General features: G+C 42.5%; 28 protein-coding genes and 2 pseudogenes across 28 annotated transcripts; 17 read left to right on the plus strand and 13 right to left on the minus strand.

The window, feature by feature from the left end:
• Positions 1-8,064: 8,064 nt before the first annotated feature.
• LOC142959358 (extracellular calcium-sensing receptor-like) lies at positions 8,065-12,868 on the plus strand. Its single transcript, XM_076100612.1, has 6 exons — positions 8,065-8,102; positions 9,794-10,064; positions 10,183-10,986; positions 11,179-11,409; positions 11,680-11,803; positions 11,955-12,868. The coding sequence occupies exons 1-6, from the start codon at positions 8,065-8,067 to the stop codon at positions 12,866-12,868; spliced, it is 2,382 nt and encodes a 793-aa protein (XP_075956727.1).
• A 4,433-nt stretch (positions 12,869-17,301) lies between these two features.
• On the plus strand, positions 17,302-20,471 carry LOC142959359 (extracellular calcium-sensing receptor-like). The gene is made up of 6 exons (XM_076100613.1): positions 17,302-17,312; positions 17,397-17,667; positions 17,786-18,589; positions 18,782-19,012; positions 19,283-19,406; positions 19,558-20,471. Exons 1-6 carry the CDS (start codon positions 17,302-17,304, stop codon positions 20,469-20,471), a joined length of 2,355 nt encoding a protein of 784 aa, XP_075956728.1.
• Positions 20,472-24,904: 4,433 nt separating this feature from the next.
• LOC142959360 (extracellular calcium-sensing receptor-like) lies at positions 24,905-28,074 on the plus strand. The gene is made up of 6 exons (XM_076100614.1): positions 24,905-24,915; positions 25,000-25,270; positions 25,389-26,192; positions 26,385-26,615; positions 26,886-27,009; positions 27,161-28,074. Exons 1-6 carry the CDS (start codon positions 24,905-24,907, stop codon positions 28,072-28,074), a joined length of 2,355 nt encoding a protein of 784 aa, XP_075956729.1.
• A 5,069-nt stretch (positions 28,075-33,143) lies between these two features.
• Positions 33,144-36,839, plus strand: LOC142959361 (extracellular calcium-sensing receptor-like). Its single transcript, XM_076100615.1, has 6 exons — positions 33,144-33,169; positions 33,780-34,050; positions 34,169-34,972; positions 35,165-35,395; positions 35,651-35,774; positions 35,926-36,839. Exons 1-6 carry the CDS (start codon positions 33,144-33,146, stop codon positions 36,837-36,839), a joined length of 2,370 nt encoding a protein of 789 aa, XP_075956730.1.
• A 2,950-nt stretch (positions 36,840-39,789) lies between these two features.
• Positions 39,790-42,824, plus strand: LOC142959362 (extracellular calcium-sensing receptor-like). Its single transcript, XM_076100616.1, has 6 exons — positions 39,790-39,878; positions 40,009-40,294; positions 40,394-40,966; positions 41,321-41,443; positions 41,640-41,763; positions 41,911-42,824. The coding sequence occupies exons 1-6, from the start codon at positions 39,790-39,792 to the stop codon at positions 42,822-42,824; spliced, it is 2,109 nt and encodes a 702-aa protein (XP_075956731.1).
• A 797-nt stretch (positions 42,825-43,621) lies between these two features.
• On the plus strand, positions 43,622-49,300 carry olfcv3 (olfactory receptor C family, v3). Its single transcript, XM_076100617.1, has 9 exons — positions 43,622-43,629; positions 44,630-44,803; positions 45,478-45,766; positions 45,859-45,945; positions 46,146-46,337; positions 46,755-47,288; positions 47,374-47,598; positions 47,946-48,069; positions 48,399-49,300. The coding sequence occupies exons 1-9, from the start codon at positions 43,622-43,624 to the stop codon at positions 49,298-49,300; spliced, it is 2,535 nt and encodes an 844-aa protein (XP_075956732.1).
• Positions 49,301-50,858: 1,558 nt separating this feature from the next.
• Positions 50,859-56,958, minus strand: LOC142959366 (extracellular calcium-sensing receptor-like). Its single transcript, XM_076100620.1, has 9 exons — positions 56,915-56,958; positions 56,089-56,383; positions 55,704-55,993; positions 55,095-55,390; positions 54,726-54,731; positions 54,176-54,381; positions 53,817-54,038; positions 52,151-52,274; positions 50,859-51,763 (listed from the first exon to the last, which is right to left on the minus strand). Exons 1-9 carry the CDS (start codon positions 56,941-56,943, stop codon positions 50,859-50,861), a joined length of 2,373 nt encoding a protein of 790 aa, XP_075956735.1. The 5' UTR covers positions 56,944-56,958.
• A 1,160-nt stretch (positions 56,959-58,118) lies between these two features.
• LOC142959367 (extracellular calcium-sensing receptor-like) lies at positions 58,119-62,639 on the minus strand (annotated as a pseudogene).
• A 5,127-nt stretch (positions 62,640-67,766) lies between these two features.
• LOC142959369 (extracellular calcium-sensing receptor-like) lies at positions 67,767-73,139 on the minus strand. The gene is made up of 8 exons (XM_076100622.1): positions 72,991-73,139; positions 72,301-72,595; positions 71,916-72,205; positions 71,317-71,612; positions 69,728-69,933; positions 69,363-69,584; positions 68,760-68,883; positions 67,767-68,671 (listed from the first exon to the last, which is right to left on the minus strand). Exons 1-8 carry the CDS (start codon positions 73,095-73,097, stop codon positions 67,767-67,769), a joined length of 2,445 nt encoding a protein of 814 aa, XP_075956737.1. The 5' UTR covers positions 73,098-73,139.
• A 1,221-nt stretch (positions 73,140-74,360) lies between these two features.
• Positions 74,361-79,106, minus strand: LOC142959371 (extracellular calcium-sensing receptor-like). The gene is made up of 9 exons (XM_076100624.1): positions 79,009-79,106; positions 78,323-78,617; positions 77,940-78,229; positions 77,308-77,603; positions 76,939-76,944; positions 76,323-76,528; positions 75,958-76,179; positions 75,354-75,477; positions 74,361-75,265 (listed from the first exon to the last, which is right to left on the minus strand). The coding sequence occupies exons 1-9, from the start codon at positions 79,035-79,037 to the stop codon at positions 74,361-74,363; spliced, it is 2,373 nt and encodes a 790-aa protein (XP_075956739.1). The 5' UTR covers positions 79,038-79,106.
• Positions 79,107-82,272: 3,166 nt separating this feature from the next.
• LOC142959372 (vomeronasal type-2 receptor 1-like) lies at positions 82,273-91,547 on the minus strand. The gene is made up of 11 exons (XM_076100625.1): positions 91,441-91,547; positions 90,616-90,910; positions 90,231-90,520; positions 89,611-89,906; positions 89,244-89,249; positions 88,628-88,833; positions 88,269-88,490; positions 85,190-85,313; positions 84,654-85,133; positions 83,567-84,010; positions 82,273-83,519 (listed from the first exon to the last, which is right to left on the minus strand). The coding sequence occupies exons 1-11, from the start codon at positions 91,545-91,547 to the stop codon at positions 82,273-82,275; spliced, it is 3,717 nt and encodes a 1,238-aa protein (XP_075956740.1).
• Positions 91,548-94,702: 3,155 nt separating this feature from the next.
• On the minus strand, positions 94,703-101,819 carry LOC142959374 (vomeronasal type-2 receptor 1-like). The gene is made up of 10 exons (XM_076100626.1): positions 101,686-101,819; positions 101,006-101,300; positions 100,621-100,910; positions 100,022-100,317; positions 99,027-99,232; positions 98,662-98,883; positions 98,051-98,174; positions 97,069-97,962; positions 95,997-96,428; positions 94,703-95,949 (listed from the first exon to the last, which is right to left on the minus strand). The coding sequence occupies exons 1-10, from the start codon at positions 101,790-101,792 to the stop codon at positions 94,703-94,705; spliced, it is 4,113 nt and encodes a 1,370-aa protein (XP_075956741.1). The 5' UTR covers positions 101,793-101,819.
• Positions 101,820-103,044: 1,225 nt separating this feature from the next.
• On the minus strand, positions 103,045-107,683 carry LOC142959375 (extracellular calcium-sensing receptor-like). Its single transcript, XM_076100627.1, has 8 exons — positions 107,640-107,683; positions 106,945-107,239; positions 106,562-106,851; positions 105,964-106,259; positions 105,001-105,206; positions 104,636-104,857; positions 104,038-104,161; positions 103,045-103,949 (listed from the first exon to the last, which is right to left on the minus strand). Exons 1-8 carry the CDS (start codon positions 107,666-107,668, stop codon positions 103,045-103,047), a joined length of 2,367 nt encoding a protein of 788 aa, XP_075956742.1. The 5' UTR covers positions 107,669-107,683.
• A 1,320-nt stretch (positions 107,684-109,003) lies between these two features.
• Positions 109,004-123,956, minus strand: LOC142959376 (extracellular calcium-sensing receptor-like). The gene is made up of 17 exons (XM_076100628.1): positions 123,928-123,956; positions 123,202-123,496; positions 122,817-123,106; positions 122,218-122,513; positions 119,243-119,448; positions 118,878-119,099; positions 118,275-118,398; positions 117,293-118,186; positions 113,611-113,857; positions 112,935-113,229; positions 112,552-112,841; positions 111,945-112,248; positions 111,650-111,656; positions 110,960-111,165; positions 110,595-110,816; positions 109,997-110,120; positions 109,004-109,908 (listed from the first exon to the last, which is right to left on the minus strand). The coding sequence occupies exons 1-17, from the start codon at positions 123,954-123,956 to the stop codon at positions 109,004-109,006; spliced, it is 4,956 nt and encodes a 1,651-aa protein (XP_075956743.1).
• Positions 123,957-125,292: 1,336 nt separating this feature from the next.
• Positions 125,293-130,061, minus strand: LOC142959377 (extracellular calcium-sensing receptor-like). Its single transcript, XM_076100630.1, has 8 exons — positions 129,928-130,061; positions 129,231-129,525; positions 128,841-129,130; positions 128,242-128,537; positions 127,255-127,460; positions 126,890-127,111; positions 126,286-126,409; positions 125,293-126,197 (listed from the first exon to the last, which is right to left on the minus strand). Exons 1-8 carry the CDS (start codon positions 130,032-130,034, stop codon positions 125,293-125,295), a joined length of 2,445 nt encoding a protein of 814 aa, XP_075956745.1. The 5' UTR covers positions 130,035-130,061.
• Positions 130,062-132,938: 2,877 nt separating this feature from the next.
• On the minus strand, positions 132,939-140,308 carry LOC142959380 (vomeronasal type-2 receptor 1-like). The gene is given in 11 exon segments (XM_076100634.1): positions 132,939-133,729; positions 134,859-134,969; positions 135,613-136,139; positions 136,141-136,495; positions 136,584-136,707; positions 137,187-137,408; positions 137,552-137,757; positions 138,527-138,822; positions 139,126-139,415; positions 139,510-139,804; positions 140,160-140,308. Coding segments are annotated over 11 exon segments (3,324 nt in total). The 5' UTR covers positions 140,267-140,308.
• Positions 140,309-141,521: 1,213 nt separating this feature from the next.
• Positions 141,522-146,287, minus strand: LOC142959381 (extracellular calcium-sensing receptor-like). The gene is made up of 8 exons (XM_076100635.1): positions 146,154-146,287; positions 145,456-145,750; positions 145,073-145,362; positions 144,474-144,769; positions 143,483-143,688; positions 143,118-143,339; positions 142,514-142,637; positions 141,522-142,426 (listed from the first exon to the last, which is right to left on the minus strand). The coding sequence occupies exons 1-8, from the start codon at positions 146,258-146,260 to the stop codon at positions 141,522-141,524; spliced, it is 2,445 nt and encodes an 814-aa protein (XP_075956750.1). The 5' UTR covers positions 146,261-146,287.
• Positions 146,288-147,517: 1,230 nt separating this feature from the next.
• On the minus strand, positions 147,518-152,267 carry LOC142959382 (extracellular calcium-sensing receptor-like). The gene is made up of 8 exons (XM_076100636.1): positions 152,146-152,267; positions 151,450-151,744; positions 151,067-151,356; positions 150,468-150,763; positions 149,471-149,676; positions 149,106-149,327; positions 148,511-148,634; positions 147,518-148,422 (listed from the first exon to the last, which is right to left on the minus strand). Exons 1-8 carry the CDS (start codon positions 152,250-152,252, stop codon positions 147,518-147,520), a joined length of 2,445 nt encoding a protein of 814 aa, XP_075956751.1. The 5' UTR covers positions 152,253-152,267.
• Positions 152,268-153,501: 1,234 nt separating this feature from the next.
• Positions 153,502-158,184, minus strand: LOC142959383 (extracellular calcium-sensing receptor-like). The gene is made up of 8 exons (XM_076100637.1): positions 158,074-158,184; positions 157,405-157,699; positions 157,020-157,309; positions 156,421-156,716; positions 155,463-155,668; positions 155,098-155,319; positions 154,495-154,618; positions 153,502-154,406 (listed from the first exon to the last, which is right to left on the minus strand). Exons 1-8 carry the CDS (start codon positions 158,178-158,180, stop codon positions 153,502-153,504), a joined length of 2,445 nt encoding a protein of 814 aa, XP_075956752.1. The 5' UTR covers positions 158,181-158,184.
• Positions 158,185-160,810: 2,626 nt separating this feature from the next.
• On the plus strand, positions 160,811-165,281 carry LOC142959017 (extracellular calcium-sensing receptor-like). Its single transcript, XM_076100135.1, has 9 exons — positions 160,811-160,935; positions 161,030-161,324; positions 161,584-161,670; positions 161,944-162,213; positions 162,818-163,033; positions 163,117-163,392; positions 163,751-163,978; positions 164,089-164,212; positions 164,368-165,281. The coding sequence occupies exons 1-9, from the start codon at positions 160,826-160,828 to the stop codon at positions 165,279-165,281; spliced, it is 2,520 nt and encodes an 839-aa protein (XP_075956250.1). The 5' UTR covers positions 160,811-160,825.
• A 10,261-nt stretch (positions 165,282-175,542) lies between these two features.
• LOC142959217 (extracellular calcium-sensing receptor-like) lies at positions 175,543-180,127 on the plus strand. The gene is made up of 9 exons (XM_076100441.1): positions 175,543-175,667; positions 175,762-176,056; positions 176,321-176,407; positions 176,673-176,942; positions 177,664-177,879; positions 177,963-178,238; positions 178,597-178,824; positions 178,935-179,058; positions 179,214-180,127. The coding sequence occupies exons 1-9, from the start codon at positions 175,558-175,560 to the stop codon at positions 180,125-180,127; spliced, it is 2,520 nt and encodes an 839-aa protein (XP_075956556.1). The 5' UTR covers positions 175,543-175,557.
• A 2,603-nt stretch (positions 180,128-182,730) lies between these two features.
• Positions 182,731-187,434, plus strand: LOC142959247 (extracellular calcium-sensing receptor-like). Its single transcript, XM_076100478.1, has 9 exons — positions 182,731-182,942; positions 183,037-183,331; positions 183,596-183,682; positions 183,960-184,229; positions 184,952-185,167; positions 185,251-185,526; positions 185,908-186,135; positions 186,246-186,369; positions 186,521-187,434. The coding sequence occupies exons 1-9, from the start codon at positions 182,833-182,835 to the stop codon at positions 187,432-187,434; spliced, it is 2,520 nt and encodes an 839-aa protein (XP_075956593.1). The 5' UTR covers positions 182,731-182,832.
• Positions 187,435-191,104: 3,670 nt separating this feature from the next.
• On the plus strand, positions 191,105-194,717 carry LOC142959386 (uncharacterized; annotated as a pseudogene).
• A 2,978-nt stretch (positions 194,718-197,695) lies between these two features.
• LOC142959228 (extracellular calcium-sensing receptor-like) lies at positions 197,696-202,401 on the plus strand. Its single transcript, XM_076100458.1, has 9 exons — positions 197,696-197,907; positions 198,002-198,296; positions 198,561-198,647; positions 198,925-199,194; positions 199,917-200,132; positions 200,214-200,489; positions 200,871-201,098; positions 201,209-201,332; positions 201,488-202,401. Exons 1-9 carry the CDS (start codon positions 197,798-197,800, stop codon positions 202,399-202,401), a joined length of 2,520 nt encoding a protein of 839 aa, XP_075956573.1. The 5' UTR covers positions 197,696-197,797.
• Positions 202,402-204,994: 2,593 nt separating this feature from the next.
• On the plus strand, positions 204,995-209,697 carry LOC142959277 (extracellular calcium-sensing receptor-like). The gene is made up of 9 exons (XM_076100523.1): positions 204,995-205,206; positions 205,301-205,595; positions 205,860-205,946; positions 206,224-206,493; positions 207,216-207,431; positions 207,513-207,788; positions 208,170-208,397; positions 208,505-208,628; positions 208,784-209,697. Exons 1-9 carry the CDS (start codon positions 205,097-205,099, stop codon positions 209,695-209,697), a joined length of 2,520 nt encoding a protein of 839 aa, XP_075956638.1. The 5' UTR covers positions 204,995-205,096.
• A 4,857-nt stretch (positions 209,698-214,554) lies between these two features.
• Positions 214,555-218,867, plus strand: LOC142959226 (extracellular calcium-sensing receptor-like). Its single transcript, XM_076100456.1, has 9 exons — positions 214,555-214,712; positions 214,807-215,101; positions 215,366-215,452; positions 215,730-215,999; positions 216,389-216,604; positions 216,688-216,963; positions 217,340-217,567; positions 217,675-217,798; positions 217,954-218,867. Exons 1-9 carry the CDS (start codon positions 214,603-214,605, stop codon positions 218,865-218,867), a joined length of 2,520 nt encoding a protein of 839 aa, XP_075956571.1. The 5' UTR covers positions 214,555-214,602.
• Positions 218,868-223,396: 4,529 nt separating this feature from the next.
• LOC142959195 (extracellular calcium-sensing receptor-like) lies at positions 223,397-228,020 on the plus strand. The gene is made up of 9 exons (XM_076100404.1): positions 223,397-223,521; positions 223,616-223,910; positions 224,175-224,261; positions 224,539-224,808; positions 225,529-225,744; positions 225,828-226,103; positions 226,490-226,717; positions 226,828-226,951; positions 227,107-228,020. The coding sequence occupies exons 1-9, from the start codon at positions 223,412-223,414 to the stop codon at positions 228,018-228,020; spliced, it is 2,520 nt and encodes an 839-aa protein (XP_075956519.1). The 5' UTR covers positions 223,397-223,411.
• A 4,053-nt stretch (positions 228,021-232,073) lies between these two features.
• Positions 232,074-236,783, plus strand: LOC142959255 (extracellular calcium-sensing receptor-like). The gene is made up of 9 exons (XM_076100492.1): positions 232,074-232,285; positions 232,380-232,674; positions 232,939-233,025; positions 233,303-233,572; positions 234,294-234,509; positions 234,591-234,866; positions 235,253-235,480; positions 235,591-235,714; positions 235,870-236,783. Exons 1-9 carry the CDS (start codon positions 232,176-232,178, stop codon positions 236,781-236,783), a joined length of 2,520 nt encoding a protein of 839 aa, XP_075956607.1. The 5' UTR covers positions 232,074-232,175.
• A 3,734-nt stretch (positions 236,784-240,517) lies between these two features.
• Positions 240,518-245,160, plus strand: LOC142959201 (extracellular calcium-sensing receptor-like). Its single transcript, XM_076100410.1, has 9 exons — positions 240,518-240,675; positions 240,770-241,064; positions 241,329-241,415; positions 241,679-241,948; positions 242,670-242,885; positions 242,969-243,244; positions 243,631-243,858; positions 243,968-244,091; positions 244,247-245,160. Exons 1-9 carry the CDS (start codon positions 240,566-240,568, stop codon positions 245,158-245,160), a joined length of 2,520 nt encoding a protein of 839 aa, XP_075956525.1. The 5' UTR covers positions 240,518-240,565.
• Positions 245,161-252,647: 7,487 nt separating this feature from the next.
• On the plus strand, positions 252,648-257,385 carry LOC142959245 (extracellular calcium-sensing receptor-like). The gene is made up of 9 exons (XM_076100476.1): positions 252,648-252,859; positions 252,954-253,248; positions 253,527-253,613; positions 253,891-254,160; positions 254,881-255,096; positions 255,180-255,455; positions 255,853-256,080; positions 256,191-256,314; positions 256,472-257,385. Exons 1-9 carry the CDS (start codon positions 252,750-252,752, stop codon positions 257,383-257,385), a joined length of 2,520 nt encoding a protein of 839 aa, XP_075956591.1. The 5' UTR covers positions 252,648-252,749.
• Positions 257,386-260,673: the final 3,288 nt, after the last annotated feature.

Genomic DNA, 260,673 nt, shown 5'->3' on the forward strand with positions numbered 1-260,673 from the left:
GCATTGTTCCTACATTAACACTCATTAGTATGCACTTCATAACAGTTATAAATGTTTTATTAAAAGTATAAACTATAAGCTTGTCTATTATGTGTTTCGTGATTGCGTTTTCATTCTTCATAAATGATGGATTCCCCATTTGTAAATGAAGTATTATATATATTACAAAGGAGTTGTATGATTAATAAAATCATTTATAAAGTGTAAGTAAATGATTAAGAACTTATTTAGATGTCCATTATTCATGCATTTATTCTTATAATGATTTAGATATGCACTAATGGTTAGGGACTTAATGCATGCTTTATAAGCGCATAAATCTGTTCATTGTTTGCAAAAAAATAATGCTTTGGACGGTGGTGGTTTAATTCATCATTTATAAAGCATTCTTCCACACATGCCTCAGCCGTCGCCATGTTGAGTAACATGTTGAGAGCCTTGTTGAGGCAATAGATAAGCAAAAAACTTAGGTCAATTAAATTATGACATGTGTTTAGTGTTTATGTGCACATGTATTCACTCTTTAGTACTGGCTTACAGAATATGCAATAAATACTTAAAGGCCTTCACCAAGTTGATCTCAGTAAACACGCTAAACCTAAGACTGATCGTTTGGGAACAGGGCCTATGTGTATTCTTGTCAGATTTACTCTTCATGCCTGAAATCCTTCAAGTCTTACGTAGGCAAAAAAAGAAGGAATTTGCATGAACCTCTGAGAATGGACCACTAAGTTGCCTCCTACACCTGAGTAGCAGACAGGAAGCTATAAAACACATCTTTGCAAGCATCCTGACTGTGCCAAAGGCGAGGCTCTGAGATGTCAACAGTTGCATTTGTCTTCCTAACACTGTTCACTTGGATGGTGTCATCTGGGACATGGCTCAGACTGGACCAGTGTACTGAGCTCAGTCAGTATAGATGTGATGAAGAGACAAGGGGCAGCAGCTTATGTGCATCATATAAAAACACTGTTATTCATGACCAAACAAAACGGACGCTGACATGTGAAAGGTGAGTAAATTGTTGTATCTTGCTCATTCATTTGCTGTTTGTTTAGTGAAGGACCTGGATACCTCAGTGTTTTTTCTCACAGATTCATCAGCAATTAGCTTGTAATTTTAGGATTTCCTCAGCGGGGAACTAGTTTGAATTATTGGGGCCTAAACACCATATTGAGAGACCCCTCATTAGACAATTAGATCTCTAGAGGAGCTTTTAGGAGTCAATTACAATTTGAAGTCACTTTAATTACAGTCGGGTCATTATGGTTTCTATGTTGCACTGTTGGATTTGCAAAAAAGGAGGTTTTACTTTATTTTTTTTGCTTTTTAAAGTGGATTAATGCGACGTATGGCTGTTGTGAAGGGTGATTGATAATATGATCATGAACTGATTGTTGTTGGTTTTTTACTTGTGTAGATCTCCTGTAATGAGTGTTGCCTCAGAGAGGACACAGAACAAGATGAAGAAAGACTGTACCGTGTTTCCTGGTGTGTCTTTGAACTACATGATCTTTTATGACTGTGTGCACCTGTTGCAAAGAGTGAAGGAAATTGTGGTGCAAAACAGGCCCGTCTGCAAGTGTAAATTTCAGCAGTTTTTGCTGCATATCCGGTCGAAGACCAGCTGTCGGCTACTTACAATAGAGGTGAGCGCCATAGTTACATGATAACAGTAATCATATTCATCAAATTGCATGTTAAATTAAATCTGAATTCGAATTTAGAACAGTGCACTCAATAATTATTGCCTTTCTTGTGTGTAGAACTTGCATTTCAGCTCACATCAATTTCTTATGAAACGTATTAACAATATTTTGTGTTCGTCTGTCATTTTCCTCCATACAGACACAGATTGATAATCATAGCACACGTTTGAATTACAGAAGCATCTGTCTTTTATTTGTTTTTCCAGAGAAATGTGGCTTACTGCTCCTACATCATTACCATTGTTCTACTAGATCACTGGAAACCATTGGATTGTATCTGCATCTGTAAAGTACACAACCTAGAGGTCAGAATTCTGCAGGTGTTTTTCTTCCTAAGAGAACTTCGACAGGCATTTCCGTAATTCCTTATCTTACTACTGCCTGAGAGTCAAGTGAACCTGTTGTCCTCATCATATGGTATTGAATAAATTAAAATGTATGTCAGGAGCTGCAAAGGGCAGGTTTGCATGTACACTTACAGTATTTCTGCGCTGTGCCTTACTTCTGCCTCAGACTGTCCATAGTGGTGTGTTACAGCATCAACAGTGCTCATCACTGACTTAAGAACATACAAAATACAGTCAACTTCAACAGCGGAAGTATTTCAATCATGTCAGCTATTTATTAGTTCAATTAAGAACAAGTAATACATTTAACATTTTACTGTCAGATATGGTCGTGAGGAATCTGCTGATATGAGAAAAATATGAAAAGACATTGCCATGTGTGCACAGAAGTACAGAATTTTGTAGTTTGTACATAAGTGTGGGCATTCTGGATACAATGACAGTAGAAATTCTTATATATGTATATAGAAATGACAAACCACCATATATATATATATATATGTGTGAATATAAATGCAGTGATGACAGTTGAAAAATGTATATTATCTAACACATACTTTATCGTGATATAGCCTATCCGTATTTGTATGCATGGCTGTGTGATGTGTGTGCAGTAATAACCATCTTCACATCTTGTCATCAGATGCCATCAAAGTTCTCTGCATCACACTGTCTTAAAGAAGTACTTCTGAAACAAGCAGGTGATACTGAAAAACAAAACAAAAACGCCATTCATTGCAAGAAAAGCATGCTTTCATTTTTTTTTACAAGTTAGATAGTAATCTAACACTTTTTTTCGTGTTTACACAGGCAGGGTGAAGAGTGGGATGCCTGTAGACACCAGCAGATGGATAGCAAGATATTTTCTGGCAGCTGTGTTACTGCTTGAAATATACATGACAAGGATCAAGAGGTCATCAAACAGAGTCAGCTCTGCTCATGGTAGCAACTCCACGATGGCGATGTTTTTCACCATGACATTGCGCTGTTTTTCACCATCAGTTACCATCCATCAGCCCTCTGAGTGGTCCCCGGTAGCTGTCAGGATCTCCTTTGTTGTCTTCCTCTCTTGTGGTCTGGGGAAAACTGTTCATGTGTTAATTGCCTGCAGGGCTGCTCATACTGTCATGACATTGTTGTGTCTCACGCAGCAACAATTTAGGGCTCTGCCTGTCACTGTGTTGTTTATCTGGCTGACTTTCAGTTCTCCTTTTCCAAGAAAGAACAGAAAACTCTTGTTTGAAGACATAATTGTTGAGGGTAGTGTGGGATCAACACTAGGATCCTGGGCTGTGTTAGGGCAGATAGAGCTACTGGCTACGTTGCTCTGTGTGTTCGTCTCACTTTCCAGTTTGCTACAATCAATCCTGACAAGACTGAATGTTTTGAGTGTCCTTTTACATGTGCAACTGGTAACCTGTCTGCAGAACTCAAGGGTACCAATAAAATATGTACTGGTCATTAATGTCAACAGGTTCATTTAAAAATAAAACCATTAAACATACCCTACTGTATCTAACTTTGACCAGTGTACCAGATCCATTGACATCCTCAGCAGCTGAAGTGACGGCGAATATTTAATTTCTCTTCTTTTTTATTTCACACAAGATAGCATACACTTGACAGTGATTGAAGACCATGAAAGTTGAATGTAATAAGCCTCTGTAGCTACATTTGTATCAGTGCTACAACACATTTCACATTCAACACATTTTATGGAGATATTGCCTTCATTTATTGTAATCCCTTATCATGGCACAAAAATGTAAAACTTTACAGTGACCATAGTGAGAGTGAATATATTATAACACATTTTAAATGATTACTCTATTGAACTGTTTAAATAACTCATTCATGAATATGCGTATGTGTAACCGTTCTTAAAAATGTATTTCATTAAATCCTGTTGTAATGAAATTAAGCCCAATTACTTTAAATGCATTTAGATATACATTAGACCAAAGTACAGAAAGAAAGAGGACAAGAAAATAGATCAATCTAAACTACCCTCTAGTGGGCTGAGATAACATTTCATGCCATGCGAACCACATCCATCCATCCATTTTCCACCGCTTATCCGGGGTCGGGTCGCGGTGGCAGCAGGCCAAGCAGGCCAAGCAGGCCGACCCAGACCTCCCTCTCACCGGCAACATGTTCCAACTCATTCTGGGGGATCCCGAGGCGTTCCCAGGCCAGCTGGGAGATGTAATCTCTCCAGCGTGTTCTGGGTCTTCCCCGGGGTCTCTTCCCAGTTGGACGTGCCTGGAAAACCTCCAGTGGGAGGCGTCCAGGAGGCATCCTAATTAGATGCCCGAACCACCTCAGCTGACTCCTTTCGATGCGAAGGAGTAGCGGCTCGACTCCAAGCTCCCTCCTGATGACCGAGCTCCTTACCCTATCTCTAAGGCTGAGCCCAGCCACCCTACGGAGGAAACTCATTTTGGCCGCTTGTAGCCGTGACCTTGTCCTTTCGGTCACGACCCAGAGTTCGTGACCATAGGTGAGGGTAGGAACGTAGACCGAGTGGTAAATTGAGAGCTTTGCCTTCCGGCTCAGCTCCCTCTTCACCAAGATGGTCCGCTGCAGCGCCTGCTTTACTGCTGCAGCCGCACCGATCCGTCTGTCGATCTCCCGCTCCATCTTACCCTCACTCGTGAACAAGACCCCGAGATACTTAAACTCCTTCGCTTGAGGTAGGCACTCCGTCCCCATCTGGAGGGAGCAATCTACCGGTTTCCGGCAGAGAACCATGGCCTCAGATTTGGAGGTGCTAACTCTCATCCCCGCCGCTTCACACTCGGCTGCAAACCGCCCCAGTGAATGCTGGAGGTCATGATCCGAGGAGGCTAACAGGACCACATCATCTGCAAATAGCAGAGAGGCGATCCCGAGACCCCCGAAACTGACGTTCTCCGCCCCCAGGCTGCGCCTAGATATCCTGTCCATGAAAATCACGAACAGGACCGGTGACAAAGGGCAGCCCTGGCGGAGGCCAACACCCACCGGGAACGTGTCTGACTTATTGCCGAGAATGCGGACACAGCTCCTACTGCAGTCGTACAGAGACCGGATCGCCCATTGTAACGGGTCCGGCACCCCATACTCCTGCAACACCCCCCACAAGACCCCCCGAGGGACCCGGTCGAAAGCCTTCTCCAAGTCCACAAAGCACATGTAGACTGGTTGGGCAAACTCAAGCGGTCGGAGCCTCCTTTCCAGCACCCTGGCATAAGCCTTCCCCGGGAGGCTGAGTAGTGTGATACCCTGGTAATTCGAGCACACTCTCCGGTCCCCCTTTTTGAAGATGGGAACCACCACCCCGGTCTGCCATTCCATGGGCACTGATCCCGACCCCCATGCAACATTGAAGAGGCGTGTCAGCCAGGACAGCCCAACTATGTCCAGCGCCTTCAGCATCTCAGGGCCTTGCCACCAAGGAGCTTTTTAACTACCTCAGCGACCTCTGCCAGGGATATGGGTGAGCCTCCCCCTGGGTCCTCAGGCGCTGCCTCCTCTGCAGAGGACATGTTGGTCGGGTTTAGGAGTTCCTCAAAGTGCTCTTTCCACCGCCCGACGATGTCCTCTGTCCGGGTTAGCAGTTCCCCCCCTGCTGAGAACAGCCTGGGGTAAGCCCTGCTTTCCCTTCCTGAGCCGTCGGATGGTTTGCCAGAACCTCCTTGAGGCCAACCGAAAGTCCTTCTCCATGGCCTCCCCGAACTCCTTCCATGCCCGAGTTTTAGCATTCGCGACCACCGCAGCTGCAGCCCGTCTGGCCTGCCGGTACCTGTCAGCTGCTTCAGGAGACCCCTGGGCCAACCAGGCCTTGAAGGTCTCCTTCTTCAGCTTGGCGGCTTCCCTCACCTCCGGTGTCCACCACCAGGTTCTCGGGTTGCCGCCACGACAGGCACCGATGACCTTCCGGCCACAGCTCCTAGCGGCCGCGTCCACAATAGAGGCTTTGAACATGGTCCACTCGGATTCCATGTCCCCAACCTCCCTCGGGATGTGTGAGAAGTTCTTCCAGAGGTGGGAGTTAAAGACCTCCCGGACAGGGTCCTCCGCCAGACGTTCCCAGTTTACCCTCACTACACGTTTGGGCTTGCCGGGTCTTTCCAACCGGTTCCCCTGCCATCTGATCCAACTCACCACCAGGTGGTGATCAGTTGACAGCTCTGCTCCTCTCTTCACCCGAGTGTCCAAGACATATGGCTGCAAATCAAATGATACGATTACAAAGTCGATCATTGATCTCCGGCCTAAGGTGTTCTGGTACCAGGTACACTTATGAGCCACCTTATGTTCGAACATAGTGTTCGTTATGGCCAAACCGTGGCAAGCACAGAAGTCCAATAACGAAACACCATTCGGGTTCAGATCGGGCAAGCCGTAAGAATGGCTTGTATGAGAATAAACTCATTCATTTATTGAAGTGTCCTTAAACACCACATTGAATCCTAATTGTTCCTGATGGATAGGCCAGCTCCTTACTGCGCTGTCATTAGTGTGTGATTGTGTGGATGAATAGGTGAATGAGAAGCAAACTGTTTGTGCTTTGGATATAACTATATATAAATGCAGTCAAGTCGATTATTTAATAATATAATGATGCATGAGCGAAATTGATGTTGAACTAAATCTGTTATTTTTACTAAAATTTAAACTAAGCAAAACAATACTATCTGTAGTTTTGGATTTCAATAATTAATTGTCAATTTGATACCAGAGTGTAGAATAAGGTGGTAAGCATCCCGCACCAGAGACCACATCACCCCAGTCCTTCAAAACCTCCACTGGCTCCCCATACAGCAAAGAATCCAGTTCAAGCTCCTCCTCATCACCTACAAAGCCCTCCACAACCTTGCCCCTTCATACCTTTCGGACCTCCTATACCATCACATTCCCAACCGCAACCTCAGATCTGCTGACGCCAACCTCCTTACCCCCCCTACTCTGTCCAAGCATCGGACCTGGGGGGACAGGGCCTTCTCCGTTGCTGCCCCCTCCCTCTGGAACTCCCTGCCCCAACACCTCAGACATTCTTCGTCACTTGCCACTTTCAAAACTGCACTTAAAACTCACCTATTCAAATCTGCTTTTAACCTCTAAAGTCAGTCATGTATGTTTTCTTTCTTTCTTTTCATGTTTATTTTATTTTATTAATTTTTTTCTTACTGTTATGTCGTATATTTTGTTCTTATTATAAATGCTTCTATTGTTTCTGTTTTTAACATGTAAAGTGTCTTTGAGTGCCTTTTAAAGCGCTATATAAATAAAATGTATTATTATTATTATTATTAAGGTCTCATGCTGCGTTCACACCAAACGCGGCGCGAATTATTCGCACGAGTAGATTACATACAAAGTCTATGCACAGACGCGATGAGACTGGTACGGCGCGAATTTGCGATGGCGCGGTGTGATGGACGCGATTTTGCGGCGCAAATTTGCGTGAGTTGAAATTTTTCAACTTCGCCGAAATATTCGCGTTACGCCCCGGTGCGATAGCCTATCAGCGTTGAGTTGCTCCCCCTGTCATCACTGACTTCCTGCCGTTGTTGAATCAGGAAATAAATACTGTAGCCGTCTGTGTTCACCCAGAGCTCTACGATACCTCATATCAATAGAGACTGGACCAAACTATGTGTATAAATGTGTGTGTAAACCATATGGTACAAACAATGAATCGACGCTGCCGTATTGTAACTAAGTGGAACTGACTGGGTGAAACTATTGGGTCCGCCGGACCGGAAATGAGGTGCACGAGCCTGATTAGTTGAAAAGATGCACCTGCTGGCAGATCGCGTCCTTGGTCTTTCTCACCGCTGTCACGAGCGGCTGTGCTGAATCTGCTCTCTGTCTCCGCCGCCGCCGCCACAAGCAGGGGTGCCGAGTCCAACTACTTTCTCTCCTACAACAAGCGGAGACGTAGCGTGAGGCCGCATAAGTTGTGTCGGTAGCGCAGTGTCTGGGAGGCATCCGTTATGGAGGGGACAGCGTGTGTTTGGGGGATGGCTGATCCAGAGCTTCCTGAGCAGTGCAGCCAAGGGTAGCTGGGGGGGAATCCAAGTGGGGGTGGCTGGGTTGCTGAACATTAGTTAGTGGGACGCTGTCTTGGTCTTTTGTTTTGTTTATTTTGCTTTAAATTGCTTGTGATGCCAATCTTAGCGCATGGTCGGTGAACTCCTCCTGCCCGCTAAACCAGCTGTCACTGGTTACCCTACATAAGTATATTTGTACCAATAAAAGATTTATATTTTCATAAACATTGCTTCCTGTGCGTACGTGCCTTTACGGTGTTTTGAACCGGGTCTCTGTGGCAACGGGGTGCTACAGTATTTCCGTCTACATGACGTTATTCTGACTGTTGGTGGAGCTGCTACAATGTTAGCATAGCCTACCACCGATCCGTCCGAGCTCCATTGAGAAGACAAGTAGCCTACAAATCGGCATCATTACGTAGTTATTTCGGAGTCCCTTTTTGTCGGTTTATTGTCGTTAAATCACAGCCAAATCAGTTTATTTTGTGTAAAGCTGTAGTAAACAGCGACCTGTGGCTTGCTAGACACAGTGAGTACAGCTCGATAAAATCCACGGAGCTCCTCTGAACAATATTATGAACCCAGACATGACGGCGTTTAGTTTCCTGGGATATCTGTGACTTCCACAACACGTACTAAGCAGAAATAGGTTATTTTTCCCATGGTTAATGGCGGACAGTTGAACGGCTTTCAGGGCGATAAGCCCCGCCCCCTCTCCGGCACGATTCGCGCGAATGTACACAAATGGTCCCCGGTGAGACCTGCGGCGCGATTGACGCGAATATGCGGCGCGATGAATTCGCGCTTGGTGTGAACACGGCATCAGAACCCCGAGATTTCAGAGAGATAAAACACATACATAGACTTTGCAAATTGAGGTGATCAAATACATGATTATATGGCACAGCTCATACAACATCATACTGTCTATTATAAACAAAGGTGTACCAATTAATAAACAATTGTGTTTCATCAACTGGCTGTGAAGACTGCATGGTATCCACACCATCTTAACAAGTCTGTAAAGTTTAAACTCCATAAAGTGTATAGAGTTCCTGAGAAATGACTGAGAAGTATTGCACAGCACAGTATGTACTCACAGCCTATTCAATACTTCACTTCCTTACTTACTCCTTACGTCCATTTTCAGATAAAAAAAAATGTAAATCAGACCTTCTGTCTTCATGTCAATCAGCAGGATCAGTTTCTCAGAAGTGCAGTGATGCGTAGAAAACCTCTATCGAGAATTAAGTGTGCTCACATTGGCTGCTGATGTTTCTCATATGGTAGGAAAAGCTATAAAGGTCACCTCCCAGGTCAGAGTTGCTTCACTGAAGAAGAGGGTGGCTCGTGATGGGTTGGATCACTTTTATCTTATTCTCTCTGCTGGCAAGGGCAAGGTCAGAAAACCAAACTTGCAAAGTGATCGGGCAGACAGGGTTCATGGAATTTTCCAAAGGAGGTGATCTTATGATAGGAGGAGTTTTCGCTATGAGTAGTACACGCCAACTGATTGATAATGGCTACCAGGCACTTCCACACACATACTGCATTAAGTAGGTGGTTAAAATATGTAAAAACTGTATGCAATGTATGAAAATAGCATGGTTTATGTGTCAGTTTGATGTGTTGCAAAATGATCAGCTATAATAACTTGTTTATTAGTAATTTGTCAATACACTTAACACTGTGTTTGCAGGTTGAATGACAGGGAATTGAAGTTTGCCCGAACGGTGATTTTTACTGTGGAGGAGATTAACAGAGATACTAAGCTCCTTCCCGGAGTGAGCCTGGGCTATAGGCTGTACGACGGCTGTGGGAATGAAAACCTGATGCGAGCAGCTGTAGAAGCAGTAAATGGAGCAGATTCAAAGGGCTGCAGTGATCAGATCCAGGCTGTTTTAGGCCATTCATCCTCTAGAGTGAGTGAAGACATAAACATCATACTAAGCCCGCTATCTATTCCACAGGTAAGAATAAATACCTGCAAACTGTCCAATTTTCATTATATTTTATGTTTATTTGTAATCCATCTTTGAAAGATATGTATATATATTGTTTTTAAGATTTTCTTTTTTCTCTTTGAAGGTAAGCCATCTTTCAACCTGTGCTTGTTTGAGTGACAAAAGACTGTACCCCACATTCTTCAGAACTGTGCCAAGTGACCACTTCCAAATCCATGGTCTGGTGCAGATTATGAAATATTTTGACTGGCGCTGGGTGGGGATTATATACTCGAAAAATTTGTACTCAGAAGAAGGTACAACTAATTTCAAATTGGAAGCACAGAAAGAGGGCATATGTGTTGAATACACATTACCGTACTCTAAGACAAATCTAGTCAAGTTGGATGCTATTGTACAGACACTAAGGGAGTCCTCTTCAAAAGTGGTCCTGTTGTTTATGTCCTTGTCTTTCACCAAATCGTTCCTTTCAAAAATTGAAAATGATAACATCACTGGAAAGCAGTGGCTTGGAGGTGAGTCTTGGATCACGCAGGCAGACCTGGCTTCTGTCAAGAGAAAGAACATTTTACAGGGAGCAATGGGCTTTGCCATCCCTCTGGCATACATACCAGGTCTTGGTGAATACTTACTCAACTTGAAACCTTCGGATGAACCACAGAGCACGATAATAAAAGCTTTCTGGGAGAAGTTCTTTCACTGCAGCTTCTCTCCATCAAATACCACTACTATGTGCACTGGCACAGAGGATCTCCGGACGGTATCCAGTGTCTACACAGACGTGACACAATTCAGGAATGAGAATAATGTGTACAAAGCTGTGTACTTGGTGGCATATGCCCTACATGCACTACTGCAATGTAAAAATGGCTCAAATCCCACCACTGGAAAGCCCTGTGTGAACAAGACCGAAGTTCAGCCTAAGCTAGTAAGTTCTTGTGTATTTATTCAGCCATAGCATACATATTTAGTATTTAGTGATTCTGTTTTGTGATGAATGCAAAGCAATACAATCTTATGTATTCATTTTGGGTACCATTTCAATACTAATGTCTTAAAGGTTTCTCTTTTGGTTGCAAGTTTGTTTGTTTGCTAGAATGTGCTGATTGTCTCTCTACAGGTGTTGGAACACATTAACTATGTGAACTTCACGACACAGAACGGGGCCAAGGTTTTTCTTGATGAAAATGGAGACTCAGTTGCCCAGTATGACTTAGTTAACTGGCAAATGAAAGAAGATGGCTCTGTTGAGATTGTCAATGTTGGTCAATATGATGCCTCGTACCCAGAGGGGGAAGAATTCAAACTAAAAGACAACGCCAAAATAGTTTGGGGAGGAAACAGTCATGAGGTAAAGTGAACGGAAGGTTGCATTGTGTAACCCAGGACACCGACCTCCATAGGGACAGCTGATGAGAGTACTCTGTATGAGAGTACTCTGTGGCCAGCACAGGTAATGTCTTAAAGAGTATTCAGGTCAGCTGCCCCTGTGGTCGTCAGTCCCCGCACACATGCAACATGTACAGTAAGATGGAGTCTTGACATGAATCATTTTAAAACTTTATACAACATTGCGATGTCTGACATACAAACATTTTTGACATGTGTTTTGCCGAATCAGGTGCCAAGATCTGTCTGCAGAGATCCATGCCCAGCAGGGACCCGTAAGGCCATAAACAAGTTTAAGCCCGTGTGCTGCTTTGACTGCTTTGAGTGTCCTGAGGGATCAATAAGTAATCAGACAAGTGAGTAACAGATTTCAAATTGGAGTCATTCATGTATTGTATCAATGATACATTTAAATAAAAGTATTATAATGTTGACAAATATAATTTTGGATGATATTTTATTTTGGTTTAATGATTGCATTTCTGTATAATTGTATTTATTTTACAGATTCTCCACACTGTTTGATCTGTCCACCTGAATTTTGGCCAAATGAAAAGAAAGACAAGTGTCTTCCAAAACCGACTGAATACCTTTCCTACAAAGAGATCCTGGGAACCGTTTTAGCTGGATTTGGCTGTGGCGGCGTCTTTTTATCTCTTCTGACGTCAATCATTTTTTTTACTCATAAAGAGACTCCTATTGTGAAAGCCAACAACTCCGAGCTGAGCTTCCTGCTGCTGTTCTCATTAAAGCTGTGTTTCCTGTGTGCTCTGACCTTCATAGGCCGGCCCACTGAGTGGTCCTGCATGCTGCGACACACAGCATTTGGCATCACGTTTGTCCTCTGTATCTCTTGTGTTCTGGGGAAAACTATAGTGGTGCTAATGGCCTTCAGGGCCACACTTCCAGGTCGTAATGTGATGAAATGGTTTGGGCCTGCACAGCAGAGGCTCAGTGTTTCAGCTTTCACACTCATTCAAGTTATAATTTGTATTCTTTGGCTGAGAATTAATCCTCCATTCCCAAAGAGGAACATGAAGTACTATAAAGAAAAGATAATCTTAGAGTGTGCCCTTGGTTCAGCTTTTGGGTTCTGGGTTGTGTTGGGTTACATCGGACTTCTTGCTCTCTTGTGTTTTGTACTTGCCTTTCTTGCTAGAAAGCTGCCAGACACCTTTAATGAAGCCAAACTGATCACCTTCAGCATGCTAATATTCTGTGCAGTCTGGATCACATTTATCCCAGCATATGTCAGCTCTCCCGGGAAGTTCACTGTGGCTGTGGAGATATTTGCCATTCTGGCCTCCAGTTTTGGACTGCTGGTATGCATTTTTTTCCCGAAATGTTACATTATTATCTTCAGGCCAGAACGAAACTCAAAAAAACATTTGATGGGCAAAATACCACCAAGAAGTATTTAATCTGTGATCACTAAGTGTCCTGCAAAACAAATGGCATTGGTGTAACAACAAATGAAGCCCTGTTATTGTATATTAAGATACTATAGAAAGGCAAGACATTGCAATTCATGTTTTTTTTTTACTTGTTGTGATGAGTTGAATAAATTGAATACTGTGACTCATGTCTTTTTTTCACATTTTTATTTGATCATAAATACTGTTGAGTATATGGTATATAACATGTAGTTTGTAACTGTGATATCTGTATTTGTTTAATTTCTGGTAAGAATGCCATTTCATGCAAATCTATGCTGAATCCTGTTGTATACCCATTGTTTTCTTTAGTTTGCATGAGTAACTCATTTTATACTTCAATGTATGTAATATCCAAAACGGCCAGCAGATGTTATCTCACAAGTAGGGGGGATGTCTGTGCATTGTATTCACTACATAGTAATATGTAGTAACTTCCAGTTAATATGTATTTATTTTGTGATTCATTCATTGTGCATCTGTCTTATGTAAATTTAAATTTTTCAGTTTATGTTAATACTAGTTCTGGGCAACGATTAAAATATTTAATCTGATTAATCGCATGGATTTTTTGGATTGTTATGGCAAAGTTCAATAATGAATTCAAAAGTAGTGTATTGTGCACTTTTATTTTAAAAGTACTGCTATATGAACAAAATGGCAATAACATTTGGTTCACGAGATGCAGGTAGCATGTTTTATACTTAATGTGAATATAATTCATACTTTATTGGCATCTTATTCTGAAAACCGGATGTTCGTCTGAAGAAACCGGATGTTGTCTCACATTAATCTTTCCGCTAACTTTCAAAGTCCTTCGCTCGCTCCCGATCTGTGCCGTTTAAATGCGTTTACCGTGAATTTCAGCATATAGGTGCACTAAAATGTAAGTGTCTGCTGAGTTGACCACGGAGATCTGAGTGTCTGCTGACTTTACCACAGCGATGTCCAGTAGTCTCCAGGGAGAGCAACAGCTGGTGCAGCTTCTCTCTTTATTTCTGCCCCCCCCCCGACCAGAAGCGGAAGTCGCCTTTTCTCTACGACATCCCTGAAGGGACATATCATCTCCAATACAAAACAATAAACATGAGACAGTCTGTTACAATAATAATTAATTAAAAATACTTACGTTTTTTTTGTTGTTGTTTTTTAATTATTATTATTATAATTTTTTTCCCATCTCAAAAGGCTCAAGGACATACACACACACGTTCACACACACACACACACACACACACACACACACACACACAACTGACTATAGGATGTTTGCTGGCTTTTATCCCACTGTTCTTGTCATCATCTTGTTGTTTTGTATATGTATTGTCTCTTGTCCTTCAATTAAAAAAATTAAAAATTAAAAATTAAAATGCATTAACGAGCGATTAAATAATTGTCGGCGTTAATTAATGAATGCGTTAACGCGAAATTAACGCGTTAACTTGCCCAGCACTAATATATATATATATATATATATATATATATATATATATATATGTTAATATTAATGTATATTATCTGAAAAATGTATATCATCTAACACATACTTTATCGTGATATAGCCTATCCGTATTTGTATGCATGGCTGTGTGATGTGTGTGCAGTAATAACCTTTCACATCTTGTCATCAGATGCCATCAAAGTTCTCTGTATCACACTGTCTTAAAGAAGTACTTCTGAAACAAGCAGGTGATACTGAAAAACAAAACAAAAACGCCATTCATTGCAAGAAAAGCATGCTTTCATCTTTTTTTACAAGTTAGATAGTAATCTCACACTTTCTTTCTTATTTACACAGGCAGGGTGAAGAGTGGGATGCCTGTAGACACCAGCAGATGGATAGCAAGATATTTTCTGGCAGCTGTGTTACTGCTTGAAATCTACATGACAAGGATCAAGAGGTCATCAAACAGAGTCAGCTCTGCTCATGGTAGGAACTCCACGATGGCGATGTTTTTCACCATGACATTGCGCTGTTTTTCACCATCAGTTACCATCCATCAGCCCTCTGAGTGGTCCCCGGTAGCTGTCAGGATCTCCTTTGTTGTCTTCCTCTCTTGTGGTCTGGGGAAAACTGTTCATGTGTTAATTGCCTGCAGGGCTGCTCATACTGTCATGACATTGTCGTGTCTCACGCAGCAACAATTTAGGGCTCTGCCTGTCACTGTGTTGTTTATCTGGCTGACTTTCAGTTCTCCTTTTCCAAGAAAGAACAGAAAACGCTTGTTTGAAGACATAATTGTTGAGGGTAGTGTGGGATCAACACTAGGATCCTGGGCTGTGTTAGGGCAGATAGAGCTACTGGCTACGTTGCTCTGTGTGTTCGTCTCACTTTCCAGTTTGCTCCAATCAATCCTGACAAGATTGAATGTTTTGAGTGTCCTTTTACATGTGCAACTGGTAACCTGTCTGCAGAACTCAAGGGTACCAATAAAATATGTACTGGTCATTAATGTCAACAGGTTCATTTAAAAATAAAACCATTAAACATACCCTACTGTATCTAACTTTGACCAGTGTACCAGATCCATTGACATCCTCAGCAGCTGAAGTGATGGCGAATATTTAATTTCTCTTCTTTTTTATTTCACACAAGATAGCATACACTTGACAGTGATTGAAGACCATGAAAGTTGAATGTAATAAGCCTCTGTAGCTACATTTTTATCAGTGCTACAACACATTTCACACAAGTTCTGACTGTGATAAACACTTGTACAGAGCTCTTTATAAGTTTATTAAACATTTTCTTTTTTTATGGAGATATTGCCTTCATTTATTGTAATCCCTTAGCATGGCACACAAATGTAAAACTTTACAGTGACCATAGTGAGAGTAAATATATTATAACACATTTTAAATGATTACTCTATTGAACTGTTTAAATAACTCATTCATGAATATGCGTATGTATAACCGTTCTTAAAAATGTATTTCATTAAATCCTGTTGTAATGAAATTAAGCCCAATTACTTTAAATGCATTTAGATATACATTAGACCAAAGTACAGAAAGAAAGAGGACAAGAAAATAGATCAATCTAAACTACCCTCTTGTGGGCTGAGATAACATTTCATGTCATGCGAACCACAACATTGAATAGAAAATAAAAACATGCAGCTAATTAGTTTGAGTGTTAAGTTATTGGGGTAATTTAACAACAAAACCTTAACCCTCTAACAAATGCTATCTTTGACACTGTATTTAATTTTTTTTATAATACAGTGTATATCAAACAAATTGGGGTTGGTTATGCATTTTAAGAATGGCTTGTATCAGAATGAACTCATTCATTTATTGAAGTGTCCTTTAAACACGACATTGAACCCTAATAGCTCCTCATGGGTAGGCCAGCTCCTTACTGCGCTATCATTAGTGTGTGATTGTGTGGATGAATAGGTGAATGAGAAGCAAACTGTTTGTGCTTTGGATATAACTGTATATAAATGCAGTCAAGTCGATTATTTAATAATATAATGATGCATGAGCGAAATTGATGTTGAACTAAATCTGTTATTTTTACTAAAATGTAAACTAAGCATGAATAATTACCAAAAACATACTATCTGTTATTTTGGATTTCAATAGTTAATTGTCAATTTGATACCAGAGTATAGAATAAGGTGGTAAGGTCTCAGAAACCCGAGATCTCAGAGAGATAAAACACAGACATAGACTCTGCAAATTGAGGTGATCAAATACATGATTACATGGCACAGCTCATACAACATCATACTGTCTATTATAAACAAAGGTGTACCAATTAATAAACAATGGGGTTTCATCAACTGGCTGTGAAGACTGCATGGTATCCACACCATCTTAACAAGTGTATACTGTAAAGTATAAACTCTATAAAGTGTATAGAGTTCCTGAGAAATGACTGAGAAGTATTGCACAGCACAGTATGTACTCACAGCCTATTCAATACTTCAATTCCTTACTTACTCCTTACGTCCATTTTCAGATAAAAAAAAAATGTAAATCAGACCTCTGCCTTCATGTCAATCAGCAGGATCAGTTTCTCAGAAGTGCAGTGATGCGTAGAAAATCTCTATCGAGAATTAAGTGTGCTCACATTGGCTGCTGATGTTTCTCATATGGTAGGAAAAGCTATAAAGGTCACCTCCCAGGTCAGAGTTGCTTCACTGAAGGGGAGGGTGACTCGTGATGGGTTGGATCACTTTTATCTTATTCTCTCTGCTGGCAAGGGCAAGGTCAGAAAACCAAACTTGCAAAGTGATCGGACAGACAGGGTTCATGGAATTTTCCAAAGGAGGTGATCTTATGATAGGAGGAGTTTTCGCTATGAGTATTACACGCAAACTGATTGATCATGGCTACCAGGCACTTCCACACACATACTGCATTAAGTAGGTGGTTAAAATATGTAAAAACTGTATGCAATGTATGAAAATAGCATGGTTTATGTGTCAGTTTGATGTGTTGCAAAATGATCAGCTATAATGACTTGTTCATTAGTAATTTGTTGATACACTTAACACTGTGTTTGCAGGTTGAATGACAGGGAATTGAAGTTTGCCCGAACGGTGATTTTTACTGTGGAGGAGATTAACAGAGATACTAAGCTACTTCCCGGAGTGAGCCTGGGCTATAGGCTGTACAACGGCTGTGGGAATGAAAACCTGATGCGAGCAGCTGTAGAAGCAGTAAATGGAGCAGATTCAAATGGCTGCAGTGATCAGATCCAGGCTCTCTTAGGCCATTCATCCTCTGGAGTGAGTGAAGACATAAACATCATACTAAGCCCGCTATCTATTCCACAGGTAAGAGTAAATATTTGCAAACTCTCCAATTTTCATTGTATTTTATGTTCATTTGTAATCCATCTTTGAAAGATATGTATATATATTGTTTTTAAGATTTTCTTTTTTCTCTTTGAAGGTAAGCCATCTTTCAACCTGTGCTTGTTTGAGTGACAAAAGACTGTACCCCACATTCTTCAGAACTGTGCCAAGTGACCACTTCCAAATCCATGGTCTGGTGCAGATTATGAAATATTTTGACTGGCGCTGGGTGGGGATTATATACTCGAAAAATTTGTACTCAGAAGAAGGTACAACTAATTTCAAATTGGAAGCACAGAAAGAGAGCATATGTGTTGAATACACATTACCGTACTCTGAGACAAATCTAGTCAAGTTGGATGCTATTGTACAGACACTAAGGGAGTCCTCTTCAAAAGTGGTCCTGTTGTTTATGTCCTTGTCTTTCACCAAATCGTTCCTTTCAAACATTGAAAATTATAACATCACTGGAAAGCAGTGGCTTGGAAGTGAGTCTTGGATCACGCAAGCAGACCTGGCTTCTGTCAAGAGAAAGAACATTTTACAGGGAGCAATGGGCTTTGCCATCCCTCTGGCATACATACCAGGTCTTGGTGAATACTTACTCAACTTGAAACCTTCGGATGAACCACAGAGCACGATAATAAAAGCTTTCTGGGAGAAGTTCTTTGACTGCAGCTTCTCTCCGTCAAATACCACTACTATGTGCACTGGCACAGAGGATCTCCGGACGGTATCCAGTGACTACACAGACGTGACACAATTCAGGAATGAGAATAATGTGTACAAAGCTGTGTACTTGGTGGCATATGCCCTACATGCACTACTGCAATGTAAAAATGGCTCAAATCCCACCACTGGAAAGCCCTGTGTGAACAAGACCGAAGTTCAGCCTAAGCTAGTAAGTTATTGTGTATTTATTCAGCCATAGCATACATATTTAGTATTTAGTGATTCTGTTTTGTGATGAATGCAAAGCAATACAATCTTATGTATTCATTTTGGGTACCATTTCAATACTAATGTCTTAAAGGTTTCTCTTTTGGTTGCAAGTTTGTTTGTTTGCTAGAATGTGCTGATTGTCTCTCTACAGGTGTTGGAACACATTAACTATGTGAACTTCACGACACAGAACGGGGCCAAAGTTTTTCTTGATGAAAATGGAGACTCAGTTGCCCAGTATGACTTAGTTAACTGGCAAATGAAAGAAGATGGCTCTGTTGAGATTGTCAATGTTGGTCAATATGATGCCTCGTACCCAGAGGGGGAAGAATTCAAACTAAAAGACAACGCCAAAATAGTTTGGGGAGGAAACAGTCATGAGGTAAAGTGAACGGAAGGTTGCATTGTGTAACCCAGGACACCGACCTCCATAGGGACAGCTGATGAGAGTACTCTGTATGAGAGTACTCTGTGGCCAGCACAGGTAATGTCTTAAAGAGTATTCAGGTCAGCTGCCCCTGTGGTCGTCAGTCCCCGCACACATGCAACATGTACAGTAAGATGGAGTCTTGACATGAATCATTTTAAAACTTTATACAACATTGCGATGTCTGACATACAAACATTTTTGACATGTGTTTTGCCGAATCAGGTGCCAAGATCTGTCTGCAGAGATCCATGCCCAGCAGGGACCCGTAAGGCCATAAACAAGTTTAAGCCCGTGTGCTGCTTTGACTGCTTTGAGTGTCCTGAGGGATCAATAAGTAATCAGACAAGTGAGTAACAGATTTCAAATTGGAGTCATTCATGTATTGTATCAATGATACATTTAAATAAAAGTATTATAATGTTGACAAATATAATTTTGGATGATATTTTATTTTGGTTTAATGATTGCATTTCTGTATAATTGTATTTATTTTACAGATTCTCCACACTGTTTGATCTGTCCACCTGAATTTTGGCCAAATGAAAAGAAAGACAAGTGTCTTCCAAAACCGACTGAATACCTTTCCTACAAAGAGATCCTGGGAACCGTTTTAGCTGGATTTGGCTGTGGCGGCGTCTTTTTATCTCTTCTGACGTCAATCATTTTTTTTACTCATAAAGAGACTCCTATTGTGAAAGCCAACAACTCCGAGCTGAGCTTCCTGCTGCTGTTCTCATTAAAGCTGTGTTTCCTGTGTGCTCTGACCTTCATAGGCCGGCCCACTGAGTGGTCCTGCATGCTGCGACACACAGCATTTGGCATCACGTTTGTCCTCTGTATCTCTTGTGTTCTGGGGAAAACTATAGTGGTGCTAATGGCCTTCAGGGCCACACTTCCAGGTCGTAATGTGATGAAATGGTTTGGGCCTGCACAGCAGAGGCTCAGTGTTTCAGCTTTCACACTCATTCAAGTTATAATTTGTATTCTTTGGCTGAGAATTAATCCTCCATTCCCAAAGAGGAACATGAAGTACTATAAAGAAAAGATAATCTTAGAGTGTGCCCTTGGTTCAGCTTTTGGGTTCTGGGTTGTGTTGGGTTACATCGGACTTCTTGCTCTCTTGTGTTTTGTACTTGCCTTTCTTGCTAGAAAGCTGCCAGACACCTTTAATGAAGCCAAACTGATCACCTTCAGCATGCTAATATTCTGTGCAGTCTGGATCACATTTATCCCAGCATATGTCAGCTCTCCCGGGAAGTTCACTGTGGCTGTGGAGATATTTGCCATTCTGGCCTCCAGTTTTGGACTGCTGGTATGCATTTTTTTCCCGAAATGTTACATTATTATCTTCAGGCCAGAACGAAACTCAAAAAAACATTTGATGGGCAAAATACCACCAAGAAGTATTTAATCTGTGATCACTAAGTGTCCTGCAAAACAAATGGCATTGGTGTAACAACAAATGAAGCCCTGTTATTGTATATTAAGATACTATAGAAAGGCAAGACATTGCAATTCATGTTTTTTTTTTACTTGTTGTGATGAGTTGAATAAATTGAATACTGTGACTCATGTCTTTTTTTCACATTTTTATTTGATCATAAATACTGTTGAGTATATGGTATATAACATGTAGTTTGTAACTGTGATATCTGTATTTGTTTAATTTCTGGTAAGAATGCCATTTCATGCAAATCTATGCTGAATCCTGTTGTATACCCATTGTTTTCTTTAGTTTGCATGAGTAACTCATTTTATACTTCAATGTATGTAATATCCAAAACGGCCAGCAGATGTTATCTCACAAGTAGGGGGGATGTCTGTGCATTGTATTCACTACATAGTAATATGTAGTAACTTCCAGTTAATATGTATTTATTTTGTGATTCATTCATTGTGCATCTGTCTTATGTAAATTTAAATTTTTCAGTTTATGTTAATACTAGTTCTGGGCAACGATTAAAATATTTAATCTGATTAATCGCATGGATTTTTTGGATTGTTATGGCAAAGTTCAATAATGAATTCAAAAGTAGTGTATTGTGCACTTTTATTTTAAAAGTACTGCTATATGAACAAAATGGCAATAACATTTGGTTCACGAGATGCAGGTAGCATGTTTTATACTTAATGTGAATATAATTCATACTTTATTGGCATCTTATTCTGAAAACCGGATGTTCGTCTGAAGAAACCGGATGTTGTCTCACATTAATCTTTCCGCTAACTTTCAAAGTCCTTCGCTCGCTCCCGATCTGTGCCGTTTAAATGCGTTTACCGTGAATTTCAGCATATAGGTGCACTAAAATGTAAGTGTCTGCTGAGTTGACCACGGAGATCTGAGTGTCTGCTGACTTTACCACAGCGATGTCCAGTAGTCTCCAGGGAGAGCAACAGCTGGTGCAGCTTCTCTCTTTATTTCTGCCCCCCCCCCGACCAGAAGCGGAAGTCGCCTTTTCTCTACGACATCCCTGAAGGGACATATCATCTCCAATACAAAACAATAAACATGAGACAGTCTGTTACAATAATAATTAATTAAAAATACTTACGTTTTTTTTGTTGTTGTTTTTTAATTATTATTATTATAATTTTTTTCCCATCTCAAAAGGCTCAAGGACATACACACACACGTTCACACACACACACACACACACACACACACACACACACAACTGACTATAGGATGTTTGCTGGCTTTTATCCCACTGTTCTTGTCATCATCTTGTTGTTTTGTATATGTATTGTCTCTTGTCCTTCAATTAAAAAAATTAAAAATTAAAAATTAAAATGCATTAACGAGCGATTAAATAATTGTCGGCGTTAATTAATGAATGCGTTAACGCGAAATTAACGCGTTAACTTGCCCAGCACTAATATATATATATATATATATATATATATATATATATATATATATGTTAATATTAATGTATATTATCTGAAAAATGTATATCATCTAACACATACTTTATCGTGATATAGCCTATCCGTATTTGTATGCATGGCTGTGTGATGTGTGTGCAGTAATAACCTTTCACATCTTGTCATCAGATGCCATCAAAGTTCTCTGTATCACACTGTCTTAAAGAAGTACTTCTGAAACAAGCAGGTGATACTGAAAAACAAAACAAAAACGCCATTCATTGCAAGAAAAGCATGCTTTCATCTTTTTTTACAAGTTAGATAGTAATCTCACACTTTCTTTCTTATTTACACAGGCAGGGTGAAGAGTGGGATGCCTGTAGACACCAGCAGATGGATAGCAAGATATTTTCTGGCAGCTGTGTTACTGCTTGAAATCTACATGACAAGGATCAAGAGGTCATCAAACAGAGTCAGCTCTGCTCATGGTAGGAACTCCACGATGGCGATGTTTTTCACCATGACATTGCGCTGTTTTTCACCATCAGTTACCATCCATCAGCCCTCTGAGTGGTCCCCGGTAGCTGTCAGGATCTCCTTTGTTGTCTTCCTCTCTTGTGGTCTGGGGAAAACTGTTCATGTGTTAATTGCCTGCAGGGCTGCTCATACTGTCATGACATTGTCGTGTCTCACGCAGCAACAATTTAGGGCTCTGCCTGTCACTGTGTTGTTTATCTGGCTGACTTTCAGTTCTCCTTTTCCAAGAAAGAACAGAAAACGCTTGTTTGAAGACATAATTGTTGAGGGTAGTGTGGGATCAACACTAGGATCCTGGGCTGTGTTAGGGCAGATAGAGCTACTGGCTACGTTGCTCTGTGTGTTCGTCTCACTTTCCAGTTTGCTCCAATCAATCCTGACAAGATTGAATGTTTTGAGTGTCCTTTTACATGTGCAACTGGTAACCTGTCTGCAGAACTCAAGGGTACCAATAAAATATGTACTGGTCATTAATGTCAACAGGTTCATTTAAAAATAAAACCATTAAACATACCCTACTGTATCTAACTTTGACCAGTGTACCAGATCCATTGACATCCTCAGCAGCTGAAGTGATGGCGAATATTTAATTTCTCTTCTTTTTTATTTCACACAAGATAGCATACACTTGACAGTGATTGAAGACCATGAAAGTTGAATGTAATAAGCCTCTGTAGCTACATTTTTATCAGTGCTACAACACATTTCACACAAGTTCTGACTGTGATAAACACTTGTACAGAGCTCTTTATAAGTTTATTAAACATTTTCTTTTTTTATGGAGATATTGCCTTCATTTATTGTAATCCCTTAGCATGGCACACAAATGTAAAACTTTACAGTGACCATAGTGAGAGTAAATATATTATAACACATTTTAAATGATTACTCTATTGAACTGTTTAAATAACTCATTCATGAATATGCGTATGTATAACCGTTCTTAAAAATGTATTTCATTAAATCCTGTTGTAATGAAATTAAGCCCAATTACTTTAAATGCATTTAGATATACATTAGACCAAAGTACAGAAAGAAAGAGGACAAGAAAATAGATCAATCTAAACTACCCTCTTGTGGGCTGAGATAACATTTCATGTCATGCGAACCACAACATTGAATAGAAAATAAAAACATGCAGCTAATTAGTTTGAGTGTTAAGTTATTGGGGTAATTTAACAACAAAACCTTAACCCTCTAACAAATGCTATCTTTGACACTGTATTTAATTTTTTTTATAATACAGTGTATATCAAACAAATTGGGGTTGGTTATGCATTTTAAGAATGGCTTGTATCAGAATGAACTCATTCATTTATTGAAGTGTCCTTTAAACACGACATTAAACCCTAATAGCTCCTCATGGGTAGGCCAGCTCCTTACTGCGCTATCATTAGTGTGTGATTGTGTGGATGAATAGGTGAATGAGAAGCAAACTGTTTGTGCTTTGGATATAACTGTATATAAATGCAGTCAAGTCGATTATTTAATAATATAATGATGCATGAGCGAAATTGATGTTGAACTAAATCTGTTATTTTTACTAAAATGTAAACTAAGCATGAATAATTACCAAAAACATACTATCTGTTATTTTGGATTTCAATAGTTAATTGTCAATTTGATACCAGAGTATAGAATAAGGTGGTAAGGTCTCAGAAACCCGAGATCTCAGAGAGATAAAACACAGACATAGACTCTGCAAATTGAGGTGATCAAATACATGATTACATGGCACAGCTCATACAACATCATACTGTCTATTATAAACAAAGGTGTACCAATTAATAAACAATGGGGTTTCATCAACTGGCTGTGAAGACTGCATGGTATCCACACCATCTTAACAAGTGTATACTGTAAAGTATAAACTCTATAAAGTGTATAGAGTTCCTGAGAAATGACTGAGAAGTATTGCACAGCACAGTATGTACTCACAGCCTATTCAATACTTCAATTCCTTACTTACTCCTTACGTCCATTTTCAGATAAAAAAAAAATGTAAATCAGACCTCTGCCTTCATGTCAATCAGCAGGATCAGTTTCTCAGAAGTGCAGTGATGCGTAGAAAATCTCTATCGAGAATTAAGTGTGCTCACATTGGCTGCTGATGTTTCTCATATGGTAGGAAAAGCTATAAAGGTCACCTCCCAGGTCAGAGTTGCTTCACTGAAGAAGAGGGTGACTCGTGATGGGTTGGATCACTTTTATCTTATTCTCTCTGCTGGCAAGGGCAAGGTCAGAAAACCAAACTTGCAAAGTGATCGGACAGACAGGGTTCATGGAATTTTCCAAAGGAGGTGATCTTATGATAGGAGGAGTTTTCGCTATGAGTATTACACGCAAACTGATTGATCATGGCTACCAGGCACTTCCACACACATACTGCATTAAGTAGGTGGTTAAAATATGTAAAAACTGTATGCAATGTATGAAAATAGCATGGTTTATGTGTCAGTTTGATGTGTTGCAAAATGATCAGCTATAATGACTTGTTCATTAGTAATTTGTTGATACACTTAACACTGTGTTTGCAGGTTGAATGACAGGGAATTGAAGTTTGCCCGAACGGTGATTTTTACTGTGGAGGAGATTAACAGAGATACTAAGCTACTTCCCGGAGTGAGCCTGGGCTATAGGCTGTACAACGGCTGTGGGAATGAAAACCTGATGCGAGCAGCTGTAGAAGCAGTAAATGGAGCAGATTCAAATGGCTGCAGTGATCAGATCCAGGCTCTCTTAGGCCATTCATCCTCTGGAGTGAGTGAAGACATAAACATCATACTAAGCCCGCTATCTATTCCACAGGTAAGAGTAAATATTTGCAAACTCTCCAATTTTCATTGTATTTTATGTTCATTTGTAATCCATCTTTGAAAGATATGTATATATATTGTTTTTAAGATTTTCTTTTTTCTCTTTGAAGGTAAGCCATCTTTCAACCTGTGCTTGTTTGAGTGACAAAAGACTGTACCCCACATTCTTCAGAACTGTGCCAAGTGACCACTTCCAAATCCATGGTCTGGTGCAGATTATGAAATATTTTGACTGGCGCTGGGTGGGGATTATATACTCGAAAAATTTGTACTCAGAAGAAGGTACAACTAATTTCAAATTGGAAGCACAGAAAGAGAGCATATGTGTTGAATACACATTACCGTACTCTGAGACAAATCTAGTCAAGTTGGATGCTATTGTACAGACACTAAGGGAGTCCTCTTCAAAAGTGGTCCTGTTGTTTATGTCCTTGTCTTTCACCAAATCGTTCCTTTCAAACATTGAAAATTATAACATCACTGGAAAGCAGTGGCTTGGAAGTGAGTCTTGGATCACGCAAGCAGACCTGGCTTCTGTCAAGAGAAAGAACATTTTACAGGGAGCAATGGGCTTTGCCATCCCTCTGGCATACATACCAGGTCTTGGTGAATACTTACTCAACTTGAAACCTTCGGATGAACCACAGAGCACGATAATAAAAGCTTTCTGGGAGAAGTTCTTTGACTGCAGCTTCTCTCCATCAAATACCACTACTATGTGCACTGGCACAGAGGATCTCCGGACGGTATCCAGTGACTACACAGACGTGACACAATTCAGGAATGAGAATAATGTGTACAAAGCTGTGTACTTGGTGGCATATGCCCTACATGCACTACTGCAATGTAAAAATGGCTCAAATCCCACCACTGGAAAGCCCTGTGTGAACAAGACCGAAGTTCAGCCTAAGCTAGTAAGTTATTGTGTATTTATTCAGCCATAGCATACATATTTAGTATTTAGTGATTCTGTTTTGTGATGAATGCAAAGCAATACAATCTTATGTATTCATTTTGGGTACCATTTCAATACTAATGTCTTAAAGGTTTCTCTTTTGGTTGCAAGTTTGTTTGTTTGCTAGAATGTGCTGATTGTCTCTCTACAGGTGTTGGAACACATTAACTATGTGAACTTCACGACACAGAATGGGGCCAAAGTTTTTCTTGATGAAAATGGAGACTCAGTTGCCCAGTATGACTTAGTTAACTGGCAAATGAAAGAAGATGGCTCTGTTGAGATTGTCAATGTTGGTCAATATGATGCCTCGTACCCAGAGGGGGAAGAATTCAAACTAAAAGACAACGCCAAAATAGTTTGGGGAGGAAACAGTCATGAGGTAAAGTGAACGGAAGGTTGCATTGTGTAACCCAGGACACCGACCTCCATAGGGACAGCTGATGAGAGTACTCTGTATGAGAGTACTCTGTGGCCAGCACAGGTAATGTCTTAAAGAGTATTCAGGTCAGCTGCCCCTGTGGTCGTCAGTCCCCGCACACATGCAACATGTACAGTAAGATGGAGTCTTGACATGAATCATTTTAAAACTTTATACAACATTGCGATGTCTGACATACAAACATTTTTGACATGTGTTTTGCCGAATCAGGTGCCAAGATCTGTCTGCAGAGATCCATGCCCAGCAGGGACCCGTAAGGCCATAAACAAGTTTAAGCCCGTGTGCTGCTTTGACTGCTTTGAGTGTCCTGAGGGATCAATAAGTAATCAGACAAGTGAGTAACAGATTTCAAATTGGAGTCATTCATGTATTGTATCAATGATACATTTAAAAAAATATATTATAATGTTGACAAATGTAATTTTGGATGATATTTTATTTTGGTTTAATGATTGCATTTCTGTATAATTGTATTTATTTTACAGATTATCCACACTGTTTGATCTGTCCACCTGAATTTTGGCCAAATGAAAAGAAAGACAAGTGTCTTCCAAAACCGACTGAATACCTTTCCTACAAAGAGATCCTGGGAACCGTTTTAGCTGGATTTGGCTGTGGCGGCGTCTTTTTATCTCTTCTGACGTCAATCATTTTTTTGACTCATAAAGAGACTCCTATTGTGAAAGCCAACAACTCCGAGCTGAGCTTCCTGCTGCTGTTCTCATTAAAGCTGTGTTTCCTGTGTGCTCTGACCTTCATAGGCCGGCCCACTGAGTGGTCCTGCATGCTGCGACACACAGCATTCGGCATCACGTTTGTCCTCTGTATCTCTTGTGTTCTGGGGAAAACTATAGTGGTGCTAATGGCCTTCAGGGCCACACTTCCAGGTCGTAATGTGATGAAATGGTTTGGGCCTGCACAGCAGAGGCTCAGTGTTTCAGCTTTCACACTCATTCAAGTTATAATTTGTATTCTTTGGCTGAGAATTAATCCTCCATTCCCAAAGAGGAACATGAAGTACTATAAAGAAAAGATAATCTTAGAGTGTGCCCTTGGTTCAGCTTTTGGGTTCTGGGTTGTGTTGGGTTACATCGGACTTCTTGCTCTCTTGTGTTTTGTACTTGCCTTTCTTGCTAGAAAGCTGCCAGACACCTTTAATGAAGCCAAACTGATCACCTTCAGCATGCTAATATTCTGTGCAGTCTGGATCACATTTATCCCAGCATATGTCAGCTCTCCCGGGAAGTTCACTGTGGCTGTGGAGATATTTGCCATTCTGGCCTCCAGTTTTGGACTGCTGGTATGCATTTTTTTCCCGAAATGTTACATTATTATCTTCAGGCCAGAACGAAACTCAAAAAAACATTTGATGGGCAAAATACCACCAAGAAGTCTTTAATCTGTGATCACTAAGTGTCCTGCAAAACAAATGGCATTGGTGTAACAACAAATGAAGCCCTGTTATTGTATATTAAGATACTATAGAAAGGCAAGACATTGCAATTCATGTTTTTTTTTTACTTGTTGTGATGAGTTGAATAAATTGAATACTGTGACTCATGTCTTTTTTTCACATTTTTATTTGATCATAAATACTGTTGAGTATATGGTATATAAAATGTAGTTTGTAACTGTGATATCTGTATTTGTTTAATTTCTGGTAAGAATGCCATTTCATGCAAATCTATGCTGAATCCTGTTGTATACCCATTGTTTTCTTTAGTTTGCATGAGTAACTCATTTTATACTTCAATGTATGTAATATCCAAAACGGCCAGCAGATGTTATCTCACAAGTAGGGGGGATGTCTGTGCATTGTATTCACTACATAGTAATATGTAGTAACTTCCAGTTAATATGTATTTATTTTGTGATTCATTCATTGTGCATCTGTCTTATGTAAATTTTAATTTTTCAGTTTATGTTAATACTAGTGCTGGGCAACAATTAAAATATTTAATCGCGATTAATCGCATGGATTTTATGGATTATGGCAAAGTTCAATAATGAATTCAAAAGTAGTGTATTGCGCACTTTTATTTTAAAAGTACTGCTATATGAACAAAAGGGCAATAATATTTGGTTCACGAGATGCAGGTAGCATGCTTTATACTTAATGTGAATATAATTCATACTTTGTTGGCATCTTATTCTGAAAACCGGATGTTCGTCTGAAGAAACTGGATGTTGTCTCACATTAATCTTTCCGCTAACTTTCAAAGTCCTTCGCTCGCTCCCGATCTGTGCCGTTTAAATGCGTTTACCGTGAATTTCAGCATATAGGTGCACTAAAATGTAAGTGTCTGCTGAGTTGACCACAGCGATGTCCAGTAGTCTCCAGGGAGAGCAACAGCTGGTGCAGCTTCTCTCTTTATTTCTGCCCCCCCCTGACCAGAAGCGCAAGTCGCCTTTTCTCTACGGCAACCCTGAAGGGACATATCATCTCCAATACAAAACGATAAACATGAGACAGTCTGTTACAATAATAATAAATTAAAAATACTTAGGTTTTTTTGTTGTTGTTTTTTTATTATTATTATTATTTTTTCCCATCTCAAAAGGGTCAAGGACATACACCCACACGTTCACACACACACACACACACACACACACACACACACACACAACTGACTATAGGATGTTTGCTGGCTTTTATCCCACTGTTCTTGTCATCCTCTTGTTGTTATGTATATGTATTGTCTCTTGTCTTTCAATTAAAAAAATAAATAATTAAAATGCATTAACGCGCGATAAAATAATTGTCGGCATTAATTAATGAATGCGTTAACGCAAAATTAACGCGTTAACTTGCCCAGCACTAATATATATATATATATATATATATGTGAATATAAATGTATATTATCTGAAAAATGTGTATTATCTAACACATACTTTATCATTTAGTAATAACCTTTCACATCTTGTCATCAGATGCCATCAAAGTTCTCTGCATCACACTGTCTTAAAGAAGTACTTCTGAAACAAGCAGGTGATACTGAAAAACAAAACAAAAATGCCATTCATTGCAAGAAAAGCATGCTTTCATTTTTTTTACAAGTTAGATAGTAATCTCACACTTTCTTTCGTGTTTACACAGGCAGGGTGAAGAGTGGGATGCCTGTAGACACCAGCAGATGGATAGCAAGATATTTTCTGGCAGCCGTGTTACTGCTTGAAATATACATGACAAGAATCAAGAGGTCATCAAACAGAGTCAGCTCTGCTCATGGTAGCAACTCCACGATGGTGATGTTTTTCACCATGACATTGCGCTGTTTTTCACCATCAGTTACCATCCATCAGCCCTCTGAGTGGTCCCCGGTAGCTGTCAGGATCTCCTTTGTTGTCTTCCTCTCTTGTGGTCTGGGGAAAACTGTTCATGTGTTAATTGCCTGCAGGGCTGCTCATACTGTCATGAAATTGTGTCTCACGCAGCAACAATTTAGGGCTCTGCCTGTCACTGTGTTGTTTATCTGGCTGACTTTCAGTTCTCCTTTTCCAAGAAAGAACGGAAAACTCTTGTTTGAAGACATACTTGTTGAGGGTAGTGTGGGATCAACACTAGGATCCTGGGCTGTGTTAGGGCAGATAGAGTTACTGGCTACGTTGCTCTGTGTGTTCGTCTCACTTTCCAGTTTGCTACAATCAATCCTGACAAGACTGAATGTTTTGAGTGTCCTTTTACATGTGCAACTGGTAACCTGTCTGCAGAACTCAAGGGTACCAATAAAATATGTGCTGGTCATTAATGTCAACAGGTTCATTTAAAAATAAAACCATTAAACATACCCTACTGTATCTAACTTTGATCAGTGTACCAGTTCCATTGACATGCTCAGCAGCTGAAGTGATGGCGAATATTTAATTTCTCTTCTTTTTTATTTCACACAAGATAGCATACACTTGACAGTGATTGAAGACCATGAAAGTTGAATGTAATAAGCCTCTGTAGCTACATTTTTATCAGTGCTACAACACATTTCACACAAGTTCTGACTGTGATAAACACTTGTACAGAGCTCTTTATAAGTGTATTAAACATTTTCTTTTTTTATGGAGATATTGCCTTCATTTATTGTAATCCCTTAGCATGGCACACAAATGTAAAACTTTACAGTGACCATAGTGAGAGTAAATATATTATAACACATTTTAAATGATTACTCTATTGAACTGTTTAAATAACTCATTCATGAATATGCGTATGTGTAACCGTTCTTAAAAATGTATTTCATTAAATCCTGTTGTAATGAAATTAAGCCCAATGCATTTAGATATACATTAGACCAAAGTACAGAAAGAAAGAGGACAAGAAAATAGATCAATCTAAACTACCCTCTAGTGGGCTGAGATAACATTTCATGTCATGCGAACCACAACATTGAATAGAAAATAAAGACATGCAGCTAATTAGTTTGAGTGTTAAGTTATTGGGGTAATTTAACAACAAAACCTTAACCCTCTAACAAATGCTATCTTTGACACTGCATTTACATTTTTTATAATACAGTGTATATCAAACAAATTGGGGTTGGTTATGCATTTTAAGAATGGCTTGTATCAGAATGAACTCATTCATTTTTTGAAGTGTCCTTTAAACACGACATTGAACCCTAATAGCTCCTCATGGGTAGGCCAGCTCCTTACTGCGCTGTCATTAGTGTGTGATTGTGTGGATGAATAGGTGAATGAGAAGCAAACTGTTTGTGCTTTGGATATAACTGTATATAAATGCAGTCAAGTCGATTATTTAATAATATAATGATGCATGAGCGAAATTGATGTTGAGCTAAATCTGTTATTTTTACTAAAATGTAAATCAGAATCAGAATCAGAATCAGAACCGTTTATTGCCATGTATGTTGAACATACAAGGAATTTGGCGTGACGGGAGGTGCAAACATTTAACAATCAACAACAATCAACAATCAGTGCAAGTAGAAACATATTAAAATTCACAAGAGATATGAAATAATAAATAAAGTAAGATATAAAATAAATGAAATATAAAATAAAGATGAAATATAAAATAAAGTGAAATCTAAAATAAAGTGCACAAACGAACAGATAACAGGACTATAAACAACGAACAGACGACAGGACTATAAACAAGTGAGATGTAAGTGTAGTGTAAAGTGTCGAGTGTAATAGAAGGGATGCAGGGGAGTGACCGGTGGGAATTTGTCCTGCGGTGACAGAGTCAGTGGGGGACCCGGGCTCTGTTAATGAGCCCGACTGCGGACGGGAAGAAGCTGTTCGTGTGGCGTGAGGTCTTGGTCCTGATGGACCTCAGCCTCCTACAGATGGAAGTGCCACAAACAGTTTTTGTCCAGGGTGAGAGGGGTCGGCTACAATCTTCCTTGCTCGCTTCAGGGTCCTTGACGCCAACAAGTCCTGGAGGGACGGCAGATTGCAGCCAATCACCCTCTCGGCAGAGCGAATGATGCGCTGCAGCCTGCCCTTGTCCTTGGCTGTGGCTGCAGCGTACCAGACTGTGATGGAGGAGCAGAGGATGGACTCAATGATGGCTGTGTAGAAATGCACCATCATTGTCTTTGGCAGGTTGAATTTCTTCAGCTGCCTCAGGAAGTACATCCTCTGCTGAGCCTTTTTAGTGATGGAGCTGATGTTCAGCTCCCACTTGAGGTCCTGGGATATGATGGAGCCCAGGAAGCAGAAGGACTCCACCGCGTCGATGGGAGAGTCACACAGGGTGATAGGGACATGTGGGGCTGCAATCTTCCGGAAATCCACAACCATCTCCAATGTCTTTCGAGCGTTGAGCTCCAAGTTGTTCAGACCGCACCAGGTCACCAGATGGTCAGTCTCCCACCTGTAGGCGGACTCATCCCTACCAGAGATGAGTCCAATGAGGGTGGTGTCATCCGCGAACTTCAGGAGCTTGATGGACTGGTGACTGGAGGTGCAGCTGTTGGTGTACAGGGAGAAGAGCAGAGGGGAAAGAACGCAGCCTTGGGGGGGAAACGGTGCTGATGGTCCGGGAGGCTGAGACGTGTTTTCCCAGCTTGACGTGCTGCTTCCTGTTAGACAGGAAGTCTGTGATCCACTTGCAGGTGGAGTCGGGCACGTGCAGCTGGGAGAGCTGAATAAAGCATAAAACTAAGCATGAATAATTACCAAAAAAATACTATCTGTAGTTTTGGATTTCAATAGTTAATTGTCAATTTGATACCAGAGTATAGAATAAGGTGGTAAGGTCTCAGAAACCCGAGATCTCAGAGAGATAAAACACAGACATAGACTCTGCAAATTGAGGTGATCAAATACATGATTATATGGCACAGCTCATACAACATCATACTGTCTATTATAAACAAAGGTGTACCAATTAATAAACAATGGGGTTTCATCAACTGGCTGTGAAGACTGCATGGTATCCACACCATCTTAACAAGTGTATACTGTAAAGTTTAAACTCTATAAAGTGTATAGAGTTCCTGAGAAATGACTGAGAAGTACTGCACAGCACAGTATGTACTCACAGCCTATTCAATACTTCACTTCCTTACTTACTCCTTACGTCCATTTTCAGATTAAAAAAAATGTAAATCAGACCTCTGTCTTCATGTCAATCAGCAGGATCAGTTTCTCAGAAGTGCAGTGATGCGTAGAAAATCTCTATCGAGAATTAAGTGTGCTCACATTGGCTGCTGATGTTTCTCATATGGTAGGAAAAGCTATAAAGGTCACCTCCCAGGTCAGAGTTGCTTCACTGAAGGGGAGGGTGACTCGTGATGGGTTGGATCACTTTTATCTTATTCTCTCTGCTGGCAAGGGCAAGGTCAGAAAACCAAACTTGCAAAGTGATCGGACAGACAGGGTTCATGGAATTTTCCAAAGGAGGTGATCTTATGATAGGAGGAGTTTTCGCTATGAGTAGTACACGCAAACTGATTGATCATGGCTACCAGGCACTTCCACACACATACTGCATTAAGTAGGTGGTTCAAATATGTAAAAACTGTATGCAATGTATGAAAATAGCATGGTTTATGTGTCAGTTTGATGTGTTGCATAATGATCAGCTATAATGACTTGTTTATTAGTAATTTGTCAATACACTTAACACTGTGTTTACAGGTTGAATGACAGGGAATTGAAGTTTGCCCGAACGGTGATTTTTACTGTGGAGGAGATTAACAGAGATACTAAGCTCCTTCCCGGAGTGAGCCTGGGCTATAGGCTGTACAACGGCTGTGGGAGTGAAAACCTGATGCGAGCAGCTGTAGAAGCAGTAAATGGAGCAGATTCAAAGGGCTGCAGTGATCAGATCCAGGCTCTCTTAGGCCATTCATCCTCTGGAGTGAGTGAAGACATAAACATCATACTAAGCCCGCTATCTATTCCACAGGTAAGAAGAAATACCTGCAAACTCTCCAATTTTCATTGTATTTTATGTTTATTTGTAATCCATCTTTGAAAGATATGTATATATATTGTTTTTAAGATTTTCTTTTTTCTCTTTGAAGGTAAGCCATCTTTCAACCTGTGCTTGTTTGAGTGACAAAAGACTGTACCCCACATTCTTCAGAACTGTGCCAAGTGACCACTTCCAAATCCATGGTCTGGTGCAGATTATGAAATATTTTGACTGGCGCTGGGTGGGGATTATATACTCGAAAACTTTGTACTCAGAAGAAGGTACAGCTAAATTCAACATGGAAGCACAGAAAGAGGGCATATGTGTTGAATACACATTACCGTACTCTAAGACAAATCTAGTCAAGTTGGATGCTATTGTACAGACACTAAGGGAGTCCTCTTCAAAAGTGGTCCTGTTGTTTATGTCCTTGTCTTTCACCAAATCGTTCCTTTCAAAAATTGAAAATTATAACATCACTGGAAAGCAGTGGCTTGGAGGTGAGGCTTGGATCACGCAGGCAGACCTGGCTTCTGTCAAGAGAAAGAACATTTTACAGGGAGCAATGGGCTTTGCCATCCCTCTGGCATACATACCAGGTCTTGGTGAATACTTACTCAACTTGAAACCTTCGGATGAACCACAGAGCACGATAATAAAAGCTTTCTGGGAGAAGTTCTTTGACTGCAGCTTCTCTCCGTCAAATACCACTACTATGTGCACTGGCACAGAGGATCTCCGGACGGTATCCAGTGACTACACAGACGTGACACAATTCAGGAATGAGAATAATGTGTACAAAGCTGTGTACTTGGTGGCATATGCCCTACATGCACTACTGCAATGTAAAAATGGCTCAAATCCCACCACTGGAAAGCCCTGTGTGAACAAGACCGAAGTTCAGCCTAAGCTAGTAAGTTATTGTGTATTTATTCAGCCATAGCATACATATTTAGTATTTAGTGATTCTGTTTTGTGATGAATGCAAAGCAATACAATCTTATGTATTCATTTTGGGTACCATTTCAATACTAATGTCTTAAAGGTTTCTCTTTTGGTTGCAAGTTTGTTTGTTTGCTAGAATGTGCTGATTGTCTCTCTACAGGTGTTGAAACACATTAACTATGTGAACTTCACAACACAGAATGGGGCCAAGGTTTTCTTTGATGAAAATGGAGACTCAGTTGCCCAGTATGACTTAGTTAACTGGCAAATAAAAGAAGATGGCTCTGTTGAGATTGTCAATGTTGGTCAATATGATACCTCGTACCCAGAGGGGGAAGAATTCAAACTAAAAGACAACACCAAAATAGTTTGGGGAGGAAACAGTCATGAGGTAAAGTGAACGGAAGATTGCATTGTGTAACCCAGGACACCGACCTCCATAGGGACAGCTGATGAGAGTACTCTGTGGCCAGCACAGGTAATGTCTTAAAGAGTATTCAGGTCAGCTGCCCCTGTGGACGTCAGTCCCCGCACACATGCAACATGTACAGTAAGATGGAGTCTTGACGCGAATCACTTAAAAACTTTATGCAACATTGCGATGTCTGACATACAAACATTTTTGACATGTGTTTTGCCTAATCAGGTGCCAAGATCTGTCTGCAGAGATCCATGCCCAGCAGGGACCCGTAAGGCCATAAACAAGTTTAAGCCCGTGTGCTGCTTTGACTGCTTTGAGTGTCCTGAGGGATCAATAAGTAATCAGACAAGTGAGTAACAGATTTCAAATTGGAGTCATTCATGCATTGTATCAAGGATAAATGAAAAAAAAAGTTTTATACTGATAACAAATATAATTTTGAACGATATTTTATTTTGGTTTAATGATTGTATTTCTGTATAATTTCATTTATTTTACAGATTCTCCACACTGTTTGATCTGTCCACCTGAATTTTGGCCAAATGAAAAGAAAGACAAGTGTCTTCCAAAACCGACTGAATACCTTTCCTACAAAGAGATCCTGGGAACCGTTTTAGCTGGATTTGGCTGTGGTGGCGTCTTTTTATCTCTTCTGACGTCAATCATTTTTTTGACTCATAAAGAGACTCCTATTGTGAAAGCCAACAACTCCGAGCTGAGCTTCCTGCTGCTGTTCTCATTAAAGCTGTGTTTCCTGTGTGCTCTGACCTTCATAGGCCGGCCCACTGAGTGGTCCTGCATGCTGCGACACACAGCATTCGGCATCACGTTTGTCCTCTGTATCTCTTGTGTTCTGGGGAAAACTATAGTGGTGCTAATGGCCTTCAGGGCCACACTTCCAGGTCGTAATGTGATGAAATGGTTTGGGCCTGCACAGCAGAGGCTCAGTGTTTCAGCTTTCACACTCATTCAAGTTATAATTTGTATTCTTTGGCTGAGAATTAATCCTCCATTCCCAAAGAGGAACATGAAGTACTATAAAGAAAAGATAATCTTAGAGTGTGCCCTTGGTTCAGCTTTTGGGTTCTGGGCTGTGTTGGGTTACATCGGACTTCTTGCTCTCTTGTGTTTTGTACTTGCCTTTCTTGCTAGAAAGCTGCCAGACACCTTTAATGAAGCCAAACTGATCACCTTCAGCATGCTAATATTCTGTGCAGTCTGGATCACATTTATCCCAGCATATGTCAGCTCTCCCGGGAAGTTCACTGTGGCTGTGGAGATATTTGCCATTCTGGCCTCCAGTTTTGGACTGCTGGTATGCATTTTTTTCCCGAAATGTTACATTATTATCTTCAGGCCAGAACGAAACTCAAAAAAACATTTAATGGGCAAAATACCACCAAGAAGTCTTTAATCTGTGATCACTAAGTGTCCTGCAAAACAAATGGCATTGGTGTAACAACAAATGAACCCCTGTTATTGCATATTAAGATATTATAGAAGGGCAAGACATTGCAATTCATGTTTTTTTTTACTTGTTGTGATGAGTTGAATACATTGAATACTGTGACTCATGTCTTTTTTTCACATTTTTATTTCATCATAAATACTGTTGAGTATATGGTATATAAAATGTAGTTTGTAACTGTGATATATATATTTGTTTAATTTGTGGTAAGAATGCCATTTCGTCCAAATCTATGCTGAATCCTGTTGTATACCATTGTTTTCTTTAGTTTGCATGATGCTTTCCCACGGCTTTCAAGACTGCCAGTCACCTCCCTTCTGAAAAAACCATCACTTGACCCCACTGATGTCAAGAACTTCAGACGGGTTTCTCTACCCTTTCTTTCCAAAACACTTGAACGTGCTGTCTCTTCTCAACTGTCTTCCTATCTCCACCAAAACAACCTCTTGGACCCTGACCAGTCCGGGTTCAAAGTGGGTCACTCGACTGAGACAGCCCTCCTTGCGGTGACGGAGTCGCTTCACGCAGCGTGAGCTCTCTCCTCTGTCCTGATTCTCCTGGACCTGTCTGCGGTGTTTGACACTGTGAACCACCAGATCCTCCTCTCCATCCTCGTGGGGATGGGCATCTCAGGCTCTGCACTCTCCCTGTTTGCATCCTACCTGACAGGTCGATCCTACCAGGTGACATGGAGGGGGGCCGTGTCGGAACCATGCATGCTGACTACGGGGGTTCCACAAGGCTCAGTCCTGGGCCCCCTTCTTTTCTCGCTCTACACAACATCTCTGGGTTCTGTTATTCGCTCGCATGACTTCTCTTACCATTGTTATGCCGATGACACCCAGCTGGTCTTGTCATTTCCCCCCGGTGACACTCAAGTGGAGGCACGCATCGTTGCGTGCTTGGCTGACATCTCGAAGTGGATGACGACACACCACCTCAAGCTCAACCTGGACAAAACCGAGCTACTGTTAATCCCGGGGAAGGGTTGCCCTCACCGAGACCTGTCCATCACCATTGACAATACCGTGGTGACTCCAACTCGGACTGCGAGAAACCTGGGTGTGACCCTGGATGACCAACTGTCGTTCTCAGCAAACATTGCATCGGTTACACGCTCCTGCAGATTCCTACTCTACAACATCAGGAGGATTCGCCCCTTCCTCACTGATGAGACGGTGCAGGAGCTAATCCAGGCTCTTGTCATCTCCCGCCTGGACTACTGCAACTCACTACTTGCCGGAGCCCCGGCGTCGGCCATCAGACCTTTGGAGCTTGTCCAGAAAGCTGCAGCTCGCCTGATGTTCAATCGCCCCAAGTTCTCCCATACAACTTCCCTTCTCCGTTCTCTACACTGGCTACCTGTAAGAGCTCGCATCCAGTTTAAGACTCTGGTGCTAGCCTACAGGGCAGTGAAAGGAACAGCTCCTTCATATCTCCAGGCCATGGTCAAGCCTTACACCCCCGCCCGACCTCTTCGCTCTGCTGCCTCGGGGCGATTGGTTGCCCCGTCGCTCAGAGGTCCCTGCAGCCGATCGACCTGGTCGCGGCTGTTTTCTGTCCTGGCCCCACAGTGGTGGAATGAACGCCCCACTGACGTCAGGACAGCGGAGTCGCTGCCCATCTTTCGGCGCAGGCTGAAAACTCACCTCTTCAAGAAGGCCTACCCTTAGCCTTCCATTTAGCACTTACTTAGCATCTATTGTATTCATACTAGCTTATTGCACTTATTGTATTCATATTAGTTTGTGGCACTTATTGCATTCGTTTGTTTCTGCACTGGCTCTGGTTTATGCTCTTAGATGCTTGTTTGAAGAAAGGAGATGCACTTATGACTTCTGGTGACTAGTTCTCTCGAAAACCGATGTTGAATACACTTATTGTAAGTCGCTTTGGATAAAAGCGTCTGCTAAATGACTGAAATGTAATGTAATGTAACAAATTTTATACTTCAATGTATGTAATATCCAAAACGGCCAGCAGATGTTATCTCACAACTAGGGGGGATGTCTGTGCATTGTATTCACTACATAGTAATACATAGTAACTTCCAGTTAATATATATTTATTTTGTGATTCATTCATTGTGCATCTGTCTTATGTAAATGCTAAATATTTCAGTTCATGTTAATACAATTAAAATATCTATTCAAAATCAAAGGAAATTGACATGATGATCCTATTTAGGCAAGTTTCATAAGAAAGCAAGTTTATTTATAGCACATTTCAGCAACAAAGCAATTCAAGGCGCTTTACATAAAACATCAAAAGACAGAGTGCAAAAGAAACACATTCATGTAAATACAGTTACACACTCTCATGATAAAAAAGTGGCACAGTGATAAATACAAAGCAAGTGCACACACACACACACACACACATATTTGTGCATATTGGTATATTTGGTTAAAAATAAACCTATATTCTTTTTCCACATCATGTTTTCACACTTCACAAAGTGTTCTTGGCCCTGCAATTAACTTAACAACCTCCAAAAATCTAAAGCCTCCAAATTTCTCCAGTATGCTACTCACTTTCTTCATTATGAAGGTCAACGCACATTATCAAAGTATCTTACAAAACGTAACTGTGCCCAGTAGATATGTTAGCGAAGTGTACGTAGTGTACTGAATATAACAATCACCCTTCCCTGATGTATTAATCCTACCCATCTAAGACTATCATGCCCTGTGGGAAATAAATCAACCTTTTATGAAGAGAGCAGATCAACCTAACGCACTTGTTGTAAGGGCTGTGTCCTCATCACTATTAAAACATGCATGAGCTGCAGAGAGCTATTATCTTGTCTCTCTTTGTTCTCTGCCCGAACACAGTTTCTGGCTGTGAACTGTTCAGGAAGTTTGACATGCCTAGTTTGTTCAAGCAGGGAGACGTAATGGTAGGGGGGATTTTCCCGGTTTTCAACAAAGAAATTAGTATCACCCCTATGTTCGAGAGCGAGCCACCTAGAGTGACGTGTGCAGGGTAAGTTTTAACATGTCTGACTTACTTCATACATGCTCCTTATCTTACAAGCTTGCCATTGTACGTTCATGCACTGTACAGCTGTAGCTCTGTAATTTTACAATCTATTTCAATCACCAAAACCTTTTAGATTTGACCTGCGGGCTTTTCGATGGACCCAAGTGATGATATTTGCAACTGAAGAAATCAACAATGATCCTGCTTTCCTGCCAAACATATCTCTTGGCTATAGGATCCTTAACTCTTGTGCATCTCCCACAAATACTTTACGCGCTGCACTAACACTGGCTAGTGGACCAGAGGAGAGAGAACTCAATGCCCCGTGTCCTCCCGCTATATCTGCACTTATAGCAGAATCAGGATCATCTCAGTCTTTAGCAGTGGCTGGAACTCTTGGACCGTTTCAAGTGCCAATAGTAAGAGATTAAATTAGATGTTTTATTGCATTAGTGTTTTGTGATATTTTGTGCTAATGTAGTGTTTGTTTTTTGACACTTTTGGTGTTCTTTTTATAGGTAAGTTACTTCTCAACATGTGCTTGTCTGAGCGACAGAGCTAAATATCCAACATTTTTTCGGACAATCCCCAGTGACTATTTCCAGGCAAAAGCTTTGGCAGCACTCGTAAAACGTTTTGGCTGGCAGTGGATTGGGGCTATACAGTCAGACAATGACTACGGGCGAGGTGGGATTCAAGCTTTTACTGAGGAGGTTAAGAAGCTTGGGGTTTGTATAGCATTTGTCGGGACAATTCTACGTACATATACTATGGATAAAATTCTGGATGTTGTGGAAATGATTAAGCAGTCAGCTGTCAAAGTCATTCTTGCTTTTGTTCCAGAGGGTGACTTTTACCCTTTGATGAAAGAGGTCGTGAAACAAAACATTACAGGAATTCAGTGGATTGCCAGTGAGGCCTGGATAACAGCAACTCGACCCTCCACACCCGAAATCTATCGAGCTTTTGGTGGAGCCCTAGGATTCGTGGTGAAGAAGATGGCTATTCCAAATCTAAAACAATTTCTTACAGGCATTAGCCCTTATACTGATCCAAGTGCAACCTTTGTGAGGGATTTCTGGGAAATTATGGTCGGCTGTCGTCCTCTCTTACCTGGGGAACAAACAGGGACTGAGGCAACAAATGAAATATGCACAGGCTATGAGACACTATTGAATTCCCAGGATGTATTCTTTAATGTCACACAGCTCAGAGTGTCCTATAATGTGTATAAAGCAGTTTATGCCATTGCACATGCCCTACATCAGCTGATATTCTGTCAACCAGTCGGAGAAAACACAGTGAGGCCATGTTTGAATGTATCGGAAATTCAGCCCAAAGAGGTGAGAAATGGTGCAAGTTAAGTTAGTTAAGAATGTGTTTGTATAATTATCTTGTCAATATAAACATAGAATATGTAATACATAATCTGTTCCTTTTCTCAGGTCACTGATCACCTACGAAGGGTGAATTTTAAGAATCAGTTTGGGGATCATGTGTTTTTTGATGTCAATGGTGACCCTCCTCCCTCTTATGATATTATTAACTGGCAACTTATAGATGGGCAGGTGCAACATGTCACAGTGGGTCATTTTGCCTCTGCGGCTCACGTTAATTATAAGCTCAGGATCCAGAAGGAAGACATTGTGTGGAGGACAGGCAAAATGGTAAAAAAAAAAACTTTTTTTATGTAATAAATTTTGTTGAAACATAAGATCAGTAGATCAGAACAATACATATATTTGAACCTTTTTATTTTCTCAGGTTCCAACGGCGATGTGCTCTGATGCTTGTCCAGTAGGAACAAGGAAAGCTCAAAAAAAGGGAAAACCCCATTGCTGTTTTGACTGTATCCCATGTGCTGATGGAACCATAGCCAACTCAACAGGTATCAAAACCATGATTGCCAAATGTAAAAACATCCAAAATCCAATACCATAGCATCTTCTTGGTGTTTGCGTATATATTATGTATAGAATATATCATTGCCAGTGTCCCTGCACCAATTCTTTCTGATCATGTTCAACAGGTGCAGCAGACTGCACACCCTGTTCACGGGAATACTGGTCCAATGCGGGGAAAGATGAGTGCATTCCTAAAGCAATTGAGTTCCTGACGTATCATGAGCCGATGGGAATAGCTATTACAGTTGTATCCCTGCTAGGGGCCTCCCTGTCGCTGGCTACGATGATGGTCTTTATCCGCTACAGAGAGACTCCTGTGATAAAAGCCAGCAACTCTGAGCTGAGCTGTTTCCTGTTGCTTTCTCTTTTTTTGTGTTTTCTCTGTCCCCTCACATTCATCGGCAGACCTACAATCTGGACATGCATTCTGCGCCACACAGCTTTTGGTGTGACGTTTGCACTTTGTATTTCCTGTGTCTTGGGAAAAACTATGGTTGTCGTTACAGCTTTCAAAGCGACATTTCCTGGCAACACATTTGCAGGAAAGTTTGGTCCTGCACAGCAAAGGATCATAGTTTGCTCCTGCACTTTGATTCAGATAGTGATATGTGTGTTGTGGCTTAAGTTAAATCCACCTTTTCCAGACATGGTTTTCAGACACAACAATAAGAAGATTGTTTTAGAATGTAATACAGGCTCTGAGGCTGCTTTCTATGCAGTGCTGGGGTACATAGGGATCCTTGCATTAATATGTTTGGTCCTGGCATTTCTAGCAAGAAATTTGCCTGATAACTTTAATGAAGCCAAATTAATCACATTCAGCATGCTGATATTCTGTGCTGTCTGGATCACCTTTATCCCAGCGTATGTCAGCTCTCCTGGGAAGTTCACTGTAGCTATGGAAATATTTGCAATTTTGTCTTCAGCATTTGGCTTATTTACTAGCATTTTTGCACCTAAATGTTACATAATATTGATCAAGCCAGAGAAAAATACCAAGAAACATGTCATGGGAAAAACTCTTCCAGAAATTAGGATTTCTTAATTTTTTAAGATAGTCCTGCTGTTACTTCCTTTAATGTATTGTTATGTACTGCATAGTTTTCAACAATAGGTCTAATATTTAATTAATGTCTTATGTTTTATACATATTGTGATGCTTGAAAATGCACAAGATTTACTGTGCTGTAGGCAAAAATCATGAATGGAGGTGATTACTTATCTATATAGATATATATTAAGTATCACTGAATGCATCATTTACTAGAAATTTAATTATTGTATCTTTGTTGAAAAATGATTAAATTATGTGACATCATGAATTGTTTATTGTTTGATAATAGAGGATTTAAGTGTGTATATAAGTACTGTGTAAAGCTAATGTGCAAATGTTAATTACAGAAATAAAAACCTTTGTGTGATAAGAATATGAATTACTCATATTTGGGGACACGTTTTAATTAATAAAATGCATAGTTCGAAATTGAGTTAAAAAAGCACCTCAGTGTTCTAAACCATACAGGCTCCGCTGGCATTTCCTCAGCCTGACGCCACCGCTTGCCCTCTCAGATTGACATTCTTGCAGGACATAATATAGCAGATGAGAAGAAATCATCTACCAGTCACTTTGTTAGATGCAGTGACGGAACTGGTTGTGTACTAATGGGCAATGTTACGCACTGCTGGGCAAACATTGCCAGAAGAATTAAATGTGCAGACGAAGACTGTGATATGTATTTGACAGTACTCATTATTTGTCTCACCCACCCTGCTTGTATTCGCAGTGTCATTATTTCAGTCACATCCCAATGCTCACGACCACAGGTCAGGGTCAGAACCTAGATGGACTGGTAAATTTAGACTTTGCCTTCCAGCTTAGCCCCCTCTTTATCACAACGGTACAACGCCTGCATCACTGCTGACGCCACACAAAACCGCCTGTTCATCTCATGCTCCATTTTACCCTCACTGATGAACAAGACCCCTTCGTAATTGAACTCCCTCGCTCGGGGCAGTGACTCACTCTCAACCTGGGGACCGCCATTCATAATTTTACAGCAGAGACGCATTGGCCTCAGATTTAGAGGTAATGACTTTCATCCATTTCACACTCGCATGTAAACCACCCCAGTGCTTGCTGAAGGTCACGGTCTGATGGACCAGATGTGTACAGAACATCATCATCTACAAAGAGCAGAGCTGCAATTCTGAGGTCCCCAAACAAGACACTCTCCTCCCTCAGTTGCGCCTTGAGATCCTGTCCATAAACATTAAAAACAGAATCGAAGATAAGCTTGTTTAGGGATTGAACCACCAACCCTGTGATTAGTGGACAACCAGTTTGTCTGGAATGGTCAACCCATTGTTTGAAATACCTCAGTATAAAGCAATACCATTCAATCTACATCCTCTAAAAATACCATAGATTTGAATGAACACTTCTATGAAACAGTTAAATCCAGACTGAATGAATATAACCCACAAGTAGATAAGATTAATCACATTTTACTAAATTAGTTCTAACTATTATAAAGTAGAAAGTAAGTTGAAAGTCTTTTTTATTAGGAAATCCCATCTCTTGTATCAATGTCCTGTTATATCATTTATTTGCATCATTCAGTCTGCATTACCTCTCTTTAGTAAATCGGGCGGGGCTGCTGATATCCAATCCAGTGCTACTTTGCCATTAATAAGATGCAAGAATAAGAGGGTCACATACTGCATATATCTTGTCTAGTATCTCTCTGTCTACTCTCTTTAGGGATGTGTGAACAATATGACTCTACTTGTGTTATTTCCCTTGCTTTACTCTCTCTGTGTCCTCACTATAACTTGTAACCCAATTCCCAGCTTTACCTCTTCACCACCATCTGCAGCCAAAGTGTGCACACTTCAAAACAGCTTTCAGCCAAGCTTTGTGGCCAAGGGTGACTATGTTATTGGAGGGATCTTCCCACTGCACTATAACCAGGAGATGCCAGACCTCAACTGCACTTACAGAGCACTGCCAGTGAAGTGCAATGGGTGAGTTTGATAGATGTGGAGATCATAGTGGATGTATGTAACTTACTTTTTCTCAATCAAATGGTGTCTGATTTTGTACTTTTGCTTCAACGAATGCATTTTTATTCACCAGGTTTTACTATACAGCGATAATTTGCCTGACATGTGAGATAAACATAAAGTGATGGCTTGAACTGAATTGCACTTTGAGTTTGAGTTTGATATTTATAACAGAGAACATAAAGTTACAGAGAGAGGCAGAAAAAGTCATAATGTATCCTAATATTTTCCTTAAAAGATTCCAAGAACTATGTAGTTTGGTATTATTCAAATTTGGAAAATGGGACTATGCTCTATAGCACACAGCAATCAATTTGAATGAATAACTTGGAAGTGTAGCAATTGACCATGTGTCTATTTTCCACTGATATTAATTTCACATCATATGGGTCTTTCAAGATAACATCTGAGGAAATTATTCAAAAATTAAAGACGTGTCAAATAGATCATTATTTAAATATATCTTAGTAACATATTAGTAAAAAAAGGATTTGAAAATGTGGACTAAGCAAAAAGAAACCACTCTGTTACTTTTTTACGAGACAGATGCAAAGATGCAAATCAGACTAACTTCAACTTAAAAAAAATCATTTATGCCTTTAATTAATGTGTGGTGTGTGCATCTGTGTCTACAGCTTTGATCCCAGGGCTTTCCGCTGGGCCCAGACTATGAGGCTGGCAGTGGAGGAGATAAATCAGAGTGCAGACCTGTTGCCAAATTACACCCTTGGGTACAAAATATTTGATTCATGTGCATATCCGCTGACCGGCCAGAGGGCTGCTCTGGCTGTGTTGAACGGGCTGAGCGAGGATGACTCCCCCATGTGCCAGGGGGCTTCTCCGCTCCTCGCTGTGATTGGGGAATCTGGTTCTGCTCAGTCTATTGTGGTGTCAAGAATCCTGCAGCCATTCAGAATTCCAATGGTAAAGATAACTCTTTTCTTCTTAATCCCCCCCAAAACATGAGCACATTACCCTACAATCTGTTTTCACTGGATTTAAATTTGTTTACACAGATCAGCTACTTTTCTTCATGTGCCTGTCTCACTGACAGAAGAGAATATCCCACCTTCTTCAGAGTAATCCCTAATGATGACTATCAGGTGAGGGTTTGGCCTCAAGGGTTGATCATCTTTCAGTGTAAAAAGGCATTTCTTGAAATTGTCATATATGTATGTTGCCTGGTAGTGCAATACAAGAGAAAATAACTTATAGACTAAAGAATAATATTAACATTATGTTAGTTAACTCTTTTTTATGACTGTGTTTTGAGTGAGTTGCCACTCTCTGCTGTTTAAACCAGGTGAAAGCCATTGCTCAGCTGCTGGTACGCTTCAAATGGACCTGGGTGGGGCTGGTGCGAGGGGACCATGAGTACGGGCGATTTGCTGTGCAAGGTTTACTGAGAGAATTACAGGGTACCAAAGTGTGTGTGGCGTACCAAGAAATGATCCCTCTGCTCTACAATCGCCAGAGGGCTCTGGAGATCATGGAGGTAGATGCAACACACTGAATTAAGTTTCAAAGCACTAGATCGTTTTTATTCATCCCAAGACCCTTTTATAGTAGTTGCTGATTACACATCAGTGTCAGCCCATATGTAGGGAATTTCATGTTAATTTGTAATAGAAATTAGACATCCCTGGTGAAGTTAGTAGAAGTCTATGTGTTGCTTTCAGCCCATTATTCTAGCGTCCCCTGTGCACTGTTTGCCAAAGTGTATTTTGTTGTATTACCACGAGATTATATTTTAAATCCTACATATAGTGACCAAATAAATGCAGTTATTTAACATCATGCACCTATGTGTTTTGTTGAATGTCACTTAGTTTTAATGTGCTTTCTTTTTTGCCTTCTCTCTACCTTCTCTCTTGTGAAACTTTCCTCCTTCATCTTCTGCCTCTCTGTAAAGGTGATGCGTTGGTCTTCAGCAAAAGTGGTGGTGGTATTTTCAGCTGAGGGAGAGATGACACCTTTTTTGAGGGACTACATGACACAGAACATCACTGGAATCCAGTGGGTGGCTAGTGAGGCCTGGGTCACAGCATCTGTCTTTACGGGCAGCGAGTTTTACCCCTACCTAGGGGGCACCATCGGGTTTGGCATACGAAAGGGACATATATCCAGACTCAGTCTCTACCTGCAGACAGTTAACCCTCAGATGTATCCAAATAATATTCTGGTTAAGGAGCTGTGGGAGGCCCTGTATGGTTGCAATCCTTCTCCGTCGCCTGGCTCCCAGTTGTCGCCATGCTCAGGGCAGGAGTCCCTGTTGGAGCAGCATTCAGCCTACATGAATACATCCAGCCCTAGGGTGGCTTATAATGTCTATAAAGCTGTATATGCAGTTGCTCATTCCCTGCACAATCTTCTTCTCTGTAAACCAGGCACTGGCCCTTTCCAAAACAACTCATGTGCTCAAAGCAACAACATATACCCCTGGCAGGTATAGTTATAGTCTTCTTACTGTTATTGTGAACTAAATCGTGTTTGAGGTTTATTTTTCAGAATATGATCTATTGGTTTTCCAGCTCCAGTACTACCTCCAGGAAGTGAAATTTAACATTGCAGAGGAGGAGGTAAACTTTGACCTGAAGGGAGACTCCATACCATATTATGATATCCTCAACTGGCAGAGAGGCACGGGCGGGAACATTGGATTTGTCAACGTGGGGTTGTTTGATGGAACCAAGCCTGCCGGAGAGGAGCTGGTGATCCAGGAGGACAGGATAATGTGGGCAGGGCATCAGAGTGAGGCAAGCTGCTCACACTGTGTTTTTACCTTCATCAGATGCCAACTATTGAAGTTCTGTAGGTTGAGGTGGAGGTAAGTCAGGTGGGCAGAACGAGCTGGATCTGATGTGAGTTCCTTTGTATTCCGTAAACAGTTCAAAGCCCACCAAACAGTGTGACTTGTTTGGTGATTTAATGCCTCCCTATATATACATATATATACATATATATACATATATATATATTTATACATATATATACATATATATACATATATATATATATATATATATATATACATATATATATATATATATATATATATATATGTATATATATTTTCAATATTTATATATTATTTGCTCCCTAGGTGCCAGTGTCTGTATGCAGTGCCAGCTGTCTTCCAGGGTCCCGGAAGGCTGTCCGTCGTGGGGAGCCTGTTTGCTGCTTTGACTGTGTACCATGTGACAGTGGCAAAATTAGCAATCAGACAAGTGAGCTCAAAACCAAGCCATAAAAATAATGACAATTCAAATTAGGGCTGATGAGTTAATATCAGAACAGAGAGTCGCTGCTGTTGCAGCAGGAGCAGCCTCTCAAGCAACAGCTCAGACAGCATATGTCAAAATGTTATTTAAATGTGAACATTAACAAAATAACAAGTTTAACCAGCTAGTATTTCTGGTGTAGGCTGCAAGTGTAGCGAGGTAGCAAGGGTATACAAATTGTACACATCCCTAATTCAAATCTATATTCTATTACCGTGATGTAATATTTGAATACTGAATGTTTGAACTACTCTTTTTTTGACCATCTTCCCTAGATTCAATAGAGTGCTCACTTTGTCCCGAGGACTTCTGGTCAAACAACGACAGAGCGGCCTGCATCCCAAAAAAAGTGGAGTTCTTGGCCTATGATTCCTTGGGTATAACCCTGACAATGATCTCTGTGGTCGGTGCCTGCCTCACTATAGCTGTATTTGCAGTATTTTTCTATCATAGAAACACAGTCATCGTCCGTGTGAATAACTCTGAACTCAGCTTCTTCATTCTGTTCGCTCTGACTCTGTGTTTCCTGTGTTCCCTGTTGTTCATTGGAGAACCAACATTTTGGTCCTGCCTGCTGCGCCACACTGCCTTTAGCATCACTTTTTCACTTTGCATCTCCTGCATCCTGGGGAAGACCCTGGTGGTGTTGGCTGCTTTCACTGCCACCAGGCCAGGGGACAACATCATGAAGTGGCTGGGGCCCAAACAGCAGAGAGCCATTATCTTCACGAGTACTCTAATTCAGGTTGTTATCTGCGCTGCCTGGCTCATTGATGCTCCCCCTTCTCCATCTCCAAATACACAATATGAACGCTCAAAGATCATACTGGAGTGCAGTGTGGGCTCCAGCATTGCATTCTGGTGTGTTCTGGGATATATTGGTTTACAGGCCTGTCTGTGCTTTGTACTGGCTTTTCTCGCCCGTACGTTGCCGGGCAACTTCAACGAGGCCAAGTTCATCACTTTCAGCATGCTGATCTTCTGTGCTGTCTGGCTAGCATTTATTCCTGCTTATATCAGCTCACCTGGAAATTATGCAGATGCAGTGGAGTCATTTGCCATTCTGGCTTCCAGCTTTGGCTTGTTGTTCTGCCTGTTTGCTCCAAAATGTTACATTATTTTACTGAAGCCAGGAAAGAATACAAAACAGCACCTAATGGGAAAAGAAAAGAAGTGACAAGCCATAAGTTAACCTGTTTGAGATTTCAAATCAATGTTTAATGTTATTTAAAGATGGTTTGTACAAGAACATATAATTACAAAGAACATATCACTTTAATGTATATTTAGACAATATAAAGATATTTAGTGGTGACTATTCTCTGGAGCATCTGAAGCTCAGATTTTGGGGCAAATATTGTGCTTATCTGCTACCTTGCTGTACCTGTGAATTTTAGTTTTGGATTTCAACCAGGTTAGCTGGTTAAGAATTGTACACACTAGACACGAAAACCAGTGGTAATTAAGTAAATATTGATGAAACTGTCTCAAAGGTCTCTGACGTTTGCAAAATACTGTGTGCTAATGTATTTTATTCTGGGAGAATAAACTTTTTTATTGCTTATCCTATACACAGGGTGAAAATACTAACGCATTTACAATGTGTAAAATGTATGCGGTTTAGGATGTTGACTGCATGATCTGATGCTAACATTTAGAAATTTAGAAATTCAATTGTATTTTAGTTATGTTAATCCCAGGCGTGCCAGGCCTCCACTTTTTTTTAAAGGAGTAACCGTGTCCTTTTGAAGCTCTTGTTGGCCCCTTTCCAGTTATAAAGGTTACAATATTGTATGCAAACACAAGCACTATTCAGCCCACTAACAATTTGCATTAGCATTGCTGGCTAATCGGGACGCATCTACCCAAATATGTGCGGATCTTACAGTATATTAGGCAGCTCACGAAGCTGTCTGCCATCCTACACCCTCTTCAACGAGCAGCGTGGGACAGACCCTGCCGCCCCTCTTGGTAGAAGGCTCCACCTGTGCTATCTTAACCTTCTCTTTAACTCACACAGACTTTGCTCTGGGCCCTAGCCCTGTTTTTAGGCCTCTGCTCGAAAATTGCATACCCATACTAAAAAGAGTGTATTTCTGCAACTACAAGGTCTATTTGAATGATTCTGATGTTATAATAAAGGTAACACGTGTGAGATTTGTTCAGATGTGTAAATATCAGTGTATATGTTACTGGTTAAGAGTAAATGAAGATGGCACACAGCTCAAATTGAAAAGTTTCAGGTTCGCCTGAAAAAAAGCCATTTTATTGTTATTATTTCTTTGAAATGAGGCAGTGGTAAGCCTAAAAACACTCTCAAATCATAGCACAATATGTGAAAAAATCAAAAATGCGCCGTGCGTCGCGGAGCATAAAATTGTATTCGCCAAAAGTGAAATCCCCCCGGTCCCCCATGCTTGTCAGACCCCCCTTTCTTCAGGAAATAGATGAGAAATACACAGGATATACGTAGCAACAGTGTTTTTAACCGGGAAACGGGATATTATTCCTTTGTCTTCATGAATCATATCAAAGTAAGGAGCATTTATGAATTTTTCTGCGGTGGAGCGGCTTATTGTTGTGTTGCTTGTTGGCTGTATCTTTGTAATGGTTTCACGGAGAGAAATTCTGAAAATATCTCTGGATTTTGTGTCGAATTCTCTTGCTTTCTGATACCTCGGTTGTCCGTATTAGCTTTTAGCTTTGTGTTCGTAGCTTTGTCCGTAGTGGCTGTTTTAGGATACATTTTTGTTCATTAAATGTTTCTTGGTGTTTTTCTCGGGCTTAAACAATATGATGAAACACTTTGGAGCAAATATACACAATATGAGTCCAAAACTGGAGGCCAGAATGGCAAATATCTCCACAGCCACAGTAAATTTACCAGGAGAGCTGACATATGCTGGGATAAAGGTGACCCAGACGGCACAGAATATCAGCATGCTGAAGGTTATGAGCTTGGCTTCATTAAAATTATCAGGTAGTTTCCGGGCAAGGACAGCTAACACAAAGCAAAAGACAGCCAGCAGGCCGATGTACCCGAGCACAGCCCAGAACCCAATAGCTGAGCCTAATGCACACTCCAGGATGATCCTCTCCTTGTATGTGGTTAGGTTTTTCATTGGAAAAGGAGGACTAAGAACCAACCAAAGAGTACATATTACAACTTGAATGAACGTGAAAGACACTACTGTCATTCTTTGCTGTGGAGGACCAAACCATTTCATGACATTACGACCTGGGAGAGTGGCTTTGAATGCCATTAACACTACTATTGTTTTTCCAAGAACACAAGACATACAGAGGACGAAGGTGATCCCAAAAGCTGTGTGGCGCAGCATGCACGACCACTCAGAGGGTGCTCCAATGAAAGTTAATGAGCATAAGAAACAGAGAGTCAGAGAGAAGAGCAGCAGGAAGCTCAGCTCAGAGTTGTTGGCTCTGACAATCGGGGATGTCCTGTGACGATGGAAGACAGCCGCTGTTATAATGGTAAGACAGGCACCACCAACTGAGAATGCTGCCAGGATGATTCCCAGGCCCTCATTGAAGGAAAGAAACTCTACAGGCTTGGGGAGACAAGTGTCTCTCTTTGCATTAGGCCAAAATTCCTTGGAGCAAAGGAAACATTCAGGGGAATCTGAAAAAATAAAAACAAAGAGGACTTTTAGCAGTCGTAGTGTATATTTGATGTTGTAAGGTAGATAATAATAACAATAATACTAATAATATTAATAAAATGGTAATACATCTTATTTATAGAGCCATTTTCGTATTACTCAGACATTTAAATGTAAAACGACATTTAAACTCAGTTAAAATGATCATATATAACACACAAAAAATATACAACACAAAACAATCACATTAAGTGCAGTTCTAAAAAAGTTTTGATTTGAGATTTGAAAATGGACATTTGTTGCAATTTTGGCTGTTTGCGGAGTAATTTCCAGCTATGGCAGCTATGGAAAATACGGATGCCAAAATGTGCCAGCATCTGTCTAATCTGCGGCAGGAAAAACAATACCTGTAGCATTGCTAATCTCTCCCTCGGGACACGGTATACAATCATAACAGCAGATTGGTTTTCCTTTCTGCAGCACTTTACGGGTTCCTGGAGGACAGCTGTCAGTGCACACTGACACAGGCACCTGGCACATAGACACAAACAAAGTCATACATATTTAGGTCTGCTACAAAACTCTGAGGATTAGAGGATAGGTTAGCATTTTTCAAGTCCGTCTAAAAACAATCCTCCTATGCTGAGTGAAAGCTTTATTGATCACTGTAACCAAACTGTAAACCCTCCTAAAGCCATCTCAATATAACTGCTCAGCGACACAATCCACAGTTTTTGTGTAGAAATGCATTCTTAAAATGATCTGAATCTAAAGTGAGTTTGAGTTGGACAAATATAGTGTTTCTAACTCACACAGTTGGTTATTTTTTTTGTTCTAACTCACACAGGCTCCACTCTCTACTGGAAAGAAAGCTGCAGGTCTGCTGAGACCCTCAGCTCCTTTAAATCAAGATTGAAGACGTTTCTGTTTGCTGCTGCCTTTAATTGAACCAGATTCAAAGATGTTAATCAATTTCCTGCATTTCTGCATTTTACTACTGTATTTTATTTCTTACACTGCACTGCAACTATTATTCTATTTTTTGCTTTTTAGTGTTTTAATGACTGTTTTTAATGTTTCAATCAATGTTCTTAATTGTTTTTAAATCTCCTTTTCTTTTGCCTTATGTTTTGATGCTTTTAATGGTTTTATGTGAAGCACTTTGAATTGCCTTGTTGTTGAAATGTGCGATACAAATAAACTTGCCTTGCCTTCCCTAATGCAATACAATATTCATAAAAAATGTTTTAATAAGTAATAACCTGAAACTAAGAATCGTAGTTTATTCGTCTGCTTAGAAAACGTCATTTTTATCTACATAGGGAGCGGGTTGGCTTCCACGGAGTCTGCCATGTTGCACCGCCATGTTTCTACAGCAGCTTACAACGGACACTGGCTCTTTCGAGAGCTATTGGCGTTTTACGTTATCTGAATGTAGGGATGTGTATTATCACGCTGCAGTGTGTGTAAACGAAAAGTAAAAACTTAATTAGATTGGCTCTATCAGCAGTCTCATCCAATGCCACTATGTTTACGCAAACACAGCTTGCACGATCAGCCAAATGCTCTTTTTTTTCTTTTTTTTTTTACTTTTCTGCTGGCTGAAACAAAGCAGCCAGGAGGAATGACTTGTTTTTCGTTCTTTATAAACTTCACTCAGAAGTGTTATTTATTTTATTTATTTCATTTGTTTTCAGTGAAGTATTAATGACTTTTTATATATGGACTTTGTTTTTGGAAACGTAACTGTTGCTGCCCTATAAACAATATTTGGATATATTTTAATTATGCATTCTAATCCTGTTATGAATTTATTTGTTTTTAAAAATTCTACTTTTTAAGAGCAATTATTTAGTCATGTAGAAAAGAAGAGTATAGATAATAGTAGCTCATAGCTAAAGATAACTCTCCCTACCTGAAGGCCACTGTATATCTCCAACACACTTGGAAAGGGAGGGGTGAGCATGAGATGTATTTAGTTGGTTGCAATCTGCAACACACTACTAGATGCCACTAAATCGTACACACTGGGCCTTTAAGTTAGAATTTGAACATTGCTTTAAAATGCCTTACTTGTGTGCCACCCTCCACCCAGGTGAGGTTCCTGTTGATTCGGAATTCCTGGCCCACAGGCAGTGATGCATCATAGTGCCCTACTGTCACCAACTCAATGTAGCCAGTCTCAGTTTTTTGCCAATTAATCAGCTCATATGTGGCCACAGGATCCCCGTTGGCATCAAATAATACATCATAACCGTTTTGGAGAAAATGAACATATTTCAGCTGAGTAAGAACCTGTGAGGACGAAGTAAAAGAAGACAATGAGAAAGAGATTTGAAACAATGTAAGATAAAATGAATATATGATTTCAAAAAAGGTACACTATAGAGAAAAAAGGACGTAGTGGTGTTGACATATTTGTTTTGACTGACCTGTTCGGGCTCTATGCTGGTGAATTTGTCACACTGGGTTATAGAGTGTGTTTCCTGACACATTGCATTATGAATGGCATGTGCTATTGCATAAACAGCCTTGTACACCATGTTAGTGATTCGGAGCTGAGATGTGTCAGTGTAGGGGCTCTGGATCGTCTCTATGTCTTCAGTTCCATCACACGCATTTTTTTCTGTGTCTGATCCTAAAAACACAGAAAGACAGAAAGGTAATTTATTAGGTTTGACAATATTCTATTATAATTCATCCGTATGTTTTTCTTTTTTGTTTTGTTTTTGTTTTACCTAACCTGCGAAATGTCAAAGCATTGTTTTGCACACGTCTTTTTATCTGGTCTAATTATTTATTTTTACTTACATGTAACCAGCTCAGTCACCAGACAATTAGTCATCTGTATAATATTCAAAAATGTATTTTCCTTTAATTAGATACTGACATTACATTTTTAAATGCATTTCAAATAAATTAATTATCTGAAATCACTGTCGGTAAAATAGCTTAGAACTACATGAATACTTACATATATACCTGTAACTGATACAAGCAAGGAGGCTACGTAAAACTGTTTGTACTTTATTAAGCTTGGTGGCCTGGAGACTGTCAATTTAATGTGTGCTTTTGTTCAGGGCTTCAGTGTTGACTTTGTGAAACTAGTGCAGCCAAATTCATACAAACCACAAAAACAGACATTATTCACAAAGATGCACCTTATGGCCATAACATGTCTTTGTTCAATATGAATACATTTCTCTATTAGTCTACAGTTAAAGGAGCTGTTAACATTTTAACACACAAAGCTTTGATTAGACTATGAAAAAAATACCGGAACACACACAAGGACCAAACTGTGGTTGTCTGTTATGTTAAAAATCAGCAAAATCAGCCAAACTTTCTCACTTTGTCCCAGCCTGCAGTTGAATTCATCCTCCCAGAACTCAGTAAGCACTGGAGAGGCCGCCACTTTAGAGGGAGAGAGGTCCAACAGGAAGTCTCTCAGACCTGGGATGACAGATTTCTCAATGCCAAATCCGATTGCTCCAGCACAGAAGCTGAACCTCAGCATGTCTGGGTCAGTTACCCAGGACTCACTGCCTATCCACTGGCGAGGTGGAGAGGGCTTGAGTGACAGCTCCTCCAGCAGAATCCTCAAGTCTCCAGAGGATGTAAATGCCACAACAACCACAGCTGTCGACCTAGAGAGAAATTATGGTGCATTGTATATGAAAAAAAAACTTTTAAAATGATTTATCAAGATAATTAACACAAACACATATGAGATACTTTATTTTTGTGTGTGTTAATGTGCAGTATTGCTCCACTTCTATAACAACATCAGTATTAGGCCTTCATATGAGAGAAATTAACCAAAAAATACATTTCCAATTTTACACGAGGATAAGAAAATACTCTTCTATCTTATATTTACAGAACATTGTTGTGGATTTGTGTGCAGAAGGTCAGTATGAGCACAGGGAACAAAAGCACATAATCAGTGAACGTAGAAACCTGCGGATAATGTCAGCTACTCTCTGGATCCTGCTACGTGGGTGGGTCCGATAGAAAGATTCGGAGTATTCCACACAGATCCCCTCTTTGTGTGCTGCGTCCAGGAAAGACGCCATGCCATTGTTTCCATAATCCGAATCCGATCGGATGGCACCTATCCAAGTCCAACCAAAGTGTTTTACCAGTTTGGCCAGAGCGTCAGCCTGGAACTGGTCACTCGGGATTGTTCTGAAGAAACTCGGGTACTGCTGCTTATCGGACAGGCATGCACAAGTGGCAAAGTGGCTCACCTAAAGGAACACAACAGTGTAATGTTTTAACAGGAAGGGCAAAAAATAGCACTGGTCTATTTAACACATAGTTTGCAGAAATTCAGAATATTTACTTGAGGAATGTTAAAGGGCCCAATGATGCGCGACATGCTGATGGATGGCGTGGACCCAGACTCACCAACAATGGCCATCACCGTACCAGATTGTGAGCAATTCTCGCCTGTGTAAAACACTGGGTCCAGACCACTTGATAGCTGAAATGCCACATGCACCGCCACAGGCACAGAGGCGCACGAGTCGTAGATCTGATAACCGAGTTTGATGCCCGGCAGCAGCTCCGTGCTGTTGTTAATCTCCTCGATGGCGAAGATCATTGCTCGTGAGAAGCGGAGTTCACGGGGGTCAATGCTGCACACAGACACTTGTGTCACTGTTTAAAATATGGCTTACATATGATGAGGAACATTGACTAATTCAATAGAAATACATGATTTTGGAGAATTGCAATTCAAAGTTATGGACAAGAAGAGATGGCTGCACTGCATCTATCATCCACAATTACATCAAATAATTGCTTGAACACCAAAATAAACAGGAAACAAAAATAGTATACGATAGTAGTCCAAAATTCATGTGAATTTTAATGCAATAGACAACTAAACCTAAACTCTTACTTTGGGTTTATACTGTTTAATAAGAATAAATAGTTGATAAACTTAATATCACCAGTTAAAAAACACAAAAATGGTCATCTCTATATAGTCACACTCTACTATTGTAGTAAATATGACAACTAAAATTGTAAAGACAAATATTGATTTGGCATTTTATGTGAAACATTTTTTAACGTTTTCAGTAAAACACATACAAAAGTACAAATCAAAACATTTCCATCCCCACAGAGTAACATCCTCTTAGCCCCACATCTCACTTACTAACCTCCCTGAGCATGTTATTAGATCAGGCATGGTGGTGTAGTTATGCTTCACTGTGTGCGCATAGTGGTGTATGGACAAAACACCACCAATAACGTAGTCACCATCCATTGAGAATGCAGGCAGACGAGTGGTACCCTGGAGCTTGCATTTAACCGATGAAGCCTCAGTGCTGAGCCCAACACCAGTCCTCTCCTCTGTAAGCCGAGCCCTTTGTTTCACACCATCCCCAGAACCATTCAAGGCAAGAGCTGAGTTCAGCTCACACAAACCCAGCGACAGGATCAGACCAATAAAGAGAGCTGACATCTCCATCCCTCAACTGTCCTCATGTGGGCATACTGTGTTTTCACAGGTTAATATAGATTTTCAGATTGAAGCTTTCCTCCAACAGTACGTCAGCTTACTGTACGTCAGAGAGAGGATGCTCTTACCCAGTGGTCTTTGATTAACTATTGTCCAAGTTTTTTTTGTGAAATGTGTGCACAATATGCTCTGCTCTAAGTGCTATATTTATTTTCTCTTCTGTTAAAGTTACCATTGTAAACACTAAATATCTTCTTAATTATCTCTATACCCTTACACCTTTTTGCTGTGTTTTAGCTCATATTACAGTTCAGCCTAACAAATGGGTTGTTTGTGTGGTTAAATCACATATTAAACAATGCCAACACATAAATATTAATAAAGTAGCACTGAGTTGATAAAAGAGAAACAGACACCTTTCTAAACAAAACTTAAAATGTAAATATTTAAACAAGGTGAAACTGAATGTTTTATCATGAACTTTATACTGAACGTTGCTGTTGAAGCTATAATCTAGTGTTGTGTTTTTTTGTATCCTTACCAAAAACACAGGGTGATTGTATACATGCAGTTATGACATTGATCACAGTTTGGAGTATTAATGTATGAAGTGCACATAGGTAAGCTGCAGGTTATGAGAATCAGGTGTGTGGAACAGTTCTTTGACGTGTTGGAGTGAGAGCTTAACTGGAATGTTTAGATTCTGAATTTGATGAATTGAAACAGATTGATTATCGACAATGCTGATATTTACATTATGCCAGTGAGCATATATGTGAAACTACCAACTGGACATTGGTTTATTTTTAGCCAAGAATACACATGCGAGACAAATTATCCCTGTTTGCCCTCTGTGGCTTATGTATGTTTATTAAAAGTCCTTTCAACTGCCATCTTGGTTTTTACAAAAAGTCAGATTTTTTTTCGAATTGACTTTTGTTCATTAAATGTTTCTTGGTGTTTTTCTCGGGCTTAAACAATATGATGAAACACTTTGGAGCAAATATACACAATATGAGTCCAAAACTGGAGGCCAGAATGGCAAATATCTCCACAGCCACAGTAAATTTACCAGGAGAGCTGACATATGCTGGGATAAAGGTGACCCAGACTGCACAGAATATCAGCATGCTGAAGGTTATAAGCTTGGCTTCATTAAAATTATCAGGTAGTTTCCGGGCTAGGACAGCTAACACAAAGCAAAAGACAGCCAGCAGGCCGATGTACCCGAGCACAGCCCAGAACCCAATAGCTGAGCCTAATGCACACTCCAGGATGATCCTCTCCTTGTATGTGGTTAGGTTTTTCATTGGAAAAGGAGGACTAAGAACCAACCAAAGAGTACATATTACAACTTGAATGAACGTAAAAGACACTACTGTCATTCTTTGCTGTGGAGGACCAAACCATTTCATGACATTACGACCTGGGAGAGTGGCTTTGAATGCCATTAACACTACTATTGTTTTTCCAAGAACACAAGACATACAGAGGACGAAGGTGATCCCAAAAGCTGTGTGGCGCAGCATGCACGACCACTCAGAGGGTGCTCCAATGAAAGTTAATGAGCATAAGAAACAGAGAGTCAGAGAGAAGAGCAGCAGGAAGCTCAGCTCAGAGTTGTTGGCTCTGACAATCGGGGATGTCCTGTGACGATGGAAGACAGCCGCTGTTATAATGGTAAGACAGGCACCACCAACTGAGAATGCTGCCAGGATGATTCCCAGGCCCTCATTGAAGGAAATAAACTCTACAGGCTTGGGGAGACAAGTGTCTCTCTTTGCATTAGGCCAAAATTCCTTGGAACAAGGGAAACATTCAGGGGAATCTGAAAAAACACAAACAAAAAATGTATTTTAGCTGTCGTACTCGATATTTGATGTTGTCCAATAGATATGCAGTCGGAAAAACAATACCTGTAGCATTGCTAATCTCTCCCTCAGGACACAGAATACAATCATAACAGCAGATGGGTTTTCCTTTCTGCAGCACTTTACGGGTTCCTGCAGGACAGCTATCAGAGCACACTGACAAAGGCACCTGGCACATAGACACAAACAAATTCACACATATTCAAGTGTGCTTCGAAACTCAGAAGATTAAAGGATAGGTTCAGATCTGTCTAAAAACAACACTTGCATGTCAATATGTGTATTGTGTACATGTGTTTTGTTAATGCAGCCAATGTGGAAAAAAATCCACAGTTGTGTAAAAGATGCGTTCTAAAGTTCAACTAAAGCCAAAATGAGGCTTCAGCAGTCTGGCTTGGACAAAGCAAGTGGTTATCTTCCAAAGTTAGTCTTTTTGGACAAAGTCCTGTTTTTTGTTACTATTCCTCTGCCGCAACTCAGCAAGGGAACTCTTTAGTTGAAACTATTAAGTGGGATGTGAGACTGAAAATGCTGTAACTTTAGAACAGATCTCTTCAAAGCAGTATGGACTGGAGGAACAGGGACCAAGAACACTTATCACCAAATTTTAAATTGGAATATGTTATAACATTAATTTTGGGCTCCCTACTTGTGTGCCACCCTCCAACCAGGTGAGGTTCCTATTGATATGGAATTCCTGGCCCACCGGCAGTGATGCATCGTAGTGCCCTACTGTCACCCACTCAATGCTACCACTCTCATTTTTTTGCCAGTTAATCAGCTCGTATGTGGCCACAGGATCCCCGTTGGCATCAAATGACACATCATAACCATTTTGGGAAAACTTAACTTTCTTCAACTGAGTGAGAACCTGTGAGGACGAAGTAACGGAAGATGGTGAGGGCAAGAAATAAAACAATGTACTGTATACTAAAATGAGTACTTCATTTAGGAAACAGTAAAACACAGAAAGGCAGAAAGGTAATTTATTAGGTTTGACAATATTCTATTATAATTCATCCGTATGTTTTTCTTTTTTGTTTTGTTTTTGTTTTATCTAACCTGCGAAATGTACCTTGCAAAAACGTGTACTTGCATTGTTTTAATTTGGAAGTAAAACTTTACTTTGCATTATATGTCAAAGCATTGTTTTGCACACGTCTTTTTATCTGGTCCAATTATTTATTTGTACCTACATGTAACCAGCTCAGTCACCAGACAATTAGTCATCTGTATACCATTCAAAAATGTATTTTCCTTTAATTAGATACTGACATTACATTTTTAAATGCATTTCAAATAAATTAATTATCTGAAATCACTGTCGGTAAAATAGCTTAGAACTACATGAATACTTACATATATACCTGTAACTGATACAAGCAAGGAGGCTACGTAAAACTGTTTGTACTTTATGAAGCTTGGTGGCCTGGAGACTGTCAATTTAATGTGTGCTTTTGTTCAGGGCTTCAGTGTTGACTTTGTGAAACTAGTGCAGCCAAATTCATACAAACCACAAAAACAGACATTATTCACAAAGATGCACCTCATGGCCATAACATGTCTTTGTTCAATATGAATACATTTCTCTATTAATCTACAGTTAAAGCAACTGTTAACATTTTAACACACAAAGTTTGATTAGACTATGAAAAAACTTCCGGAACACACACAAGGACCAAAATGTGGTTGTCTGTTATGTTAAAAATCAGCAAAATCAGCCAAACTTTCTCACTTTGTCCCAGCCTGCAGTTGAATTCATCCTCCCAGAACTCAGTAAGCACTGGAGAGGCCGCCACTTTAGAGGGAGAGAGGTCCAGCAGGAAGTCTCTCAGACCTGGGATGACAGATTTCTCAATGCCAAATCCGATTGCTCCAGCACAGAAGCTGAACCTCAGCATGTCTGGGTCAGTTACCCAGGACTCACTGCCTATCCACTGGCGAGGTGGAGAGGGCTTGATTGACAGCTCCTCCAGCAGAATCCTCAAGTCTCCGGAGGTCATAAATGCCACAACAACCACAGCTGTCGACCTGGAGAGAAATTATGGTGCATTGTATAATACCAATATGAAAAAAATAACTTTTAAAATGATTTATCAGGATAATTAACACAAACACATATGAGATACTTTTATCTCATTTTTATTTTTTAGTGTGTTAATGTGCAGTATTGCTCCACTTCTATAACAACATCAGTATTAGGCCTTCATATGAGAGAAATTAATAAAAAAATACATTTCCAATTTAACACGAGGATAAGAAAATGATCTTCCATTTCATATTTTACTGAACTTTGTTGTGGATTTGTGTGCAGAAGGTCAGTATGAGCACAGGGAACAAAAGCACATAATCAGTGAACGTAGAAACCTGCGGATAATGTCAGCTACTCTCTGGATCCTGCTACGTGGGTGGGTCTGATGGAAAGATTCGGAGTATTCCACACAGATCCCCTCTTTGTGTGCTGCGTCCAGGAAAGACGCCATGACATTGTTTCCATAATCCGAATCAGATCGGATGGCACCTATCCAAGTCCAACCAAAGTGTTTTACCAGTTTGGCCAGAGCGTCAGCCTGGAACTGGTCACTCGGGATTGTTCTGAAGAAAGTCGGGTACTGCTGCTTATCGGACAGGCATGCACAAGTGGAAAAGTGGCTCACCTAAAGGAACACAACAGTATAATGTTTTAACAGGAAGGGCAAAAAATAGCACTGGTCAATTTAACACAGTTTGCAGAAATTCAAAATATTTACTTGAGGAATGTTAAAGGGCCTGATGATGCGCGACATGCTGATGGATCGTGTGGACCCAGACTCACCAACAATGGCCATCACCGTACCAGATTGTGAGCAATTGTCACCTGTGTAAAACATTGGGTCCAGGCCGCTTGATAGCTGAAATGCCACATGCACTGCCACAAGCACAGAGGTGCACGAGTCGTAGATCTGATAACCGAGTTTGATGCCCGGCAGCAGCTCCGTGCTGTTGTTAATCTCCTCGATGGCAAATATCATTGTGCGTGAAAAGCGCAAATGACGGGGGTCAATGCTGTACACGGAAAAAAACACACACACACACACACACACTGTTTAAATATGGCCTACATATGGGGATAATACACAATTTTACCAAAAACACATAATTCGGGAGAACTGAACGCCAACAAGCACAACACGGAATAAGATATCAGTCCCAAATGCACAATAATCTTAATGCACGGATTAACGATAGTTAGCTATTTTAAACTCTAATTTTACTTTTCATAATGTTTTCAGTTAACAAATACAAAAAATCTACTCCAATCCTCTACTATTTTGTGAATATAATACATAGTTTTTTTTATGGCAATGCATTACAATTAAAATGAAAGTAAAAACATTTCCATCCCCACAGAGTAACATCCTCTTAGCCCCCACTTCTCCCTCTTACTAACCTCCCTGAGCATGTTATTCGATCAGGCATGGTGGTGTAGTTATGCTTCACTGTGTGCGCATAGTGGTGTATGGGCAAAACACCACCAATAACGTAGTCACCATCCATTGAGAATGCAGGCAGACGAGTGGTACCCCAGAGCTTGCATTTAACCGATGAAGCCTCAGTGCTGAGCCCAACACCAGTCCTCTCCTCTGTAAGCCGAGCCCTTTGTTTCACACCATCCCCAGAACCATTCAAGGCAACAGCTGAGTTCAGCTCACACAAACCCAGCGACAGGATCAGACCAATAAAGAGAGCTGACATCTCCATCCCTCAACTGTCCTCATGTGGGCATACTGTGTTTTCACAGGTTAATATAGATTTTCAGATTGAAGCTTTCCTCCGACAGTACGTCAGCTTACTGTACGTCAGAGAGAGGATGCTCTTACCCAGTGGTCTTTGATTAACTATTGTCCAAGTTTTTTTTGTGAAATGTGAGTACAATATACTCTGCTCTAAATGCTATATTTATTTTCTCTTCTTTGAAAGTTACCATTGTAAACACTAAATATCTTCTTAATTATCTCTATACCCTTACACCTTTTTGCTGTGTTTTAGCTCATATTACAGTTAAGCCTAACAAATGGGTTGTTTGTGTGGTTAAATCACATATTAAATAATGCCAACACATAAATATTAATAAAGTAGCACTAAGTTTATAAAAGAGAAAGAAACACACATTTATATAAATCATTTTTTACTTTATTTATTAACTTTCTTCTATATTTTCAGAACTTGATAAAATAATATTTGTGAAATAAGAAAAAAAAAGGATTTTAAAAGGATTTTCACAAAACAACATTACAAATAATAAAACATTTAATGTACAACAACTTAAAATGTAAATATTTAAACAAGATGAAAACTGAATGTTTTATCATTAACTTTATACTGAATGTTACTGTTGAAGCATAATCTTGAAGGAGCGTGGAAACAAACAACGAGGCGAGTATTCCCTTTGGCTGCACCATGTGGCCGTTTATTTCCATCCATACACACATGACACACATTCACTTCCTGCCACCCTTTAACCCCCCCTGTCACCAGGGTTACGCCCCTTTCCTTAAAGGGCCCCCGTGAATTCGATCTTTCCTGTCCCCTACATGCGCCCCCCCAGAATTCACCAACTCCAGAGGTTAGTCCCAAAACTATTAATGTCTCGGAGCCCGAATCAACCGACCAGCCCGACTCCGTGTCTCTGGGGCGGGAGGCAGGACCACCGTTGCAGGAACCCTCCGGGTCCTGTCGTGTTGTGGTGGGAGGGCCCGAGGCCGCCCACGCCGTGGGGGTTCAGCCAACCTTACCGGTTGGTCCAGGTCCAGTTTTGCTGGTTTAAGGCGGTCTACCGACACGTATTCCAGCCTACCGCCCATGTCGACCTTGCAGGTTTTGTCTCCGGTCTCCAGCACCCGAAATGGCCCGACGTAGGGGAGTTGAAAGGGTCCACGGTGGCCGTCCTGGCAAACGAAAACATACTCCGCTGACCTGAGGCTGGACGGAACGTATGACTGTGGAAGGCCGTGCTGCGACGTGGGCACCGGTTTGAACAGCCTGGCTTTTTCCAGGAGCGTTTCCCGCTGCTGGGTTGCAGACCAAGGGTCTGTGACTTTGGGGATAAACTCCCCCGGGACCCGCAGTGGCTGTCCATAAACCAGCTCAGCCGATGAAGCCTGCAGATCCTCCTTGGGGGCTGTCCTAAGCCCCAACATGACCCAGGGAAGTCTGTCCACCCAATTGCTGTCTTTTAGGCTGGCCCGGAGAGCAGGTTTCATCGACCGGTGGAACCGCTCGCATAACCATTAGCCTGTGGGTGGTAGGCAGTAGTGCGATGGAGCTTCACCCCTAGGCTTCCTGCAACTGCATCCCACAGCTCTGATGTAAACTGCGGGCCTCGGTCCGAGGAAATGTCAGCATTATTCAGGCTTGGGCGACCCAAGCCTGAATAAACGCCCGAGCCACCTCATCCGCTGTTGTTGATGACAACGGAACAGCTTCTGGCCAACGAGTGGTTCGGTCTACCATTGTGAGGAGATGTGTGAAACCACGGGATGGGGGCAAAGGTCCTACCAAGTCCTCATTCACGTGATCGAACCTCCTTTCTGGAACCAAGAACTGTGCTAAAGGGGTCTTTATGTGACGGTGCACCTTGGAGCGCTGGCACACCACACAAGTCCCGGCCCACCTCCGTATATCCTTTTTCAGCCCGTGCCAGACAAACTTTGCTGCCACCAACTTCTGAGACGCCCTCTTGCCAGGGTGTGATAGCCCATGAATAGCATTGAAAACCTGTTGTCTCCATTCGTCGGGAACAACCGGCCGTGGCCGGCCTGTGGAGACGTCACACAGGAGCGTAGCGCCAGTTTTGGCAAACGGGACCTCCTCCAACCGCAGTCCCGTAAGTTCAGTCCTCAACTCCTGGATGCCCGGGTCTGAAACCTGATCCCCAGCCATCTTGTTATAGTCCAATCCTAACTGGACAGCCCCGGTGACGGCCCTGGAGAGACAGTCTGCGACCAGGTTTTCCTTGCCCGTTACATGCTGTAGATCCGTGGTAAACTCTGATATAAAGGTGAGCTGGTGCTGCTGGCGTGCGGACCATGGTTCGGCGCCCTTACTCATGGCAAACGTCAGTGGCTTGTGATCCACAAACGCCGTGAACGGCCGAGCCTCGAGCAGGAACCGAAAATGCCGAATGGCCAGAAAGAGGCCGAGGAGCTCCCGATCGAAAGTGCTGTACTTCCGCTCATTAGGCCGCAACTATCGACTGAAGAAAGCAAGGCGGTTGCCACGCCCCTCTCACCCACTGCTCGTGCACCGCGCCCATCGCATTGTCCGAAGCGTCTGTGCTGATGGCAATCGGAGCCTTATGTGACAGGTGTGCCAGCATTGTCGCGTTTGCCAGAGCTGTTTTAGCGCCAACAAAGGCAAGTTCCCTCTCTTCGGTCCAGTCCACAGCCTGTTTGATGGCGTTGGCCTTCAGGGCTTCGTACAGGGGCCGCATCACTTGCGCTCCTCGAGGGATAAAGCAATGGTAAAAGTTCACCATGCCTAAAAACTCCTGCAGGGCCCTCACTGTGAGTGGGCGTGTAAAGTTAGCCACTGCCTCCACCTTTGATGGAAGGGGAACCGCCGCATCCTTTGTGATGCGGTGTCCCAGAAAGTCAATGGTGGTCAACCGAAACTGGCACTTAGCCAGTTGATGATCAACCCGTGCTGGCTGAGTCACTCAAACAGAGTCCGGAGGTGAGACATATGCTCCGCCCTTGACAAACTGGCCACCAGGATGTCATCCAGGTAGACGAACAGGAACGGCAGGTCCCTCAGCACCGTGTCCATTAGACGCTGGAACGTCTGCGCTGCATTTTTTAGGCCAAACGGCATCCTCAAGAACTCAAACAGGCCGAATGGAGTGATCAGCGCAGTCTTGGGAATGTCCAGCGGGTGAACGGGCACTTGATGGTAACCTCGTACCAGGTCCACTTTTGAAAACACCATGCTATCCGACAAGTGGGCAGAAAAGTCTTGAATATGTGGAACCGGATAGCGGTCCAGGATCGTTGCATCGTTGAGCCGGCGATAATCTCCACATGGGCGCCACCCGCCCCCAGGCTCCGGGGCCATGTGCAGGGGTGAAGCCCACGGACTGTAGGAGCGGCGAATGATGCCCAGGCGCTCCATGTTTTCAAACTCTGTCTTGGCGATGGTGAGCTTTGCCGGATCTAGGCGCCGGGCCCGGGCATGTACCGGTAGGCCGGTGGTTGAGATGTAATGCTCCACCCCATGCTTGACCGTGGAGGACGAGAAGGTGGGCTGCGAGAGGTCTGGGAACTCGGCCAGCAGACGCAGAAACTCATCAGCCGCTGCAAGCATGCTAGTCAACCTGGTAGAGCCCGCTCCACTTAGTGTACATGGGTAAGAACAAAAAGTCACAGTGTTTATCAGGCGGCGGCCCTTGACGTCCACCAATAGTCCATAAGTACATAGGAAATCCACGCCAAGCAGGGGAATGGCAATTTTGGCAATAACAAAGTCCCAGCTGAAACGCTGCCCCATAAAACACAGCTCCAGGCACCGTGTCCCAAAAGTGCGTATGGGGGTACCGTTCGCGGCTTCCAGGGGGGGGCCCTGCCTGTTTGTCAGCATGTCCACCCGCGATGCAGGCACAACTCTCCTCTGCGCCCCCGTGTCGCAGAGAAAGTGCCGCCCGGAAACGTCGTCCCGGATGAACAGCAGCCTGCCTTCCCAACCGACGCTCATGGCAGTCACTGAGCGCCGGCCCTGGCGTTCAGAGAAAGCAACCGGCGAGCCCGCTCAGAGTCCGAAAGCCCGAAAATGTTCAACAGCCGGCCTTTCAAGGAATCATACTTGTCCCTCTCTGGAGGATTTTCAAGGATGCTTACCACTCTGCCTGCTGTCGAACTGCCGAGAGCTGCCACGACATAATAATATTTTGTCGTGTCCGCTGTAATGTCTCTGAGGGCGAACTGTGCCTCAGTTTGAGCAAACCACAACGCTGCTTGCGTCTCCCAAAACTCCGGTAGTTTGAGTGAAACTGCGTGCGTCGTCATCTTCTCTTCTGGAAACGTCCAGGAGAGTCAGGGTCACCAATGTAGGAGCGTGGAAACAAACAACGAGGTGAGTATTCCCTTTGGCTGCACCATGTGGCCGTTTATTTCCATCCATACACACATGACACACATTCACTTCCTGCCACCCTTTAACCCCCCCTGTCACCAGGGTTACGCCCCTTTCCTTAAAAGGGCCCCGTGAATTCGGTCTTTCCTGTCCCCTACAATCTAGTCTTTTGTCTTTATTGTATTCTTACCTAAAACACAGGGTGATTGTATACATGCAGTTCTGACATTGATCATAGATTGGAGTAGTAATGTATGAAGTGCACATAGGTAAGCTGCAGGTTATGAGAATCAGGTGTGTAGAACAGTTCTTTGACGTGTTGGAGTGAGAGCTTAACTGGAATGTTTAGATTCTGAATTTGATGAATTGAAACAGATTGATTATCGACAATGCTGATATTTACATTATGCTTGTGAGAATATATGTGAAACTGTACCAACTGGACATTGGTTTATTGTTAGCCAAGAGCACACATGCGAGACAAATTATCCCTGTTTGCCCGCTGTGGCTTATGTATGTTTATTAAAAGTCCCTTCAACTGCCATCTTAGTTTTTTCAAAAAGTCAGATTTTTTTAGAATTGACTTTTGTTCATTAAATGTTTCTTGGTGTTTTTCTCGGGCTTAAACAATATGATGAAACACTTTGGAGCAAATATACACAATATGAGTCCAAAACTGGAGGCCAGAATGGCAAATATCTCCACAGCCACAGTAAATTTACCAGGAGAGCTGACATATGCTGGGATAAAGGTGACCCAGACTGCACAGAATATCAGCATGCTGAAGGTTATAAGCTTGGCTTCATTAAAATTATCAGGTAGTTTCCGGGCAAGGACAGCTAACACAAAGCAAAAGACAGCCAGCAGGCCGATGTACCCGAGCACAGCCCAGAACCCAATAGCTGAGCCTAATGCACACTCCAGGATGATCCTCTCCTTGTATGTGGTTAGGTTTTTCACTGGAAAAGGAGGACTAAGAACCAACCAAAGAGTACATATTACAACTTGAATGAACGTGAAAGACACTACAGTCATTCTTTGCTGTGGAGGACCAAACCATTTCATGACATTACGACCTGGGAGAGTGGCTGTGAATGCCATTAACACTACTATTGTTTTTCCAAGAACACAAGACATACAGAGGACGAAGGTGATCCCAAAAGCTGTGTGGCGCAGCATGCACGACCACTCAGAGGGTGCTCCAATGAAAGTTAATGAGCATAAGAAACAGAGAGTCAGAGAGAAGAGCAGCAGGAAGCTCAGCTCAGAGTTGTTGGCTCTGACAATCGGGGATGTCCTGTGACGATGGAACACAGCCGCTGTTATAATGGTAAGACAGGCACCACCAACTGAGAATGCTGCCAGGATGATTCCCAGGGCCTCATTGAAGGAAAGAAACTCTACAGGCTTGCGGAGACAAGTGTCTCTCTTTGCATTAGGCCAAAATTCCTTGGAACAAGGGAAACAATCAGGGGAATCTGAAAAAATACAAACAAAAAATGGCTTTTAGCTGTCGTACTCGATATTTGATGTTGTCCAATAGATATGCAGTAGGAAAAACAATACCTGTAGCATTGCTAATCTCTCCCTCAGGACACAGAATACAATCATAACAGCAGATGGGTTTTCCTTTCTGCAGCACTTTACGGGTTCCTGCAGGACAGCTATCAGAGCACACTGACAAAGGCACCTGGCACATAGACACAAACAAATTCACACATATTCAAGTGTGCTTCGAAGCGCCGATGATTAAAGGATAGGTTCAGATCTGTCTAAAAACAACACTTGCATGTCAATATGTGTATTGTGTACATGTGTTTTGTCAATACAACTGCTGGTGGAAAAAATCCACAGTTGTGTAAAAATGCGTTCTAAAGTTCAACTAAAGCCAAAATGAGGCTTCAGCAGTCTGGCTTGGACAAAGCAAGCGGTTATGTTCCAAAGTTAGTGTTTTTGGACAAAGTCCTGTTTTTTGTTACTATTCCTCTGCCGCAACTCAGCAAGGGAACTCTTTAGTTGAAACTATGAAGTGGGATGTGAGACTGAAAATGCTGTAACTTTAGAACAGATCTCTTCAAAGCAGTATGGACTGGAGGAACAGGGACCAAGAACACTTATCACCAAATTGTAAATTGGAATATGTTATAACATTCATTTTGGGCTCCCTACTTGTGTGCCACCCTCCATCCAGGTGAGGTTCCTATTAATATGGAATTCCTGGCCCACCGGCCGTGATGCATCGTAGTGCCCTACTGTCACCAACTCAATGCTACCACTCTCACTCTTTTGCCAGTTAATCAGCTCGTATGTGGCCACAGGATCCCCGTTGGCATCAAATGACACATCATAACCATTTTGGGAAAACTTAACTTTCTTCAACTGAGTGAGAACCTGTGAGGACGAAGTAACGGAAGACGGTGAGGGCAAGAAATAAAACAATGTACTGTGTACTAAAATGAGTACTTCATTTAGGAAACTGTACAGTATAGCAAAACAATGACATTGGGGTTGTTCACTTAATTGTTTTGACTGACCTGTTTGGACTTTATGCTGGTGAATTTGTCACATTGAGTTATAGAGTGTGTTTCCTGACACATTGCATTATGAATGGCATGTGCTATTGCATAAACAGCCTTGTACACCATGTTAGTGATTCGGAGCTGAGATGTGTCAGTGTAGGGGCTCTGGATCGTCTCTATGTCTTCAGTTCCATCGCACGCATTTTTTTTTGTGGCTGATCCTAAAAACACAGAAAGACAGGAAGATTTTTTTTAGCCTTGACAATTCTTTCTTATGTATAATGTTCTTTTTTAGTTTCATTTAACCTGCTAAACGTGTGTTGTAGAAACTCGTATATCTATATTCTTCTAATTCCTTTATAAAACATGCTTATTTTCCATTACATTTAAAAGCACTTTTTTGTACAGCACATTTTTGCTGATTTTATTTTATTTATTTTTTATAGTTGCTGCTTCACTTTGTATCTGGCTCTGTTTTTTTTTTTACCTTGTATATATCAGCTCATGTTGTAAGGCAAAAAAAAAAAGTTGTTCCTTCATTTGGATACTGACTTGACCTGTTTAAATGTCTTTCAAACGAATAAATGATTTGTAATCCACGTCAATACAACAGTATATTTAGACCAACATACATATTTACATATATACTGTAACTAATACATACTAGAAAGTACAATTTTTTTGTACTTTTTTTTAGCTTGGTGGCTTAAAGATTGTCTAGTTTGTCTATATCAGCGGTCTTCAACAGGGGGTCCGCGACCCCTAGGGGGTCCGCGGACGTACTGCAGGGGGTCCGCGAAACTTTTGGTTGATTAGACAATTTTTTTTAGTTTTTTTTTTCCAAACATCCATCTTTCTATCATTTTAATAGTTCAGTATTGTATGCAAGATAACAGGTATGTTTATGCATAGCAGTGGCACTAATAGGCCATCACTTATTTCCGTTTCCACATTTATGTTGAAAAAAACGTCAATTTGAATAGCTTGTATGCATGATTATTATGCAATTGACAGACAATGTTGATATTGGCATTGGTATCAGTTGACAAGGTATGTTTATAAATGGCAGTGGCACGGCCACCCTACTCACTGTACCTTGCACATGTTTAAAATAAAAACATGGATATATGAACCTGTGTATAATTTGAATAGCTTAGTATTGAATGCACAATAAAGAGGTATGTTTATACATGGCACTAGGCCCAGTTTAATATAAAACACAATTTTATACAATATATATAGTCGGGGGTCCCTGCTCCATCTCTCTTTCAGTTTGGGGAACTTGGCCTGAAAAACGTTGAAGACCCCTGGTCTATATAGTTTGTGCTTGTGTTCAGGACTTTATTGTTGACATCTCATTTAAGCCAGCAGAGTGCTTTAACTTGACCTGAAAGATCCTCATATCAAGTTAGATTATTAACAGAGATGCACCTTATTTTTACTCCATGTCTTTGTTCAATAACAATAGATTTCACTTTAAATCACTCTGGGGTTGGGTTGTTAAAGCAGCTGCTGCTCCACTCAGACAGAATAAAAAGACACAACACAGACAAAGACCCATCTGTGAGTGTCAGTTATGTTAAAGATCAGCCAAACTTTCTCACTTTGTCCCAGCCTGCAGTTGAATTCATCCTCCCAGAACTCAGTTAGCACTGGAGAGGCCGCCACTTTAGAGGGAGAGAGGTCCAGCAGGAAGTCTCTCAGACCAGGGATGACAGATTTCTCAATGCCAAATCCGATTGCTCCAGCACAGAAGCTGAACCTCAGCATGTCTGGGTCTGTTACCCAGGACTCAGTGCCTATCCACTGGCGAGGTGGAGAGGGCTTGAGTGACAGCTCCTCCAGCAGAATCCTCATGTCTCCAGGAGATGTAAATGCCACAACAACCACAGCTGTCGACCTGGAGAGAAATTACAGGGGATTGTATTATACCAATATAAACAAAATATATTACAAAATATCTGTACATATGTATGGAGATAGTTAAAACTGTTTTTGGTCCCACTGAGTATTTTCATAATAAAGAGCATTAACAAATATGAGATAAACACACGTGACAGAAAAAAAGATACATTTCCAATGTGCATCTAAGATGAGAAAATTCTCTTCTATCTTATATTTACAGAACATTGTTGTGGATTTGTGTGCAGAAGGTCAGTATGAGCACAGGGAACAAAAGCACATAATCAGTGAACGTAGAAACCTGCGGATAATGTCAGCTACTCTCTGGATCCTGCTACGTGGGTGGGTCCGATAGAAAGATTCGGAGTATTCCACACAGATCCCCTCTTTGTGTGCTGCGTCCAGAAAAGACGCCATGCCATTGTTTCCATAATCCGAATCAGATCGGATGGCACCTATCCAAGTCCAACCAAAGTGTTTTACCAGTTTGGCCAGAGCGTCAGCCTGGAACTGGTCACTCGGGATTGTTCTGAAGAAAGTTGGGTACTGCTGCTTATCGGACAGGCATGCACAAGTGGCAAAGTAACTCACCTAAAGGAACACAACAGTATAATGTTTTAACAGGAAGGGCAAAAAATAGCACTGGTCTGTTTAACACATAGTTTGCAAAACTTCAAAATATTTACTTGAGGAACGTTAAAGGGCCCGATGATGCGCGACATGCTGATGGATCGTGTGGACCCAGACTCACCAACAATGGCCATCACCATACCAGATTGTGAGCAATTATCACCGGTGTAAAACACTGGGTCCAGGCCGCTTGATAGCTGAAATGTCACATGCACCGCTAACGGCACAGAGGCGCACGAGTCGTAAATCTGATAACCGAGTTTGATGCCCGGCAGCAGCTCCGTGCTGTTGTTAATCTCCTCGATGGCGAAGATCATTGTGCGTGAAAAGCGCAATTGACGGGAGTTAATGCTGTACACGGACAAACACACACACACACACACACACACACAATTCAGTAACTGTTTAAATATGGCCTACATATGGGGACAATACACAATTTTACCAAAAACACATAATATGGGAGAACTGAACACCAACACGGAATAAGATATCAGTCCCAAATGCACAATAATCTTAATGCACGGATTAACGATAGTTAGCTATTTTAAACTCTAATTTTACTTTTCATAATGTTTTCAGTTAACAAATACAAAAAATCTACTCCAATCCTCTCCAATCCTCTCCAATAATACATAGTTTTTTTATAGCCAAATACTAATGCATTACAATTAAAATAAAAGTAAAAACATTTCCATCCCCACAGAGTAACATCCTCTTAGCCCCCACTTCTCCCTCTTACTAACCTCCCTGAGCATGTTATTAGATCAGGCATGGTGGTGTAGTTATGCTTCACTGTATGCGCATAGTGGTGTATGGGCAAAACACCACCAATAACGTAGTCACCATCCATTGAGAATGCAGGCAGACGAGTGGTACCCCGGAGCTTGCATTTAACCGATGAAGCCTCAGTGCTGAGCCCAACACCAGTCCTCTCCTCTGTAAGCCGAGCCCTTTGTTTCACACCATCCCCAGAACCATTCAAGGCAACAGCTGAGTTCAGCTCACACAAACCCAGAGACAGGATCAGACCAATAAAGAGAGCTGACATCTCCATCCCTCAACTGTCCTCATGTGGGCATACTGTGTTTTCACAGGTTAATATAGATTTTCAGATTGAAGCTTCCATCCGACAGTACGTCAGTTTACTGTACGTCAGAGAGAGGATGCTCTTACCCAGTGGTCTTTGATTAACTATTGTCCAAGTTTATTTGTGAAATGTGTGCAAAATATGCTCTGCTCTAAGTGCTATATTTATTTTCTCTTCTGTTAAAGTTACCATTGTAAACACTAAATATCTTCTTTATTATCTCGATACCCTTACACCTTTTTGCTGTGTTTTAGCTCATATTACAGTTCAGCCTAACAAATGGGTTGTTTGTGTGGTTAAATCACATATTAAACAATGCCAACACATACATATTAATAAAGTAGCACTGAGTTTATAAAAGGGAAAGAAACACACATTTATATTATTAGTTGCTTACTTTATTTATTCACTTTCTTCTAAATTTTCAGAACTTGATAAAATATTTGTGAAATAAGAAAAAAATACATTTTAAAAGGATTTTAAATTTTCACAAAACACATTACAATTAATAAAACATTTAATGTACAAAAACTTAAAATATAAATATTTAAACAAGGTGAAACTGAATGTTTTAACATGAACTTCATACTGAACGTTGCTGTTGAAGCTATAATCTAGTGTTGTGTTTTTTTTGTATCCTTACCTAAAACACAGGGTGATTGTATACATGCAGTTCTGACAATGATCACAGATTGGAGTATTAATGTATGAAGTGCACATAGGTAAGCTGCAGGTGATGAGAATCAGGTGTGTGGAACAGTTCTTTGACGTGTTGCAGTGAGAGCTTAACTGGAATGTTTAGATTCTGAATTTGATGAATTGAAACAGATTGATTATCGACAATGCTGATATTTACATTATGCCAGTGAGCATATATGTGAAACTGTACCAACTGGACATTGGTTTATTTTTAGCAAAGAATACACATGCGAGACAAATTATCCCTCTTTGCCCTCTGTGGCTTATGTATGTTTATTAAAAGTCCTTTCAACTGCCATCTTAGTTTTTACAAAAAGTCAGATTTTTTTAGAATTGGCTTTTGTTCATTAAATGTTTCTTGGTGTTTTTCTCGGGCTTAAACAATATGATGAAACACTTTGGAGCAAATATACACAATATGAGTCCAAAACTGGAGGCCAGAATGGCAAATATCTCCACAGCCACAGTAAATTTACCAGGAGAGCTGACATATGCTGGGATAAAGGTGACCCAGACTGCACAGAATATCAGCATGCTGAAGGTTATAAGCTTGGCTTCATTAAAATTATCAGGTAGTTTCCGGGCTAGGACAGCTAACACAAAGCAAAAGACAGCCAGCAGGCCGATGTACCCGAGCACAGCCCAGAACCCAATAGCTGAGCCTAATGCACACTCCAGGATGATCCTCTCCTTGTATGTGGTTAGGTTTTTCATTGGAAAAGGAGGACTAAGAACCAACCAAAGAGTACATATTACAACTTGAATGAACGTGAAAGACACTACAGTCATTCTTTGCTGTGGAAGACCAAACCATTTCATGACATTACGACCTGGGAGAGTGGCTTTGAATGCCATTAACACTACTATTGTTTTTCCAAGAACACAAGACATACAGAGGACGAAGGTGATCCCAAAAGCTGTGTGGCGCAGCATGCACGACCACTCAGAGGGTGCTCCAATGAAAGTTAATGAGCATAAGAAACAGAGAGTCAGAGAGAAGAGCAGCAGGAAGCTCAGCTCAGAGTTGTTGGCTCTGACAATCGGGGATGTCCTGTGACGATGGAACACAGCCGCTGTTATAATGGTAAGACAGGCACCACCAACTGAGAATGCTGCCAGGATGATTCCCAGGCCCTCATTGAAGGAAATAAACTCTACAGGCTTGGGGAGACAAGTGTCTCTCTTTGCATTAGGCCAAAATTCCTTGGAACAAGGGAAACATTCAGGGGAATCTGAAAAAACACAAACAAAAAATGTCTTTTAGCTGTCGTACTCGATATTTGATGTTGTCCAATAGATATGCAGAAGGAAAAACAATACCTGTAGCATTGCTAATCTCTCCCTCAGGACACAGAATACAATCATAACAGCAGATGGGTTTTCCTTTCTGCAGCACTTTACGGGTTCCTGCAGGACAGCTATCAGAGCACACTGACAAAGGCACCTGGCACATAAACACAAACAAATTCACACATATTCAAGTGTGCTTCGAAACTCAGAAGATTAAAGGATAGGTTCAGATCTGTCTAAAAACAACACTTGCATGTCAATATGTGTATTGTGTACATGTGTTTTGTCAATGCAGCCAATGTGGAAAAAAATCCACAGTTGTGTAAAAGATGCGTTCTAAAGTTCAACTAAAGCCAAAATGAGGCTTCAGCAGTCTGGCTTGGACAAAGCAAGTGGTTATCTTCCAAAGTTAGTGTTTTTGGACAAAGTCCTGTTTTTTGTTACTATTCCTCTGCCGCAACTTAGCAAGGGAACTCTTTAGTTGAAACTATTAAGTGGGATGTGAGACTGAAAATGCTGTAACTTTAGAACAGATCTCTTCAAAGCAGTATGGACTGGAGGAACAGGGACCAAGAACACTTATCACCAAATTTTAAATTGGAATATGTTATAACATTAATTTTGGGCTCCCTACTTGTGTGCCACCCTCCAACCAGGTGAGGTTCCTATTGATATGGAATTCCTGGCCCACCGGCAGTGATGCATCGTAGTGCCCTACTGTCACCCACTCAATGCTACCGCTCTCATTTTTTTGCCAGTTAATCAGCTCGTATGTGGCCACAGGATCCCCGTTGGCATCAAATGACACATCATAACCATTTTGGGAAAACTTAACTTTCTTCAACTGAGTGAGAACCTGTGAGGACGAAGTAACGGAAGACGGTGAGGGCGAGAAATAAAACAATGTACTGTGTACTAAAATGAATATTTCATTTAGGAAACAGTTCAGTATAGCAAAAAAAGAACATTGGGGTTGTTCACTTAATTGTTTTGACTGACCTGTTCGGGCTCTATGCTGGTGAATTTGTCACATTGAGTTATAGAGTGTGTTTCCTGACACATTGCATTATGAATGGCATGTGCTATTGCATAAACAGCCTTGTACACCATGTTAGTGATTCGGAGCTGAGATGTGTCAGTGTAGGGGCTCTGGATCGTCTCTATGTCTTCAGTTCCATCACACGCATTTTTTTTTGTGTCTGATCCTAAAAACACACAAAGACAGAAAGGTAATTTATTAGGTTTGACAACATTCTATTATAATTCATCCGTATGTTTTTCTTTTTTGTTTTGTTTTTGTTTTATCTAACCTGCGAAATGTACCTTGCAAAAACGTGTACTTGCATTGTTTTAATTTGGAAGTAAAACTTTACTTTGCATTATATGTCAAAGCATTGTTTTGCACACGTCTTTTTATCTGGTCCAATTATTTATTTGTACCTACATGTAACCAGCTCAGTCACCAGACAATTAGTCATCTGTATACCATTCAAAAATGTATTTTCCTTTAATTAGATACTGACATTACATTTTTAAATGCATTTCAAATAAATTAATTATCTGAAATCACTGTCGGTAAAATAGCTTAGAACTACATGAATACGTACATATATACCTGTAACTGATACAAGCAAGGAGGCTACGTAAAACTGTTTGTACTTTATGAAGCTTGGTGGCCTGGAGACTGTCAATTTAATGTGTGCTTTTGTTCAGGGCTTCAGTGTTGACTTTGTGAAACTAGTGCATCCAAATTCATACAAACCACAAAAACAGACATTATTCACAAAGATGCACCTTATGGCCATAACATGTCTTTGTTCAATATGAATACATTTCTCTATTAATCTACAGTTAAAGCAACTGTTAACATTTTAACACACAAAGCTTTGATTAGACTATGAAAAAAATACCGGAACACACACAAGGACCAAACTGTGGTTGTCTGTTATGTTAAAAATCAGCAAAATCAGCCAAACTTTCTCACTTTGTCCCAGCCTGCAGTTGAATTCATCCTCCCAGAACTCAGTAAGCACTGGAGAGGCCGCCACTTTAGAGGGAGAGAGGTCCAACAGGAAGTCTCTCAGACCAGGGATGACAGATTTCTCAATGCCAAATCCGATTGCTCCAGCACAGAAGCTGAACCTCAGCATGTCTGGGTCAGTTACCCAGGACTCACTGCCTATCCACTGGCGAGGTGGAGAGGGCTTGATTGACAGCTCCTCCAGCAGAATCCTCAAGTCTCCGGAGGTCATAAATGCCACAACAACCACAGCTGTCGACCTAGAGAGAAATTATGGTGCATTGTATAATACCAATATGAAAAAAATAACTTTTAAAATGATTTATCAGGATAATTAACACAAACACATATGAGATACTTTTATCTCATTTTTATTTTTTAGTGTGTTAATGTGCAGTATTGCTCCACTTCTATAACAACATCAGTATTAGGCCTTCATATGAGAGAAATTAATAAAAAAATACATTTCCAATTTAACACGAGGATAAGAAAATGATCTTCCATTTCATATTTTACTGAACTTTGTTGTGGATTTGTGTGCAGAAGGTCAGTATGAGCACAGGGAACAAAAGCACATAATCAGTGAACGTAGAAACCTGCGGATAATGTCAGCTACTCTCTGGATCCTGCTACGTGGGTGGGTCCGATAGAAAGATTCGGAGTATTCCACACAGATCCCCTCTTTGTGCGCTGCGTCCAGAAAAGACGCCATGCCATTGTTTCCATAATCCGAATCAGATCGGATGGCACCTATCCAAGTCCAACCAAAGTGTTTTACCAGTTTGGCCAGAGCGTCAGCCTGGAACTGGTCACTCGGGATTGTTCTGAAGAAACTCGGGTACTGCTGCTTATCGGACAGGCATGCACAAGTGGAAAAGTGGCTCACCTAAAGGAACACAACAGTATAATGTTTTAACAGGAAGGGCAAAAAATAGCACTGGTCTATTTAACACAGTTTGCAGAAATTCAAAATATTTACTTGAGGAATGTTAAAGGGCCTGATGATGCGCGACATGCTGATGGATCGTGTGGACCCAGACTCACCAACAATGGCCATCACCGTACCAGATTGTGAGCAATTGTCACCTGTGTAAAACACTGGGTCCAGGCCGCTTGATAGCTGAAATGCCACATGCACTGCCACAAGCACAGAGGTGCACGAGTCGTAGATCTGATAACCGAGTTTGATGCCCGGCAGCAGCTCCGTGCTGTTGTTAATCTCCTCGATGGCAAATATCATTGTGCGTGAAAAGCGCAAATGACGGGGGTCAATGCTGTACACGGAAAAACACACACACACACACACACACTGTTTAAATATGGCCTACATATGGGGATAATACACAATTTTACCAAAAACACATAATTCGGGAGAACTGAACGCCAACAAGCACAACACGGAATAAGATATCAGTCCCAAATGCACAATAATCTTAATGCACGGATTAACGATAGTTAGCTATTTTAAACTCTAATTTTACTTTTCATAATGTTTTCAGTTAACAAATACAAAAAATCTACTCCAATCCTCTACTATTTTGTGAATATAATACATAGTTTTTTTTATGGCCAAATACTAATGCATTACAATTAAAATGAAAGTAAAAACATTTCCATCCCCACAGAGTAAAATCCTCTTAGCCCCCACTTCTCCCTCTTACTAACCTCCCTGAGCATGTTATTCGATCAGGCATGGTGGTGTAGTTATGCTTCACTGTGTGCGCATAGTGGTGTATGGGCAAAACACCACCAATAACGTAGTCACCATCCATTGAGAATGCAGGCAGACGAGTGGTACCCTGAAGCTTGCATTTAACCGATGAAGCCTCAGTGCTGAGCCCAACACCAGTCCTCTCCTCTGTAAGCCGAGCCCTTTGTTTCACACCATCCCCAGAACCATTCAAGGCAACAGCTGAGTTCAGCTCACACAAACCCAGCGACAGGATCAGACCAATAAAGAGAGCTGACATCTCCATCCCTCAACTGTCCTCATGTGGGCATACTGTGTTTTCACAGGTTAATATAGATTTTCAGATTGAAGCTTTCCTCCGACAGTACGTCAGCTTACTGTACGTCAGAGAGAGGATGCTCTTACCCAGTGGTCTTTGATTAACTATTGTCCAAGTTTTTTTTGTGAAATGTGAGTACAATATACTCTGCTCTAAATGTTATATTTATTTTCTCTTCTTTGAAAGTTACCATTGTAAACACTAAATATCTTCTTAATTATCTCTATACCCTTACACCTTTTTGCTGTGTTTTAGCTCATATTACAGTTAAGCCTAACAAATGGGTTGTTTGTGTGGTTAAATCACATATTAAATAATGCCAACACATAAATATTAATAAAGTAGCACTAAGTTTATAAAAGAGAAAGAAACACACATTTATATAAATCATTTTTTACTTTATTTATTAACTTTCTTCTATATTTTCAGAACTTGATAAAATAATATTTGTGAAATAAGAAAAAAAAAGGATTTTAAAAGGCTTTTCACAAAACAACATTACAATTAATAAAACATTTAATGTACAACAACTTAAAATGTAAATATTTAAACAAGATGAAAACTGAATGTTTTATCATTAACTTTATACTGAATGTTACTGTTGAAGCATAATCTTGTAGGAGCGTGGAAACAAACAACGAGGCGAGTATTCCCTTTGGCTGCACCATGTGGCCGTTTATTTCCATCCATACACACATGACACACATTCACTTCCTGCCACCCTTTAACCCCCCCTGTCACCAGGGTTACGCCCCTTTCCTTAAAGGGCCCCCGTGAATTCGATCTTCCCTGTCCCCTACATGCGCCCCCCCAGAATTCACCAACTCCAGAGGTTAGTCCCAAAACTATTAATGTCTCGGAGCCCGAATCAACCGACCAGCCCGACTCCATGTCTCTGGGGCGGGAGGCAGGACCACCGTTGCAGCAACCCTCCGGGTCCTGTCGTGTTGTGGTGGGAGGGCCCAAGGCCGCCCCCGCCGTGGGGGTTCAGCCAACCTTACCGGTTGGTCCAGGTCCAGTTTTGCTGGTTTAAGGCGGTCTACCGACACGTATTCCAGCCTACCGCCCATGTCGACCTTGCAGGTTTTGTCTCCGGTCTCCAGCACCCGAAATGGCCCGACGTAGGGGAGTTGAAAGGGTCCACGGTGGCCGTCCTGGCAAACGAAAACATACTCCGCTGACCTGAGGCTGGACGGAACGTATGACTGTGGAAGGCCGTGCTGCGACGTGGGCACCGGTTTGAACAGCCTGGCTTTTTCCAGGAGCGTTTCCCGCTGCTGGGTTGCAGACCAAGGGTCTGTGACTTTGGGGATAAACTCCCCCGGGACCCGCAGTGGCTGTCCATAAACCAGCTCAGCCGATGAAGCCTGCAGATCGTCCTTGGGGGCTGTCCTAAGCCCCAACATGACCCAGGGAAGTCTGTCCACCCAATTGCTGTCTTTTAGGCTGGCCCGGAGAGCAGGTTTCATCGACCGGTGGAACCGCTCGCATAACCCATTAGCCTGTGGGTGGTAGGCAGTAGTGCGATGGAGCTTCACCCCTAGGCTTCCTGCAACTGCATCCCACAGCTCTGATGTAAACTGCGGGCCTCGGTCCGAGGAAATGTCAGCATTATTCAGGCTTGGGCGACCCAAGCCTGAATAAACGCCCGAGCCACCTCATCCGCTGTTGTTGATGACAACGGAACAGCTTCTGGCCAACGAGTGGTTCGGTCTACCATTGTGAGGAGATGTGTGAAACCACGGGATGGGGGCAAAGGTCCTACCAAGTCCTCATTCACGTGATCGAACCTCCTTTCTGGAACCAAGAACTGTGCTAAAGGGGTCTTTATGTGCCAGTGCACCTTGGAGCGCTGGCACACCACACAAGTCCCGGCCCACCTCCGTATATCCTTTTTCAGCCCGTGCCAGACAAACTTTGCTGCCACCAACTTCTGAGACGCCCTCTTGCCAGGGTGTGACAGCCCATGAATAGCATTGAAAACCTGTTGTCTCCATTCGTCGGGAACAACCGGCCGTGGCTGGCCTGTGGAGACGTCACACAGGAGCGTAGCGCCAGTTTTGGCAAACGGGACCTCCTCCAACCGCAGTCCCGTAAGTTCAGTCCTCAACTCCTGGATGCCCGGGTCTGAAACCTGATCCCCAGCCACCTTGTTATAGTCCAATCCTAACTGGACAGCCCCGGTGACGGCCCTGGAGAGACAGTCTGCGACCAGGTTTTCCTTGCCCGTTACATGCTGTAGATCCGTGGTAAACTCTGATATAAAGGTGAGCTGGTGCTGCTGGCGTGCGGACCATGGTTCGGCGCCCTTACTCATGGCAAACGTCAGTGGCTTGTGATCCACAAACGCCGTGAACGGCCGAGCCTCGAGCAGGAACCGAAAATGCCGAATGGCCAGAAAGAGGCCGAGGAGCTCACGATCGAAAGTGCTGTACTTCCGCTCATTAGGCCGCAACTATCGACTGAAGAAAGCAAGGCGGTTGCCACGCCCCTCTCACCCACTGCTCGTGCACCGCGCCCATCGCATTGTCCGAAGCGTCTGTGCTGATGGCAATCGGAGCCTTATGTGACGGGTGTGCCAGCATTGTCGCGTTTGCCAGAGCTGTTTTAGCGCCAACAAAGGCAAGTTCCCTCTCTTCGGTCCAGTCCACAGCCTGTTTGATGGCGTTGGCCTTCAGGGCTTCGTACAGGGGCCGCATCACTTGCGCTGCTCGAGGGATAAAGCGATGGTAAAAGTTCACCATGCCTAAAAACTCCTGCAGGGCCCTCACTGTGAGTGGGCGTGTAAAGTTAGCCACTGCCTCCACCTTTGATGGAAGGGGAACCGCCGCATCCTTTGTGATGCGGTGTCCCAGAAAGTCAATGGTGGTCAACCGAAACTGGCACTTAGCCAGTTGATGATCAACCCGTGCTGGCTGAGTCACTCAAACAGAGTCCGGAGGTGAGACATATGCTCCGCCCTTGACAAACTGGCCACCAGGATGTCATCCAGGTAGACGAACAGGAACGGCAGGTCCCTCAGCACCGTGTCCATTAGACGCTGGAACGTCTGCGCTGCATTTTTTAGGCCAAACGGCATCCTCAAGAACTCAAACAGGCCGAATGGAGTGATCAGCGCAGTCTTGGGAATGTCCAGCGGGTGAACGGGCACTTGATGGTAACCTCGTACCAGGTCCACTTTTGAAAACACCACGCTATCCGACAAGTGGGAAGAAAAGTCTTGAATATGTGGAACCGGATAGCGGTCCAGGATCGTTGCATCGCTGAGCCGGCGATAATCTCCACATGGGCGCCACCCGCCCCCAGGCTCCGGGGCCATGTGCAGGGGTGAAGCCCACGGACTGTAGGAGCGGCGAATGATGCCCAGGCGCTCCATGTTTTCAAACTCTGTCTTGGCGATGGTGAGCTTTGCCGGATCTAGGCGCCGGGCCCGGGCATGTACCGGTAGGCCGGTGGTAGAGATGTAATGCTCCACCCCATGCTTGACCGTGGAGGACGAGAAGGTGGGCTGCGAGAGGTCTGGGAACTCGGCCAGCAGACGCAGAAACTCATCAGCCGCTGCAAGCATGCTAGTCAACCTGGTAGAGCCCGCTCCACTTAGTGTACATGGGTAAGAACAAAAAGTCACAGTGTTTATCAGGCGGCGGCCCTTGACGTCCACCAATAGTCCATAAGTACATAGGAAATCCACGCCAAGCAGGGGAATGGCAATTTTGGCAATAACAAAGTCCCAGCTGAAACGCTGCCCCATAAAACACAGCTCCAGGCACCGTGTCCCAAAAGTGCGTATGGGGGTACCGTTCGCGGCTTCCAGGGGGGGGCCCTGCCTGTTTGTCAGCATGTCCACCCGCGATGCAGGCACAACTCTCCTCTGCGCCCCCGTGTCGCAGAGAAAGTGCCGCCCGGAAACGTCGTCCCGGATGAACAGAGGCCTGCCTTCCCAACCGACGCTCATGGCAGTCACTGAGCGCCGGCCCTGGTATTTCCCGTCGTGCCGAAACTGCATGGTGAACGGCACCTTGTAGCCCGCGGCCCAAACCTTGCGTGGTAATAGCACAGGCTGGTAGCTCCCCGCCGTTGGCTCGCTTCTGCTGCTGCGGCGACGACTGCTGTCTCCCCCGGCCACGCCGTGGCTTGGGCCGGCCTCAACGCGGCTGTGTAGCTTTGCTGGCCAGCCAGAAATAACTTATCGGCCTCCTCGGCCAACTCCCGACAATCGGTAATCGTGGTGTTGGCCGCAGCGGCCCGCACCTGCAGCGGGAGCTGCTGCAGAAAAAGTTCCGTAAAGAGAAACTCCGGCTCGTGTTTTCCTAGCAGAGCTAACATTTTGTCCATTAGCTCCGACGGCTTGCTGTCGTCGAGGCCGTTCAGAGAAAGCAACCGGCGAGCTCGCTCAGAGTCCGAAAGCCCGAAAATGTTCAACAGCCGGCCTTTCAAGGAATCATACTTGTCCCTCTCTGGAGGATTTTCAAGGATGCTTACCACTCTGCCTGCTGTCGAACTGCCGAGAGCTGCCACGACATAATAATATTTTGTCGTGTCCGCTGTAATGTCTCTGAGGGCGAACTGTGCCTCAGTTTGAGCAAACCACAACGCTGCTTGCGTCTCCCAAAACTCCGGTAGTTTGAGTGAAACTGTGTGCGTCGTCATCTTCTCTTCTGGAAACGTCCAGGAGAGTCAGGGTCACCAATGTAGGAGCGTGGAAACAAACAACGAGGTGAGTATTCCCTTTGGCTGCACCATGTGGCCGTTTATTTCCATCCATACACACATGACACACATTCACTTCCTGCCACCCTTTAACCCCCCCTGTCACCAGGGTTACGCCCCTTTCCTTAAAAGGGCCCCGTGAATTCGGTCTTTCCTGTCCCCTACAATCTAGTCTTTTGTCTTTATTGTATTCTTACCTAAAACACACGGTGATTGTATACATGCAGTTCTGACATTGATCATAGATTGGAGTAGTAATGTATGAAGTGCACATAGGTAAGCTGCAGGTGATGAGAATCAGGTGTGTAGAACAGTTCTTTGACGTGTTGGAGTGAGAGCTTAACTGGAATGTTTAGATTCTGAATTTGATGAATTGAAACAGATTGATTATCGACAATGCTGATATTTACATTATGCTTGTGAGAATATATGTGAAACTGTACCAACTGGACATTGGTTTATTGTTAGCCAAGAGCACACATGCGAGACAAATTATCCCTGTTTGCCCGCTGTGGCTTATGTATGTTTATTAAAAGTCCCTTCAACTGCCATCTTAGTTTTTTCAAAAAGTCAGATTTTTTTAGAATTGACTTTTGTTCATTAAATGTTTCTTGGTGTTTTTCTCGGGCTTAAACAATATGATGAAACACTTTGGAGCAAATATACACAATATGAGTCCAAAACTGGAGGCCAGAATGGCAAATATCTCCACAGCCACAGTAAATTTACCAGGAGAGCTGACATATGCTGGGATAAAGGTGACCCAGACTGCACAGAATATCAGCATGCTGAAGGTTATAAGCTTGGCTTCATTAAAATGATCAGGTAGTTTCCGGGCTAGGACAGCTAACACAAAGCAAAAGACAGCCAGCAGGCCGATGTACCCGAGCACAGCCCAGAACCCAATAGCTGAGCCTAATGCACACTCCAGGATGATCCTCTCCTTGTATGTGGTTAGGTTTTTCATTGGAAAAGGAGGACTAAGAACCAACCAAAGAGTACATAGTACAACTTGAATGAACGTGAAAGACACTACAGTCATTCTTTGTTGTGGAGGACCAAACCTTTTAGCTGTCGTACTCGATATTTGATATTGTCCAATAGATATGCATTTGGTAAAACAATACCTGTAGCATTGCTAATCTCTCCCTCAGGACACGGTATACAATCAAAACAGCAGATTGGTTTTTCTTTCTGCAGCACTTTACGAGTTCCTGGAGGACAGCTGTCGGTGCACACTGACACAGGTACCTGGCACATAGACACAAACAAAGTCATACATATTTAGGTCTGCTACAAAGCTCTGAGGATTAGAGGATAGGTTAGCATTTTTCAAGTCAGTCTAAAAACAATTATTACATGCCAATATGTTGAGTGAAAGCTTTATTAATCACTGTAACCAAACTGTAAACCCTCCTAAAGCCATCTCAATATAACTGCTCAGCGACAAAATCCACAGTTTGTGTGTAAAAATGCATTCTTAAAATGATCTGAATCTAATGTGAGTTTGAGTTGGACAAATATAGTGTTTCTAACTCACACAGTCGCTTATTGTTTTTGTTCGCACTCACACAGGCTCCACCCTCTACTAGACTATATGGGTAATACTCTCCTCCAATCACAAGCACGTCTTTCACCACTGATTTACAAATTTGCATAAGCATAGCCGGCCAATCAGGACATGCTAACCAGAATATGTCTGGACCTCACAGTATAGAAGCTAGCACATCCCCCGCTGAGTTATCTTTTTGTTTTCACTGAATTGACCATGACTGCCCATCTCCACGGATGGAGTCGCCGCTGCCCGTCATGCATCGTCAGTGCCCGTCATGTCTCGGCCTTTTTTGCCTGGGCGGTTTTTCACAACGTCTTCTTCAAATGCCTCAGAGGGGACCATGCAAAGAGCTTGACAAGAGGTTGAGTCTGTAGCAGTCGTCGGTCATTATGTTAGCCTCAGGTCGTCGCATAGAACCGTTGTATGCAGAAATGACTCTGATGATGGCGCCCCAGCCTTGAACTGTCCCCCCTTTTGGGGAGGCTCTGTCTCAGGAGCCAATGCAATGGATGCGCTGCCCACTCTGGGCCATCTTCTCCAGTTTGGGCTTCTGAGTAGGATAGGCTGTGCAGACCATCCAGGCTGCAAGAGCAGGATCCAACGCTGCCTGTTAAAGAGTGAAATGGTTGGAGTTCCAACCTTGGTGTGAGGAAAGGTTTGGTAGATCCCCTGTCTTGTGCATTTGGTTATTTTCTCTCCTTTTAGCAATGTTCGGTGCATAGGGAGCTGTCTCGTGCCACTATTTAGTTGTATCCAGCAGCCATTTCTACCTGCTATGAGGGTTTTGGCAACAGACCGCTCTTTGGCTACCCTCTTGTGTAGCAGTTCTTGCAGGGATCAGGAGACAATGCCTGGTGATATGTGCCTCCTCCCCACAATAGCAACTACTTTTGGTGCTTGAGGCTTTGGTGTAGCATCCTTTTAAGCCTCTGGAGCGCCCTTCTCGGAAGGCATTATCATTCAAGACAGCTTTCCTGTTTGCATTGACGTCAGCTAAGTGTGTTTGAACTGACTGCCCTGTCGGTGCACCCCAGTTACTTGCTGTTTCGTAGTGATCTTGGCTATTTTGAGACCAAAACTTTCTTTTGTTTTCAATAACTTAAGTAGTTCCTTCAGGTTGAGGGTTATGGAAATGGCTGCTTTTTGTCTTCTACCCCATGCCAGGGACGGGGAGGCTAAAAAACACCTGTTTTGCCCTGTTCGTGCGTTGGTGTGTAATGTTGAACCCACGGACCCCATCAGGGGCACTGAACAGCTGTTTGTGTACTTTGGGGATGGTGTGGCCATTAAAACCCTTTCCAAGAAATGACTGGAAGGACGGCTTTGTAAGTGCATCTCCCAAGAAGGCAAGGGACTCTCGAACTGTTGTCCGTACACACTCTTCACGCAGCGTGGCAGTCTCGGAATGTAATGTGCAGCATGTCTACTGCTTGTCTTTTGACCCCTGCAGGGTTACGCCATTGCTCCAACCAGTTCAATCATGTACTACCTGGGTTGGCTGAGGCCCCCTACTTCTCTGATGTGGTAGCCCACGTAATAAAGAAGTAGGTGGACTGTGGCAACTAGTTTTTCGCCAGTCAGGATCAATGTGCCTGGGTCAATGTTATGTGGCGACAGGGCGTGACTTTGTGAGTGAGAAGAAAGGTTACAATATTTTAACCCTAGGTCAAAGCCCTCTGGCTGAAGAGACTGTAGGATATTGTGCTGCCTTATATACTGTTGGGTCTGCACGTATTTTGGTATACATATCCTGATTAGCCAGCTACGTTAATGTAATTTTTAAGTGGGCGAAGGCATGCTTGTGATTGAGGGAGACTATTACCTATGGAGTACAGTAGAGGGCTCCACCTGTGCTTATAGAATTAAGGTTACAATATCATAACTCTTGTTTTCTTAGTCTTTTTAGCATACATTCCTTCTTTGTAATACTATCCCTCTTTCATGGCTCAGCAGGGGAACATTTTTGGAATTATGAAGGAAGAATTTCCTGGTAGAATTTCATACTAAAAATATGCTTACATTATTTATTACATTGGAATACATTAATTTGCAGTAATGGAATACAATATTCATAACAATGTTGTAATAAGTGTATAATAACCTGAAACTAAGCATGCATGCACAGCTTGCATGATCAGCCAAATGCTCTTTCTTTTTTTTTTTTTACTTTTCTGCTGGCTGAAACAAAGCAGCCAGGAGGAATGACTTGTTTTTCATCTTTATAAACTTCACTCAGAAGTGTTATTTATTTTAATAACATTTTACATTTGTTTTCAGTGAAGTATTAATGATTTTTTAAATATGGACATTGTTTTGTAAACGTAACTGTTGCTGCCCTATAAACAATATTTGGATATATTTTAATTATACATTCTAATCCTGTTATGGATTTATTTGTTTTTAAAAATTCTACTTTTTAAGAGCAATTATTTAGTCATGTAGAAAAGAAGAGTATAGATAATAGTAGCTCATAGCTAAAGATAACTCTCCCTACCTGAAGGCCACCGTATATCTCCAACACACTTGGAAAGGGAGGGGTGAGCAGAGATGTATTTAGTTGGTTTCAATCTGCAACACACTACTAGATGCCACTAAATCGTACACACTGCGCCTTTAAGTTAGAATTTGAACATTGCTTTTAAATGCCTTACTTGTGTGCCACCCTCCACCCAGGTGAGGTTCCTGTTGATTCGGAATTCCTGGCCCACAGGCAGTGATGCATCATAGTGCCCTACTGTTACCAACTCAATGTAGCCAGTCTCAGTTTTTTGCCAATTAACCAGCTCATATGTGGCCTCAGTATCCCCGTTGGCATCAAATGACACATCATAACCGTTTTGGGAAAAATGAACATTTTTCAGCTGAGTAAGAACCTGTGAGGACGAAGTAAAAGAAGACAATGAGAAAGATATTTGAAACAATGTAAGATAAAATGAATATATGATTTCAAAAAAGGTACACTATAGAGAAAAAGGGACGTAGTGGTGTTGACATATTTGTTTTGACTGACCTGTTCGGGCTCTATGCTGGTGAATTTGTCACATTGAGTTATAGAGTGTGTTTCCTGACACATTGCATTATGAATGGCATGTGCTATTGCATAAACAGCCTTGTACACCATGTTAGTGATTCGGAGCTGAGATGTGTCAGTGTAGGGGCTCTGGATCGTCTCTATGTCTTCAGTTCCATCACACGCATTTTTTTCTGTGGCTGATCCTAAAAACAAAGAAAGGTAATTTATTAGGCTTGACAATATAAAATTATAATTCATCTGTATGTTTTTCTTTTTTGTTTTGTTTTTGTTTTATCTAACCTGCAAAATGTACCTTGCAAAAATGTATATACTTGCATTGTTTTAATTTGTAGTAAATAAAGTAAAACTTTACTTTGCATTATATGTCAAAGCACTGTTTTGCACACGTCTTTTTATCTGGCCCAATTATTTATTTTTACCTACATGTAACCAGCTCAGTCACCAGACAATTACTCGTCTGTATACCATTCAAAAAGGTATTTTCCTTTAATTAGATACTGACATGATAAATAAATTTATTTCAAATAAATTAATTATCTGAAATCACTGTCAGTAAAATAGCTTAGAACTACATGAATACTTATATATATACCTGTAACTGATACAAGCAAGGAGGCTACGTAAAACTGTTTGTACTTTATTAAGCTTGGTGGCCTGGAGACTGTCAATTTAATGTGTGCTTTTGTTCAGGGCTTCAGTGTTGACTTTGTGAAACTAGTGCAGCCAAATTCATACAAACCACAAAAACAGACATTATTCAAAGAGATGCACCTTATGGCCATAACATGTCTTTGTTCAATATCAATAGATTTCTCTATTAATCTACAGTTTAAGCAGCTGTTAACATTTTAACACACAAAGCTTTGATTAGACTATGAAAAAAATACCGGAACACACAAGGACCAAACTGTGGTTGTCTGTTATGTTAAAAATCAGCAAAATCAGCCAAACTTTCTCACTTTGTCCCAACCTGCAGTTGAATTCATCCTCCCAGAACTCAGTAAGCACTGGAGAGGCCGCCACTTTAGAGGGAGAGAGGTCCAACAGGAAGTCTCTCAGACCAGGGATGACAGATTTCTCAATGCCAAATCCGATTGCTCCAGCACAGAAGCTGAACCTCTGCATGTCTGGGTCAGTTACCCAGGACTCAGTGCCTATCCACTGGCGAGGTGGAGAGGGCTTGATTGACAGCTCCTCCAGCAGAATCCTCAAGTCTCCGGAGGTCATAAATGCCACAACAACCACAGCTGTCGACCTAGAGAGAAATTATGGTGCATTGTATAATACCAATATGAAAAAAATAACTTTTAAAATGATTTATCAAGATAATTAACACAAATACATATGAGATACTTTATTTTTGTGTGTGTTAATGTGCAGTATTGCTCCACTTCTATAACAACATCAGTATTAGGCCTTCATATGAGAGAAATTAACCAAAAAATACATTTCCAATTTAACACGAGGATAAGAAAATGATCTTCCATTTCATATTTTACTGAACTTTGTTGTGGATTTGTGTGCAGAAGGTCAGTATGAGCACAGGGAACAAAAGCACATAATCAGTGAACGTAGAAACCTGCGGATAATGTCAGCTACTCTCTGGATCCTGCTACGTGGGTGAGTCCGATAGAAAGATTCGGAGTATTCCACACAGATCCCCTCTTTGTGTGCTGCGTCCAGGAAAGACGCCATGCCATTGTTTCCATAATCCGAATCCGATCGGATGGCACCTATCCAAGTCCAACCAAAGTGTTTTACCAGTTTGGCCAGCGCGTCAGCCTGGAACTGGTCACTCGGGATTGTTCTGAAGAAACTCGGGTACTGCTGCTTATCGGACAGGCATGCACAAGTGGCAAAGTGGCTCACCTAAAGGAACACAACAGTGTAATGTTTTAACAGGAAGGGCAACAAATAGCACTGGTCTGTTTAACACATAGTTTGCAGAAATTCAAAATATTTACTTGAGGAATGTTAAAGGGCCCGATGATGCGCGACATGCTGATGGATGGTGTGGACCCAGACTCACCAACAATGGCCATCACCGTACCAGATTGTGAGCAATTGTCACCGGTGTAAAACACTGGGTCCAGACCACTTGATAGCTGGAATGCCACATGCACCGCCACAGGCACAGAGGCGCACGAGTCGTAGATCTGATAACCGAGTTTGATGCCCGGCAGCAGCTCCGTGCTGTTGTTAATCTCCTCTATGGCGAAGATCATTGTGCGTGAAAAGCGCAGTTCACGGGCATCAATGCTGCACACAGACACACGTGTCACTGTTTAAAATATGGCTTACATATGATGAGGAAAATTGACTAATTCAAAAGAAATAAATAATTTAGGAGAATCGCAATTCAAAGTTATGGACAAGAAGAGATGGCTGCACTGCATCTATCATCCACAATTACATCAAAGAATTGCTTGAACACCAAAATAAACAGGAAACAAAAATAGTATACGATAGTAGTCCAAAATTCATGTGGATTTTAATGCAATAGACAACTAAACCTAAACTCTTACTTTGAGTTTATACTGTTTAATAAGAATAAATATTGATAAACTTAATATCACCAGTTAAAAAACACAAAAATGGTCATCTCTATATAGTCACACTCTACTATTGTAGTAAATATGATAACTAAAATTGTAAAGACAAATATTGATTTGGCATTTTATGTGAAACATTTTTTAACGTTTTCAGTAAAACACATACAAAAGTACAAATCAAAACATTTCCATCCCCACAGAGTAACATCCTCTTAGCCCCACATCTCACTTACTAACCTCCCTGAGCATGTTATTAGATCAGGCATGGTAGTGTAGTTATGCTTCACTGTGTGCGCATAGTGGTGTATGGACAAAACACCACCAATAACGTAGTCACCATCCATTGAGAATGCAGGCAGACGAGTGGTACCCTGGAGCTTGCATTTAACCGATGAAGCCTCAGTGCTGAGCCCAACACCAGTCCTCTCCTCTGTAAGCCGAGCCCTTTGTTTCACACCATCCCCAGAACCATTCAAGGCAACAGCTGAGTTCAGCTCACACAAACCCAGCGACAGGATCAGACCAATAAAGAGAGCTGACATCTCCATCCCTCAACTGTCCTCATGTGGGCATGCTGTGTTTTCACAGGTTAATATAGATTTTCAGATTGAAGCTTTCCTCCGACAGTACGTCAGTTTACTGTACGTCAGAGAGAGGATGCTCTTACCCAGTGGTCTTTGATTAACTATTGTCCAAGTTTTTTTTGTGAAACGTGTGTACAATATACTCTGCTCTAAATGCTATATTTATTTTCTCTTCTTTGAAAGTTACCATTGTAAATACTAAATATCTTCTTAATTATCTCTTTACCCTTACACCTTTTTGCTGTGTTTTAGCTCATATTACAGTTAAGCCTAACAAATGGGTTGTTTGTGTGGTTAAATCACATATTAAATAATGCCAACACATAAATATTAATAAAGTAGCACTAAGTTTATAAAAGAGAAAGAAACACATTTATATAAATCATTTTTTACTTTATTTATTAACTTTCTTCTATATTTTCAGAACTAGATCAAATAATATTTGTGAAATAAGAAAAAAAAAAGATTTTAAAAGGATTTTCACAAAACAACATTACAATTAATAAAACATTTAATGTACAACAACTTCAAATGTAAATATTTAAACAAGATGAAAACTGAATGTTTTATCATTAACTTTATACTGAATGTTGCTGTTGAAGCATAATCTTGTAGGAGCGTGGAAACAAACAACGAGGCGAGTATTCCCTTTGGCTGCACCATGTGGCCGTTTATTTCCATCCATACACACATGACACACATTCACTTCCTGCCACCCTTTAACCCCCCCTGTCACCAGGGTTACGCCCCTTTCCTTAAAGGACCCCCGTGAATTCGATCTTTCCTGTCCCCTACATGCGCCCCCCCAGAATTCACCAACTCCAGAGGTTAGTCCCAAAACTATTAATGTCTCGGAGCCCGAATCAACCGACCAGCCCGACTCCGTGTCTCTGGGGCGGGAGGCAGGACCACCGTTGCAGGAACCCTCCGGGTCCTGTCGTGTTGTGGTGGGAGGGCCCGAGGCCGCCCCCGCCGTGGGGGTTCAGCCAACCTTACCGGTTGGTCCAGGTCCAGATTTGCTGGTTTAAGGCGGTCTACCGACACGTATTCCAGCCTACCACCCATGTCGACCTTGCAGGTTTTGTCTCCGGTCTCCAGCACCCGAAATGGCCCGACGTAGGGGGGTTGAAAGGGTCCACGGTGGCCGTCCTGGCAAACGAAAACATACTCCGCTGACCTGAGGCTGGACGGAACGTATGACTGTGGAAGGCCGTGCTGCGACGTGGGCACCGGTTTGAACAGCCTGGCTTTTTCCAGGAGCGTTTCCCGCTGCTGGGTTGCAGACCAAGGGTCTGTGACTTTGGGGATAAACTCCCCCGGGACCCGCAGTGGCTGTCCATAAACCAGCTCAGCCGATGAAGCCTGCAGATCCTCCTTGGGGGCTGTCCTAAGCCCCAACATGACCCAGGGAAGTCTGTCCACCCAATTGCTGTCTTTTAGGCTGGCGCGGAGAGCAGCTTTCATCGACCGGTGGAACCGCTCGCATAACCCATTAGCCTGTGGGTGGTAGACAGTAGTGCGATGGAGCTTCACCCCTAGGCTTCCTGCAACTGCATCCCACAGCTCTGATGTAAACTGCGGGCCTCGGTCCGAGGAAATGTCAGCGTTATTCAGGCTTGGGCGACCCAAGCCTGAATAAACGCCCGAGCCACCTCATCCGCTGTTGTTGATGACAATGGAACAGCTTCTGGCCAACGAGTGGTTCGGTCTACCATTGTGAGGAGATGTGTGAAACCACGGGATGGGGGCAAAGGTCCTACCAAGTCCTCATTCACGTGATCGAACCTCCTTTCTGGAACCAAGAACTGCGCTAAAGGGGTCTTTATGTGACGGTGCACCTTGGAGCGCTGGCACACCACACAAGTCCCGGCCCACCTCCGTATATCCTTTTTCAGCCCGTCCCAGACAAACTTTGCTGCCACCAACTTCTGAGACGCCCTCTTGCCAGGGTGTGACAGCCCATGAATAGCATTGAAAACCTGTTGTCTCCATTCGTCGGGAACAACCGGCCGTGGCTGGCCTGTGGAGACGTCACACAGGAGCGTAGCGCCAGTTTTGGCAAACGGGACCTCCTCCAACCGCAGTCCCGTAAGTTCAGTCCTCAACTCCTGGATGCCCGGGTCTGAAACCTGATCCCCAGCCATCTTGTTATAGTCCAATCCTAACTGGACAGCCCCGGTGACGGCCCTGGAGAGACAGTCTGCGACCAGGTTTTCCTTGCCCGTTACATGCTGTAGATCCGTGGTAAACTCTGATATAAAGGTGAGCTGGTGCTGCTGGCGTGCGGACCATGGTTCGGCGCCCTTACTCATGGCAAACGTCAGTGGCTTGTGATCCACAAACGCCGTGAACGGCCGAGCCTCGAGCAGGAACCGAAAATGCCGAATGGCCAGAAAGAGGCCGAGGAGCTCCTGATCGAAAGTGCTGTACTTCCGCTCATTAGGCCGCAACTATCGACTGAAGAAAGCAAGGCGGTTGCCACGCCCCTCTCACCCACTGCTCGTGCACCGCGCCCACAGCATTGTCCGAAGCGTCCGTGCTGATGGCAATCGGAGCCTTATGTGACGGGTGTGCCAGCATTGTCGCATTTGCCAGAGCTGTTTTAGCGTCAACAAAGGCAAGTTCCCTCTCTTCGGTCCAGTCCACAGCCTGTTTGATGGCGTTGGCCTTCAGGGCTTCGTACAGGGGCCGCATCACTTGCGCTGCTCGAGGGATAAAGCGATGGTAAAAGTTCACCATGCCTAAAAACTCCTGCAGGGCCCTCACTGTGAGTGGCCGTGTAAAGTTAGCCACTGCCTCCACCTTTGATGGAAGGGGAACCGCCGCATCCTTTGTGATGCGGTGTCCCAGAAAGTCAATGGTGGTCAACCGAAACTGGCACTTAGCCAGTTGATGATCAACCCGTGCTGGCTGAGTCACTCAAACAGAGTCCGGAGGTGAGACATATGCTCCGCCCTTGACAAACTGGCCACCAGGATGTCATCCAGGTAGACGAACAGGAACGGCAGGTCCCTCAGCACCGTGTCCATTAGACGCTGGAACGTCTGCGCTGCATTTTTTAGGCCAAACGGCATCCTCAAGAACTCAAACAGGCCGAATGGAGTGATCAGCGCAGTCTTGGGAATGTCCAGCGGGTGAACGGGCACTTGATGGTAACCTCGTACCAGGTCCACTTTTGAAAACACCACGCTATCCGACAAGTGGGAAGAAAAGTCTTGAATATGTGGAACCGGATAGCGGTCCAGGATCGTTGCATCGTTGAGCCGGCGATAATCTCCACATGGGCGCCACCCGCCCCCAGGCTCCGGGGCCATGTGCAGGGGTGAAGCCCACGGACTGTAGGAGCGGCGAATGATGCCCAGGCGCTCCATGTTTTCAAACTCTGTCTTGGCGATGGTGAGCTTTGCCGGATCTAGGCGCCGGGCCCGGGCATGTACCGGTAGGCCGGTGGTAGAGATGTAATGCTCCACCCCATGCTTGACCGTGGAGGACGAGAAGGTGGGCTGCGAGAGGTCTGGGAACTCGGCCAGCAGACGCAGAAACTCATCAGCCGCTGCAAGCATGCTAGTCAACCTGGTAGAGCCCGCTCCACTTAGTGTACATGGGTAAGAACAAAAAGTCACAGTGTTTATCAGGCGGCGGCCCTTGACGTCCACCAATAGTCCATAAGTACATAGGAAATCCACGCCAAGCAGGGGAATGGCAATTTTGGCAATAACAAAGTCCCAGCTGAAACGCTGCCCCATAAAACACAGCTCCAGGCACCGTGTCCCAAAAGTGCGTATGGGGGTACCGTTCGCGGCTTCCAGGGGGGGGCCCTGCCTGTTTGTCAGCATGTCCACCCGCGATGCAGGCACAACTCTCCTCTGCGCCCCCGTGTCGCAGAGAAAGTGCCGCCCGGAAACGTCGTCCTGGATGAACAGAGGCCTGCCTTCCCAACCGACGCTCATGGCAGTCACTGAGCGCCGGCCCTGGTATTTCCCATCGTGCCGAAACTGCATGGTGAACGGCACCTTGTAGCCCGCGGCCCAAACCTTGCGTGGTAATAGCACAGGCTGGTAGCTCCCCGCCGTTGGCTCGCTTCTGCTGCTGCGGCGACGACTGCTGTCTCCCCCGGCCACGCCGTGGCTTGGGCCGGCCTCAACGCGGCTGTGTAGCTTTGCTGGCCAGCCAGAAATAACTTATCGGCCTCCTCGGCCAACTCCCGACAATCGGTAATCGTGGTGTTGGCCGCAGCGGCCCGCACCTGCAGCGGGAGCTGCTGCAGAAAAAGTTCCGTAAAGAGAAACTCCGGCTCGTGTTTTCCTTGCAGAGCTAACATTTTGTCCATTAGCTCCGACGGCTTGCTGTCGCCGAGGCCGTTCAGAGAAAGCAACCGGCGAGCCCGCTCAGAGTCCGAAAGCCCGAAAATGTTCAACAGCCGGCCTTTCAAGGAATCATACTTGTCCCTCTCTGGAGGATTTTCAAGGATGCTTACCACTCTGCCTGCTGTCGAACTGCCGAGAGCCGCCACGACATAATAATATTTTGTCGTGTCCGCTGTAATGTCTCTGAGGGCAAACTGTGCCTCAGTTTGAGCAAACCACACCGCTGCTTGCATCTCCCAAAAGATGCAAGCAGCGTGCGTCGTCATCTTCTCTTCTGGAAACGTCCAGGAGAGTCAGGGTCACCAATGTAGGAGCGTGGAAACAAACGAGGCGAGTATTCCCTTTGGCTGCATGATGTGGCCGTTTATTTCCATCCATACACACATGACACACATTCACTTCCTGCCACCCTTTAACCCCCCCTGTCACCAGGGTTACGCCCCTTTCCTTAAAAGGGCCCCGTGAATTCGGTCTTTCCTGTCCCCTACAATCTAGTCTTTTGTCTTTGTTGTATTCTTACCTAAAACACAGGGTGATTGTATACATGCAGTTCTGACATTGATCATAGATTGGAGTAGTAATGTATGAAGTGCACATAGGTAAGCTGCAGGTTATGAGAATCAGGTGTGTAGAACAGTTCTTTGACGTGTTGGAGTGAGAGCTTAACTGGAATGTTTAGATTCTGAATTTGATGAATTGAAACAGATTGATTATCGACAATGCTGATATTTACATTATGCTAGTGAGAATATATGTGAAACTGTACCAACTGGACATTGGTTTATTGTTAGCCAAGAGCACACATGCGAGACAAATTATCCCTGTTTGCCCGCTGTGGCTTATGTATGTTTATTAAAAGTCCCTTCAACTGCCATCTTAGTTTTTTCAAAAAGTCAGATTTTTTTAGAATTGACTTTTGTTCATTAAATGTTTCTTGGTGTTTTTCTCGGGCTTAAACAATATGATGAAACACTTTGGAGCAAATATACACAATATGAGTCCAAAACTGGAGGCCAGAATGGCAAATATCTCCACAGCCACAGTAAATTTACCAGGAGAGCTGACATATGCTGGGATAAAGGTGACCCAGACTGCACAGAATATCAGCATGCTGAAGGTTATAAGCTTGGCTTCATTAAAATGATCAGGTAGTTTCCGGGCTAGGACAGCTAACACAAAGCAAAAGACAGCCAGCAGGCCGATGTACCCGAGCACAGCCCAGAACCCAATAGCTGAGCCTAATGCACACTCCAGGATGATCCTCTCCTTGTATGTGGTTAGGTTTTTCATTGGAAAAGGAGGACTAAGAACCAACCAAAGAGTACATATTACAACTTGAATGGATGTTAAAGACACTACAGTCATTCTTTGCTGTGGAGGACCAAACCATTTCATGACATTACAACCTGGGAGAGTGGCTTTGAATGCCATTAACACTACTATTGTTTTTCCAAGAACACAAGACATACTGAGGACGAAGGTGATCCCAAAAGCTGTGTGGCGCAGCATGCACGACCACTCAGAGGGTGCTCCAATGAAAGTTAATGAGCATAAGAAACAGAGAGTCAGAGAGAAGAGCAGCAGGAAGCTCAGCTCAGAGTTGTTGGCTCTGACAATCGGGGATGTCCTGTGACGATGGAACACAGCCGCTGTTATAATGGTAAGACAGGCACCACCAACTGAGAATGCTGCCAGGATGATTCCTAGGCCCTCATTGAAGGAAAGAAACTCTACAGGCTTGGGGAGACAAGTGTCTCTCTTTGCATTAGGCCAAAATTCCTTGGAACAAGGGAAACATTCAGGGGAATCTGAAAAAATACAAACAAAAAATGGCTTTTAGCTGTCGTACTCGATATTTGATGTTGTCCAATAGATATGCAGTAGGAAAAACAATACCTGTAGCATTGCTAATCTCTCCCTCAGGACACAGAATACAATCATAACAGCAGATGGGTTTTCCTTTCTGCAGCACTTTACGGGTTCCTGCAGGACAGCTATCAGAGCACACTGACAAAGGCACCTGGCACATAGACACAAACAAATTCACAGATATTCAGGTGTGCTTCGAAACTCAGAAGATTAAAGGATAGGTTAAGATTTTTTTCAAGTATGTCTAAAAACAACACTTGCATGTCAATATGTGTATTGTGTACATGTGTTTTGTCAATGCAGCTACTGCTGGAAAAATACTGTTGTGTAAAAATGCGTTCTGAAGTTCAACTAAAGCCAAAATGAGGCTTCAGCAGTCTGGCTTGGACAAAGCAAGTGGTTATCTTCCAAAGTTAGTCTTTTTGGACAAATTCCTGTTTTTTGTTACTGTTCCTCTGCCGCAACTCAGCAAGGGAACTCTTTAGTTGAAACTATTTAGTGGGATGTGAGACTGAAAATGCTGTAACTTTAGAACAGATCTCTTCAAAGCAGTATGGACTGGAGGAACAGGGACCAAGAACACTTATCACCAAATTTTAAATTGGAATATGTTAGAACATTCATTTTGGGGTCCCTACTTGTGTGCCACCCTCCAACCAGGTGAGGTTCCTATTGATATGGAATTCCTGGCCCACCGGCAGTGATGCATCGTAGTGCCCTACTGTCACCAACTCAATGCTACCACTCTCACTTTTTTGCCAGTTAATCAGCTCGTATGTGGCCACAGGATCCCCATTGGCATCAAATGACACATCATAACCATTTTGGGAAAACTTAACTTTCTTCAACTGAGTGAGAACCTGTGAGGACGAAGTAACGGAAGACGGTGAGGGCGAGAAATAAAACAATGTACTGTATACTAAAATGAGTACTTCATTTAGGAAACAGTTCAGTATAGCAAAACAAGGACATTGGAGTTGTTCACTTAATTGTTTTGACTGACCTGTTTGGACTTTATGCTGGTGAATTTGTCACATTGAGTTATAGAGTGTGTTTCCTGACACATTGCATTATGAATGGCATGTGCTATTGCATAAACAGCCTTGTACACCATGTTAGTGATTCGGAGCTGAGATGTGTCAGTGTAGGGGCTCTGGATCGTCTCTATGTCTTCAGTTCCATCACACGCATTTTTTTTTGTGGTTGATCCTAAAAACACACAAAGACAGGAAGTTTTTTTTTAGCCTTGACAATTACATCATTCTTTCTTATGTATAATGTTGTTCTTTAGTTTCATTTAACCTGCTAAACGTGTTTTGTAGAAAGTCGTACATCTATATTCTTCTAATTCCCTTATAAAACATGCTTATTTTCCATTACATTTAAAAGCACTTTCTTGTACAGCACATTTTTGCTGATTTCATTTAATTTATTTTTTATAGTTGCTGCTTCAGTTTGTATCTGGCTCTGTTTTTTTTTAAACCTTCTATATATCAGATCATGTTGTAAGGCAAAACAATGTTTTTCCTTCATTTGGATACTGACTTGACCTGTTTAAATGTCTTTCAAACGAATAAATGATTTGTAATCCACGTCAATACAACAGTATATTTAGACCAACATACATATTTACATATATACTGTAACTGATACATACTAGAATGTACAATTTTTTTGGACTTTTTTTTCGCTTGGTGGCCTAAAGATTGTCTAGTTTGTGCTTGTGTTCAGGACTTTAGTGTTGACATCTCCTTCAAGCCAGCAGAGTGCCTTAACTTGACCTGAAAGATCCTCATATCAAGTTAGATTATTAACAGAGATGCACCTTATTTTCACTTCACGTCTTTGTTCAATAACAATACATTTCACTTTAAATCACTCTGGGGTTGGGTTGTTAAAGCAGCTGCTGCTCCACTCAGACAGAATAAAAAAGCACAACAAAGACAAAGACCCATCTGTGAGTGTCAGTTATGTTAAAGATCAGCCAAACTTTCTCACTTTGTCCCAGCCTGCAGTTGAATTCATCCTCCCAGAACTCAGTAAGCACTGGAGAGGCCGCCACTTTAGAGGGAGAGAGGTCCAGCAGGAAGTCTCTCAGACCAGGGATGACAGATTTCTCAATGCCAAATCCGATTGCTCCAGCACAGAAGCTGAACCTCAGCATGTCTGGGTCAGTTACCCAGGACTCACTGCCTATCCACTGGCGAGGTGGAGAGGGCTTGAGTGACAGCTCCTCCAGCAGAATCCTCATGTCTCCGGGAGATGTAAATGCCACAACAACCACAGCTGTTGACCTGGAGAGAAATTACAGTAGATTGTGTGATACCAATATAAACAAAATATATTACAAAATATTTGTACATATGTATGGAGATAGTTAAAACTGTTTTTGGTCCCACTGAGTATTTTCATAATAAAGATCATTAACAAATATGAGATAAACACACATGACAGAAAAAAAGATACATTTCCAATGTGCATCTAAGATGAGAAAATATTCTTCTATCTTATATTTACAGAACATTGTTGTGGATTTGTGTGCAGAAGGTCAGTATGAGCACAGGGAACAAAAGCACATAATCAGTGAACGTAGAAACCTGCGGATAATGTCAGCTACTCTCTGGATCCTGCTACGTGGGTGGGTCTGATGGAAAGATTCGGAGTATTCCACACAGATCCCCTCTTTGTGTGCTGCGTCCAGGAAAGACGCCATGCCATTGTTTCCATAATCCGAATCCGATCGGATGGCACCTATCCAAGTCCAACCAAAGTGTTTTACCAGTTTGGCCAGAGCGTCAGCCTGGAACTGGTCACTCGGGATTGTTCTGAAGAAAGTCGGGTACTGCTGCTTATCGGACAGGCATGCACAAGTGGCAAAGTAACTCACCTCAAGGAACACAACAGTATAATGTTTTAACAGGAAGGGCAAAAAATAGCACTAGTCTGTTAAACGCATAGTTTGCAGAAATTCAAAATATTTACTTGAGGAACGTTAAAGGGCCCGATGATGCGCGACATGCTGATGGATCGTGTGGACCCAGACTCACCAACAATGGCCATCACCATACCAGATTGTGAGCAATTGTCACCGGTGTAAAACACTGGGTCCAGACCACTTGATAGCTGGAATGCCACATGCACCGCCACAAGCATTGAGGCGCACGAGTCGTAGATCTGATAACCGAGTTTGATGCCCGGCAGCAGCTCTGTGGTGTTGTTAATCTCCTCGATGGCGAAGATCATTGTGCGTGAAAAGCGCAAATGACGGGAGTTAATGCTGTACAAGGACAAACACACACACACACACACTGTTTAAATATGGCCTACATATGGGGACAATACACAATTTTACCAAAAACACATAATTCGGGAGAACTGAACACCAACCTGCACAACACGGAATAAGATATCAGTCCCAAATGCACAATAATCTTAATGCACGGATTAACGATAGTTAGCTATTTTAAACTCTAATTTTACTTTTCATAATGTTTTCAGTTAACAAATACAAAAAAATCTCCTCCAATCCTCTACTATTTTGTGAATATAATACATACTTTTTTATGGCCAAATACTAATGCATTACAATTAAAATAAAGGTAAAAACATTTCCATCCCCACAGAGTAACATCCTCTTAGCCCCACTTCTCCCTCTTACTAACCTCCCTGAGCATCTATGTGGCTCAGGCATGGTGGTGTAGTTATGCTTCACTGTGTGCGCATAGTGGTGTATGGGCAAAACACCACCAATAACGTAGTCACCATCCATTGAGAATGCAGGCAGACGAGTGGTACCCTGAAGCTTGCATTTAACCGATGAAGCCTCAGTGCTGAGCCCAACACCAGTCCTCTCCTCTGTAAGCCGAGCCCTTTGTTTCACACCATCCCCAGAACCATTCAAGGCAACAGCTGAGTTCAGCTCACACAAACCCAGAGACAGGATCAGACCAATAAAGAGAGCTGACATCTCCATCCCTCAACTGTCCTCATGTGGGCATACTGTGTTTTCACAGGTTAATATAGATTTTCAGATTGAAGCTTCCATCCGACAGTACGTCAGTTTACTGTACGTCAGAGAGAGGATGCTCTTACCCAGTGGTCTTTGATTAACTATTGTCCAAGTTTGTTTTGTGAAATGTGTGTACAATATGCTCTGCTCTAAGTGCTATATTTATTTTCTCTTCTGTTAAAGTTACCATTGTAAACAATAAATATCTTCTTAATTATCTCTATACCCTTACACCTTTTTGCTGTTTTAGCTCATATTACAGTTCAGCCTAACAAATGGGTTGTTTGTGTGGTTAAATCACATATTAAACAATGCCAACACATAAATATTAATAAAGTAGCACTTTGTTTATAAAAGGGAAAGAAACACACATTTATATTATTATTTGCTTACTTTATTTATTAACTTTCTTCTAAATTTTCAGAACTTGATACATTATTTGTGAAATGAGAAAAAAATAATTTTAAAAGGATTTTCACAAAACAACATTACAATTAATAAAACATTTAATGTACAAAAACTTAAAATATAAATATTTAAACAAGGTGAAACTGAATGTTTTATCATGAACTTTTTCTGAATGTTGCTGTTGAAGCTATAATCTAGTGTTGTGTTTTTTTTGTATCCTTACCTAAAACAGGGTGATTGTATACATGCAGTTCTGACAATGATCACAGATTGGAGTATTAATGTATGAAGTGCACATAGGTAAGCTGCAGGTGATGAGAATCAGGTGTGTGGAACAGTTCTTTGACGTGTTGGAGTGAGAGCTTAACTGGAACGTTTAGATTCTGAATTTGATGAATTGAAACAGATTGATTATCGACAATGCTGCTATTTACATTATGCCAGTGAGCATATATGTGAAACTGTACCAACTGGAAATTGGTTTATTTTTAGCCAAGAGCACACATGTGAGACAAATTCTCCTTGTTTGGCCTCTGTGGCTTATGTATGTTTATAAAAAGTCCCTTCAACTGCCATCTTAGTTTTTTCAAAAAGTCTGATTTTTTTAGAATTGACTTTTGTTCATTAAATGTTTCTTGGTGTTTTTCTCGGGCTTAAACAATATGATGAAACACTTTGGAGCAAATATACACAATATGAGTCCAAAACTGGAGGCCAGAATGGCAAATATCTCCACAGCCACAGTAAATTTACCCGGAGAGCTGACATATGCTGGGATAAAGGTGACCCAGACTGCACAGAATATCATCATGCTGAAGGTTATAAGCTTGGCTTCATTAAAATTATCAGGTAGTTTCCGGGCTAGGACAGCTAACACAAAGCAAAAGACAGCCAGCAGGCCGATGTACCCGAGCACAGCCCAGAACCCAATAGCTGAGCCTAATGCACACTCCAGGATGATCCTTTCCTTGTATGTGGTTAGGTTTTTCACTGGAAAAGGAGGACTAAGAACCAACCAAAGAGTACATATTACAACTTGAATGAATGTGAAAGACACTACAGTCATTCTTTGCTGTGGAGGACCAAACCATTTCATGACATTACGACCTGGGAGAGTGGCTTTGAATGCCATTAACACTACTATTGTTTTTCCAAGAACACAAGACATACAGAGGACGAAGGTGATCCCAAAAGCTGTGTGGCGCAGCATGCACGACCACTCAGAGGGTGCTCCAATGAAAGTTAATGAGCATAAGAAACAGAGAGTCAGAGAGAAGAGCAGCAGGAAGCTCAGCTCAGAGTTGTTGGCTCTGACAATCGGGGATGTCCTGTGACGATGGAACACAGCCGCTGTTATAATGGTAAGACAGGCACCACCAACTGAGAATGCTGCCAGGATGATTCCCAGGGCCTCATTGAAGGAAAGAAACTCTACAGGCTTGCGGAGACAAGTGTCTCTCTTTGCATTAGGCCAAAATTCCTTGGAACAAGGGAAACAATCAGGGGAATCTGAAAAAATACAAACAAAAAATGGCTTTTAGCTGTCGTACTCGATATTTGATGTTGTCCAATAGATATGCAGTAGGAAAAACAATACCTGTAGCATTGCTAATCTCTCCCTCAGGACACAGAATACAATCATAACAGCAGATGGGTTTTCCTTTCTGCAGCACTTTACGGGTTCCTGCAGGACAGCTATCAGAGCACACTGACAAAGGCACCTGGCACATAGACACAAAAAAATTCACACATGTTCAGGTGTGCTTCAAAGCGCCGATGATTAAGTTCAGATCTGCCTAAAAACAATACTTGCATGTCAATATGTGTATTGTGTACATGTGTTTTGTCAATGCAGCTACTGGTGGAAAAAAATCCACAGTTGTGTAAAAAATGCATTCTGAAGTTCAACTAAAGCCAAAATGAGGCTTCAGCAGTCTGGCTTGGACAAAGCAAGTGGTTATCTTCCAAAGTTAGTCTTTTTGGACAAAGTCCTGTTTTTTGTTACTATTCCTCTGCCGCAACTCAGCAAGGGAACTCTTTAGTTGAAACTATTAAGTGGGATGTGAGACTGAAAATGCTGTAACTTTAGAACAGATCTCTTCAAAGCAGTATGGACTGGAGGAACAGGGACCAAGAACACTTATCACCAAATTGTAAATTGGAATATGTTATAACATTCATTTTGGGCTCCCTACTTGTGTGCCACCCTCCACCCAGGTGAGGTTCCTATTGATATGGAATTCCTGGCCCACCGGCAGTGATGCATCGTAGTGCCCTACTGTCACCAACTCAATGCTACCACTCTCACTTTTTTGCCAGTTAATCAGCTCGTATGTGGCCACAGGATCCCCATTGGCATCAAATGACACATCATAACCATTTTGGGAAAACTTAACTTTCTTCAACTGAGTGAGAACCTGTGAGGACGAAGTAACGGAAGACGGTGAGGGCGAGAAATAAAACAATGTACTGTATACTAAAATGAGTACTTCATTTCGGAAACAGTACAGTATAGCAAAAAAGGGACATTGGGGTTGTTCACTTAATTGCTTTGACTGACCTGTTTGGACTTTATGCTGGTGAATTTGTCACATAGAGTTATAGAGTGTGTTTCCTGACACATTGCATTATGAATGGCATGTGCTATTGCATAAACAGCCTTGTACACCATGTTCGTGATTCGGAGCTGAGATGTGTCAGTGTAGGGGCTCTGGATCGTCTCTATGTCTTCAGTTCCATCACACGCATTTTTTTTTGTGGCTGATCCTAAAAACACACAAAGACAGGAAGTTTTTTTTTAGCCTTGACAATTACATCATTCTTTCTTATGTATAATGTTCTTCTTTAGTTTCATTTAACCTGCTAAATGTGTTTTGTAGAAAGTCGTATATCTATATTCTTCTAATTCCTTTATAAAACATGCTTATTTTCCATTACATTTAAAAGCACTTCTTTGTACAGCACATTTTTGCTGATTTAATTTAATTTATTTTTTATAGTTGCTGCTTCAGTTTGTATCTGGCTCTGTTTTTTTTTTTTAACCTTGTATATATCAGCTCATGTTGTAAGGCAAAAAAATGTTTTTCCTTCATTTGGATACTGACTTGACCTGTTTAAATGTCTTTCAAACGAATAAATGATTTGTAATCCACGTCAATATAATAGTATATTGAGACCAACACACATATTTACATATATACTGTAACTGATACATACTAATACGTACAATTTTTTTGTACTTTTTTTTAGCTTGGTGGCCTAAAGATTGTCTAGTTTGTGCTTGTGTTCAGGACTTTAGTGTTGACATCTCCTTCAAGCCAGCAGAGTGCCTTAACTTGACCTGAAAGATCCTCATATCAAGTTAGATTATTAACAGAGATCTTTGTTCAATAACAATAGATTTCACTTTAAATCACTCTGGGGTTGGGTTGCTGCTCCACTCAGACAGAATAAAAAAGCACAACAAAGACAAAGACCCATCTGTGAGTGTCAGTTATGTTAAAGATCAGCCAAACTTTCTTACTTCGTCCCAGCCTGCAGTTGAATTCATCCTCCCAGAACTCAGTAAGCACTGGAGAGGCCGCCACTTTAGAGGGAGAGAGGTCCAGCAGGAAGTCTCTCAGACCAGGGATGACAGATTTCTCAATGCCAAATCCGATTGCTCCAGCACAGAAGCTGAACTTCAGCATGTCTGGATCAGTTACCCAGGACTCAGTGCCTATCCACTGGCGAGGTGGAGAGGGCTTGAGTGACAGCTCCTCCAGCAGAAACCTCAAGTCTCCAGGAGAAGTAAATGCCACAACAACCACAGCTGTCGACCTGGAGAGAAATTACAGTAGATTGTATTATAACAATATAAACAAAATATATTACAAAATATTTGTACATATGTATGGAGATAGTTAAAACTGTTTTGGTCCCAATGAGTATTTTCATAATAAAGATCATTAACAAATATGAAATAAACACACGTGACAGAAAAAAAGATACATTTCCAATGTGCCTCTAAAATGAGAAAATTCTCTTCTATCTTATATTTACAGAACATTGTTGTGGATTTGTGTGCAGAAGGTCAGTATGAGCACAGGGAACAAAAGCACATAATCAGTGAACGTAGAAACCTGCGGATAATGTCAGCTACTCTCTGGATCCTGCTACGTGGGTGGGTCTGATGGAAAGATTCGGAGTATTCCACACAGATCCCCTCTTTGTGCGCTGCGTCCAGGAAAGACGCCATGCCATTGTTTCCATAATCCGAATCCGATCGGATGGCACCTATCCAAGTCCAACCAAAGTGTTTTACCAGTTTGGCCAGAGCGTCAGCCTGGAACTGGTCACTCGGGATTGTTCTGAAGAAAGTCGGGTACTGCTGCTTATCGGACAGGCATGCACAAGTGGCAAAGTGGCTCACCTAAAGGAACACAACAGTATAATGTTTTAACAGGAAGGGCAAAAAATAGCACTGGTCTATTTAACACAGTTTGCAGAAATTCAAAATATTTACTTGAGGAATGTTAAAGGGCCTGATGATGCGCGACATGCTGATGGATCGTGTGGACCCAGACTCACCAACAATGGCCATCACCGTACCAGATTGTGAGCAATTGTCACCTGTGTAAAACACTGGGTCCAGGCCGCTTGATAGCTGAAATGTCACATGCACCGCCACAAGCATAGAGCTGCACGAGTCGTAGATCTGATAACCGAGTTTGATGCCCGGCAGCAGCTCCGTGCTGTTGTTAATCTCCTCGATGGCGAATATCATTGTGCGTGAAAAGCGCACATGACGGGGGTCAATGCTGTACACGGAAAAAAACACACACACACACACACACACACACACACTGTTTAAATATGGCCTACATATGGGGACAAAACACAATTTTACCAAAAACACATAATTCGGGAGAACTGAACACCAACAAGCACAACACGGAATAAGATATCAGTCCCAAATGCACAATAATCTTAATGCATGGATTAACGATAGTTAGCTTTTTTAAACTCTAATTTTACTTTTCATAATGTTTTCAGTTAACAAATACAAAAAATCTACTCCAATCCTCTACTATTTTGTGAATATAATACATAGTTTTTTTATAGCCAAATACTAATGCATTACAATTAAAATAAAAGTAAAAACATTTCCATCCCCACAGAGTAACATCCTCTTAGCCCCCACTTCTCCCTCTTACTAACCTCCCTGAGCATGTTATTCGATCAGGCATGGTGGTGTAGTTATGCTTCACTGTGTGCGCATAGTGGTGTATGGGCAAAACACCACCAATAATGTAATCACCATCCATTGAGAATGCAGGCAGACGAGTGGTACCCCGGAGCTTGCATTTAACCGATGAAGCCTCAGTGCTGAGCCCAACACCAGTCCTCTCCTCTGTAAGCCGAGCCCTTTGTTTCACACCATCCCCAGAACCATTCAAGGCAACAGCTGAGTTCAGCTCACACAAACCCAGAGACAGGATCAGACCAATAAAGAGAGCTGACATCTCCATCCCTCAACTGTCCTCATGTGGGCATACTGTGTTTTCACAGGTTAATATAGATTTTCAGATTGAAGCTTCCATCCGACAGTACGTCAGTTTACTGTACGTCAGAGAGAGGATGCTCTTACCCAGTGGTCTTTGATTAACTATTGTCCAAGTTTGTTTTGTGAAATGTGTGCACAATATACTCTGCTCTAAGTGCTATATTTATTTTCTCTTCTGTTAAAGTTACCATTGTAAACACCAAATATCTTCTTAATTATCTCTAAACCCTTACACCTTTTTTCTGTTTTAGCTCATATTACAGTTCAGCGTAACAAATGGGTTGTTTGTGTGGTTAAATCACATATTAAACAATGCCAACACATACATATTAATAAAGTAGCACTGAGTTTATAAAAGAGAAAGAAACACACATTTATATTATTATTTGCTTACTTTATTTATTCACTTTCTTCTAAATTTTCAGAACTTGATAAAATATTTGTGAAATAAGAAAAAAATACATTTTAAAAGGATTTTCACAAAACAACATTACAATTAATAAAACATTTAATGTACAAAAACTTAAAATATAAATATTTAAACAAGGTGAAACTGAATGTTTTAACATGAACTTCATACTGAACGTTGCTGTTGAAGCTATAATCTAGTGTTGTGTTTTTTTTTGTATCCTTACCTAAAACACAGGGTGATTGTATACATGCAGTTCTGACAATGATCACAGATTGGAGTATTAATGTATGAAGTGCACATAGGTAAGCTGCAGGTGATGAGAATTAGGTGTGTAGAACAGTTCTTTGACGTGTTGGAGTGAGAGCTTAACTGGAATGTTTAGATTCTGAATTTGATGAATTGAAACAGATTGATTATCGACAATGCTGATATTTACATTATGCCAGTGAGCATATATGTGAAACTGTACCAACTGGAAATTGGTTTATTTTTACCCAAGAGCACACATGTGAGACAAATTCTCCTTGTTTGGCCTCTGTGGCTTAAGTATGTTTATTAAAAGTCCCTTCAACTGCCATCTTAGTTTTTACAAAAAGTCAGATTTTTTTAGAATTGACTTTTGTTCATTAAATGTTTCTTGGTGTTTTTCTCGGGCTTAAACAATATGATGAAACACTTTGGAGCAAATATACACAATATGAGTCCAAAACTGGAGGCCAGAATGGCAAATATCTCCACAGCCACAGAAAATTTACCAGGAGAGCTGACATATGCTGGGATAAAGGTGACCCAGACTGCACAGAATATCAGCATGCTGAAGGTTATAAGCTTGGCTTCATTAAAATGATCAGGTAGTTTCCGGGCAAGGACAGCTAACACAAAGCAAAAGACAGCCAGCAGGCCGATGTACCCGAGCACAGCCCAGAACCCAATAGCTGAGCCTAATGCACACTCCAGGATGATCCTCTCCTTGTATGTGGTTAGGTTTTTCATTGGAAAAGGAGGACTAAGAACCAACCAAAGAGTACATATTACAACTTGAATGAACGTGAAAGACACTACAGTCATTCTTTGCTGTGGAGGACCAAACCATTTCATGACATTACGACCTGGGAGAGTGGCTGTGAATGCCATTAACACCACTATTGTTTTTCCAAGAACACAAGACATACAGAGGACAAAGGTGATCCCAAAAGCTGTGTGGCGCAGCATGCACGACCACTCAGAGGGTGCTCCAATGAAAGTTAATGAGCATAAGAAACAGAGAGTCAGAGAGAAGAGCAGCAGGAAGCTCAGCTCAGAGTTGTTGGCTCTGACAATCGGGGATGTCCTGTGACGATGGAAGACAGCCGCTGTTATAATGGTAAGACAGGCACCACCAACTGAGAATGCTGCCAGGATGATTCCTAGGCCCTCATTGAAGGAAAGAAACTCTACAGGCTTGCGGAGACAAGTGTCTCTCTTTGCATTAGGCCAAAATTCCTTGGAACAAGGGAAACATTCAGGGGAATCTGAAAAAATACAAACAAAAAATGTCTTTTAGCTGTCGTACTCGATATTTGATGTTGTCCAGTAGATATGCAGTAGGAAAAACAATACCTGTAGCATTGCTAATCTCTCCCTCAGGACACAGAATACAATCATAACAGCAGATGGGTTTTCCTTTCTGCAGCACTTTACGGGTTCCTGCAGGACAGCTATCAGAGCACACTGACAAAGGCACCTGGCACATAGACACAAACAAATTCACACATATTCAAGTGTGCTACGAAGCGCCGATGATTAAGTTCAGATCTGCCGAAAAACAATACTTGCATGTCAATATGTGTATTGTGTACATGTGTTTTGTCAATGCAGCTACTGGTGGAAAAAAATCCACAGTTGTGTAAAAAATGCATTCTGAAGTTCAACTAAAGCCAAAATGAGGCTTCAGCAGTCTGGCTTGGACAAAGCAAGTGGCTATCTTCCAAAATTAGTGTTTCTGGACAAAGTCCTGTTTTTTGTTACTATTCCTCTGCCGCAACTCAGCAAGGGAACTCTTTAGTTGAAACTATTAAGTGGGATGTGAGACTGAAAATGCTGTAACTTTAGAACAGATCTCTTCAAAGCAGTATGGACTGGAGGAACAGGGACCAAGAACACTTATCACCAAATTTTAAATTGGAATATGTTAGAACATTCATTTTGGGCTCCCTACTTGTGTGCCACCCTCCACCCAGGTGAGGTTCCTATTGATATGGAATTCCTGGCCCACCGGCAGTGATGCATCGTAGTGCCCTACTGTCACCAACTCAATGCTACCACTCTCACTTTTTTGCCAGTTAATCAGCTCGTATGTGGCCACAGGATCCCCATTGGCATCAAATGACACATCATAACCATTTTGGGAAAACTTAACTTTCTTCAACTGAGTGAGAACCTGTGAGGACGAAGTAACGGAAGACGGTGAGGGCGAGAAATAAAACAATGTACTGTATACTAAAATAAGTACTTCATTTAGGAAACAGTACAGTATAGCAAAACAAGGGCATTGGGGTTGTTCACTTAATTGTTTTGACTGACCTGTTTGGACTTTATGCTGGTGAATTTGTCACATTGAGTTATAGAGTGTGTTTCCTGACACATTGCATTATGAATAGCATGTGCTATTGCATAAACAGCCTTGTACACCATGTTAGTGATTCGGAGCTGAGATGTGTCAGTGTAGGGGCTCTGGATCGTCTCTATGTCTTCAGTTCCATCGCACGCATTTTTTTTTGTGGCTGATCCTAAAAACACACAAAGACAGGAAGGTTTTTTTTAGCCTTGACAATTACATCATTCTTCCTTATGTATAATGTTCTTTTTTAGTTTCATTTAACCTGCTAAACATGTTTTGTAGAAAGTCGTATATCTATATTCTTCTAATTCCCTTATAAAACATGCTTATTTTCCATTACATTTAAAAGCACTTTTTTGTACAGCACATTTTTGCTGATTTTATTTAATTTATTTTTTATAGTTCCTGCTTCAGTTTGTATCTGGCTCTGTTTATTTTTCACCTTGTATATCAGCTCATGTTCAGCTCAAAACAATGTTTTTCCTTCATTTGGATACTGACTTGACCTGTTTAAATGTCTTTCAAACGAATAAATGATTTGTAATCCACGTCAATATAATAGTATATTGAGACCAACATACATATTTACATATATACTGTAACTGATACAGACTAATAAGTACAATTTTTTGGACTTTTTTTAGCTTGGTGGCCTAAAGACTATCTATATAGTTGGTGCTTGTGTTCAGGACTTTAGTGTTGACATCTCCTTCAAGCCAGCAGAGTGCCTTAACTTGACCTGAAAGATCTTCATATCAAGTTAGATTATTAACAGAGATGCACCCTATTTTCACTTCATGTCTTTGTTCAATAACAATAGATTTCACTTTAAATCACTCTGGGGTTGGGTTGTTAAAGCAGCTGCTGCTCCACTCAGACAGCATAAAAAAGCACAACAAAGACAAAGACCCATCTGTGAGTGTCAGTTATGTTAAAGATCAGCCAAACTTTCTTACTTTGTCCCAGCCTGCAGTTGAATTCATCCTCCCAGAACTCAGTAAGCACTGGAGAGGCCGCCACTTTAGAGGGAGAGAGGTCCAGCAGGAAGTCTCTCAGACCAGGGATGACAGATTTCTCAATGCCAAATCCGATTGCTCCAGCACAGAAGCTGAACTTCAGCATGCCTGGATCAGTTACCCAGGACTCAGTGCCTATCCACTGGCGAGGTGGAGAGAGCTTGAGTGACAGCTCCTCCAGCAGAAACCTCAAGTCTCCAGGAGTAGTAAATGCCACAACAACCACAGCTGTTGACCTGGAGAGAAATTACAGGAGATTGTATTATACCAATATAAACAAAATATATTACAAAATATTTGTACATATGTATGGAGATAGTTAAAACTGTTTTTGGTCCCACTGAGTATTTTCATAATAAAGATCATTAACAAATATGAGATAAACACACGTGACAGAAAAAAAGATATATTTCCAATGTGCCTCTAAGATGAGAAAATACTCTTCTATCTTATATTTACAGAACATTGTTGTGGATTTGTGTGCAGAAGGTCAGTATGAGCACAGGGAACAAAAGCACATAATCAGTGAACGTAGAAACCTGCGGATAATGTCAGCTACTCTCTGGATCCTGCTTCGTGGGTGGGTCTGATGGAAAGATTCGGAGTATTCCACACAGATCCCCTCTTTGTGCGCTGCGTCCAGGAAAGACGCCATGCCATTGTTTCCATAATCCGAATCCGATCGGATGGCACCTATCCAAGTCCAACCAAAGTGTTTTACCAGTTTGGCCAGAGCGTCAGCCTGGAACTGGTCACTCGGGACTGTTCTGAAGAAACTCGGGTACTGCTGCTTATCGGACAGGCATGCACAAGTGGCAAAGTGGCTCACCTAAAGGAACACAACAGTATAATGTTTTAACAGGAAGGGCAAAAAATAGCACTGGTCTATTTAACACAGTTTGCAGAAATTCAAAATATTTACTTGAGGAATGTTAAAGGGCCTGATGATGCGCGACATGCTGATGGATCGTGTGGACTCAGACTCACCAACAATGGCCATCACCGTACCAGATTGTGAGCAATTGTCACCTGTGTAAAACACTGGGTCCAGACCGCTTGATAGCTGAAATGTCACATGCACTGCCACAAGCATAGAGCTGCACGAGTCGTAGATCTGATAACCGAGTTTGATGCCCGGCAGCAGCTCCGTGCTGTTGTTAATCTCCTCAATGGCGAAGATCATTGTGCGTGAAAAGCGCAAATGACGGGGGTCAATGCTGTACACGGACAAACACACACACATACACTGTTTAAATATGGCCTACATATGGGGACAATACACAATTTTAACAAAAACACATAATTCGGGAGAACTGAACACCAACAAGCACAACACGGAATAAGATATCAGTCGCAAATGCACAATAACCTTAATGCATGGATTAACAACAGTTAGCTTTTTTTAAACTCAAATTTTACTTTTCATAATGTTTTCAGTTAACAAATACAAAAAAATCTACTCCAATCCTCTACTATTTTGTGAATATAATACGTACTTTTTATGGCCAAATACTAATGCATTACAATTAAAATAAAAGTATAAAGACATTTCCATCCCCACAGAGTAACATCCTCTTAGCCCCACTTCTCCCTCTTACCTCCCTGAGCATCTATGTGGCTTAGGCATGGTGGTGTAGTTATGCTTCACTGTGTGCGCATAGTGGTGTATGGGCAAAACACCACCAATAATGTAGTCACCATACATTGAGAATGCAGGCAGACGAGTGGTACCCTGGAGCTTGCATTTAACCGATGAAGCCTCAGTGCTGAGCCCAACACCAGTCCTCTCCTCTGTAAGCTGAGCCCTTTGTTTCACACCATCCCCAGAACCATTCAAGGCAACAGCTGAGTTCAGCTCACACAAACCCAGTGACAGGATCAGACCAATAAAGAGAGCTGACATCTCCATCCCTCAACTGTCCTCATGTGGGCATACTGTGTTTTCACAGGATAATATAGATTTTCAGATTGAAGCTTTCCTCCGACAGTACGTCAGCTTACTGTACGTCAGAGAGAGGATGCTCTTACCCAGTGGTCTTTGATTAACTATTGTCCAAGTTTTTTTTGTGAAATGTGTGCACAATATACTCTGCTCTAAGTGCTATATTTATTTTCTCTTCTGTTAAAGTTACCATTGTAAACATTAAATATCTTCTTAATTATCTCTATACCCTTACACCTTTTTGCTGTTTTAGCTCATATTACAGTTCAGCCTAACAAATGGGTTGTTTGTGTGGTTAAATCACATATTAAACAATGCCAACACATACATATTAATAAAGTAGCACTGAGTTTATAAAAGAGAAAGAAACACACATTTGTATTATTATTTCTGTACTTTATATTTCTTTACTTTATTTATTCACTTTCTTCTATATTTTCAGAACTTGATAAAATATTTGTGAAATAAGAAAAACATAATTTTAAAAGGATTTTCACAAAACAACATTACAATTAATAAAACATTTAATGTAAAAAAACTTAAAATGTAAATATTTAAACATGGTGAAACTGAATGTTTTAACATGAACTTTATACTGAATGTTGCTGTTGAAGCTATAATCTAGTGTTGTGTTTTTTTTGTATCCTTACCTAAAACACAGGGTGATTGTATACATGCAGTTCTGACAATGATCACAGATTGGAGTATTAATGTATGAAGTGCACATAAGTAAGCTGCAGGTGATGAGAATCAGGTGTGTAGAACAGTTCTTTGACGTGTTGCAGTGAGAGCTTAACTGGAATGTTTAGATTCTGAATTTGATGAATTGAAATCGATTGATCAGAATCAGAATCAGAATCAGAATCAGCTTTATTGGCCATGTATGCGTGTGCATACATGGAATTTGACTCCGGTTACACATTACTCTCATCGTACATACACACATATGAAATATATACAATAAACAAGAGAAATATAAGAAAAACAAGGACATTTAACAGCTATATACAATGTAAGTCTAAATATATCCCAAACAAGAGAAATATAAGAAAAACAAGGACATTGAACAGCTATATACAATGTAAGTATAACTATATCCCAAACAAAAAGTATATATATAAATATATATATATATATATATATATATATATATATATATGATACAATAGTGCAAACAGAGGTAGTAGTGCAATGTTACTTATTTATTGTTCATGAGAGTGACGGCCAGTGGAAAGAAGCTGTTCCTGTGTCTGGTGGTTTTGGCGTACAGAGCCCTGTAGCGCCTACCAGAGGGGAGGAGTTGGAACAGCTTGTGTCCAGGGTGTGAAGGGTCTGCAGTGATCTTTCCAGCCCGTTTCCTGACTCTGGAGGTGAACAAGTCCAGGATGGAGGGCAGGCTGGAACCAATGATCCTCTCTGCAGACCTGACAATCCGTTGTAGTCTGTTTCTGTCCTGTTTGGTGGCCGATCCGAACCACACAGTGATGGAAGAACAGAGAACAGACTGGATGATGGCTGAGTAGAACAGGATCAGCAGCTCCTGAGGCAGGTTGAACTTCCTGAGCTGGCGCAAGAAGTACAACCTCTGCTGTGCCTTTTTCCTGATGGTATTGATGTTGGGAGCCCACTTCAGGTCCTGGGAGATTGTGGATCCCAGAAACTTGAAGGTCTCCACAGCGGACACAGTGTTGTTGAGTATGGTGAGGGGGGGTAGTGTTGGGGGGCTCCTCCTGAAGTCCACTGTCATCTCCACAGTTTTGAGCCTGTTCAGCTCCAGGTTGTTCTGACCACACCAGAGGACCAGCTGTTCAACCTCCCGCCTGTACGCAGACTCATCACCGTCCCTGATGAGGCCGATGACCGTTGTGTCGTCTGCGAACTTCAGGAGTTTAACAGATGGGTCCTCTGAGGTGCAGTCGTTGGTGGAGAGGGAGAAGAGCAGTGGGGAGAGCACACATCCCTGGGGGGCACCAGTGCTGATAGTCCGGTGCTGGATGTGATTTTTCCCAGCCTCACCTGCTGCGTCCTGTCAGTCAGGAAGTTAGTGATCAACTGACAGGTGGAGGCTGGCACAGTGAGCTGGGAGAGTTTGGGTTGGAGTATTGCTGGGATGATGGTGTTGAACGCAGAGCTGAAGTCCACAAACAGAACCCTTGCATATGACCCTCGGGAGTCGAGGTGTTGCAGCATGTAGTGCAGTCCCATGTTGACTGCATCATCCACTGACCTGTTTGCACGGTAGGCAAACTGCAGGGGGTCCAGCAGGGGCCCTGTGATGTCCTTCAGGTGGGTCAACACCTTCTCAAAGGATTTCATGACCACAGACGTCAGGGCGACGGGCCTGTAGTCATTTAATCCTGTGATGGAGGATTTCTTGGGGACCGGGATGATCGTGGAGCGTTTTGAAGCAGGAGGGTACTTCACACAGCTCCAGCGATCAGTTGAAGATCTGTGTGAAGATGGGGGCCAGCTGGTCAGCACAGACTTCCAGGCAGGAGGGGGACACGCCGTCTGGGCCTGGTGCCTTCCTGATCTTCTGTCTGTGGAAGAGCCGACTCACATCCTCTTCGCAGATCCTCAGTGACGGTGGGGGGTCGGTTGGGAGAGATGAAGAGGAGGCAGTGGGTGTATATGGTTGTTTGATGATGATCGGGCAGGTGGGGGGTGTGAGAGTAGGTTTATCAAACCTGCAGTAAAACACATTCAGGTCGTCAGCCAGTTGGTGATTGGCCTCAGTGGGGGGGATGGTCTCCTGTAGTTCGTGAGTACTTCCAGGCCTCTCCAAACTGACGAGGGGTCATTGGCTGAAAACGTTTTCTCCAGCTTTTCAGTGTAGCTTCTCTTTGCTACCCTGATCTCCCTCGTCAATGTGTTTCTGGCCTGGCTGTACATGATCCTGTCCCCACTTCTGTAGGCCTCCTCCTTGGCCCGACGAAGCTGCCTGAGTTTTTCAGTAAACCAGGGTTTATTGTTGTTGAATGTGCAGAAGGTTTTTCGGCACACACATGTCCTCACAAACACTGATGTATGATGTCACAGTGTCAGTGAGCCCATCCAGGTCTGTAGCAGCAGCCTCAAAAACACTCCAGTCAGTGCAGGCAAAACAGGACTGTAGCTCCAGCTTTGCCTCGTTAGTTAGATTATCGACAATGCTGATATTTACATTATGCCAGTGAGCCTATATGTGAAACTGTACCAACTGGACATTGGTTTATTTTTAGCCAAGAATACACATGCGAGACAAATTCTCCCTGTTTGGCCTCTGTGGCTTCAGTATGTTTATTAAAAGTCCCTGCCATCTTAGTTTTTTCAAAAAGTCAGATTTTTTTAGAATTGACTTTTGTTCATTAAATGTTTCTTGGTGTTTTTCTCGGGCTTAAACAATATGATGAAACACTTTGGAGCAAATATACACAATATGAGTCCAAAACTGGAGGCCAGAATGGCAAATATCTCCACAGCCACAGTAAATTTACCAGGAGAGCTGATATATGCTGGGATAAAGGTGACCCAGACTGCACAGAATATCAGCATGCTGAATGTTATAAGCTTGGCTTCATTAAAATTATCAGGTAGTTTCCGGGCTAGGACAGCTAACACAAAGCAAAAGACAGCCAGCAGGCCGATGTACCCGAGCACAGCCCAGAACCCAATAGCTGAGCCTAATGCACACTCCAGGATGATCCTGTCCTTGTATGTGGTTAGGTTTTTCATTGGAAAAGGAGGACTAAGAACCAACCAAAGAGTACATATTACAACTTGAATGAATGTGAAAGACACGACAGTCATTCTTTGCTGTGGAGGACCAAACCATTTCATGACATTACGACCTGGGAGAGTGGCTTTGAATGCCATTAACACTACTATTGTTTTTCCAAGAACACAAGACATACAGAGGACGAAGGTGATCCCAAAAGCTGTGTGGCGCAGCATGCACGACCACTCAGAGGGTGCTCCAATGAAAGTTAATGAGCATAAGAAACAGAGAGTCAGAGAGAAGAGCAGCAGGAAGCTCAGCTCAGAGTTGTTGGCTCTGACAATCGGGGATGTCCTGTGACGATGGAACACAGCCGCTGTTATAATGGTAAGACAGGCACCACCAACTGAGAATGCTGCCAGGATGATTCCCAGGGCCTCATTGAAGGAAAGAAACTCTACAGGCTTGGGGAGACAAGTGTCTCTCTTTGCATTAGGCCAAAATTCCTTGGAACAAGGGAAACAATCAGGGGAATCTGAAAAAATACAAACAAAAAATGGCTTTTAGCTGTCGTACTCGATATTTGATGTTGTCCAATAGATATGCAGTAGGAAAAACAATACCTGTAGCATTGCTAATCTCTCCCTCAGGACACAGAATACAATCATAACAGCAGATGGGTTTTCCTTTCTGCAGCACTTTACGGGTTCCTGCAGGACAGCTATCAGAGCACACTGACAAAGGCACCTGACACATAGACACAAACAAATTCACACATATTCAAGTGTGCTTCGAAGCTCAGAAGATTAAAGGATAGGTTCAGATCTGTCTAAAAACAACACTTGCATGTCAATATATGTATTGTGTACATGTGTTTTGTCAATACAGCTGCTGGTGGAAAAAATCCACAGTTGTGTAAAAATGCGTTCTGAAGTTCAACTTAAGCCAAAATGAGGCTTCAGCAGTCTGGCTTGGACAAAGCAAGCGGTTATCTTCCAAAGTTAGTGTTTTTGGAGAAAGTCCTGTTTTTTGTTACTATTCCTCTGCCGCAACTCAGCAAGGGAACTCTTTAGTTGAAACTATTAAGTGGGATGTGAGACTGAAAATGCTGTAACTTTAGAACAGATCTCTTCAAAGCAGTATGGACTGGAGGAACAGGGACCAAGAACACTTATCACCAAATTTTAAATTGGAATATGTTATAACATTCATTTTGGGCTCCCTACTTGTGTGCCACCCTCCATCCAGGTGAGGTTCCTATTGATATGGAATTCCTGGCCCACCAGCAGTGATGCATCGTAGTGCCCTACTGTCACCAACTCAATGCTACCACTCTCACTCTTTTGCCAGTTAATCAGCTCGTATGTGGCCACAGGATCCCCGTTGGCATCAAATGACACATCATAACCATTTTGGGAAAACTTAACTTTCTTCAACTGAGTGAGAACCTGTGAGGACGAAGTAACGGAAGACGGTGAGGGCGAGAAATAAAACAATGTACTGTATACTAAAATGAGTACTTCATTTCAGAAACAGTACAGTATAGCAAAAAAAGGACATTGGGGCTGTTCACTTAATTGTTTTGACTGACCTGTTTGGACTTTATGCTGGTGAATTTGTCACATTGAGTTATAGAGTGTGTTTCCTGACACATTACATTATGAATGGCATGTGCTATTGCATAAACAGCCTTGTACACCATGTTAGTGATTCGGAGCTGAGATGTGTCAGTGTAGGGGCTCTGGATCGTCTCTATGTCTTCAGTTCCATCACACGCATTTATTTTTGTGGCTGATCCTAAAAACACACAAAGACAGGAAGTTTTTTTTTAGCCTTGACAATTACATCATTCTTTCTTATGTATAATGTTCTTTTTTAGTTTCCTTTAACCTGCTAAATGTGTTTTGTAGAAACTCGTGGTGGCTGGGCGTGGTTGGGCGCAGCTGCGGAGGGCTACGGTGCTGTGAAGAGGTTTGATTAGCCACAGCTGAAACTGGTCCTTGATTGTCTCTCTCCCTATATAAACAGTAGTAGGGACAGAGGCGCGAGAGAGAGGAGTACGCAGGAGACAGGAGCTGACAGGGCGACGGGCAGGACGAGACACGATCCTGACGGACGCCTGTACGGCGGTGCGCTCGGGGGCACGGCAAGAGAGCGCCCGGCCGAGACCATCCTGAACTGCATGAATAAATAAAGAACATTACGAAAACGCTATTTGAGTGTGTGCTGACGTCTTTGTGCTGACAGGACCCACGGCGGTAACAATAACCTGTTACACTCGTATATATACTGTATATTCTCAGTGGTGTATAGTAACGAAGTAGAAATACTTCGTTATTGTACTTAAGTCATTTTTTTGGATATCTGTACTGTACTTTACTATTTATATTTCTGTTGACTTTTACTTCACTACATTTTGCAAAGAAAACTGATACTTTTACTCTGATACATTTCCCCTGAAACCTTCGTTACTCGCTACAAAATCAAATCTATCTTTAGAAAAAAAATGAATCATGAGACCAGCGTCGGGGACTGTGGTGGAACACAGACTGCAAGCAAGCAGGTTTGGCGAATCAGTGGTCCTAGCTTGCAAGTTAAATCATTGGTTAATCACGTTAATGCGCAATTGCAAACAAGTGCTCTCAAAGCCGCGGTGTTTTGATTCCCAGTGATGCCCAGGATGCTATAGCTAGCGAGCAACTACATGAACAGAATTCCACTCTACGATGACTGATTTCATGATGGAAGCAGAAATGGAAGCACCTGCTACTCCCGCAACAATCTACGGTGGTGACGAAGACCAACACCCGTGGATCGCTAGCGAGTTAGTGAGCTGAAGAAGTGTTGACAGTTGTGAGATTTTGTTGATTTGAGTCACCTTAGCTATAATCATTGCAGCACTAGTTGGCTAACATTAGCTAACTTAACGTTAGCTAGCCACCACACCATAGGATTGACAGGAGCCGCGAGAGCGCAGCATTAGTGTTAGCATTAAGGTTAGCATTAGGGAAATCCTTCCCAGCTGTGCGCAAGCTGTCTGTGAAGCTGAACACACCTCTACCTGCCTCAGCGGCCTGTGAAAGGCTAGTTAGCATCGCAGGACTAGTCTTCAGCCCAAGAAGAGCGAGACTGAATTCTCGCAATTTTGGAAACCAACTTCTTTTGAAGATGAACAGGACATTTTTCAGGTTCAAGTAATGACTGGGTTGTTACTTTCGGTGCTGCTTTAGTATTGATCATGTTTTGATATTTGAGTCATTTAGTGAATGATCAGATGGAGTTATGATGGTAGCAGTCGCCCAATTGCAGATTCAGCTTCAGCAAAACCTTTGCCTATTGTGTTCAAATCAGGCCCATAGGAGTTTACAAGGCAGGTGTCCTTTCTCTAAACACTGACCTGATGCATCAAGTGGATATTTTTTGCTGAACGCAATATTATGCATTTGCCCTCTACATCCTCTAGTCGGAATGAGCATACTTATAAATGCACTGTTACAACTCCATTGTGTCATATTGCTTTTCGGAGAATTATGATGATAAGTTCATAGTAGATGCAAAAGTATACTTATGTGCAATATATTATGTTGAACATTGTTGCTCCTGGATGGATCACAGCCAACCCAATTATTTTCAACACAGCTCCTTGTCCTTGGTCCTGGTGGCCACAGCACTTAATAGAATAAACTTCATCATTCTCAAAATTCTGACCCTTTGCTTTTTTATTAACAGCATTTACTTGTACTTTTACTTTCAATACTTAAGAACATTTAATATCAGAAAATTACTTTGATACTTAAGTACAATAAATATCGGATACTTTAAGCCTTTTACTCAAGTAGTATTCCAATAGGTGACTTTTACTTTTACTGGAGTCATTTTCCAGTAAGGTATCTTTACTTTTACTCAAGTATGGCTTTTGGGTACTTTATACACCACTGTATATTCTTCTAATTCCCTTATAAAACATGCTTATTTTCCATTACATTTAAAAGCACTTTTTTGCCGACATGTCTTTATCTGTTTGTCATTTTGCTTCTTTTTTTTTACCTTGTATATATCAGCTCATGTTGTAAGACAAAAAAAATGTACTTTCCTTCATTTGGATCCTGACTTGACCTGTTTTAATGTCTTTTAAACGAATAAATGATTTTAAATCCACGTCAATACAACAGTATATTTAGACCAACATACATATTTACATATATACTGTAACTGATACATACTAATAAGTACATTTTTTGGACTTTTTTTTAGCTTGGTGGCCTAAAGACTGTCTATATAGTTGGTGCTTGTGTTCAGGACTTTAGTGTTGACATCTCCTTCAAGCCAGCAGAGTGCCTTACCTTGACCTGAAATATCTTCATATCAAGTTAGATTATTAACAGAGATGCACCTTATTTTTACTCCATGTCTTTGTTCAATAACAATAGATTTCACTTTAAATCACTCTGGGGTTGGGTTGTTAAAGCAGCTGCTGCTCCACTCAGACAGAATTAAAAAACACAACACGGACAAAGACCCATCTGTGAGTGTCAGTTATGTTAAAGATCAGCCAAACTTTCTTACTTTGTCCCAGCCTGCAGTTGAATTCATCCTCCCAGAACTCAGTAAGCACTGGAGAGGCCGCCGCTTTAGAGGGAGAGAGGTCCAGCAGGAAGTCTCTCAGACCAGGGATGACAGATTTCTCAATGCCAAATCCGATTGCTCCAGCACAGAAGCTGAACCTCAGCATGTCTGGGTCAGTTACCCAGGACTCAGTGCCTATCCACTGGCGAGGTGGAGAGGGCTTGAGTGACAGCTCCTCCAGCAGAATCCTCATGTCTCCAGGAGATGTAAATGCCACAACAACCACAGCTGTCGACCTGGAGAGAAATTACAGAAGATTGTATTATACCAATATAAACAAAATATATTACAAAATATTTGTACATATGTATGGAGATAGTTTAAAAAAGTGTTTGGTCTCACTGAGTATTTTCATAATAAAGATCATTACAAATATGAAATAAACACACGTGACAGAAAAAAAGATACATTTCCAATGTGCCTCTAAAATGAGAAAATTCTCTTCTATCTTATATTTACAGAACATTGTTGTGGATTTGTGTGCAGAAGGTCAGTATGAGCACAGGGAACAAAAGCACATAATCAGTGAACGTAGAAACCTGCGGATAATGTCAGCTACTCTCTGGATCCTGCTACGTGGGTGGGTCCGATAGAAAGATTCGGAGTATTCCACACAGATCCCCTCTTTGTGCGCTGCGTCCAGGAAAGACGCCATGCCATTGTTTCCATAATCCGAATCCGATCGGATGGCACCTATCCAAGTCCAACCAAAGTGTTTTACCAGTTTGGCCAGAGCGTCAGCCTGGAACTGGTCACTCGGGATTGTTCTGAAGAAACTCGGGTACTGCTGCTTATCGGACAGGCATGCACAAGTGGCAAAGTGGCTCACCTAAAGGAACACAACAGTGTAATGTTTTAACAGGAAGGGCAAAAAATAGCACTGGTCTGTTTAACACACAGTTTGCAGTAATTCAAAATATTTACTTGAGGAATGTTAAAGGGCCCGATGATGCGCGACATGCTGATGGATGGCGTGGACCCAGACTCACCAACAATGGCCATCACCATACCAGATTGTGAGCAATTATCACCGGTGTAAATCACTGGGTCCAGACCACTTGATAGCTGAAATGCCACATGCACTGCCACAGGCACAGAGGCGCACGAGTCGTAGATCTGATAACCGAGTTTGATGCCCGGCAGCAGCTCCGTGCTGTTGTTAATCTCCTCGATGGCGAAGATCACTGTGCGTGAAAAGCGCAGTTCACGGGAGTTAATGCTGTACACGGACAAACACACACACACACACACACACACACACACACACACACACACACACACACACACACACACACACACACACACACAGTTCAGTAACTGTTTGAATATGGCCTACATATGGGGACAAAACACAATTTTAACAGAAACACATAATTCGGCACAACACGGAATAAGATATCAGTCCCAAATGCACAATAATCTTAATGCACGGATTAACAACAGTTAGCTTTTTTAAACTCAAATGTTTTTGTTCATAATGTTTTCAGTTAACAAATTTAAAAATCTACTCCAATCCTCGACTATTTTGTGAATATAATACGTACTTTTTTATGGCCAAATACTAATGCATTACAATTAAAATAAAAGTAAAAACATTTCCATCCCCACAGAGTAACATCCTCTTAGCCCCCACTTCTCCCTCTTACTAACCTCCCTGAGCATCTTATTGGATCAGGCATGGTGGTGTAGTTATGCTTCACTGTGTATATGTTGTAATGTATGGAGAAAACACCACCAATAATGTAGTCACCATCCATTGAGAATGCAAGCAGACGAGTGGTACCCCGGAGCTTGCATTTAACCGATGAAGCCTCAGTGCTGAGCCCAACACCAGTCCTCTCCTCTGTAAACCGAGCCCTTTGTTTCACACCATCCCCAGAACCATTCAAGGCAACAGCTGAGTTCAGCTCACACAAACCCAGCGACAGGATCAGACCAATAAAGAGAGCTGACATCTCCATCCCTCAACTGTCCTCATGTGGGCATACTGTGTTTTCACAGGTTAATATAGATTTTCAGATTGAAGCTTCCATCCCTTTATTGTACGTCAGCTTACTGTACGTCAGAGAGAGGATGCTCTTACCCAGTGGTCTTTGATTAACTATTGTCCAAGTTTTTTTTGTGAAATATGTGCAAAATATACTCTGCTCGAAGTGCTATATTTATTTTCTCTTCTGTTAAAGTTACCATTGTAAACACTAAATATCTTCTTAATTATCTCTATACCCTTACACCTTTTTGCTGTGTTTTAGCTCATATTACAGTTCAGCCTAACAAATGGGTTGTTTGTGTGGTTAAATCACATATTAAACAATGCCAACACATAAATATTAATAAAGTTGCACTGAGTTTATAAAAGAAAAAGAAACACACATTTATATTATTATTTTTTTACTTTATTTATTCACTTTCTTCTATATTTTCAGAACTTGATAAAATAATATTTGTGAAATAAGAAAAAAATCATTTAAAAAGGATTTTCACAAAACATTACAATTAATAAAACATTTAATGTACAACAACTTCAAATATAAATATTTAAACAAGGTGAAACAGAATGTTTTAACATGAACTTCATACTGAATGTTGCTGTTGAAGCTATAATCTAGTGTTGTGTTTTTTTTGTATCCATACCTAAAACACAGGGTGATTGTATATGCAGTTCTGACAATGATCACAGATTGGAGTATTAATGTATGAAGTGCACATTGGTAAGCTGCAGGTGATGAGAATCAGGTGTGTAGAACAGTTCTTTGACGTGTTGCAGTGAGAGCTTAAGTGGAATGTTTAGATTCTGAATTTTATGAATTGAAACAGATTGATTATCGACAATGCTGATATTTACATTATGCCAGTGAGCATATATGTGAAACTGTACCAACTGGATATTGGTTCATTTTTAGCCAAGAGCACACATGTGAGACAAATTATCTCTGTTTGGCCTCTGTGGCTTATGTATGTTTATTAAAAGTCCCTTCAACTGCCATCTTAGTTTTTACAAAAAGTCCGATTTTTTTAGAATTGACTTTTGTTCATTAAATGTTTCTTGGTGTTTTTCTCGGGCTTAAACAATATGATGAAACACTTTGGAGCAAATATACACAATATGAGTCCAAAACTGGAGGCCAGAATGGCAAATATCTCCACAGCCACAGTAAATTTACCAGGAGAGCTGACATATGCTGGGATAAAGGTGACCCAGACTGCACAGAATATCAGCATGCTGAAGGTTATAAGCTTGGCTTCATTAAAATTATCAGGTAGTTTCCGGGCTAGGACAGCTAACACAAAGCAAAAGACAGCCAGCAGGCCGATGTACCCGAGCACAGCCCAGAACCCAATAGCTGAGCCTAATGCACACTCCAGGATGATCCTCTCCTTGTATGTGGTTAGGTTTTTCATTGGAAAAGGAGGACTAAGAACCAACCAAAGAGTACATATTACAACTTGAATGAACGTTAAAGACACTACTGTCATTCTTTGCTGTGGAGGACCAAACCATTTCATGACATTACGACCTGGGAGAGTGGCTGTGAATGCCATTAACACTACTATTGTTTTTCCAAGAACACAAGACATACAGAGGACGAAGGTGATCCCAAAAGCTATGTGGCGCAGCATGCACGACCACTCAGAGGGTGCTCCAATGAAAGTTAATGAGCATAAGAAACAGAGAGTCAGAGAGAAGAGCAGCAGGAAGCTCAGCTCAGAGTTGTTGGCTCTGACAATCGGGGATGTCCTGTGACGATGGAACACAGCCGCTGTTATAATGGTAAGACAGGCACCACCAACTGAGAATGCTGCCAGGATGATTCCCAGGCCCTCATTGAAGGAAAGAAACTCTACAGGCTTGGGGAGACAAGTGTCTCTCTTTGCATTAGGCCAAAATTCCTTGGAACAAGGGAAACATTCAGGGGAATCTGAAAAAATAAAAACAAAAAATGTCTTTTAGCTGTCGTACTCGATATTTGATGTTGTCCAATAGATATGCAGTAGGAAAAACAATACCTGTAGCATTGCTAATCTCTCCCTCAGGACACAGAATACAATCATAACAGCAGATGGGTTTTCCTTTCTGCAGCACTTTACGGGTTCCTGCAGGACAGCTATCAGAGCACACTGACAAAGGCACCTGGCACATAGACACAAACAAATTCACACATGTTCAGGTGTGCTTCGAAGCGCCGATGATTAAAGGATAGGTTCAGATCTGTCTAAAAACAACACTTGCATGTCAATATGTGTATTGTGTACATGTGTTTTGTCAATGCAGCCAATGTGGAAAAAAATCCACAGTTGTGTAAAAGATGCGTTCTAAAGTTCAACTAAAGCCAAAATGAGGCTTCAGCAGTCTGGCTTGGACAAAGCAAGTGGTTATCTTCCAAAGTTAGTGTTTTTGGACAAAGTCCTGTTTTTTGTTACTATTCCTCTGCCGCAACTCAGCAAGGGAACTCTTTAGTTGAAACTATTAAGTGGGATGTGAGACTGAAAATGCTGTAACTTTAGAACAGATCTCTTCAAAGCAGTATGGACTGGAGGAACAGGGACCAAGAACACTTATCACCAAATTTTAAATTGGAATATGTTATAACATTCATTTTGGGCTCCCTACTTGTGTGCCACCCTCCAACCAGGTGAGGTTCCTATTGATATGGAATTCCTGGCCCACCGGCAGTGATGCATCGTAGTGCCCTACTGTCACCCACTCAATGCTACCACTCTCACTTTTTTGCCAGTTAATCAGCTCGTATGTGGCCACAGGATCCCCGTTGGCATCAAATGACACATCATAACCATTTTGGGAAAACTTAACTTTCTTCAACTGAGTGAGAACCTGTGAGGACGAAGTAACGGAAGATGGTGAGGGCGAGAAATAAAACAATGTACTGTGTACTAAAATGAATATTTCATTTAGGAAACAGTTCAGTATAGCAAAAAAAGGACATTGGGGTTGTTCACTTAATTGTTTTGACTGACCTGTTTGGACTTTATGCTGGTGAATTTGTCACATTGAGTTATAGAGTGTGTTTCCTGACACATTGCATTATGAATGGCATGTGCTATTGCATAAACAGCCTTGTACACCATGTTAGTGATTCGGAGCTGAGATGTGTCAGTGTAGGAGCTCTGGATCGTCTCTATGTCTTCAGTTCCATCGCACGCATTTTTTTTTGTGGCTGATCCTAAAAACACACAAAGACAGGAAGGTTTTTTTCAGCCTTGACAATTACATCATTCTTTCTGATGTATAATGTTCTTCCTTAGTTTCATTTAACCTGCTAAATGTGTTTTGTAGAAACTCATATATATATATTCTTCTAATTCCCTTATAAAACATGCTTATTTTCCAATACATTTAAAAGCACTTTTTTGTACAGCACATTTTTGCTGATTTTATTTTATTTATTTTTTATAGTTGCTGCTTCACTTTGTATCTGGCTCTGTTTTATTTTTTACCTTGTATATATCAGCTCATGTTGTAAGTCAAAACAATGTTTTTCCTTCATTTGGATACTGACTTGACCTGTTTAAATGTCTTTCAAACGAATAAATGATTTGTAATCCACATCAATACAACAGTATATTTAGACCAACAAACATATTTACATATATACTGTAACTAATACATACTAGAAAGTACAATTTGTTTGTACTTTTTTTTAGCTTGGTGGCCTAAAGACTGTCTATATAGTTGGTGCTTGTGTTCAGGACTTTAGTGTTGACATCTCATTTAAGCCAGCAGAGTGCCGAAAGATCCTCATATCAAGTTAGATTATTAACAGAGATGCACCTTATTTTTACTTCATGTCTTTGTTCAATAACAATAGATTTCACTTTAAATAACTCTGGAGTTGGGTTGTTAAAGCAGTTGCTGCTCCACTCAGACAGAATAAAAAAACACAACACAGACAAAGACCTATCTGTGAATGTCAGTTATGTTGAAGATCAGCCAAACTTTCTTACTTTGCCCCAGCCTGCAGTTGAATTCATCCTCCCAGAACTCAGTAAGCACTGGAGAGGCCGCCACTTTAGAGGGAGAGAGGTCCAGCAGGAAGTCTCTCAGACCTGGGATTACAGATTTCTCAATGCCAAATCCGATTGCTCCAGCACAGAAGCTGAACCTCAGCATGTCTGGGTCAGTTACCCAGGCCTCAGTGCCTATCCACTGGCGAGGTGGAGAGGGCTTGAGTGACAGCTCCTCCAGCAGAATCCTCAAGTCTTCAGGAGATGAAAATGCCACAACAACCACAGCTGTCGACCTGGAGAGAAATTACAGTAGATTGTATTATACCAATATGAGCAAATTATTTTACAAAATATTTGTACATATGTATGGAGATAGTTAAAACAGTTTTTGGTCCCACTGAGTATTTTCATAATAAAGATCATTAACAAATATGAGATAGACACACGTGACAGAAAAAAAGATACATTTCCAATGTGCATCTAAGATGAGAAAATATTCTTCTGTCTTATATTTACAGAACTTTGTTGTGGATTTGTGTGCAGAAGGTCAGTATGAGCACAGGGAACAAAAGCACATAATCAGTGAACGTAGAAACCTGCGGATAATGTCAGCTACTCTCTGGATCCTGCTACGTGGGTGGGTCCGATAGAAAGATTCGGAGTATTCCACACAGATCCCCTCTTTGTGTGCTGCGTCCAGGAAAGACGCCATGCCATTGTTTCCATAATCCGAATCCGATCGGATGGCACCTATCCAAGTCCAACCAAAGTGTTTTACCAGTTTGGCCAGAGCGTCAGCCTGGAACTGGTCACTCGGGATTGTTCTGAAGAAACTCGGGTACTGCTGCTTATCTGACAGGCATGCACAAGTGGCAAAGTAACTCACCTAAAGGAACACAACAGTGTAATGTTTTAACAGGAAGGTCAAAAATTATCACTGGCCTGCAAAAAAATTAACACAGTTTGCAAAACTTCAAAATATTTACTTGAGGAATGTTAAAGGGCCCGATGATGCGCGACATGCTGATGGATCGTGTGGACCCAGACTCACCAACAATGGCCATCACCATACCAGATTGTGAGCAATTGTCACCGGTGTAAAACACTGGGTCCAGGCCGCTTGATAGCTGGAATGCCACATGCACTGCCAACGGCACAGAGGCGCACGAGTCGTAGATCTGATAACCGAGTTTGATGCCCGGCAGCAGCTCCGTGCTGTTGTTAATCTCCTCGATGGCGAAGATCATTGCGCGTGAAAAGCGCAATTGACGGGAGTTAATGCTGTACACGGACAAACACACACACACACAAACATACACAGTTCAGTAACTGTTTGAATATGGCCTACATATGGGGACAAAACACAATTTTACCAAAAACACATAATTCGGGAGAATTGAACACCAACAAGCACAACACAGAATAAGATATCAGTCCCAAATGCACAATAATCTTAATGCACGTATTAACGATAGTTAGCTATTTTAAACTCTAATTTTACTTTTCATAATGTTTTCAGTTAACAAATAAAAAAAATCTACTCCAATCCTCTACTATTTTGTGACTATAAGACATTCTTATTTTATTGCCAAATACTAATGCATTACAATTAAAATAAAAGTAAAAATATTTCCATCCCCACAGAGTAACATCCTCTTAGCCCCACTTCTCCCTCTTACTAACCTCCCTGAGCATTTAAGTGGCTCAGGCATGGTGGTGTAGTTATGCTTCACTGTGTGCGCATAGTGGTGTATGGGCAAAACACCACCAATAACGTAGTCACCATCCATTGAGAATGCAGGCAGACGAGTGGTACCCTGAAGCTTGCATTTAACCGATGAAGCCTCAGTGCTGAGCCCAACACCAGTCCTCTCCTCTGTAAGCCGAGCCCTTTGTTTCACACCATCCCCAGAACCATTCAAGGCAAGAGCTGAGTTCAGCTCACACAAACCCAGCGACAGGATCAGACCAATAAAGAGAGCTGACATCTCCATCCCTCAAGTGTCCTCATGTGGGCATACTGTGTTTTCACAGGTTAATATAGATTTTCAGATTGAAGCTTCCATCCGACAGTACGTCAGCTTACTGTACGTCAGAGAGAGGATGCTCTTACCCAGTGGTCTTTGATTAACTATTGTGCAAGTTTTTTTTGTGAAATGTGTGCAAAATATACTCTGCTCTAAGTGCTATATTTCTTTTCTCTTCTTTGAAAGTTACCATTGTAAACACTAAATATCTTCTTAATTATCTCTATACCCTTACACCTTTTTGCTGTGTTTTAGCTCATATTACAGTTAAGCCTAACAAATGGGTTGTTTGTGTGGTTAAATCACATATTAAATAATGTCAACACATAAATATTAATAAAGTAGCACTAAGTTTATAAAAGAGAAAGAAACACACATTTATATAAATCATTTTTTACTTTATTTATTAACTTTCTTCTATATTTTCAGAACTTGATAAAATAATATTTGTGAAATAAGAAAAAAAAAGGATTTTAAAAGGATTTTCACAAAACAACATTACAATTAATAAAACATTTAATGTACAACAACTTAAAATGTAAATATTTAAACAAGATGAAAACTGAGTGTTTTATCATTAACTTTATCCTGAATGTTGCTGTTGAAGCAAAATCTTGTAGGAGCGTGGAAACAAACAACGAGGCGAGTATTCCCTTTGGCTGCACCATGTGGCCGTTTATTTCCATCCATACACACATGACACACATTCACTTCCTGCCACCCTTTAACCCCCCCTGTCACCAGGGTTACGCCCCTTTCCTTAAAGGGCCCCCGTGAATTCGGTCTTTCCTGTCCCCTACATGTGCCCCCCCAGAATTCACCAACTCCAGAGGTTAGTCCCAAAACTATTAATGTCTCGGAGCCCGAATCAACCGACCAGCCCGACTCCGTGTCTCTGGGACGGGAGGCAGGACCACTGTTGCAGGAACCCTCCGGGTCCTGTCGTGTTGTGGTGGGAGGGCCCGAGGCCGCCCCCGCTGTGGGGGTTCAGCCAACCTTACTGGTTGGTCCAGGTCCAGATTTGCTGGTTTAAGGCGGTCTACCGACACGTATTCCAGCCTACCGCCCATGTCGACCTTGCAGGTTTTGTCTCCGGTCTCCAGCACCCGAAACGGCCCGACGTAGGGGGGTTGAAAGGATCCACGGTGGCCGTCCTGGCGAACGAAAACATACTTGCTGTCTTTTAGGCTGGCCCGGAGAGCAGCTTTCATCGACCGGTGGAACCGCTCGCATAACCCATTAGCCTGCGGGTGGTAGGCAGTAGTGCGATGGAGCTTAACCCCTAGGCTTAACACCTGTTGTCTCCATTCGTCGGGAACAACCGGCCGTGGCTGGCCTATGGAGACGTCACACAGGAGCGTAGCGCCAGTTTTGGCAAATGGGACCTCCTCCAACCGCAGTCCCGTAACTTCAGTCCTCAACTCCTGGACGCCCGGATCTGAAACCTGATCCCCAGCCATCTTGTTATAGTCCAATCCTAACTGGACAGCCCCGGTGACGGCCCTGGAGAGACAGTCTGCGACCAGGTTTTCCTTGCCCGTTACATGCTGTAGATCCGTGGTAAACTCTGATATAAAGGAGAGCTGGTGCTGCTGGCGTGCGGACCATGGTTCGGCGCCCTTACTCATGGCAAACGTCAGTGGCTTGTGATCCACAAACGTCGTGAACGGCCGAGCCTTGAGCAGGAACCGAAAATGCCGAATGGCCAGAAAGAGGCCGAGGAGCTCCCGATCGAAAGTGCTGTACTTCCGCTCATTAGGCCGCAACTATCGACTGAAGAAAGCAAGGCGGTTGCCACGCCCCTCTCACCCACTGCTCGTGCACCGCGCCCACCGCATTGTCCGAAGCATCCGTGCTGATGGCAATCGGAGCCTTAGGTGACGGGTGTGCCAGCATTGTCGCATTTGCCAGAGCTGTTTTAGCGTCAACAAAGGTAAGTTCCCTCTCTTCGGTCCAGTCCACAGCCTGTTTGATGGCGTTGGCCTTCAGGGCTTCGTACAGGGGCCGCATCACTTGCGCTGCTCGAGGAATAAAGCGATGGTAAAAGTTCACCATGCCTAAAAACTCCTGCAGGGCCCTCACTGTGAGTGGGCGTGTAAAGTTAGCCACTGCCTCCGCATCCGTTGTGATGCGGTGTCCCAGAAAGTCAATGGTGGTCAAACGAAACTGGCACTTAGCCGGTTGATGATCAACCCGTGCTGGCTGAGTCACTCAAACAGAGTCCGGAGGTGAGACATATGCTCCGCCCTTGACAAACTGGCCGCCAGGATGTCATCCAGGTAGACGAACAGGAACAGCAGGTCCCTCAGCACCGTGTCCATTAGACGCTGGAACGTCTGCGCTGCATTTTTTAGGCCAAACGGCATCCTCAAGAACTCAAACAGGCCAAATGGAGTCATCAGCGCAGTCTTGGGAATGTCCAGCGGGTGAACGGGCACTTGATGGTAACCTCGTACCAGGTCCACTTTTGAAAACACCACGCTATCCGACAAGTGGGCAGAAAAGTCTTGAATATGTGGAACCGGATAGTGGTCCGGGATCGTTGCATCGTTGAGCCGGCGATAATCTCCACATGGGCGCCACCTGCCCCCAGGCTCCGGGGCCATGTGCAGGGGTGAAGCCCACGGACTGTAGGAGCGGCGAATGATGCCCAGGCGCTCCATGTTTTCAAACTGTCTTGGCGATGGTGAGCTTTGCCGGATCTAGGTGCCGGGCCCGGGCATGTACCGGTAGGCCGGTGGTAGAGATGTAATGCTCCACCCCATGCTTGACCGTGGAGGACGAGAAGGTGGGCTGCGAGAGGTCTGGGAACTCGGCCAGCAGACGCAGAAACTCATCAGCCGCTGCAAGCATGCTAGTCAACCTGGTAGAGCCCGCTCCACTTAGTGTACATGGGTAAGAACAAAAAGTCACAGCGTTTATCAGGCGGCGGCCCTTGACGTCCACCAATAGTCCATAAGTACATAGGAAATCCACGCCAAGCAGGGGAATGGCAATTTTGGCAATAACAAAGTCCCAGCTGAAACGCTGCCCCATAAAACACAGCTCCAGGCACCGTGTCCCAAAAGTGCGTATGGGGGTACCGTTCGCGGCTTCCAGGGGGGGGCCCTGCCTGTTTGTCAGCATGTCCACCCGCGATGCAGGCACAACTCTCCTCTGCGCCCCCGTGTCGCAGAGAAAGTGCCGCCCGGAAACGTCGTCCCGGATGAACAGAGGCCTGCCTTCCCAACCGACGCTCATGGCAGTCACTGAGCGCCGGCCCTGGTATTTCCCGTCGTGCCGAAGCTGCATGGTGAACGGCACCTTGTAGCCCACGGCCCAAACCTTGCGTGGTAATAGCACAGGCTGGTAGCTCCCCGCCGTTGGCTCGCTGCTGCTGCTGCTGCTGCGGCGACGACTGCTGTCTCCCCCGGCAACACCGTGGCTTGGGCCGGCCTCAACGCGGCTGTTTAGCTTTGCTGGCCAGCCAGAAAGAACTTATCGGCCTCCTCGGCCAACTCCCGACAATCGGTAATCGTGGTGTTGGCCACAGCGGCCCGCACCTGCAGCGGGAGCTGCTGCAGAAAAGGTTCTGTAACGAGAAACTCCGGCTCGTGTTTTCCTAGCAGAGCTAACATTTTGTCCATTAGCTCCGATGGGTTGCTGTTGCCGAGGCCGTTCAGAGAAAGCAACCGGCGAGCCCGCTCAGAGTCCGAAAGCCCGAAAATGTTCAACAGCCGGCTTTTCAAGGAATCATACTTGTCCCTCTCTGGAGGATTTTCAAGGATGCTTACCACTCTGCCTGCTGTCGAACTGCCGAGAGCCGCCACAACATAATAATATTTTATCGTGTCCACTGTAATGTGTTGTGGAATATTTCTTATGACTAGTCGGGAGAAGAAAGTTGAGGTTTTCTATCAATATAAAGTAAAACAGAGTTTTGATGAACGATCAAGGTTTGTAAAGTCAATTTATTTGCTTGCAAGCAAAGAGAACAGTCTCACAGATACATCGCAGTCATCTAGGAGAGTGCTCTGCCTAACAGTCATCTTGCATGGACATTTATACTCAGACAGCTTCCTGTTATCTGCTTAGCTAACAAGAATACACAAAGAACACAACAAAAGGCAGGTCATCCTTCGAGCCTTAGTATATCATTTAAGACAGTCAGGAAGATGCTTTTATCTCCTGTTTACAAATCCCTTTTGTTCACAGTTTGCCTTACCCTAATCAGTTTAAACTCACAACAGATGCTTCCTTTGAAGTCACTGTGACATCGTAAAAATGACCATTTGCAGAGACAGAACAGACATTCTTTACCCTCACCCATCTTATCTGCATGCAAAGGTTTACGCCTTTACAACTTCAGATAACGCGTCAGCAAGGAAGTCAAAAGTATTTCAAACAGAGGATCTCTGTTAGTCAAAGCCTCTCTGTGTCTCTGTCTTACGAAGAGTAAACAAACAGTGCACAATGATAACAGATAACAAGACACCTGGATACTAAACTAATTAAAGTCATCTACTGAAACTACAGTTTGGTGTCTGCTCTTTTAGGACTCACATTCCTTAAACCTTCACATGAGACTATGACATATTTTCCCATTACAAATGTCTCTGAGGGCGAACTGTGCCTCAGTTTGAGCAAACCACACCGCTGCTTGCATCTCCCAAAACTCCGGTAGTTTGAGTGAAACTGCGTGCGTCGTCATCTTCTCTTCTGGAAACGTCCAGGAGAGTCAGGGTCACCAATGTAGGAGCGTGGAAACAAACAACGAGGCGAGTATTCCCTTTGGCTGCACGTTGTGGCCGTTTATTTCCATCCATACACACATGACACACATTCACTTCCTGCCACCCTTTAACCCCCCCTGTCACCAGGGCTACGCCCCTTTCCTTAAAAGGGCCCCGTGAATTCGGTCTTTCCTGTCCCCTACAATCTAGTCTTTTGTCTTTATTGTATTCTTACCTAAAACACAGGGTGATTGTATACATGCAGTTCTGACATTGATCACAGATTGTAGTAGTAATGTATGAAGTGCACATAGGTAAGCTGCAGGTTATGAGAATCAGGTGTGTAGAACAGTTCTTTGACGTGTTGGAGTGAGAGCTTAACTGGAATGTTTAGATTCTGAATTTGATGAATTGAAACAGATTGATTATCGACAATGCTGATATTTACATTATGCTAGTGAGAATATATGTGAAACTGTACCAACTGGACATTGGTTTATTGTTAGCCAAGAGCACACATGTGAGACAAATTATCCCTGTTTGGCCTCTGTGGCTTATGCATGTTTATTAAAAGTCCCTTCAACTGCCATCTTAGTTTTTTCAAAAAGTCAGATTTTTTTAGAATTGACTTTTGTTCATTAAATGTTTCTTGGTGTTTTTCTCGGGCTTAAACAATATGATGAAACACTTTGGAGCAAATATACACAATATGAGTCCAAAACTGGAGGCCAGAATGGCAAATATCTCCACAGCCACAGTAAATTTACCAGGAGAGCTGACATATGCTGGGATAAAGGTGACCCAGACTGCACAGAATATCAGCATGCTGAAGGTTATAAGCTTGGCTTCATTAAAATTATCAGGTAGTTTCCGGGCTAGGACAGCTAACACAAAGCAAAAGACAGCCAGCAGGCCGATGTACCCGAGCACAGCCCAGAACCCAATAGCTGAGCCTAATGCACACTCCAGGATGATCCTCTCCTTGTATGTGGTTAGGTTTTTCATTGGAAAAGGAGGACTAAGAACCAACCAAAGAGTACATATTACAACTTGAATGGACGTGAAAGACACTACAGTCATTCTTTGCTGTGGAGGACCAAACCATTTCATGACATTACGACCTGGGAGAGTGGCTTTGAATGCCATTAACACTACTAAGAACACAAGACATACAGAGGACGAAGGTGATCCCAAAAGCTGTGTGGCGCAGCATGCAGGACCACTCAGAGGGTGCTCCAATGAAAGTTAATGAGCATAAGAAACAGAGAGTCAGAGAGAAGAGCAGCAGGAAGCTCAGCTCAGAGTTGTTGGCTCTGACAATCGGGGATGTCCTGTGACGATGGAACACAGCCGTTGTTATAATGGTAAGACAGGCACCACCAACTGAGAATGCTGCCAGGATGATTCCTAGGCCCTCATTGAAGGAAAGAAACTCTACAGGCTTGGGGAGACAAGTGTCTCTCTTTGCATTAGGCCAAAATTCCTTGGAACAAGGGAAACATTCAGGGGAATCTGAAAAAATACAAACAAAGAATGTCTTTTAGCTGTCGTACTCGATATTTGATGTTGTCCAATAGATATGCAGTAGGAAAAACAATACCTGTAGCATTGCTAATCTCTCCCGCAGGACACAGAATACAATCATAACAGCAGATGGGTTTTCCTTTCTGCAGCACTTTACGGGTTCCTGCAGGACAGCTATCAGAGCACACTGACAAAGGCACCTGGCACATAGACACAAACAAATTCACAGATATTCAGGTGTGCTTCGAAACTCAGAAGATTAAAGGATAGGTTCAGATCTGTCTAAAAACAACACTTGCATGTCAATATGTGTATTGTGTACATGTGTTTTGTCAATACAACTGCTGGTGGAATAAATCTACAGTTGTGGAAAAATGCATTCTAAAGTTCAACTAAAGCCAAAATGAGGCTTCAGCAGTCTGGCTTGGACAAAGCAAGTGGCTATCTTCCAAAGTTAGTGTTTTTGGACAAAGTCCTGTTTTTTGTTACTATTCCTCTGCCGCAACTCAGCAAGGGAACTCTTTAGTTGAAACTATTAAGTGGGATGTGAGACTGAAAATGCTGTAACTTTAGAACAGATCTCTTCAAAGCAGTATGGACTGGAGGAACAGGGACCAAGAACACTTATCACCAAATTTTAAATTGGAATATGTTATAACATTAATTTTGGGCTCCCTACTTGTGTGCCACCCTCCAACCAGGTGAGGTTCCTATTGATATGGAATTCCTGGCCCACCGGCAGTGACGCATCGTAGTGCCCTACTGTCACCAACTCAATGCTACCACTCTCACTCTTTTGCCAGTTAATCAGCTCGTATGTGGCCACAGGATCCCCGTTGGCATCAAATGACACATCATAACCATTTTGGGAAAACTTAACTTTCTTCAACTGAGTGAGAACCTGTGAGGACGAAGTAACGGAAGACGGTGAGGGCGAGAAATAAAACAATGTACTGTATACTAAAATGAATATTTCATTTAGGAAACAGTACAGTATAGCAAAAAAGGGACATTGGGGCTGTTCACTTAATTGTTTTGACTGACCTGTTTGGACTTTATGCTGGTGAATTTGTCACATTGAGTTATAGAGTGTGTTTCCTGACACATTGCATTATGAATGGCATGTGCTATTGCATAAACAGCCTTGTACACCATGTTAGTGATTCGGAGCTGAGATGTGTCAGTGTAGGGGCTCTGGATCTTCTCTATGTCTTCAGTTCCATCACACGCATTTTTTTTTGTGGCTGATCCTAAAAACACACAAAGACAGGAAGGTTTTTTTTAGCCTTGACAATTACATCATTCTTTCTGATGTATAATGTTCTTCTTTAGTTTCATTTAACATGCTAAACATGTTTTGTAGAAACTCGTATGTATATATTCTTCTAATTCCTTTATAAAACATGCTTATTTTCCATTACATGTAAAAGCACTTTTTTTGCCAACATGTCTTTATCTGTTTGTCATTTTGATTTTTTTTTTTTTTTAACATCTGTAAAAAAAAAAAAATCAGCTCATGTTGCAAGGCAAAAAAATGTTTTTCCTTCATTTGGATACTGACTTGACCTGTTTTAATGTCTTTTACACGAATAAATGATTTGAAATCCACGTCAATATAATAGTATATTGAGACCAACACACATATTTACATATACTGTATACTGTAACTGATACATACTAATAAGTACAATTTTTTGGACTTTGTTTTAGCTTGGTGGCCTAAAGATTGTCTAGTTTGTGCTTGTGTTCAGGACTTTAGTGTTGACATCTCCTTCAAGCCAGCAGAGTGCCTTAACTTGACCTGAAAGATCCTCATATCAAGTTAGATTATTAACAGAGATGCACCTTATTTTTACTCCATGTCTTTGTTCAATAACAATAGATTTCCCTTTAAATCACTCTGGGGTTGGGTTGTTAAAGCAGCTGCTGCTCCACTCAGACAGAATAAAAAAAACACAACACAGACAAAGACCTATCTGTGAGTGTCAGTTATGTTAAAGATTAGCCAAACTTTCTTACTTTGTCCCAGCCTGCAGTTGAATTCATCCTCCCAGAACTCAGTAAGCACTGGAGAGGCCGCCACTTTAGAGGGAGAGAGGTCCAGCAGGAAGTCTCTCAGACCAGGGATGACAGATTTCTCTATGCCAAATCCGATTGCTCCAGCACAGAAGCTGAACCTCAGCATGTCTGGGTCTGTTACCCAGGACTCAGTGCCTATCCACTGGCGAGGCGGAGAGGGCTTGAGTGACAGCTCCTCCAGCAGAATCCTCATGTCTCCAGGACCTGTAAATGCCACAACAACCACAGCTGTTGACCTGGAGAGAAATTACAGTAGATTGTATTATACCAATATAAACAAAATATATTACAAAATATTTGTACATATGTATGGAGATAGTTAAAACAGTTTTTGGTCGCACTGAGTATTTTCACAACAAAGATCATTAACAAATATGAGATAGACACACGTGACAGAAAAAAAGATACATTTCCAATGTGCATCTAAGATGAGAAAATACTCTTCTGTCTTATATTTACAGAACATTGTTGTGGATTTGTGTGCAGTAGGTCAGTATGAGCACAGGGAACAAAAGCACATAATCGGTGAACGTAGAAACCTGCGGATAATGTCAGCTACTCTCTGGATCCTGCTACGTGGGTGGGTCCGATAGAAAGATTCGGAGTATTCCACACAGATCCCCTCTTTGTGTGCTGCGTCCAGGAAAGACGCCATGCCATTGTTTCCATAATCCGAATCCGATCGGATGGCACCTATCCAAGTCCAACCAAAGTGTTTTACCAGTTTGGCCAGCGCGTCAGCCTGGAACTGGTCACTCGGGACTGTTCTGAAGAAACTCGGGTACTGCTGCTTATCGGACAGGCATGCACAAGTGGCAAAGTAACTCACCTAAAGTAACACAACAGTATAATGTTTTAACAGGAAGGGCAAAAAATAGCACTGGTCTGTTAAACACATAGTTTGCAGAAATTCAAAATATTACTTGAGGAATGTTAAAGGGCCCGATGATGCGTGACATGCTGATGGATGGCGTGGACCCAGACTCACCAACAATGGCCATCACCGTACCAGATTGTGAGCAATTGTCACCGGTGTAAAACACTGGGTCCAGGCCGCTTGATAGCTGGAATGTCACATGCACTGCCAAAGGCACAGAGGAACACGAGTCGTAGATCTGATAACCGAGTTTGATTCCCGGCAACAGCTCCGTGCTGTTGTTAATCTCCTTGATGGCGAATATCATTGTGCGTGAGAAGCGCAGTTCACGGGAGTCAATGCTGCACACAGACACATGTGTCACTGTTTAAAATAATGTCCTACATATGAGGACAATTCACTATTTTCATACAAATACATAATATGGGAGAACTGAACACCAAAAAGCACAACACAGAATATGTCAGTCCAATTTGCACAATAATCTTAATGCACGGATTAATAAAAAGTTTCCTATTTTAAATTAAAATTTTAGTTTTCATATTGTTTACAGTAAACAAATAAAAAAATCACAAAAATTCTCTTGTATTTTGTGAATATAATACATACTAATGAATTAAAATTAATAAAAAGTATAAACATTTCCATCCCCACAGAGTAACATCCTCTTAGACCCCACTTCTCCCTCTTACTAACCTCCCTGAGCATCTTATTGGATCAGGCATGGTGGTGTAGTTATGCTTCACTGTGTGCATGTAGTAATGTATGGAGAAAACACCACCAATAACGTAGTCACCATCCATTGAGAATGCAGGCAGACGAGTGGTACCCTGGAGCTTGCATTTAACCGATGAAGCCTCAGTGCTGAGCCCAACACCAGTCCTCTCCTCTGTAAGCCGAGCCCTTTGTTTCACACCATCCCCAGAACCATTCAAGGCAACAGCTGAGTTCAGCTCACACAAACCCAAAGACAGGATCAGACCAATAAAGAGAGCTGACATCTCCATCCCTCAACTGTCCTCATGTGGGCATACTGTGTTTTCACAGGTTAATATAGATTTTCAGATTGAAGCTTCCATCCGACAGTACGTCAGTTTACTGTACGTCAGAGAGAGGATGCTCTTACCCAGTGGTCTTTGATTAACTATTGTCAAAGTTTTTTTTGTGAAATGTGTGCAAAATATGCTCTGCTCTAAGTGCTATATTTATTTTCTCTTCTGTTAAAAATACTATTGTAAATACTAAATATCTTCTTAATTATCTCTATACCCTTACACCTTTTTGCTGTGTTTTAGCTCATATTACAGTTCAGCCTAACAAATGGGTTGTTTGTGTGGTTAAATCACATATTAAACAATGCCAACACATAAATATTAATAAAGTAGCACTAAGTTTATAAAAGAAAAAGAAACTCACTGATATTATTATTTTTTTACATTATTTATTCACTTTCTTCTATATTTTCACAACTTGATCAAATATTTGTGAAATAAGAAGAAAATCATTTAAAAAGGATTTTCACAAAACATTACAATTAATAAAACATTTAATGTACAAAAACTTCAAATGTAAATATTTAAACAAGGTGAAACTGAATGTTTTATCATGAACTTCATACTGAACGTTGCTGTTGAAGCTATAATCTAGTGTTGTGTTTTTTTTGTATCCTTACCTAAAACACAGGGTGATTGTATACATGCAGTTCTGACAATGATCACAGATTGGAGTATTAATATATGAAGTGCACATAGGTAAGCTGCAGGTGATGAGAATCAGGTGTGTACAACAGTTCTTTGACGTGTTGCAGTGAGAGCTTAACTGGAATGTTTAGATTCTGAATTTGATGAATTGAAACAGATTGATTATCGACAATGCTGATATTTACATTATGCCAGTGAGCATATATGTGAAACTGTACCAACTGGACATTGGTTCATTTTTATCCAAGAGCACACATGTGAGACAAATTATCCCTGTTTGCCCTCTGTGGCTTATGTATGTTTATTAAAAGTCCCTTCAACTGCCATCTTGGTTTTTACAAAAAGTCAGATTATTTTTTTAGAATTGACTTTTGTTCATTAAATGTTTCTTGGTGTTTTTCTCGGGCTTAAACAATATGATGAAACACTTTGGAGCAAATATACACAATATGAGTCCAAAACTGGAGGCCAGAATGGCAAATATCTCCACAGCCACAGTAAATTTACCAGGAGAGCTGACATATGCTGGGATAAAGGTGACCCAGACTGCACAGAATATCAGCATGCTGAAGGTTATAAGCTTGGCTTCATTAAAATTATCAGGTAGTTTCCGGGCTAGGACAGCTAACACAAAGCAAAAGACAGCCAGCAGGCCGATGTACCCGAGCACAGCCCAGAACCCAATAGCTGAGCCTAATGCACACTCCAGGATGATCCTCTCCTTGTATGTGGTTAGGTTTTTCATTGGAAAAGGAGGACTAAGAACCAACCAAAGAGTACATATTACAACTTGAATGAACGTTAAAGACACTACTGTCATTCTTTGCTGTGGAGGACCAAACCATTTCATGACATTACGACCTGGGAGAGTGGCTGTGAATGCCATTAACACTACTATTGTTTTTCCAAGAACACAAGACATACAGAGGACGAAGGTGATCCCAAAAGCTGTGTGGCGCAGCATGCACGACCACTCAGAGGGTGCTCCAATGAAAGTTAATGAGCATAAGAAACAGAGAGTCAGAGAGAAGAGCAGCAGGAAGCTCAGCTCAGAGTTGTTGGCTCTGACAATCGGGGATGTCCTGTGACGATGGAAGACAGCCGCTGTTATAATGGTAAGACAGGCACCACCAACTGAGAATGCTGCCAGGATGATTCCCAGGGTCTCATTGAAGGAAAGAAACTCTACAGGCTTGGGGAGACAAGTGTCTCTCTTTGCATTAGGCCAAAATTCCTTGGAACAAGGGAAACATTCAGGGGAATCTGAAAAACAAAAACAAAAAATGGCTTTTAGCTGTCGTACTCGATATTTGATGTTGTCCAATAGATATGCAGTAGGAAAAACAATACCTGTAGCATTGCTAATCTCTCCCTCAGGACACAGAATACAGTCATAACAGCAGATGGGTTTTCTTTTCTGCAGCACTTTACGGGTTCCTGCAGGACAGCTATCAGAGCACACTGACAAAGGCACCTGGCACATAGACACAAACAAATTCACACATATTCAAGTGTGCTTCGAAACTCAGAAGATTAAAGGATAGGTTCAGATCTGTCTAAAAACAACACTTGCATGTCAATATGTGTATTGTGTACATGTGTTTTGTCAATGCAGCCAATGTGGAAAAAAATCCACAGTTGTGTAAAAGATGCGTTCTAAAGTTCAACTAAAGCCAAAATGAGGCTTCAGCAGTCTGGCTTGGACAAAGCAAGTGGTTATCTTCCAAAGTTAGTGTTTTTGGACAAAGTCCTGTTTTTTGTTACAATTCCTCTGCCGCAACTCAGCAAGGGAACTCTTTAGTTGAAACTATTAAGTGGGATGTGAGACTGAAAATGCTGTAACTTTAGAACAGATCTCTTCAAAGCAGTATGGACTGGAGGAACAGGGACCAAGAACACTTATCACAAAATGTTATATTGGAATATGTTATAACATTCATTTTGGGCTCCCTACTTGTGTGCCACCCTCCAACCAGGTGAGGTTCCTATTGATATGGAATTCCTGGCCCACCGGCAGTGATGCATCGTAGTGCCCTACTGTCACCAACTCAATGCTACCACTCTCACTTTTTTGCCAGTTAATCAGCTCGTATGTGGCCACAGGATCCCCGTTGGCATCAAATGACACATCATAACCATTTTGGGAAAACTTAACTTTCTTCAACTGAGTGAGAACCTGTGAGGACGAAGTAACGGAAGATGGTGAGGGCGAGAAATAAAACAATGTACTGTGTACTAAAATGAGTACTTCATTTAGGAAACAGTTCAGTATAGAAAAACAAGAACATTGGGGTTGTTCACTTAATTGTTTTGACTGACCTGTTTGGACTTTATGCTGGTGAATTTGTCACATTGAGTTATAGAGTGTGTTTCCTGACACATTACATTATGAATGGCATGTGCTATTGCATAAACAGCCTTGTACACCATGTTAGTGATTCGGAGCTGAGATGTGTCAGTGTAGGGGCTCCGGATCGTCTCTATGTCTTCAGTTCCATCGCACGCATTTTTTTTTGTGGCTGATCCTAAAAACACACAAAGACAGGAAGTTTTTTTTCAGCCTTGACAATTACATCATTCTTTCTGATGTATAATGTTCTTCCTTAGTTTCATTTAACCTGCTAAATGTGTTTTGTAGAAACTCATATATATATATTCTTCTAATTCCCTTATAAAACATGCTTATTTTCCAATACATTTAAAAGCACTTTTTTGTACAGCACATTTTTGCTGATTTTATTTTATTTATTTTTTATAGTTGCTGCTTCAGTTTGTATCTGGCTCTGTTTTTTTTTTTACCTTGTATATATCAGCTCATGTTGTAAGGTAAACAAATGTTTTTCCTTCATTTGGATACTGACTTGACCTGTTTAAATGTCTTTCAAACGAATAAATGATTTGTAATCCACGTCAATACAACAGTATATTTAGACCAACAAACATATTTACATATATACTGTAACTAATACATACTAGAAAGTACAATTTGTTTGTACTTTTTTTTTTATAGCTTGGTGGCCTAAAGACTGTCTATATAGTTGGTGCTTGTGTTCAGGACTTTAGTGTTGACATCTCATTTAAGCCAGCAGAGTGCCGAAAGATCCTCATATCAAGTTAGATTATTAACAGAGATGCACCTTATTTTTACTCCATGTCTTTGTTCAATAACAATAGATTTCACTTTAAATCACTCTGGGGTTGGGTTGTTAAAGCAGCTGCTGCTCCACTCAGACAGAATAAAAAAACACAACAAAGACAAAGACCCATCTGTGAGTGTCAGTTATGTTAAAGATCAGCCAAACTTTCTTACTTTGTCCCAGCCTGCAGTTGAATTCATCCTCCCAGAACTCAGTAAGCACTGGAGAGGCCGCCACTTTAGAGGGAGAGAGGTCCAGCAGGAAGTCTCTCAGACCTGGGATGACAGATTTCTCAATGCCAAATCCGATTGCTCCAGCACAGAAGCTGAACCTCAGCATGTCTGGGTCAGTTACCCAGGCCTCAGTGCCTATCCACTGGCGAGGTGGAGAGGGCTTGAGTGACAGCTCCTCCAGCAGAAACCTCAAGTCTTCAGGAGATGAAAATGCCACAACAACCACAGCTGTCGACCTGGAGAGAAATTACAGTAGATTGTATTATACCAATATGAGCAAATTATTTTACAAAATATTTGTACATATGTATGGAGATAGTTAAAACAGTTTTTGGTCCCACTGAGTATTTTCATAATAAAGATCATTAACAAATATGAGATAAACACACGTGACAGAAAAAAAGATACATTTCCAATGTGCATCTAAGATGAGAAAATACTCTTCTGTCTTATATTTACAGAACTTTGTTGTGGATTTGTGTGCAGAAGGTCAGTATGAGCACAGGGAACAAAAGCACATAATCAGTGAACGTAGAAACCTGCGGATAATGTCAGCTACTCTCTGGATCCTGCTACGTGGGTGGGTCCGATAGAAAGATTCGGAGTATTCCACACAGATCCCCTCTTTGTGTGCTGCGTCCAGAAAAGACGCCATGCCATTGTTTCCATAATCCGAATCCGATCGGATGGCACCTATCCAAGTCCAACCAAAGTGTTTTACCAGTTTGGCCAGAGCGTCAGCCTGGAACTGGTCACTCGGGATTGTTCTGAAGAAACTCGGGTACTGCTGCTTATCGGACAGGCATGCACAAGTGGAAAAGTAACTCACCTAAAGGAACACAACAGTGTAATGTTTTAACAGGAAGGGCAAAAAATAGCACTGGTCTATTTAACACAGTTTGCAGAAATTCAAAATATTTACTTGAGGAATGTTAAAGGGCCCGATGATGCGCGACATGCTGATGGATTGTGTGGACCCAGACTCACCAACAATGGCCATCACCATACCAGATTGTGAGCAATTGTCACCGGTGTAAAACACTGGGTCCAGGCCGCTTGATAGCTGAAATGTCACATGCACCGCCAAAGGCACAGAGGCGCACGAGTCGTAGATCTGATAACCGAGTTTGATGCCCGGCAGCAGCTCCGTGCTGTTGTTAATCTCCTCGATGGCGAAGATCATTGTGCGTGAAAAGCGCAGTTCACGGGAGTTAATGCTGTACACGGACAAACACACACACACACACACGCACACACACACACACTCTGTTTAAATATGGCCTACATATGGGGAAAAAACACAATTTTAACAGAAACACATAATTCGGGAGAACTGAACACCAACAAGCACAACACGAAATAAGATATCAGTCCCAAATGCACAATAATCTTAATGCACGGATTAACAACAGTTAGCTATTTTAAACTCAAATTTTTTTGTTCATAATGTTTTCAGTTAACAAATAAAGAAAATCTACTCCAATCCTCTACTATTTTGTGAATATAATACGTACTTTTTTATGGCCAAATACTAATGCATTACAATTAAAATAAAGGTAAAAACATTTCCATCCCCACAGAGTAACATCCTCTTAGACCCCACTTCTCCCTCTTACTAACCTCCCTGAGCATGTTATTAGATCAGGCATGGTGGTGTAGTTATGCTTCACTGTGTGCATGTAGTAATGTATGGAGAAAACACCACCAATAACGTAGTCACCATCCATTGAGAATGCAGGCAGACGAGTGGTACCCCGGAGCTTGCATTTAACCGATGAAGCCTCAGTGCTGAGCCCAACACCAGTCCTCTCCTCTGTAAGCCGAGCCCTTTGTTTCACACCATCCCCAGAACCATTCAAGGCAACAGCTGAGTTCAGCTCACACAAACCCAGCGACAGGATCAGACCAATAAAGAGAGCTGACATCTCCATCCCTCAACTGTCCTCATGTGGGCATACTGTGTTTTCACAGGTTAATATAGATTTTCAGATTGAAGCTTCCATCCGACAGTACGTCAGCTTACTGTACGTCAGAGAGAGGATGCTCTTACCCAGTGGTCTTTGATTAACTATTGTCCAAGTTTATTTTGTGAAATGTGTGCAAAATATGCTCTGCTCTAAGTGCTATATTTATTTTCTCTTCTGTTAAAAATACTATTGTAAATACTAAATATCTTCTTAATTATCTCTATACCCTTACACCTTTTTGCTGTGTTTTAGCTCATATTACAGTTCAGCCAAACAAATGGGTTGTTTGTGTGGTTAAATCACATATTAAACAATGCCAACACATAAATATTAATAAAGTAGCACTAAGTTTATAAAAGAAAAAGAAACACACATTGATATTATTATTTTTTTACTTTATTTATTCACTTTCTTCTATATTTTCAGAACTTGATAAAATATTTGTGAAATAAGAAGAAAATAATTTTAAAAGGATTTTCACAAAACATTACAATTAATAAAACATTTAATGTACAAAAACTTCAAATGTAAATATTTAAACAAGGTGAAACTGAATGTTTTAACATGAACTTCATACTGAACGTTGCTGTTGAAGCTATAATCTAGTGTTGTGCTTTTTTTGTATCCTTACCTAAAACACAGGGTGATTGTATATATGCAGTTCTGACAATGATCACAGATTGGAGTAGTAATGTATGAAGTGCACATAGGTAAGCTGCAGGTGATGAGAATCAGGTGTGTAGAACAGTTCTTTGACGTGTTGCAGTGAGAGCTTAACTGGAATGTTTAGATTCTGAATTTGATAAATTGAAACAGATTGATTATCGACAATGCTGATATTTACATTATGCCAGTGAGCATATATGTGAAACTGTACCAACTGGAAATTGGTTTATTTTTAGCCAAGAGCACACATGTGAGACAAATTATCCCTGTTTGGCCTCTGTGGCTTATGTATGTTTATTAAATGTCCCTTCAACTGCCATCTTGGTTTTTACAAAAAGTCAGATTTTTTTTTTAGAATTGACTTTTGTTCATTAAATGTTTCTTGGTGTTTTTCTCGGGCTTAAACAATATGATGAAACACTTTGGAGCAAATATACACAATATGAGTCCAAAACTGGAGGCCAGAATGGCAAATATCTCCACAGCCACAGTAAATTTACCAGGAGAGCTGACATATGCTGGGATAAAGGTGACCCAGACTGCACAGAATATCAGCATGCTGAAGGTTATAAGCTTGGCTTCATTAAAATTATCAGGTAGTTTCCGGGCTAGGACAGCTAACACAAAGCAAAAGACAGCCAGCAGGCCGATGTACCCGAGCACAGCCCAGAACCCAATAGCTGAGCCTAATGCACACTCCAGGATGATCCTCTCCTTGTATGTGGTTAGGTTTTTCATTGGAAAAGGAGGACTAAGAACCAACCAAAGAGTACATATTACAACTTGAATGAACGTGAAAGACACTACAGTCATTCTTTGCTGTGGAGGACCAAACCATTTCATGACATTACGACCTGGGAGAGTGGCTTTGAATGCCATTAACACTACTATTGTTTTTCCAAGAACACAAGATATACTGAGGACGAAGGTGATCCCAAACGTTGTGTGGCGCAGCATGCACGACCACTCAGAGGGTGCTCCAATGAAAGTTAATGAGCATAAGAAACAGAGAGTCAGAGAGAAGAGCAGCAGGAAGCTCAACTCAGAGTTGTTGGCTCTGACAATCGGGGATGTCCTGTGACGATGGAACACAGCCGCTGTTATAATGGTAAGACAGGCACCACCAACTGAGAATGCTGCCAGGATGATTCCCAGGCCCTCATTGAAGGAAAGAAACTCTACAGGCTTGCGGAGACAAGTGTCTCTCTTTGCATTAGGCCAAAATTCCTTGGAACAAGGGAAACATTCAGGGGAATCTGAAAAAATACAAACAAAAAATGTCTTTTAGCTGTCGTACTCGATATTTGATGTTGTCCAATAGATATGCAGTCGGAAAAACAATACCTGTAGCATTGCTAATCTCTCCCTCAGGACACAGAATACAATCATAACAGCAGATGGGTTTTCCTTTCTGCAGCACTTTACGGGTTCCTGCAGGACAGCTATCAGAGCACACTGACAAAGGCACCTGGCACATAGACACAAACAAATTCACACATATTCAAGTGTGCTACGAAGCGCCGATGATTAAGTTCAGATCTGCCTAAAAACAATACTTGCATGTCAATATGTGTATTGTGTACATGTGTTTTGTCAATGCAGCTACTGGTGGAAAAATCCACAGTTGTGTAAAAATGCGTTCTGAAGTTCAACTTAAGCCAAAATGAGGCTTCAGCAGTCTGGCTTGGACAAAGCAAGTGGCTATCTTCCAAAGTTAGTGTTTTTGGACAAAGTCCTGTTTTTTGTTACTATTCCTCTGCCGCAACTCAGCAAGGGAACTCTTTAGTTGAAACTATTAAGTGGGATGTGAGACTGAAAATGCTGTAACTTTAGAACAGATCTCTTCAAAGCAGTATGGACTGGAGGAACAGGGACCAAGAACACTTATCACCAAATTTTATATTGGAATATGTTATAACATTCATTTTGGGCTCCCTACTTGTGTGCCACCCTCCAACCAGGTGAGGTTCCTATTGATATGGAATTCCTGGCCCACCGGCAGTGATGCATCGTAGTGCCCTACTGTCACCAACTCAATGCTACCACTCTCACTCTTTTGCCAGTTAATCAGCTCGTATGTGGCCACAGGATCCCCATTGGCATCAAATGACACATCATAACCATTTTGGGAAAACTTAACTTTCTTCAACTGAGTGAGAACCTGTGAGGACGAAGTAACGGAAGACAGTGAGGGCGAGAAATAAAACAATGTACTGTATACTAAAATGAGTACTTCATTTAGGAAACAGTTCAGTATAGCAAAAGAAGGACATTGGGGCTGTTCACTTAATTGTTTTGACTGACCTGTTTGGACTTTATGCTGGTGAATTTGTCACATTGAGTTATAGAGTGTGTTTCCTGACACATTGCATTATGAATGGCATGTGCTATTGCATAAACAGCCTTGTACACCATGTTAGTGATTCGGAGCTGAGATGTGTCAGTGTAGGGGCTCTGGATCGTCTCTATGTCTTCAGTTCCATCACACGCATTTTTTTTTGTGGCTGATTCTAAAAACACACAAAGACAGGAAGGTTTTTTTTAGCCTTGACAATTACATCATTCTTTCTTATGTATAATGTTCTTCTTTAGTTTCATTTAACCTGCTAAACGTGTTTTGTAGAAAGTCGTATATCTATATTCTTCTAATTCCCTTATAAAACATGCTTATTTTCCATTACATTTAAAAGAACTTTCTTGTACAGCACATTTTTGCTGATTTTATTTTATTTATTTTTAATAGTTGCTGCTTCACTTTGTATCTGGCTCTGTTTTTTTTTTTTAACCTTGTCTATATCAGCTCATGTTATAAGTCAAAACAATGCTTTTCCTTCATTTGGATACTGACTTGACCTGTTTAAATGTCTTTCAAACGAATAAATGATTTGTAATCCACGTCAATACAACAGTATATTTAGACCAACAAACATATTTACATATATACTGTAACTGATACATACTAGAATGTACAATTTTTTTGTACTTTTTTTTCGCTTGGTGGCCTAAAGATTGTCTAGTTTGTGCTTGTGTTCAGGACTTTAGTGTTGACATCTCCTTCAAGCCAGCAGAGTGCCTTAACTTGACCTGAAAGATCCTCATATCAAGTTAGATTATTAACAGAGATGCACCTTATTTTCACTTCATGTCTTTGTTCAATAACAATAGATTTCACTTTAAATCACTCTGGGGTTGTGTTGTTAAAGCAGCTGCTGCTCCACTCAGACAGAATTAAAAAACACGACACAGACAAAGACCCATCTGTGAGTGTCAGTTATGTTAAAGATCAGCCAAACTTTCTTACTTTGTCCCAACCTGCAGTTGAATTCATCCTCCCAGAACTCAGTAAGCACTGGAGAGGCCGCCACTTTAGAGGGAGAGAGGTCCAGCAGGAAGTCTCTCAGACCAGGGATGACAGATTTCTCAATGCCAAATCCGATTGCTCCAGCACAGAAGCTGAACCTCAGCATGTCTGGGTCAGTTACCCAGGACTCAGTGCCTATCCACTGGCGAGGTGGAGAGGGCTTGAGTGACAGCTCCTCCAGCAGAATCCTCATGTCTCCAGGAGATGTAAATGCCACAACAACCAGAGCTGTTGACCTGGAGAGAAATTACAGTAGATTGTGTGATACCAATATAAACAAATTAATTTACAAAATATTTGTACATATGTATGGAGATAGTTAAAACAGTTTTTGGTCCCATTAAGTATTTTCATAATAAAGATCATTAACAAATATGAGATAAACACACGTGACAGAAAAAAAGATACATTTCCAATGTGCCTCTAAAATGAGAAAATACTCTTCTATCTTATATTTACAGAACATTGTTGTGGATTTGTGTGCAGAAGGTCAGTATGAGCACAGGGAACAAAAGCACATAATCAGTGAACGTAGAAACCTGCGGATAATGTCAGCTACTCTCTGGATCCTGCTACGTGGGTGGGTCTGACGGAAAGATTCGGAATATTCCACACAGATCCCCTCTTTGTGTGCTGCGTCCAGGAAAGACGCCATGCCATGGTTTCCATAATCCGAATCCGATCGGATGGCACCTATCCAAGTCCAACCAAAGTGTTTTACCAGTTTGGCCAGAGCGTCAGCCTGGAACTGGTCACTCGGGATTGTTCTGAAGAAACTCGGATACTGCTGCTTATCTGACAGGCATGCACAAGTGGCAAAGTAACTCACCTAAAGGAACACAACAGTATAATGTTTTAACAGGAAGGGCAACAAATAGCACTGGTCTATTTAACACAGTTTGCAGAAATTCAAAATATTTACTTGAGGAATGTTAAAGGGCCCGATGATGCGCGACATGCTGATGGATCGTGTGGACCCAGACTCACCAACAATGGCCATCACCGTACCAGATTGTGAGCAATTGTCACCGGTGTAAAACACTGGGTCCAGGCCGCTTGATAGCTGAAATGTCACATGCACTGCCAAAGGCACAGAGGCGCACGAGTCGTAGATCTGATAACCGAGTTTGATGCCCGGCAGCAGCTCCGTGCTGTTGTTAATCTCCTCGATGGCGAAGATCATTGTGCGTGAAAAGCGCAGTTCACGGGAGTTAATGCTGTACACGGACAAACACACACACACACACACACACACACACACACACTGTTTAAATATGGCCTACATATGGGGACAATACACAATTTTACCAAAAACACATAATTCGGGAGAACTGAACACCAACAAGCACAACACGGAATAAGATATCAGTCCCAAATGCACAATAATCTTAATGCACGTATTAACAACAGTTAGCTATTTTAAACTCAAATTTTTTTGTTCATAATGTTTTCAGTTAACAAATAAAAAAAATCTACTCCAATCCTCGACTATTTTGTGAATATAATACGTACTTTTTTATGGCCAAATACTAATGCATTACAATTAAAATAAAGGTAAAAACATTTCCATCCCCACAGAGTAACATCCTCTTAGACCCCACTTCTCCCTCTTACTAACCTCCCTGAGCATGTTATTAGATCAGGCATGGTGGTGTAGTTATGCTTCACTGTGTGCATGTAGTAATGTATGGAGAAAACACCACCAATAACGTAGTCACCATCCATTGAGAATGCAGGCAGACGAGTGGTACCCTGGAGCTTGCATTTAACCGATGAAGCCTCAGTGCTGAGCCCAACACCAGTCCTCTCCTCTGTAAGCCGAGCCCTTTGTTTCACACCATCCCCAGAACCATTCAAGGCAACAGCTGAGTTCAGCTCACACAAACCCAGCGACAGGATCAGACCAATAAAGAGAGCTGACATCTCCATCCCTCAACTGTCCTCATGTGGGCATACTGTGTTTTCACAGGTTAATATAGATTTTCAGATTGAAGCTTCCATCCGACAGTACGTCAGCTTACTGTACGTCAGAGAGAGGATGCTCTTACCCAGTGGTCTTTGATTAACTATTGTCCAAGTTTTTTTTGTGAAATGTGTGCACAATATGCTCTGCTCTAAGTGCTATATTTCTTTTCTCTTCTGTTAAAGTTACCATTGTAAACACCAAATATCTTCTTAATTATCTCTATACCCTTACACCTTTTTGCTGTTTTAGCTCATATTACAGTTCAGCCTAACAAATGGGTTGTTTGTGTGGTTAAATCACATATTAAACAATGCCAACACATAAATATTAATAAATTAGCACTACGTTTATAAAAGAAAAGGAAACACACATTTATATTATTATTTTTTTACTTTATTCAGTCACTTTCTTCTATATTTTCAGAACTTGATAAAATATTTGTGAAATAAGAAAAAAATAATTTTAGAAGAATTTTCACAAAACATTACAATTAATAAAACATTTAATGTACAACAACTTAAAATATAAATATTTAAACAAGTTGAAACTGAATGTTTTAACATGAACTTTATACTGAATGTTGCTGTTGAAGCTATAATCTAGTGTTGTGTTTTTTTTGTATCCTTACCTAAAACACAGGGTGATTGTATACATGCAGTTCTGACAATGATCACAGATTGGAGTATTAATGTATGAAGTGCACATAGGTAAGCTGCAGGTGATGAGAATCAGGTGTGTAGAACAGTTCTTTGACGTGTTGCAGTGAGAGCTTAAGTGGAATGTTTAGATTCTGAATTTTATGAATTGAAACAGATTGATTATCGACAATGCTGATATTTACATTATGCTAGTGAGAATATATGTGAAACTGTACCAACTGGACATTGGTTTATTTGTAGCCAAGAATACACATGCGAGACAAATTATCCCTGTTTGACCTCTGTGGCTTATGTATGTTTAAAAGTCCTTTCAACTGCCATCTTAGTTTTTACAAAAAGTCAGATTTTTTTAGAATTGGCTTTTGTTCATTAAATGTTTCTTGGTGTTTTTCTCGGGCTTAAACAATATGATGAAACACTTTGGAGCAAATATACACAATATGAGTCCAAAACTGGAGGCCAGAATGGCAAATATCTCCACAGCCACAGTAAATTTACCAGGAGAGCTGACATATGCTGGGATAAAGGTGACCCAGACTGCACAGAATATCAGCATGCTGAAGGTTATAAGCTTGGCTTCATTAAAATTATCAGGTAGTTTCCGGGCTAGGACAGCTAACACAAAGCAAAAGACAGCCAGCAGGCCGATGTACCCGAGCACAGCCCAGAACCCAATAGCTGAGCCTAATGCACACTCCAGGATGATCCTCTCCTTGTATGTGGTTAGGTTTTTCATTGGAAAAGGAGGACTAAGAACCAACCAAAGAGTACATATTACAACTTGAATGGATGTGAAAGACACTACAGTCATTCTTTGCTGTGGAGGACCAAACCATTTCATGATATTAGGACCTGGGAGAGTGGCTTTGAATGCCATTAACACTACTATTGTTTTTCCAAGAACACAAGACATACAGAGGACGAAGGTGATCCCAAACGTTGTGTGGCGCAGCATGCACGACCACTCAGAGGGTGCTCCAATGAAAGTTAATGAGCATAAGAAACAGAGAGTCAGAGAGAAGAGCAGCAGGAAGCTCAGCTCAGAGTTGTTGGCTCTGACAATCGGGGATGTCCTGTGACGATGGAACACAGCCGCTGTTATAATGGTAAGACAGGCACCACCAACTGAGAATGCTGCCAGGATGATTCCCAGGCCCTCATTGAAGGAAAGAAACTCTACAGGCTTGGGGAGACAAGTGTCTCTCTTTGCATTAGGCCAAAATTCCTTGGAGCAAGGGAAACATTCAGGGGAATCTGAAAAAATACAAACAAAAAATGTCTTTTTGCTGTCGTACTCGATATTTGATGTTGTCCAATAGATATGCAGTAGGAAAAACAATACCTGTTGCATTGCTAATCTCTCCCTCAGGACACAGAATACAATCATAACAGCAGATGGGTTTTCCTTTCTGCAGCACTTTACGGGTTCCTGCAGGACAGCTATCAGAGCACACTGACAAAGGCACCTGGCACATAGACACAAACAAATTCACACATATTCAAGTGTGCTTCGAAACTCAGAAGATTAAAGGATAGGTTCAGATCTGTCTAAAAACAACACTTGCATGTCAATATGTGTATTGTGTACATGTGTTTTGTCAATACAACTGCTGGTGGAAAAAATCCACAGTTGTGTAAAAATGAGTTCTAAAGTTCAACTAAAGCCAAAATGAGGCTTCAGCAGTCTGGCTTGGACAAAGCAAGCGGTTATCTTCCAAAGTTAGTGTTTTTGGACAAAGTCCTGTTTTTTGTTACTATTCCTCTGCCGCAACTCAGCAAGGGAACTCTTTAGTTGAAACTATTAAGTGGGATGTGAGACTGAAAATGCTGTAACTTTAGAACAGATCTCTTCAAAGCAGTATGGACTGGAGGAACAGGGACCAAGAACACTTATCACCAAATTTTAAATTGGAATATGTTATAACATTCATTTTGGGCTCCCTACTTGTGTGCCACCCTCCATCCAGGTGAGGTTCCTATTGATATGGAATTCCTGGCCCACCGGCAGTGATGCATCGTAGTGCCCTACTGTCACCAACTCAATGCTACCACTCTCACTTTTTTGCCAGTTAATCAGCTCGTATGTGGCCACAGGATCCCCATTGGCATCAAATGACACATCATAACCATTTTGGGAAAACTTAACTTTCTTCAACTGAGTGAGAACCTGTGAGGACGAAGTAACGGAAGACGGTGAGGGCGAGAAATAAAACAATGTACTGTATACTAAAATGAGTACTTCATTTCGGAAACAGTACAGTATAGCAAAAAAGGGACATTGGGGTTGTTCACTTAATTGCTTTGACTGACCTGTTTGGACTTTATGCTGGTGAATTTGTCACATAGAGTTATAGAGTGTGTTTCCTGACACATTACATTATGAATGGCATGTGCTATTGCATAAACAGCCTTGTACACCATGTTAGTGATTCTGAGCTGAGATGTGTCAGTGTAGGGGCTCTGGATCGTCTCTATGTCTTCAGTTCCATCACACGCATTTTTTTTTGTGGTTGATCCTAAAAACACACAAAGACAGGAAGTTTTTTTTTAGCCTTGACAATTACATCATTCTTTCTTATGTATAATGTTCTTCTTTAGTTTCATTTAACCTGCTAAACATGTTTTGTAGAAACTCATATATATATTATTGTAATTCCCTTATAAAACATGCTTATTTTCCATTACATCTAAAAGCACTTTTTTGCCGACATGTCTTTATCTGTTTGTTATTTTGCTTCTTTTTTTTTTACCTTGTATATATCAGCTCATGTTGTAAGGCAAAAAAATGTATTTTCCTTCATTTGGATACTGACTTGACCTGTTTTAATGTCTTTTAAACGAATAAATGATTTGAAATCCACGTCAATACAACAGTATATTTAGACCAACATACATATTTACATATATACTGTAACTGATACATAGTAGAAAGTACACTTTTTTGGACTTTTTTTAGCCTGGTTGCCTAAAGACTGTCTATATAGTTGGTGCTTGTGTTCAGGACTTTAGTGTTGACATCTCATTTAAGCCAGCAGAGTGCCTTAACAACCCAACCCCAGAGTGATTTAAAGGGAAATCTATTGTTATGGAACAAAGACATGGAGTAAAAATAAGGTGCATCTCTGTTAATAATCTAACTTGATATGAAGATCTTTCAGGTCAAGTTAAAGCAGCTGCTGCTCCACTCAGACAGAATAAAAAAACACAACAAAGACAAAGACCCATCTGTGAGTGTCAGTTATGTTAAAGATCAGCCAAACTTTCTTACTTCGTCCCAGCCTGCAGTTGAATTCATCCTCCCAGAACTCAGTAAGCACTGGAGAGGCCGCCACTTTAGAGGGAGAGAGGTCCAGCAGGAAGTCTCTCAGACCAGGGATGACAGATTTCTCAATGCCAAATCCGATTGCTCCAGCACAGAAGCTGAACCTCAGCATGTCTGGGTCAGTTACCCAGGCCTCAGTGCCTATCCACTGGCGAGGTGGAGAAGGCTTGAGTGACAGCTCCTCCAGCAGAATCCTCATGTCTCCAGGAGATGTAAATGCCACAACAACCACAGCTGTCGACCTGGAGAGAAATTACAGTAGATTGTATTATACCAATATAAACAAAATATATTACAAAATATTTGTACATATGTATGGGTATAGTTAAAACAGTTTTTGGTCCCACTGAGTATTTTCATAATAAAGATCATTAACAAATATGAGATAAACACACGTGACAGAAAAATAGATACATTTCCAATGTGCATCTAAGATGAGAAAATACTCTTCTGTCTTATATTTACAGAACATTGTTGTGGATTTGTGTGCAGAAGGTCAGTATGAGCACAGGGAACAAAAGCACATAATCAGTGAACGTAGAAACCTGCGGATAATGTCAGCTACTCTCTGGATCCTGCTACGTGGGTGTGTTCGATAGAAAGATACGGAATATTCCACACAGATCCCCTCTTTGTGTGCTGCGTCCAGGAAAGACGCCATGCCATTGTTTCCATAATCCGAATCAGATCGGATGGCACCTATCCAAGTCCAACCAAAGTATTTTACCAGTTTGGCCAGAGCGTCAGCCTGGAACTGGTCACTCGGGATTGTTCTGAAGAAACTCGGGTACTGCTGCTTATCGGACAGGCATGCACAAGTGGCAAAGTGGCTCACCTAAAGGAACACAACAGTGTAATGTTTTAACAGGAAGGGCAAAAAATAGCACTGGTCTGTTAAACGCATAGTTTGCAGAAATTCAAAATATTTACTTGAGGAATGTTAAAGGGCCCGATGATGCGTGACATGCTGATGGATGGTGTGGACCCAGACTCACCAACAATGGCCATCACCGTACCAGATTGTGAGCAATTATCACCGGTGTAAAACATTGGGTCCAGGCCGCTTGATAGCTGGAATGCCACATGCACCGCCACAGGCACAGAGGCGCACGAGTCGTAGATCTGATAACCGAGTTTGATGCCCGGCAGCAGCTCCGTGCTGTTGTTAATCTCCTCGATGGCGAAGATCATTGTGCGTGAGAAGCGCAGTTCACGGGCATCAATGCTGCACACAGACACACGTGTCACTGTTTAAAATAATGTCCTACATATGAGGACAATTCACTATTTTCATACAAATACATAATATGGGAGAACTGAACACCAAAAAGCACAACACAGAATATGTCAGTCCAATTTGCACAATAATCTTAATGCACGGATTAATAAAAGTTTGCTATTTTAAACTCAAATTTTAGTTTTCATATTGTTTACAGTAAACAAATAAAAAAATCACTCAAATTCTCTTGTATTTTGTGAATATAATACATACGTAACATAATATATACTAATGAATGAATTAAAATTAATAAAAAGTATAAACATTTCCATCCCCACAGAGTAACATCCTCTTAGTCTCCACATCTCCCTCTTACTAACCTCCCTGAGCATGTTATTAGATCAGGCATGGTGGTGTAGTTATGCTTCACTGTGTGCATGTAGTAATGTATGGAGAAAACACCACCAATAACGTAGTCACCATCCATTGAGAATGCAGGCAGACGAGTGGTACCCTGGATCTTGCATTTCACAGATGAAGCCTCAGTGCTGAGCCCAACACCAGTCCTCTCCTCTGTAAGCCGAGCTCTTTGTTTCACACCATCCCCAGAACCATTCAAGGCAACAGCTGAGTTCAGCTCACACAAACCCAGCGACAGGATCAGACCAATAAAGAGAGCTGACATCTCCATCCCTCAACTGTCCTCATGTGGGCATACTGTGTTTTCACAGGTTAATATAGATTTTCAGATTGAAGCTTCCATCCTTTTATTGTACGTCAGTTTACTGTACGTCAGTGAGAGGATGCTCTTACCCAGTGATTACAATATTTATTGTTCCATTATTATTTATTTCAATAGCTGCTCTTTAATCTGACCAAACTGCAAATAATCAGCATTTAACAGTTAATGGTTGACTGCATTTTCAAATAAACCTTGCTCTGACAGATACAGTCTTTACTCCGAGTTGTTGAGAAGGCACTGAATATTTAGCATGACATGGTATATCTGAATTTCAAAAATAACTGTGGTTGAGTCTGGATGATAAACTAAGCCATACAAAACTCATACAGTTTAGATTGATGAAACAAAATCCTAATCTAAATCCATCAAAGTAGAACTGGCCCTGACAAGCCAGAGGTGTCCTGAAATATTGTGTATGTTGTATATTTTCTTTTTTTTTTCTTTTTATTAGCAATACAACATTCGCTTCTAGTACTCTTCCATTTGTTGTTAGTGAAATGTATTATATGCAATTAATTGTATTGTATTTTTCAATGCCTTAAGTGCTTGCATGCATGCACACAAAATCAAATCTGTTTGTAGTTTTGGTAAGGGATTAACTGAGCAACAACAAAACATCTATTGACGTAACCTGTCTCATGCTGATGTGTGCATATCTGCTATCTACTGTACCGAATTCCCAAACTCAAGGATCCACCCAGGTATACCGTACTGTCATTTTATGGCTCACTCTGCTACTACCACCTAGTGGACATTTTAGCTAGACTGAGCGAATATATGACAGTGAATTGGATATGTTCACAGATGATATACAACCTTGTGGTTAGTTCAAATGGATGTGACTGATATAATGTAAAGCACACCTCATAAAAGCACTCTAAAAGTATCCTAGCATACAGTAACATGAATCACAATGGTAGCAAACGCATCAAAACGAACAAAAATCTAAGTTACTTGTATTTATAATGAAAATCACACAACATAACCAAGTGCAGGGATTATTTAGTGCTTGACTGCTTGTGGTATCAACACTGGGGATGGACCTGAAAAAAGCCCTGAAATGTCCCACGTAAAAAATCCAATCAGGGAGTCAATGGGGGACCTTTCACACTAGTGCCTAACCAATCAGTAAGCAACACGTTTATAAGCCCTTGCTGTTTGTTGGAAGTCGTGAACCAGACATGTGCTGCTCCTGAGATTTGCATCTGCGTGACCCTATGCACAGAGGCTCCTGCACTTTGCAGGACAGAGTGTCTGTCTCCTTCCAGGAAGGATAATACAACTATTGACACACTGAACAGACTATAGGTGGGCACAGGCCCGGAGGCCCAAGAGATCAGGGAATACCTAAACCAGCACTTTAGTGATGAGCATATTTTAGTAGCTAACATTTTAATCTGTCAATACTAATCCTGAAAAAGCTAAAGAAATAGCCTCTGCATTCATTTTGAAAAGGGCATGCAGAGCTGTCATAAAAGGTTTTCATGGATACTTTCTTTGTGGCTCAGTAGCTGTCACATTTCAGATGTTTTAGATGTACACCTCTGCACCTCTGCAGTACAAGCACACACTCGAATCTCCACCAAGAAACATTTTACAGGTCATCTCTGAATGTAAGGTGGGCTCAACACAACTGTTATGCAATTATTAAAAAAAAAACAACTTAGTAATAATTTTTGATCAGAAACACAACTATTTATCATTATACCTGTTCAACGAACTGGTAAATACAAAAAAAAAAATGCATTTTTGTTGTTGTTGTGCTAGTGCTTTTCTCACTATAATTGAGATTTTTTTTTTTGGAACTCAATATGTATTTGAAGTACTAAGGAAACTCCCATCATTCCATGTACTTCAAGATTCTTCACCTGATTATCGGAATTATAGTGTCATGCCCTGCCCACAACACTCACTGTGCTCTGGTAGGTGATGTGAAAGATGACGAAATGTACAGGAAGAGCATTTCATAAAACCTGCATACAAAATAAAGTAAAGTATTATTTAAAAAAATTAAAGATGAGCTTCAATAGCACAAAAATAATTAAGAACTCAAAAATTAAAGTGATAAACAGACAATACATCACATAATTGATGTTATCACGATGATGTGAGTTTGTCCTGCCTCCCACATGACTGCCTGTGCCCTGATGGATGGTGTCAAACTATGACCAAAACCACCAAAGGGGATGACACAGACCTGCATATAAAAGTAAATAATTGTTCATGAAGCTCAGAGGGTGAGGAGGGCAGATATGGGGGCATTTCTGGACCGATTTTTGTTCTTGTATGTCTACCTGATCTTGATTTTGTTCTCTTCCTCCTTTTTGGTATCAGAGTCTTCCTCTCTTTTCTCATCTTGTAAATTAAGGAGACCATTTTATCTTAATGGGATGCACAAGCCTGGTGGTGTGGTTTTGGGTGGGCTGTTTGAGGTCCACTACACCTCTGTCTTCCCTGAGCTGTCGTTCACCTCAGAACCAAATCAGCTCACCTGCCAAGGGTAAGTTTCACACTCATATAGCAGACAACATGCGTGGGAAATTATAAATAATGAATTGCTTTTTAGTGGTTAACCATGACATTTTATGTATTAGCTTTGACACTGCAGGGTTCAGGCATGCCATGACCATGGCCTTCGCCATTGATGAGATCAACAAAAACTCCCATCTTCTACCTAATGTGACTCTGGGATACAGTCTTTATGACAACTGTGCCACACTTGTAATTGGATTCAGTGCTGCATTGTTGCTGGCTAGTGGTCAAGAGGAGCAGTTTCTGCTTCAGGAGAAATGTTTGGGGACCCCTCCAGTCCTGGGGATTGTGGGTGATTCCTTCTCAACATTTTCTATCGCCACCTCTGACGTGATAGGTTTATTCAATTTGCCCATTGTAAGTTCACCTTCTTCAGTCTTGCTGTAGCTGAGCTTTTGATGTGCCATATTTGAATGTATTTAGAAATTTTAAATGATAAGACAGGAGATGTACATTAATTCTCAGCTCCAGCGTCTCCAACAAGCTTTTATTTGGTAAGAAGGGATCATCTTCATTTAGAAAAAGGGGAATCGTTAAATACGTGACATTGTTTGCATGTTTCTGCTAATTTGCATGAGAAGTAAAAACTGTGTACATACTATATGTTTCTTTATAGGTGAGTTACTTTGCCACATGCTCCTGCCTGAGTGATAGGCAAAGGTTTCCAACCTTCTTCAGAACGATCCCAAGTGATGCTTTCCAGGTGAAACTCTGGCCTAGAAATAACAAATGCAAAATGTGTTTCAGTTGAAGTGTATTGAGCTTTAAAACATGCTCTGCCAATTTAAATGCCAATTTTGTATTGTAAAGTAAAGTTCTGTATTTTCTTTGTCCTTCGTTGAGGAAACTGAATTTTGGAAAAAGAGTGTAATTAGATCAACTAACTGTAATGTTATTGTGCAACATGAATGAGTATGTTTCCTCTGAATGATCATTCAAAACTCTGCTTTAATCCCCCCGCTCTTTATTCATAAAGGTGCGTGCTATGATTAAGATTCTAAAACGCTTTGGCTGGACTTGGGCTGGTCTGCTGGTCAGTGATGATGACTATGGACTCCATGTTGCCCGAACCTTCCAATCAGACTTGGCTCAGTCTGGTGGAGGTTGTCTAGCTTACTCAGAGATTTTGCCCTGGGGTGAAGACCCTGCTGAAGTAAAGAGGATTGTGGAAATAATGAAGAAATCAACAGCTCGTGTGGTCATTGTGTTTGCGCATCAGATCCACATGATTCAACTCATGGAAGAGGTATCTTATCTTCTCAACCTGGTCTCCCTCCCAACACGTCAAATACTGTCACTTGGTCAGTGCCCCTCTGCACCTGATACTGATGCATGGAGGCAAACATTAGCTTTTGTATGCCATGAACCAAGCTTTCAACTAACTCTAATGTAAACCAATCCGCTTCAATATGAGATGCTCAAAGCAACTGATGAGTATAAAGTGAGTGATAGTCCACTGGGTCAAACAAATACAGAACCTTTACCAAGGAGACCACTGATCACTTGGTAGTCACGAGTTGTTAGTCAGTCAAGATAATTTCAACCACAAACTTTTCTTAACCTAACTAAGTGGTTTTGTTGCCTACAGCTGACTTTCTGTTAAGAAGTAAGTTTGTTTTAAAAAGACACTTTGCATGTACAGAGTGGAAACTGATATTCTGTCCCTGACATGTCCAAAGCTGATGCCAGAGGGGTACCTATATTTTCATAGTTTAAAACTTAGAGCCAATGACCAATTATTTAACGAGGTGGGGGAGAGAACGTGTTCATCTCTTTTCTAATTCAGTCCTACAAAGTAGACTATATTTGTTGTATGAAAATGAATTAATTTGATTCAATGAAATACACAGGTGGTGAGGGAGAATATGACAGGCCTTCAGTGGATGGCCAGTGAAGCCTGGTCAGCAGCTGCTGTGCTCCAGACCCCACGCCTTATGCCATACTTGAGTGGCACACTGGGCATTGCCATCCGCAGAGGAGAAATACCAGGCCTCAGGGATTTTCTATCAAGAATACGTCCTGACATACATATAAGTAGTAGTAGTAATAATTATGGACATAGCATGGTAAGATTGTAACCTTACAATCAGATCTGTAATTACAATAATAATGTCATTTCTGTTAAGACTTTGTTTTAAATACATTTCAGGTCATGCAGTTTTGGGAATACACATTTCAGTGTAGATTTGCACCACCTCCAGCAGGTTGGATGGAGGCTGGTGGAGAACTATGCACTGGACAGGAAGATCTAGAGAGTGGGGGGGCTGAGTTGTTGGATGTTTCTGATCTCAGGCCTGAGTACAATATTTACAAGGCGGTGTATGCCCTGGCGTATGCTCTTGATGACATGCTGCAGTGCAAGCCAGGGAGAGGTCCTTTCAGTGGACACAGCTGTGCCACTTTGCAAACATCGGAGCCATGGCAGGTGTGATATCAGTTTACACTCAAGCTGTTCAGTCTTTGAAAGCAGATGCTGTATTTTGAGGTGTAACTGAAATATATTTGGTGGAAAGAAGATATTATTAATATGCCATTAGCAGGCCAGTTTGACCCTCCTGATTGTCTTTGAGCAGAAGACAAAATGTTTCTAGAAGTAGCAAGACAAGATGCTGGCAACGGTGTTTAATCAAATTTAGAGAGCTTATATTGCACTATATTTGAAAGCTTGCATGACTAAATCCGTAATCTATCACACAGAGCATCTGAAAGCATATGCACGATCAACAACAGTATATTTTCATTTGAGTCTCCCCTTGTTTATTTTAATTGTACCCCATTTATAGCTTATGCATTACCTGGAAAAGGTCAACTTTACCACATCATTTGGTGATCAAGTTTCCTTTGATGAGAACGGTGATGCCTTACCAATATATGATGTGATGAACTGGCTGTGGCTCCCTGATGGAAGAACTAAAGTTCAGAGTGTGGGGCTTGTTAAGAAGTTGGCCTCCAAAGATGAAGAACTCACACTTGATGATGACAAAATCTTCTGGAACTTTGACTCCAAACAGGTTACACCTTTTTGTCGTACCTTTTTACTTTACCGTAGTACTGTATGACACACAATAACAGAATCAAGCAGTGTAGAATAACTGTGATAAAACTCTTACAATCCTATCAGTCACCCCTGTCGGTGTGCAGTGAGAGCTGTCCTCCAGGTACCCGCATGGTCAGAAGAAAGGGGCAGCCTTTTTGCTGTTTCGACTGTGTACCATGCTCTGAGGGAAAGATCAGTAATGACACAGGCAGGTATCATTATAAAAACATATGTTAAATTATTGAAAATGAATTTGTTTTCGGGAATCTTGCCCTTATTGCCTAGGTGATGCACATCCAACGTCAGTGTTCACAGGTGGGAGAGACAATGTCCTTGATGCTCTGTTCCCGTGTTTTCATACAGACTCCATGGAGTGCACCAGTTGTCCAGAGGACTTCTGGTCCAGCCCCCAGCGTGACCACTGTGTTCTTAAGAAAACTGAGTTTCTCTCCTACCATGAGCCTCTGGGTATCTGTCTGACAACGACCTCATTGTTGGGAACATTTATCTGTGCTGTTGTCCTGGGAATCTTCACCTATCATCGCAGTACACCCATGGTACGCGCCAACAATTCAGAGCTAAGTTTCTTGCTCTTGGTGTCACTTAAATTATGTTTCCTGTGTTCACTGCTGTTTATCGGCCGGCCCAGGCTGTGGACATGCCAACTGAGACATGCAGCATTTGGGATCAGCTTTGTGCTTTGTGTCTCATGTATTCTGGTAAAAACCATGGTGGTTCTGGCTGTGTTCAAGGCCTCCAAGCCAGGAGGTGGAGCCAGTCTAAAGTGGTTTGGTGCTGTGCAGCAGAGAGGGACAGTTATGGTTCTTACTTCTATTCAGGCAACAATCTGCACTGCTTGGATTGTCTCTGCCTCACCAGCTCCCCATATAAACACTCAATACCACAACGACAAGATAGTTTATGAGTGTGTAGTTGGGTCCACCGTTGGTTTTGCAGTGTTACTGGGCTATATTGGCTTACTGGCTGTCCTCAGCTTCCTGTTAGCATTTCTGGCAAGGAATCTTCCAGACAACTTCAATGAGGCCAAGCTCATCACTTTCAGCATGCTGATCTTCTGTGCTGTGTGGGTGGCCTTTGTCCCTGCTTATGTCAACTCTCCAGGCAAATATGCAGATGCAGTGGAGGTTTTTGCCATCCTGGCCTCCAGTTTTGGTCTCTTGTTAGCACTATTTGGACCCAAATGTTATATAATCCTGTTGAGACCAGAGAGGAACACAAAGAAAGCAATCATGGGCTGCAGCATCACCAAGACATAAAGCAGCACTTATAACATGCATACTGTCGTTAATTTACATTAATTTAAGATTGATCTGCTTGTAATTGATCTACATTTGTAACATCCCGTTAGCTTCCTCATGTCTGTGTGTGTGTGTTCCTGTGTCTCTGTGTCTGTCTGTGTGTGTGTGTGTGTTTCCCCTGATTACACTCATCCTACTCACCTGCCCAGTCCACCCAGCTGCCTTCAATCTCCTCATCACCCCACACATATATACTCCCCTGCTTTCCCTGTTCTGGTTGTCAGATCGTCCTTGTTCGTTCCATTATTGTGTCTCCCTCGTGTTTACGCGGTGCTCCAGAGTTTACTCCTGATTTGTACCTTTGCCTTTCTTTTGTTATTTTGGATATTTTTGCCCGCTCCGTTGGAATCGCTTTAAATTTGTTTTTGACCTTTTTTCCAGTAAAGATCCCTAAGTTTAAACTTCACATCGTCTCTTGTGTCTGTATCTGCGATTGAGTCCCGGATCTGCCCCTCGGCTTGACAGAACGATCTGACCATGACGGACTCAGCAGAGGACAGCGCCGTGCGTTCCGCTCTTCAGACACAAGGAAAGAGACTGTACGACTACGAACAATTGCTCTCCAAGTTGGTTACCGGAGTCCAGGAGCTTCACGATCGCCAGAATGCGGTTCAAACCGCCATGACTGACCAGCTACGGGATCTCAGCCTCCAGACGCAGCAGGTGCTCGCCAGTCTCAACCCTCAGCTGCCGCCGGGGACTGCACTGCCAGGTCCACCAGCCCCAGTGGTTCCGGTGACTCCTCCCGACTCGCACCACGATCCCCGAGTGCCGCACATCGAGAGGTACGATGCCGACGCTGCAACGTGTCGCTCTTTTCTATCACTCTGTTCACTTACCTTCGATCTCCAGCCCGTGTCCTACCCCACCGAACATTCCAGGGTGGCGTTCATCATTACCAACCTCTCAGGGAGGGCATGGGAATGGGCTACAGCAGAGTGGGACAATCAATCTGACATTTGCCGCTCTGTTTTGGATTTTTCCGGGGCCCTAATGAGGGTGTTTGACCACGGGGTCCCGGGTAGAGAGTCGGCCCGAGGACTTTCTTTCTCTCCGACAGGGGAGCTGTCGGGCAGCGGATTATGCCATTCACTTCCGCACACTAGCAGCGGGCAGCCAGTGGAACTTTCCATCTCTGGCAGACGCCTTCTGGTTTGGACTCTCTGAGGAGATTAAGGATCAATTAGCACCTCTTGATTTACCCACAGACCTTGAGGCCTTGGTGGCTCTGGTTGTCAAGGTTGATAACCGGCTTCATGGGAGAAGGATGGAGAGACCATCTCTCTTCTCATGGGAGAAGGATGGAGAGACGCCAGGCCGAGAGGAGACCTCCCGATCCCTGGGGGCAGTCTTCTCCACCACTTCAGTCAGACCTACGCCCTAGCTCCGGGTGGAATCGCCACGCCGGACCTACAGCGCCCTCTGGTGGAGGGGAAGAGCCCATGTAATTAGGCCGCACTCGTCTCTCTTCAGAGGAGCGCCAGCGCCGACTAAGGGAGGGGAGGTGCATGTACTGCAGGCAGCTGGGACACTTCCTGGCCAGATGCCCGTCAAAAGACCAGGCTCACCAGTGAGAAGAGGATTACTAGTGAGCCGAACTTTTCCTCTTCACTTCCTCCCAGACCCCTGACGCACACTCTGCTATCTTCTCCCGTTACTTCCCTGGAACTGGCAGTATTTATCGACTCTGGAGCAGATGAGAGCTTCATTGATCGGGGGTTGGCAGAGCAGCTACTGTTGGAGCCCCTCAAGGTTCCCCTATATGCCAACGCCTTGGACGGTCGCCTGCTCTGTCGTGTGACTCATCGCACCCCACCTCTAGGCCTTCTCATGTCAGGTAACCACTCTGAACTCTGAACAGGCGAGTGAGTCAACCAGCCAAAAGCTTGTGGGTGTTGTAGTCTTTTGTTCCACAGGAACAGAGAACCAACGTTCTGCCTAATGAGAGCTGTAGCTGTGGAACGCTAATGCTAAGTGCTAAAATGATCATTATTTTCCTTTTGTTGCTCATCTTCCACGTCATCAACTCGCCTCAGTTACCCTTCATTCTCGATTATCCCTGGTTACAGAAACACGACCCGACCATTAATTGGCTTACGGGGTCCATAGTGGGGTGGAGTACCAAATGTCACTCATCTTGTCTTCTATCTGCCTCTCCTAATGTGTCTTCCAAGTCCCCTGGCTCCTTTGCAGATACCACGGACATCTCTGGGATTCCTCCCATATACCTGGATCTCAGGGAGGTGTTCAACAAGACCCGTGCCACCTCCCTACCCCCTCACCGCCCCTACGACTGCGCCATTGACCTCCTCGCCGGGACATCCCCTCCCAAGGGACGCCTCTACTCTCTATCTGCCCCGGAGAGGGAGGCGATGAGCCAGTCAATCAAGAACTCCCTGGACTCTGGTATCATTCGCCCCTCCTCGTCTCCAGCAGGAGCTGGTTTTTTCTTTGTGGGTAAGGACAAGACACTACGTCCCTGCATCGACTACCGTGGCCTCAACATCACCGTTAAGAACAGATACCCCCTCCCACTAATTTCCTCTGCTTTTGAGCTATTGCAGGGAGCCTCCATTTTTTTCTAAGCTCGATCTGAGAAATGCTTATCACCTTGTCAGAATCAGGGAGGGAGACGAGTGGAAGACATCTTTCAATACTCCCAGTAGCCACTATGAGTACCGGGTTATGCCGTTTGGTCTCACCAACGCCCCAGCTGTGTTTCAGGCCCTAGTCAATGATGTTCTAAGGGACATGTTGAATATATTTGTTTGTTTACCTGGATGACATCTTGATTTTTTCCAAAAGCGAGAAGGAACATGAGCAGCACGTCCGGAGGGTTCTGCAGCGGCTGCTGGAGAATCAGCTGTTTGTCAAGGCGGAGAAGTGTGAGTTCCACCAACGCTCCGTCCTCTTCCTGGGCTTCATCGTGTCTCCAGGGAACATCCAGATGGATGGTGCCAAGGTTAGTGCCGTTACTGACTGGCCGGTCCCATCGAGCCAAAAGCAACTGCAAAGATTCCTGGGTTTCGCTAACTTTTATAGACGTTTTATTAGAAACTACAGTTCTGTGGCTGCCCCTCTCCATGCCCTCACCTCTCCAGGCACCAGGTTCCTGTGGAATCCTCGAGCAGGGGAAGCATTCCCTCAAGAGGCGATTTACCTCTGCTCCCATTCTCGCCTTGCCCGATCCCGAACTCCAGTTCGAGGTCGACTCCTCCGATGTGGGGGTAGGAGGGGTTCTCTCGCAGCGCTCTCCCAAGGATAACAAGGTACACCCGTGTGCTTTCTTCCCCTAGAGGCTGTCCCCAGCAGAGAGGAACTATGACGTGGGCAACCGGGAGCTGTTGGCCCTCAAGCTGGCATTAGAAGAGTGGAGACACTGGTTGGAGGGGGCTGGACAACCATTTCAAGCATGGACTGACCATACGAATTTGGAGTACATCAGATCGGCGAAGAGGCTGAACTCCAGGTGGGCATTATTCTTTAACCGCTTTAATTTCACCTTATCATATCGTCCAGGCTCTAGGAATGTGAAACCGGATGCCCTATCCCGCCAGATCGAGCCTGAGGACGCCCCAAGGGACCCCACTTCCATCCTGCCTCCTTCCTGCGTGGTGGGTGCGGTGACCTGGGGCATTGAGAGTGAGGTCAAACGAGCCATCAACGGGGCACAGCCTCCTAACGGCTGCCCTCCCAACCGCCTTTTCGTCCCCACTAACCTCCGCTCTAAAGTCCTGCAGTGGGGACATTCCTCCAGACTCCGCTGCCACCCAGGGTTAAGGCGGACGGTCAGCTTCCTCAGGCAGCGATTCTGGTGGCCATCGCTGGAGGACGACAAAGGGGAGTTCGCGGCCGCTTGTCAGGTCTGCGCCCAGAATAAGACCTCCCGGCAGTGGCCATCAGGGTTACTACACCCTCTTCCGGTGCCACGTAGGCCTTGGTCGCACATCTCTCTGGACTTCGTCACCGGTTTGCCCCGGTGGGAAGGTAACTCTGTTATTCTCACCATTGTTGACCGATTCTCCAAGATGGCTCACTTTGTTCCTCTGCCCAAGCTCTCCTCTGCCAAGGAGACAGCAGAGATTATGCTCTCCCAGGTCTTTCGCCTTCACGGTCTGCCACAGGATGTTGTTTCCGACAGAGGGCCCCAGTTCACGGCCGGCTTCTGGAAGGAGTTCTGCAGACAACTTGGGGCTACAGCCAGCCTCTCTTCCGGGTTCCACCCCCAGTCCAACGGTCAGACGGAGCGTTACAATCAGGAGATGGAGACGGGGCTCCGTTGTATGGCCTCTCAGAGTCCCACCTCATGGAGTCGACAACTGAACTGGGTGGAGTACTCGCATAATTCACTTCCTGTCTCTGTCACAGGTCTCTCCCCCTTCCAGTGTGTCTACGGGTACCTTCCCCCCCTGTTTCCAGACCTCGGGGGAGAGGTTGCAGTCCCATCCGCACAGGCGCTGGTGCGCAGATGTCACCTTACCTGGAGGAGGGCGCGAGCGGTACTACTTCGGACGTCCGGCCGTTACAAGAGGACAGCTGACAAGCGCCGCCCCTCGTTACCGGGTGGGACAGAGGGTCTGGCTGTCCACCAAGGACCTTCCCCTCCGTGTGGAGTCTTGCAAACTGGCCCCGAGATTCATCGGCCCCTTCCCCGTCTCCAAGGTGATTAACCCCGCGGCGGTCCAGTTAAAAATTCCCAGGACCATGAAGGTCCATCCTACCTTGCATGTCTCCAAGGTTAAGCCAGTAAGGACCAGCCCACTAGTTCCCGCCTCCAAACCCCCCCCGAGTCATTGACGGCGGCCCAGTATACACCGTCAAACGGTTGCTGGAGGTCCGCTCCAGAGGTCGAGGTTGCCAGTTCCTGGTCGACTGGGAGGGATACGGACCAGACGAGAGGTGCTGGGTCTCCCCAAGAACATTATTGACCCTTATTATGGATTTATACAAGTGCCACCCAGACCAACCTGGGCCGTCTGGAGCCGGCTCTAGAGTGGGGTACTGTAACATCCCGTTAGCTGCCGTGTGTGTGTGTCCCCTGATTACACTCATCCTACTCACCTGCCCAGTCCACCCAGCTGCCGTCAATCTCCTCATCATCCCACACATATATATATACTTCCCTGTTCTGGTTGTCAGATCGTCCTTGTTCGTTCCCTGTCTGTTCCTTTATTGTGTTTGCGCGGTGCTCCAGAGTTTACTCCTGATTTGTACCTTTGCCTTTCTTTTGTTATTTTGGATATTTTTACCCGCTCCATTGGAGTCGCTTTAAGTTTGTTTTTGACCTTTTTTCCAGTAAAGATCCCTGAGTTTAAACTTCACATCGGCTCTTGTGTCTGTATCTGCGATTGAGTCCCGGATCTGCCCCTCGGCTTGACAACATTGCAGCTGTTTTAACATCAGAACTTTCATCCAACATGAAAGAAAAACGTAGGAGGAAATGGAAAGGAATTAAGCTGTTTAAAAAGAACTGAGTCGACCATCAGGATTGCCTCTTTTCTGGTTCTTTACTCTTTCCTGGGATTTGACAGAAACAAATCTTCTGCTGTCTGACTCTCTGGGATAGTTGTAATACCGTCATGTTGACATAATATATGACATACTTTCATTCCACATGGCCTGGCACCAGTATTTTACTCACTTACCCTTTGATTCATCTTTACTCTTTCTGAGAAATAGTCCAATCACTAATTGCGCATGCTCCGAAACCCATCATGCGTCAACCCAAAAAGGCGAACACCATGAACCCTCTTCAGGGGCTTGTACATGACTATAAAGAACCCACACTAAAGACTGAATCCTAATAAAGTCACCGTCACATCCTACGTCTAAAAACAAACAATTGAGTCAGGATGCCCAACTTGCTGCGACGCAAATTCAATATACAGAAAAGCCCCTTAATTAACAGGTCCCATGAAGTGACTCCTAGTGGAATGTGTTTGCATGCCTGATGGAGGCTGTAAACCACAGCTAACAAAAGCCAGCACAATAGCGGTTAGTTCTTAAAACGCCTTGCGGGAATTACCCAAAATGCTGCACTGTTCATCTACCTTCATTTAGTATTGTACTGCTAGCTGGGTTACTGTAATCAATATTACAGCATTTTATGTTTAGACCTTTTAAGTAACCGAGAGCCCCACGGAGAAAGTTGAGCGTACAGCGTGTTATACAATGTACTTCTCAGAAACGAATATAATGAATGCTACACACATTATATACCCACTTAACGAAGAGATTATGGGCAAAAATATGTCAGCCATTTTATACACTGCAAACACAATTACACAGAAACTAATATAATCAACTAGAAGATGTACCACAATATCACGACATATATTTCGACATGACTCGGCGAACCATGCACTCCGGATAATGCTACAAACAAAAAGCTAACAGCTAACACGGCCGACCAATACATCAGAAAGCATGAGAATTCGACAGAATCCAGAGATATCATCAGAATATCGGAGTTTCTCTCCGTGAAACCAGTACAGAGCTGTGAGCAAACAAACGGCAGAACAAACCGCTTCACCAAAAAAAAATCTTTGCAGCACCTCATCTTTACACTGACTCATGAAAAGTACGGCATAATTCTTCGTTTCCCTCCTAAATACACTGTTGCTACGTATTTCCTGTGGGTTTTTTTTAAGTGTTTCCTGGAGGAAGGGGGGCCAGACAAGCCTGGGGGACCGTGGGGGAAGGAAATTCACTTTCGGCGAATCTGTTTTTACACAGGGCGACGCACGCCACAGTTTTGTTTTTTTCCGGCTAACGATTCTGTCAATCAAGCACACGTGTCCCCCAATGCATTCCTGAGACTCTGACGCGTCGAACGAGTGATCATAGTCTGAAATTGGCCAATCATAGGCTGAGAAAAGCCTCACATAGACACAGGCAGACGAGAATGGATCCATGGTTCACAGACACAGACAGGGTTTAGAGCAGGGGTCGGGAACCTATGGCTCGCGAGCCAGGTGTGGCTCTTTTGATGATTGCATCTGGCTCGCAGATTTCGGCTTTTCAGATAAAACATAAAATATTATCACTTGTTTTAATCCATCCATCGATTTTCCACTGTTCATGTCCTGTTCAGGGCTGCAGTTGGCTGCAGGAGCAATTGTCCATTATTTTTATTGGATGATAATAGCTGACATTGGCCGTTGCTGGGTAAACAGGTAAACGCCCCCTTTTGACTCAGTGTTCTCGGTCGTTAGCTCAAAGCTAACCCTTCGACGAAGAAGATGGCGAAAAGAAAAAAGGATGAGGAGTATCGTACATTTCAGGACGAATGGACTGAAGAATTTGCCTTTGTGGAGAGAGCAGGTTCTGCGGTGTGCTTAATTTGCAATGACAAAATTGCATCGATGAAACGGTCGAATGTAAAGCGGCACTTCGACACACGCCATGCTAGCTTTGCATCAAAATACCCTGCGGGAGACAGCAGGAAGAAAGCGTGCCAAGAGCTAGTGAGCAGAGTGCAAGCTAGCCAGCAGCAACTCCGCGTATGGACCCGGCAAGGTGACTATAATTCCGCTAGTTTTGCTGGAACTTTAGCAATAGTGAGGAACGGAAAACCATTCACAGATGGCGAGTATGCTAAAACGTTCATGCTGGATGTAGCCAATGAACTTTTTGATGATCTTCCGAACAAAGACAAGATAATCAAACGGATACAAGACATGCCTCTGTCGGCAAGAACTGTTCATGATCGTAGCATCATGATGGCAAACCAAGTGGAGGAAACGCAAGTGAAGGACATAAATGCAGCGCCGTTCTTTTCCCTCGCTTTGGATGAGTCAACAGACGTAAGTCATTTGTCGCAGTTCAGTGTGATTGCAAGATATGCTGCTGGTGACACACTGCGCGAAGAAAGTCTTGCTGTTCTGCCAATAAAAGGGTCCACAAGAGGTGAAGATTTATTCAAGTCTTTCATGGAGTTCGCTCATGAAAAAAATCTACCTCTGGATAAACTTATCTCAGTGTGTACTGATGGTGCTCCGTGTATGGTGGGGAAAAACAAAGGATTTGTGGCGCTTCTCCGTGAACATGAAAATAGACCCATCCTAAGTTTCCATTGCATTCTACACCAGGAGGCACTTTGTGCTCAGATGTGTGACGGGCAGCTTGGCGAAGTGATGTCGCTGGTCATTCGTGTGATCAACTTTATTGTTGCCCGAGCCTTAAATGATCGCCAGTTTAAAACACTGCTGGATGAAGTTGGAAATAACTATCACGGTCTGCTTTTGCACAGCAATGTGCGTTGGTTGTCAAGAGGGAAGGTGCTCAGCCGTTTTGCGGCTTGCCTGAACGAAATCTGGACTTTCCTTGAAATGAAAGGCATCGAGCATCCTGAGCTAGCCGAAACTGAGTGGCTCCTCAAGTTTTACTATCTCGTGGATATGACTGAACATCTGAATCAGCTCAACGTGAAAATGCAAGGCATTGGAAATACAGTGTTATCCCTTCAACACGCCGTGTTTGCTTTTGAAAACAAGCTGGAGCTCTTTATCATGGATCTTGAAACAGGTCGTTTACTACATTTTGAAAAACTGAGACAATTTAAAGATGCATGCACAGCAAGTGAGCCCACGCAAAACTTTGATCTCCACCAGCTAGCTGGCTTCACATCCAGTCTCCTACAGTCGTTCAAAGCACGCTTTGGAGATTTTCGTGAGCACACTCATCTTTTTAAGTTCATCACCCATCCAAACGAGTGTTCACTGAACACAGCCGACCTGAGTTACATTCCTGATGTCTCCCTCAGAGATTTTGAAGCAGAATTGGCTGACCTGAAGGCCTCAGACATGTGGGTGAATAAGTTCAAGTCACTGAATGAAGATTTGGAAAGAATCGTACGACAGAAAGCGGAGTTGGCGAGCAAGCACATGTGGACAGAAATGAAAAAACTTCAACCCGAAGACCAGCTGATCATCAAAACTTGGAACACGCTTCCTGTCACATACGACACACTGAAGCGTGTGAGTATTGCTGTATTGACCATGTTTGGATCTACATATTCATGTGAGCAGTCATTTTCACATCTTAAAAACATCAAGTCCAACCTACGATCACGTTTAACGGATGAAAGCCTCAACGCCTGCATGAAGCTTAACCTCACCAAGTACCAACCAGACTACAAAGCCATCAGCAAATCCATGCAGCACCAGAAGTCGCATTAATTGTGAGTATTACAACAACATTATTTAAAACAATAAATTCAGAGGCTTATTATACTCACATTTAGTTGAATTCAGTCTTAAAATATATTATATGGCTCTCACTGAAATAAATTTCCAAATATCTTGCTTTCATGGCTCTCTGAGTCAAAAAGGTTCCCGACCCCTGGTTTAGAGGATTCTAGCTCTCAAAATGATGCCAAACTGCTGTATTTGGATAGATTGAATACTATTAGTGATAAAACAAGTGAAATATATAGTTATATAGTATATAAAAGTACAATGGAACAGCTGGAACAGCTGGTTCCAAAATGACAATTCTGCTTGACCTCGCATGACCTCTCTGTACTAAAACCTCAAACTTTTTTTTGCTTCACTTTATCAAAGCACAAATTTGAAAAAGAGACTGCTGACATATTGTGCTATGATTTTAGGCTTTCAGCTGCATTATTTCAAAGAAATAATATCAATAAAAGTGCTTTTTTTTCAGGCGAAACTGAAATCTTTCAATTTGAGCTGTGTGCCATCTTCATTTACTATTAACCAGTAACATATACACAATATTTACACATCTGAACAAATCTCACAAGTTCTTCTTGTTTTTCTTTTACATCCACTGTGCTTTCAGAGTTTACCCCTTGAAGTGTATTTGAGGTAAAGAAAATCAATAAAAATAAAAAGTTAAAGATGAGCTTCAATAGCACAAAAATAATTAAGAACTCAAAAATTAAAGTGATAAACAGACAATACATTACATAATTGATATCACGATGATGCGAGTTTGTCCTGCCTCCCACATGACTGCCTGTGCCCTGATGGGTGGTGTCAAACTATGACCAAAACCACCAAAGGGGATGACACAGACCTGCATATAAAAGTAAATAATTGTTCATGAAGCTCAGAGGGTGAGGAGGGCAGATATGGGGGCATTTCTGGACCGATTTTTGTTCTTGTATGTCTACCTGATCTTGATTTTGTTCTCTTCCTCCTTTTTCGTTTCAGAGTCTTCCTCTCTTTTCTCATCTTGTAAATTAAGGAGGCAATTTTATCTTAATGGGATGCACAAGCCTGGTGATGTGGTTTTGGGTGGGCTGTTTAAGGTCCACTACACCTCTGTCTTCCCTGAGCTGTCGTTCACCTCAGAACCAAATCAGCTCACATGCCAAGGGTAAGTTTCACACTCATATAGCAGACAACATGCGTGGGTAATTATAAATAATGAATTGCTTTTTAGTGGTTAACCGTGACATTTTATGTATTAGCTTTGACACTGCAGGGTTCAGGCATGCCATGACCATGGCCTTCGCCATTGATGAGATCAACAAAAACTCCCATCTTCTACCCAATGTGACTCTGGGATATAGTCTTTATGACAACTGTGCCACACTTGTAATTGGATTCAGTGCTGCATTGTTGCTGGCTAGTGGTCAAGAGGAGCAGTTTCTGCTTCAGGAGAAATGTTTGGGGACCCCTCCAGTCCTGGGGATTGTGGGTGATTCCTTCTCAACATTTTCTATCGCCACCTCTGACGTGATAGGTTTATTCAATTTGCCCATTGTAAGTTCACCTTCTTCAGTCTTGCTGTAGCTGAGCTTTTGATGTGCCATATTTGAATGTATTTAGAAAATGAATATGATAGGACAGGAGATGTACATTAATTCTCAGCTTCAGCGTCTCCAACAAGCCTTTATTTGGTAAGAAGGGATCATCTTCATTTAGATTTGAAAAAGGGGAATCGTTAAATACTTGTCATTGTTTGCATGTTTCTGCTAATTTGCATGAGAAGTAAAACCTGCGTACATATTATATGTTTCTTTATAGGTGAGTTACTATGCCACATGCTCCTGCCTGAGTGATAGGCGAAGGTTTCCAACCTTCTTCAGAACGATCCCAAGTGATGCTTTCCAGGTGAAACTCTGGCCTAGAAATAACAAATGCAAAATATGTTTCAGTTGAAGTGTATTGAGCTTTAAAACATGCTCTGCCAATTTAAATGCCAATTTTGTATTGTAAAGTAAAGTGCTGTATTTTCTTTGTCCTTCGTTGAGGAAACTATATGAATTTGGGAAAAAGAGTGTAATTAGATCAACTAACTGTAATTTTATTGTGCGACATGAATGGGTATGTTTCATTAAAAACCCTGCATTAATCCCCCCGCTCTCTATTCATAAAGGTGCGTGCTATGATTAAGATTCTAAAACGCTTTGGCTGGACTTGGGCTGGTCTGCTGGTCAGTGATGATGACTATGGACTCCATGTTGCCCGAACCTTCCAATCAGACTTGGCTCAGTCTGGTGGAGGTTGTCTAGCTTACTCAGAGATTTTGCCCTGGGGTGAAGACCCTGCTGAAGTAAAGAGGATTGTGGAAATAATGAAGAAATCAACAGCTCGTGTGGTCATTGTGTTTGCGCATCAGATCCACATGATTCAACTCATGGAAGAGGTATCTTATCTTCTCAACCTGGTCTCCCTCCCAACACGTCAAATACTGTCACTTGGTCAGTGCCCCTCTGCACCTGATACTGATGCATGGAGGCAAACATTAGCTTTTGTATGCCATGAACCAAGCTTTCAACTAACTCTAATGTAAACCAATCCGCTTCAATATGAGACGCTCAAAGCAACTGATGAGTATGAAGTGAGTGATAGTCCACTGGGTCAAACAAATACAGAAACTTTACCAAGGAGACCACTGACTGTATCCTGTGTGAAACAATAAGTCAACGTTGCCTTATTGTTTCACGTCAGTCCCGTGACCCAAGTGAGTGAGTCAAGTAACTCGTCGGGCACTCGCTAGTCACATGAGTCGTTAATCACTTGGTAGTCACGAGTTGTTAGTCAGTCAAGATAATTTCAACCACAAACTTTTCTTAACCTAACTAAGTGGTTTTGTTGCCTAAACCTAACTTTCTGTTAAGAAGTAAGTTTGTTTTAAAAAGACACTTTGCATGTACAGAGTGGAAACTGATATTCTGTCCCTGACACGTCCAAAGCTGATGCCAGAGGGGTACCTAGAGTTTCATAGTTTAAATCTTAGAGCCAATGACCAATTATTTAACGAGGTGGGGGAGAGAACGTGTTCATCTCTTTTCTAATTCAGTCCTACAAAGTAGACTATATTTGTTGTATGAAAATGAATTAATTTGATTAAATGAAATACACAGGTGGTGAAGGAGAATGTGACAGGCCTTCAGTGGTTGGCCAGTGAAGCCTGGTCAGCAGGTGCTGTGCTCCAGACCCCACGCCTTATGCCATACTTGAGTGGCACACTGGGCATTGCCATCCGCAGAGGAGAAATACCAGGCCTCAGGGATTTTCTATCAAGAATACGTCCTGACATACATATAAGTAGTAGTAGTAATAATTATGGACATAGCATGGTAAGATTGTAACCTTACAATCAGATCTGTAATTCAAATAATAATGTAATTTCTGTTAAGACTTTGTTTTAAATGCATTTCAGGTCATGCAGTTTTGGGAATACACATTTCAGTGTAGATTTGCACCACCTCCAGCAGGTTGGATGGAGGCTGGTGGAGAACTATGCACTGGACAGGAAGATCTAGAGAGTGGGGGGGCTGAGTTGTTGGATGTTTCTGATCTCAGGCCTGAGTACAATATTTACAAGGCGGTGTATGTCCTGGCGTATGCTCTTGATGACATGCTGCAGTGCACGCCAGGGAGAGGTCCTTTCAGCGGACACAGCTGTGCTACTCTGCAAACATCGGAGCCATGGCAGGTGTGATATCAGTTTACACTCAAGCTGTTTAGTCTTTGAAAACAGATGCTGTATTTTGAGGTGTAACTGAAATATATTCTGTGGAAAGAAGAAATTATTAACTTGCTATTAGCAGGCCAGTTTGACCCTCCTGATTGTCTTTGAGCAGAAGACAAAATGTTTCTAGAAGTAGCAAGACAAGATGCTGGCAACGGTGGTTAATCAAATTTAGAGAGCTTATATTGCACTATATTTGAAAGCTTGCATGACTAAATCCGCAATCTATCACACAGAGCATCTGAAAGCATATGCACAATCAAGAACAGTATATTTTCATTTGAGTCTCCCCTTCTTTATTTTAATTGTACCCCATTTATAGCTTATGCATTACCTGGAAAACGTCAACTTCACCACATCATTTGGTGATCAAGTTTCCTTTGATGAGAACGGTGATGCATTACCAATATATGATGTGATGAACTGGCTGTGGCTCCCTGATGGAAGAACTAAAGTTCAGAATGTGGGGCTTGTTAAGAAGTTGGCCTCCAAAGATGAAGAACTCACACTTGATGATGACAAAATCTTCTGGAACTTTGACTCCAAACAGGTTACACCTTTTTATCCTACCGTTTTACTTTACCGTAATAATGTATGACACACAATAACAGAATCAAGCAGTGTAGAATAACTGTGATAAAACTCTTACAATCCTATCAGTCACCCCTGTCGGTGTGCAGTGAGAGCTGTCCTCCAGGTACCCGCATGGCCAGAAGAAAGGGGCAGCCTTTTTGCTGTTTCGACTGTGTACCATGCTCTGAGGGAAAGACCAGCAATGACACAGGCTGGTATCATTATAAAAACATATGTTAAATTATTGAAAATGAATTTGTTTTCGGGAATCTTACCCTTATTGCCTAGGTGATGCACATCCAACGTCAGTGTTCACAGGTGGAAGAGACAATGTCCTTGATGCTCTGTTCCCGTGTTTTCATACAGATTCAGTGGAGTGCACCAGTTGTCCAGAGGACTTCTGGTCCAATGCCCAGCGTGACCACTGTGTTCCAAAGAAAACTGAGTTTCTCTCCTACCATGAGCCTCTGGGTATCTGTCTGACAACGACGTCATTGTTGGGAACATTTATCTGTGCTATTGTCCTGGGAATCTTCACCTATCATCGCAGTACACCCATGGTACGCGCCAACAATTCAGAACTAAGTTTCTTGCTCTTGGTGTCACTTAAATTATGTTTCCTGTGTTCACTGCTGTTTATCGGCCGGCCCAGGCTGTGGACATGCCAACTGAGACATGCAGCATTTGGGATCAGCTTTGTGCTTTGTGTCTCATGTATTCTGGTAAAAACCATGGTGGTTCTGGCTGTGTTCAAGGCCTCCAAGCCAGGAGGTGGAGCCAGTCTAAAGTGGTTTGGTGCTGTGCAGCAGAGAGGGACAGTTATGGTTCTTACTTCTATTCAGGCAACAATCTGCACTGCTTGGATTGTCTCTGCCTCACCAGCTCCCCATAAAAACACTCAATACCACAACGACAAGATAGTTTATGAGTGTGTAGTTGGGTCCACCGTTGGTTTTGCAGTGTTACTGGGCTATATTGGCTTACTGGCTGTCCTCAGCTTCCTGTTAGCCTTTCTGGCAAGGAATCTTCCAGATAACTTCAATGAGGCCAAGCTCATCACTTTCAGCATGCTTATCTTCTGTGCTGTATGGGTGGCCTTTGTCCCTGCTTATGTCAACTCTCCAGGCAAATATGCAGATGCTGTGGAGGTTTTTGCCATCCTGGCATCTAGTTTTGGTCTCTTGTTACCACTATTTGGACCCAAATGTTATATAATCCTGTTGAGACCAGAGAGGAACACAAAGAAAGCAATCATGGGCTGCAGCATCACCAAGACATAAAGCAGCACTTATAACATGCCTACTGTCGTTAATTTACATTAATTTAAGATTGATCTGCTTGTAATTGATCTACATTGCAGCTGTTGTTTTAACATCAGAATTTTCTTTATCCAACATGAAAGAAAAAAGTAGAAGGAAATGGAAAGGAATAAAGCTGTTTATAAAGAACTGAGTCGACCATCAGGATTGCCTATTTTCTGGTTCTTTACTCTTTCCTGGGATTTAACAGAAACAAGTGTTCTACTGTCTGACTCTCTGGGATAGTTGTACTACTGTCATGTTGACATAATATATGACATACTTTCATTCCACATGGCCTGGCACCAGTATTTTACTCACTTACCTTTTGATTCATCTTTACTCTTTCTGAGATATAGTCCAATCACTAATTGCATGCTCCGAAGCCCATCATGCGTCAACCCAAAAAGGCGAACACCATGAACTCTCTTCATGGGCTTGTACATGACTATGAAGAACCCACACTAAAGACTGAATCCTAATAAAGGCGCCGTCACATCCTACATCTAAAAACAAATAATTGTGTCGGGATGCCCAACTTGCTGCGACGCAAATTCAATTTACAGAAATGCCCCTTAACAGGTCCCATGAAGTGACTCCTAGTGGAATGTGTTTGCATGCCTCATGGAGGCTGTAAACCATAGCTAACAAAAGCCAGCACAATAGCGGTTAGTTCTTAAAACACCTTGCGGGAATTACCCAAAATGCTGCACTGTTCATCTACCTTCATTTAGTATTGTACTGCTAGTTGGGTTACTGAAATCAATATTACAGCATTTGGAACTTTATGTTTAGACCTTTTAAGTAACCGAGAGCCCCCCTTGAGGGGGGGCTTTCTCGAGAAAGTTTAGCGTACAGCGTGTCATACAATGCACTTCTCAGAAACGAATATAATGAATGCTACACACATTATATACCCACTTAACGAAGAGATTATGGGCAAAAATATCATGTAAGCCATTTTACACACTCCAAACACAATTATACACAAACTAATATAATAAACTAGAAGATCTACCACAATATCACATATATTTCGCCATTGCTCGGCGATCCATGCACTCCGGACAATGCTACGAACAAAAAGCTAATGGCTAACACGGCCGACCAATACATCAGAAAGCACAAGAATTCGACACAGAATCCAGAGATATCGTCAGAACTTCTCTCCATGAAACCAGTACAGAGCTGTGAGCAAACAAAGGGCAGAACAACAAACCGCTTCACCGAAAAAAAATCTTAGCAGCACCTCACATTTACGATGAATCATGAAAAGTACGGCATAATTCTTCGTTTCCCTCCTAAATACACTGTTGCTACGTATTTCCTGTGTTTTTTTTAATGTTTCCTGGAGGAAGGGGTGCCAGACAAGCCTGGGGGACCGTGGTGGACGGGAATTCACTTTCGGCGAATCCGTTTTTACGCAGGGCGACGCATGGCGCAGTTTTGTTTTTTTCCGGCTAACGATTCTCTCAATCAAGCACACGTGTCCCCCAATGCATTGCTGAGACTCTGACATGTCGAACGAGTGATCATAGTCTGAAATTGGCCAATCATAGGCTGAGAAAAGCCTCACATAGACACAGGCAGACGAGAATGGATCCATGGTTCACAGACACAGACAGGGTTTAGAGAGGATTCTAACTCACAAAATGATGCCAAACTGCTGTATTTGGATAGATTGAATACTATTAGTGATAAAACAAGTGAAATATATAGTTATATAGTAAATGAAAGTACAATGGAACAGCTGGTTCCAAAATGACAATTCTGCTTGACCTCGCATGACCTCTCTGTACTAAAACATCTCTAACTTTTTTTTGCTTCACTTTATCAAAGCACAAATTTGCAAAGAGACTGCTGACATGTTGTGCTATGATTTTAGGCTTTCGGCTGCATTATTTCAAAGAAATAATATCAATAAAAGTTCTTTTTTTTCAGGCGAACCTGACATTTTTCAATTTCAGCTGTGTGCCATCTTCATTTACTATTAACCAGTTAAATATACACAATATTTACACATCTGAACAAATCTCACAAGTGTTACCTGTATTATAACATCAAAATTATTAAAATAGACTTTGTAGTTACTGAATTACAGTATTTTTAGTATGGATATGCAATTTTCGAGGAGAGGCCTAAAAATAGGGCTGGGACCCAGCAGTTGACCTCTACAGTGACATTAGTTGATGTAAGTAAAAATGATCTTATATTGCTTTCTTCTTGTTTTTCTTTTACATCCACTGTGCTTTCAGAGTTTACCCCTTGATGTGTATTTGAGGTAAAGAAAATCAATAAAAAAAAAGCTAAAGATGAGTTTCAATAGCACAAAAATAATTAAGAACTCAAAACTTAAAGTGATAAACAGACAATACATCACATAATTGATGTTATCACGATTATGTGAGTTTGTCCTGCCTCCCACATGACTGCCTGTGCCCTGATGGGTGGTGTCAAACTATGACCAAAACCACCAAAGGGGATGACACAGACCTGCATATAAAAGTATATAATTGTTCATAAAGCTCAGAGGAGTGAGGAGGGCAGATATGGGGGCATTTCTGGACCGATTTTTGTTCTTGTATGTCTACCTGATCTTGATTTTGTTCTCTTCTTCCTTTTTCTTATCAGAGTCTTCCTCTCTTTTCTCATCTTGTAAATTAAGGAGACAATTTTATCTTAATGGGATGCACAAGCCTGGTGATGTGGTTTTGGGTGGGCTGTTTAACGTCCACTACACCTCTATCTTCCCTGAGCTCTCGTTCACCTCAGAACCAAATCAGCTCACCTGCCAAGGGTAAGTTTCACACTCATATAGCAGACAACATGCGTGGGTAATTATAAATAATGAATTGCTTTTTAGTGGTTAACCATGACATTTTATGTATTAGCTTTGTCACTGCAGGGTTCAGGCATGCCATGACCATGGCCTTCGCCATTGATGAGATCAACAAAAACTCCCATCTTCTACCTAATGTGACTGTGGGATACAGTCTTTATGACAACTGTGCCACACTTGTAATTGGATTCAGTGCTGCATTGTTGTTGGCTAGTGGTCAAGAGGAGCAGTTTCTGCTTCAGGAGAAATGTTTGGGGACCCATCCAGTCCTGGGGATTGTGGGTGATTCCATGTCAACATTTTCTATCGCCACCTCTGACGTGATAGGTTTATTCAATTTGCCCATTGTAAGTTCACCTTCTTCAGTCTTGCTGTAGCTGAGCTTTTGATGTGCCATATTTGAAAGTATTTAGAAATTTAAAATGATAGGACAGGAGATGTACATTAATTCTCAGCTCCAGCGTCTCCAACAAGCTTTTATTTGGTAAGAAGGGATTATCTTCATTTAGATTTGAAAAAGGGGAATTGTTAAATACGTGTCATTGTTTGCATGTTTCTGCTAATTTGCATGAGAAGTAAAACCTGCGTACATATTATATGTTTCTTTATAGGTGAGTTACTATGCCACATGCTCCTGCCTGAGTGATAGGCGAAGGTTTCCAACCTTCTTCAGAACGATCCCAAGTGATGCTTTCCAGGTGAAACTCTGGCCTAGAAATAACAAATGCAAAATATGTTTCAGTTGAAGTGTATTGAGCTTTAAAACATGCTCTGCCAATTTAAATGCCAATTTTGTATTGTAAAGTAAAGTTCTGTATTTTCTTTGTCCTTCGTTGAGGAAACTATATGAATTTGGGAAAAAGAGTGTAATTAGATCAACTAACTGTAATTTTATTGTGCAACATGAATGAGTATGTTTCCTCTGAATGATCATTCAAAACTCTGCTTTAATCCCCCCGCTCTCTATTCATAAAGGTGCGTGCTATGATTAAGATTCTAAAACGCTTTGGCTGGACTTGGGCTGGTCTGCTGGTCAGTGATGATGACTATGGACTCCATGTTGCCCGAACCTTCCAATCAGACTTGGCTCAGTCTGGTGGAGGTTGTCTAGCTTACTCAGAGATTTTGCCCTGGGGTGAAGACCCTGCTGAAGTAAAGAGGATTGTGGAAATAATGAAGAAATCAACAGCTCGTGTGGTCATTGTGTTTGCGCATCAGATCCACATGATTCAACTCATGGAAGAGGTATCTTATCTTCTCAACCTGGTCTCACTCCCAACACGTCAAATACTGTCACTTGGTCAGTGCCCCTCTGCACCTGATACTGATGCATGGAGGCAACCTTTAGCTTCTGTATGCCATGAACCAAGCTTTCAACTAACTCTAATGTAAACCGATCCGCTTCAATATTAGACACTCAAAGCAACTGATGTAGTATAAAGTGAGTGATAGTCCACTGGGTCAAACAAATACAGAACCTTTACCAAGGAGACCACTGACTGTATCCTGTGTGAAACAATAAGTCAATGTTGACTTATTGTTTCACGTCAGTCCCGTGACCCAAGTGAGTGAGTCAAGTAACTCATCGGGCACTCGCTAGTCACATGAGTCGTTAATCACTTGGTAGTCACGAGTTGTTAGTCAGTCAAGATAATTTCAACCACAAACTTTTCTTAACCTAACTAAGTGGTTTTGTTGCCTAAAGCTGACTTTCTGTTAAGAAGTAAGTTTGTTTTAAAAAGACACTTTGCATGTACAGAGTGGAAACTGATATTCTGTCCCTGACACGTCCAAAGCTGATGCCAAAGGGGTACCTATATTTTCATAGTTTAAAGCTTAGAGCCAATGACCAATTATTTAACGAGGTGGGGGAGAGAACGTGTTCATCTCTTTTCTAATTCAGTCCTACAAAGTAGACTATATGTGTTGTATGAAAATAAATTAATTTGATTAAATGAAATACACAGGTGGTGAGGGAGAATATGACAGGCCTTCAGTGGATGGCCAGTGAAGCCTGGTCAGCAGCTGCTGTGCTCCAGACCCCACGCCTTATGCCATACTTGAGTGGCACACTGGGCATTGCCATCCGCAGAGGAGAAATACCAGGCCTCAGGGATTTTCTATCAAGAATACGTCCTGACATACATATAAGTAGTAGTAGTAATAATTATGGACATAGCATGGTAAGATTGTAACCTTACAATCAGATCTTTAATTACAATAATAATGTCATTTCTGTTAAGACTTTGTTTTAAATACATTTCAGGTCATGCAGTTTTGGGAATACACATTTCAGTGTAGATTTGCACCACCTCCAGCAGGTTGGATGGAGGCTGGTGGAGAACTTTGCACAGGACAGGAAGATCTAGAGAGTGGGGGGGCTGAGTTGTTGGATGTTTCTGATCTCAGGCCTGAGTACAATATTTACAAGGCGGTGTATGCCCTGGCGTATGCTCTTGATGACATGCTGCAGTGCAAGCCAGGGAGAGGTCCTTTCAGCGGACACAGCTGTGCCACTTTGCAAACATCGGAGCCATGGAAGGTGTGATATCAGTTTACACTCAAGCTGTTTAGTCTTTGAAAACAGACGCTGTATTTTGAGGTGTAACTGAAATATATTCGGTGGAAAGAAGAAATTATTAACTATGCCATTAGCAGGCCAGTTTGACCCTCCTGATTGTCTTTGAGCAGAAGACAAAATGTTTCTAGAAGTAACAAAACAAGATAAAATTCCCTTTTTTTCTTCTCAATGGCAACAGTGGTTGATCAAATTTAGAGAGCTTATATTGCACTATATTTGAAAGCTTGCATGACTAAATCCGCAATCTATCACACAGAGCATCTGAAAGCATATGCACAATCAAGAACAGTATATTTTCATTTGAGTCTCCCCTTCTTTATTTTAATTGTACCCCATTTATAGCTTATGCATTACCTGGAAAAGGTCAACTTCACCACATCATTTGGTGATCAAGTTTCCTTTGATGAGAACGGTGATGCCTTACCAATATATGATGTGATGAACTGGCTGTGGCTCCCTGATGGAAGAACTAAAGTTCAGAATGTGGGGCTTGTTAAGAAGTTGGCCTCCAAAGATGAAGAACTCACACTTGATGATGACAAAATCTTCTGGAACTTTGACTCCAAACAGGTTACACCTTTTTATCCTACCGTTTTACTTTACCGTAATAATGTATGACACACAATAACAGAATCAAGCAGTGTAGAATAACTGTGATAAAACTCTTACAATCCTATCAGTCACCCCTGTCGGTGTGCAGTGAGAGCTGTCCTCCAGGTACCCGCATGGCCAGAAGAAAGGGGCAGCCTTTTTGCTGTTTCGACTGTGTACCATGCTCTGAGGGAAAGATCAGCAATGACACAGGTATCATAATAAAAACATATGTTAAATTATTGAAAATGAATTTGTTTTCGGGAATCTTGCCCTTATTGTCTAGGTGATGCACATCCAACGTCAGTGTTCACAGGTCGGAGAGACAATGTCCTTGACGTTCTGTTCCCGTGTTTTCATACAGATTCAGTGGAGTGCACCAGTTGTCCAGAGGACTTCTGGTCCAATGCCCAGCGTGACCACTGTGTTCTTAAGAAAACTGAGTTTCTCTCCTACCATGAGCCTCTGGGTATCTGTCTGACAACGACCTCATTGTTTGGAACATTTATCTCTGCTGTTGTCCTGGGAATTTTCACCTATCATCGCAGTACACCCATGGTACGCGCCAACAATTCAGAACTAAGTTTCTTGCTCTTGGTGTCACTTAAATTATGTTTCCTGTGTTCACTGCTGTTTATCGGCCGGCCCAGGCTGTGGACATGCCAACTGAGACATGCAGCATTTGGGATCAGCTTTGTGCTTTGTGTCTCATGTATTCTGGTAAAAACCATGGTGGTTCTGGCTGTGTTCAAGGCCTCCAAGCCAGGAGGTGGAGCCAGTCTAAAGTGGTTTGGTGCTGTGCAGCAGAGAGGGACAGTTATGGTTCTTACTTCTATTCAGGCAACAATCTGCACTGCTTGGATTGTCTCTGCCTCACCAGCTCCCCATAAAAACACTCAATACCACAACGACAAGATAGTTTATGAGTGTGTAGTTGGGTCCAACGTTGGTTTTGCAGTGTTACTGGGCTATATTGGCTTACTGGCTGTCCTCAGCTTCCTGTTAGCCTTTCTGGCAAGGAATCTTCCAGACAACTTCAATGAGGCCAAGCTCATCACTTTCAGCATGCTTATCTTCTGTGCTGTATGGGTGGCCTTTGTCCCTGCTTATGTCAACTCTCCAGGCAAATATGCAGATGCAGTGGAGGTTTTTGCCATCCTGGCATCTAGTTTTGGTCTCTTGTTAGCACTATTTGGACCCAAATGTTATATAATCCTGTTGAGACCAGAGAGGAACACAAAGAAAGCAATCATGGGCTGCAGCATCACCAAGACATAAAGCAGCACTTATAACATGTCTACTGTCGTTAATTTACATTAATTTAAGATTGATCTGCTTGTAATTGATCTACATTGCAGCTGTTGTTTTAACATCAGAACTTTCTTTATCTAACATGAAAGAAAAAAGCAGAAGGAAATGGAAAGGAATAAAGCTGTTTATAAAGAACTGAGTCGACCATCAGGATTCCCTCTTTTCTGGTTCTTTACTCTTTCCTGGGATTTAACAGAAACAAGTGTTCTACTGTCTGACTCTCTGGGATAGTTGTACTACCGTCATGTTGACATAATATATGACATACTTTCATTCCACATGGCCTGGCACCAGTATTTTACTCACTTACCCTTTGATTCATCTTTACTCTTTCTGAGATATAGTCCAATCACTAATTGCATGCTCCGAAGCCCATCATGCGTCAACCCAAAAAGGCGAACACCATGAACCCTGTACATGACTATGAAGAACCCACACTAAAGACTGAATCCTAATAAAGGCGCCGTCACATCCTACGTCTAAAAACAAATAATTGTGTCGGGATGCCCAACTTGCTGCGACGCAAATTCAATTTACAGAAATGCCCCTTAACAGGTCCCATGAAGTGACTCCTAGTGGAATGTGTTTGCATGCCTCATGGAGGCTGTAAATCATAGCGAACAAAAGCCAGCACAATAGCGGTTAGTTCTTAAAACACCTTGCGGGAATTACCCAAAATGCTGCACTGTTCATCTACCTTCATTTAGTATTGTACTGCTTGCTGGGTTACTGTAACCAATATTACAGCATTTGGAACTTTATGTTTAGACCTTTTAAGTAACCGAGAGCCCCCCTTGAGGGGGGCTAAGGAGAAAGTTTAGCGTACAGCGTGTCATACAATGCATTTCTCAGAAACGAATATAATGAATGCTACACACATGTTATATACCCACTTAACGAAGAGATTATGGGCAAAAATATCATGTAAGCCATTGTAGCAGAAGGGAGCTTTTACCATTCGCAGGGCCTCGGTGTCTCTTTTAATTACAAGGCCAACACTGGCCAATCAAGGTGGGCGGGCATCATATAAATGCGACGGGGGTTCCCTTAGCTCCCACCTGACGTCAAACGCGTGTCCCGCTTCCGGTCTGCCGGACATCCGCCGCTGTGCAGGTATTCAACAATGCGGCAGCATTGTTTCTCCCGGTCATACTGTTCTGGTGTTATATTGGCTTTCATTATTTTGTAGACTATCTCTGGGGCTCCCCTCGTCCTGTACAGGTGATTCACCTGTGGATCTGTCGCTGCCGGTAGCTACGCTACATGCCCTCCTCCCCCCTTCTGGAGCCGACGAATATTGCCTGACCGGGGACTTTTGGTTCGACTTTTGTTTCGAGCGGAACGCCGGCAGAAATCGGCTACAGCTAACTCGGCTCACGTTCAGGGACGCTGCGGTTTTGTTAACCGGTCTTTTGCCTAAGCCGTGTTCGACTAACGGCTTTGGCCTACTGGGTTCGTCTACAGGGTCTGACGCTGCTATTGTCAGCACTGCACCCCTGTCTTGTGCTGTTTGATGTCAGCAGCACCCTTGTTTTAATGAGAACAACCTCTTTTTAGCTTGAGCCATTCTATGTGTATTCTGACGAGGGATGTTAAGGCCCACTCTGGCCTTTAGTTTATATAAATTGGGTTACTGGGTTCTTATTTTTTCCTGAGAACCAGAGCCTTTTTGTAATTGTGTCCTTTGTCCCTGTAGGAGCTGCCAAGCCAAGGTGGTGGGGTTGGTGCCTCCGGGTGTTGGTGTCTCCCTTCGTGTGCTGTGTAGTTTGGTGTGCCCCTGGTTAGGAACCCTCACGTGTGGTTGTATGTGTGAGTGTTGTGTACACCTGTGATCGGGGTGCCTCCTCTTTTGGGATCCTCACCTGCACTGGTCCACCTCGCCACTGGTAAGTTGCAGTCCTACTCCTCTTTTAAATAAATGTATACGGCTCTTTTAGTATTTTGTCTGTAAACCGTAACGGTGAATCAATACTGTAATATAATAAAGATTATTTTTGTTTTGGAACCACGTCTCATGCTAATCTGTATAATGAACCTGAGTGTGCTATGAATCCTGATACTGTGTGGGAAAAACTTAATCTTTAGGTGAAATTCCTAAGGTGGCGTTGTTGTGCTCCAACTATTGGCTAATGTCCACGTAACTTTAAACGACATCCCATCTTCCTCTCGCCACATTTGCCACTGTTGGCAGGGTCTACTTTTTGAAAGCAGAGACGTGTGTTCCATTCTTTTTTTTTTTCTCTTTGTTTCGTCGAGTAAATGTTATTTGGTGTATTGTGTTTATTTGTGTACTTTTTTTATTTAATTTATTTATTGGTAAAGGCAAAACAGCAGCTGGTTCTTTGGGTTTCTTGTAGCGGATTCTGGTAAGGTGTTCGGCTAGCCTATTTTTGTTAGTTTTTTTCCCTTCCGTGCTATTCCACCCCAGTATAGAGTCCTCTTTCATTCACCAATTTGTAGTGATGGCAGAAGATCTGCAAGAGTTGAGGGACCTAATTGCCCAGTTGACAGCAGATAATGAGAGCCTACACCAGGAACAGGCTTCCACCCTCCCTGGCTCTAGTGCTATGCCTTCTACTTCTGTGCCACCTACTGCTTCTGTCACTACCAGTGCCCCTGTTACAGAGAGGCTAGTGTTCGTGCACCGAGACAGAAAATGCCCTATGTTTAGGGGACGGTTAGGTATAGGGTTGAACGAGTGGATTGAGGAGGTGCATGCATTTATGAGGGCACGACGGTTATCTAATTCCGATCAGGCATTCTTTTTATTTGATCACTTAGAAGGAGAGGCACGGGATGAAATAAAATTCCGCTCTAGTGCAGAACGAGGGGATCCAGACAAAATAATTGCTGTGTTACAGGAGTTGTACGGGTGTTCCGAGTCATATGTAGCCTTACAGGAGGCCTTCTTTTCTAGAAGACAACAAGATGGCGAGACCCTACAAGAGTTCTCCCTCGCTTTGATGAGCAGTATGGAGGCTGTAAAACACCTAGCGAGATGCTAAATGCTGAAGTGTTGTTGCGAGACCAATTTGTGGAGCACGTTCTAGATGGTGCACTCCACCGTGGCTTAAGGCTTAAAACAGTTTGTCCGTGGGAAGCCGACCGCAACTTTGCTTGACGTCAGGGGGGAGGCAATTAGGTGGGAACGGGAAGGTTTGCCAGGTGGCATGAGAGGCCGAAGTCACTCTGTTCCCTCTGTCCTTGGTACACAGTACGGCATTCAGGGTGGTTCCCCGGGGATGATTAACTTGCCCCAGTTGTCCGAGATGAGTGAAATGTTGAAGAAGCAGCAACAACAGTTAAATCAACTTACTCAAAGCATTGCTCTTTTACCGAACTCCTAACAGCTCAATCGTGCACCTTGTCAGGGCCCCATCATATGCAGGCACTGTCAACAGCCTGGTCACTTTGCCAGAGAGTGCGATTGGTTTCGCGTCCCTCCCCACCCTCAGTCCTTGCAGGCTCCGCCACAGTCTGGTAGGCAGTCCCATTCAGCTCAGGCTTCGGAAAACTAGCACCCACCGGACTGCAGAGCCACAGTTCGGTTGGGCCCTCTACTGGCTCCAGGTTTGTTTTATGTGGTGCGGCGGATGCCTCCAAGTTGATGTCCTCGTGTCCACATGTGGATGTGGACATGGGTGGAATTAAGGTGCCTTGCTTGGTGGATACAGGATCCATGGTGTCTACTGTCACAGAGAGCTTCTTCCTCCAGCACTTCGAGCCATGGGGTCAAGAACGACTCCAATCTTGTCACTGGCTGGAGATTAGAGCTTCTAATGGGTTGCCCATTCCCTACATTGGTTACCTGGAGCTAGATGTGGAGCTTTGTGGCAGGTCGATGCCACGCTGTGGGGTGTTAGTCGTAAAGGACCCCCCTGGTGATTTGTCCCGTTCGGTGCCTGGTGTGTTGGGGATGAATGTGATCCTCAGGTGCTACAGAGAGCTCTTTGGGCAGCATGGCCATGCTTTGTTTGACTTTCCCCCAATATCTGGGCCACCAGAGTCTCTCGTGCAGGTGCTGCAAAAGTGCCATCGTGCCAGTGTGCAGGCCCCGTTGGGCAGTGCAGGAAAAGTGAAGATCCGGGTTAAGAAGGCTTGTCATATCCCAGGTGGCATGATGCAGGTAGTGGCGGCTACGTGTGCTGAGCAGTACTCGGGTGCCACTGTGTTGTTCGAAACCACTGACACTGGCTTACCTGCTGGGTTGCTTGCGTCATCTGCCTTGGTTCGTGTGATAAGAGGCACGGTCTACATACCGATTGTTAATGTAGGCTCCACTGATGTGTTGCTTTATCCCCGCACCATTGTAGGCACCTTGGATACTGTTAATGGTGTCAGTCTGCCCACAGGAGTCACAGAGAGGTCATCTAGTGTAGCCACAGTGGCATCTCAGTCTGTTTGTCCAACGGTGGATGACCAGCTGGAGGCCATTGACCTGTCTTCACTATCCGCTGAAGAGAAGGATCAGGTGAGGTCCCTTCTTGGGAAGTACTCCTCAGTATTTTCGTTAGGATTTGGGTTATACCAACTTGATAGCCCATGGCATTCCGCTCTTGGATAACATCCCTGCAGGTGTATCCCTCCATCAGAGTACGAGGTAGTAAAAGAGCATATGAATTGACTACTGGAAACGCAGGTAATCAGGGAGAGTAGCAGTCCCTATGCTTCCTCCATCGTTCTGGTAAGGAAGAAGGATGGTAGTCTGCTCCTGTGCGTTGACTACCGCCAACTTAACAGCAAGACCAGAAAGGATGCTTTTCCTTTACCTCGTATCGAGGAATCCCTGGATTCACTGACAGGTGCTCGCTGGTTTTCCACCATGGATCTGGCCAGTGGGTACAACCAGGTCCCAATGGCTGAGAAAGACAGACACAAGACAGCATTTTGCACCCCATTTGGTTTGTTTGAGTGGAACCCCATGCCCTTTGGGCTCTGCAATGCCCCCAGCACCTTCCAGAGATTAATGCAGTGTCTATTCGGTGACCAATAGTGCCAGTCACTACTTCTCTACCTTGACGACATTGGGGTTTTCTCTTCCTCAGTAGAACAGCATCTGGAGAGACTGGAGGTGGTGCTGGGTCGGCTTCAGCAGGAGGGTCTTTAGGCGAAACTCTCCAAATGTGCGTTTTTCCAGCAGGAAGTGCATTACTTGGGTCATGTCATCTCGGACAAGGGTGTCTCCACCGATCCGAGCAAGATCGAGGTGGTAGCTAACTGGCAGCCGCCTTCTACGGTATCTGAGCTGCGGTCTTTTCTGGGGTTTGCCAGCTATTATAGTCCCTTCGTAGAGGGCTTTGCCAAGCTGGCAGCCCCTCTCCATAAGCTGGTGGCAGAGCTAGGAGGCACCAAGGCCAGAAGGAGGGCAGGGCCAGACGATCTTGAGAAGTGGACAGAGGAGTGCCAGTGTAGCTTTGGTGCGTTAAAAGCCAAACTCACCACTGCACCTGTCCTGGCTCATGCTGATTTATCCTTGCCCTTCATTCTTGAGGTGGATGCGAGCTTTGGCGGGCTAGGGGCGGTGCTCTCACAGGAGCACGGAGGTAAAGTTAGACCGATAACATATGACAGTCGAGGTCTGAGACCCACTGAACGCAATATGCAGAACTATAGCTCGATGAAACTCGAGTTCTTGGCGCTTAAGTGGGTCATGACCGAGAAATTCAGTGAGTATTTGCTGGGCCACAAGTGTCTTGTTTACACCAACAACAATCCATTGAGCCACTTGTCGTCTGCTAAACTTGGTGTGACTGAACAGCGGTGGGCGGCCCAACTTGCATCCTTTGACTTTGAGTTAAAGTACAGGTCAGGGAGAAGCAATCAGAACACTGACGCCCTATCCCGGCAGCATCGATCAGGTGAGCAGGACATGGAAGCCATGGTCCCTGGCACCTTGCTTCCGGAACCGTTACAGCGAGCATTGCAGTTGGGGAAGGTTGAGGCAACCCAGGCTGCTGTCACAGTCTTGCCTAATCGCACACTGTCTGACATTTGTTCTCTCCAGCAGGCTGACCCAGTTATCCAGGCAGTCTCGTTGTTCTGGAGACAGAAGCAGTGTAACAGAAGCAGCTAACCATGAGGAGTGGAAACATTTATCTCAGCCCGCATTGGTGCTGCTCCGACAATGGGACCGCCTGGTTGAGCAGAACGGGGTCCTTTGTTGCCGGATTTTCCGCCCTGATGGTGCAGCGACAACGTTCCAACTGCTGCTGCCGGCCGTCTTAAAGAATAAGGTTCTAACAGGGGTTCATCAGGAGCACGGCCATCAAGGTCATCTCTCCACAACTTGCTGCGCACTCTACCCGTCTCTCGAAAGAGATTGGAATTCTTGCCTGCCGCAGGTACTATATTGTTACTACACCACTCACCATCAGGCAACCGGTGAATCCCCCTTTTTCCTCATGTTTGGTCAAGAACCCAGGCTGCCGGTCGATTTCCTGCTGGGCAGAGTTCAGGATCCGGTGGAAGGAAATATCCATGAGTGGATCCAGGAGCACCAGACTCGGCTGCAGGTAGCCTTTGAAGGGGCTAGGGAGAGGTTGAGGTTGGCGGTAGAGCGTCGAAAGAGAAACTATGATCAGCATGTTCGAATTGCGCTTTTGAAGAAAGGTCAGTTGGTATTGTTGAGGAATTTTAGTGTGAGGGGACGTCATAAAATCCAGGATCTGTGGTGTCCTGTGGTGCATAGAGTCCTGAAGGCACCTAAGGATGGTGGCCCAGTTTACACCATTGCGCCTGTGGACGACCACAGTAAAACCAAGCAAGTCCATCGTAACCGGCTAAAAGCCCTGATTGGAGCAGACTCCCCAGGTTGTCGCTCCACCAGTAGCCCATGTTCCATGGACGTGCCACTCTCTGAGGACGAGTCCTCATCCGATGGTGATTTGTTGATGCTGCAGCAGCAGGAATGTCCTCAAGCAACACCTATCTTGACATCTGCTAGACCGACTGCAGCGACACCAACCACCTTGGGGCTGCTACCCCCACCATTTGACCCGGCCTCCGCTGTGCCAGACCCCGTAGTGGTTCCCACTATTGTGAGGATGAATCAACCATATGCCTCCTGCGCTGGCCCACCATCCAGTCAACATGATGGTGGTGATGTGGCAGTACGTCGGACCGTACGGTCAACTGCTGGTCAGCATTCTAATGTGCACCATCTTCCCAGCTCAGTAGAGAGAATCGCAGACAGGCCTGCAAATCCACCTGGTCCGGTGTCCAATGCAATGTTTGCTGCGTTCAAGCCCTAGAGTTAGTTCAAACTATTTTTAGTCTTGTCTGTTCCATCGTCGGGGCGACGATGCAAGAAGGAGGGGTAGAATGTAGCAGAAGGGAGCTTTTACCATTCGCAGGGCCTCGGTGTCCCTTTTAATTACAAGGCCAACACTAGCAAATCACGGTGGACGGGCATCATATAAATGCGACGGGGATTCCCTTAGCTCCCTCCTGACGTCAAACGCATGTCCCGCTTCCGGTCTGCCGGACATCCGCCGCTGTGCAGGTATGCAAGAATGCAGCAGCATTGTTTCTCCAGGTTATACTGTTCTGGTGTTATATTGGCTTTCATTATTTTGTAGACTATCTCTGGGGCTCCCCTCGTCCTGTACAGGTGATTCACCTGCGGATCTGTCGCTGCCGGTAGCTACGCTACATGCCCTCCTCCCCCCTTCTGGAGCCGATGAATATCGCCTCATCGGGGACTTTTGGTTGGGTTCGAGCGGAACGCCGCCAGAAAGCGGCTACAGCTAACACCGGCTGTTTTGTTTACCGGTGTTTTGCCTACGGCCGTGTTCGACTAACGGCTTTGGCCGACTGGGTTCGTCGACAGGGTCTGACGCTGCTATTGTCAGCACTGTGCCCCTGTCTTGTGCTGATTGAGGTCAGCAGCGCCCTTGTTTTAATGAGAACAACCTCTTTTTAGCTTGAGCTATTCTATGTGTATTCTCACGAGGGATGTTAAGGCCCACTCTGGCCTTTAGTTTATATAAATTGGGTTACTGATCACCCCCCCTGGCTGATCAGTTAACCCGAGCTATTTTTGTTGTTTTGTCTTTTCTTATTTTTTCCTTTTGTTTCATTTTCTCTTGTTTGATTTTCTTTCCTGAGAACCAGAGCCTTTTTGTAATTGTGTCCTTTGTCCCTGTAGGAGCTGCCAAGCCAAGGTGGTGGGGTTGGTGCCTCCGGGTGTTGGTGTCTCCCTTCGTGTGCTGTGTAGTTTGGTATGCCCTTGGTTAGGAACCCTCACATGTGGTTGTGTGTGTGAGTGTTGTGTACACGTGTGATCGGGGTGCCTCCAATTTTGGGATCCTCACCTGCACTGGTCCACCTCGCCACTGGTAACCGCAGTCCTACTCCTCATATGTATACGGCTCTTCTAGTATTTTGTCTGTAAACCGTAACGGTGAATTAATACTGTTATATAATGAAGATTATTTTTGTATTGGAACCACATCTCATGCTAATCTGTATAATGAACCTGAGTGTCCTATGCATCTTGATACTGTGTGGGGAAAAACTTAATCTTTAGGTGAAATTCCTAAGGTGGCGTTGTTGTGCTCCAACTATTGGCTAATGTCCACGTAACTTTAAACGACATCCCATCTTCCTCTCGCCACACCATTTTACACACTGCAAACACAATTGTACAGAAACTATTATAATCAACTAGAAGATCTACCACAATATCACGTATATTTCGCCATGACTCGGCAAGCCATGCACTCCGGACAATGCTACGAACAAAAATCTAACGGCTAACACGGCCGACCAATACATCAGAAAGCACGAGAATTCGACACAGAATCCAGAGATATCTTCAGAATTTCTCTCCATGAAACCAGTACAGAGCTGTGAGCAGACAAACGGCAGAACAACAAACCGCTTCACCGAAAAAAACAATTTTGCAGCACCTCACCTTTACGCTGAATCATGAAAAGTACGGCATAATTCTTCGTTTCCCTCCTAAATACACTGTTGCTACGTATTTCCTGTGTTTTTCTAAGTGTTTCCTGGAGGAAGGGGGGCCAGACAAGCCTGGGGGACCGTGGGGGAAGGGAATTCACTTTCGGCGAATCCGTTATTACGCAGGGCGACGCACGCCGTAGTTTTGTTTTTTTCCGGCTAACGATTCTGTCAATCAAGCACACGTGTCCCCCAATGCATTCCTGAGACTCTGACGCCTCGAACGAGTGATCATAGTCTGAAATTGGCCAATCATAGGCTGAGAAAAGCCTCACATAGACACAGGCAGACGAGAATGGATCCATGGTTCACAGACACAGACAGGGTTTAGAGAGGATTCTAGCTCTCAAAATGATGCCAAACTGCTGTATTTGGATAGATTGCATACTATTAGTGATAAAACAAGTGAAATATATAGTTATATAGTATATAAAAGTACAATGGAACAGCCGGAACAGCTGGTTCCAAAATGACAATTCTGCTTGACCTCGCATGACCTCTCTGTACTAAAACCTCTCTAACTTTTTTTTGCTTCACTTTATCAAAGCACAAATTTGCAAAGAGGCTGCTGACATGTTGTGCTATGATTCTAGGCTTTCAGCTGTATTATTTCAAAGAACAAATATCAATAAAAGTGCTTTTTTTTCAGGTGAACCTGAAATTCTTCAATTTGAGCTGTGTGCCATCTTCATTTACTATTAACCAGTAACATATACACACTATTTACACATCTGAACAAATCTCACAAGTGTTACCTGTATTATACCATCAAAATAATTAAAATAGACTTTGTAGTTACAGAATAATTTTCGAGCAGAGGGCTAAAAATAGGGCTAGGACTCAGCAGTTGACCTCTACAGTGACATTAGTTGATGTAAGTAAAAATGATCTTATATTGCTATGTTCTTGTTTTTCTTTTACCTCCACTGTGCTTTCAGAGTTTACCCCTTGATGTGTATTTGAGGTAAAGAAAATCAATAAAAAAAAAGTTAAAGATGAGCTTCAATAGCACAAAAATAATTAAGAACTCAAAAATTAAAGTGATAAACAGACAATACATCACATAATTGATGTTATCACGATGATGTGAGTTTGTCCTGCCTCCCACATGACTGCCTGTGCCCTGATGGGTGGTGTCAAACTATGACCAAAACCACCAAAGGGGATGACACAGACCTGCATATAAAAGTAAATAATTGTTCATAAAGCTCAGTGGGTGAGGAGGGCAGATATGGGGGCATTTCTGGACCGATTTTTGTTCTTGTATGTCTACCTGATCTTGATTTTGTTCTCTTCCTCCTTTTTCGTATCAGAGTCTTCCTCTCTTTTCTCATCTTGTAAATTAAGGAGACAATTTTATCTGAATGGGATGCACAAGCCTGGTGATGTGGTTTTGGGTGGGCTGTTTAAGGTCCACTACACCTCTGTCTTCCCTGAGCTGTCGTTCACCTCAGAACCAAATCAGCTCACCTGCCAAGGGTAAGTTTCACACTCATATAGCAGACAACATGCGTGGGTAATTATAAGTAATGAATTGCTTTTTAGTGGTTAACCGTGACATTTTATGTATTAGCTTTGACACTGCAGGGTTCAGGTATGCCATGACCATGGCCTTCGCCATTGATGAGATCAACAAAAACTCCCATCTTCTACCTAATGTGACTCTGGGATACAGTCTTTATGACAACTGTGGCACACTTGTAATTGGATTCAGTGCTGCATTGTTGCTGGCTAGTGGTCAAGAGGAGCAGTTTCTGCTTCAGGAGAAATGTTTGGGGACCCATCCAGTCCTGGGGATTGTGGGTGATTCCATGTCAACATTTTCTATCGCCACCTCTGATGTGATAGGTTTATTCAATTTGCCCATTGTAAGTTCACCTTCTTCAGTCTTGCTGTAGCTGAGCTTTTGATGTGCCATATTTGAATGTATTTAGAAATTTAAAATGATAGGACAGGAGATGTACATTAATTCTCAGCTCCAGCATCTCCAACAAGCTTTTATTTGGTAAAAAGGGATCATCTTCATTTAGATTTGAAAAAGGGGAATCGTTAAATACGTGACATTGTGTGCATGTTTCTGCTAATTTGCATGAGAAGTAAAACCTGCATACATACTATATGGTTCTTTATAGGTGAGTTACTTTGCCACATGCTCCTGCCTGAGTGATAGGCGAAGGTTTCCAACCTTCTTCAGAACGATCCCAAGTGATGCTTTCCAGGTGAAACTCTGGCCTAGAAATAACAAATGCAAAATATGTTTCAGTTGAAGTGTATTGAGCTTTAAAACATGCTCTGCCAATTTAAATGCCAATTTTGTATTGTAAAGTAAAGTTCTGTATTTTCTTTGTCCTTCGTTGAGGAAACTATATGAATTAAGGAAAAAGAGTGTAATTAGATCAACTAACTGTAATTTTATTGTGCAACATGAATGAGTATGTTTCCTCTGAATGATCATTCAAAACTCTGCTTTAAACCCTCCGCTCTCTATTCATAAAGGTGCGTGCTATGATTAAGATTCTAAAACACTTTGGCTGGACTTGGGCTGGTCTGCTGGTCAGTGATGATGACTATGGACTCCATGTTGCCCGAACCTTCCAATCAGACTTGGCTCAGTCTGGTGGAGGTTGTCTAGCTTACTCAGAGATTTTGCCCTGGGGTGAAGACCCTGCTGAAGTAAAGAGGATTGTGGAAATAATGAAGAAATCAACAGCTCGTGTGGTCATTGTGTTTGCGCATCAGATCCACATGATTCAACTCATGGAAGAGGTATCTTATCTTGTCAACCTGGTCTCACTCCCAACATGTCAAATACTGTCACTTGGTCAGTGCCCCTCTGCACCTGATACTGATACATGGAGGCAACCTTTAGCTTCTGTATGCCATGAACCAAGCTTTCAACTAACTCTAATGTAAACCGATCCGCTTCAATATTAGACGCTCAAAACAACTGATGTAGTATAAAGTGAGTGATAGTCCACTGGGTCAAACAAATACAGAACCTTTACCAAGGAGACCACTGATTGTAACCTGTGTGAAACAAAAAGTCAACGTTGACTTATTGTTTCACGTCAGTCCCGTGACCCAAGTGAGTGAGTCAAGTAACTCATCGGGCACTCGCTAGTCACATGAGTCGTTAATCACTTGGTAGTCACGATTTGTTAGTCAGTCAAGATAATTTCAACCACAAACTTTTCCTAACCTAACTAAGTGGTTTTGTAGCCTAAACCTAACTTTCTGTTAAGACGTAAGTTTGTTTTAAAAAGACACTTTGCATGTACAGAGTGGAAACTAATATTCTGTCCCTGACACGTCCAAAGCTGATGCCAGAGGGGTACCTAGAGTTTCATAGTTTAAATCTTAGAGCCAATGACCAATTATTTAACGAGGTGGGGGAGAGAACGTGTTCATCTCTTTTCTAATTCAGTCCTACAAAATTGACTATATTTGTTGTATGACAATAAATTAATTTGATTAAATGAAATACACAGGTGGTGAGGGAGAATGTGACAGGCCTTCAGTGGATGGCCAGTGAAGCCTGGTCAGCAGCTGCTGTGCTCCAGACCCCACGCCTTATGCCATTCTTGAGTGGCACACTGGGCATTGCCATCCGCAGAGGAGAAATACCAGGCCTCAGGGATTTTCTATCAAGAATACGTCCTGACATACATATAAGTAGTAGTAGTAATAATTATGGACATAGCATGGTAAGATTGTAACCTTACAATCAGATCTGTAATTCCAATAATAATGTCATTTCTGTTAAGACTGTTTTAAATACATTTCAGGTCATGCAGTTTTGGGAATACACATTTCAGTGTAGATTTGCACCACCTCCAGCAGGTTGGATGGAGGCTGGTGGAGAACTTTGCACTGGACAGGAAGATCTAGAGAGTGGGGGGGCTGAGTTGTTGGATGTTTCTGATCTCAGGCCTGAGTACAATATTTACAAGGCGGTGTATGCCCTGGCGTATGCTCTAGATGACCTGCTGCAGTGCAAGCCAGGGAGAGGTCCTTTCAGCGGACACAGCTGTGCCACTTTGCAAACATCGGAGCCATGGCAGGTGTGATATCAGTTTACACTCAAGCTGTTTAGTCTTTGAAAACAGATGCTGTATTTTGAGGTGTAACTGAAATATATTCGGTGGAAAGACGAAATTATTAACTATGCCATTAGCAGGCCAGTTTGACCCTCCTGATTGTCTTTGAGCAGAAGACAAAATGTTTCTAGAAGTAACAAGACAAGATAAAATTCCCTTTTTTTCTTCTCAATGGCAACAGTGGTTGATCAAATTTAATGAGCTTATATTGCACTATATTTTAAAGCTTGCATGACTAAATCCACAACCTATCACACAGAGCATCTGAAAGCATATGCACAATCAACAACAGTATATTTTCATTTGAGTCTCCCCTTCTTTATTTTAATTGTACCCCATTTCTAGTTAATGCATTACCTGGAAAAGGTCAACTTCACCACATCATTTGGTGATCAAGTTTCCTTTGATGAGAGCGGTGATGCCTTACCAATATATGATGTGATGAACTGGCTGTGGCTCCCTGATGGAAGAACTAAAGTTCAGAATGTGGGGCTTGTTAAGCAGTCGGCCTCCAAAGATGAAGAACTCACACTTGATGATGACAAAATCTTCTGGAACTTTGACTCCAAACAGGTTATACCTTTTTATCCTACCTTTTTACTTTACCGTAGTACTGTATGACACACAATAACAGAATCAAACAGTGTAGAATAACTGTGATAAAACTCTTACAATCCTATCAGTCACCCCTGTCGGTGTGCAGTGAGAGCTGTCCTCCAGGTACCCGCATGGCCAGAAAAAAGGGGCAGCCTTTTTGCTGTTTCGACTGTGTACCATGCTCTGAGGGAAAGATCAGCAATGACACAGGCTGGTATCATTATAAAAACATATGTTAAATTATTGAAAATGAATTTGTTTTCGGGAATCTTGCCCTTATTGTCTAGGTGATGCACATCCAACGTCAGTGTTCACAGGTGGGAGAGACAATGTCCTTGACACTCTGTTCCCGTGTTTTCATACAGATTCAGTGGAGTGCACCAGTTGTCCAGAGGACTTCTGGTCCAATGCCCAGCGTGACCACTGTGTTCTTAAGAAAACTGAGTTTCTCTCCTACCATGAGCCTCTGGGTATCTGTCTGACAACGACCTCATTGTTGGGAACATTTATCTGTGCTGTCGTCCTGGGAATCTTCACCTATCATCGCAGTACACCCATGGTACGCGCCAACAATTCAGAACTAAGTTTCTTGCTCTTGGTGTCACTTAAATTATGTTTCTTGTGTTCACTGCTGTTTATCGGCCGGCCCAGGCTGTGGACATGCCAACTGAGACATGCAGCATTTGGGATCAGCTTTGTGCTTTGTGTCTCATGTATTCTGGTAAAAACCATGGTGGTTCTGGCTGTGTTCAAGGCCTCCAAGCCAGGAGGTGGAGCCAGTCTAAAGTGGTTTGGTGCTGTGCAGCAGAGAGGGACAGTTATGGTTCTTACTTCTATTCAGGCAACAATCTGCACTACTTGGATTGTCTCTGCCTCACCAGCTCCCCATAGAAACACTCAATACCACAACGACAAGATAGTTTATGAGTGTGTAGTTGGGTCCACCGTTGGTTTTGCAGTGTTACTGGGCTATATTGGCTTACTGGCTGTCCTCAGCTTCCTGTTAGCCTTTCTGGCAAGGAATCTTCCAGACAACTTCAATGAGGCCAAGCTCATCACTTTCAGCATGCTTATCTTCTGTGCTGTATGGGTGGCCTTTGTCCCTGCTTATGTCAACTCTCCAGGCAAATATGCAGATGCAGTGGAGGTTTTTGCCATCCTGGCATCTAGTTTTGGTCTCTTGTTAGCACTATTTGGACCCAAATGTTATATAATCCTGTTGAGACCAGAGAGGAACACAAAGAAAGCAATCATGGGCTGCAGCATCACCAAAACATAAAGCAGCACTTATAACATGCCTACTGTCGTTAATTTACATTAATTTAAGATTGATCTGCTTGTAATTGATCTACATTGCAGCTGTTGTTTTAACATCAGAACTTTCTTTATCCAACATGAAAGCAAAAAGTAGAAGGAAATGGAAAGGAATAAAGCTGTTTATAAAGAACTGAGTCGACCATCAGGATTGCCTATTTTCTGGTTCTTTACTCTTTCCTGGGATTTAACAGAAACAAGTGTTCTACTGTCTGACTCTCTGGGATAGTTGTACTACCGTCATGTTGACATAATATATGACATACTTTCATTCCACATGGCCTGGCACCAGTATTTTACTCACTTACCTTTTAATTCATCTTTACTCTTTCTGAGATATAGTCCAATCACTAATTGCATGCTCCGAAGCCCATCATGCGTCAACCCAAAAAGGCAAACACCATGAACCCTCTTCATGGGCTTGTACATGACTATGAAGAACCCACACTAAAGACTGAATCCTAATAAAGGCGCCGTCACATCCTACGTCTAAAAACAAATAATTGTGTCGGGATGCCCAACTTGCTGCGACGCAAATTCAATTTACAGAAATGCCCCTAAACAGGTCCCATGAAGTGACTCCTAGTGGAATGTGTTTGCATGCCTCATGGAGGCTGTAAACCATAGCGAACAAAAGCCAGCACAATAGCGGTTAGTTCTTAAAACACCTTGCGGGAATTACCCAAAATGCTGCACTGTTCATCTACCTTCATTTAGTATTGTACTGCTTGCTGGGTTACTGTAATCAATATTACAGCATTTGGAACTTCATGTTTAGACCTTTTAAGTAACCGAGAGCCCCCCTTGAGGGGGGCTACGGAGACAGTTTAGCGTACAGCGTGTCATACAATGCACTTCTCAGAAACGAATATAATGAATGCTACACACATGTTATATACCCACTTAACGAAGAGATTATGGGCAAAAATATCATGTAGGCCATTTTACACACTCCAAACACAATTATACACAAACTAATATAATCAACTAGAAGATCTACCACAATATCACGTATATTTCGCCATTGCTCGGCGATCCATGCACTCCGGACAATGCTACGAACAAAAAGCTAATGGCTAACACGGCCGACCAATACATCAGAAAGCATAAGAATTCGACACAGAATCCAGAGATATCATCAGAACTTCTCTCCATAAAACCAGTACAGAGCTGTGAGCAAACAAAGGGCAGAACAACAAACCGATTCACCGAAAAAAAATCTTAGCAGCACCTCACCTTTACGCTGAATCATGAAAAGTACGGCATAATTCTTCGTTTCCCTCCTAAATACACTGTTGCTACGTATTTCCTGTGTTTTTTTAAATATTTCCTAGAGGAAGGGGGGCCAGACAAGCATGGGGGACCGTGGGGGAAGGGAATTCACTTTCGGCTAATCCGTTTTTAAGCAGGGCGACGGATGCCGCAGTTTTTTTTATTTCCGGCTAACGATTCTGTCAATCAAGCACACGTGTCCCCCAATGCATTCCTGAGACTCCGACGCGTCGAACGAGTGATCATAGTCTGGAATTGGCCGATCATACGCTGAGAAAAGCCTCACATAGACACAGGCAGACGAGAATAGATCCATGGTTCACAGACACAGACAGGGTTTAGAGAGAATTGTATCTCTCAAAATGATGCCAAACTACTGTATTTGGATAGATTGAATACTATTAGTGATAAAACAGGTGAAATATATAGTTATATAGTGTATAAAAGTACAATGGAACAGCTGGAACAGCTGGTTCCAAAATGACAATTCTGCTTGACCTCGCGTGACCTCTCTGTACTAAAACCTCAAACTTTGTTTTGCTTCACTTTATCAAAGCAAAAATTTGCAAAGAGACTGCTGACATGTGCTATGATTTTAGGCTTTCAGCTGCATTATTTAAAATAAATAATATCAATAAAAGTGCTTTGTTTTCAGGCGAACCTGGAATTTTTCAATTTGAGCTGTGTGCCATCTTCATTTACCATTAACCAGTAAAATATACACAATATTTACACATCTGAACAAATCTCATTAGTGTTACCTGTATTATAACATCAGAATTATTAAAATAGACCTTGTAGTCTTTTTAGTATGGGTATGCAATTTTCGAGCAGAGGGCTAAAAATAGGGCTAGGACCCAGCAGTTGACCTCTACAGTGACATTAGTTGATGTAATTAAAAATAATCTTATATTGCTTTCTTCTTGTTTTTCTTTTACATCCACTGTGCTTTCAGAGTTTACCCCTTGATGTGTATTTGAGGTAAAGAAAATCAATTAAAAAAAATAATTAAAGATGACCTCCAATAGCACAAAAATAATTAAGAACTCAAAAATTAAAGTGATAAACAGACAATACATCACATAATTGACGTTATCACGATGATATGAGTTTGTCCTGCCTCTCACATGACTGCCTGTGCCCTGATGGGTGGTGTCAAACTATGACCAAAACTACCAAAGGGGATGACACAGACCTGCATATAAAAGTAAATAATTGTTCATAAAGCTCAGAGGGTGAGGAGGGCAGATATGGGGGCATTTCTGGACCGATTTTTGTTCTTGTATGTCTACCTGATCTTGATTTTGTTCTCTTCCTCCTTTTTCGTATCAGAGTCTTCCTCTCTTTTCTCATCTTGTAAATTACGGAGACAATTTTATCTTAATGGGATGCACAAGCCTGGTGATGTGGTTTTGGGTGGGCTGTTTACCGTCCACTACACCTCTGTCTTCCCTGAGCTGTCGTTCACCTCAGAACCAAATCAGCTCACCTGCCAAGGGTAAGTTTCACACTCATATAGCAGACAACATGCATGGGTAATTACAAATAATGAATTGCTTTTTAGTGGTGAACCGTGACATTTTATGTATTAGCTTTGACACTGCAGGGTTCAGGCATGCCATGACCATGGCCTTCGCCATTGATGAGATCAACAAAAACTCCCATCTTCTACCTAATGTGACTCTGGGATACAGTCTTTATGACAACTGTGCCACACTTGTAATTGGATTCAGTGCTGCATTGTTGCTGGCTAGTGGTCAAGAGGAGCAGTTTCTGCTTCAGGAGAAATGTTTGGGGACCCCTCCAGTCCTGGGGATTGTGGGTGATTCCATGTCAACATCTTCTATCGCCACCTCTGACATGATAGGTTTATTCAATTTGCCCATTGTAAGTTCACCTTCTTCAGTCTTGCTGTAGCTGAGCTTTTGATGTGCCATATTTGAATGTATTTAGAAATTTGAAATGATAGGACAGGAGATGTACATTAATTCTCAGCTCCAGCGTCTCCAACAAGCTTTTATTTGGTAAGAAGGGATCATTTTCATTTAGATTTGAAAAAGGGGAATCGTTAAATACGTGACATTGTTTGCATGTTTCTGCTAATTTGCATGAGAAGTAAAACCTGCGTACATACTATATGTTTCTTTATAGGTGAGTTACTATGCCACATGCTCCTGCCTGAGTGATAGGCGAAGGTTTCCAACCTTCTTCAGAACGATCCCAAGTGATGCTTTCCAGGTGAAACTCTGGCCTAGAAATAACAAATGCAAAATATGTTTCAGTTGCAGTGTATTGAGCTTTAAAACATGCTCTGCCAATTTAAATGCCAATTTTGTATTGTAAAGTAAAGTTCTGTATTTTCTTTGTCCTTCGTTGAGGAAACTATATGAATTTGGGAAAAAGAGTGTAATTAGATCAACTAACTGTAATTTTATTGTGCAACATGAATGAGTATGTTTCCTCTGAATGATCATTCAAAACTCTGCTTTAATCCCCCCGCTCTCTATTCATAAAGGTGCGTGCTATGATTAAGATTCTAAAACGCTTTGGCTGGACTTGGGCTGGTCTGCTGGTCAGTGATGATGACTATGGACTCCATGTTGCCCGAACCTTCCAATCAGACTTGGCTCAGTCTGGTGGAGGTTGTCTAGCTTACTCAGAGATTTTGCCCTGGGGTGAAGACCCTGCTGAAGTAAAGAGGATTGTGGAAATAATGAAGAAATCAACAGCTCGTGTGGTCATTGTGTTTGCGCATCAGATCAACATGATTCAGCTCATGGAAGAGGTATCTTATCTTCTCAACCTGGTCTCACTCCCAACATGTCAAATACTGTCACTTGGTCAGTGCCCCTCTGCACCTGATACTGATACATGGAGGCAACCTTTAGCTTCTGTATGCCATGAACCAAGCTTTCAACTAACTCTCATGTAAACCGATCCGCTTCAATATTAGACGCTGAAAGCAACTGATGTAGTATAAAGTGAGTGATAGTCCACTGGGTCAAACAAATACAGAACCTTCACCAAGGAGACCACTGACTGTATCCTGTGTGAAACAAAAAGTCAACGTTGACTTATTGTTTCACGTCAGTCCCGTGACCCAAGTGAGTGAGTCAAGTAACTCATCGGGCACTCGCTAGTCACATGAGTTGTTAATCACTTGGTAGTCACGAGTTGTTAGTCAGTCAAGATAATTTCAACCACAAACTTTTCCTAACCGACCTAAGTGGTTTTGTTGCCTAAACCTAACTTTCTGTTAAGACGTAAGTTTGTTTTAAAAAGACACTTTGCATGTACAGAGTGGAAACTGATATTCTGTCCCCGACACGTCCAAAGCTGATGTCAGAGGGGTACCAAGAGTTTCATAGTTTAAATCTTAGAGCCAATGACCAATTATTTAACGAGGTGGGGGAGAGAACGTGTTCATCTCTTTTCTGATTCAGTCCTAAAAAATAGACTATATTTGTTGTATGAAAATAAATGAATTTGATTAAATGAAATACACAGGTGGTGAGGGAGAATGTGACAGGCCTTCAGTGGATGGCCAGTGAAGCCTGGTCAGCAGGTGCTGTGCTCCAGACCCCACGCCTTATGCCATACTTGAGTGGCACACTGGGCATTGCCATCCGCAGAGGAGAAATACCAGGCCTCAGGGATTTTCTATCAAGAATACGTCCTGACATACATATAAGTAGTAGTAGTAATAATTATGGACATAGCATGGTAAGATTGTAACCTTACAATCAGATCTGTAATTACAATAATAATGTAATTTCTGTTAAGACTGTTTTAAATACATTTCAGGTCATGCAGTTTTGGGAATACACATTTCAGTGTAGATTTGCACCACCTCCAGCAGGTTGGATTGAGGCTGGTGGAGAACTTTGCACTGGACAGGAAGATCTAGAGAGTGGGGGGGCTGAGTTGTTGGATGTTTCTGATCTCAGGCCTGAGTACAATATTTACAAGGCGGTGTATGCCCTGGCGTATGCTCTTGATGACATGCTGCAGTGCACGCCAGGGAGAGGTCCTTTCAGCGGACACAGCTGTGCCACTTTGCAAACATCGGAGCCATGGCAGGTGTGATATCAGTTTACACTCAAGCTGTTTAGTCTTTGAAAACAGATGCTGTATTTTGAGGTGTAACTGAAATATATTCGGTGGAAAGACGAAATTATTAACTATGCCATTAGCAGGCCAGGTTGACCCTCCTGATTGTCTTTGAGCAGAAGACAAAATGTTTCTAGAAGTAGCAAGACAAGATAAAATTCCCTTTTTTTCTTCTCAATGGCAACAGTGGTTGATCAAATTTAGAGAGCTTATATTGCACTATATTTGAAAGCTTGCATGACTAAATCCACAACCTATCACACAAAGCATCTGAAAGCATATGCACAATCAACAACAGTATATTTTCATTTGAGTCTCCCCTTCTTTATTTTAATTGTACCCCATTTATAGCTTATGCATTACCTGGAAAATGTCAACTTCACCACATCATTTGGTGATCAAGTTTCCTTTGATGAGAACGGTGATGCCTTACCAATATATGATGTGATGAACTGGCTGTGGCTCCCTGATGGAAGAACTAAAGTTCAGAATGTGGGGCTTGTTAAGAAGTTGGCCTCCAAAGATGAAGAACTCACACTTGATGATGACAAAATCTTCTGGAACTTTGACTCCAAACAGGTTACACCTTTTTATCCTACCTTTTTACTTTACCGTAGTACTGTATGACACACAATAACAGAATCAAGTGTAGAATAACTGTGATAAAACTCTTACAATCCTATCAGTCACCCCTGTCGGTGTGCAGTGAGAGCTGTCCTCCAGGTACCCGCATGGCCAGAAAAAAGGGGCAGCCTTTTTGCTGTTTCGACTGTGTACCATGCTCTGAGGGAAAGATCAGCAATGACACAGGCTGGTATCATTATAAAAACATATGTTAAATTATTGAAAATGAATTTGTTTTCGGGAATCTTGCCCTAATTGTCTAGGTGATGCACATCCAACTTCAGTGTTCACAGGTGGGAGAGACAATGTCCTTGATGCTCTGTTCTCATGTTTTCATACAGATTCAGTGGAGTGCACCAGTTGTCCAGAGGACTTCTGGTCCAATGCCCAGCGTGACCACTGTGTTCTTAAGAAAACTGAGTTTCTCTCCTACCATGAGCCTCTGGGTATCTGTCTGACAACGACCTCATTGTTGGGAACATTTATCTGTGCTGTCGTCCTGGGAATCTTCACCTATCATCGCAGTACACCCATGGTACGCGCCAACAATTCAGAACTAAGTTTCTTGCTCTTGGTGTCACTTAAATTATGTTTCCTGTGTTCACTGCTGTTTATCGGCCGGCCCAGGCTGTGGACATGCCAACTGAGACATGCAGCATTTGGGATCAGCTTTGTGCTTTGTGTCTCATGTATTCTGGTAAAAACCATGGTGGTTCTGGCTGTGTTCAAGGCCTCCAAGCCAGGAGGTGGAGCCAGTCTAAAGTGGTTTGGTGCTGTGCAGCAGAGAGGGACAGTTATGGTTCTTACTTCTATTCAGGCAACAATCTGCACTGCTTGGATTGTCTCTGCCTCACCAGCTCCCCATAGAAACACTCAATACCACAACGACAAGATAGTTTATGAGTGTGTAGTTGGGTCCACCGTTGGTTTTGCAGTGTTACTGGGCTATATTGGCTTACTGGCTGTCCTCAGCTTCCTGTTAGCCTTTCTGGCAAGGAATCTTCCAGACAACTTCAATGAGGCCAAGCTCATCACTTTCAGCATGCTTATCTTCTGTGCTGTATGGGTGGCCTTTGTCCCTGCTTATGTCAACTCTCCAGGCAAATATGCAGATGCAGTGGAGGTTTTTGCCATCCTGGCATCTAGTTTTGGTCTCTTGTTAGCACTATTTGGACCCAAATGTTATATAATCCTGTTGAGACCAGAGAGGAACACAAAGAAAGCAATCATGGGCTGCAGCATCACCAAAACATAAAGCAGCACTTATAACATGCCTACTGTCGTTAATTTACATTAATTTAAGATTGATATGCTTGTAATTGATCTACATTGCAGCTGTTGTTTTAACATCAGAACTTTCTTTATCCAACATGAAAGCAAAAAGTAGAAGGAAATGGAAAGGAATAAAGCTGTTTATGAAGAACTGAGTCGACCATCAGGATTGCCTCTTTTCTGGTTCTTTACTCTTTCCTGGGATTTAACAGAAACAAGTGTTCTACTGTCTGACTCTCTGGGATAGTTGTACTACCGTCATGTTGACATAATATATTACATACTTTCATTCCACATGGCCTGGCACCAGTATTTTACTCACTTACCCTTTGATTCATCTTTACTCTTTCTGAGATATAGTCCAATCACTAATTGCATGCTCCGAAGCCCATCATGCGTCAACCAAAAAAGGCGAACACCATGAACCCTCTTCATGGGCTTGTACATGACTATGAAGAACCCACACTAAAGACTGAATCCTAATAAAGGCGGCGTCACATCCTACGTCTAAAAACAAATAATTGTGTCGGGATGCCCAACTTGCTGCGACGCAAATTCAATTTACAGAAATGCCCCTTAACAGGTCCCATGAAGTGACTCCTAGTGGAATGTGTTTGCATGCCTCATGGAGGCTGTAAACCATAGCTAACAAAAGCCAGCACAATAGCGGTTAGTTCTTAAAACACCTTGCGGGAATTACCCAAAATGCTGCACTGTTCATCTACCTTCATTTAGGATTGTACTGCTAGCTGGGTTACTGTAATCAATATTACAGCATTTGGAACTTTATGTTTAGACCTTTTAAGTAACCGAGAGCCCCCCTTGAGGGAGGCTACGGAGAAAGTTTAGCGTACAGCGTGTCATACAATGCACTTCTCAGAAACGAATATAATGAATGCTACACACATGTTATATACCCACTTAACGAAGAGATTATGGGCAAAAATATCATGTAAGCCATTGTAGCAGAAGGGCACTTTTACCATTCGCAGGGCCTCGGTGTCCCTTTTAATTACAAGGCCAACACTAGCAAATCACGGTGGGCGGGCATCATATAAATGCGACGGGGATTCCCTTAGCTCCCTCCTGATGTCAAACGCGTGTCCCGCTTCCGGTCTGCCGGACATCCGCCGCTGTGCAGGTATGCAAGAATGCGGCAGCATTGTTTCTCCCGGTCATACTGTTCTGGTGTTATATTGGCTTTCATTATTTTGTAGACTATCTCTGGGGCTCCCCTCGACCTGTACAGGTGATTCACCTGCGGATCTATCGCTGCCGGTAGCTACGCTACATGCCCTCCTCCCCCCTTCTGGAGCCGACGAATATTGCCTGATCTGGGACTTTTGGTTGCGTTCGAGCGGAAAGGGAAAAGACAGGGGCAGGTGATTTGGCACAGGTGGAGAGAATAAGCATGATCAGGAGACACACACACACAGACAAACACACACCACACTCTCACAATGCAAAACCCAACCGTAACACTTTGTCCCTGTAGGAGCTGCCAAGCCAAGGTGGTGGGGTTGGTGCGTCCGGGTGTTGGTGTCTCCCTTCGTGTGCTGTGTAGTTTGGTGTGCCCCTGGTTAGGAACCCTCACGTGTGGTTGTGTGTGTGAGTGTTGTGTACACGTGTGATCGGGGTGCCTCCTCTTTTGGGATCCTCACCTGCACAAGGTCCACCTCGCCACTGGTAAGCCGCAGTCCTACTCCTCATATGTATACGGCTCTTCTAGTATTTTGTCTGTAAACCGTAACGGTGAATTAATACTGTAATATAATGAAGATTATTTTTGAATTGGAACCACGTCTCATGCTAATCTGTATAATGAACCTGAGTGTCCTATGAATCCTGATACTGTGTGGGAAACACTTAATCTTTAGGTGAAATTCCTGAGGTGGCATTGTTGTGCTCCAACTATTGGCTAATGTCCACGTAACTTTAAACGACATCCCATCTTCCTCACGCCGGCAGAACGCGGCTACAGCTAACTCTGCTCACGTTCAGGGACGTTGCGGTTTTGTTTACCGGTGTTTTGCCTACGGCCGTGTTCGACTAACGGCTTTGGCCTACTGGGTTCGTCTTCAGGGTCTGACGCCGCTATTGTCAGCACTGCGCCCCTGTCTTGTACTGTTTGCTGTCAGCAGCACCCTTGTTTTAATGAGCACAACCTCTTTTTAGCTTGAGCCATTCTATGTGTATTCTGACCAGGGATGTTAAGGCCCACTGTGGCCTTTAGTTTATATAAATTGGGTTACTAATCACCCCCCCTGGCTGATCAGTTAGCCTAAGCTATTTGTTATTTTGTCTTTTCTTATTTTTTCCTTTTGTTTAATTTTCTCTTGTTTGATTTTCTTTCCTGAGAACCAGAGCCTTTTTGTAATTGTGTCCTTTGTGTGACGGTTCACGGTTTACCGTGTGGGATTAGGAGTAAATCCGAGACTCAGGCGCAGACTTGGACACAGGACACAAGTTCAGGTGAATTGCAAGGCTCTTTACTGGGCATCAAGCAAACAAAAATAGAAACCAAAAACAACTCCAATAGGGATTGAGAAAAATCTAAACTGAAAATAAAAGGCAAAGTCACAAAAGGGCTTGGTCACCAAAAGCACAGACACAAACCGTGGGGCGAGAGGGTCAACAAAAGGGAATGACCACAGGAGAGCGAAGAGTCCACGGGAAGGGAAAAGGAACAAAGGATAGTCCGACAACTGGAACAGGGCAAGCAGGGGAGTATAAGTAGGTGAGGGTTGATGAGCAGATTGCCGGCAGGTGAGTAGAGATGACTGGGGTTTGCAAAGGGAAAAGACAGGGGCAGGTGATTTGGCACAGGTGGAGAGAATAAGCATGATCAGGAGACACACACACACAGACAAACACACACCACACTCTCACAATGCAAAACCCAACCGTAACACTTTGTCCCTGTAGGAGCTGCCAAGCCAAGGTGGTGGGGTTGGTGCGTCCGGGTGTTGGTGTCTCCCTTCGTGTGCTGTGTAGTTTGGTGTGCCCCTGGTTAGGAACCCTCACGTGTGGTTGTGTGTGTGAGTGTTGTGTACACGTGTGATCGGGGTGCCTCCTCTTTTGGGATCCTCACCTGCACAAGGTCCACCTCGCCACTGGTAAGCCGCAGTCCTACTCCTCATATGTATACGGCTCTTCTAGTATTTTGTCTGTAAACCGTAACGGTGAATTAATACTGTAATATAATGAAGATTATTTTTGAATTGGAACCACGTCTCATGCTAATCTGTATAATGAACCTGAGTGTCCTATGAATCCTGATACTGTGTGGGAAAAACTTAATCTTTAGGTGAAATTCCTGAGGTGGCATTGTTGTGCTCCAACTATTGGCTAATGTCCACGTAACTTTAAACGACATCCCATCTTCCTCTCGCCACAGCAAACAAACGGCAGAACAACAAACTGTTTCACCGAAAAAAACAATTTTGCAGCACCTCACCTTTACGCTGAATCATGAAAAGTACGGCATAATTATTCGTTTCCCTCCTAAATATACTGTTGCTACGTATTTCCTGTGTTTTGTTAAGTGTTTCCTGGAGGAAGGGGGGCCAGACAAGTCTGGAGGACCGTGGGGGAAGGGAATTCACTTTCGGCAAATCCGTTTTTACGCAGGGTGACGCACGGCGACACACGGCGCAGTTTTGTTTTTTTCTGGCTAACGATTCTGTCAATCAAGCACACGTGTCCCCCAATGCATTCCTGAGACTCTGACGCGTCGAACGAGTGATCATAGTCTGAAATTGGCCAATCATAGGCTGAGAAAAGCCTCACATAGACACAGGCAGACGAGAATGGATCCATGGTTCAGACACAGACAGGGTTTAGAGAGGATTATGGCTCTCAAAATTATGCCGACCTGCTGTATTTGGATAGATTGAATACTATTAGTGATAAAACAAGTGAAATATATAGTTATATAGTATATGAAAGTACAATGGAACAGCTGCTTCCAAAATGACAATTCTGCTCGACCTCGCATGACCTCTCTGTACTAAAACCTCAAACCTTTTTTTGCTTCACTTTATCAAAGCAAAAATTTGCAAAGAGACTGCTGACATGTTGTGCTATGATTGTAGGCTTTCAGCTACATTATTTCAAAGAAATAATATCAATAAAAGTGCTTTTTTTTCCAGGCGAACCTGAAATCTTTCAATTTGAGCTGTGTGCCATCTTCATTTACTATTAACCAGTAACATATACACAATGTTTACACATCTGAACAAATCTCACAAGTGTTACCTGTATTATAACATCAGAATTATTAAAATAGACCTTGTAGTTACAGAATTACAGTCTTTTTAGTATGGGTATGCAATTTTCGAGCAGAGGCCTAAAAATAGGGCTAGGACCCAGCAGTTGACCTCTACCAGTGACATTAGTTGATGTAAGTAAAAATGATCTTATATTGCTTTCTTCTTGTTTTCTTTTACATCCACTGTGCTTTCAGAGTTTACCCCTTGATGTGTATTTGAGGTAAAGAAAATCCAAAAAAAAAGATGAGCTTCAATAGCACAAAAATAATTAAGAACTCAAAAATGAAAGTGATAAACAGACAATACATCACATAATTGATGTTATCACGATGATGTGAGTTTGTCCTGCCTCCCACATGACTGCCTGTGCCCTGATGGGTGGTGTCAAACTATGACCAAAACCACCAAACGGGATGACACAGACCTGCATATAAAAGTAAATAATTGTTCATGAAGCTCAGAGGGTGAGGAGGGCAGATATGGGGGCATTTCTGGACCGATTTTTGTTCTTGTATGTCTACCTGATCTTGATTTTGTTCTCTTCCTCGTTTTTGGTTTCAGAGTCTTCCTCTCTTTTCTCATCTTGTAAATTAAGGAGACCATTTTATCTTAATGGGATGCACAAGCCTGGTGATGTGGTTTTGGGGGGGCTGTTTGAGGTCCACTACACCTCTGTCTTCCCTGAGCTGTCGTTCACCTCAGAACCAAATCAGCTCACCTGCCAAGGGTGAGTTTCACACTCATATAGCAGACAACATGCGTGGGCAATTATAAATAATGAATTGCTTTTTAGTGGTTAACCGTGACATTTTATGTATTAGCTTTGTCACTGCAGGGTTCAGGCATGCCATGACCATGGCCTTCGCCATTGATGAGATCAACAAAAACTCCCATCTTCTACCTAATGTGACTGTGGGATATAGTCTTTATGACAACTGTGGCACACTTGTAATTGGATTCAGTGCTGCATTGTTGCTGGCTAGTGGTCAAGAGGAGCAGTTTCTGCTTCAGGAGAAATGTTTGGGGACCCCTCCAGTCCTGGGGATTGTGGGTGATTCCATGTCAACATTTTCTATCGCCACCTCTGATGTGATAGGTTTATTCAATTTGCCCATTGTAAGTTCACCTTCTTCAGTCTTGCTGTAGCTGAGCTTTTGATGTGCCATATTTGAATGTATTTAGAAATTTAAAATGATAGGACAGGAGATGTACATTAATTCTCAGTTCCAGCGTCTCCAACAAGCCTTTATTTGGTAAGAAGGGATCATCTTCATTTAGATTTGAAAAAGGGGAATCGTTAAATACGTGACATTGTTTGCATGTTTCTGCTAATTTGCATGAGAAGTAAAACCTGCGTACATACTATATGTTTCTTTATAGGTGAGTTACTATGCCACATGCTCCTGCCTGAGTGATAGGCGAAGGTTTCCAACCTTCTTCAGAACGATCCCAAGTGATGCTTTCCAGGTGAAACTCTGGCCTAGAAATAACAAATACAAAATATGTTTCAGTTGAAGTGTATTGAGCTTTACAACATGCTCTGCCAATTTAAATGCCAATTTTGTATTGTAAAGTAAAGTTCTGTATTTTCTTTGTCCTTCGTTGAGGAAACTATATGAATTTAGGAAAAAGAGTGTAATTAGATCAACAAACTGTAATTTTATTGTGCAACATGAATGAGTATGTTTCCTCTGAATGATCATTCAAAACTCTGCTTTAATCCCCCCGCTCTCTATTCATAAAGGTGCGTGCTATGATTAAGATTCTAAAACGCTTTGGCTGGACTTGGGCTGGTCTGCTGGTCAGTGATGATGACTATGGACTCCATGTTGCCCGAACCTTCCAATCAGACTTGGCTCAGTCTGGTGGAGGTTGTCTAGCTTACTCAGAGATTTTGCCCTGGGGTGAAGACCCTGCTGAAATAAAGAGGATTGCGGAAATAATGAAGAAATCAACAGCTCGTGTGGTCATTGTGTTTGCGCATCAGATCCACATGATTCAACTCATGGAAGAGGTATCTTATCTTCTCAGCCTGGTCTCACTCCCAACACGTCAAATACTGTCACTTGGTCAGTGCCCCTCTGCATCTGATACTGATGCATGGAGGCAACCTTTAGCTTCTGTATGCCATGAACCAAGCTTTCAACTAACTCTAATGTAAACCGATCCACTTCAATATTAGACGCTGAAAGCAACTGATGTAGTATAAAGTGAGTGATAGTCCACTGGGTCAAACAAATACAGAACCTTTACCAAGGAGACCACTGACTGTATCCTGTGTGAAACAAAAAGTCAATATTGACTTATTGTTCTAATTCTAATTCTCTTTTCTAATTCAGTCCTACAAAGTAGACTATATTTGTTGTATGAAAATAAATGAATTTGATTAAATGAAATACACAGGTGGTGAGGGAGAATGTGACAGGCCTTCAGTGGATGGCCAGTGAAGCCTGGTCAGCAGCTGCTGTGCTCCAGACCCCACGCCTTATGCCATACTTGAGTGGCACACTGGGCATTGCCATCCGCAGAGGAGAAATACCAGGCCTCAGGGATTTTCTATCAAGAATACGTCCTGACATACATATAAGTAGTAGTAGTAATAATTATGGACATAGCATGGTAAGATTGTAACCTTACAATCAGATCTGTAATTCCAATAATAATGTAATTTCTGTTAAGACTTTGTTTTAAATACATTTCAGGTCATGCAGTTTTGGGAATACACATTTCAGTGTAGATTTGCACCACCTCCAGCAGGTTGGATTGAGGCTGGTGGAGAACTTTGCACTGGACAGGAAGATCTAGAGAGTGGGGGGGCTGAGTTGTTGGATGTTTCTGATCTCAGGCCTGAGTACAATATTTACAAGGCGGTGTATGCCCTGGCGTATGCTCTTGATGACATGCTGCAGTGCAAGCCAGGGAGAGGTTCTTTCAGCAGACACAGCTGTGCCACTTTGCAAACATCGGAGCCATGGCAGGTGTGATATCAGTTTACACTCAAGCTGTTTAGTCTTTGAAAACAGATGCTGTATTTTGAGGTGTAACTGAAATATATTCGGTGGAAAGACGAAATTATTAACTATGCCATTAGCAGGCCAGTTTGACCCTCCTGATTGTCTTTGAGCAGAAGACAAAATGTTTCTAGAAGTAGCAAGATAAAATTCCCTTTTTTTCTTCTCAATGGCAACAGTGGTTGATCAAATTTAATGAGCTTATATTGCACTATGTTTTAAAGCTTGCATGACTAAATCCACAACCTATCACACAGAGCATCTGAAAGCATATGCACAATCAACAACAGTATATTTTCATTTGAGTCTCCCCTTCTTTATTTTAATTGTACCCCATTTATAGTTTATGCATTACCTGGAAAAGGTCAACTTCACCACATCATTTGGTGATCAAGTTTCCTTTGATGAGAACGGTGATGCCTTACCAATATATGATGTGATGAACTGGCTGTGGCTCCCTGATGGAAGAACTAAAGTTCAGAATGTGGGGCTTGTTAAGAAGTTGGCCTCCAAAGATGAAGAACTCACACTTGATGATGACAAAATCTTCTGGAACTTTGACTCCAAACAGGTTACACCTTTTTATCCTACCTTTTTACTTTACCGTAGTACTGTATGACACACAATAACAGAATCAAGTGTAGAATAACTGTGATAAAACTCTTACAATCCTATCAGTCACCCCTGTCGGTGTGCAGTGAGAGCTGTCCTCCAGGTACCCGCATGGCCAGAAGAAAGGGGCAGCCTCTTTGCTGTTTTGACTGTGTACCATGCTCTGAGGGAAAGATCAGCAATGACACAGGCTGGTATCATTATAAAAACATATGTTAAATTATTGAAAATGAATTTGTTTTCGGGAATCTTGCCCTTATTGCCTAGGTGATGCACATCCAACGTCAGTGTTCACAGGTGGAAGAGACAATGTCCTTGATGCTCTGTTCCCGTGTTTTCATGCAGATTCAGTGGAGTGCACCAGTTGTCCAGAGGAGTTCTGGTCCAATGCCCAGCGTGACCACTGTGTTCTTAAGAAAACAGAGTTCCTCTCCTTCCATGAGCCTCTGGGTATCTGTCTGACAACGACCTCATTGTTGGGAACATTTATCTGTGCTGTTGTCCTGGGAATCTTCACCTATCATCGCAGTACACCCATGGTACGCGCCAACAATTCAGAGCTAAGTTTCTTGCTCTTGGTGTCACTTAAATTATGTTTCCTGTGTTCACTGCTGTTTATCGGCCAGCCCAGGCTGTGGACATGCCAACTGAGACATGCAGCATTTGGGATCAGCTTTGTGCTTTGTGTCTCATGTATTCTGGTAAAAACCATGGTGGTTCTGGCTGTGTTCAAGGCCTCCAAGCCAGGAGGTGGAGCCAGTCTAAAGTGGTTTGGTGCTGTGCAGCAGAGAGGGACAGTTATGGTTCTTACTTCTATTCAGACAACAATCTGCACTGCTTGGATTGTCTCTACCTCACCAGCTCCCCATAAAAACACTCAATACCACAACGACAAGATAGTTTATGAGTGTGTAGTTGGGTCCACCGTTGGTTTTGCAGTGTTACTGGGCTATATTGGCTTACTGGCTGTCCTCAGCTTCATGTTAGCCTTTCTGGCAAGGAATCTTCCAGACAACTTCAATGAGGCCAAGCTCATCACTTTCAGCATGCTTATCTTCTGTGCTGTATGGGTGGCCTTTGTCCCTGCTTATGTCAACTCTCCAGGCAAATATGCAGATGCTGTGGAGGTTTTTGCCATCCTGGCATCTAGTTTTGGTCTCTTGTTACCACTATTTGGACCCAAATGTTATATAATCCTGTTGAGACCAGAGAGGAACACAAAGAAAGCAATCATGGGCTGCAGCATCACCAAGACATAAAGCAGCACTTATAACATGCCTACTGTCGTTAATTTACATTAATTTAAGATTGATCTGCTTGTAATTGATCTACATTGCAGCTGTTGTTTTAACATCAGAACTTTCTTTATCCAACATGAAAGAAAAAAGTAGAAGGAAATGGAAAGGAATAAAGCTGTTTATAAAGAACTGAGTCGACCATCAGGATTGCCTCTTTTCTGGTTCTTTACTCTTTCCTGGGATTTAACAGAAACAAGTGTTCTACTGTCTGACTCTCTGGGATAGTTGTACTACCGTCATGTTGACATAATATATGACATACTTTCATTCCACATGGCCTGGCACCAGTATTTTACTCACTTACCCTTTGATTCATCTTTACTCTTTCTGAGATATAGTCCAATCCTTAATTGCACATGCTCCGAAGCCCATCATGCGTCAACCCAAAAAGGCGAACACCATGAACCCTCTAAAAACAAATAATTGTGTCGGGATGCCCAACTTGCTGCGACGCAAATTCAATTTACAGAAATGCCCCTTAACAGGTCCCATGAAGTGACTCCTAGTGGAATGTGTTTGCATGCCTCATGGAGGCTGTAAACCATAGCTAACAAAAGCCAGCACAATAGCGGTTAGTTCTTAAAACACCTTGTGGGAATTACCCAAAATGCTGCACTGTTCATCTACCTTCATTTAATATTGTACTGCTAGCTGGGTTACTGTAATCAATATTACAGCATTTGGAACTTTATGTTTAGACCTTTTAAGTAACCGAGAGCCCCCCTTGAGGGAGGCTACGGAGAAAGTTTAGCGTACAGCGTGTCATACAATGCACTTCTCAGAAACGAATATAATGAATGCTACACACATGTTATATACCCACTTAACGAAGAGATTATGGGCAAAAATATCATGTAAGCCATTGTAGCAGATGGGAGCTTTTACCATTCGCAGGGCCTCGGTGTCCCTTTTAATTACAAGGCCAACACTAGCCAATCACGGTGGGCGGGCATCATATAAATGCGACGGGGATTCCCTTAGCTCCCTCCTGACGTCAAACGCGTGTCCCGCTTCCGGTCTGCCGGACATCCGCCGCTGTGCAGGTATGCAAGAATGCAGCAGCATTGTTTCTCCTGGTCATACTGTTCTGGTGTTATATTGGCTTTCATTATTTTGTAGACTATCTCTGGGGCTCCCCTCGACCTGTACAGGTGATTCACCTGCGGATCTATCGCTGTCGGTAGCTACGCTACATGCCCTCCTCCCCCCTTCTGGAGCCGACGAATATTGCCTGATCTGGGACTTTTGGTTGCGTTCGAGTGGAACGCCGGCAGAAAGCGGCTACAGCTAACTCGGCTCACGTTCAGGGACGCTGCTGTTTTGTTTACCGGTGTTTTGCCTACGGCCGTGTTCGACTAACGGCTTTAGCCTACTGGGTTCGTCTACAGGGTCTGACGCTGCTATTGTCAGCACTGCGCCCCTGTCTTGTGCTGTTTGCTGTCAGCAGCACCCTTGTTTTAATGAGAACAACCTCTTTTTAGCTTGAGCCATTCTATGTGTATTCTGACCAGGGATGTTAAGGCCCACTCTGGTCTTTAGTTTATATAAATTGGGTTACTGGGTTCTTATTTTTTCCTGAGAACCATAGCCTTGTTGTAATTGTGTCCTTTGTCCCTGTAGGAGCTGCCAAGCCAAGGTGGTGGGGTTGTTGCCTCCGGGTGTTGGTGTCTCCCTTCGTGTGCTGTGTAGTTTGGTGTGCCCCTGGTTAGGAACCCTCACGTGTGGTTGTGTGTGTGTGTGAGCATTGTGTACACATGTGATCGGGGTGCCTCCTCTTTGGGGAGCCTCACCTGCACTGGTCCACCTCGCCACTGGTAAGCCGCAGTCCTACTCCTCTTTTAAATAAATGTATACAGCTCTTTTAGTATTTTGTGTGTGAACCGTAACGGTGAATTAATACTGTAATATAATAAAGATTATTTTTGTATTGGAACCACGTCTCATGCTAATCTGTATAATGAACCTGAGTGTCCTATGAATCCTGATACTGTGTGGGAAAAACTTAATCTTTAGGTGAAATTCCTAAGGTGGCATTGTTGTGCTCCAACTATTGGCTAATGTCCACGTAACTTTAAACGACATCCCATCTTACTCTCGCCACATTTGGCGTTGTTGGCAGGGTCTACTTTTTGAAAGCAGAGATGTGTGTTACATTCTTTTTTTTTTTTCTCTTTGTTTCGTCGAGTAAATGTTATTTGGTGTATTGTGTGTTTAATTGTGTACTTTTTTATTTCATTTATTTATTGGTAAAGGCAAAACAGCAGCTGGTTCTTTGGGTTTCTTGTAGCGGGTTCTGGTAAGGTGTTCGGCTCGCCTATTTTTGTTAGTTTTTTTCCCTTCCGTGCTATTCCACCCCAGTATAAAGTCCTCTTTCATTGACCAATTTGTAGTGATGGCAGAAGATCTGCAAGAGTTGAGGGACCTAATTGCCCAGTTGACAGCAGATAATGAGAGGCTACACCAGGAACAGGCTTCCACCCTCCCTGGCTCTAGTGCTATGCCTTCTACTTCTGTGCCACCTACTGCTTCTGTCACTACCAGTGCCCCTGTTACAGAGAGGCTAGTGTTCGTGCACCGAGACAGAAAATGCCCTATGTTTAGGGGACGGTTAGGTATAGGGTTGAACGAGTGGATTGAGGAGGTGCATGCATTTATGAGGGCACGACGGTTATCTAATTCCGATCAGGCATTCTTTTTATTTGATCACTTAGAAGGAGAGGCACGGGATGAAATAAAATTCCGCTCTAGTGCAGAACGAGGGGATCCAGACAAAATAATTGCTGCGTTACAGGAGTTGTACGGGTGTTCCGAGTCATATGTAGCCTTACAGGAGGCCTTCTTTTCTAGAAGACAACAAGATGGCGAGACCCTACAAGAGTTCTCCCTCGCTTTGATGAGCAGTATGGAGGCTGTAAAACACCTAGCGAGATGCTAAATGCTGAAGTGTTGTTGCGAGACCAATTTGTGGAGCACCTTCTAGATGGTGCACTCCGCCGTGGCTTAAGGCTTAAAACAGTTTGTCCGTGTGAAGCCGACCGCAACTTTGCTTGACGTCAGGGGGGAGGTAATTAGGTGGGAACGGGAAGGTTTGCCAGGTGGCATGAGAGGCCGAAGTCACTCTGTTCCCTCTGTCCTTGGCACACAGTACGGCATTCAGGGTGGTTCCCCGGGGATGGTTAACTCGCCCCAGTTGTCCGAGATGAGTGAAATGTTGAAGAAGCAGCAACAACAGTTAAATCAACTTACTCAAAGCATTGCTCTTTTACCGAACTCCCAACAGTTTTATTTTTTTCCGGCTAACGATTCTGTCAATCAAGCCCACGTGTCCCCCAATGCATTCCTGAGACTCTGACACGTCGAACGAGTGATCATAGTCTGGAATTGGCCAATCATAGGCTGAGAAAAGCCTCACATAGACACAGGCAGACGAGAATGGATCCATGGTTCACAGACACAGACAGGGTTTAGAGAGGGTTATAGCGCTCAAAATGATGCCAAACTGCTGTATTTGGATAGATTGAATAATATTAGTGACAAAACAAGTGAAATATATAGTATATAAAAGTACAATGGAACAGCTGGTTCCAAAATGACAATTCTGCTTGACCTCACATGACCTCTCTGTACTAAAACCTCTAACTTTTTTTTGCTTCACTTTATCAAAGCAAAAATTAGCAAAGAGACTGACATGTTGTGCTATGATTCTAGGCTTTCGGCTGCATTATTTCAAAGAAATAATATCAATAAAAGTGGGTTTTTTTCAGGCGAACCTGAAGTTTTTCAATTTGAGCTGTGTGCCATCTTCATTTACTATTAACCAGTAACATATACACAATATTTACACATCTGAACAAATCTCACAAGTGTTACCTGTATTATAACATCATTATTAAAATATACCTTGTAGTTACAGAATTATAGTTTTTTTTAGTATGGATATGCAATTTTCGAGCAGAGGCCTAACAATAGGGCTAGGACCCAGCAGTTGACCTCTACAGTGACATTAGTTGATGTAAGTAAAAATTGATCTTATATTGCTTTCTTCTTTTTCTTTTACATCCACTGAGCTTTCAGAGTTTACCCCTTGATGTGTATTTGAGGTAAAGAAAATCAATAAAAAAAAATTTTAAGATGAGCTCCAATAGCACAAAAACAATTAAAAACTCAAAAATTAAAGTGATAAACAGACAATATATCACATAATTGATGTTATCACGATGATGTGAGTTTGTCCTGCCTCCCACATGACTGCCTGTGCCCTGATAGGTGGTGTGACACGATGACCAAAACCACCAAAGGGGATGACACAGACCTGCATATAAAAGTAAATAATTGTTCATGAAGCTCAGAGGGTGAGGAGGGCAGATATGGGGGCATTTCTGGACCGATTTTTGTTCTTGTATGTCTACCTGATCTTGATTTTGTTCTCTTCCTCGTTTTTCATATCAGAGTCTTCCTCTCTTTTCTCATCTTGTAAATTAAGGAGACAATTTTATCTTAATGGGATGCACAAGCCTGGTGATGTGGTTTTGGGTGGGCTGTTTAACGTCCACTACACCTCTGTCTTCCCTGAGCTGTCGTTCACCTCAGAATCAAATCAGCTCACCTGCCAAGGGTAAGTATCACACTCATATAGCAGACAACATGCGTGGGTAATTATAAATAATGAATTGCTTGTTAGTGGTGAACCGTGACATTTTATGTATTAGCTTTGACACTGCAGGGTTCAGGCATGCCATGACCATGGCCTTCGCCATTGATGAGATCAACAAAAACTCCCATCTTCTACCTAATGTGACTCTGGGATACAGTCTTTATGACAACTGTGCCACACTTGTAATTGGATTCAGTGCTGCATTGTTGCTGGCTAGTGGTCAAGAGGAGCAGTTTCTGCTTCAGGAGAAATGTTTGGGGACCCCTCCAGTCCTGGGGATTGTGGGTGATTCCATGTCAACATCTTCTATCGCCACGTCTGATGTGATAGGTTTATTCAATTTGCCCATTGTAAGTTCACCTTCTTCAGTCTTGCTGTAGCTGAGCTTTTGATGTGCCATATTTGAAAGTATTTAGAAATTTAAAATGATAGGACAGGAGATGTACATTAATTCTCAGCTCCAGCGTCTCCAACAAGCTTTTATTTGGTAAGAAGGGATCATCTTCATTTAGATTTGAAAAAGGGGAATCGTTAAATACGTGACATTGTTTGCATGTTTCTGCTAATTTGCATGAGAAGTAAAACCTGCGTACATACTATATGGTTCTTTATAGGTGAGTTACTTTGCCACATGCTCCTGCCTGAGTGATAGGCGAAGGTTTCCAACCTTCTTCAGAACGATCCCAAGTGATGCTTTCCAGGTGAAACTCTGGCCTAGAAATAACAAATGCAAAATATGTTTCAGTTGAAGTGTATTGAGCTTTACAACATGCTCTGCCAATTTCAATGCCAATTTTGTTTTGTAAAGTAAAGTGCTGTATTTTCTTTGTCCTTCGTTGAGGAAACTATATGAATTTAGGAAAAAGAGTGTAATTAGATCAACTAACTGTAATTTTATTGTGCAACATGAATGAGTATGTTTCCTCTGAATGATCATTCAAAACTCTGCTTTAATCCCCCCGCTCTCTATTCATAAAGGTGCGTGCTATGATTAAGATTCTAAAACGCTTTGGCTGGACTTGGGCTGGTCTGCTGGTCAGTGATGATGACTATGGACTCCATGTTGCCCGAACCTTCCAATCAGACTTGGCTCAGTCTGGTGGAGGTTGTCTAGCTTACTCAGAGATTTTGCCCTGGGGTGAAGACCCTGCTGAACTAAAGAGGATTGTGGAAATAATGAAGAAATCAACAGCTCGTGTGGTCATTGTGTTTGCGTATGAGATCCACATGATTCAACTCATGGAAGAGGTATCTTATCTTGTCAACCTGGTCTCACTCCCAACACGTCAAATACTGTCACTTGGTCAGTGCCACTCTGCACCTGATACTGATGCATGGAGGCAACCTTTAGCTTCTGTATGCCATGAACCAAGCTTTCAACTAACTCTAATGTAAACGATCCGCTTCAATATTAGACGCTCAAAGCAACTGATGAGTATAAAGTGAGTGATAGTCCACTGGGTCAAACAAATACAGAACCTTTACCAAGGAAACCACTGACTGTATCCTGTGTGAAACAATAAGTCAATGTTAACTTATTGTTTCAAGTCAGTCCCGTGACCCAAGTGAGTGAGTCAAGTAACTCATCGGGCACTCGCTAGTCACATGAGTCGTTAATCACTTGGTAGTCACGAGTTGTTAGTCAGTCAAGATCATTTCAACCACAAACTTTTCCTAACCTAACTAAGTGGTTTTGTTGCCTAAACCTAACTTTCTGTTAAGACGTAAGTTTGTTTTAAAAAGACACTTTGCATGTACAGAGTGGAAACTGATATTCTGTCCCTGACACGTCCAAAGCTGATGTCAGAGGGGTACCTAGAGTTTCATAGTTTAAATCTTAGAGCCAATGACCAATTATTTAACGAGGTGGGGGAGAGAACGTGTTCATCTCTTTTCTAATTCAGTCCTACAAAGTAGACTATATTTGTTTTGTGAAAATAAATTAATTTGATTAAATGAAATACACAGGTGGTGAGGGAGAATGTGACAGGCCTTCAGTGGATGGCCAGTGAAGCCTGGTCAGCAGGTGCTGTGCTCCAGACCCCACGCCTTATGCCATACTTGAGTGGCACACTGGGCATTGCCATCCGCAGAGGAGAAATACCAGGCCTCAGGGATTTTCTATCAAGAATACGTCCTGACATACATATAAGTAGTAGTAGTAATAATTATGGACATAGCATGGTAAGATTGTAACCTTACAATCAGATCTGTAATTACAATAATAATGTCATTTCTGTTAAGACTTTGTTTTAAATACATTTCAGGTCTTGCAGTTTTGGGAATACACATTTCAGTGTAGATTTGCACCACCTCCAGCAGGTTGGATGGAGGCTGGTGGAGAACTATGCACTGGACAGGAAGATCTAGAGAGTGGGGGGGCTGAGTTGTTGGATGTTTCTGATCTCAGGCCTGAGTACAATATTTACAAGGCGGTGTATGCCCTGGCGTATGCTCTTGATGACCTGCTGCAGTGCAAGCCAGGGAGAGGTCCTTTCAGCGGACACAGCTGTGCCACTTTGCAAACATCGGAGCCATGGCAGGTGTGATATCAGTTTACACTCAAGCTGTTTAGTCTTTGAAAACAGATGCTGTATTTTGAGGTGTAACTGAAATATATTCTGTGGAAAGAAGAAATTATTAACTATGCCATTAGCAGGCCAGTTTGACCCTCCTGATTGTCTTTGAGCAGAAGACAAAATGTTCCTAGAAGTTGCAAGACAAGATAAAAGTCCCTTTATTTTTTCTGTCAAACATACTTAATCAATGGCAACAGTGGTTGATCAAATTTAGAGAACTATATTTGAAAGCTTGCATGACTAAATCCACAATCTATTACACAGAGCATCTGAAAGCATATGCACAATCAACAACAGTATATTTTCATTTGAGTCTCCCTTTCTTTATTTTAATTGTACCCCATTTATAGCTTATGCATTACCTGGAAAAGGTCAACTTCACCACATCATTTGGTGATCAAGTTTCCTTTGATGAGAACGGTGATGCCTTACCAATATATGATGTGATGAACTGGCTGTGGCTCCCTGATGGAAGAACTAAAGTTCAGAATGTGGGGCTTGTTAAGAAGTTGGCCTCCAAAGATGAAGAACTCACACTTGATGATGACAAAATCTTCTGGAACTTTGACTCCAAACAGGTTACACCTTTTTGTCGTACCATTTTACTTTACCGTAGTACTGTATGACACACAATAACAGAATCAAACAGTGTAGAATAACTGTGATAAAACTCTTACAATCCTATCAGTCACCCCTGTCGGTGTGCAGTGAGAGCTGTCCTCCAGGTACCCGCATGGCCAGAAGAAAGGGGCAGCCTCTTTGCTGTTTCGACTGTGTACCATGCTCTGAGGGAAAGATCAGCAATGACACAGGCTGGTATCATTATAAAAACATATGTTAAATTATTGAAAATTAATTTGTTTTCGGGAATCTTGCACTTATTGCTTAGGTGATGCACATCCAACGTCAGTGTTCACAGGTGGAAGAGACAATGTCCTTGATGCTCTGTTCCCGTGTTTTCATACAGACTCCATGGAGTGCACCAGTTGTCCAGAGGACTTCTGGTCCAGCCCCCAGCGTGACCACTGTGTTCCTAAGAAAACAGAGTTTCTCTCCTACCATGAGCCTCTGGGTATCTGTCTGACAACGACCTCATTGTTGGGAACATTTATCTGTGCTGTTGTCCTGGGAATCTTCACCTATCATCGCAGTACACCCATGGTACGCGCCAACAATTCAGAACTAAGTTTCTTGCTCTTGGTGTCACTTAAATTATGTTTCTTGTGTTCACTGCTGTTTATCGGCCGGCCCAGGCTGTGGACATGCCAACTGAGACATGCAGCATTTGGGATCAGCTTTGTGCTTTGTGTCTCATGTATTCTGGTAAAAACCATGGTGGTTCTGGCTGTGTTCAAGGCCTCCAAGCCAGGAGGTGGAGCCAGTCTAAAGTGGTTTGGTGCTGTGCAGCAGAGAGGGACAGTTATGGTTCTTACTTCTATTCAGGCAACAATCTGCACTGCTTGGATTGTCTCTGCCTCACCAGCTCCCCATAGAAACACTCAATACCACAACGACAAGATAGTTTATGAGTGTGTAGTTGGGTCCACCGCTGGTTTTGCAGTGTTACTGGGCTATATTGGCTTACTGGCTGTCCTCAGCTTCCTGTTAGCCTTTCTGGCAAGGAATCTTCCAGACAACTTTAATGAGGCCAAGCTCATCACTTTCAGCATGCTGATCTTCTGTGCTGTATGGGTGGCCTTTGTCCCTGCTTATGTCAACTCTCCAGGCAAATATGCAGATGCAGTGGAGGTTTTTGCCATCCTGGCATCTAGTTTTGGTCTCTTGTTAGCACTATTTGGACCCAAATGTTATATAATCCTGTTGAAACCAGAGAGGAACACAAAGAAAGCAATCATGGGCTGCAGCATCACCAAGACATAAAGCAGCACTTATAACATGGCTACTGTCGTTAATTTACATTAATTTAAGATTGATCTGCTTGTAATTGATCTACATTGCAGCTGTTGTTTTAACATCAGAACTTTCTTTTTCCAACATGAAAGAAAAAAGTAGAAGGAAATGGAAAGGAATAAAGCTGTTTATAAAGAACTGAGTCGACCATCAGGATTGCCTCTTTTCTGGTTCTTTACTCTTTCCTGGGATTTAACAGAAACAAGTGTTCTACTGTCTGACTCTCTGGGATAGTTGTACTACCGTCATGTTGACATAATATATGACATACTTTCATTCCACATGGCCTGGCACCAGTATTTTACTCACTTACCCTTTGATTCATCTTTACTCTTTCTGAGATATAGTCCAATCACTAATTGCATGCTCCGAAGCCCATCATGCGTCAACCCAAAAAGGCGAACACCATGAACCCTCTTCATGGGCTTGTACATGACTATGAAAAACCCACACTAAAGACTGAATCATAATAAAGGCGCCGTCACATCCTACGTCTAAAAACAAATAATTGTGTCGGGATGCCCAACTTGCTGCGACGCAAATTCAATTTACAGAAATGCCCCTTAACAGGTCCCATGAAGTGACTCCTAGAGGAATGTGTTTGCATGCCTCATGGAGGCTGTAAACCATAGCTAACAAAAGCCAGCACAATAGCGGTTAGTTCTTTATAGAAATAGAAACCTAAACCCTTTTTATTGTCATATACACGAAATTTGACCTCTGCATTTGACCCATCCCTGTATATAGAGAGCAGTGGGCTGCCAATGACAGGCTCCCGGGGAGCCGGGGGTTCAGTGTTTTGCTCAGGGACACTTCGACACGTGGCACATCCCAGTCGAGGATCGAACCGTTGACCCTGCAGTTACCAGACAACCCTCTTAAGCCAGTGAGCCACGGTCGCCCAAAACACCTTGCGGGAATTACCCAAAATGCTGCACTGTTCATCGACCTTCATTTAGTATTGTACTGCTAGCTGGGTTACTGTAATCAATATTACAGCATTTGGAACTTTATGTTTAGACCTATTAAGTAACCGAGAGCCCCCCTTGAAGGGGGCTATGGAGAAAGTTTAGCGTACAGCGTGTCATACAATGCACTTCTCAGAAACGAATATAATGAATGCTACACACATGTTATATACCCACTTAACGAAGAGATTATGGGTAAAAATATCATGTAAGCCATTGTAGCAGAAGGGAGCTTTTACCATTCGCAGGGCCTCGGTGTCCCTTTTAATTACAAGGCCAACACTTGCAAATCACGGTGGGCGGGCATCATATAAATACGACGGTGATTCCCTTAGCTCCCTCCTGACGTCAAACGCGTGTCCCGCTTCCGGTCTGCCGGACATCCGCCGCTGTGCAGGTATGCAAGAATGCGGCAGCATTGTTTCTCCCGGTCATACTGTTCTGGTGTTATATTGGCTTTCATTATTTTGTAGACTATCTCTGAGGCTCCCCTAGTCCTGTACAGGTGATTCACCTGCGGATCTATCGCTGCCGGTAGCTACACTACATGCCCTCCTCCCCCTTTCTGGAGCCAACGAATATTGCCTGATCGGGGACTTTAGGTTGGGTTCGAGCGGAACCCCGCCAGAAAGTGGCTACAGCTAACTCGGCTCACGTTCAGGGACGCTGCTGTTTTGTTTACCGGTGTTTTGCCTACGGCCGTGTTCGACTAACGGCTTTGGCCTACTGGGTTCGTCTACAGCAGGGGTGCCCACACTTTTTCGGCTTGCGAGCTACTTTTAAAATGACCAAGTCAAAATGATCTACCTACATTAAAAATGCTGAATATCTATTGATATATATATACTGAGTATACTTTATATTTACAATATATGTTGGCGTACTTTGCATAACTGCAAGGCACAATACAATTCTGTACATTTTTGGTCATGTCCATGAGCCCTGGACTTCAGCTGAATGTCAGCTTGCAGTGTCAAAATTTCATCCTCCACTCCAGACGAATTCAGGTGAAACAGCGTTGCAATTTTTGATGCGAGTAAATCAACCTCAATATCTTCCCGAAATGTGCAGCACATAGTAAGTGTAGCAACTGGCTCGAGTAAAGCAAAGTCTCGAAAGCGTTTGTCAAACTCTGACAGACACTTGTCAATCTGCTCTGTGTAGCACGCACTGTCAAGTTACGCACACGCCTTCCGTTGAGTCTCCAGTTCTGACGCGAGGTTTTGGAAGTTTCCCAAATCATGGCGCTACAGCTTTAGCTTCTTTAGTAGAAATAAATTGGAAGGCTAACAAATTAGCTCAACGGAGTTTTGCAGTAGCTCGCGCGGTTAACCGCGCATACGTGGTGACCCGTGTGTTAGAAAATCAAGTGGCAAATGCCATGCGGACATCTAATTTTTTTTTGAATGGCATGCGATCTACCCGCCATGCGATCGACGTATTGGGCACCCCTGGTCTACAGGGTCTGACGCTGCTATTGTCACCACTGCGCCCCTGTCTTGTGCTGTTTGCTGTCAGCAGCACCCTTGTTTTAATGAGAACAACCTCTTTTTAGCTTGAGCCATTCTATGTGTATTCTGACCAGGGATGTTAAGGCCCACTCTGACCTTTAGTTTATATAAATTGGGTTACTGATCACCCCCCCCTGGCTGATCAGTTAACCCGAGCTATTTTTGTTGTTTTGTCTTTTCTTATTTTTTCTGCTTTTCTTATTTTATCCTTTTGTTTAATTTTCTCTTGTTTGATTTTATTTCCTGAGAACCAGAGCCTTTTTGTAATTGTGTCCTTTGTCCCTGTAGGAGCTGCCAAGCCAAGGTGGTGGGGTTGGTGCCTCCGGGTGTTGGTGTCTCCCTTCGTGTGCTGTGTAGTTTACACACTGCAAACACAATTATACAGAAACTAATATAATCAACTAGAAGATCTACCACAATATCACGTATATTTCGCCATGACTCGGCGAGACATGCACTCCGGACAATGCTACGAACAAAATTCGAACTGCTAACACGGCCGACCAATACATCAGAAAGCACGAGAATTCGACACAGAATCCAGAGATATCTTCAGAATTTCTCTCCATGAAACCAGTACAGAGCTGTGAGCAAACAAACGGCAGAACAACAAACCGCTTCACCGAAAAAAACAATTTTGCAGCACCTCACCTTTACGCTGAATCTTGAAAAGTACGGCATAATTCTTCGTTTCCCTCCTAAATACACTGTTGCTACGTATTTCCTGTGTTTTTTTAAGTGTTTCCTGGAGGGAGGCGGTGAAGGGAATTCAAACCTTTTTTTGCTTCACTTTATCAGAGCAAAAATTTGCAAAGAGACTGCTGACATCTTGTGCTATGATTTTAGGCTTTCAGCTGCATTATTTCAAAGAAATAATATCAATAAAAGTGCTTTTCTTTCAGGCGAACCTGGAATTTTTCAATTTGAGCTGTGTGCCATCTTCATTTACCACTAACCAGTAACATACACACAGTATTTACACATCTGAACAAATCTCAGAAGTGTTACCTGTATTATAACATCAACTTTTTAAAATAGACCTTGTAGTTACAGAATTACAGTCTTTTTAGTATGGGTATGCAATTTTCGAGCAGAAGCCTAAAAATAGGGCTAGGACCCAGCAGTTGACCTCTACAGTGACATTAGTTGATGTGAGTAAAAATTATCTTATATTGCTTTCTTCTTGTTTTTCTTTTACATCCACTGAGCTTTCAGAGTTTACCCCTTAATGTGTATTTGAGGTAAAGAAAATCAATTAAAAAAAAATTAAAGATGAGCTCCAATAGCACAAAAATAATTAAGAACTCAAAAATGAAAGTGATAAACAGACAATACATCACATAATTGATGTTATCACGATGATATGAGTTTGTCCTGCCTCCCACATGACTGCCTGTGCCCTGATAGGTGGTGTGAAATGATGACCAAAACCACCAAAGGGGATGACACAGACCTGCATATAAAAGTAAATAATTGTTCATGAAGCTCAGAGGGTGAGGAGGGCAGATATGGGGGCATTTCTGGACCGATTTTTGTTCTTGTATGTCTACCTGATCTTGATTTTGTTCTCTTCCTCCTTTTTCGTATCAGAGTCTTCCTCTCTTTTCTCATCTTGTAAATTAAGGAGACAATTTTATCTTAATGGGATGCACAAGCCTGGTGATGTGGTTTTGGGTGGGCTGTTTACCGTCCACTACACCTCTGTCTTCCCTGAGCTGTCGTTCACCTCAGAACCAAATCAGCTCACCTGCCAAGGGTAAGTTTCACACTCATATAGCAGACAACATGCATGGGTAATTATAAATAATGAATTGCTTTTTAGTGGTGAACCGTGACATTTTATGTATTAGCTTTGACACTGCAGGGTTCAGGCATGCCATGACCATGGCCTTCGCCATTGATGAGATCAACAAAAACTCCCATCTTCTACCTAATGTGACTCTGGGATACAGTCTTTATGACAACTGTGCCACACTTGTAATTGGATTCAGTGCTGCATTGTTGCTGGCTAGTGGTCAAGAGGAGCAGTTTCTGCTTCAGGAGAAATGTTTGGGGACCCCTCCAGTCCTGGGGATTGTGGGTGATTCCATGTCAACATCTTCTATCGCCACCTCTGACATGATAGGTTTATTCAATTTGCCCATTGTAAGTTCACCTTCTTCAGTCTTGCTGTAGCTGAGCTTTTGATGTGCCATATTTGAATGTATTTAGAAATTTGAAATGATAGGACAGGAGATGTACATTAATTCTCAGCTCCAGCATCTCCAACAAGCTTTTATTTGGTAAGAAGGGATCATCTTCATTTAGATTTGAAAAAGGGGAATCGTTAAATATGTGACATTGTTTGCATGTTTCTGCTAATTTGCATGAGAAGTAAAACCTGCGTACATACTATATGTTTCTTTATAGGTGAGTTACTATGCCACATGCTCCTGCCTGAGTGATAGGCGAAGGTTTCCAACCTTCTTCAGAACGATCCCAAGTGATGCTTTCCAGGTGAAACTCTGGCCTAGAAATAACAAATGCAAAATATGTTTCAGTTGAAGTGTATTGAGCTTTAAAACATGCTCTGCCAATTTAAATGCCAATTTTGTATTGTAAAGTAAAGTGCTGTATTTTCTTTGTCCTTCGTTGAGGAAACTATATGAATTTGGGAAAAAGAGTGTAATTAGATCAACTAACTGTAATTTTATTGTGCAACATGAATGAGTATGTTTCCTCTGAATGATCATTCAAACCTCTGCTTTAATCCCCCCGCTCTCTATTCATAAAGGTGCGTGCTATGATTAAGATTCTAAAACGCTTTGGCTGGACTTGGGCTGGTCTGCTGGTCAGTGATGATGACTATGGACTCCATGTTGCCCGAACCTTCCAATCAGACTTGGCTCAGTCTGGTGGAGGTTGTCTAGCTTACTCAGAGATTTTGCCCTGGGGTGAAGACCCTGCTGAAGTAAAGAGGATTGTGGAAATAATGAAGAAATCAACAGCTCGTGTGGTCATTGTGTTTGCGTATCAGATCCACATGATTCAACTCATGGAAGAGGTATCTTATCTTCTCAACCTGGTCTCACTCCCAACATGTCAAATACTGTCACTTGGTCAGTGCCCCTCTGCACATTATACTGATGCATGGAGGCAACCTTTAGCTTCTGTATGCCATGAACCAAGCTTCCAACTAACTCTAATGTAAACCAATCCGCTTCAATATTAGACGCTCAAAGCAACTGATGTAGTATAAAGTGAGTGATAGTCCACTGGGTCAAACAAATACAGAACCTTTACCAAGGAGACCACTGATTGTAACCTGTGTGAAACAAAAAGTCAACGTTGACTTATTGTTTCACGTCAGTCCCGTGACCCAAGTGAGTGAGTCAAGTAACTCATCGGGCACTCGCTAGTCACATGAGTCGTTAATCACTTGGTAGTCACGAGTTGTTAGTCAGTCAAGATAATTTCAACCACAAACTTTTCCTATCCTAACTAAGTGGTTTTGTAGCTTAAACCTAACTTTCTGTTAAGACGTAAGTTTTTTTAAAAAGACACTTTGCATGTACAGAGTGGAAACTGATATTCTGTCCCCGACACGTCTAAAGCTGATGCCAGAGGGGTACCTAGAGTTTCATAGTTTAAATCTTAGAGCCAATGACCAATTATTTAACGAGGTGGGGGAGAGAACGTGTTCATCTCTTTTCTAATTCAGTCCTACAAAATAGACTATATTTGTTGTATGAAAATAAATTAATTTGATTAAATGAAATACACAGGTGGTGAGGGAGAATGTGACAGGCCTTCAGTGGATGGCCAGTGAAGCCTGGTCAGCATTTGCTGTGCTCCAGACCCCACGCCTTATGCCATACTTGAGTGGCACACTGGGCATTGCCATCCGCAGAGGAGAAATACCAGGCCTCAGGGATTTTCTATCAAGAATACGTCCTGACATACATATAAGTAGTAGTAGTAATAATTATGGACATAGCATGGTAAGATTGTAACCTTACAATCAGATCTGTAATTACAATAATAATGTAATTTCTGTTAAGACTGTTTTAAATACATTTCAGGTCATGCAGTTTTGGGAATACACATTTCAGTGTAGATTTGCACCACCTCCAGCAGGTTGGATGGAGGCTGGTGGAGAACTTTGCACTGGACAGGAAGATCTAGAGAGTGGGGGGGCTGAGTTGTTGGATGTTTCTGATCTCAGGCCTGAGTACAATATTTACAAGGCGGTGTATGCCCTGGCGTATGCTCTTGATGACATGCTGCAGTGCAAGCCAGGGAGAGGTCCTTTCAGCAGACACAGCTGTGCCACTTTGCAAACATCGGAGCCATGGCAGGTGTGATATCAGTTTACACTCAAGCTGTTTAGTCTTTGAAAACAGATGCTGTATTTTGAGGTGTAACTGAAATATATTCTGTGGAAAGAAGAAATTATTAACTATGCCATTAGCAGGCCAGTTTGACCCTCCTGGTTGTCTTTGAGCAGAAGACAAAATGTTTCCAGAAGTTGCAAGACAAGATAAAAGTCCCTTTATTTTTTCTGTCAAACATACTTAATCAATGGCAACAGTGGTTGATCAAATTTAGAGAACTATATTTGAAAGCTTGCATGACTAAATCCACAATCTATTACACAGAGCATCTGAAAGCATATGCACAATCAACAACAATATATTTTCATTTGAGTCTCCCCTTCTTTATTTTAATTGTACCCCATTTATAGCTTATGCATTACCTGGAAAAGGTCAACTTCACCACATCATTTGGTGATCAAGTTTACTTTGATGAGAACGGTGATGCCTTACCAATATATGATGTGATGAACTGGCTGTGGCTCCCTGATGGAAGAACTAAAGTTCAGAATGTGGGGCTTGTTAAGAAGTTGGCCTCCAAAGATGAAGAACTCACACTTGATGATGACAAAATCTTCTGGAACTTTGACTCAAATCAGGTTACACCTTTTTATCGTACCTTTTTAATTTACCGTAGTACTGTATGACACACAATAACAGAATCAAACAGTGTAGAATAACTGTGATAAAACTCTTACAATCCTATCAGTCACCCCTGTCGGTGTGCAGTGAGAGCTGTCCTCCAGGTACCCGCATGGCCAGAAGAAAGGGGCAGCCTCTTTGCTGTTTCGACTGTGTACCATGCTCTGAGGGAAAGATCAGCAATGACACAGGCTGGTATCATTATAAAAACATATGTTAAATTATTGAAAATGAATTTGTTTTCGGGAATCTTGCACTTATTGCTTAGGTGATGCACATCCAACGTCAGTGTTCACAGGTGGAAGAGACAATGTCCTTGATGCTCTGTTCCCGTGTTTTCATACAGACTCCATGGAGTGCACCAGTTGTCCAGAGGACTTCTGGTCCAGCCCCCAGCGTGACCACTGTGTTCCTAAGAAAACAGAGTTTCTCTCCTACCATGAGCCTCTGGGTATCTGTCTGACAACCACCTCATTGTTGGGAACATTTATCTGTGCTGTTGTCCTGGGAATCTTCACCTATCATCGCAGTACACCCATGGTACGCGCCAACAATTCAGAACTAAGCTTCTTGCTCTTGGTGTCACTTAAATTATGTTTCCTTTGTTCACTGCTGTTTATCGGCCGGCCCAGGCTGTGGACATGCCAACTGAGACATGCAGCATTTGGGATCAGCTTTGTGCTTTGTGTCTCATGTATTCTGGTAAAAACCATGGTGGTTCTGGCTGTGTTCAAGGCCTCCAAGCCAGGAGGTGGAGCCAGTCTAAAGTGGTTTGGTGCTGTGCAGCAGAGAGGGACAGTTATGGTTCTTACTTCTATTCAGGCAGCAATCTGCACTGCTTGGATTGTCTCTGCCTCACCAGCTCCCCATAAAAACACTCAATACCACAACGACAAGATAGTTTATGAGTGTGTAGTTGGGTCCACCGCTGGTTTTGCAGTGTTACTGGGCTATATTGGCTTACTGGCTGTCCTCAGCTTCCTGTTAGCCTTTCTGGCAAGGAATCTTCCAGACAATTTTAATGAGGCCAAGCTCATCACTTTCAGCATGCTGATCTTCTGTGCTGTATGGGTGGCCTTTGTCCCTGCTTATGTCAACTCTCCAGGCAAATATGCAGATGCAGTGGAGGTTTTTGCCATCCTGGCATCTAGTTTTGGTCTCTTGTTAGCACTATTTGGACCCAAATGTTATATAATCCTGTTGAGACCAGAGAGGAACACAAAGAAAGCAATCATGGGCTGCAGCATCACCAAGACATAAAGCAGCACTTATAACATGCCTACTGTCGTTAATTTACATTAATTTAAGATTGATCTGCTTGTAATTGATCTACATTGCAGCTGTTGTTTTAACATCAGAACTTTCTTTATCCAACATGAAAGAAAAAAGTAGAAGGAAATGGAAAGGAATAAAGCTGTTTATAAAGAACTGAGTCGACCATCAGGATTGCCTCTTTTCTGGTTCTTTACTCTTTCCTGGGATTTAACAGAAACAAGTGTTCTACTGTCTGACCCTCTGGGATAGTTGTACTACCGTCATGTTGACATAATATATGACATACTTTCATTCCACATGGCCTGGCACCAGTATTTTACTCACTTACCCTTTGATTCATCTTTACTCTGTCTGAGATATAGTCCAATCCCTAATTGCACATGCTCCAAAGCCCATCATGCGTCAACCCAAAAAGGCGAACACCATGAACACCATGAACCCTCTAAAAACAAATAATTGTGCCGGGATGCCCAACTTGCTGCGACGCAAATTCAATTTACAGAAATGCCCCTTAACAGGTCCCATGAAGTGACTCCTAGTGGAATGTGTTTGCATGCCTCATGGAGGCTGTAAACCATAGCGAACAAAAGCCAGCACAATAGCGGTTAGTTCTTAAAACACCTTGCGGGAATTACCCAAAATGCTGCACTGTTCATCTACCTTCATTTAGGATTGTACTGCTAGCTGGGTTACTGTAATCAATATTACAGCATTTGGAACTTTATGTTTAGACCTTTTAAGTAACCGAGAGCCCCCCTTGAGGGAGGCTACGGAGAAAGTTTAGCGTACAGCGTGTCATACAATGCACTTCTCAGAAACGAATATAATGAATGCTACACACATGTTATATACCCACTTAACGAAGAGATTATGGGCAAAAATATCATGTAAACCATTGCAGCAGAAGTGAGCTTTTACCATTCACAGGGCCTCGGTGTCCCTTTTAATTACAAGGCCAACACTAGCCAATCACGGTGGGCGGGCATCATATAAATGCGACGGGGATTCCCTTAGCTCCCTCCTGACGTCAAACGCGTGTCCCGCTTCCGGTCTGCCGGACATCCGCCGCTGTGCAGGTATGCAAGAATGCAGCAGCATTGTTATCTCCCGGTCATACTGTTCTGGTGTTATATTGGCTTTCATTATTTTGTAGACTATCTCTGGGGCTCCCCTAGTCCTGTACAGGTGATTCACCTGCGGATCTGTCGCTGCCGGGTTCGAGCGGAACGCCGCCAGAAAGCGGCTACAGCTAACTCGGCTCACGTTCAGGGACGCTGCTGTTTTGTTTACTGGTGTTTTGCAGTTTGAGGTCAGCAGCACCCTTATTTTAATGAGAACAACCTCTTTTTAGCTTGAGCCATGATATGTGTATTCTGACCAGGGATGTTAAGGTCCACTCTGGCCTTTAATTTATATAAATTGGGTTACTGATCACCCCCCCCTGGCTGATCAGTTAACCCGAGCTATTTTTGTTGTTTTGTCTTTTCTTATTTTTTCCTTTTGTTTCATTTTCTTTTGTTTCATTTTCTTTCCTGAGAACCAGACCCTTTTTGTAATTGTGTCCTTTGTCCCTGTAGGAGCTGCCAAGCCAAGGTGGTGGGGTTGTTGCCTCCAGGTGTTGGTGTCTCCCTTCGTGTGCTGTGTAGTTTGGTGTGCCCCTGGTTAGGAACCCTCACGTGTGGTTGTGTGTGTGTGTGTGAGCGTTGTGTACACGTGTGATCGGGGTGCCTCCTCTTTTGGGATCCTCACCTGCACTGGTCCACCTCGCCACTGGTAAGCCGCAGTCATACTCCTCATATGTATACGGCTCTTCTAGTATTTTGTCTGTAAACCGTAACGGTGAATTAATACTGTAATATAATAAAGATTATTTGTTGTATTGGAACCACGTCTCATGCTAATCTGTATAATGAACCTGAATGTCCTATGAATCTTGATACTGTGTGGGAAAAACTTAATCTTTCGGTGAAATTCCTAAGGTGGCGTTGTTGTGCTCCAACTATTGGCTAATGTCCACGTAACTTTAAACGACCTCCCATCTTCCTCTCGCCACACCATTTTACACACTGCAAACACAATTATACAGAAACTAATATAATCAACTAGAAGATCTACCACAATATCACATATATTTCGCCATGACTCGGCGAGCCATGCCCTCCAGACAATGCTACGAACAAAAATCGAACAGCTAACACAGCCGACCAATATATCAGAAAGCACAAGAATTCGACACAGAATCCAGAGATATATTCAGAATTTCTCTCCATGAAACCAGTACAGAGATGTGAGCAGACAAACGGCAGAACAACAAACCGCTTCACCGAAAAAAAACAATTTTGCAGCACCTCACCTTTACGCTGAATCATGTAAAGTACGGCATAATTCTTCGTTTCCCTCCTAAATACACTGTTGCTATGTATTTCCTGTGTTTTTTTAAGTGTTTCCTGGAGGAAGGGGGGCCAGACAAGCCTGGGGGACCGTGGGGGAAGGGAATTCACTTTCGGCTAATCCGTTTTTACGCAGGGCGACGCACGGTGCAGTTTTCTTTTCTTCCGGCTAACAATTCTGTCAATCAAGCACACGTGTCCCCCAATGCATTCCTGAGACTCTGACGCGTCGAACGAGTGATCATAGTCTGAAATTGGCCAATCATAGGCTGAGAAAAGCCTCACATAGACACAGGCAGACGAGAATGGATCTATGGTTCACAGACACAGACAGGGTTTAGAGAGGATTATAGCTCTCAAAATGATGCCAAACTGCTGTATTTGGATAGATTGGAATATTATTAGTGACAAAACAAGTGAAATATATAGTATATAAAAGTACAATGGAACAGCTGGTTCCAAAATGACAATTCTGCTTGACCTCACATGACCTCTCTGTACTAAAACCTCTAACTCTTTTTTGCTTCACTTTATCAAAGCACAAATTAGCAAAGAGACTGACATGTTGTGCTATGATTCTAGGCTTTCGGCTGCATTATTTCAAAGAAATAATATCAATAAAAGTGCTTTTTTTTCAGGCGAACCTGAAGTTTTTCAATTTGAGCTGTGTGCCATCTTCATTTACTATTAACCAGTAACATACACACAATATTTACACATCTGAACAAATCTCACAAGTGTTACCTGTATTATAACATCATTATTAAAATAGACCTTGTAGTTACAGAATTATAGTCTTTTTAGTATGGATATGCAATTTTTGAGCAGAGGCCTAAAAATAGGGACCCAGCAGTTGACCTCTACAGTGACATTAGTTGATGTAAGTAAAAATTATCTTATATTGCTTTCTTCTTGTTTTTCTTTTACATCCACTGAGCTTTCAGAGTTTACCCCTTGATGTGTATTTGAGGTAAAGAAAATCAATAAAAAAAAAAATTAAAGATGAGCTCCAATAGCACAAAAATAATTAAAAACTCAAAAATTAAAGTGATAAACAGACAATACATCACATAATTAATGTGATCACGATGATGTGAGTTTGTCCTGCCTCCCACATGACTGCCTGTGCCCTGACAGGTGGTGTCAAATGATGACCAAAACCACCAAAGGGGATGACACAGACCTGCATATAAATGTAAATAATTGGTCATGAAGCTCAGAAGGGTGAGGAGGGCAGATATGGGGGCATTTCTGGACCGATTTTTGTTCTTGTATGTCTACCTGATCTCGATTTTGTTCTCTTCTTCCTTTTTCATGTCAGAGTCTTCCTCTCTTTTCTCATCTTGTAAATTAAGGAGACAATTTTATCTTAATGGGATGCACAAGCCTGGTGATGTGGTTTTGGGTGGGCTGTTTAACGTCCACTACACCTCTGTCTTCCCTGAGCTGTCGTTCACCTCAGAATCAAATCAGCTCACCTGCCAAGGGTAAGTTTCACACTCATATAGCAGACAACATGCGTGGGTAATTATAAATAATGAATTGCTTTTTAGTGGTTAACCGTGACATTTTATGTATTAGCTTTGACACTGCAGGGTTCAGGCATGCCATGACCATGGCCTTCGCCATTGATGAGATCAACAAAAACTCCCATCTTCTACCTAATGTGACTCTGGGATACAGTCTTTATGACAACTGTGGCACACTTGTAATTGGATTCAGTGCTGCATTGTTGCTGGCTAGTGGTCAAGAGGAGCAGTTTCTGCTTCAGGAGAAATGTTTGGGGACCCCTCCAGTCCTGGGGATTGTGGGTGATTCCATGTCAACATCTTCTATCGCCACCTCTGATGTGATAGGTTTATTCAATTTGCCCATTGTAAGTTCACCTTCTTCAGTCTTGCTGTAGCTGAGCTTTTGATGTGCCATATTTGAAAGTATTTAGAAATTTAAAATGATAGGACAGGAGATGTACATTAATTCTCAGCTCCAGCGTCTCCAACAAGCTTTTATTTGGTAAGAAGGGATCATCTTCATTTAGATTTGAAAAAGGGGAATCGTTAAATACGTGACATTGTTTGCATGTTTCTGCTAATTTGCATGAGAAGTAAAACCTGCCTACATACTATATGTTTCTTTATAGGTGAGTTACTTTGCCACATGCTCCTGCCTGAGTGATAGGCGAAGGTTTCCAACCTTCTTCAGAACGATCCCAAGTGATGCTTTCCAGGTGAAACTCTGGCCTAGAAATAACAAATGCAAAATATGTTTCAGTTGAAGTGTATTGAGCTTTAAAACATGCTCTGCCAATTTAAATGCCAATTTTGTATTGTAAAGTAAAGTTCTGTATTTTCTTTGTCCTTCGTTGAGGAAACTATATGAATTTAGGAAAAAGAGTGTAATTACATCAACTAACTGTAATTTTATTGTGCAACATGAATGAGTATGTTTCTTCTGAATGATCATTCAAAACTCTGCTCTCTATTCATAAAGGTGCGTGCTATGATTAAGATTCTAAAACGCTTTGGCTGGACTTGGGCTGGTCTGCTGGTCAGTGATGATGACTATGGACTCCATGTTGCCCGAACCTTCCAATCAGACTTGGTTCAGTCTGGTGGAGGTTGTCTAGCTTACTCAGAGATTTTGCCCTGGGGTGAAGACCCTGCTGAACTAAAGAGGATTGTGGAAATAATGAAGAAATCAACAGCTCGTGTGGTCATTGTGTTTGCGTATGAGATCCACATGATTCAACTCATGGAAGAGGTATCTTATCTTGTCAACCTGGTCTCACTACTAACACGTCAAATACTGTCACTTGGTCAGTGCCCCTCTGCACCTGATACTGATGCATGGAGGCAACCTTTAGCTTCTGTATGCCATGAACCAAGCTTTCAACTAACTCTAATGTAAACCGATCCGCTTCAATTTTAGACGCTCAAAGCAACTGATGAGTATAAAGTGAGTGATAGTCCACTGGGTCAAACAAATACAGAACCTTTACCAAGGAGACCACTGACTGTATCCTGTGTGAAACAAAAAGTCAATGTTGACTTATTGTTTCACGTCAGTCCCGTGACCCAAGTGAGTGAGTCAAGTAACTCATCGGGCACTCGCTAGTCACATGAGTCGCTAACCACTTGATAGTCGCGAGTTGTTAGTCAGTCAAGATAATTTCAACCACAAACTTTTCCTAACCGGCCAAAGTGGTTTTGTTGCCTAAACCTAACTTTCTGTTAAGACGTAAATTTGTTTTAAAAAGACACTTTGCATGTACAGAGTGGAAACTGATATTCTGTCCCTGACACGTCCAAAGCTGATGCCAGAGGGGTACCTAGAGTTTCATAGTTTAAATCTTAGAGCCAATGACCAATTATTTAATGAGGTGAGGGAGAGAACGTGTTCATCTCTTTTCTAATTCAGTCCTACAAAGTAGACTATATTTGTTGTGTGAAAATAAATTAATTTGATTCAATGAAATACACAGGTGGTGAGGGAGAATGTGACAGGACTTCAGTGGTTGGCCAGTGAAGCCTGGTCAGCAGCTGCTGTGCTCCAGACCCCACGCCTTATGCCATACTTGAGTGGCACACTGGGCATTGCCATCCGCAGAGGAGAAATACCAGGCCTCAGGGATTTTCTATCAAGAATACGTCCTGACATACATATAAGTAGTAGTAGTAATAATTATGGACATAGCATGGTAAGATTGTAACCTTACAATCAGATCTGTAATTACAATAATAATGTCATTTCTGTTAAGACTTTGTTTTAAATACATTTCAGGTCTTGCAGTTTTGGGAATACACATTTCAGTGTAGATTTGCACCACCTCCAGCAGGTTGGATGGAGGCTGGTGGAGAACTATGCACTGGACAGGAAGATCTAGAGAGTGGGGGGGCTGAGTTGTTGGATGTTTCTGATCTCAGGCCTGAGTACAATATTTACAAGGCGGTGTATGCCCTGGCGTATGCTCTTGATGACCTGCTGCAGTGCAAGCCAGGGAGAGGTCCTTTCAGCGGACACAGCTGTGCCACTTTGCAAACATCGGAGCCATGGCAGGTGTGATATCAGTTTACACTCAAGCTGTTTAGTCTTTGAAAACAGACGCTGTATTTTGAGGTGTAACTGAAATATATTCTGTGGAAAGAAGAAATTATTAACTATGCCATTAGCAGGCCAGTTTGACCCTCCTGATTGTCTTTGAGCAGAAGACAAAATGTTCCTAGAAGTTGCAAGACAAGATAAAATTGCCTTAATTTTTTCTGTCAAACATACTGAATCAATGGCAACAGTGGTTGATCAAATTTAGAGAACTATATTTGAAAGCTTACGTGACTAAATCCACAATCTATCACACAGAGCATCTGAAAGCATATGCACAATCAACAACAGTATATTTTCATTTGAGTCTCCCCTTCTTTATTTTAATTGTACCCCATTTATAGCTTATGCATTACCTTGAAAAGGTAAACTTCACCACATCATTTGGTGATCAAGTTTACTTTGATGAGAACGGTGATGCCTTACCAATATATGATGTGATGAACTGGCTGTGGCTCCCTGATGGAAGAACTAAAGTTCAGAATGTGGGGCTTGTTAAGAAGTTGGCCTCCAAAGATGAAGAACTCACACTTGATGATGACAAAATCTTCTGGAACTTTGATTCCAAACAGGTTACACATTTTGTCGTACCTTTTTACTTTACCGTAGTACTGTATGACACACAATAACAGAATCAAACAGTGTAGAATAACTGTGATAAAACTCTTACAATCCTATCAGTCACCCCTGTCGGTGTGCAGTGAGAGCTGTCCTCCAGGTACCCGCATGGCCAGAAGAAAGGGGCAGCCTTTTTGCTGTTTCGACTGTGTACCATGCTCTGAGGGAAAGATCAGCAATGACACAGGCTGGTATCATTATAAAAACATATGTTAAATTATTGAAAATTAATTTGTTTTCGGGAATCTTGCACTTATTGCCTAGGTGATGCACATCCAACGTCAGTGTTCACAGGTGGGAGAGACAATGTCCTTGATGCTCTGTTCCCGTGTTTTCATACAGATTCAGTGGAGTGCACCAGTTGTCCAGAGGACTTCTGGTCCAGCCCCCAGCGTGACCACTGTGTTCTTAAGAAAACTGAGTTTCTCTCCTACCATGAGCCTCTGGGTATCTGTCTGACAACGACCTCATTGTTGGGAACATTTATCTGTGCTGTTGTCCTGGGAATCTTCACCTATCATCGCAGTACACCCATGGTACGCGCCAACAATTCAGAACTAAGTTTCTTGCTCTTGGTGTCACTTAAATTATGTTTCCTTTGTTCACTGCTGTTTATCGGCCGGCCCAGGCTGTGGACATGCCAACTGAGACATGCAGCATTTGGGATCAGCTTTGTGCTTTGTGTCTCATGTATTCTGGTAAAAACCATGGTGGTTCTGGCTGTGTTCAAGGCGTCCAAGCCAGGAGGTGGAGCCAGTCTAAAGTGGTTTGGTGCTGTGCAGCAGAGAGGGACAGTTATGGTTCTTACTTCTATTCAGGCAGCAATCTGCACTGCTTGGATTGTCTCTGCCTCACCAGCTCCCCATAAAAACACTCAATACCACAACGACAAGATAGTTTATGAGTGTGTAGTTGGATCCACCGCTGGTTTTGCAGTGTTACTGGGCTATATTGGCTTACTGGCTGTCCTCAGCTTCCTGTTAGCCTTTCTGGCAAGGAATCTTCCAGACAACTTTAATGAGGCCAAGCTCATCACTTTCAGCATGCTGATCTTCTGTGCTGTATGGGTGGCCTTTGTCCCTGCTTATGTCAACTCTCCAGGCAAATATGCAGATGCAGTGGAGGTTTTTGCCATCCTGGCATCTAGTTTTGGTCTCTTGTTAGCACTATTTGGACCCAAATGTTATATAATCCTGTTGAAACCAGAGAGGAACACAAAGAAAGCAATCATGGGTTGCAGCATCACCAAGACATAAAGCAGCACTTATAACATGGCTACTGTCGTTAATTTACATTAATTTAAGATTGATCTGCTTGTAATTGATCTACATTGCAGCTGTTATTTTAACATCAGAATTTTCTTCATCCTACATGAAAGAAAAAAGTAGAAGGAAATGGAAAGGAATAAAGCTGTTTATAAAGAACTGAGTCGACCATCAGGATTGCCTCTTTTCTGGTTCTTTACTCTTTCCTGGGATTTAACAGAAACAAGTGTTCTACTGTCTGACTCTCTTGGATAGTTGTACTACCGTCATGTTGACATAATATATGACATACTTTCATTCCACATGGCCTGGCACCAGTATTTTACTCACTTACCCTTTGATTCATCTTTACTCTTTCTGAGATATAGTCCAATCACTAATTGCATGCTCCGAAGCCCATCATGCGTCAACCCAAAAAGGCGAACACCATGAACCCTCTTCATGGGCTTGTACATGACTATGAAGAACCCACACTTAAGACTGAATCCTAATAAAGGCGCCGTCACATCCTACGTCTAAAAACAAATAATTGTGTCGGGATGCCCAACTTGCTGCGACGCAAATTCAATTTACAGAAATGCCCCTTAACAGGTCCCATGAAGTGACTCCTAGTGGAATGTGTTTGCATGCCTCATGGAGGCTGTAAACCATAGCTAACAAAAGCCAGCACAATAGCGGTTAGTTCTTAATAGAAATAGAAATAGAAACCCTTTTTATTGTCATATACATATACACATACACGAAATTTGACCAGGTGGCATGAGAGGCCGAAGTCACTCTGTTCCCTCTCCTTGGTACACAGTACGGCATTCAGGGTGGTTCCCCGGGGATGGTTAACTTGCCCCAGTTGTCCGAGATGAGTGAAATGTTGAAGAAGCAGCAACAACAGTTAAATCAACTTACAGAAAGCATTGCTCTTTTACCGAACTCCTAACAGCTCAATCGTGCACCTCGTCAGGGCCCCATCATATGCAGGCGCTGTCAACAGCCTGGTCACTTTGCCAGAGAGTGCGATGGGTTTCGCGTCCCTCCCCACCCTCAGTCCTTGCAGGCTCTGCCACAGTCTGGTAGGCAGTCCCATTCAGCTCAGGCTTCGGAAAACTAGCACCCACCGGACTGCAGAGCCACAGTTCGGTTTGGCCCTCTACTGGCTCCGGGTTTGTTTTATGTGGTGCGGCGGATGCCTCCAAGTTGATGTCCTCGTGTCCACATGTGGATGTGGACATGGGTGGAATTAAGGTGCCTTGCTTGGTGGATACAGGATCCATGGTGTCTACTGTCACAGAGAGCTTCTTCCTCCAGCACTTCGAGCCATGGGGTCAAGAACGACTCCAATCTTGTCACTGGCTGGAGATTAGAGCTGCTAATGGGTTGCCCATTCCCTACATTGGTTACCTGGAGCTAGATGTGGAGCTTTGTGGCAGGTCGATGCCACGCTGTGGGGTGTTAGTCGTAAAGGACCCCCCTGGTGATTTGTCCCGTTGGGTGCCTGGTGTGTTGGGGATGAATGTGATCCGCAGGTGCTACAGAGAGCTCTTTGGGCAGCATGGCCACGCTTTGTTTGACTTTCCCCAGTATCTGGGCCACCAGAGTCTCTCGTGCAGGCGCTGCAAAAGTGCCATTGTGCCAGTGTGCAGGCCCCGTTGGGCAGTGCAGGAAAAGTGAAGATCCGGGTTAAGAAGGCTTGTCGTATCCCAGGTGGCATGATGCAGGTAGTGGCGGCTACCTGTGCTGAGCAGTACTCGGGTGCCACTGTGTTGTTCGAACCCCCTGACACTGGCTTACCTGCTGGGTTGCTTGCGTCACCTGCCTTGGTTCGTGTGATAAGAGGCACGGTCAACATACCGATTGTTAATGTAGGCTCCACTGATGTGTTGTCAGTCTGCCCACAGGAGTCATAGAGAGGTCATCTAGTGTAGCCACAGTGGCATCTCAGTCTGTTTGTCCAACGTTGAATGACCAGCTGGAGGCTATTGACCTGTCTTCACTGTCCGCTGAAGAGAAGGATCAGGTGAGGTCCCTTCTTGGGAAGTACTCCTCAGTATTTTCTGCTTATGAGGGGATTTGGGTTGTACCAACTTGATAGCCCATGGCATTCCGCTCTTGGATGACATCCCTGTAAGACAACGCTACAGGTGTATCCCTCCATCAGAGTATGAGGTAGTAAAAGAGCATATCAATCGGCCACTGGAAACGCAGGTAATCAGGGAGAGTAGCAGTCCCTATGCTTCCCCCATCGTTCTGGTAAGGAAGAAGGATGGTAGTCTGCTCCTGTGTGTTGACTACCGCCAACTTAACAGCAAGACCAGAAAGAATGCTTTTCCTTTACCTCGTATCGAGGAATCCCTGGATTCACTGACAGGTACTCGCTGGTTTTCCACCATGGATCTGGCCAGTGGGTACAACCAGGTCCCAATGGCTGAGAAAGACAGACCCAAGACAGCATTTTGCAGCCCATTTGGTTTGTTTGAGTGGAACCGCATGCCCTTTGGGCTCCGCAACGCCCCCAGCACCTTCCAGAGGTTAATGCAGCATCTATTCGGTGACCAATAGTGCCAGTCACTACTTCTCTACCTTGACGACATTGGGGTTTTCTCTTCCTCAGTAGAACAGCATCTGGAGAGACTGGAGGTGGTGCTGGGTCGGCTTCAGCAGGAGGGTCTTAAGGCGAAACTCTCCAAATGTGCATTTTTCCAGCAGGAAGTGCATTACTTGGGTCATGTCATCTCGGACAAGGGTGTCTCCACCGATCCGAGCAAGATCGAGGTGGTGGCTAACTGGCAGCCGCCTTCTACGGTATCTGAGCTGCGGTCTTTTCTGGGGTTTGCCAGCTATTATCGTCCCTTCGTAGAGGGCTTTGCCAAGCTGGCAGCCCCTCTCCATAAGCTGGTGGCAGAGCTAGGAGGCACCAAGGCCAGAAGGAGGGCAGGGCCAGACGTTCTTGAGAAGTGGACAGAGGAGTGCCAGCGTAGCTTTGGTGCGTTAAAAGCCAAACTCACCACTGCACCTGTCCTGGCTTATGCTGATTTATCCTTGCCCTTCATTCTTGAGGTGGATGCGAGCTTTGGCGGGCTAGGGGCGGTGCTCTCACAGGAGCACGGAGGTAAAGTTAGGCCGATAGCATATGACAGTCGAGGTCTGAGACCCAATGAGCGCAATATGCAGAACTATAGCTCGATGAAACTCGAGTTCTTGGCGCTTAAGTGGGCCATGACCGAGAAATTCAGGGAGTATTTGCTGGGCCACAAGTGTCTTGTTTACACCAACAACAATCCATTGAGCCACTTGTCGTCTGCTAAACTTGGTGTGACTGAACAGCGGTGGGCGGCCCAACTTGCATCCTTTGACTTTGAGTTAAAGTACAGGTCAGGGAGAAGCAATCAGAGCGCTGACGCCCTATCCCGGCAGCATCTACCAGGTGAGCAGGACATGGAAGCCATGGTCCCTGGCACCTTGCTTCCGGAACCGTTACAGCGAGCATTGCAGTTGGGGAAGGTTGAGGCAACCCAGGCTGCTGTCACAGTCTTGCCTAATCGCACACTGTCTGACATTTGTTCTCTCCAGCAGGCTGACCCAGTTATCCAGGCAGTCTCGTTGTTCTGGAGACAGAAGCAGCGTCCTAACCATGAGGAGCGGAAACATTTATCTCAGCCCGCATTGGTGCTGCTCCGACAATGGGACCGCCTGGTTGAGCAGAACGGGGTCCTTTGTCGCCGGATTATCTGCCCTGATGGTGCAGTGGCAATGTTCCAACTGCTGCTGCCGGCTGTCTTAAAGAATAAGGTTCTAACAGGGGTTCATCAAGACCACGGCCATCAAGGTGTGGAGAGAACGTTGCCCCAACCAGCTACTCGTAGCTACTTGGGGCATTTATTGGCTTCACGGCCTAATGAGATTTTAGCCATTGACTATACTTTGTTGGAACCTGCCCATAATGGATTGAAAAATGTTCTGGTGATGACAGACGTTTTCAGTAAATACACACTGGCTATTCCCACCCGTGATCAACGTGCCTCTACAGTGGCACAGGTTTTGGTCGCAGAGTGGTTTTTCAAGTTTGGTGTTCCTGCCCGTATACACTCAGACCAGGGCCGCAACTTTGAAAGTTCCCTGATCCAGCAGCTGTGTGGTCTTTACGGCATTGAAAAGTCTCGCACCACCGCCTACCATCCGGCCGGTAATGGGCAATGCGAGCGTTTCAATAGAACTGTCCACAACTTCCTGCACACTCTACCTGTCTCTCGAAAGAGAGATTGGAATTCTTGCCTGCCGCAGGTACTATACTGTTACAACACCACTCCTCATCAGGCAACCGGTGAATCCCCCTTTTTCCTCATGTTTGGTCAAGAACCCAGGCTGCCGGTCGATTTCCTGCTGGGCAGAGTTCAGGATCCGGTGGAAGGACTCAGCTGCAGGTAGCCTTTGAAGGGGCTAGGGAGAGGTTGAGGTTGAGGTTGGCGGCAGAACCTCGAAAGAGAAACTATGATCAGCATGTTCGAATTGCGCCTTTGAAGAAAGGTCAGTTGGTATTGTTGAGGGATTTTAGTGTGAGGGGACGTCATAAAATCCAGGATCTGTGGTGTCCTGTGGTGCATAGAGTCCTGAAGGCACCTAAGGATGGTGGCCCAGTTTACACCATTGCGCCTGTGGACGACCACAGTAAAACCAAGCAAGTCCATCGTAACCGGCCATCTTCCCAGATCAGTAGAGAGAATCGCAGACAGGCCTGCAAATCCCCCTGGTCCGGTGTGCAATGTAATGGTTGCTGCGTTCAGGCCCTGGAGTTAGTTCAAACTATTTTTAGTCTTGTCTGCTCCATCGTCGGGGCGACGATTCAAGAAGGAGGGGTAGAATGTAGCAGAAGGGAGCTTTTACCATTCGCAGGGCCTCGGTGTCCCTTTTAATTACAAGGCCAACACTAGCCAATCACGGTGGGCGGGCATCATATAAATGCGACGGGGATTCCCTTAGCTCCCTCCTGACGCTTCCGGTCTGCCGGACATCCGCCGCTGTGCAGGTATGCAAGAATGCGGCAGCATTGTTTCTCCCGGTCATACTGTTCTGGTGTTATATTGGCTTTCATTATTTTGTAGACTTTCTCTGGGGCTCCCCTCGTCCTGTACAGGTGATTCACCTGCGGATCTGTCGCTGACGGTAGCTATGCTACATGCCCTCCTCCCCCCTTCTGGAGCCGACGAATATTGCCTGACCGGGGACTTTTGGTTAGGTTCGAGCGGAACGCCGGCAGAAAGCGGCTACAGCTAACTCGGCTCACGTTCAGGGACGCTGCTGTTTTGTTTACCGGTGTTTTGCCAACGGCCGTGTTCGACTAACGGCTTTGGCCTACTAGGTTCGTCTACTCTACAGGGTCTGACGCTGCTATTGTCAGCACTGCGCCCCTGTCTTGTGCTGTTTGAGGTCAGCAGTACCCTTGTTTAAATGAGAACAACCTCTTTTTAGCTTGAGCTATTATATGTGTATTCTGACCAGGGATGTTAAGGCCCACTCTGGCCTTTAGTTTATATAAATTGGGTTACTGATCACCCCCCCCCCCCCCCCCCCCCCCCCTTGGCTGATCAGTTAACCCGAGCTATTTTTGTTGTTTTGTCTTTTCTTATTTATTTTTTTGTTTCATTTTCTCTTGTTTCATTTTCTTTCCTGAGAACCAGAGCCTTTTTGTAATTGTGTCCTTTGTCCCTGTAGGAGCTGCCAAGCCAAGGTGGTGGGGTTGGTGCCTCCGGGTGTTGGTGTCTCCCTTCGTGTGCTGTGTAGTTTACACACTGCAAACACAATTATACAGAAACTAATATAATCAACGAGAAGATCTGTTAGGTTCAAGGAACCTCTAGACTGTGGGGAAACCTCATGTAATCCAGCCGCTTACACAAAGAGAACCGGTTTCAATTATAAACAAAGCATTTAATACATCTCATGCTTTACAGTTACACCGAATATGACCTGCTCACCCCAAATAACGTTACCACCCACCCAGTGGTACAGGAGCAAGAGGCCGGAATTTCTTTATCCCCCGCCTTACATAGTTCAAAAAACCTCCCATAATGTCCGTAGTTCCTATTGGCTAAATCCAGTTGGCTCCTCCTCCTCGCAGGACCCTCGCACGGGTATGACCTGTAATTGCCTGTCTAGAAATCTATCTGTCCCTTACTCCCAACATACTATTCTTTACAGTTTAAAACATTCAATGACTGTCTTTTATGGCTTAACACTTCTATGGTAAACATTCTATATAAAGATAAAGATTTGCAACTTTTGGCAAAAACTGTCACAAGTTTCACAAGCAAATATAAAGGTGCTACTAAGATACACTTCTAACTACAAATTACTAAAACACTAAAACCTAAAACACTTCTACAATTATGAATCTTCTAATTATGTATTCCAAGACACTTCTAATTATGATTTCTTATTAATGAATCATTAAACACTTCTATTATAATTTCTTAAAACATAGTTCTAAACCCAAATTTCCTACAGATCTACCACAATATCACATATATTTCGCCATGACTCGGCGAGCCATGCACTCCGGACAATGCGACGAACAAAAATTGAACGGCTAACACGGCCGACCAATACATCAGAAAGCACGAGAATTCGACACAGAATCCAGAGATATCTTCAGAATTGCTACGTATTTCCTGTGTTTTTTTAAGTGTTTCCTGGAGGGAGGGGGGGAAGGGAATTAAAACCTTTTTTTGCATGACTTTATCAAAGCAAAAATTTGCAGAGACTGCTGACATGTTGTGCTATGATTTTAGGCTTTCAGCTGCATTATTTCAAAGAAATAATATCAATAAAAGTGCTTTTCTTTCAAGCGAACCTGGAATTTTTCAATTTGAGCTGTGTGCCATCTTCCTTTACTATTAACCAGTTACATATACACAGTATTTACACATCTGAACAAATCTCACAAGTGTTACCTGTATTATAACATCAAATTTTTAAAATAGACCTTGTAGTTACAGAATTACAGTCTTTTTAGTATGGGTATGCAATTTTCGAGCAGAGGCCTAAAAATAGGGCTAGGACCCAGCAGTTGACCTCTACAGTGACATTAGTTGATGTAAGTAAAAATGATCTTATATTGCTTTCTTCTTGTTTTTCTTTTACATCCACTGAGCTTTCAGAGTTTACCCCTTGATGTGTATTTGAGGTAAAGAAAATCAATGAAAAAAAAAATTTAAGATGAGCTCCAATAGCACAAAAATAATTTAAAACTCAAAAATTAAAGTGATAAACAGACAATACATCACATAATTGATGTTATCACGATGATGTGAGTTTGTCCTGCCTCCCACATGACTGCCTGTGCCCTGATAGGTGGTGTGAAATGATGACCAAACCCACCAAAGGGGATGACACAGACCTGCATATAAAAGTAAATAATTGTTCATAAAGCTCAGAGGGTGAGGAGGGCAGATATGGGGGCATTTCTGGACCGATTTTTGTTCTTGTATGTCTACCTGCTCTTGATTTTGTTCTCTTCCTCCTTTTTTGTATCAGAGTCTTCCTCTCTTTTCTCATCTTGTAAATTAAGGAGACAATTTTATCTTAATGGGATGCACAAGCCTGGTGATGTGGTTTTGGGTGGGCTGTTTAACGTCCACTACACCTCTGTCTTCCCTGAGCTGTCGTTCACCTCAGAATCAAATCAGCTCACCTGCCAAGGGTAAGTTTCACACTCATATAGCAGACAACATGCGTGGGTAATTATAAATAATGAATTGCTTTTTAGTGGTTAACCATGACATTTAATGTATTAGCTTTGACACTGCAGGGTTCAGGCATGCCATGACCATGGCCTTCGCCATTGATGAGATCAACAAAAACTCCCATCTTCTACCTAATGTGACTGTGGGATACAGTCTTTATGACAACTGTGCCACACTTGTAATTGGATTCAGTGCTGCATTGTTGCTTGCTAGTGGTCAAGAGGAGCAGTTTCTGCTTCAGGAGAAATGTTTGGGGACCCCTCCAGTCCTGGGGATTGTGGGTGATTCCATGTCAACATCTTCTATCGCCACGTCTGACGTGATAGGTTTATTCAATTTGCCCATTGTAAGTTCACCTTCTTCAGTCTTGCTGTAGCTGAGCTTTTGATGTGCCATATTTGAATGTATGTAGAAATTTAAAATGATAGGACAAGAGATGTACATTAATTCTCAGCTCCAGCGTCTCCAACAAGCCTTTATTTGGTAAGAAGGGATCATCTTCATTTAGATTTGAAATTGGGGAATCGTTAAATACGTGACATTGTTTGCATGTTTCTGCTAATTTGCATGACAAGTAAAGCCTGAGTACATACTATATTTGTATATATATATGTTTTTTTATAGGTGAGTTACTTTGCCACATGCTCCTGCCTGAGTGATAGGCGAAGGTTTCCAACCTTCTTCAGAACGATCCCAAGTGATGCTTTCCAGGTGAAACTCTGGCCTAGAAATAACAAATGCAAAATATGTTTCAGTTGAAGTGTATTGAGCTTTACAACATGCTCTGCCAATTTCAATGCCAATTTTGTTTTGTAAAGTAAAGTGCTGTATTTTCTTTGTCCTTCGTTGAGGAAACTATATGAATTTAGGAAAAAGAGTGTAATTAGATCAACTAACTGTAATTTTATTGTGCAACATGAATGAGTATGTTTCCTCTGAATGATCATTCAAAACTCTGCTTTAATCCCCCCGCTCTCTATTCATAAAGGTGCGTGCTATGATTAAGATTCTAAAACGCTTTGGCTGGACTTGGGCTGGTCTGCTGGTCAGTGATAATGACTATGGACTCCATGTTGCCCGAACCTTCCAATCAGACTTGGCTCAGTCTGGTGGAGGTTGTCTAGCTTACTCAGAGATTTTGCCCTGGGGTGAAGACCCTGCTGAACTAAAGAGGATTGTGGAAATAATGAAGAAATCAACAGCTCGTGTGGTCATTGTGTTTGCGTATCAGATCCACATGATTCAACTCATGGAAGAGGTATCTTATCTTGTCAACCTGGTCTCACTCCCAACACGTCAAATACTGTCACTTGATCAGTGCCCCTCTGCACCTGATACTGATGCACGGAGGCAACCTTTAGCTTCTGTATGCCATGAACCAAGCTTTCAACTAATCTTAATGTAAACCGATCCGCTTCAATATTAGACGCTCAAAGCAAATGATGTAGTATAAAGTGAGTGATAGTCCACTGGGTCAAACAAATACAGAACCTTTACCAAGGAGACCACTGACTGTATCCTGTGTGAAACAAAAAGTCAATGTTGACTTATTGTTTCACGTCAGTCCCGTGACCCAAGTGAGTGAGTCAAGTAACTCATCGGGCACTCGCTAGTCACATGAGTCGTTAATCACTTGGTAGTCACGAGTTGTTAGTCAGTCAAGATAATTTCAACCACAAACTTTTCCTAACCTATCTAAGTGGTTTTGTTGCCTAAACCTAACTTTCTGTTAAGACGTAAGTTTGTTTTAAAAAGACACTTTGCATGTACAGAGTGGAAACTGATATTCTTTCCCTGACACGTCCAAAGATGATGCCAGAGGGGTACCTAGAGTTTCATAGTTTAAAGCTTAGAGACAATGACCAATTATTTAACGAGGTGGGGGAGAGAACGTGTTCATCTATTTTCTGATTCAGTCCTACAAAGTAGACTATTTGTTGTATGAAAATAAATTAATTTGATTCAATGAAATACACAGGTGGTGAGGGAGAATGTGACAGGCCTTCAGTGGATGGCCAGTGAAGCCTGGTCAGCAGCTGCTGTGCTCCAGACCCCACGCCTTATGCCATACTTGAGTGGCACACTGGGCATTGCCATCCGCAGAGGAGAAATACCAGGCCTCAGGGATTTTCTATCAAGAATACGTCCTGACATACATATAAGTAGTAGTAGCAATAATTATGGACATAGCATGGTAAGATTGTAACCTTACAATAAGATCTGTAATTACAATAATAATGTAATTTCTGTTAAGACTTTGTTTTAAATACATTTCAGGTCATGCAGTTTTGGGAATACACATTTCAGTGTAGATTTGCACCACCTCCAGCAGGTTGGATTGAGGCTGGTGGAGAACTATGCACTGGACAGGAAGATCTAGAGAGTGGGGGGGCTGAGTTGTTGGATGTTTCTGATCTCAGGCCTGAGTACAATATTTACAAGGCGGTGTATGCCCTGGCGTATGCTCTAGATGACCTGCTGCAGTGCAAGCCAGGGAGAGGTCCTTTCAGCAGACACAGCTGTGCCACTTTGCAAACATCGGAGCCATGGCAGGTGTGATATCAGTTTACACTCAAGCTGTTTAGTCTTTGAAAACAGATGCTGTATTTTGAGGTGTAACTGAAATATCTTCTGTGAAAAGAAGAAATTATTAACTATGCCATTAGCAGGCCAGTTTGACCCTCCTGATTGTCTTTGAGCAGAAGACAAAATGTTTCTAGAAGTTGCAAGACAAGATAAAATTCCCTTTATTTTTTCTGTCAAACATACTGAATCAATGGCAACAGTGGTTGATCAAATTTAGAGAGCTTATATTGCACTATATTTAAAAGCTTGCATGACTAAATCTGTAATCGATCACACAGAGCATCTGAAAGCATATGCACAATCAACAACAGTATATTTTCATTTGAGTCTCCCCTTCTTTATTTTAATTGTACCCCATTTCTAGTTCATGCATTACCTGGAAAATGTCAACTTCACCACATCATTTGGTGATCAAGTTTCCTTTGATGAGAACGGTGATGCCTTACCAATATATGATGTGATGAACTGGCTGTGGCTCCCTGATGGAAGAACTAAAGTTCAGAATGTGGGGCTTGTTAAGAAGTTAGCCTCCAAAGAAGAAGAACTCACACTTGATGATGACAAAATCTTCTGGAACTTTGACTCAAATCAGGTTACACCTTTTTATCGTACCTTTTTAATTTACCGTAGTACTGTATGACACACAATAACAGAATCAAACAGTGTAGAATAACTGTGATAAAACTCTTACAATCCTATCAGTCACCCCTGTCGGTGTGCAGTGAGAGCTGTCCTCCAGGTACCCGCATGGCCAGAAGAAAGGGGCAGCCTCTTTGCTGTTTCGACTGTGTACCATGCTCTGAGGGAAAGATCAGCAATGACACAGGCTGGTATCATTATAAAAACATATGTTAAATTATTGAAAATGAATTTGTTTTTTCGGGAATCTTGCACTTATTGCTTAGGTGATGCACATCCAACGTCAGTGTTCACAGGTGGAAGAGACAATGTCCTTGATGCTCTGTTCCCGTGTTTTCCTACAGATTCCATGGAGTGCACCAGTTGTCCAGAGGACTTCTGGTCCAGCCCCCAGCGTGACCACTGTGTTCCTAAGAAAACAGAGTTTCTCTCCTACCATGAGCCTCTGGGTATCTGTCTGACAACAACCTCATTGTTGGGAACATTTATCTGTGCTGTTGTCCTGGGAATCTTCACCTATCATCGCAGTACACCCATGGTACGCGCCAACAATTCAGAACTAAGTTTCTTGCTCTTGGTGTCACTTAAATTATGTTTCCTTTGTTCACTGCTGTTTATCGGCCGGCCCAGGCTGTGGACATGCCAACTGAGACATGCAGCATTTGGGATCAGCTTTGTGCTTTGTGTCTCATGTATTCTGGTAAAAACCATGGTGGTTCTGGCTGTGTTCAAGGCCTCCAAGCCAGGAGGTGGAGCCAGTCTAAAGTGGTTTGGTGCTGTGCAGCAGAGAGGGACAGTTATGGTTCTTACTTCTATTCAGGCAACAATCTGCACTGCTTGGATTGTCTCTGCCTCACCAGCTCCCCATAAAAACACTCAATACCACAACGACAAGATAGTTTATGAGTGTGTAGTTGGGTCCACCGTTGGTTTTGCAGTGTTACTGGGCTATATTGGCTTACTGGCTGTCCTCAGCTTCCTGTTAGCATTTCTGGCAAGGAATCTTCCAGACAACTTCAATGAGGCCAAGCTCATCACTTTCAGCATGCTTATCTTCTGTGCTGTATGGGTGGCCTTTGTCCCTGCTTATGTCAACTCTCCAGGCAAATATGCAGATGCTGTGGAGGTTTTTGCCATCCTGGCATCTAGTTTTGGTCTCTTGTTAGCACTATTTGGACCCAAATGTTATATAATCCTGTTGAGACCAGAGAGGAACACAAAGAAAGCAATCATGGGCTGCAGCATCACCAAGACATAAAGCAGCACTTATAACATGCCTACTGTCGTTAATTTACATTAATTTAAGATTGATCTGCTTGTAATTGATCTACATTGCAGCTGTTGTTTTAACATCAGAACTTTCTTTATCCAACATGAAAGAAAAAAGTAGAAGGAAATGGAAAGGAATAAAGCTGTTTATAAAGAACTGAGTCGACCATCAGGATTGCCTCTTTTCTGGTTCTTTACTCTTTCCTGGGATTTAACAGAAACAAGTGTTCTACTGTCTGACACTCTGGGATAGTTGTACTACCGTCATGTTGACATAATATATGACATACTTTCATTCCACATGGCCTGGCACCAGTATTTTACTCACTTACCCTTTGATTCATCTTTACTCTGTCTGAGATATAGTCCAATCCCTAATTGCACATGCTCTGAAGCCCATCATGCGTCAACCCAAAAAGGCGAACACCATGAACACCATGAACCCTCTAAAAACAAATAATTGTGCCGGGATGCCCAACTTGCTGCGACGCAAATTCAATTTACAGAAATGCCCCTTAACAGGTCCCATGAAGTGACTCCTAGTGGAATGTGTTTGCATGCCTCATGGAGGCTGTAAACCATAGCGAACAAAAGCCAGCACAATAGCGGTTAGTTCTTAAAACACCTTGCGGGAATTACCCAAAATGCTGCACTGTTCATCTACCTTCATTTAGGATTGTACTGCTAGCTGGGTTACTGTAATCAATATTACAGCATTTGGAACTTTATGTTTAGACCTTTTAAGTAACCGAGAGCCCCCCTTGAGGGGGGCTACGGAGAAAGTTTAGCGTACAGCGTGTCATACAATGCACTTCTCAGAAACGAATATAATGAATGCTACACACATGTTATATACCCACTTAACGAAGAGATTATGGGCAAAAATATCATGTAAGCCATTGCAGCAGAAGGGAGCTTTTACCATTCACAGGGCCTCGGTGTCCCTTTTAATTACAAGGCCAACACTAGCCAATCACGGTGGGCGGGCATCATATAAATGCGACGGGGATTCCCTTAGCTCCCTCCTGACGTCAAACGCGTGTCCTGCTTCCGGTCTGCCGGACATCCGCCGCTGTGCAGGTATGCAAGAATGCAGCAGCATTGTTATCTCCCGGTCATACTGTTCTGGTGTTATATTGGCTTTCATTATTTTGTAGACTATCTCTGGGGCTCCCCTAGTCCTGTACAGGTGATTCACCTGCGGATCTGTCGCTGCCGGGTTCGAGCGGAACGCCGCCAGAAAGCGGCTACAGCTAACTCGGCTCACGTTCAGGGACGCTGCTGTTTTGTTTACTGGTGTTTTGCAGTTTGAGGTCAGCAGCACCCTTATTTTAATGAGAACAACCTCTTTTTAGCTTGAGCCATTCTATGTGTATTCTGACCAGGGATGTTAAGGTCCACTCTGGCCTTTAATTTATATAAATTGGGTTACTGATCACCCCCCCCTGGCTGATCAGTTAACCCGAGCTATTTTTGTTGTTTTGTCTTTTCTTATTTTTTCCTTTTGTTTCATTTTCTTTTGTTTCATTTTCTTTCCTGAGAACCAGACCCTTTTTGTAATTGTGTCCTTTGTCCCTGTAGGAGCTGCCAAGCCAAGGTGGTGGGGTTGTTGCCTCCAGGTGTTGGTGTCTCCCTTCGTGTGCTGTGTAGTTTGGTGTGCCCCTGGTTAGGAACCCTCACGTGTGGTTGTGTGTGTGAGTGTTGTGTACACGTGTGATCGGGGTGCCTCCTCTTTTGGGATCCTCACCTGCACTGGTCCACCTCGCCACTGGTAAGCCGCAGTCCTACTCCTCATATGTATACGGTCTTCTAGTATTTTGTCTGTAAACCATAACGGTGAATTAATACTGTAATATAATAAAGATTATTTTTGTATTGGAACCACGTCTCATGCTAATCTGTATAATGAACCTGAGTGTCCTATGAATCCTGATACTGTGTGGGAAAAACTTAATCTTTAGGTGAAATTCCTAAGGTGGCATTGTTGTGCTCCAACTATTGGCTAATGTCCACGTAACTTTCATCCCATATTCCTCTCGCCACATTTGGCGTTGTTGGCAGGGTCTACTTTTTGAAAGCAGAGACGTGTGTTCCATTCTTTTTTTTTTTCTCTTTGTTTCGTCGAGTAAATGTTATTTGGTGTATTGTGTGTTTAATTGTGTACTTTTTTTATTTTATTTATTTATTGGTAAAGGCAAAACAGCAGCTGGTTCTTTGGGTTTCTTGTAGCGGATTCTGGTAAGGTGTTCGGCTAGCCTATTTTTGTTAGTTTTTTTCCCTTCCGTGCTATTCCACCCCAGTATAGAGTCCTCTTTCATTGACCAATTTGTAGTGATGGCAGAAGATCTGCAAGAGTTGAGGGACCTAATTGCCCAGTTGACAGCAGATAATGAGAGGCTACACCAGGAACAGGCTTCCACCCTCCCTGGCTCTAGTGCTATGCCTTCTACTTCTGTGCCACCTACTGCTTCTTACACTACCAGTGCCCCTGTTACAGAGAGGCTAGTGTTCGTGCCCCGAGACAGGAAATGCCCTATGTTTAGGGGACGGTTAGGTATAGGGTTGAATGAGTGGATTGAGGAGGTGCACGCATGTATGAGGGCACGAAGGTTATCTAATTCCGATCAGGCATTCTTTTTATTTGATCACTTAGAAGGAGAGGCACGGGATGAAATAAAATTCCGCTCTAGTGCAGAACGAGGGGATCCAGACAAAATAATTGCTGCGTTACAGGAGTTGTACGGGTGTTCCGAGTCATATGTAGCCTTACAGGAGGCCTTCTTTTCTAGAAGACAACAAGATGGCGAGACCCTACAAGAGTTCTCCCTCGCTTTGATGAGCAGTATGGAGGCTGTAAAACACCTAGCGAGATGCTAAATGCTGAAGTGTTGTTGCGAGACCAATTTGTGGAGCACGTTCTAGATGGTGCACTGCGCCGTGGCTTAAGGCTTAAAACAGTTTGTCCGTGTGAAGCCGACCGCAACTTTGCTTGACGTCAGGGGGGAGGTAATTAGGTGGGAACGGGAAGGTTTGCCAGGTGGCATGATAGGCCGAAGTCACTCTGTTCCCTCTGTCCTTGGTACACATCTTGCCTCACATAGACACAGGCAGACAAGAATGGATCCATGGTACACAGACAGGGTTTAGAGAGGATTATAGCTCTCAAAATGATGCCAAACTGCTGTATTTGGATAGATTGAATAATATTAGTGACAAAACAAGTGAAATATATAGTATATGAAAGTACAATGGAACAGCTGGAACAGCTGGTTCCAAA

The sequence above is a fragment of the Anarhichas minor genome, unplaced genomic scaffold (genome assembly GCF_050575085.1).
Source record: "Anarhichas minor isolate MPS153535 unplaced genomic scaffold, ASM5057508v1 ptg000026l, whole genome shotgun sequence".
Taxonomy (NCBI): Eukaryota; Metazoa; Chordata; class Actinopteri; order Perciformes; family Anarhichadidae; genus Anarhichas; species Anarhichas minor.

Excerpts from the sequence above, each read along its gene's own strand:
- LOC142959359 (XM_076100613.1), top strand. Across the intron at positions 18,590-18,781 it reads CCGAAGTTCAGCCTAAGCTA|GTGTTGGAACACATTAACTA; the intron begins GTAAGTTATTGT and ends GTCTCTCTACAG. Across the intron at positions 19,407-19,557 it reads ATCAATAAGTAATCAGACAA|ATTCTCCACACTGTTTGATC; the intron begins GTGAGTAACAGA and ends TTTATTTTACAG.
- LOC142959195 (XM_076100404.1), top strand. The coding sequence starts at position 223,412 with ATGCACAAGCCTGGTGATGTGGTTTTGGGTGGGCTGTTTAACGTCCAC. Across the intron at positions 226,104-226,489 it reads AAACATCGGAGCCATGGCAG|CTTATGCATTACCTGGAAAA; the intron begins GTGTGATATCAG and ends CCCCATTTATAG. Across the intron at positions 226,952-227,106 it reads AAAGATCAGCAATGACACAG|ACTCCATGGAGTGCACCAGT; the intron begins GCTGGTATCATT and ends GTTTTCATACAG.
- LOC142959376 (XM_076100628.1), bottom strand. The coding sequence starts at position 123,956 with ATGCCTGATCCAATAAGATGCTCAGGGAG. Across the intron at positions 119,100-119,242 it reads CCAGCATAAAGTCCAAACAG|GTTCTCACTCAGTTGAAGAA; the intron begins GTCAGTCAAAAC and ends TCGTCCTCACAG. Across the intron at positions 113,858-117,292 it reads GAAACATTTAATGAACAAAA|CTGTTGCCTTGAATGGTTCT; the intron begins GTCAATTCTAAA and ends AGCTGAACTCAG.
- LOC142959369 (XM_076100622.1), bottom strand. The coding sequence starts at position 73,097 with ATGGATGGTGACTACGTTATTGGTGGTGTTTTGCCCATACACCACTAT. Across the intron at positions 72,206-72,300 it reads GGCCCTTTAACGTTCCTCAA|GTGAGTTACTTTGCCACTTG; the intron begins GTAAATATTTTG and ends GTGTTCCTTTAG. Across the intron at positions 69,934-71,316 it reads CAACTGCAGGCTGGGACAAA|GATCAGCCACAAAAAAAAAT; the intron begins GTGAGAAAGTTT and ends CTGTGTTTTTAG.
- LOC142959362 (XM_076100616.1), top strand. The coding sequence starts at position 39,790 with ATGGTAGGGGGGATTTTCCCGGTTTTCAACAAAGAAATTAGTATCACC. Across the intron at positions 40,295-40,393 it reads GACCGTTTCAAGTGCCAATA|GTAAGTTACTTCTCAACATG; the intron begins GTAAGAGATTAA and ends TTCTTTTTATAG. Across the intron at positions 41,764-41,910 it reads AACCATAGCCAACTCAACAG|CAGACTGCACACCCTGTTCA; the intron begins GTATCAAAACCA and ends CAACAGGTGCAG.
- LOC142959372 (XM_076100625.1), bottom strand. The coding sequence starts at position 91,547 with ATGGATGGTGACTACGTTATTGGTGGTGTTTTGTCCATACACCACTAT. Across the intron at positions 89,907-90,230 it reads GTAGCTGACATTATCCGCAG|GTCGACAGCTGTGGTTGTTG; the intron begins GTTTCTACGTTC and ends ATTTCTCTCTAG. Across the intron at positions 85,134-85,189 it reads AGAGATTAGCAATGCTACAG|CTAAAAGGTTTGGTCCTCCA; the intron begins GTATTGTTTTAC and ends CGAGTACGACAG.
- LOC142959375 (XM_076100627.1), bottom strand. The coding sequence starts at position 107,668 with ATGCCTGATCGAATAACATGCTCAGGGAG. Across the intron at positions 105,207-105,963 it reads CAACTGCAGGCTGGGACGAA|GATCAGCCACAAAAAAAAAT; the intron begins GTAAGAAAGTTT and ends GTGTGTTTTTAG. Across the intron at positions 103,950-104,037 it reads AGAGATTAGCAATGCTACAG|ATTCCCCTGATTGTTTCCCT; the intron begins GTATTGTTTTTC and ends GTATTTTTTCAG.
- LOC142959017 (XM_076100135.1), top strand. The coding sequence starts at position 160,826 with ATGCACAAGCCTGGTGGTGTGGTTTTGGGTGGGCTGTTTGAGGTCCAC. Across the intron at positions 161,671-161,943 it reads TCCCAAGTGATGCTTTCCAG|GTGCGTGCTATGATTAAGAT; the intron begins GTGAAACTCTGG and ends TTATTCATAAAG. Across the intron at positions 163,979-164,088 it reads GGAACTTTGACTCCAAACAG|TCACCCCTGTCGGTGTGCAG; the intron begins GTTACACCTTTT and ends CAATCCTATCAG.
- LOC142959255 (XM_076100492.1), top strand. The coding sequence starts at position 232,176 with ATGCACAAGCCTGGTGATGTGGTTTTGGGTGGGCTGTTTACCGTCCAC. Across the intron at positions 232,286-232,379 it reads AATCAGCTCACCTGCCAAGG|CTTTGACACTGCAGGGTTCA; the intron begins GTAAGTTTCACA and ends TTTATGTATTAG. Across the intron at positions 234,510-234,590 it reads ATAATTATGGACATAGCATG|GTCATGCAGTTTTGGGAATA; the intron begins GTAAGATTGTAA and ends AATACATTTCAG.
- LOC142959371 (XM_076100624.1), bottom strand. The coding sequence starts at position 79,037 with ATGCCTGATCGAATAACATGCTCAGGGAG. Across the intron at positions 78,618-79,008 it reads CGAATAACATGCTCAGGGAG|CATTGACCCCCGTCATTTGC; the intron begins GTTAGTAAGAGG and ends TTCCGTGTACAG. Across the intron at positions 76,180-76,322 it reads CCAGCATAGAGCCCGAACAG|GTTCTCACTCAGTTGAAGAA; the intron begins GTCAGTCAAAAC and ends TCGTCCTCACAG.
- LOC142959245 (XM_076100476.1), top strand. The coding sequence starts at position 252,750 with ATGCACAAGCCTGGTGATGTGGTTTTGGGTGGGCTGTTTAACGTCCAC. Across the intron at positions 254,161-254,880 it reads TGATTCAACTCATGGAAGAG|GTGGTGAGGGAGAATGTGAC; the intron begins GTATCTTATCTT and ends TGAAATACACAG. Across the intron at positions 256,081-256,190 it reads GGAACTTTGACTCAAATCAG|TCACCCCTGTCGGTGTGCAG; the intron begins GTTACACCTTTT and ends CAATCCTATCAG.
- LOC142959383 (XM_076100637.1), bottom strand. The coding sequence starts at position 158,180 with ATGGATGGTGACTACGTTATTGGTGGTGTTTTCTCCATACATTACTAC. Across the intron at positions 155,669-156,420 it reads CAACTGCAGGCTGGGACGAA|GATCAACCACAAAAAAAAAT; the intron begins GTAAGAAAGTTT and ends GTGTGTTTTTAG. Across the intron at positions 154,407-154,494 it reads AGAGATTAGCAATGCAACAG|ATTCCCCTGAATGTTTCCCT; the intron begins GTATTGTTTTTC and ends GTATTTTTTCAG.
- LOC142959366 (XM_076100620.1), bottom strand. The coding sequence starts at position 56,943 with ATGCCTGATCTAATAACATGCTCAGGGAG. Across the intron at positions 56,384-56,914 it reads CTAATAACATGCTCAGGGAG|CATTGACCCCCGTGAACTCC; the intron begins GTTAGTAAGTGA and ends GTCTGTGTGCAG. Across the intron at positions 51,764-52,150 it reads AGAGATTAGCAATGCTACAG|ATTCCCCTGAATGTTTCCTT; the intron begins GTATTGTTTTTC and ends TTATTTTTTCAG.
- LOC142959228 (XM_076100458.1), top strand. The coding sequence starts at position 197,798 with ATGCACAAGCCTGGTGATGTGGTTTTGGGTGGGCTGTTTAAGGTCCAC. Across the intron at positions 197,908-198,001 it reads AATCAGCTCACCTGCCAAGG|CTTTGACACTGCAGGGTTCA; the intron begins GTAAGTTTCACA and ends TTTATGTATTAG. Across the intron at positions 201,333-201,487 it reads AAAGATCAGCAATGACACAG|ATTCAGTGGAGTGCACCAGT; the intron begins GCTGGTATCATT and ends GTTTTCATACAG.
- LOC142959217 (XM_076100441.1), top strand. The coding sequence starts at position 175,558 with ATGCACAAGCCTGGTGATGTGGTTTTGGGTGGGCTGTTTAAGGTCCAC. Across the intron at positions 175,668-175,761 it reads AATCAGCTCACATGCCAAGG|CTTTGACACTGCAGGGTTCA; the intron begins GTAAGTTTCACA and ends TTTATGTATTAG. Across the intron at positions 179,059-179,213 it reads AAAGACCAGCAATGACACAG|ATTCAGTGGAGTGCACCAGT; the intron begins GCTGGTATCATT and ends GTTTTCATACAG.
- LOC142959360 (XM_076100614.1), top strand. Across the intron at positions 26,193-26,384 it reads CCGAAGTTCAGCCTAAGCTA|GTGTTGGAACACATTAACTA; the intron begins GTAAGTTATTGT and ends GTCTCTCTACAG. Across the intron at positions 27,010-27,160 it reads ATCAATAAGTAATCAGACAA|ATTATCCACACTGTTTGATC; the intron begins GTGAGTAACAGA and ends TTTATTTTACAG.
- LOC142959226 (XM_076100456.1), top strand. The coding sequence starts at position 214,603 with ATGCACAAGCCTGGTGATGTGGTTTTGGGGGGGCTGTTTGAGGTCCAC. Across the intron at positions 216,964-217,339 it reads AAACATCGGAGCCATGGCAG|TTTATGCATTACCTGGAAAA; the intron begins GTGTGATATCAG and ends CCCCATTTATAG. Across the intron at positions 217,568-217,674 it reads GGAACTTTGACTCCAAACAG|TCACCCCTGTCGGTGTGCAG; the intron begins GTTACACCTTTT and ends CAATCCTATCAG.
- LOC142959361 (XM_076100615.1), top strand. The coding sequence starts at position 33,144 with ATGACTGAGAAGTACTGCACAGCACA. Across the intron at positions 34,051-34,168 it reads GCCCGCTATCTATTCCACAG|GTAAGCCATCTTTCAACCTG; the intron begins GTAAGAAGAAAT and ends TTCTCTTTGAAG. Across the intron at positions 35,775-35,925 it reads ATCAATAAGTAATCAGACAA|ATTCTCCACACTGTTTGATC; the intron begins GTGAGTAACAGA and ends TTTATTTTACAG.
- olfcv3 (XM_076100617.1), top strand. Across the intron at positions 45,767-45,858 it reads AGCCATTCAGAATTCCAATG|ATCAGCTACTTTTCTTCATG; the intron begins GTAAAGATAACT and ends TTGTTTACACAG. Across the intron at positions 47,289-47,373 it reads ACAACATATACCCCTGGCAG|CTCCAGTACTACCTCCAGGA; the intron begins GTATAGTTATAG and ends TTGGTTTTCCAG.
- LOC142959358 (XM_076100612.1), top strand. The coding sequence starts at position 8,065 with ATGGCTGATCCAGAGCTTCCTGAGCAGTGCAGCCAAGG. Across the intron at positions 11,410-11,679 it reads GGGGAGGAAACAGTCATGAG|GTGCCAAGATCTGTCTGCAG; the intron begins GTAAAGTGAACG and ends TTGCCGAATCAG. Across the intron at positions 11,804-11,954 it reads ATCAATAAGTAATCAGACAA|ATTCTCCACACTGTTTGATC; the intron begins GTGAGTAACAGA and ends TTTATTTTACAG.
- LOC142959374 (XM_076100626.1), bottom strand. The coding sequence starts at position 101,792 with ATGGATGGTGACTACGTTATTGGTGGTGTTTTGCCCATACACCACTAT. Across the intron at positions 98,884-99,026 it reads CCAGCATAAAGTCCAAACAG|GTTCTCACTCAGTTGAAGAA; the intron begins GTCAGTCAAAAC and ends TCGTCCTCACAG. Across the intron at positions 97,963-98,050 it reads AGAGATTAGCAATGCTACAG|ATTCCCCTGAATGTTTCCCT; the intron begins GTATTGTTTTTC and ends GTATTTTTTCAG.
- LOC142959277 (XM_076100523.1), top strand. The coding sequence starts at position 205,097 with ATGCACAAGCCTGGTGATGTGGTTTTGGGTGGGCTGTTTACCGTCCAC. Across the intron at positions 205,207-205,300 it reads AATCAGCTCACCTGCCAAGG|CTTTGACACTGCAGGGTTCA; the intron begins GTAAGTTTCACA and ends TTTATGTATTAG. Across the intron at positions 207,432-207,512 it reads ATAATTATGGACATAGCATG|GTCATGCAGTTTTGGGAATA; the intron begins GTAAGATTGTAA and ends AATACATTTCAG.
- LOC142959201 (XM_076100410.1), top strand. The coding sequence starts at position 240,566 with ATGCACAAGCCTGGTGATGTGGTTTTGGGTGGGCTGTTTAACGTCCAC. Across the intron at positions 241,949-242,669 it reads TGATTCAACTCATGGAAGAG|GTGGTGAGGGAGAATGTGAC; the intron begins GTATCTTATCTT and ends TGAAATACACAG. Across the intron at positions 243,859-243,967 it reads GGAACTTTGATTCCAAACAG|TCACCCCTGTCGGTGTGCAG; the intron begins GTTACACATTTT and ends CAATCCTATCAG.
- LOC142959382 (XM_076100636.1), bottom strand. The coding sequence starts at position 152,252 with ATGGATGGTGACTACGTTATTGGTGGTGTTTTCTCCATACATTACTAC. Across the intron at positions 151,357-151,449 it reads GGCCCTTTAACATTCCTCAA|GTGAGTTACTTTGCCACTTG; the intron begins GTAAATATTTTG and ends GTGTTCCTTTAG. Across the intron at positions 148,423-148,510 it reads AGAGATTAGCAATGCTACAG|ATTCCCCTGAATGTTTCCCT; the intron begins GTATTGTTTTTC and ends GTATTTTTTCAG.
- LOC142959247 (XM_076100478.1), top strand. The coding sequence starts at position 182,833 with ATGCACAAGCCTGGTGATGTGGTTTTGGGTGGGCTGTTTAACGTCCAC. Across the intron at positions 185,527-185,907 it reads AAACATCGGAGCCATGGAAG|CTTATGCATTACCTGGAAAA; the intron begins GTGTGATATCAG and ends CCCCATTTATAG. Across the intron at positions 186,370-186,520 it reads AAAGATCAGCAATGACACAG|ATTCAGTGGAGTGCACCAGT; the intron begins GTATCATAATAA and ends GTTTTCATACAG.
- LOC142959381 (XM_076100635.1), bottom strand. The coding sequence starts at position 146,260 with ATGGATGGTGACTACGTTATTGGTGGTGTTTTCTCCATACATTACTAC. Across the intron at positions 145,751-146,153 it reads CTAATAACATGCTCAGGGAG|CATTAACTCCCGTGAACTGC; the intron begins GTTAGTAAGAGG and ends GTCCGTGTACAG. Across the intron at positions 143,689-144,473 it reads CAACTGCAGGCTGGGACAAA|GATCAGCCACAAAAAAAAAT; the intron begins GTAAGAAAGTTT and ends GTGTGTTTTTAG.
- LOC142959377 (XM_076100630.1), bottom strand. The coding sequence starts at position 130,034 with ATGGATGGTGACTACGTTATTGGTGGTGTTTTGCCCATACACCACTAT. Across the intron at positions 126,410-126,889 it reads GGTTGGAGGGTGGCACACAA|GTGCCTTTGTCAGTGTGCTC; the intron begins GTAGGGAGCCCA and ends TCTATGTGCCAG. Across the intron at positions 126,198-126,285 it reads AGAGATTAGCAATGCTACAG|ATTCCCCTGAATGTTTCCCT; the intron begins GTATTGTTTTTC and ends TTATTTTTTCAG.